The sequence below is a fragment of the Podarcis melisellensis genome (genome assembly GCF_964234715.1).
Source record: "Podarcis melisellensis genome assembly, chromosome: 4".
In the NCBI taxonomy this organism is placed as follows: Eukaryota; Metazoa; Chordata; class Lepidosauria; order Squamata; family Lacertidae; genus Podarcis; species Podarcis melisellensis.
In genome coordinates this window covers 47,090,496-47,361,051 of record NC_138531.1, presented here as the reverse complement: position 1 = coordinate 47,361,051, position 270,556 = coordinate 47,090,496, and the positions used below count along the sequence as shown (strand labels likewise).

The 270,556-nt window shown below is 46.8% G+C and overlaps 1 protein-coding gene and 3 long non-coding RNA genes across 12 annotated transcripts; 2 read left to right on the top strand and 2 right to left on the bottom strand.

Moving 5' to 3' along the window:
- Positions 1–50,508: 50,508 nt before the first annotated feature.
- On the bottom strand, positions 50,509–54,318 carry LOC309368727. Its single transcript, XR_014167911.1, has 3 exons — positions 54,158–54,318; positions 51,590–51,727; positions 50,509–51,243 (listed from the first exon to the last, which is right to left on the bottom strand). It is a non-coding gene; the product is annotated as an uncharacterized lncRNA (long non-coding RNA).
- A 32,309-nt stretch (positions 54,319–86,627) lies between these two features.
- On the bottom strand, positions 86,628–140,586 carry LOC309368716. 2 transcript variants are annotated; one of them, XR_014167896.1, is made up of 4 exons: positions 140,410–140,586; positions 112,073–112,382; positions 92,960–93,030; positions 86,628–87,034 (listed from the first exon to the last, which is right to left on the bottom strand). It is a non-coding gene; the product is annotated as an uncharacterized lncRNA (long non-coding RNA). The 2 variants fall into 2 exon arrangements; XR_014167897.1 differs by lacking the exon at positions 86,628–87,034 and having other exon boundaries at positions 89,632–93,030.
- A 10,045-nt stretch (positions 140,587–150,631) lies between these two features.
- Positions 150,632–153,481, top strand: LOC309368710. The gene is made up of 2 exons (XR_014167881.1): positions 150,632–150,881; positions 153,267–153,481. It is a non-coding gene; the product is annotated as an uncharacterized lncRNA (long non-coding RNA).
- A 499-nt stretch (positions 153,482–153,980) lies between these two features.
- BCOR (BCL6 corepressor) lies at positions 153,981–239,539 on the top strand. Of its 8 annotated transcripts, none has more exons than XM_081908936.1 (15): positions 153,981–154,055; positions 193,591–193,721; positions 195,416–195,494; positions 197,107–199,911; positions 200,549–200,602; positions 201,033–201,216; positions 213,560–213,838; positions 214,171–214,524; positions 217,279–217,607; positions 218,091–218,228; positions 227,265–227,431; positions 235,488–235,633; positions 237,521–237,598; positions 237,751–237,901; positions 238,417–239,539. In XM_081908936.1, exons 2-15 carry the CDS (start codon positions 193,636–193,638, stop codon positions 238,700–238,702), a joined length of 5,136 nt encoding a protein of 1,711 aa, XP_081765062.1. In that variant the 5' UTR covers positions 153,981–154,055; positions 193,591–193,635; the 3' UTR covers positions 238,703–239,539. The 8 variants fall into 8 exon arrangements, with proteins under 8 accessions (XP_081765062.1, XP_081765065.1, XP_081765059.1 ...); XM_081908939.1 differs by lacking the exon at positions 153,981–154,055 and adding an exon at positions 155,795–156,336 and having other exon boundaries at positions 214,273–214,524; XM_081908933.1 differs by lacking the exon at positions 153,981–154,055 and adding an exon at positions 155,795–156,336.
- Positions 239,540–270,556: the final 31,017 nt, after the last annotated feature.

Sequence of the window (270,556 nt, the reverse complement as noted above, 5' to 3'; positions counted from 1 at the left end):
AGCCACTTTGGGCGGCTTCCCAAAAATATATTAAAATCCTCTAATTCATCAAACATTAAAAGCTTCCCTAAACAGGGCTGCCTTCAGATGTCTTCTAAAAGTCTGGTAGTTGTTGTTCTCTTTGACATCTGGTGGGAGGGTGTTCCACAGGGAGGGCGCCACTACCTGGTTCCCTGTAGCTTTGCTTCTCGCAGTGAGGGAACCGCCAGAAGGCCCTCGGCGCTGGATCTCAGTGTCCGGGCAGAATGATGGGAGTGGAGACGCTCCTTCAGGTATACTGGACCGAGGCCGTTTAGGGCTTTAAAGGTCAGCACCAATACTTTGAATTGTGCTCGGAAACGTACTGGGAGCGAATGTAGGTCTTTTAAGACCGGTGTTACGTGGTCTCGGCAGCCGCTCCCAGTCACCAGTCTAGCTGCCGCGTTCTGGATTAGTTGTAGTTTCTGGGTCACCTTCAAAGGTAGCCCCACGTAGAGCGCATTGCAGTAGTCCAAGCGGGAGATAACCAGAGCATGCACCACTCTGGCAAGACAGTCCGCAGGCAGATAGGGTCTCAGCCTGCGTACCAGATGGAGCTGGTAAACAGCTGCCCTGAACACAGATTTAACCTGTGCCTCCATGGACAGCTGCGAGTCCAAAATGACTCCCAGGCTGCGCACCTGGTCCTTCAGGGGCACAGTTACCCCATTCAGGACCAGGGAGTCCTCCACACCTGCCCGCCTCCTGTCCCCCAAGAACAGTACTTCTGTCTTGTCAGGATTCAACCTCAATCTGGTTCCTTCATTCTTTGGAAACTTTAGCAGCAATTTCTTTGTTTTCTGCTTGTATATTATTATTTCAACATGACAACAAATATATCTGTGTCTGGTCTTTATTATTATTATTGTTGCATGTGCCTTTACTTTACTTTCTAAGGAATTGGTCACGTTGCCTGATCAACATAGCCCCGTTTAGGCATTTAAAGACACAAAATAGAGATAATCAATGTTCTCAATTGTGCAGGGAGCCTACCCAGGTGTAAAGAAGCACACCCTTTAAAATTACAGAGGGCTACATAGCTAGATATTGTGATACGGCAGAGCAATGGTTCATCCTTGTCCTCTTATATGCATATCTCCGTCACATGTCCACTTCCCTGCTGTGACTCTCCTTTGCTAACAGCCAACATGGCTTGCCGTGTGGATGCTTCTGATCTCATGGAACCTTTCCATTTCCTCACCACCTTTGTGGTCCTTGAGGTGGCTGTTGCTAGCATAGAAACAGTGCACACCATGAGGAGACTATCACCAGATGGTGCTCTGGAGGCAATGTGATATGGGGATGAAGCAATATGTAGTCTTTATCCTTGACTAAGAGTTGCTTCTTCCCTGAACCACCCTAACTTCATCTTGCTTCCACTTTTTACCTTTCTTCTATCATGCCACTGCTACTCGTTTGCTAATTCTGGCCTCTTTCTCCTCAACCATCTCTTATATACCTAATGTAGACTGACACAAGCCTTGCCAAGAGGCCTTATTTTGACTTATATGCTGCTGCTGCTGCTGCTGCTGCTGTTTTAAAAAAAGTAATAGGGGTGGCTCCCTTGGTGGATGAAGCCAGAGTTTAGAGAAGGGAGCTGGAAGCAATGAGAGCCAGAAGCTTAATTTAGAGTTAGAGTTGCTGTGAGGTGAACCAGAAGGAAAGAGGCAGAGCATGATGCTCAATGTCTGTTTGGAGCCAAGGCTGCACGATGAGAGAAACAGAACCCTCTTGGGGTGATTATGCTGTGAACCCCTCCATCATAGGCTCAGGTTGTATATATCTATAAATAAGCCATATATCATAAAGACACCACAGTCTCCATTGTGGCTCATTTTCAAAAGGAAACATGAACCCTGGGTAAGTGCCTGGAACCCCTGCAAATGCGCACCGCTCAGAGATTGGGGTGGCATGTAGCAGTATAATGGCAAACATAGGTAGCACATTTCCTGCAAAAGAATAGCCGCCTGGAGCAAGTGCTGACATGTCAGTCTGCCAGCCATGAGTCCAATTAAATATGTGCCTTTGACAAGCTCCTTGTTTTCTGTGCCCCAGAGATGGTGCAATCGGCCATTTTGCAGCTCTAGTTTAAGTTCCGTTGCTGAGCTACTCCTGAACAAAATAATGGACTGGCAGAAATTACCCTGAACAATTATCTTCCTTATCATCACACTTGCTAAATAAAGACTAAGGTGATATATATATCTATATATATCTATATCTATATATATCACTCATGCCACTGATAACCAGGAGTTTACATTTAGCATTTGGAACTTTGCACTGTATCATTTTGGATGGAAATATTGTGCCTGGTATCTGTCTCCAGAGCATCTGGCCATGTAAAATGGGAGCATCTGCGTCCTGCTTAGAAGGATCCTCTGCTGGGACAGCAGCTGGCTCTATCAAAAGCGGCGCTGTAGGGAAGCCTGCAGCATGGCTTCAGCCTTGCTCTTCCTAATGAGGATTCCTTTTCCCAGTTACATGGGCAAGTTCTGGTGACTGCAGAATCAACAATGTCCCCCAATAGTTAAAATATAAATATAAATGGAATGCACTCCAGCTCATATTGCAGTTAATGGGAAACATCAATAGGCTTAAACAAGAATTGTATTAAATCCACAATGCGCATAGAATCCTGGGTTTTAAATCATAGTACTTGGAATAGGGACTCAGAGAGTATGAGCTCTCTTTTAGTTGCTGCTTAAATAAAAATGTTTTTTTTAAAAAAGGGAGAGAGTGTGTGTGAGAGATAGGAGGACAAGAAAGGGCATTTCATCGGCAAAGATTGCATCACTCTCCCTCTGAAATTATATTACTGCCCAACACATACAGCAATAATTAAAAACCTGCCAGCATTTCCATTATGTATTCTGTTTTGGTGCATTTAATATCTCAGCTGCTTGAAATTTCACTGGGCTGATTCTGGGCAAACAAATTTTCATTCTGGATGCAAATCAAACTCTTGAGTCACCTTTTATTCTGAAGCACAGGTCCTGCTTTAAATGTATGGATTAACAAAAAATGAAAACAAAAAGAACGTCCCTGTGAGGTAGGCAGATGACCGGCAACCAGCCAAGACTGAAAGAGACATCCAAAGCCACTGAGAATTAGAGGGTGTCAATTTTGGTTTTTTCTCAGTTTCCCACTTTCCCACTCTGGTTTATTACATGATTTCCAGTTCTACCCTGATTAGAGATGTGAACCTTAGAATATCTGGTCTAAACATACAGCTCACAGGATCACATTTCCTTGCAATTAATGGTGTTTTGTATTTTGTTCTTAGAAGAAGGATGGAAACAATCTTTCTCCTTCTCCTTCTCCTTCTCCTTCTCCTTCTCCTTCTCCTTCTCCTTCTCCTTCTCCTTCTCCTCCTTCTCCTTCTCCTCCTTCTCCTTCTCCTTCTCCTTCTTCACCTTTTGTTTCCTACAGTTTCTGCCTCCTTTTCCCTTTCTCTCCCGTGTTCGCTTCTCACATTTTTTTCTTTCACAACAGGCCATCTAGACACAAAGCCCTGAAAAACAAATAGGGAAGGTGCTGCACTTACATAACACAAAAGATACAGTAAGATGCTAAGGCCACATCCATATCATATATAAAGCACATTTAAAGTATCTGGCTTCGCCCAAAGAATTCTAGTGGAAACTGTCATTGAACTGCCATTACCAACTCCCTCAACAAACTACAGCTCCTAGGTTTCATTGGAGGAAAGCCATGTGCTCTAAATGTACGGCAAACGTGTTTGCCACGTAAAAAGACCAGCATGCACTTGGTTTCCTTTCCTCCCGCTTCAACGTCTAGTTAGGGAAGCATCACAAGAGGGGAGTTCTCACAGCCCCACACACCTGTTGAAAGGATGTGTGAGGGGTGAGGGGCCACATAGGCCAGCCCCACCACTGACCCAGGTAGCAGCAGAAACACTCCCCATCACCTGCATGTTTGGTTGGCATGTGGAAAGCCACTGCAGTCTGCACATCAAGATACTCCTTGCTTAGGGGAGCAATATGTGCATACGTCAGTACACATGTAGAGCTCCTTCATATGACAGCCACATGCAGAGATCGCAAGTGTGGCTTTGTGAGCATGGCTGTGGTGCAGATGGTGGAAGGGCTGGTTTCTGAGGCCCTGCAAACTGCCTCATGTTGGGGTGTTTTTTTTGGGGGGGGGTCCAAAGCAACGCTTCTGTCACGCATTTCCCTGCTCTGGCTACCACTGGAGCAGAGGGGAGAGAGGAAATGCAGAATGTAGTGACCTCACATCATGCTTTCCTAATGAAGTGTTAAGGGGAAACCAGATGGGCAACTGCCATTTTCCACAGCAAATGTGTGTTCACTAACTGTTTGAGCCTGAAAATATAGATTTTTTTGGCTAGAAACCTTCACTTCCAAAACACAAAGCAAGTAGATTCATTTAAAAATCAGACGTACATGCTAGGCAGGTTTTGCATTTGAGTTACAGACAGAAAGCCCATCCAGATCACCTGTTTATTGAGCATTCATTCGGATTTGTTTGTGGGGAAAGTATACGGCAAGGAGCTTTCATGCTGCATTCTTTCCTGATTTGCTTGTGGGGTGTTTACATACCTTGCCATTAGTCATTCAATCGTCCCACACATTGCAATGCATTCCTCCATTGCTTTCCAAACACCAGAAAGTCTGATTCTTGAATTACTGTATTTTTCCATGTATAGGACTATACTTTTCCCCAAATTTTTAAAGTTTAAAATTGGGGGTCATCTTATACACGGAATGTTGCAATTATTTATTTCTTAATTTGGGGCTCAAAAAATAGAGGCCGTCTTATACATAGGGGCGTCTTATACACAGAAAAATATGGTCCTTAATTATAAAAATACTTATATACTGAAATGTATATAAATGTGTGTGTGTGTGTGTGTGTGTCTATATATATATATATATATATATATATATATATATATATATATATATATATATAATGAAATGTTGGGAAGGTGTGCAACAGTATGTATACAATAAAACACCATTTAAAAAAGCAGTACAAAACAGTTATAAAAGTGGATTTATTGGCTAGGCTTATAGAGCCCTTTAATCCACTTTAAATGTGCAAACCCAAAGTTCTGGTGTGTGCTTGAATCCCTCCTGCAAATCAATGACTGGGAAGGCACCCATAGGCTCCAAAAGTTGGGATGCAACGAGGTAGCACTGCCCTAGTTGTGACCTCACCCCACAGCTGATCTGTAAAAAAGGAAGAAAAGAGCATTGTTGAAGTCAAAGCCAAGTGATGCTCTCTAAATGTTCTACAATTATCATCATGAAGAATTACTAGTTATTTCAGTGTACATAAGATTATGCTAAACTCATGTTGACAATATTGAAAGCAATAGAACTAGCCAGTATGACAAATAGATTAAGAGATAAAGATGATAAGAGACTGAAAGAGGACTGGATATTATATGGAAAAATATTATAAAAAGGAAATTATCATAACGGGATGATCAAACACTCAGCAGTATATGTTACAACATGAGACTATGTAAGGTAATGAGAATAATGTAGAAGAATAAGAAAACACAGTTTAAAAGGATAGGAGATAGGAAATCATGGAAAGAGTAGAAGGGAAGTAAAAGTAAAGACATATAGGAATTAATCAACTTGGAGGAATGTAGATATGTTACCATTATTATTACAGTGGTACCTCGGCTTACAGACACTTCAGGTTACAGACACTTCGGGTTACAGACTCCTCTAACCCAGAAATAGTACCTCGGGTTAAGAACTTTGCTTCAGGATGAGAACAGAAATCACGCAGCGGCAGCACAGTGGCAGCAGGAGGCCCCATTAGCTAAAGTGGTACCTCAGGTTAAGAACAGTTTCAGGTTAAGAACGGACCTCCAGAACAAATTAAGTTCTTAATCCAAGGTACCACTGTATATGCTCATGTTTTATATTTAGGTTATCACCTTTATTTTTGTTTTAAGCACAAATGCAACGGAGTACATATTGATGGCAAGATATAACAGAAAAGCAAATAAAAATATTATTAAAAATATTGAATGCAATGGCTTATAGTTTTGTTAGTCGCTTATTAAATAAAGATGTAATAATGCACGTGATATGTAGGCAACAGTCATTATGTTCCCCTTCAACTTTAAAAACATTTCCAGGGCTCTGGATTATAGATATGAAATGTAAAAACAATGTAATCAAAGCCTCTGCATATTACAGCATGGATGCTCATATCCTAAGCATTTTTTGCGCTGGAACAGCACATCTTAGGGCTAGAGCAGAGACTGACTTGAAGCCAAGTCCTTCTGTTAAACTGGCTTCCTCTGGTGCTCCCAGCTTGTCCTGCCAACTACACTGTACTTGACAAGATTTATTTCCAGGTTCTATCTATGAATAATGGCTGGCAGCAAATAGTGGGGCATATGGCAAAACACAGCCATTAATAGCAGAAAACAACATTTTCAAGTAATAATTACAAAGCTCTGCCTGAAACAAACTATCACTTGAGTTAGAAACTGCATCTGAACTGCTGCAGTTTAGGTCAGCCACTAGCTAACACTTTATGCTGGCCAAAAGTTCCTCACAAGAACAGTTTTAGAAAAATTAAGAAATTTCACAAGTTTGTAAACTGTTTTCAGTTAGCAACATGAGCCAGCGCAATTGAGTGCGATCTCAAGATGATCCCACAATTTTCCTTTTTAAGTCGTTCACAGCTCATGAGGTTCAGGACAGAGCAGATTAGCAATATATCGCCAGAAGGACTGCTGCCACATCCAAAGTGCAAGAAGCTCACATGAAATCAGCTGCAAAATTGGGATAAAGCAAAATTTACTGTCCTACTGTCGGCATCATTCTGTATAATGGGAGTGGCTCAGGGCCCAACTACTGTGGGGTACTGGATTTTTAGAAGTATATTACACCAGCATTGGGTGGCTGATAATTCATGGGATCAGAGCAGGTGTGGAGGGGGGATTCAACCTGCTGCCGTCCTGAGGGAAATTAGACTTCTAAATCTGGTATTTGCTTTGGGGAAAATTCCCCACTGGCACCTGTGTATATTTGGATATGCAAGAGTTGGGTAAATCTGAGCACCTGTAATAGCTTACAAAAAAAGTCAAAACACACAGGCCACACAAATCCAGCACGGAGTTACTCATATTTACAGTTTTTCACGGTGCCTCCGAAGTAAGTCCTACTGTGTTCAGTGAATTTTTCTTTCCAGGAAGGGTCCTTAGGGCTGCAACTTTAACTCCACTAATTTCAGTGAGTATTCTTAACCAAAGAATGGACTGTGGCCACAGTGTATAAACAACTGTATCAGTGGCTTCTCTGAGTAGTTTTTCTTACCTTATTGTTTAGACTAACATTGAAAATATTGCAGCAAAGATGCTCAACAAAATATTTGTTAGGACTTCCATTCCACTGTTCTCAGTTATTTTAGGAATATTAATGACATGTGGTTTGGACCTAAGTTCCTAAGACCTGCATCTAATAATGCAATTAAAATGTCATTTGTGAAGGGGAATTTTACAAATGAAGTTAAAAGCACCTTGAAGATATATTATTATTTGACCTGTTACATAAGAGGATTATATCTCTGGCTGTTGCAGATAGGGACTCTTTGCCAATACAAAAATGATTGTTTTCCAATTAGCTTGTCTTGACAGAAGGGAAAAAGGCACATATTGCAGTCCCCCTGTTACCACTGAGACTCCCTGCTTCCTGAGTTAAGCTGAAGGCCCCGTTTTTACACTCCAAGTTCATTATCTTTTTCAATAGCTAAGAAATTGCTAAGTGTTGTTAGCCCACAGTCAATATGTGTGACTAAAAAGCAGAGGAGGCAACAATTATAGGGATATCTTCTGAAGGTCATTTTACAAAACGCCTCTTATTTGTGGCTAAGAGATGCAAAACTATGGGAGATAAAAAACAATTTATTTGAAGGCTAGGGCCTAGTCTTGAAACATGTGAATCAAGGCTGGCCCTATCATGAGACAAAGTGAGGCAGCAGCCTCAGGCAACAAATGTTGAGGTTCAGGGAGGGGACAAATCTGTGAATGCCATATGGCTTGCCCTGACACCCCTAAGTCTGCCTGCTCCCCTCAAGTGCAGTGTATATATTGTTCTTCCACCAGCATTATTACTATTACTATTATTTATTCTGAAACAATATACAAACCAAAACATAACATCTTTTGAAATTTGCACTTATCCACATTTTGCAATGCAGTTCGCCAGTGAAGTAATATGTACCAAAAAAAATACACTATGGTAAAGTGTGCAGATATTAGTGAAGATAATATCAAAATGTAGAAAATATAGAAATAGAGATACTATAAAAAATGAATTATAATAGGGAAATGTGCAAAAATGTGTATACAGTACTAGGCAAAATTGCACATAAACATGTGTACCATAGAAGAAATCCATACAAAAATGCTGATGAATTTCCATGAGCACTTTAAAAATAAATAAATATATATAGCAATGCTGAGAACTGATTTTATCATTGGAAAAATGAGAAACGGATGCATTCGCCCATTCTCCCTCCTCATCAGTCAGTGTTGCATACTCACTAAGCGTGCTCAGGCCTCATTGGCCTGCGTGGGGTGGTTTTCCTCTTCATTTCAATTAGTTTGATGAAGTGTAAAGAAAACTCTCACAGAGAACACTCACATCAGCAACTTTTCCAAACAAGAATTCTTAGGGTTCTTTAGGGGAACAGTGACAAAGCAAGCTGATCTAAAATCAGTATACAAGTTTGTAAATATAGATTTTCTGTGTCACTCACACTAAGTCTGCATGGAGTGGTTGTGCTGCATGGTGGATGTTGGGGGTTGTTTTCTGTGTGTGTGTGTGTGTGTGTGTGTGTGTGTGTGTGCGTACATGTGCAGGACTTTTCTATTTTTTAAGGAATGGGATAGGCATCTGGATTGATTTGGACATCATGCAGGTTTAGTGTAAAGAAGCACTGGAGGGGGACAGTGTTCTCCAGCAACCAGATATCACACTGTCAGCATATTCCAATGGGCTTATTAGCAATTTTATTGTATTTAATTTGCAGCAAGGTAATTTAGTGTCAGGCAAAAGAGCCATCAGGATGAAAAACTGCATCAGAATTAAAAACCAATAATCAAACTTCCCATCTCAGTGAGCTCTCGCAGTGTAATGATGACGCGCAATTAAGCAGGAGCCAGTCCTCCTGGCCATGCTACAAGAAAGAGCGCTTTATGGGATTGCATGTGTGTGGGAGCCAGTTGGTAGGCTTCTCCTCTGCTTCGAAGCCTAGGGAAATATGTAATGCTTGCCTTGTTTGTTTTCATTGTCAATCTCTCCCCCTTCCTCCCCCATACACTTTGGTTGGAATAACACTGAAATAGTCCCTGCTCAGGGCTTTTCCGTGCTATAAAACTCTCTTCTTGCTTTCTAGCCACTGCTTTAATTTTCTTCAGCAGTTTGAGAAAGTAATTGGGGTCTAAAAAAGAGGGGGAGGGAGTTTCTTCTACTTTTGTTTTTGTTCCAAGCCCAGGAAAAGCATCAGAAGGCCAGTGAGCCTGACATGATTGGGAGGGTCTGTGCTGGAACAGGACAGCCAGGCTGCCACAATGGGACTCTGAGGGGCTAGCAGGAGCCTTTTAAATCCGAAGAATACCTTGTCCTACCTGCAGCCTGTGCTGTGGCTTAAATTTGCACCCTGGCATATTTTCAAGATATGAAAGTCAAGTTGTTTGTAACTTTGCATAGCACAGAGTCGGGATGGGAAGAAACTCGGTTCAGTTCTCATTTAAAGGCAGATGTATCAAATTTTCACTTTCCCAAACAAGATGAGAACGGAAACACAACCATCATTTGAAATTCACAACTATCTGAATGTTGGGATGCGCTTGGGATGCCAACCAAACAAGGCTTGCAAAAATGCATATATTAGGTAAACGTGTGCATCAGAATGAATGTATTCATGAAAATATACAAAAAGCACTATATTAGGATAAATTGCTTGCAAAAAGGTGTACATCGGTCAAAATAGCATACAAAAATGTGTTTATTATTCACACTAAAACGTTAAAAGAATTTTCATGCATTTTCATGAGGGTTTAATCTCCCCCCAAAAAGGAATTGCTGCAGAAGTGTGGAGAGCTGAATTTAATATTAGAAAAATGAGAAACTCAGAGAGCAAAAATTGGCAGCTGTATCCGTTCCTAAAATGGAATGGAAAATAAGAAAGATGCTGGAACTCAGGTCAGATCTAGGGAGTTTTCTTTCTGACCAAGACTTGTTGCTAATCCCAGAAATCTGGGGATGGGCTGCAGTTTTGTAGGGATGAGGGAAGTGCACCCTGAACAGTCACAAAGCCAGTCTTTTTATAATAACTTAATATCTTCAATAATAATAATAATTTAATATTTCTACCCACCCATCTGGCTGGGTTTCCCTTCTTCTAGAGGGTGAACCCTCTCAAATCAAGCTTGGATGTGGCTTTCTACAATAAAAGCAAAAGGCTTTGAGCAGTCACAAATGCCTCTCTATAGGGGCGGAGGAAGGGGGGTGGGCCACCTCGGGTGTCACCACTGAGGGGGTGACAAAATGCCAGGTGGCACTCACTGTGGGGCCAGCAGTGCGCCTGAGCCACGTATCTCTCCTGGGAGAGACGCGGTGGCTCAAATGTGCGCTGGCTCCCCACTGCCCAAATGGTCAGCCTGCTGCCTCCCCCTCAGCTGTAGGCTGGTTGAGTGGGAGGAGGCAGGCAGACTCCTCAGAAGCCCCGCAGAGCATCCTGTCCTGGCTTGCCCCGCCCCCGCAGGGCACACGCGCCGCCCCAGGCCCCCAATCGGCTTGCTCTGCCGCTGCCTCTCTATGCCCCATTCTGGTATCCAAAAAGCATTATCAGAGTTCATGGACACATTTAGGTCAGACAAAAACACCCCAAGGAGGACGCAGAGCAAGCCTGAGGTGTGTGTGCATAGTTGGGGAGTCCTGAGGACCTAACAGAAAGGCATAAAGGGCCACAATGGGTCCCCAGCCCTGAAGTTTGCCATTCCTGACCAATATGGTTGCCATTCCTTCCTTGAAGTCTGTAGTTGCTTAGTCTCTGTCTTGTACTTAAAATGCACAGGAGCTGTTCATATGGTTCATTTTACCATTGAGATCCTTTGCTGCCTTTTCACTCTTGTGAGTTTATGACCAGGGAGTGGATCCTACAGCCCTTCAGATGTTGTTGGCCTGCAACTCCCCATCATGCCTGACTGCTGGTTGGAAGTTGGAGTCCCCATCCTTGCTCTCTGACAAGCCAATGTGCCTCTTCATGTACCTATTCTAAACAGGCTATATAAAGGGCGATTCAGGACATCTTTGCTCAGCCAGGACAAATTCCAACTGCTGTTGTTGTTGGGGATTTAGTGATAGCTTCATTGATGCACATTCCCAACTTGTGTCACTACTTCCTTGTTGCTGCAGATTTCTCAATTTTCTGCAAATTGAGAAATAATTTGGTGGTGGAAAGGGGAACAATAAAAAGGACACAAACAATATGATTAGTTGGGGGGAAAGAAGAAATCACACTTCTCAAGTGTTTTTAGTTTTCTCTCCGGGTACTTTGCATAAATTCTGTCAGTGGTGAACCAAGTGCTTTCTTTTTAAAAAAAATGTTTAAGGGTACTCTCATTTTCCTACTCATATTGAAATACTGCCCCTCAATGAGGTCAAACTTAGATTCACAAAATGTTTAGGGGTATGTGTACCCCTGTGTCCCTCCAGGAAAAAAACACTGGGTGAACCTATAAGATTTGCCGCTAACTTTTTTGCTTAGCCACGGAGTCCATTAGCTGTCCTCAGTCAAGTCTTTAACCTAAGCTTCCTCATGGTGGCATGGTAAGAAGAAAAGAGCTAAGAATGTTGAAGCCCTTTCAACAGTCTAAAGTGGTATAAACGCTTGATGGAAATATTTAATTCAGTGGCTTAGCCCAGAATGTGAATATATATACTTTCCAAGTTTTCTAATTTGCAAGGGAACTTTGGCTTGTAAAATTTCATATATGATATATGACTGAAATTCTAAATATGATTGAATTAATTGCAACAATATTATTTTTTATTATTAATTTCATTTGCTTACCACCACTTTATTCCAACTTACAACTGAAAAACAACAGTGCATTGCAATATAAAAATTATATAAAATATTAAAACAGAAGAAAACACTAAAAGTGATCATGCACTAATTCCTAAACAATTATTAAAAAAAAACTCCTTCCCCACAACATTCGGATGATGACCATTAAAATTAGCCAACTATAAAACAACCATCAAGCAGACACAGGAAAAATACAAAGTTAATAGAAACTATAAAACCGAAAGTTAATAAAAGCAATTTTCTTTGAACAATCATATTGTAAATCAATATGTATTGTACTCACTCACTGATAACATCATTCCTTTTATAAAAAAATCCCACTCTGAAATATTTCATGCATGGCTATTGCCATGGAATAATTTTCCTTGAAAAATGAAAATAAAAGTCCCTTCTATTTTTGCATTGCATTAACGAAATTACAGTGGAAAGCTACGTTACTCTGAAAAGCGCAAGTTAACAGACCAAGAAACAGCTTTTTAAAACTAAAAATGATCAGTGTGCACTGAAATAATGTTACCTTGTTATGGCGCAACTACATAGAAATGTCTGGATGTAATTGGCTCCTTCAGACCTGGTGTATTATACATTCATGTCATCGAGGCATGTCTTTAGGTAGTATGTTATGACTTTAAAGACTTAATCCATTTGTCAAATGCTTGTACAAACTGTGGTGGTTAAAAGCACTTGCGTTCATTGGAACCTTCCTGTTTTTCTCCATTCTTAAGGCAATAATCCCTGTGTGTTCCAAGGCATGGTCTGAGGGCAGATGATGCAGCCACCTCTCCAAATTTAAAGTTCAAAGCCAGCACTCTGAATTGGAATGGACCTCGAGAAAAATAGGCAGCCCATGTAACTATCACAGAACAGGCGCAATATGACCTGAATGCCTATCTTCCACTGGTATTCTGACTACTAAATCCTGTACCAATGGCCAAATGAGCACATGGCAAAGAATGAATATTGGGGTTGCTTTGCTATCCGACAAGCCCTACACAGATCCACCTGACCCACATTGTCCAGCATGCCAAATTTGATCACATGACTGGATCGTTGGTAGGCAGAATTTCAAAACACCAGCAGGGCATGGTCTCCAACAGAAAAACTGTACAGTGGTACCTTGGTTTACGAACTTAATCCGTTCCGGAAGCCTGTTCTTAAACCAAAGCGTTCTTAAACCGAGGCGTGCTTTCCCATAGCAGCGGGGGACTCAATTTACACTCAACAGGAAGCGGAACATGTTCTGCTTCCAAGGCAAAGTTCACAAACCAAAACACCTACTTCCGGGTTTGCAGCATTCTTAATCCAAGTTGTTCATAAACTAAGCTGTTCTTAAACCAAGGTACCACTGTAATGCCTCAGAGGGCAACACTTTCTCTTTCTGGTGCCTGTGGCAGCTGCTTCCTGGTGAAATACATACTATGAGCAGCACCTGCTACTTTGCACCCCTCTGTTCAGAGCTCTTTGAGAGGGTTGCCATATAGAACGAGCCATTCTTCACCCCAGTGCTGTGGGAACCAAAGAACAGGCCAACAGGCAGCTTCCTGCACCACCCTTTAGCCTCTAAGGTGCCCTAAGTACAAGCCTACAGACTAAACCCACAGCAACTATCTTGAAATGTTCACTCTCTTCTCAGAAACTCTTGTAAACAAACACGCTTGTCCAACATTCCAGGCGCTCCTCCTCCTCTGATCCTTAGGAAGACAGATTCATACAAGGAGCTGTCGTCGCAAGTTAACGAAACGCTGATCTAGTTTAGAGTCCACAGCAGGCTGCTAAACCCAATTACAATCCGCTTTTTGTTGGGCCAAAGTGAATCAGGGCTCTGGGGAGCATTATGGGGGAGAAACATTTCCTTTGTTAATGAATCTAGCCCTTTGTTCCACTGGAATCTAGACGCTGACAACTCGGCTGCTTCCTGAGATACATCTTTGTTCCAAGCCCAGGTGCAGAAGATAAACAGTGACAGCCAGCTCTTCAAAAGATAACCCTCCACAAGAAGAGATGCTTTATTTCTTACTTGACCAGTTGTTTCTGACTGACCAGAATTGGATTGGATATTTTGCTGATATCAAGCATGCTCCTTTGGTGCATGTATATGAAAATATTATGGCAATTATATTTACCTTGCATGGCTTAATGAGTTGCAAACAAACCAGATTGGTGTTGGGATTAAACATAAATCTGTTACAGATTATGAAGGTGAAAATAAATAAATAAATAGCAACAGACTTCATGTTAAAATGATGGTTGATATCACCCCCCCGCTGCATCAGACCCCTGTTACATAAATTTTGAGATTAGAGATCTGACTGTCCCTTGTACACAGGCTCCTGTGTGGGCCTCAGGAGTTTAGTACATGTGACTTCCAGGATGGCTGAGCCTCGACCAACCTGAGCTGCCTTTCACATTTAATTCTCATGTCTTGTTCTTTCTGTAATTTGCAGCAGGAACAATAAATTTGGACGTGGATTTTTTTCACCCAGCAGCCTGTCCTGAATAATTTGGGTTATTCTTTTGTTTTCTGTTTTTATTTTTGCAGAGAAGAAATGTAGGTATAGTCAGTGTCACACATACAGGTGCGTATTGTAGAGTTGGAGAAGGTGCAGAAAAAGGCCAACCAAAATGTTTGGGGAGCTGAAGAAAATCCCCTTTAGGGAAAGATTACAATATTTTGGGAGCATTTTAGTGTTTAAAAATATTCAAGTAAGGGGTGGACAGGGTAGCATTTAAAATTATCTACAGTGTGGCTAGAGAGTGGCATTTCTCCCACCGCATTACAAAGGCACCTGCAAAGGTGATGTGAAGGCTGGCAATATTAACCCTGCTGTGTGGAGTCAATCAGTCAGGTCACGTATCCACAGCAGGGACCAGAGGAGGATTGACCACTGGGAGGAGCACAGAGACAAGGAACACCATGGTGCACCTGTAGCAGCAAAATCAGATACCTTCCTCTTCCTCAGCTGCAATAAAAAATGTCTCTCCCCAGTCAGTCTCTGCAGCCACAGCAGTCACTGTAACTCTCCAATGGTTTAACTTCATCCACAAAGGCACACTTTTCCATTGCCTCCCCCGACAGACAGATGCCAACCAAGTATAATAACAAGAACCCAATGAACAGTGGGAGATTCAGGACAGACGGAAGGAAGTACTTCACATAGCACATAGTTTAAGTATGGATTTGGCTTCCACAAGATGTGCTGACAGTCTGTAACATACAGGGGTGCTGACTTGGGCCCCAGGTTATGGGTGCCCAGTAGCAGGTGTGATGCAATGTGATGTCATGATGTCATGTTGCAGCAGAGGCACTTCTGAGGCCTCATGGGGTCTCAGAAATTATGTCCAAGGCCTCATGAAACCTCCGATGCAACTTCCAGTTTCTACCAGAAGTTGTGTTCTGAGACCTAGCAGGGCCTCGGACGTCGCTTCTGAGACCACACATGGTCTTGGAGGTCACATCTAAGGCCTTGCGAGACCTCTGACGTGACTTCTGGTTTCTACTGGAAGTTGCGTTTGGAGGCCTGGGAGGGCCTCCGATGTTGTCTGGGAGGTTGTGTCAAGGCTCCAAAGCGACTTCCGGTAAAAACCGGAAGTCGCGTCAGAACCCCGCATTGTAGGTGCCCTGGCACCCAGGGCCCCGTAGACATGGCACCTATAGTAACATAGGTAAAGGTACCCCTGACCGTTAGGTCCAGTTTCGGATGACTCTGGGGTTGCACGCTCATCTCGCTCTATAGCTCTAAACCACAGAGCCTAGGGCTTGCTGATCAGAAGGTCAGCGGTTCGAATCCCCGCAATGAGGTGAGCTCCTGTTGCTTGGTCCCTGCTCCTGCCCACCTAGCTGTTCGAGAGCACATCAAAGTGCAAGTAGATAAGTAGGTACCGCTCCGGCGGGAAGGTAAACAGTGTTTCCGTGCGCTGCTCTGGCTTCGCCAGAAGAAGTTTAGTCACGCTGGCCACATGACCCGGAAGATGTTTGCGGACAAATGCTGGCTCCATAGATGACTTTAAAAGGGAATTAGACAAACATTGACTATTCCAAGTCATGACAGATGACTTCAGGATCAGAGACAGCATGCCTCTGAATACCAATTGCTGAGGAAAGGGCTATTGTATTGAAATCCTGTTTGGTGTACTGGTTAGAATGTTGGACTAGAACCTAGGAGAGCAGAGTTCAAATCCCCCCTCAGCCAGAAACCTCACTAGGTGACCTTGGGCTTGTTGTCTCTCAAATTAACCTACTTCACAGGGTTCTTGTGATGATAAATCAGAGCGGGGGAGAATAATAGAATTCTAGCTTTTTCAAGATGCACATTGGTGGGTTATGAAAACCAGCCAAACTGTTTTGACTCGTGACCATCGTAGGATGCAAACTATAAATATGAGCACCTTTGGCGATGCCCACCTTACTGTACAACTGCCAAGACTCTGAAAAGCTGTCATCTACACACAGCCCAAGGCAACCTCCTAGGGAAGAATCCTTCACTGGAATCTCTTTGACTCATAAGTACCAGAGTCCGAGGAGCGTTGGAAGGTGGCAAACTTCGCAAAACTTCCGTGCAGCTCTAGTCCTTGGTGCTCTGCTTAGTGGTGAGGGGTTTTCCCCCACCATTCGTGTGTTTAAGAGCTTATTACTCATATGGTGTATTCTGCTCTGACTGATGCATTTCTGTCTGGCTGCAAATTGATTCATTTCCCCCTGAGCCAACTAGGCCTATGTGGTGGCTGTCTCTGGCCTCTCTAATTAAATTACCTATTAACATGGCAGGCCCAAGACATTTCTATGCTTAAGGTGAAGGACAAGATGGCACAAAAGCCTGCTAAACTGCCCATTTTACTTGGATGCTATCAAGAGGATAGTGGCCTCCACTGCACCTGAGGGGAGCAGTCTGACTTAGGGGGTGCAAGCCAGGGTACATGGCACACACAGGTCTCTGTCTACTCCCTGTCCATCAGCATCTGCTGCCAGAGGCAGCTGCCTCACTCTGCTTCATGGTAGGGTCAAGAGGAAACCAATTCCTTTCTTTGCTGATACAGAAGTGGGACACAACCAATGCTTGTGTGTAAGGAGAGAGCATCTGGATTATTTCAAAATTTCCAGAATTCGTCAATAGAGAGCAAGAGGTTGCATGGGTGTTATCAGCCCATTAATGCCATTTTTTGTGGTTTTAAAAATTATTTCTATCCCACCATCTCACAACCTATGGCAATATATATCGGCTACCACTCCATGTATGTTTACGTGGGAATAACCCATAACAACTGATCTTGCTCCTAAGTATACATAGATAGAATTGGGCAGATGCATTTAAATTTTGGGGTTTCACTCTAAAATGGACCAAACTGGACCAAACTGTACTTCTATTAATGATCAGCATATGATTCTTCCCTGTTTGAAGTTCATTACCAGCCTTCCTTCTCATATGGTTTTTGGCACATACAGTATATTATAAAGGGTCTTCAATTCCCTGTTTCCATGTGCTTTGGCACTGCTTCTGACAGGGATTTGGCAGAGGAGGAATGGTGGAGACCACCTCCCCAGCCTGACCCCTCCAGGGAGGAGGAAGAGGAAGACAATATAGATTTAAAATAGGGGTTTGAGGGAGGTAGCAGTTCAGAGGCAGATGAGGCAGAAAGCTGGGAAATAACGGGAGAGCCAGAACAACACCCAGCTGACGTGTTGTTATTCCAGACCCTTCATCTCCCAGAACCCGGCAAGCCTTAAAAGTAGAAGAGCAAAGAGCTCAAAGACAAAGGGCACCTAGCAGCACCCGTAGAGGAGACGATGAGAATGACAAATGAGGAAGTTGGAAAGATAGGAGGTGGACAATGCCATTATACAAGAGGCTGGGTTCTACAGCCTCTCTCTGTAATGACTGAAATAAAAAAGCATGGTAAGAAACTTTTCCTTTTCTTTATACTTTCCTGGGCAACCAGCCGGCAGCTGCTGACAGCAACCTGACAGCTTCTTATGTTGTGTGCACACTGGTCCCTGCTGCCTTGATGAGGGAAAGGAGATAGTAGTAAAAGTGAGAAGGAAAGCACAGTCTGCAGTTTCCTTCTCTTGGCCCCCACCCTTATCCTCAGCCCTGGGGATTGAACCTCTCTGAACCTCTCTATTTATCCTAAAACGTCTCCACAATACTTGCCTCCTTCTCCTACTTGGGTCACACGCTATGTCCCAGGCCAAAACCCTCCCAGGCCCTGGTCAGCACCCTCCTCAAGTGCTTTTGCAACTGTGACAATGCCTCTTGCTTGCCTTGTTGAAGGCTGGAGAGGTGTTTCTATGGGGGTTCTGGAATAGAATCAATTGACTTCTGCATGACTGAAATTTGTTTGTTTATTGATTTATTACTGCATTTCTATCCCATATAATCCAACTTTTTCCAACCCAAAACCGTGACATGTGCCTTCTGGGATGCTCTCTGGGTTGAGTCACGTGATCCATGTCTTGCTCTCACCCCCAAAAGCACTTTTCTCAGGCGAGAGTGCAGCCCAAGAGCGCGAGATCGTGGCACCAAAATGGCCAGCAAGATCCCCCATTTTTCAAGGGCACTTGGAAGGTATGCTATCCTGCCTTTTTCTCCAAGGAGTTCAAGGTGACATACATAGTTCTACCGCTCCTCATTTAGTTAAGCTGAGAGGCAGCGACAGGCCCAAGGTCACCCAGTGAGCTTCATGGCCAAGAAGGGATTTGAATCCTGGTCTGCAAGGTCTTAGTGCAGCACTGCAGCCACTACACCACACTGGCTCTTCTACTATGCAAAGGTAAGATCCTCATCCTTTGTTCTACCTACTCTTTTGTCTCTGGCCTCCACTTATGGGGCCTCTGGGAGGCTGCCCATGTACTGGAAAAGGCTCCCTGTGCCTGGTTTAGGGGGATGGGCCCACCTAGAGGCAGGGCGCTTGACATGGCAGTGACACAGAGAGCACTGAAATGTCCTGATGGGAGAAGAAGCAACGCTTGCTTCTTATGTGAGGCTGCTCTGCACTCTGTTCTGCTCACATAGGGAGCAGGGCTGCAGCCGCATTTCCCTGGTTTTCCTGAACAGAGATCCTATAAAGGCTTCAGTCAGTCCTCAGAATGTGTCACCCATGCTCAGTCTCTTCATATTGTGCGGCTTGAGGAGGGACTAGAATTTTGAGAACCAGCTTGAAAACTGCTATTATCCTCGGCTCATTGGGTGAGCAAATCCTCAGGGGCTCTGGCAGGACAGTAAACACAGCGGTAGCACCGGTATTTGTAGCAAGTTTGATCCAGCTTGCTCAATATGGCCTGTGGAGACGAAACCTCTCTCTCGCTGCATGCCACAGGCTTCAGTAGCATCATCCATTGTCTATGAGTAGAGTGGGTTGTCTTCAACTAAGTCATTGTCCATTAGCCTCAATGGGCCTACTCTGAGCCTGATTTAGTTGGCTACAGCCCAGTCTGTGAAGCTGTGTTCCTTACTTGACTTCGGTAATGAAGTTTACAGAACTGTGAAAACAGAAAATGAGACATTTGTGTTTGTATATGACTATGGGTTGTATCCAGGAAGCGGGTGGCGCTGTGGGTTAAACCACAGAGCCTAGGACTTGCCGATCAGAAGGCTAGCAGTTCGAATCCCCGTGACAGGGTGAACTCCCGTTGCTCGGTCCCTGCTCCTGCCAACCTAGCAGTTCGAAAGCACATCAAAGTGCAAGTAGATAAATAGGTACCACTCCAGTGGGAAGGTAAATGGCGTTTCCATGCGCTGCTCTGGTTCACCAGAAGCAGCTTAGTCATGCTGGCCACATGACTCGGAAGCTGTACGCCGGCTCCCTTGGCCAATAAAGCGAGGTGAGCGCCGCAACCCCAGAGTCAGTCACGACTGGACCTAATGGTCAGGGATCCCTTAAAAAAAATAATGGGTTGTATCCAACTAAGTTAGACTAAATTAGCCATGTCCATTTCAAGAGGAATATCTGAATAGGACCAGCATTGGATTCAACCCATAATTTTTCTTTGATATCCTCATCCCCCGCCCCCTGTTCTCAGGTAGCAGGCATGGTTTTATTTCTATGTTAACATTTATACAGCTTGAGAGCAACTCTAATTGCTGCTTGTCAACTGTCAAGAATGCAGCTTTGACACCAATGTAACCCTTAGACTTAAAATGAGAGTACTCTGATGGAGGTTGTATGAGAACAGGAATCTACTGCTGGCTCTCACTCTCCTCCTGAATTTCTTATATCTGCATGTATAGGGGCAAAAGAGTGAAATGTGGGGTGTGTGCCCTGAATTAGCTAATTAATATGTGGTCTGTAGCACAGTTTACAAAACAGGTTGCTTTCAATGGAAAACAATGGTTGCAGATGCAGCCACAGACGTAGATGATTCGTGACTCACATGCTGGGGGGCTGGAGGTCCTGGGGGGGCGCTTTTCATAAGTGACACTAAAAACACTTCTGAACCTGGAATACATTGTTTGCAAATATTGCTACTACTAAATAGTAATAGTAATAATAAATATACATTTTATAGCACTTTTAGAGTGTCCGGGGAGCTACTTCACATATATTATCTTACTGTGATCTTTATAGCAACCCTATAAAAAGAAGCCAGTGCTTTTATTCCCATATTACTGGGGGAAGGGTAAGATGCAGAGAATCGTGGCTTCCCTAAGGCCACCTAGTTTGCTCATGGCAAAGGCAAGATCTTAACTGGGGGTTCCTCATTTGTAGTTCAGTCTCTTAGCAACCAAGCTATGCCACTGCACAATATTGTTAGCGAATAATAGAAAGCAGATGAATGCCATATTTAAATGCAGTGTACATTGCAGTCAACATAGGTTTGCTTTCACTTTAGAGATGCAGGAAACGCAAACTCTGCTTTTAGTGTCTTTTGCAACAACAAAAAAAGCTCTAAAAGGCGCAACATTGGAACCAATGTTTCATACAGAACACTGGTGCTTCATTGGAAACGTGCAGCTTGCAATGCCCAACTTTTCCATTAGATGTCTCTAGTCTCCTGGAGTTGGAGAAGGAAGGCAGCAACCACGACAGCTGATGGATAAGTGAATAAAAGTGAATAAAAGTGGAATTGGAAAGTGTTCATTCAGCCTTCTCTCAGGACGAAGTTCCAAAACAATTGGGGTTTTTTTCTGAATGGGACAAACTGTTCAGAAGCAAACAGTTTTAACATTAGAATGTGTTGTTTTCCAAAAAAGAAACACATCTTTTCTACATTACATTCATAATCCATTTCTCGTTTAGGACTTGGAATTTCCATGATTTGAAATGGCATGAAATCAATGGGACTTGCTAGATCATTGCCCTATATATTGATACACGCCATCCCAATCTCTATGCTAGGGTTGCCATATTTCAAAAAGTAAAAACCAGGACACCCTGAAAGTTGTTGAGCTTTACTTTTAAGGAAATGACTGAAATTGTTGTTTTTACAAAAACACCAAAAACATGTGATTTTTCAATTGACTTGCCAGGATTCAGGACAAGGTACCACCTTTTGGAAATTCCCTGGGAAAATCCAGACGTATGGCAATCCTTTCTAAGCAGTGCAAGATTCCAGGGGTTCCAGACATTTATCCCAGGACTCTGTCTCTTTTTGGACAATGAGGCACAGCAGAGACTGTGGTATCTTTATAATCTATGGTTTCTTTACACACATATGCAACCTGAGCCTACAATGCAGGGGCTTACAGCATTACACTCCAAGAGATTCTTGCTTCTTCCATGGCCACAGTCTTGGATGCCAGCAAAAATCAGTCACAGCCCTCTGACAGCAGCTATTTTTCATCCAGCCCACATAATCCCCAAATTGCAATACTAAAAACAACTGTTCTTCTTCCAGCTCTAAAACTCCACTTCAAGGGCTTTTGTCTTTCTAAAAAAATTCTAAATTGACTAAATTAATGAAATTATAAATTTCCAACCAATTCTAAATTGAGGGAAGGGCCCCTCTCATTTGCCCTCTGGCAAAACACTCTTTGTCACGTAATGATTCATCTTTAAGTGGGCCATCACCAGGCTAGCTCCTGGCTTGTATTTTAACATGCTAAATCCAGTGTGTGGAACCCATAAATTAGAAAAGGGGAGCACAGGAATTTCGAAGGGGAGTCTAGGCACCCCACAAACTCATTACAGTATTTTGTTTTGTTTGCAGCTTGCCAAAATATTCTTTTTTTAAAAAAAAAGATGGCTTACGTTGTTGAAGAAACTAGTTACCTACTTTTCTTTGAAGTGCTGAGGCACAAGAGATTCAATCACAGCCTTCTAAGTCACAATGGTGCTTACACTACTGAAGGACTTTTCAGATGTTAAGAACAGGTGGAAACAGCGTGGATATTCTGAGAAAGAACCTCCTTAGAAAACTGTCATTCTCCTAGTCCCTCAAAAGATAATCAAGGGCATCTTGTGCCCAAAGTCACATGATGAATAAGCTGCAATACTGGGATGAGACAAAAATAATAATAATCCTGCAATCATTATACAACTTCATGTCCTTATGGCCAGCTATTGGTATTGGTATTCTATGACTCTATTTTCCTGCAGAGCAGGGATAGGGAACCACCAGCCCTGGACCAGGAAAGTGTGAAGAGTAGCAAAGAGTAGCATCTACTATTTGCAGCTGGCTTACTAAAAGTAATTAAGAATGCACGTAAATGTTTCAGTGAATGAAGGTCTCTAAGGCAAAAAGACAAGGCTAGGAAAAACTGTAAAGCACTAATTGCATTAATTGCAATCAATTTGGGAGAGTTTTCTTCCTCCTCCTCTTATGTCAATAAGCATCTGAAAGCCATGTGCCAAGAAACATGCCAGCTTTCAGGGCCAATGCTGTGGCTTTTACTGATTTTGTTTCATTGAAGTGAATGGACCAAGAGCAGCAGAAATATGCCACTGTTGATCTTTCTTCCCCCATCCTTTAGTAATGCTGTCGGGCTAGATTAACTATAACTGAAGGACAGGGAAGCTGAGGCCCTCCAGATGTTGTTGGGCGACAACTCCCATCTTCCTAACCCTATTGCCATGTTGGTTGATGGGAACTGAAGTCTAACACGCAGGTCAACTCAAAAGGTAGGGGTGTGGAACTGGATCCAGCTGTAGGCCAGACCCTTATCTCTACTATCTCTGTGAGCCAAATTTGAGAGCCTTCTGGGGCTACCCACATGCCAATCACCTGCCATCACAATGATGTCAGGTGGCGTGGTCTTTTGAAGTCTTGACAATCAGCTGGTTGTCTCTGAGGGTCCCTGCAAAAAACCCTTTGAAGCGCTGGCAATCAGCTAATTCTGCGCTGATCAGTTTCAGAAGCCTGCACATAATACGTATATATGGCACCTGGTGATAGACAGGTGACTGTGGCTTGGCCAAAATGACCTGGTGGACCAAATGGGGAGACCTGGTGGACCTAATTAGGCCCATGGGTTGGCATTTCCTCTCCCCTGCTGTATAGGATTTCAGCTGCATGTACCTCCATGGCCTCTTATATCATATATTTGTAAAATGCCCAGCATCATGAGGGATAGTGTGTGTGGAAGGAGGGTTTCTATATTACACTGGTGCTGCTGGGTGTGCAGCTGTACACACACCCACACACCCCATGCTGTGGAATCACTGTCAATGAGGGTCTGGCCCCTTGCTGCCAGCGTCAGAGAGTAGGTTTGGCTGCAGCTGCAACAATGTGCTCAAAGTTGATTGCTTGACTTTCCCCCACATTGGGCTGAATGACAATCATTGCTTTATACTGAAGGAAATAAAAGGCTTTACTGAGGGACACAACTGACAAAGAAGTGAAATCTGCTTCCTGCCCTCGGTGACTTCAGCAGTGAAGAAGAAAGGCAGCTGCTCTCTGCACTGTTATATTCTGAGTTCTGTTTCTTGGTCATACTTGCTGGGAGAGTGGAATAACGTGTTTTGAACTAGCTTATAGATAGATGTGATCTTAGGGGTGCCGTGTGATCATTCATTGTTAGGCTGATTGCTCGCTAATAATCGGAGACAAACTGATTATTAAAAATAATAATAATAATCAAAGACAATCAGTTGATGGTCTCTGAAGGCAAGTTAATGAGTAGAAATCACTTTCCCTAACCCTTTGGAAAATAACATCCCTCAGCTAGTGGGAGGAGCAGAGAAATAATTGTGGTTTTGCAGATTGAATTGGAAGGCAAGAGAGAGAACTGTGAGGTTAGCTGGCCTGGGAGCAGCAGAGGGTCCTCACTACTGCCCTCTGGGAGTGTGAAGCTAGGTCAGCAGTTTTGGACACTCCTGTAAAAATCTATCTTCGCTCTGCTCTGCTTGTATGTGTGTGTGCATGAGGGGGCGGGGAGAGAGAACATTTATTAGCAGTATTTCATTCACAGATGGATCTCTGAGCCATTTATATAATATGCAGGTCTTACCCTAAGTCTGCCTAACTCTCCCACCTTAAGAATCTAAGTTCTTTGGGTAGGATTGGTAGGTTGTTGTGGGAGATTTTCAGTCAAACCAAACAATGTCTGCCATCAAGGTTGTGTCATCTGCATATCTGAGCTAGTTAGTAAATGAAGGAGTTAAGCTGTTAGGGACTACAGAGCTGAAAATGGTTAGAGAAGGCAAGGCTAGGTCACACCCCCTCACCTTCAGGGAGGGAGGGAGGGGTGGGCGTCCATGTCCATATCTCCTCTTCGAACCATGTAACTGAGCAGATGTCTGAAGCTGGGGCTGCAGACTCAGACTGCGGGTTTGAAACTGCATTTTGTAATCAAGAATACCTTGCCTGTGTTGTGTCTGCTGTAGCATTGAACAATGCATGAGTGAAACCTCTGTAAGTAAAGCATTTAAGCTTACTTAAGGTTGTACTCTATTCATTCCAAGAGAAGTAGAGGCAGAGGAGCACATTGTAAGCGCTTAAGACCTATCTTTCCCATGCTTTGCAAACACTGCATGCATATCTGTTCGAAACTGCTGGGGCTCTTTTGACTAGAGAGTGAATCAAGACCCACGCTTTTTTGAAATCAGGCAGTCAGCCATTTTCTTTCTTTCTTCGTTTCCTGCACAAGTGGGCCTTCAGGATTAATTGGTATTCAGCAGTTATTTCCCAACAGTAACAACCTGGAGGTTCATGCTGTAGTTTTAAGGTGGAAGACAAGGCAGCTATAGCTTCTGCTCCTGTCCATTTCCCCCTCTCAGTCCATTCCTCTGTCTGATTCCTCCCTTGCCTGCTGTAACAAGCAGGAATCCAGGTGTGCTGCACAGCTGACAAAGAAGGGAGGCAACAGGACTAAATGAGAAAAGAATAGGGGAAGACACAGCTCTCACTGCATGGGGAGATTTAAAGGAACATCATGGATCTTCAGGTTGCAACCTGCCAGCCCTACCAATGAAATATTCGCTAACACTGATAAGCAATTCAGGCCAAATGCTTTTTCACACACAACCAAAAGCATTTCCCCCTCCTCCTAAGTGGTTGTGCAAAGAGGCTCCGGGTCCCATTTTAAAACAATGCTGTTTACTTCCTATCAGTATATACACCAGTTTAAAGGCCTCTGCTGTAAATGCCCTGTGAACTGAGCTGAGCAATCTGGTCACTAAGAATTCCACCTTTCAGGCAGGCAGGACTTGTGTGCCTTCAACAGCTGTGTGGCAAGCAGAAAACCAATCTATGGTGCTTTCCTCAATAGGTATACTCTCATGCCTGGAAAAGCCGCTTTGGGTGAACTTCTGTCTGCCCCAGCAGCCCCAGAGCCCTGCCAAGAAAGAGGTGGTGACCTTGTTCATTTGTTCTGTCCTAAACTGATCTCCCACTCTGGGTCACACTGTAGGAAGGCCTGGTCAGCTGGCTAAAACCTTTCTAAAATAGATGTGTACTTGGATTAACACATGAACTATGCACAATGGAAGGGCTATGCAGAGAAAGATTCATTAATGTTTATCTGACTGCTGCCAAACCTCCCATTTAAAAAAAGTTAACTGAAGGGCATGAAGGAAACCCTAAGTGTGGGAAATTTATGGCATGCACTGTGACCTTGCTCTGAACTGAAGTCACTGCCACTTCCCTCCTGGGCTGAAAAAACACTGCTGTAGCTCTCCCCAGACTATTTACTTACTATCTGGTTTGTAAGATGTGTCTTATCTAAGTTGCTCAGTGTGTATGTAGATTTCCAGTAAAATACAGTACTGCCCCTTTCACAGAGGGGCAAAAGGAATTCTCCCTAAAACAAACAACCCCAAACAGCCACCCTAAAGCAGGCTTTGCATTGTGACCTGAAAGATAGCACTGTAACATCCACTAAATTTAGTATAATTATAAATAAGTTAACTGATTAAATTCACCTGACACATATTTTCGTTTTGCCAACTTTGTTCTGGGAAATAAATATTTCTTATATGTTCAGCTTCTGCCTGAGTCTCCAAGTATCAAGGTTTTACCTCACATACCCACACACCCCAAAAAGTTTTAGCTCACACAAAAACCCTAAGATAACCCATGGTGGTTATACAGTATACAGAAGTGGGATCCACTTGAATTGATGGCAGTGGTGAGTTCCAGTTCAATTGGTGGGAGAGGTGGGAATCTGCTTCAGACCCCCAAAGATGGAAAACTAACAAATATGTATTCATGCCTAGTAAAACCTTATGCAGAAGTAAAACTATGTCTGTTAGTGTCTGAGAGAAGGGAACTCTGTCGCTGAATCAAATGTTCAATGTTCACCTCAAAATATTGGTTCCCTCCCTCCTTCTTATTTTCCTGCAGAGGTGAGAAACCTATTTTGGAGCTGAAAATCACATTATTTGGGTGGAAAGCTGTTGAGAGCTGCAATCCAATAGTGAGCAAGGACCCAAAGTGGGTGAGAATGGCAAGGGCATACCTGGGGGTTAGCTAGGTCAGACCCTCCCAAAGGGCACAGGCCCAGAGTGTGTGGGAGCAAAAATATAACCTCTCTGTTCTTGCTCAACATGGCTAGGAGCCCACCCACCCACCTGGCCCCTCTCCACTGCTCTGGGCAACTAGGCAAGATGGGGAGGTACCAGTGTAGCTCTTTGCCAAGGGTGCAAGGGAGCCCAGATACACTACTAGAGACTGGGCAAGACACAATCATGTACACTTAGCAAACACACACACTTGTCACACAGTGAAGACAGACAGGCTTCTCTCTCACACACACATAATCTCTCTCCACTCCCTCCCTCTTTTTCTCCTCCTCACTGCCTTCTCTTTGTGTGTTGTTGTGGCATGAGCGAGGCGACCTAGCAGACCAAGTGGGGTGTTTGAGCCCCTAATCCTCCCCACCGCCCCCGCCCCCTGCTCTTTAGCATTATAAAGTATCTGAGTGTAGTCTGAGTCATTCTTAAAAGTATCTCTCCCTCCATTGTTCTCTGTTAAGTGCTGGAAAGGCCAAGAACTAATTATCAAGATCATGCTCTTGAAAAAGTGTGTTGCAGACAGCGTTTAATAAATTGAGGGACCTGATGAAGTGGGCCCAGGTCCATGAAAGCTTCTGATGGTCATAATAAAACTTCTTCATCTTTTAAAGATGCACATGATTCTTTGTTATGATACCATCATAAACTTTTGAAAAGCTTAAGAGGAGCATTTTAGCTCTGTCCCCTGACCTAATATCCCCCATCCCCTGGGCCAATAAAACTAGGTCAGCCACTCTTAAATTTGGATTCATTCAAATCACATTCCTCAAGGTATGTTAAAAGCAAAAAATGCTTGTCAAAAACACCTACAAAAGCGAGACACTTCATGTTATCATGCTTAAGGCAAGAGAGACTGGATTAAAGCCTGTTTTCCGTCTATTCTGTATGTTACTTTTGATAGGATCGCAAAGATCTGCTACTTTTGTCACTCAGGCTAATGCTAATTGCGTGGCGAGTTCCCGCCCCCACCAGGATAAATAAAGACACCAGACACTGTATGTAAGGTTAATTGGGCGAATTAGGCCACAACTTTATTGAATTCAGGAGTGAGAGGCATTGGCATAGGCATTGGTCCTAACGGCTATCCGGCTCCAGCCCATTTGCTGGAGACACGGGGAAGGGTTAACCTTATATCGGGGGAGACTCCCGCGAGGCACGTCGACTAGGAGCTCCCCCGGGTCACCGCTCTGGGGCGTGCCTTTGGCCCACACCTCCATAGGCTTCGGACAGGGCCACGCCCCCCGGGGTCCTTTAACGGACCACCCTTCGCTCGCTGGGGGGAGGTGATGGCGTTCCTCCCCCCCCACACATCGTCTTAACCCCTTCTTACCAATGCCTACCGCCAATGCCGAGAAGTTGTGACGAGTTGCTACGAGGTAGGCGAAAAACCAAAAGGCCCGAAATTGCCAATTGGGGAAAAATTCCTACCATGCCCCATGCGGCGACAGACCGAAGTCCATAGCAATGTCAGATGAGTGCCTAAGCCTAAACCTACTTAAAGGGAGGGAGGGTGGGCAAAAACGTGGGGGCGAGCCGGCGAAAGAGGGCGAGCCCCCTCCGCGCCGGCTATACATAGAGCAAGCCACGCCCCCCGCCAGCCAGCTGATTGGCCGGCTGGGGGGGGCGGGCCAGGCGGGGATTCCCCTGCTCTCGCGGGGGCTGGGGCCAGCCCCCGCTCACGTGGGTGGGCGTGAAGCCCGCAACCCCACCTCCTGGGCAGGCCCGGAAGTGGCTTTGCGTGGCGAGTTCCCGCCCCCACCAGGATAAATAAAGACACCAGACACTGTATGTAAGGTTAATTGGGCGAATTAGGCCACAACTTTATTGAATTCAGGAGTGAGAGGCATTGGCATAGGCATTGGTCCTAACGGCTATCCGGCTCCAGCCCATTTGCTGGAGACACGGGGAAGGGTTAACCTTATATCGGGGGAGACTCCCGCGAGGCACGTCGACTAGGAGCTCCCCCGGGTCACCGCTCTGGGGCGTGCCTTTGGCCCACACCTCCATAGGCTTCGGACAGGGCCACGCCCCCCGGGGTCCTTTAACGGACCACCCTTCGCTCGCTGGGGGGAGGTGATGGCGTTCCTCCCCCCCCACACATCGTCTTAACCCCTTCTTACCAATGCCTACCGCCACACGAGCAAACGCTCGCCGCCAATCCTCTCACGCCTGAAACCAATCCCTCAACCCCGTAGCTATATCCTCCAGCCATATATCATTTCCTGCATCAGACAGATGCACGCCATCCAACCGGTAGAGGGCCTCACAATTGAAACGGATGCCCGGGTGTCGTATGACCTTTCCCCCCAGGGCTGCCACTCTACGCACCACCGCCCGATCCACGGCTTTCCTCGCCCTATTTATGGCCATCGGGCATCTGCCATCTCTCCAAACCCGCCTTTCCATCAAGGAGGCCCAAATGATTGTGAGGTTTGGGTAAGTGACCTTAAGCTCCTCCAAGTCATTGAAGATGCTCCACTGCAAATCGACCGCCTTTCTATAGGCTAGGTCGTTTTCACCCAATTGTATAAGTAACGCATCCGGGGGGCCCTCTCTCGCGACTCTGGTCTTGAATGCGGGCAACATCTCAGCCCAACGCATTCCCCTCCGTGAAACCCAGGATAATGTGATGCCATCCGGCAAGCCCAGTCGCGGCCCAAGGCCGGAATTGATGGCGTGGACCCTGGCCCAGTGCACGATGCTGTGGCCGATTATCCAGACTCGCACCCCCATATTTCCTGCAAGAAATCGAGAGAGAAAAACAGGCCGTGGTCAGTGACCCCTGGCTGGGAAATCATAAATTATTTCTTAGGTATCGTTTGTATGCGTCTGATTTCCAGCGGCCTAGATCCTTAATCCTCTCGGCTGTAAGGCCCAGGTGCATTGCCGTGGTGGCTGCTCCAATCCTAAAGGAGTGCGCCGCGAAATCTGCCGGTGGGAGGCCACATGCTTTAAGTGTTAAGCGCATGACCCTGGTGAACTGGTGCCGCGTCAGAGGTACGCCGTCCGCATGGATCAAAAGAGGCCCCGCCATATTAGGTCTCATAGACAAGAAGCGCCTGGTGTCCTTTACCGGACACGGGCCTGGTTCTCCTGTTGCCGGTAGCCGGACCAGGGCCCCCCTCCCACACTGGTCAGTCTTGGCACTGCGAATCCGTACAACCAAATCTTCACGTGAAAGTGTGATGTCGCTCAACAGTAAGCCCCGGGAGGAGCCAAGCTGACCATCCTCAAAAACCACCTCACCCACACGCATCGCCCCGAAAAAGGCGATGGAGTATGCCGCTGAAAACAAGCGTGCCTCATACTTTGACCAACAGACCTTTCTCAAACTTTTATGGATTTGGGAGAGTATGTCAAAAGAAATAGGCCTCCTCGAGTCCCGGGCTGGGGGCTGCAGTCTACGCCAACCTTCTAGGGACTTTCGTATGACAAATTCAGCGCATGGATCTGACGAAAATAACACTTTGCAAAAGAAAGAAATTGCTGAGGCCTGTAGATTGAGGGTTTTTGGGGCACGTCCCAGGCGTGGCCGTGGCAATTTGCTACGCCTGTGCATCCATGATGCCCTTGATAACCCCAGGGTAAATTTGGTAGAGAAATAAATGTTTAATTCTAAGCACAAAAGGACAAAGGTCTGGGACAGATTTGCCACCCTAGGAGAGTGCGAAAATTGTTTAGACAGGACACTGCCAACCGTTTGATTGTCGGCCCAGAAGCATACCTGGTGATTCCTGACAGGCTAATGCTAACTATGGAGCAAACAAGGTAAGTGTGGATTTCAGAGGCCAAAAGGGCAACTATGGGACTGAAAATCCAAAGTGCTCTGGGACGATTTAGCAGCTCAGCTCTTGCTGGCTTACTGTAACTGCCTGTCACATTATTTGGAAACTCCCTGGATGGATGGATAAATAAATAAACGAATGCTCTGCTAACACTTTCGAGCAGGGGCAAGTGAACGTTTTTTCCAGCCTGAGAGCTGAATTCCCTCAGGAACAGCCTTCTGAGGGTCTGCATGCCAGAGGTGGGTGGGGTCCAGCGGTGGCCCATCCCATTTCATCACCTGAGGCGAAATAAGAAAGTGTTGACCTGTGCTTCCATGAAACATCCACCCCTCTTTTCTCATCAGGATTACTAGATACAAAAGGAAACAGGGCTCCTGCACGTTTAGTAAATCTATACACAAAGAAACGTTAGCAGACACATAGCTTTCTTCCTCTGCCAAAACGCCCACTTCTGCAAAGCGTTTGAAGATACCAAAGCCCTTTCTTCCTTTGCACCTTGCCATCCTACCTCTCAAGCAAGTGAAGCTGACAGAAACCAAAGATTTGTGCTGGAGCCAGGAACTTATAGTCTTCTAAACATTTTTGTTGCTGCTGTTAAAGGAGAAGGTCCCTGTAATATCAGAGGTACGTGGGGGAAAGTGACAGAGATTTGCTAGTGCTTGAAATTTTTTCCTTTAAAACTTTGCTGCGAGTAAGCGCTATGAACACAGTGAGACTTGCTTCTGAGTAAGCAGGCAAAGAGTCAGGCAGCCCTGCAAGTGGGGTGAAGAGGAGCACACCCCCCCCCCCGCTTGGCTGGTCTGGCAGGGAAGGTTGCCATCTTTTTAATGACCTTGCTCCCCTGCCTTTAGCAGCAGCCTGACACATTTACATTTGGGAGCCAAAGCTTCTCCTGGCAAGGAGATAAGCAACAGAAAAACTTCAGCTGCTAAAATATCTGTGTTGCCAGCTATGGTTAAGGGCACAGAAGTGGGACTGTTAACAAATACAAAAAGGTGGCTAGTCTAACGAAGTTTGGCTTTTATCTCTTGGGCCTTATCCAGGATCCATTGCTATACTAAATGACAAAGAAGCTGGGATGTAATGGTTGCAGGAGTTACCCACTGGTTTGGTAGTTCAGTCCCATAGTTGCCCTTTTGGCCTCTGAAATCCCCACTTACTTTGTTTGCCTCCTACTGTTTGCATTGGCAAGAATCAGCATGGGGATGTGCTGGGGGGCAGAGTGCTGAATCAGTGCACCCAGCACCCCAGAAAATCTCTGTTTGGCACTGGAAGAAGTCATGGTGTGTGTGTTCCTTGCTCAACAGTCTCTGCACTCTTTTATGTTTTCTTTTTAAAGGTAACATTTGCATCCAGCATTATTGTTGGGCTAAAGATAAATCACTTTTATGTCGGTGCTAAAACACTCTTTGAAACATCATCCTTAAACAGGTTTCGTTCTCCTTCATTTGTAATTTTTCTTTTTTGCTGTTTGTCCCCTTTGTCCCACCAGAGATGTAACAGCTTAGCCCAGGCTTAAAATAGCTTTCAAGGACACGAGCTCTGTGCTGTCCTCTTCTGAGCAGCAATACCTTTTGCTCCACGGAATGCCTTTTATATTTCCCACCCCTGCTTCTATACATCATAAATACCATCTTCTAAAGGCAATGAGTATTGCCGTCTATTGCCAAGGTAATTCAGACCTTAAGTGGGGCTCAAGGGGGCTTGGTTTTAAAACTTGTTTCAACATGACTATGTTGTTTAGTCGTTTAGTCGTGTCTGACTCTTCGTGACTCCATGGACCAGAGCACGCCAGGCACTCCGGTCTTCCACTGCCTCCCGCAGTTTGGTCAAACTCATGCTGGTAGCTTCGAGAACACTGTCCAACCATCTCGTCCTCTGCTATCCCCTTCTCCTTGTGCCCTCAATCTTTTCCAGCATCAGGGTCTTTTCCAGGGAGTCTTCTCTTCTCATGAGGTGGCCAAAGTATTGGAGCCTCAGCTTCAAGATCTGTCCTTCCAGTGAGCACTCAGGGCTGATTTCCTTAAGAATGGATAGGTTTAATCTTCTTGCAGTCCATGGGACTCTCAACATGATACCTAAATGCTGTCAGGAGTGGGGAACTTCAGCCCAGGAGCTGAATGCAACCCTCCAACCCTCTCCATTGGCCCACTGGGACTCTCTCTGCAGGCCACACCTCCTCCCTATCCACACCCCTCACTCAGCCTCACCCTTCACTGGTCCTGCTTCACTCTCTCCTTGAGTGTTTATGCCAGGCTTGAATCCGTCCTTGAACTCTGCTGGGGTGGAGGATAAAAGAGGGATATGCGAGCATGTGAGGGAATGAGCCCACTGTGCAAAAGTAAATGTTACTGTCAGGGCCACCCAAGGCCCCAGCTCACAAGAGACCAAAGTCCAGTCCAGCTTATATACAGAAGCTTTTATTGAAGAACATTGTTAGCTTCACATCCGAGGCGCGTGGCCCTACGTCTGTTAGGCTTAGACCGCTGAAGTCCCCTCTGAATCAGTCCCGCCTCTACACCAGTTTAAGAGGCTTGTGCTGGACCACCTCTTCCTCTCCTTCCTTTTCCGCAGGGTCTTTCTGCCCCCCTGGGTTCCCTCCCTCCGGGATTCCCCAGAGGCTGAATCCTCTGACGCCTGTTCCCCCCTCCTTCGTGCTTTGGGACCAGGCTCCTCCCCCGGGCTCTCCTCACTTCCGCGCGCCTCCACATTTGAACTTGGCGCGCGTACGCTGCTTCTGACCTTCCTTTCGACAGTTACACTGCTCCCGGTACTACTCTCCGCCCCTTCCGGCAGGACGTCTTGCCCCGATCTCCTTCCCCTCTCTACTTCCTGCTCTGCTCCATCTGACACACTGGTAGCTCCACCCCCTTCACTCCATTCCGGCGGAGAAGCCGGTCCCGATCTCCAACTCCCACTGGGGGTTCCCCCGCCGCTGCCCTGCTCCTGACTACTTCCCCCTTTGGCTCCCCTTGGCCTGACCAGGGGGGCTCCCTTTTGGGAATCCTCCGATTCACTGGAGGGACTCATGGACAACCTCGGGTCATTGTCATCCTCTTCCTCGTCGCCCTGGGATCCTTCCCCCTCGCTCTCAGTCTCCTCCCTCATCTGCGCCTCTCTCCCTGAACCCCTGACAGTTACGTTTGTTGTTCTGCCCACTTTTGACTCTTTCCCAGGTGGCTTCCCAGAAGGGAATGCAGCTTTTCTCTACATCGTGTAAAGAACAGAGTTCCTGTGAGCATCTGTAGAGTGCCTGAAATGCTCCCCTGAGTAGCGTCCAGAGTATCCTCGTAGAGGACTTCCATATATCAGAGGGTATAAGATTCAGGCTGCCTTGAGGTGCGGCAGCTCTCCTTTCAGAAACGAAACACTATATTTTTTGTTAGAACATGGGAAATCTTTGATGTTTCCCACTGTGAAGATTAAAAGGAATATTACAGACTGTTTAAACATTAAATCAAAGATTGTCAAACATTGTCACCATGACCCTTCAAGATTTAAGGCTGAAATCTTATGCACACACTTACTCTGGCTGGAGTAAGTGCCACAGAAATCGGCAGACTTACTTCTGCTGTTTTCGCTTTGTCACCCCTTCAACACAATGGCCTGGATCCTAGATGTGTTAAGGAGGTTTACCATGCTGGGATGTTGTTAGATGCCTAGGTCCATAGATACGCATTTGTATAAAATTGGGGTGGGTGTGTGGGTGTGTAAATCATTACTAGAATTTAAATTTCACACAAGGTAAGCTGACTGATTTTCCATCTAAATTACTCAAGTAGCATTTTCAGTTTGTTTGCTATCCTCCTACCCCACATGACCCAAGTTGGTTCAGTTAATTTACCCTCACAGAAGCAAAATTTCTTGTCCTTCCTCTTGACTGCAGTCAACTGGAACCACAGAAAAGCCTCTTTCTTCAGGGCCAGAGAACCTCATGAACAATCAGAGATTAGTGTTGGATCTAGACACATCAAAGAAGTGATAAAAGCATTGTAAACTTCATACAGGGAAGTTCAGTTGTAGGAAAATGGGACTCCACAGTGCCATCTGGTGTCATAGTAAATATAAAGCATATAAAGTGTATAAATGTAGGTGTGGAGAGGGTTGTGGGAGGGGAGAATTGCACAAAACTGGGAACTTTTCTCCCTTCCCTAACAGCACCTTTTGCCCCAACCCACATTGTTCTGGAGGACAGCTACCCAGAGAGGGAGTTGCATTTGGGGAAGGAGACTAGAAGCTTCCTTCCTGTAAACCTTAATTTAAACCTATTATAGGATCTAAGCAAATTTCTTATGTGGAAACCCAGCAACTAGGATAGAAAGCTGCCTACCAAGTCCTTGCTCGATATTCTGGCAGTGGCTCTTTATCAGTTCTACTTAGAGATGCCGAGGACTGAACCTAGGAACTTATGCATGCAGAACATCATTTCTACCCCTGATCTACAGCCCTTTAAGCCAAATTTAAAAAAATAATAATCTAATTCGGAAGACTGGATTGGTTTTTGGACACTTCCTTGTCATAGGGTGTGATGCTTTGTTTCTCCCAGAGAAAAACAACAGCAGGATGTCTCCTCAGAGAGACAGAACACAGCTTTGATTCCTTGTTTCTGTGAGGAAAACAAAATGGCACTGGCCTTTGTGCTCAGTAATCACGGCCTTGGAGTGAAAATGAAGTGCATTCAGCCTTGGAGTGAAAATGAAGAATGCTATAGCTGCCGGGGAAGAGGGCTGGCTCTCATCTACTGGTCAATCTTACCCAAAGGCTGGATTGCTGGGTACGGCAGATCAAATCCAAAGCTCATTGTAGCCTCAGATTTACAGGATGCTGCTATTTAATATCTGACTTTGTTCTCTCTTTTATGTGTTACCTAAAATGCAATTTTGCACCAATATGAAATTTGGTGATACTCCAGAATTTGAAGCTTTTCATTTTGAACATTCACTACATTCTCAGTTCTTTTCTATCTTTCCCACAACTCAAATCCTAGGCCATCAAATTCGAATAATATCCTTAGCTGGGAATGTTGATAAGAGGGGTTTTACAAAAATATAAAATCTAAGGTAGAATGTAAGCAAACTCAATAATTTGCTTGAAGATCGTTTTCCCCAAAACCTTTTAATTCCAAGCAGATGCCTTCTTGCCACAGAATAAGCAGAATGTGAGTAAAGATTAGGTGAACATTCCTCAGCTAATGTATCGCTCCTAAGTTTTCTTCAGCCAGGAGGGAGCAATTCAAAGTCCATCCTAGTGCAGCCTTAGCTTCACGCACTGCTCAGGGAAGCGTGGGCTCCACATGCACAGGACCGAAGGATTGTTATACATTCATAGAGAACCTCTGAATGGGCCTTTCATCTGATGAACAACATAAGCAACATAATAATAATAATAATAATAATAATAATAATAATAATGCACAGATATTTATGTCAAAGACAGCAATGGTTTCAGTTATGGACACATAGGAGCGAACTCCTAGGGGTCAAGGTCACTTCGCCCCTGCCCAATAAATTATTTGAGGCGGCCAGCCCCCCCAAAGTTGTTGGGCATTGCCATTCAAATGGGGGGGTGCCATGTCATGTGATCAATTATGTGGGGTAGGGCTAAACTGCCCCCCCTGGTATTTTATTCAAGTTGGCACCCCTGTATGAACATCACGAAACTGCACAGAAAAATTCACATTCCGATTCCTATGCGGTGCATGAGCACACATTCTAAGTTTCTTAACAAAGTTTCTCCTGATCACTGCAAATGCAGGGCAAGACACAGAGTTACCAGGAAGTTACTGAGCTGCTATCCTGTTTCATATACAACTAGATAAAGTGGCTGTATCTTGCAGATCGCAGAGGGCTGGAACTGCAGGATTTCTTCCTTGATACTTGAATGAATTTCCTACTTCCTTCTCCTTCCTTCTCACCTTGGGAAAGGAGACGTCTATTTTGGATCTCTCTCCATCCAAGATGCAAGAGCAAGGTTGTTGCATCTCCTCCTTAGTTATTTAGAAATAGGACCTTTCTTATCAAGCATGCGTTCCCTGCAATAAAAGAAGCTTTCTTGTTTTCCTAAATTTAGAGTTTCATTGTAATCCAGGGTAAAGTGTGCTCCTTCCACAGTGATTCAGTGTTAGATTCATCTTTTGCTGATGCATGTAAACTACAAATGTCATCAGCCTGGGGGAAAGGCATGTGCTGGGAAGAGTCCAGAAGACCGGAGAGAGAGGAATGGAAGGCTGCAGTTGACCCCCAAATCCCCATCCCTACCATAAAGGATAACAATTGAGGTTATCTGTAAGCACACTTAGGCTTAGACGCTCATAAATTATAATGTCAATAAATCCAAAGACTAAACATGACTATCTGATACAGAAGCATAGATTAACCACAGCCTTGGATTCCAGAAGAAATCAAACATTGCTGTCAAACAATGTTCTGACTCTCCAGCTAGCGGCTTTGTTTCTAGGTCACATCACTGCTGCTCTGCTCCAAACTCTGCCTTCATCCTTTGAACTAAATGTGAGCTGGGGAGAGTCCCCACCCATTTGCCATCTCACACAGAGCCCCTTTCCTTTGTTTCCCTTAGTGGCCCATCACCCAGGCGATCACCTCAACACAGGAAGCAAACCTGGCTTATATTTTAACACTTGCTGAATGCAGGGGTTAGAAGGGTGTTGCATGCAGCCTAATTCCTCCCCCCTCAAAACTCATAACAGTATTATTTTGGAAGGAGTAGCTGTATGCAGACAAAGGTGGTTTGTTTATGTTAACCCTTCCGGCCACTGGGTGCCACTATTAGTTTACTAGCTTTCTTGAAGTCTTGGAACTTGACCATCACAGAATATGCAAAGAAGTGATTTGTATGAGCAGACCAACACACGTTCACTCAAGTGTAAGTCTCTCTGCTTTCAGTGGGACTCCAAAATCAGAGTGTTCATAGAAATGCAGGTTTATTTATCTGACAATAATTCCCATAGGGGTATAGCCCTGTTAATCTGTATTGCAGCAAAAAATAATGACCAAGACTCTTGTGGCCCCTTAAAAACTGAGGCATTTGTTATTCTGTAAGCTTTTGTGGACTGAAGATTGGAGATTGGGCAGTGAGGTGGGAGGAAGGAGCACTTAGATCAGGTGGTGAAATGTGGGAGGTGGCCCTGCTTTGCCTTCCTAAAATGTTGGTGAAGAAGATGTGGCAGAAATATAAGATGCTGTTCACAGAGAGGCCCATTGGGTGTCACTGTTATCAGCGATATGATAGCTTGGCCAACATCCTTGGTTTCTCCAGTTTGGGCTGCAAACCCAAAATCACTCAATTAGACACAGGAACAAGCCCATGCAGAGGTGAGGACAGCTTAGCCTTGTCCCCGACCTCAGAGGGCTAAGCTGGCCAGGGGGTCCTGCCAGAGAGCAGCTGCTTTTTTGTTTGTGTTTATAACTTTATTCTATCAAGACTCCCATCCCGGGCCTCAGACAAGCTCTGCATGGGCCTGCACTGCAGCATTCCCTGAACTGCAGGTCCTCTGCTATCATCATCCCTAACCATTGGTCATGCTGTCTGGGACTGATGGGAATTACAGTACACAACATGTGGAGGACACCACATTGGCTGCCCCTTGTTCATACGAACTGGCAGTAATTCTCCATGGGTTGTAGCCCATGCTGCTCCTACTCAGAGCAGACCCACTGAAGCCAATTAATATGACTGACTTGAGTTCATTAATTTCATTGGTTCTACGCTGATTTCAAGCAGGGATCCTTCCCAGTCCTACCTGCAGACACCAGCAACTGAACCTGGGACATTTTGCATGCAAAGCTCTAACTTCTATGGCCCTTCCCCAAGGGTTTTTAAGGATTCCTTATACATGTATCATCTTTGAATTCAAAGATGTTGGCATTGTTCTGCTGGAATATGATAATTTGGACAGTGAAATGAAAACACAGGAAAAGACACAGAGATAGCATTTAAAAATGACCCCTGGATGTTCATTTGGAAGCACAAATCATACCATGAAAAACGGGAAAACCATGTATACAGAATTACACTGGAAATGGTCTCCATGTGCCAGAACTTGGTCATTGTGCAGAAATATATAACTCTTGAGCCTTGGAATGCATTTCTAGGGATAAGGTTCTGCCTGCTTCCTGCTTTTTATATAATATGCCAGAAAGAGAACCTAAGAAACATTTGTTTCTTTGACAGTATGGAGTGGACCACATTTGTAGGGATGGAATCCTGATGGAACTATGCATAAGTCTGACACTGTCTGCTATCATCCAGAACTGCAAATGGCGCTGTTGCTCTCTGCATGTATGCTGGTGAACACAGTATGACTTTGGCTCGCTACTATATGCCCCTTGTAGAATTCTGAAGCAAAGTGTCTGTCTCTGTTTACTATCAGAAGAGCCATCAGCACTCTCAGCTTCCCTTCATCTTTTCCATCTGGTTTTTAATGGGACTAAATGCTGTACGTTGTCATGAATCTGGAGATGAACACAGACCCTCCAAGTGTCCCCATTTTTCAGGGATGTCCCTGGTTTAGATAAGCCAAACCAGTTTCTGATTTGATCCCAGAAGGTCCCACTTTTCCTTAGGCTGTCCCTGTTTTCATTGGAGAAATGTTGGAGGGTATCCAATGTTGGAAGCAGTCTGAAGGCAATCCTGTGTAGGGAAGGTTTTTTTTTAATGTTTAATGTTTATTATGTTTTTATATATGTTGAGAGCTGCCCAGAGTGGCTTGGGCAACCCAGTAAGATGTGTGAGGTATAAGTAGTAAAATTATCATTATGGAATAAAAGGTAAAGGTAAAGGGACCCCTGACCAGTCGTGGCCAACTCTGGGGTTGCGTCACTCATCTCGCTTTATTGGCCAAGGGAGCCGGCGTACAGCTTCCAGGTCATGTGGCCAGCATGACTAAGTCGCTTCTGGCGAACCAGAGCAGTGCACGGAAACGCCGTTTACCTTCCCACCAGAGCAGTAACTATTTATCTACTTGCACTTTGACGTGCTTTCGAACTGCTAGGTTGGCAGGAGCTGGGACGGAGCAACGGGAGCTCACCCTGTCACGGGAATTCGAACCGCCGACCTTCTGATCGGCAAGTCCTAGGCTCTGTGGTTTAACCCACAGTGCCACCCATGTCCCTTCATTATGGAGTGGGACGTCCCTATTTTCATTGGAGAAATGTTTGAGGGTATGTGAACAGTGACCCAGACCCAGACCTGGAGACTGAGGTGCTGCTTAGTCCTGCTGTGCCCAGAGGGCTCATCATCAGAACCAGACCAGGGCATGTGTGGACGGATGAGGACAATTGTTCATTTTAAAAGCATGCTAACAGGATGCTGCATAATTACTGTGGAGATGCAACACACTGTTTATTGATATAAGTGTTATGATAGATGGTATCTACCAGCAAGGTCTAAGAAATACCTGACAGGTACCAACCCTCATCTAAGGCGCTAGACAGGTAAGGATAATAAAGAGCTCGCACGATGGGGTTGTTGGTAGCGCATCTTCTGCTAAATTTGTACAACGGCACTGAAATGCACTTGGGCAAATGTAATAAAGAAATAAGGGCAGTTTTCAATATGTGAGACTTAAAATTGGTTTGCTTAAATCAGTCTCAGATGCAAATATAAAAGCTACCAAGGGTGGAATGTACCTTTTGGTTCCTCTTCTACGTTAACAACATTTAAAGACATTTGCACAAATAGTGTCGGGGACCAGGACCAGCCTTATCATTAGGTGGAATGATATGACTGCCTCCTGTGGCAGATTTTGAGCATCATTCCAGAGCATGCAATTGTCACTTATTATATCCCATTAAATTGTTACATTTTTACTTGAAGGGGAGGGGAGTCATTCGTAGTGTCTGCCTTAAATCTCAAAACTTATTGGGTCAGCACTGAGAGAGGCTATTATATACTGTTACTAATTGTATTTTTTATTGTAATTTGTCTTTTTTTAAACCATTTGTTATTTGTCTTCATTTATTTCAACATCCATTCCCCACCTTTCAACAATAAGGCTCCCCAATGAGTGGCTGACACCTTGGGAGACCTTGTGGTTGAGAGAGGGGGGGAAACCAACATAGAAATAAACGTACCTTACAGTGAAAATGAGACTTAGCACCCTGTGTGTGTGTGTGTGTTTTGCCAACATTGTCTAAGCTTCATGCTCCTAACTGCTTTGCTGGGCTTTTCATATTAAAGAGAGGGATCGCTTTGCAAGAAATCACCATTTCATTAAGAAAACATACCTTGGGCTGATAATCCATTCTCAGAAGCTGGACAATCGTTTGGTCTCATTAGACCTCTTATAAGCTGAAGCCGTTAGCAATGTATTTCCAGATTACAGCGTTGTAGGCAAGAAAAATTGTACTAGATATCATTTAATACCCCTGGGGAGATGACAGGAAGGAATTAATCTTCCAGTGCTAATTCACCCAGTGCTGCTGGATCAAAAATGACCATCCACGGGGGGTCTTTTATGGTGGAGCTTGCCATACTCTTCCTAATGTGCACAGCCCTTTCTTCCCATTTGGGAAATGGAGGTTTAGGATAAAATCCTAAAGCAGGCAGGGAGGAACCAAAGGCAATTCATCCACTTTATCCAACACACTGCCAGGCTCTTCAGTAGGGCAGAAGTGAGAGTGGAGCTCTTGCATTCCTCCATCCTTTTCTGGTTGGTTGGTTTGTAATGTATTTTGTTTTCCTCCCGTTGGGTATAATAACAGTAAGAAATGTGAGAGGATGGCTCCCTGTCTGATCTTATCTTATCTTATCTATTCATTTATACTCCACCTTTCTTCTAAGGAGCACAAGGTGGCATGCACAGTTTCCCTCCTCCTCATTATATCCTCACAATAATAACCCTATGACATAGGTTAGGCTGAGAGTGAGAGACTGGCCCAAGGATACTCAACTGAGCTCTGGGGTTGAGCCGTGACTGGAATCCTGGTCTCCCAGATCCTAGTACACACCACTGACTCCCCATCTCCTGAAAACTTTGCACAGCATGCACAGTGAGATTCCCCTAGAACACAAAGCACTCTAAGGCAATAACAGACAACAGGCGTGGGGGTGGGATGTGATACATAAGTAGCAGTCAAGTACAACATTCCTTGTTTTCCTAGAGTGGACATGCGGGGGAATGTTTGGTCCAGCCAGTCGAAAACTTTCTGTTTCCTCCTGGCTGGTGCATACTTCCTTTTGTATGTGACTAGAGGCGGGCATGACCTTACCTGTCCAGGTAACAAAAAGGACAAGGCACGCAGCACACACTCTCTCTTTGACTTCCTTGTCGCTGGAGCAGCAGCTCTTAGCTAGAATTGCTCTGTTGGCTTTCAGCCAACTGAAGACACTGGGATTATCTCCATATGGGATAGTTCCACATGTATATACTTTGTAACTAAGTCTGCCTTCAGGGATCCAACTGTGAACTGATGATGTGAGTAAACTTATTTTATATACTTTACACAAGATTGTGACATGGTTATTCTTTTAAGAGGGATATAAGGGAACTTACCAGGAGTCTAATACAGTGGTACCTCGGGTTACAGACACTTCAGGTTACAGACTCCGCCAACCCAGAAATAGTACCTCGGGTTAAGAACTTTGCTTCAGCACCAACAGCATACAAATCAATATGGCTAACGTGATCCAAAACACCCACCCACCCCACTCACACACAAAAGCAAAGATCACCACAGCCAATCACAAACAAACAATCACACCCTAGGCCAACCCCAACCTCTCTCACCACCAAAGGAACACAAGTGAACAACACAAGCAACGCTGACACCAAACTCTACATACATTAAGCATAATAGAAACATCGCCACCCGACCCCACCCCCATCCATCTTCCCTCCCTCCACACCTCTTCCCCCCCCTTTTTCTTCTTCTCCCCCTAATGTCTTAACAAATGAAACGGATTTATGAAAATGTTACATGGCAAAAAAATACGAGGCATTACACTTACTTCTGTAAAACAAGAAAATCCTTAATAGAATATATTTTTTAAAAAGAACTTTGCTTCGGGATGAGAACAAAAATTGCACAGCAGTGGCGCAGCGGCAGCAGGAGGCCCCATTAGCTAAAGTGGTCTTCAGGTTAAGAACGGACCTCCAGAACAAATTAAGTTCTTAACCTGAGGTAGCACTGTATTGAGAGGCTTAAACAAGCCTGCAACCAGCTATCTGCTGTGCATTTAAAAGGGGAATGTGAACTCTGCTAAGTTATAGGACTTGCTAATGCAAGTTAGGAAGGATATTAATAAACAATATATCCTCTCCTGCCTCCCTGAACATTCCCTGAGTGGGGATTTTCCTACCTCCGATAGATTTCTCCTCCTCTGAATTCTGCCAAAAATCCCTAATGGGGACAGATATTCTCCCTGGCTTAAAAAAGGCACACACTTTGGCTTTGCAATGCGCTCCATTGCACCAAAAGGTGACGCTGCCTCTCCCTGCCCCGACCCCCTTAACATGTGTGAATAATCCCAGATCTACAGTCTTCACACTTCCTGCTCTCTCCCTCCTTTCAAATTATTCTGCTTTAGCGCCTACTGAAGAATAGCATGTAGTTGCCAATGAAACCTTGGGAACTATACATAAGTGAATGTTTTGTCTTTAAAGGGGAGAAGGAAAGGCTGCGAAGGGACCCAAGGTTAAACCACAGAAACAAGTGTGGCATTTTATCTTCTATAGTCATTGGTTGACGACTAATGGAAAGGAAAAATAAAGCCAGGTATTATTGGCCTGGGACAATATGGAAATACATTGCAACATTATCTCTCCTCATTACTAAACTAAGCTAAATATCTAAGGAAATCCATTAGTTTTTGAAATGTTAACAGTACAGTTATTCTGGCCTGTTGCCATCAAATTCTCAAAAAACAAAAGCCAGCACTCTGGCCAAGATCTATGGTTCTGGCAATCCCTGAATCCTACTCCCAAAATTATGCTGGTACTGAAAAATGGCAGCACTTTTCATGAATCTATCACATGTGTACTGTGGACCAGTTTTTATTATCTCCCCCATTGGTACTTTCCTCAAGAAGCATGCTGCTCTCTCATAGTATCTACATTCTCGCTTTCAGTTCCTCTCAATTTCTCATTTCCCTGATCTTCAGATCTCCACATTTCCACACCAGTGTGCAATTTTAAATATAAAAGTCATCATGAAAATACATTGGCTTTTATTGCAAATTTATCCTACTATGTACATTTCTGATGCAACTTTCCCTAATATAATGAATTTTTGTATGTTATTTTTACTAAGATGTGCATTTTAATGCATGCTATACCCTAGTATATGTTCTCCTTTTTTACATATTACTTGGCTTGAGATATGCATTCAAAATTCAGAAAAGTGTAATTTTTGAAGGATGGCTTTGTTTCAGTTCATATATTGTTAGCAATGTTCAGCTTTAATTGCAAACTGAATCAAATTTCTCCATCAGCTCTAGTCTTAATTAAGACTACAAGCTTTAGGCTGCAAATCTATTTGATCTGAACAGGACTTATTTCTGAGTAGGACTACAATGTTTAGGACTGCATTGTAGCTGTCAGTTTATTTCATTTTATCTGGTGGTGCAAATTTTAATAAGAAGGTTAAGGGCACACTTCTTTATTTTTTGAGGCTGCATTGAAGTGCTTTGTAATAGGGATTGGGAAAGAAAATATTAACTTTCTAACAATTAGTGTTAGCTTTTGTTTATGAGGCTGTTCATTATCTACGGTACCGTCAATAATTCAAAATAGGTACTTATAATGAGGATTTAATAATATGCAAATATATTACAATTTAATTGATTGATCAGTTGCTTAAAAGGCAGATAGATGATTAATCAACTGAAATTATTGAGCCAGTTGACAGCCCTAATTTTAACCCATATGCACCGCACAACCTGACTTCTCTTTCTCATGAAATCACCTTTCTTTCTCCTCTGGCTTTCAATATAAAATCTGAAGGCAGCTTATAGCAGAAGATTGCAGATGGTCAGAGCCACGCGGACAGAATGCAGGGGCAAATCAAAGCATGAGCAAAACACCACTTTCTTCAGAGAACAGCTACACCAAAATAAACATATATAAACTTTCTCATGAGCAGCTGAACATGTGTAAGAAACTTGTACACAGGTATGAACACCCCCAATGTCACCTAAAACAACTAGCACTGTTTGGAATCATGAGGACTAGAGTCTTACTTCCTCTTTAGGGGAAAGGCCGTGGCCTGCTTTGCACACCGAATCTCCTAGGTTCCATCTATGGTGGCCTCCCCAGGTGGGATTGGGAGTTACTGCTTGACTGAAACCCTGGAGAGCACTGTTCCTGGTCCCCTCTTTTTTGCATGTATTTAGGTTCTGATCTAGCTGTTGATTTTTGCAGTGAAAAACAACAACACAGCAATCTCTCTGTGGAAGCAGTGGCGGAGCTTCATGCTCCGGCACTGGGGGGTTCAGAGCAGGTGGGGGTGGGGCTGGCGCACATCCTGGGGGTGGCAGCCATGATGGCACCCCACTGGGATCATGCTGCCAGGGACGGTGCGCTCCCCCCACACTTTTCCTCCGCCACTGTGTGGAAGATGGTTTTGGAGGGAAAGGTTTCAGTTTCTCCAAGGTGGGAATACAGACTGTCCCTCTTACATACATTGTAATACTGGAATATTTATAGTCATTTGTTTATATGCCACATGCCCCCTTCGTGAAATCCTGGAGAGCTGCTGAAAGCCAGTGTAGACACTACTGAGCTGGATGGAGCCAATGGCCTGACTTTGTAGAAGGCAGCTTCCAGTGCTGCCCCTGTGCACTTTCACTCCACAGACACACAGGACACACACTCTCTGCTCACAGCAAACGCCCTGTACTTGGTGCCACCAACTTGATTCTAAAGATCTGTCACATGGAAGATGGAGCAGGCTTGGTTTGAGTCCTACTTGGGCAGGTAGGACTCAAACCAATGGATTCAAGTTACAAAAGAAGAGATTTCGACAAAACATCAGGAAGAACTTTCTTTGACAATGGAACAGACTCCCTCGGAAAGTGGTGGACTATTCTTCATTTGAGTTATTAAAGCAAAGGTTGAATGGCCATCTGTCATGGTTGCTTAGTTGAGATTCCTGCATTGCAGGGGCATGGACTAGATGGCCCTTGGTGTCCCTTCAAATTCTGCAATTCTATGATTCTGTGAACTAAAATACAGCCACAGTAAAATGACAGTACACAGCCACAACTAAAAGCAGGAGCAAAACCAAAGGAATTATTATTTTCACCATTAAAAGCTGGGGGAAATAAAAACACATTCACCTACCATCTGAAAGCCATTCAAATTCAACACAAGGCAAGCAAGATACAAGGGAGGGAATTCCACAACTGAGGTCTCACTGCTGAAAAAGCCCAGTCCCTCAAGGTGGTTATGCTGGTGTGACCCAAAAGCCAAATAACATGACAAAGTGGCCTTAAATTGTTTAGGGCTTTAAAAAACAGTCTGGTAGGCTGTAAGGTTCTTTAAGAACATGATTAATGGTCTCCCTTTGGACACATGCTATGTGGGGCCAAGAAAACTGAATGTGGATTTTGCCCATGATGCATACATAATTAAAAATAAATTAATGGAGATTGACTCTATTGAAATCTCTTGAGCATCTTGGGTGTCCTTAACCACACAAAATTACTGCCACTGTTTCCCCGGGACATTTGAAAGCTTTTGTAGGCTCTTAGTTCATCCTCAGCTTTCTAAAGCTGGTCTCCTCCTGTCTCTCTGAAGAGGCCACTGACGGTCTCATTGAAGCTGGTTCTGAGGATTCTAGTTTTTTTCTCTGAACATTCTAGACTTTGATGTTGGATGAAACCATGAATAAACTCTTTTGTCTTCTGTGTTCCAACCACAGGAAGTTACAGTTAAAAGTCATTATATCAAGAAATGCTCTTTTATATCGATACTTCAGGCTTTGATACACTTTATTTTGGGGTTGCAGTCAGGGGTATTGAATTATTAAATCAAAGATTGATTATGCTACTGTGGAGTATGTCAGTATAATCCACTCTTAATCTGACCAGTATGTTTTCTTCAGTATTTCAGCTTCCTGCAACCTCTCTGATCCTTTTCCCCCAGCATCTTGCCAGAGTTCTTGGTCTTTTCAGTGATGGTCTAAACATCCCCTTTGTTTCATTTCCTGCCATTCCTTGAGTAACGGGAAAATCAGGGTTACTTTTGCAAGATCAATATTTTGGAAGGAGAACACTGGGCGTTTATGGTGTCTTTGTTTTTGAAAACATGTTTCTTTATACATTTATAGGGAGTAGGAAGGGTGTAGTTGGGAACCAAAGCAAAACCAGGAACCTAAAATTCCCTTGCCAGCTGACTGTGTGTACACAAAGGCCAAACTGGTCCTCAATCTCCTTTCTAGCAGAGAAATAATATCTGCTAGGTTAAGAGTTGAGATGAGAGTCTGGACCTTGGGCTTTCCCACCTGAGCCAGGACCTCCCTGGTATAAGTCCAGAACTGGGTTGAGCCACCTGCTGGTATAAGTTCCTCACTATAGCTCAGACAGCAGAATTAAAGCCAGCGGAATTTATACTGGCAGAACTCCTGCAAAAGGGGTGTTCCAGGGGCGTGGCTGGGGCAGGGCAAGGAGAGGTATATATCTCAACCTAGTCAAACGTAGCTGGCAAAAAAGGGTGGTGTAAGCCAAATTACTCCTGACTGGGATTTGGAGTAGGGTTAATTTGAAATGGCATAAATTACACTGGCTTTCTATAGTTTAGATTGCTAGGACTGCTGATGTTACCCACAATCCACAGGTAGCCTGTCATTTTTTTTCTGATGCAGTTTTCCCCAAGCCAGCTGCACTCTGACTTGAGAACCATAGGCTTACTCAATGCATCATGGATCCCTGTTGGGCATATCTGAAGCATCTACCTATCTTGCTGGGGGTGGTCCTACATGTCAGCAGGGAGGGATCACAGAGGGACATCCCACTTCCCACCTGCTGCCTTGTCCTAATCCTGTTCTCAGAACTAAGGCTGCAATCCTAACTGTGTTTAATCAGAAGTAAGTCCCATTGATTTTGATGGGACTTATTTCCTGGTAAATGGGTTAGGAATGTAATCTTTACTCCCAAATAAATTTGCCTTAAAGCAAGAAGGGGGAGATCTCTGCCCACCCAGAGCATATGTAAACAGGAAGGGGAAGATCTGTCTCCTCTCACTCACTTTGATTTTCAAAAGTGCCAATACTGGGAGAACCCTCTATAGTCAGGAGCCACGGAGGGTAAAGGGAGCGGAGAGTGCTGCAAAAAGGCAGAGAATCAAGCAGCACAAAGACAGTCTGAACAATTCAAGCCTAGAATGCACAAGCAGCCCCTTCCCTCCCCCTTGCCAACAACACCCCGTCCATCTCTGCCCAAGAGAGCATCAATTGTGCCACTCGCTATAATAAATGATTGCTGGCTTTTTAAAAAAAGGTAACATGAGGGGAAGCTCTGTGTGAGAGAGAGGGAAGGAGGGGGGAGGGGCTATAAATGCTAGGGAGTTTAAACATTGAATCTGTGATGTGTCATCCATTTAGATGTTTCCTCTCTTACTTAAGAGTAAATCCCCTTGTATCTGGCAATGTATAGGACCATGGCTGCAGATGATTTCCAGGGGGGTGAAAGCTTCACCAATAGGAATTGGGAGTGGAAGGAGGGGTAGCGAAATCAACCAAGCAATGTGCATCTGGTGAAGACATGATGCCCCCCTCATTTGGAGGGACAGCAGGGCCTGGTGTAGAAACACATCAAAGCATAGTGGTGTGTACAACACTGCACAATTATAATTTAAATGCAGCGGGGGGGGGGGGGACGGGACACCTCACTGTGTTTTAAGCCAGTAGTGTGTACCCAGCCTAAGACTAGTTGATTCTGTGCAATATGCCTTCCAGGTTAGGCAACTCACAAATGTCATTCTTTCCTCAGCCACTTCAATTTCTACATGATAATAGAAGAATTCCATCCCATTCTCTTCTCCTTTCCCCAGCATAAAACCCAAATGGACAGGATCCTTCAGTTTGCAGGTTCAACTTCCATGATGACTACCAGACAAGACTGCTGCTTTTGTACTGGCAAATGTTGTCCATCCCCTTCCTTACAATGAAAAACAATTATCCTGAAATACAGTGAGGGAAACAGTGGGTTTCTGGGGGTTTTCCTGTTGCTATTCTGTCTCTCACAGCTACAATAAACCTACCATTAAAATTATGGACTGGTCATTTCTTCGTCAGAGGGCAAATGGGCAAATTTAGCAGGGGATCAAATGCTCTCCCCCCCCCCACTGTACATATATTTAAACAAAAAATACTATCAGGAATTGTGACTCTCCCAAATCTCAATTTGAAGAAAGCACTTTCTGCTCTTGCGGGTCCCCCCCACCCCGCCAATTCTTTGTGGTTTCTCATTGCCAGCACAAAATAGAAGGGGCTGCTTACATTTCTTTTTGCTCTCAATATAGACTTACATTGGCTGAAGTCTATAACAGATACCCAACACACTTCCTCTATGCTACCCCTGTTCTTTATGCTACCCCATTAACTGATCCCACAATTTCCAAGCCAAAAGGCCAGTTTTTCATAACTGTACTTTTGTCCAGAAATAAAAAAATATAACCCGGGAGTGATGATAAGCATGGGTAGAATAAAGTGTATACACACCAGAGCAGAAAACTTTTTCCTTACGCTATTCTGCATTGTGCCAGGTGCACTGACAATACTATATATAAAGTAAAATACATCATTATGTAGGAAGGAAGTTTAGCAATGTTGGTATATTAGAAGAGGGCTGGATAACCATTTCCATTTCCATTTTAGTAGTCGTAATGGTGTTATATAACCTCTGGGGGAAAATACAGTGGTACCTCAGGTTTCATATGCTTCAAGTTACAGACTCCGCTAACCCAGAAATAGTACCTCAGGTTAAGAACTTTGCTTCAGGATGAGAACAGAAATCATGCTCCGGCGGCGTGGCAGCAGCAGAAGGCCCCATTGGCTAAAGTGGTGCTTCAGGTTAGGAACAGTTTCAGGTTAAGAACAGACTTCCAGAATGAATTAAGTTCTTAACCTGAAGTACCACTGTACTGAATTTTAGGCTACAATCTCCAGTGTGCTTTCTTAGAAACATCATGTATTTATTACATTTTCATCCTACCCTTCCTCCAAGGGACACAGAGCAATGTATATGGGATTTCCTTCCACTGCATCCTTATGATTATCCTCTGAGGTAGACAGGATGCTGAAGGATCCTCATACAAGGCAACTGCAGGGATTTCGTGACCAAGCAAGGGCATGACCTGAGGTCTCTGGTCCAAATCCAGCACTCCGTTCAGTACATCACACTGACTCTTAATCAAGTAGGAAGTGAAGAGTCATGAAGCAAACATAGAGCTGAATCCACAGCCCTGCATATGCTTAACTCTTGAAGTGAAACAACTTAACTTTGCCTGGATCATGTTCATAGTTAGGATGGGATACTAATAATATATACACAGAGACACCTTTTTTATATATGTAAGTATGCATACTGAGAGGAATTCACCCTTTAAAGTGAATCTTGGATAAATGTGAAGGGAAAATAATGGGGAGAAACCCATTTGAAAGCCATTGATTGAGTATAAAGGTAAAGGTAAAGGGACCCCTGACCATTAGGTCCAGTCGTGACCGACTCTGGGTTTGCGGTGCTCATCTCGCTTTACTGGCCGAGGGAGCCGGCATACAGCTTCCGGGTCATGTGGCCAGCATGACCAAGCCGCTTCTGGTGAACCAGAGCAGCGCACGAAAACGCCATTTACCTTCCCGCTGGAGCAGTACCTATTTATCTACTTGCACTTTGATGTGCTTTCGAACTGCTAGGTTGGCAGGAGCAGGGACCGAGCAATGGGAGCTCACCCCGTCGCGGGGATTCGAACCGCCGACCTTCTGATCTGCAAGTCCTAGGCTCTGTGGTTTAACCCACAGAGTTGTTCCAAATGTTTGCTTCCGTGAAAGGTTTTCCCTCTTCCTAACTCAGCTGCATGAAATCATCATACGGTATTTATGCCATCACACTGTTGCCTTGGAAATGTATGTGATATAATATGCAACGTTTTGCCATTGAAGGATTGAATGGGAACAGCAGATGGCTGAGTAGATGGAGGGAAAACATTGTTTAAACAACAGAGATATTTTATACATAGCAAAAGTAGCAAAGGAAATTGCTACAACTCATCAGTGCAAGTCTTCGCTTGCAAAACTTTCCTTAGGCTCATAGGGCAGGGGTGAGCTGCGGAGTAATACTTCCAAGGTAAGACCTTAGAATTAAATATTAGATTTTGCCTGCAAACAACAGAAGTGTGAATTTCCCAGAGGAGAGCCTACTGTTTCTTCTCAGTATTAGTTAGACAGTCACAACTTGTCCATCTTAGCTGACTCAGCAGACACCTCTGCAAAACAAACAAGCAGAAAGGCTTGTTGTGTAAAATAACATAAATGCAATCCACCTGAAATCTTTCAGATACAAAAAGCATTTTGATACTAGACCACTACCAAATGAAGATAAATTATGAATGTCTGGAGCATCAGACAAAACTTTGGCTTCTGTTATCATTATCTTCTGAACTCCACATTCAACATCAGAAAGTTTCCATATCTTCTTGAACTAGACTGCACATGTACCCACACATCTCTTTAATATTTAACACAAAACATTAAAAATAGTGAAGGCCTTAAAGTCAGTGAGAAAGGGATCCAGCAGCAGCGATAAAGGAAATGAAATATCCCTCCTATTACCTGGTGATGAGTCTTCCATTCAGCGTTGAGTGAGCATGTAGTAGGTGTTTGGCTGAGCCCAGGACATACAATAACAGAGATTATTCTTGCACCTTGCCTGGGCAGATCTCTCTTTGTGGGATCAGGACTATAGAAAAACTGGTGGAGACAATCTTAATTATACTGGTTTTTAATAGAAACAATGCTGATGGTTTGTTAATCTTGGAGCTCTTCAGTGGCATTGCCAGTTTCCCCCTAATCTTTCAGCCAGAGATCTAGTCAAGCAATCTTATTATAAAGCATATTTTAAGTCCTGTCTATCAAATACAGGAGCAGCTGGCCCAGGAACAACCAATATCTACATTTTTTTTTAAAGGGAGCTTAGACAACAAAGGCAGAAAGGGTTCTAAAGCAGTGATTCCCAAACGTTTTCCCAATGGGCCAGTGAAAAATTGCTGACCACTTTTGCTGCAATTGTAGTTCCATACAATTCAAATTGTAATACAATAAAATACAATGTAAGAAATAGAAGAAGCAATAAAATTACAATTAAAGCGCAATGCAAATATTCAATGCCATGGATGTGCTGAATCTCATCTTCAATCACAAATCCACAGATATGCTGGGGATCATGCTTAACTTTGGCAGAATCATGACCAGTGTTCTTGAGGATTGGCATTAAAGATACACTAACTGGCAGGCGGTGGCAGAGAGTAGTGCATGGTGAGGTGTGGCCGTGTGCAGTGGCAGCAGTGGGTCGCGGTGGCAGGGATGGAGGCCAGGCGCCTATAGGGAAAAAAAGTGTGTGCCTGGGCCCCTAGGACCCCCTGGAGTTAGTGCCAGTGGCAATGCTCATCAACTTTGGGGGAGCCCAATCCCCTCACATATTTTATTGGGGGGGGCTGAAGAGACCTCACCTCCTAGGTGTTGGCTCCTATGCTCCAAGGATACATGGCCTGCTGCTGCCTAAGTGGGGTCCTTGGAGGTCAGACTGATCTCTCAGCAAATATGAAGCACGGGTTATCTCCCCCCCACCCCAATGGTGGGTGCTGCCCTTTGGGGGGTCTCCTGAGCTCTGCTTCCATCTGGAGTGATTTAGAGCAGGGGTCGTTCTCTCCACTGTGGACCTTTGGTTCCCACTTCAACCATCTGGTAATGTTGATTTGATTCCTCCCCTTGTTCCCGATGTAGGTCTCCACTGTCCACTCTATTTTTTTTCATTTTTTTTCTATTGATTTTCACAAAATTATAAACACACTAACAAATAAACCAACAAACAGAAATCAAACCTTGTTAAAACTAATCTTATTAACATTGTCAAGTGACTTCCTCGTATCCCCCTGGTTGAATTTCAATGCACATCATTTTAACGGTTTTCCAAATCAAAATTCTTATGAACTTAACTTAATCACTTAACATCATTCTTTCTTCCCCATTCAGCATTAAACATGTTAATTCATCACATTACTTATTTAAATCCTAAGCCTAACTGGTAATTGCAAGCTTTCCCCGATTCCACTGTCCACTCTAGGGGAGGGGGGGCTCCCTTTTGTGGTTCGAGGGGTTTCAAATAAAATATTTGAAGCAGCCGGCCCCCTAAAGTGGATGGGCATTGCCGTTCAAAAGATGTGCGTGCACCGCGTCTTGTGATTACCTGCCCTCCCCCAATATTTTACTTAAGTTGGCACCCCTGGCAGCTGTATACTAATAGTACGATGGCCTTGAGAGACGGATGAGAAGCCTCCCGGAGACATTTAACTCCCGCTTTCATTATCGACCCTATGCTCTGGTGGTGGTCTCTATTATTTTCTGCTGCAATTACCCACCGCCTATTTAGAGAAGAACAGAGTGGCCCGACGGACGTTCCGCCCTCCCCCATCTCATCCCATTATAAACCAGTATGGCTGTGTGGTAGATCTCTGCATGCTTCAGCCGAATGTCGGTTGGGAGAAGCGAGCAAGGGAGGGAGAGAATACACGGAGAAGGAGAAGCGCGCTTCTCCTCCTATTCGAGGTTCTCGGGAAGCAAGGAAGGCGCGGAGCCAAAGCCTTCCTCTCCGAAGGACGAGCTTTCACTCTGCCTTCCAGTCCTCTGCCTTCCCCAGTAATAAACAGACTCTGATCTGCAGGGCTGAGCCTGAGTTTGGCGGCGGCAGCAGCAGCAGCAGCAGAAGCAGGCAAGGCAGGCCGGGGCCGCCCTCGGGATGGCTTGTTTGCGCTCAGAACCCTGCAGCTGCTTTTGCTGGAGATCCGGGGGCGGGGGGGGGGGACACACGTGCTCAGCAGCCCCTGAGAAAGAGGTTTCAGCGCTCGGTAGCGGAGGCAACTGAGAACGGAGCCGCTGAAGCCCCAGAAAAGAGGCTACGAGGGCGTCGCTCCCCCCAAGTTACGTAGAGGCTGGTGGGCAACTAGACCGGTTTAGCAGGATGCAGAGCCTGGGCTGGGTCATCCGCAGTAAGCCTAGGGCTACAGCAGGAAGGGGCAGCTGCCACCCCTAAATCAATAAAAAATACATAGCTAACTGAGGTTCTGCCCCCCCCCAAAAAAAACCCCTGGCTACGCCCATGGCTGCAGCTGCATGCACACTTACCTGGAAGTAAATGGCAAGGCACGTATAGGCTTGCGCTGGAACTGGAAGGCATTCCTTCCGACTGCACCGTTGGGTGCATCTATCAGGTCAAACCTGCTTGCTTCAAGCAACAGCAAACCGCACTCATTCTGTGATCAGCTGCACCATATTCCCCTTACAGCCACCCCGAGAAACTGGAAAGAGAGGGGGACAGCTTATCCATTTTTACTACAGCTCTATGTACTTCAAGTTCATTAATTCAGAATAGCCACCACGCTCTAGCTCCGTGTTCACAATTTCAGGCTTCAGGCTTGCAAGAATGTGCCCTTCGGAAGTCACGATTGGCAATACCAGTACAGTGGTCAGTAAAGGAGGACTTATTTATTCAGTAAGGCTCTTGCATCCCAAGCTTGAATGTGCCACAGAGTTTTCTCAGCTGCCACTCGGAAATATGCAAAAAGAGGGATTCTGCTGAGCTTTGTTAGTCTGCAGCACCAGAAACCCAAAGGCTGGTGGGTTTTAAGATGCCCCTCGTAAATCCAAAGCGGCTTCTCTAATTCTCGCTAGTCTGTAAATCCGGAATCCTAAAAATTGTTTCCCAAGAGCATTTGCTGGTACTAGGGTAATCCCCTCTAAAACGCTCTAGTCCGCCAGGAAAGCGATTCAGGGCCTGTACGTCAACCACATTCTGTTCCTCCATATTGCTCGGGAGCAAACTGTAACTGAAATAAGAGAAACTTTTTAGGTTCTACTCTTGGAACTGCGCTATTTCTTATTCAACGGAACATGCTTTTAACGATGTTGCTTAAGTACCGAGAGTTAAAGGTTATCTTCATTTTTCAGTCCCCAACTTCCGCCAGCTGTAGGGCAACTTCAAACCCCGGACGGATTTGTTCTTCCAACAGAGGTATCACTGAGGTGCAGTCCTACCCTAGGGCTGCGATTCCATGCACATTTACTTGAAATAAAGTCGCAAGTAAAGATGCATAAAATCGCACCATTCCCTGGCTTTAATCTACAAGCGATTAATTTAGCATCCGGATTCTTAAATATAATAGGCAGAAGTTATAATAAACTTGCTCCTCTGCTGCACCCAGGAATCTGTTTTTAGGATTTTCTGGAATTTATGAACCGACAGGGAATGGAGTGTGTTTGAGCAGGTGCAGAGTGCTTTTTTTTCTTCGCCACTGAACAATAATTACAGTGATGCGCCTGACATTCTGGCTAAGAGAGCTTTGTGGAAGCAAGTCCCCGTCAGCCCGGAAAATCTGTTTTCAATGAACGTCTGAAGAAACAATATAACCATGCAGAAATGCTTTTTTCCCCGGTAGTAACCGCAACCTGCCAAACATCTGCGATTAGAAACCAGGATAAACACAAACTTGAGCTCCAGCATCTCTATTTACATAAGAGGATGCCAGGAAATTAATGTGTTTACCACTGGAGCGTAAGGTTGCGAACCTAAGCACATTGGAAAAGAGGCTCCACTGAAACTAGCCGAGGTTTTCCTTTCAAGGCGAAGCTGTGCAAGAGGAAGTGCCAGAGTTTTTTGACCCAGTTCGCAGCTGAGAGACTCGGTTACGGTCTGAGGACGAAGCAGCGAGCCGAACCTGCACAGCAGGAGAAGAATTTACAGCTGGAGGCGGGGGGGGGGGGAGAAGCAACGTGAGTGGCAGGAGGAGGAGGGGGGGTCACACCGCAGCCTCCCTTCCCTTCCACCTCCATGGAAACCCGCCGCGCGATTTGCTTGCTAAAGGGACAGCTCCGTGGAGACGAGCGGGCTGCGCTTGCAAAGCGAGCGCGTAAGCGGGGCTGTCCTCCCTTGACAAGGACAGTTGGCATGTGTGACAGCTGCACAGTGGCGGGGGATTATCTCTCTGGCGCACACACCCGCCTCGGCGTGGCAGGCAGCGGGCGAGCCAAGCGGCGCAGTTCCGGGCGCGGCCGGCAGAGGCCGCCAGAGGGAGCTCGAGCGCCACCTCGCACAAAGGTTCCTTTCCTCAGCTCCTCACCCGGCGGCCCCGCCCACAGTCTCGCAGCCAGGCTCCTCGGAACCACCCCGCTCTCGGGCGGCCTCCGCGAAGGCCTCAGGAGGTGAGCGCGGCGCGCTGCGGCCTCCCCTTCAACTAGCTCCAGGGCTGGCCCTTCCGGGGCCTCCGCCGGCAGCAGGCTCGGCCTAGGCAGCGCGGCGGGCGAGCTGGGGGGGCCCGCGAGGCTTTCCCGACCGGCGCTCTCCCTTTTTAAGCGAGCGAGCGCCTGGGCCCTCTGGGCTTCCGAGCGAGGCCGCCATTTGCATCCCTGGCGGGTGAAGCCGTAGGGAGCCGCCTCCAGGGGGCAGCGGCGGCCTCTGCCAGGCAAGCGAAGGGGCGGGGCTTGGCTGCCGGCGGGGCTCTCTAGGCGCCCTCGGTTGCCTGCTCCAGGGAGCCGCTGGTAGTTCTCGTCTGGCCCCTTAAGAAGAAGCAGCCTCGTGGCGGGAAGCCGCCTTCCTCCCCCCCCCCCCAGCTGGAAAGGGCTCTCTCTCGCGCTCCCTGCGACCCAGGTCCGCTTAAAGCTGAGAAGGGGGGGGGGTTGCGGCCCCCTCCCGAAAAAGCGTGGCTTTGGCGGGAGCATAGGAGCCAACTCCATGGGGCCGAGGTCTCTTCTCCGCCCCCAATAAAATATTTGAGGGGCCCTCCCCGAAGGTGATGAACATTGCCATTCAAACGGTGCACATGCGAGCGTCTTGTGATTGATTATGCCGTACGGGGCTTACCTGTCCCCGTCCCCCCCCCCCAGTATTTTATTCAAGTTGGCACCCCTGGGTGAGAGGGAGGGACGTCCCTGTTGCTCGCGGGACTCGGTTTGCGCCGATGTAACAAGGCACCCGGCCGTGTCCCTGCCACAACCTCCCGCAGCCGTTTAAGCAAAACGCAGAAATGGATCCGATCTTTCCCGGCAGCCTGTGAGGCCTTAGTGCAAACTCCCAAGTGGCTCGGTCCTCCCTTGGCGATTTCTCCATGCGTGGCTTTTCCTCTCCAGTGAGATGGTCTGATCTCTGTCCTGCGCGTTAAACAAGAGATCCGCTCAGTTGGTATGAATTCTCTTGATCTGGTGGAATGGGCACTTGGTGAGTCTCCTGTACGTTCATTGATCTTATGAATGAATGACTCCATTCTCGCCATTAATGCGCTTAGGCATATTTCTGGGAGGGGAACTGCCAGCACGCAAGGTGCGTTATGCAAGGAGGCTTTTCTGAAGAGGCAGCTGAGGCAGGAAAACCCTGGGAGGTGTGTGTGGCCTACGAGGCGTCCTGGCTGGATAAATGGGGAAGGCGGTTCGCTGCTTGAGGCTCTCCCCTTCCCGTGGATTGTTCTGAAGCATCTTGTCTTTCAGTCGGTGCAGATCAGGATACAAGATTGCTTTGTCAAGGAATGCCCTTCACTCGACATATCAGCGGTGAACTGGCAAAAGTTGAGAGTCTTCCCTCTGCAAACCTGATTAGGAATGCCATGTTATTTCGCAATGCTGTTTTAGAAAGAGCAAAAAAGTAGTTAAAAGCTGGAACTGTCAATCCAGCATTTTGGGGCCTTTTTACAAAACAGTTAGGCTGAATTTTTCTCACACTGGTGGTTTCCATTAAAAAGAAAAAAGAAAACTACCATCCGTGGGCCATTCTTTCCTTTGACAAGAATACATAGGTGTGCAGGCATTGTATACCATTTGCAGACAGACACCCGAGGTGATAGCCTCCGACTAGACGGTATTTAAGTGACAGGCGAGAGTGCCTTGGGCATTCTTAAACACAGCCGCGCATTAACATGCAAGAGCGCCAGGCGAGGTGTTTGCTCGCTCTCCAGTGCAGAAATGAATTCAGTCTGCGGATTCCACGGTAGGGCTCTTACTGGTTGTACTCGTGCACGGAATAGCATCTCCGCCGTTGTTTCGACATGCTGGCCTTTTTGGCAGTTCAGAAGATTTAGTTGATTTATTCCTGTTGGGCTTTCCAGTAGTTCTCATGGAGCTCAGTGACCCGGAAGGAGGATTGTGGAGCTTATAGTTTGCTTTCCAGGAGCTCATCGATTTGATTAAAATTCTGGTAAGGAAACTGGAAATGCCACTGACTGTGGCCTCCATGGAAGTAGGATTGCTTCTAAACAAAATTTTAAAGGATTACTGTTAGGAATTGGAGAAAAACATCAGGAACATTTGTTTAGAAGAAAGTCGGTACCACCATTGTTTACCTCCTTCCAGAAAGGCATTGCGGTAGGCTTGGGGGGGGGATGGTATGAATTCAAAGGATAGGAATGACTTGATCCTACGTTCAAATGCCTTTCCCTTTCAATCACTGTCTCTCACTTTCCCCACCAGTGAAGTACAGTGGTACCTCAGTTTACGAACGTAATCTGTTCTGGAAGTCTGTTCTTAAACCGAAACCATTCTTAAACTGAGGCACACTTTCCCTTATGAGGGCTCCTGCCATCGGTGCCCTTCCACCGTTCAGATTCCATTCTTAGACCAAGGTACAGTTTGCAAACCAGGACACTATCTCTGGTTTTGCGGAGTTCGTAAACTGAATCATTTGTAAACAGGACTGTTCTTAAACCAAGGTACCACTGTATCTTAAAGAGTAGATTTAGGGGCAGCAAACCTTATGTGCTCTTTACTTGCTCTAGGCTTAGTGGTGAAGCAGAACATTAAAAATACCTAAAATACAGTAACTATGACTCATTCAGGATTAACTAGCAGGTGTCTGCAAGAAGTAAACAACAAATACCGGTACTTGTTTTTGTGTTTGAGTAATTGTTACTTTTGGCGGAATCATAATTATAAGGAATTCTGGGTTATCCCACTTCACCATGTACTATTTATTTTTTAACCCTTTCAAATCACATTTTGAGTGCTTTTGTTTTTGTTAAAGAAGAACCCTATAAGGCTATTCTCTCACACAAACTCATTTGGGTAAAAGATATTCATAATTAAGGATTAATGTAATCATTTCCCCTTTTTTAAAATTTAAAGATATAAGACTATGTAGTATTCACTTTTCTGCTGCCAGACACTAAGTGAATGGGGAGTCCATATAAACTAGTAATCCAGAATTTCAAACTAGACTTTAGGGAACTTTAGATTTGGCCCGTAACAAAACTTGCTCTTCTTAGCCCTTACCTGCTTGGTATATCTGAACTACGGTGACATTAGAGCAAGCATCTGTTCAGCCAATGGAGTTGGTTGCAGAGATGTTTCAGGGCTTACGTAAAAATCTGGCCGAGGGCCCATGGTGCTTTTCAAAAGCCTTATTCGGTGGGATCCTATCAAAGATAAGGGAACTAGGCAGCTTGCATGCGGGATCTTCATGTAAACAGATATTTGCTAGCTACTATAGGAGTATGGCAAACTCCAGTTAAGGGCAAAAGGAAAGGCAGCCCTGATTTTAACCACATTAGGCAAATCTAAAACCTACTGAATTAGTTTTAGGAACTGAGCAAACACACACTGATTATAAAGAGAATACAGTGGTACCTCTGGTTAAGAACTTAATTCGTTCTGGAGGTCCGTTCTTAACCTGAAGCACCACTTTAGCTAATTGGGCTTCCTGCTGCCATTGTGCCACTGTCGTGCAATTTTTGTTCTCATCTTGAAGCAAAGTTCTTAATCCGGGGTACTATTTCTGGGTTAGCAGAGTCTGTAACCTGAAGTGTCTGTAACCTGAAGCGTTTGTAGCCCGAGGTACCACTGTAGAGATGTAAACTGAATAGCTCAGACTTTCAGCCTGCTTTTTCTAAGTAGTAGAAGTACTTTTTTCTAAGTACTGGACTAAGGCTGCAAAGCCTAACCTTGCTTACATGGGTGTAAGCCCTGCTGAATTCCATAACTTACTTCTGAGTAGGCATGTTTAAAATTGCACTGCTACAGAGGTTTACTTACTAAGCCTTACTTGCAAACTGAGCCATTTTTTTCTGATAAAGAACTCTGTGCAACTGGAAAGCTTGCACACTCCTTTACCAACTGTAGTCTAATTAAATATTTCCGTCAGCCTGTTTTATACATTTATTGATTCATTAGTTACATTTGTATACCACCTTTTCTTCCACTGAGCTTAAGGTTCTCTGCATTTTGTCCTCACAACAACCCTGTGAGGTAGGTTAGGCTAAGAAATGGTGACTGGCCCAAGGTCACCCAGTGAGCTTCGTGGCTGAGTGGGGATGCAAACCCTGCCCTCCCAGGTCCTAGTTTGACACCGTTAGGCACAAGAAGTCTAAGGGCTGTCTGTGCTGAACGGTCGGGGTGCTGGACCTAGATTTTCCCATCTGTAAAATGAGGCTAAAAGAAAGAGCGCTGGCGTGGAGACAGAGTTGCTCTCGCATGGGATAGCAAACACAGTCGCGGAACATTAATAACGGCGGCCTGGGCTCTCTTTTAACAGCTGCTAACGTCAACGCTGAGCGCGAATCAAGGTGTTGAAAAGAGGCGAAGCGTTTGCCAACAACCCCCTCCCCCCCAAAAAAAAGAAAGGGAAAAGGAGGGGATGGTTTCTCTTTTTCACGTAGGTTTCTCCCCCCCCCCCCGCCTTCCACCAGGCAAGGCGGAAAGTAACATCTGCTGTTCATTGCATAACGATCTCTCGGCTTGTCGTTTCAATGCAACCTTATTTGCATGGAGGAAGAAAGGAGGATGTTTTTCGGCTCTCCTGCGAGCCCTCCCCCACCCTGCCTCCGGGCCCCGACATGCAGCCTCCTCCGGCGGGAGAGCTCTCCCTAATTACAAGATCTTTTCCAACAGGGGGCGTGTAAACCCAGCAGCAGTTTGACTTCAATTCTGCCTTGGCGACATTTAATAGATTCTGGCAGCGTTTTCACTTACAGCCCTTCGTTAGGAGGGGGAATCGGGAATAATTACCCGGCAATAAAATATCTCTCCAGCACAAAACCTCGCCGCGCGAGGTCTTCGCCAGGAGGCTATTACTCTTGTCAATATTTTTTAGAGAAATACATTCGTATGTGATTTCCACCCCCACCCCCTCCTCCAACTCCGGCACAAACCCAACAATTATAAGATTGGCACCCTCCTCCCCGTTTTCTAAACTCCCGTTGGTTTCTGCGGGATGTGCTTCCTTCCCTACGCTTGACAGCGGACGGCAAACTCGACGTCGCCTCGAAAACGGATTTTAAGTGGGGTGAGGGGGAAGCGGGGAGGTGGTCCTGAATGTTTTGATGCCTAGAAATCAAATCGCAACGCTCGAACAGTGCGATTCTGACGAGCGAGAGGTCGGCTTCCGTGTGGCCTGCGGGCTGGCGTGCAAACAATGGTGTGTACAGTATGTTCGTTTGGAACAGGCCTATAAAGCGGAGGTTTTCTCAAAGCGTGGATCCAGGTCCCGACAGAATCAAGGAACGCGAGGGTTGAATTACATTAGGAAGTGTTGCATACCCGGTGTTCAGGTTGGAGAGAAGCTGCGACCGGGTGGTGTTGGTACAGAAGGAGTTGGTCAAGCTGGCCAGGTGGAAATATATTTGTAGGACTGCAGCCAAAGTAGCTACACCCAGCGCAATTTCTAGCAGGTTAAATAAAAACTGAAGTGGTAGAGGGGCCACTTTCCCGCTGCCATTGGAGCCTGAGAGTTACTGTGTGCCACCTGATCTTTTACGTGTTTACTCGGAAGTAAGAAAATGTGCCCATGATTTCAGGACATAAGAATTCGAGGAATTGGTCTGTCTAGTTCCACATCCTGTTCCCAGATTTCTGTGGGAATCTTGGAACAAGTAGGACTTTAGCGGGTAGCGTTGTGAACTATTTGAACTGTTGTTTTAGAAGTTCACACCTTAATCCTAAATATACCTAATGGAAAAGGAGATTAACTGAAGTCAACAACCCTTACTTTCAAATAAAGCTCTATACAATAAGAAGGGGGTATTAGTTGACATCAGTCGTACCCTTCGCTGTGCTAGATCTCGACGGCATTTGCTTCCCAGGAAGGTCTGTGTTTAGGAAAGCAGAAATGCTAAGGACCTGGTATTAACATTGAAGTGGGATAGAAGTGTCCGTAAAGCGGCCTTCAGGAAAGGAAACTTCAGCCGCTGGCTCCACTGAAGCCTGAGTCTACCCACCGGCAGATCTCTTGTGTTTCACATTCCACACAAGACCCCAACACACACACCCTCTTGTTTCCAGTCAAGCGGGTAGACTGAACATCACCCTCCTCTGAACTATGAATTTCAGTCAAACGCGGGTGCTGTTGTTGTTGTTTAGTCGTTTAGTCGTGTCCGACTCTTCCTGACCCCATGGACCAGAACAGGCCAGGCACTCCTGTCTTCCACTGCCTCTCGCAGTTTGGTCAAACTCATGCTGGTAGCTTCGAGAACACTATCCAACCATCTCGTCCTCTGTCGTCCCCTTCTCCTTGTGCCCTCCATCTTTCTCAACATCAGGGTCTTTTCCAGGGAGTCTTCTCATGAAATGGCCAAAGTATTGGAGCCTCAGCTTCACGATCTGTCCTTCCAGTGAGCACCCAGGGCTGATTTCCTTAAGAATGGATAGGTTTGATCTTGCAGTCCATGGGACTCTCAAGAGTCTCCTCCAGCACCATAATTCCAAAGCATCAATTCTTCGGCGATCAGCCTTCTTTATGGTCCAGCTCTCACTTCCATACATCACTACTGGGAAAACCATAGCTTTTACTATACGGACCTTTGTTGGCAAGGTGATGTCTCTACTTTTTAAGATGCTGTCTAGGTTTGTCATTGCGGGTAGGACAGGACTAAATGTGAGGCTGGGGTCGACAGGGAGCATCTTTTCAGTGTCACAAGCCTGTGGAATGTGGGGAGCCATAAGAGCAGGTTCTTGCTTTCGGGCATGTGCAATGCGCTCGCGGCCGACGCCACCACGGCACTACATGAAGAGCCTCCCTATCCCCGCTCCTAAGGTGCCTTCAGTCAGAAAGTGTAACTTGTAGGTCTGCTGGAGGCCTGGCACTCCTTAAGCTCCGTGGGTGGGAAATGGCTTGCATGCTTCTGGGAGGAGAGATCGTTTTCCCGATCCTCGTGGGCGACGAGAAGCGCTTTCGGCTCGGTTCCCGGGACCAAGAGGTCCCGTCGCCTGCTTCCTCCTCCGCCTCTCCTCCTCCTCCCTCGCCCGGGGCGACGTCGCTGGCCTTTCGGTTGCGGAATGCAAAGCCGAGCCCAGCCAGCCTTTCCCGGCGGCGAGCACGCCCGAGTCCGCAGCTGGAGAGGCAAAACTCCGTGCGCGGCTCTGCAGGCGGCGAGCTGCCTGCGTTGGGCGCGTGTGAATCGGTCAAGCTTCCCAAAGAGGGGAACCCAGACTCCTTGGTCCGCTGGCCAGTTTGGGGACCATCTAACTTCGTTAGCCGGTCGTCTCCTCCTCCTCTTCCCCGGACTGGCAATCTGATTACCTCACCGCCGCCCCATTGACATGCTGGTAGCGGCTCCACGCCACTGGCAGACCTTGTTCTGTCAGCAGCGGGATCTCGAAGGGCGATATGCAGATTTTGAAGCCTGACACTCTCCCGCTCCCGCTCCCCTCCCCTCTCCTCCCCACCCGCCCGCAAGTCGATCGATCAAACAAATTATATTCAATAAGAGCTGGCAGGAGGCGAAGAGCTGGAGCTGGCAGAGCAGCAGCAGAGGCAGACTGAACGTTTCGGAGGGAGCCTGCCAGACTCGTAAATAAGGGAGGGAGGGAGGGAGGGGCGCGGGAGAGAAGGGCTTCCCACAGAGGAACGGATTTGATCCGACGTGGTTTGGACTCCGAAACCTGGCGGAGGGAATGGCGGGGCATCTCTGGAGTCACAACAAGGAGAGTTGCTGTACTCGCTCCTCGACCGTGCAGAGGTTCCTTCCGCCCCTCGGCTACTGCCCCCCACGTTTCTGGGGTTAGGGGGTCGAGGCTTCCAGCTCGGAGCGTGCGATCTCTATGCAGGGCAAGCTTGAAAGCTCTTCTGGCACGTCTCCTTGTGTGTGTGTGTGTGTGGGGATTGTACTTATGCTTAATAGGCTGTGCGCCCCCCCCCCCGGACCATTTCTCTGCAAAAGTCGACTGAGCAGTCCTGTTGGAGCGAAGAGGCGGCTCGCTCGTCTTCTTGAGGGCAGTTTGCAGACACGCCTGTTTGCCGCTTGCTTCCTCAGCGCCGGATGTCTGGCAGCTTAACGTATGAACTGACTGCATTGGGAAGCATTGCGTTTGGGGTGGTGTACAAGTGGCTTCTGCGGCGGCTGATGTATCAGAAGCTCCCACGAGACGCTGCCGTCGTCCAGTGAGGGGCATAACTGTGCGAAGCAGCGCAAAAATATCAGGGTTTCCCTTAAGACATCGGCTCTTAACACACGTTTTTGGGAACAAGTAACATTGCGGGGTGGAAATGACCATCCACGTGTTTGGAAGTGGGGCAATTTCCCCAAGATCATAATGCTCCCACTTGAATTAATTGCGGGTTGGGCAGATACCCAAAGATAGCAATCTCTCGAAAGTGGGGTGTGTAAGAGAGAGAGACCCTTTGATGTGCTGCTGTATCACTTAGATGCACGCACTACAGTGTATACTGTGCACGCTCCGTACGATGAGAGTGACTTGTCTTCACTGTAGGTTCTTCTGAGACTGGAAGAATGTGAGTCAGGATTGGAAGTTTTAATAGATAACGTAAGGCAGACAGATCTGCTCCTTGAGCTGGAATGTGTCCGGTCCCAGGGAGCGGCGTTCCTTCACGATCCTTTTCCCGAAAGACGATGGCAAAGGCAGACCCTTCTTTGGATCCCTAACTGCTTTGCATTTGCTGTCCGCTGCAGAGGCAGGCTGTAGCCTTAGCCCCTCCTCCTCCTCGTCGTCTTTCCTCCTTGGGAACGCCCTAGATTGGCCCCCAAGGGGAGAAGGTAAGAGGCAGACAGCTGCAGTTCTAGACGACCTGTAAGGGATTTAAGCGGGCTTTTGCCGTGCCCTGGGCCCCAGTGCGCAGCTGCAAAGAGGCGAGGAGGGCAAGGTCACAGTGCTTTTCTGCGCGTGACTGTGTAAGGGAGGGTTGAGTTTGGCCTCTGATTTCCCGTCAATCTCTGCCCAGCTCGCCTGGTACTCTACAGCTGACCAGTCATGTGCCTGCTCAATTTCTGTCCTACATAATGTAAAATCGAAGTGGTCTCACACCACAAGGATTGTTTCAAATGAATTAAATGATGAAAAGTTAAAGGATCACCGGGCTGGGAAGAGGTTGAGTGTTTTTCCCTCTGTAAAAGTATTGCTGTTGTCCTCTGCTGTAGGGTAACACTATTTTCCAAATATTTAAGAGTAAATATAATATTGTAGCCCTATGCATGCCTAACTACACTCATACAGTACTGCACTGCAGATCGCTTAGACAGCAGTCCTATACCAACTTACCTGGGACTATGCCCCACTGAACTCAAAGAGACTTGAGTCATCGTGGAGGAAGCCTACTTCAGTAAGCAACCATTGTCAAAGCAGTGGTGTGAAGAAATGCCTTTCTGAGTTCACAGTGGGTTTATGTTCTTCCAATCTAGATCCTATGGATTTTATTTAGTATATCCTTTTTATATACCATTTTTCAGACATTATGTTTAAGTCAGCGTATAAAATATTTCAGAACAAATTTAAGTGACACAATTAAAACAACCTCACACAATCAATAACATAGCATACAAATTTCAAACAAGAACATTCAGTCAAAGGCCAGATCTTTAATTGGGGAGTTTTTAATTGGGGTCAAACACTCATGCTACATATATTATGGTGTGGAGGGAAGTTCCATAATGGGAGTGGAGGGGCAGGAACCAAAAATGCCTTGTCTTGAGTCATTGCAGCACCAGCAAGTGTCTGTCCCCACCAGATTTGCAGTGCCTGATTTTCCGGGGGGATATTTTGGGTGGGATAGAATTCCCAGAAGAAAGGATTCTCTAGTGTAAACTATCCAAACTATTTACCTTTTCTGCAGTAACCTGTCTCCATTCATTAACAATCATGATGTAATTCTGAGTCCACTAAAATTAACAATGAACAATGGTATCTGAAGGGTGCATGCACACGAAAGATTATACCAATAACAAACTTAGTTGGTCTCTAAGGTGCTACTGGACAATTTTTTAATAGACGGCTACCTACCTGAATCTATTAACAATGAAGATTCTGTTGAATGTTTCTATTCTAAGGCTGCAAACCTATGCAGTTTCCTAGGAGTAAGGCCCCCTGAACTCTGTGAGACTTATCACTTAGTAGGCTTGGATATTATTGCACCATGTAGGGTTTTCTCTCCCTACGGAGAGAAAAGGAAAACCATCATCTTGTAAGCTAAGCGTTAATGAACAACTGTCCATGAAATGGTTAAATATTAACCTTGTTTTATCGAGCAGAGCTTTGCTTAACATCTTACTTGCAGATTAAGCCCAACTCCTCACGGCAGTTCTATAAAATTCATGTGCATATGCATATCTCACTCACATTAATGTGACTTAAGATGGAGGTGTACAGAGTTGGGGCCATAATCTATACACTTGCATAACAAAGTCCTCTTATTTCTGCTTCTTCCTTCTGCCGAGATTTTCACAGGCAAGAAACAAAAGACAGAACTTCCAAAACAGACCTGAATGCCAAATGGGCCCATATGTTAAGATCGCTTAATTCATGATTCTTTCCCTTTTAACACACAAAGGGAGGTGTTAAATACAACCCTCTTGCTTAAGGAGTTGTTAAATGGGTGGTTCCCCCCACTCTTTCAAAACATGCTTACTGGTGATTTAGGGAGTCTTGATATCCCTTTGTGATGCTGTGTGGTGTGATCTTGGTGTGGTGCCAGAAATGTCCTTACACCAGGAAATCTTTCTGCCAGGGGTGGGGAGCCTGTGGTCCTCCAGATGTTGTAGCACTACAACTAACCATTGGCCATACTGGTTGGGACCGGATGGGAGACAGAGGCCAACAACCTCTAGAGGTCCACAGGTTTCCCACCTTGCTTTCCTGTTTCTCAGGCTGAGACCTCCATATGGCATGCCCCCATGTGTATTAAGGATGCATTGGAAATCAACATGCAAAGCATAGGAGTATGTATAGAAAGATCCATACGTGCCGACAGGCTGTATTTAAAGCATCTCTGCTTGCCTGGTGAGAAGGGATATGGAATGTGATCAATATGCTGCGGTCGAGTGTTTAGCATCGATGCCAAGCGCTGAAAGTCTAATTAATAGGAGGGTCCAGAGCATCATATGTTTTGCCTTGGGGACACAGCAGAATGCAGACAGGACGCAGGGTGGTGATGGAATTGGCCTATTCTTAAATAAAGAATTCCTCCTCCCTTCTCGGATTAATCACCGAGCAGCAAGAGCGCTGATTTGCAGGTAGAGGCGAAACGTGCTTGGGGGAAACCTCGTGACATCTTCCTCCGAAGGATTTCAGATAATGCACCAGGACCCCGCGAGGAGACGATCTCCCGGGCAGCTCCTAGGATGCGTGGCGTTGTTGTTAACACATGTTTCAATTTGGGCTGGAGACTTGTCAATTACCCGCTGAGCTGCGAGTCAGCCCTCGGACGGACGTGAAAGAGAACGGTGTGCTTATTAACCTCCCAGGCCTGGCAAAGGCTCTTTCGCTCTCTTTTCCTCATCTTCCCAACTACTACCCATCCCCTCCGCCTCTTTCCTCGCATACACCTTCCCCCACCCCCCACATCGCAGCTTCCTGCAAACCGCGCCGGCCTCGCCTCTCGCCGACCCAGATGGCTGTCCTTTGCCTCCTCCAGCCACACGTTGCCGCAAGGCTGTCCATGGTCGACCACAGCGGAGGAGCCTTCATCCGTCATGTCACAGGACCTTGATTCATTTAACAGCTGGAAGGCCATTTACCCTTAAGTAGCCACGCTGGAGTGTGTTGGCAGAGCTGGCTGCTTTTTGGTGCCAACCAGTCCCGAAAAGCAGAACAAGCGCACGCGTGCAACGCCACGCTGTGTTTTATTTCATTCAGTAAAAACAAAAGCCACGCGCCCCCCTCCAGGAAGAGAACACCTTTCGCAGGAGCAGTGGCGTAGCGTGGGTTGTCAGCACCCGGGGCAAGGCAAGTAATTTGCACCCCCCAACCCGTGGATTTGCGCCCCCTAACCCCCAGATGTTGCGCCCGGTGTGGCCGGCCCCCCCTGCACCCCCTACGCTACGCCACTGCGCAGGAGTAAGATATGTGGGGCTAGCCTTCCAAGTGTGTCTAGAATCGGGGACAGGGAGCAGGGCTACTTTGAGAGTGCATTGTATGCACGATACGTTTATCAATTGATGTTACTATTCTTATCGCTGCTACATTTTTAAAACGGTGAAAAATCACTCGGCCCTGCCTAGTAGCGTCACTTTCTTCACCTTCGCTTGAGGGAAGTGCAGATATGTCATTTTCAAGGATTTGCAGGACTTAAAAGGTCTTCTAGTCCCTCTATGTCTCTCCTACCCCCTCCATCCCACGGGAGTATACATTACTTCGAAATGTGGTAGTGAGCTGAGAGCCCCTCTGCCCTTGGCTGGGTGGGTGGACTGGATCTTGTACCCCGCAAAGCCATAGCAAGAGATTATTCTCCACAAGGACGTGAAACCACACGGGCCTCCATCTCTAGCCGTCAGGGCGAATAATCTGCTGATCTGCAAACATTCAGGGCCACAACGCAGAAAAGCGAATCTCCTGGCCAGTGTCTGGATCGCTACAAAACAACGTAGCACCATTTTAACGTCTCACTCATTTTTTACACAAGGTCCCAGTCTCACAATGAACTGCAGAAACGCCTTGATACCAGCTGAATCCACTTCCTCGGAAATAAAAGTGTGAAAAGAATATAGATATATAAAGCCTGAGATCCTGGAAGCAAATTCCACTGACTTCAGTGGGACCCCTAACATCCCGATTCAAGTATGTTTTGCATTTGTCAGTAAGCGGGCTTTAAATCAGGAACACTGTCTCGGAAGTGTCACTGTGGATCGGAGTCACAGCCACCTACAACCCGGATCCTAACCGTCTTCCTTGTTTCCCCTTTTTATATTTTCAATTGCACTGTGACGGGGTTTTAAGAGCGGCCTTGGGACGGACTGGATTCTGGCTGGCAAAAGCTGGTGCTTTCTCCGACGTTTCCTTGTCCCTGTTTGCATTCCGAGGAAAACATTTGCTTTTCGGCTCGTAGCCGAAGATCGCGATCCCTCGACCTTTATGGCAGGCCCGCGGCATTTAGGCGCTGAACTGCGAGCCGCCCGCTCCGCAACTCGACCGAAGCTTCTGCCTCTTCCTCGCGAAGAAGGACGCCGCCGCCGCCGCCGCCGCCTCTTTGCCCCCCGGGCTCTTTTAGACTTGGCGCGGATCCCCTGGGCGGCTCCATCCCTTCTTCGCGCGGCCCTCTCCCTCTAGCTCCTCCTCGGCCGACCACCCCGAGCCTCTCTGACGAGAAACGCGACGTAGGCGGCGGCCTATAAATAATTTCCATTATGTTCAGCTGACAGCGTGAGGCGATTAATTTTAATAGCTGTATATTTGCCTGGCTCTCCTAATGCCCTGTAATGAGATGAGAAGCCACCCAACCCCAGATGGCTCCCTCTCTCTCCACCCAGCCCTTGCGAAGGAAGGAAAGGGAGAGAGAGAGAGAAAGGAGTGTGCGCGGGAGGGGGGCGGCCTGTTCCGGCTCCCCTCCTGCTTCTGCCTTCTTGCCAGGCTCTCCTGTTGAATGATCTTCTCCGACGCCGGCCCCGAGTAGCTGACCCCCTGGCCGCCCCTCCACGGCCACCCGCCCCCTTCGCCCCCTCGGGTCGTTCGGCGCGTCCCTCCCGCCCTGCGAAGAGGGGCAGGCAGGCAGGCCGCGCTTCCTTTCCCCTCCCCTCCTCCTCTCGGCTCCGCAGTGAATGGGAGAGAGGGAGAGAGAGCCGAGGGAGCCATTATTATGACAGGGCACATTTTCTCTCTCGCGGTCTGTAGGCCTGAACGGAGCCTGGGCTCTTTCTCCTGTTCCAACAGAAGAAGGCGGCGGCTTCCTCGCGGCTTATGTGAGGCGGGAGCGTGGCCTGCCGCGTTTCTTCTCTGAGGCGACCCGGGCGCGCCGGTGGCTGTCGCTAGGGGCGAGAGGGGACCGCGGATCGAAGGCCGTCCTATTAACCTAAATCTCCCGAGCTCCGGGTCGAGCGATGAGCCTTCGCCTCCCGCCCTCCGCTCCCCCCGCGCTTCTCCTCAGGAGAGTGAGAGAGAGATGTGGTAGGGGAGGGAGCCGTGGGGGAAGAAGGCGAGGGGCCTCCGGAGGAGCCGAGTGTGTGTGTTTTTGGTGAGGGAGTCGGGAGTAAACACGCTGCTGCGGCGGCGCCTGCTCCTCGGCAGCAGCCAGAGCTAGCGAGTTCCGCCGCGCGCTCTCGCTCTTTCTCTCGCTCCATGGACAAAAGCCGAGCGGGACTCTGCTCGCTTTCCTTCTCAGGCCCGGCGGGCGGGCGGGCGGGGGAGGGGAGGCAAGCACGCGGGAACGAGCAGGGCCCCCCCACCCAGAGCTAGGTAGTAGGTCCCGGCGATGGCTGTGGTAGGTAAGAAAGAGAGCGAAGGGCGCGCGGGGGCAGAATATATCTCCCTCCTTGGCCTTGAGTCCCAGGCAGCCTGCGTCTGCCATTTGCCTCTCTCTGCCAGGTGGGACTGCGCGGAGGAGCAGGCACCTGTCTTTCCCCTCCTCATCCCCCCACCCTCCTTTGGGGGGGTTTGCTTTTTTTTTTTAATGAAAGAACTGCACACTGCTAATTACCACAGGTAATTGCGTTTCTTTTTGAAGGTCATTTGAAGTCACAGGCTCTGTGTGCGCCAGCGTTTTTTGTTTTGTTTTGTTTTTAATTCCCTTTTATCCTCGCAGAGGACGTGTGCTGGCGCTTTCTCCCATCCACACCCCCCCCTCTCTCTCTGCGCGTTTTAAATGTAAATAGGCGGGGGTGGGGGGTGATTTCCGTATAAGCCTATTATCGGCGCAGAAGGGCTACAGTCAGTCAGTCAGTCTCCTCTCTCTCTCTCTCCCTCCTTCCCCCTCTCTCTCCCTCTCACCCTCCTCCCCTCCCCTGGGTTCACAACAAGCTGTAGGGTCGGTGGGGGGGGGGGACAAAAATAAGCAGTCTTCATTCTCGGAAGCTGAAGCTGCTTTTACAGAAGGCGAGGAGGAGATCGGAATCGTGAAGTGGGAGGCGGAACGGGCAGCTAGAGAGAAGAGGGAGTGCTATTTATCAGGGGGGGGGCGGACAGTTTTTTCTTTTTTAAAAAAAAGCCCACCCTGGAGGTTGGCTCCTCTCAGGCCAATCTCTCCGACTCCTCCCGAAGCATTCATAAAGGAGAACGGAACGCCGGGGAGGAGAAGGAAAAGGAAAAGGAAGGCGGCTGCATCAGACAGCGATTGAACACACGCGCACGCAGACACGCCAAGGTTAAAACCGAGAAGCGCCGTGCTTGTACCCAGCCAACGTACTGGAAGCAGCTAAGCATTTTTCAACAAAGGGGGTGCGGGTGGGAGCAACGGAGGAAACGGGAGAGAATGGTGCTTCCTTCTCAGCTGTCAGGGTGAATGGGGTCGAGGACATTGCAGGTTCGCCCTCAGCACCCCCCTTGTGTGATCCCCATCGAAACGCTGCATCTTTCTGGGTGCCTCGGTGGTGGTGGTACAACTGAGAAACCAGATAGATGAGTCTACATCTCACCAGGAAAGATTTGCAACTTCCTTCTTTGAAAATTAACAAGTGTGACACAAGAAGAAATCTCACTTGAGAAGAAGCTCATCCTCTTGACTTTTTTGCACTATTGGCAACATCACCCGACATCCAGTCTTGTGGGTCCAGTACAGTACATGTAAAATGGCAAAATACCCACGTGTGATTTACACACTCCACATGCACATGCCATGCTTGCTTTCATCTGCACACACACGAAAACAAGAATGATTTCCATTTAGTGGGAGTACAATGTGCTTCGTGGCGCATAAAGGGGGAGGGGGACACCCTCTTGAAGAAGAGTTTGGCTCCAACTATATTTAGCTTTTTTGGTGGGTGTTTTTATGATAGTGGCATGTACAATAGTGGGGGGAAATGGACAGTTGCAGGGTGCTGACATCCATATGTCCCACCCCCACTTACCAGGCCTCTTACCAGATCATCAGAGTGGTGACAGGAGGGCAAGGAGACACTGAACCAGACTACGCATGAGATTCCAGTGAGGTTTTGCCAGCCAAGCAAAAGAATCGGCCAAACTTCCCTTTGCGAGGCAGGACCTCTTCAGTCACAGAAGACTTTATGAGCTAGCCTGCTCCGGTGCCTTTGAAACATAGCACCCTATTAAAGAGGAACTGGAAACTAGGCCACAGGCTTTTGAAGCCTCCACATGTAATAACATTTGAAACATCACTCTTTTTCTCTCTGGGCAAGTGTGGACAAGACTGATCTAGCCACCTGCCCACAGCTGGTTAGAAAAAGAAGGAGGGGGATGGTATTTAGTCATCTGATGCTATCATCCAAAATACCCTTATGCTTGCAGATCTCCCTCCAAGTCAAAAGACTTCTACTGTACAACATATAATCAATAGCTCCAAGTGTTCAGAAGTCTCTCTCTGTTTCTCGAAACACCATCAAGCCCTTAAAGATGGCTAAAATATCAGTACCATAGGATGACATAGCCTTTCAATTTTATTGGTTGGATCTTCTAGATATTTACTCCATTGAGAGATAGGCAGTCACTTTTCTCACAAAGTCACATCACGTATATGGAAAAGTAGCAACACAGACTATAGCCAGTGCTAGCTCCACTCTTCCTAATAATCCCTCTGCAACAAAGCGGACTTTTATTTAATTGTTTGTTTAAAGCTCTTTTTACCCAAAAAACCTCCCAGAATAGTTTACCCAAAGCAGACGTAAGACGGTCCCTGCACAATCTAAAATATACTAACACGCTAGGGGAGGAAAGCATGAAGTGTGTGCAGGGGAGCAAGCTTAGTTCTTAAAGTCAAAATTCTTATAATGACCAGCTCAAATAGAAACTGTTGCAAAACCACCTTGGAAATGTGCTAAAAAGGTCCATCCAGTACCATAAATTAGAGAAATTGCAGTATTCCTTAGCTTTCCCCAAGAATATTCTGATTAGGGGTGGGGGGAAGTCTATTTATTTTAGCATAAATGACTGTTTCCTGTCTGAGTTGTTTATGTTGTATTTTGCTTGCAGCAACCTCCCTCCTCCCCTTCAAACAGGCTCCTCTAACTTGTTCAAGGTTTGAAGCCAAAAAAAGGTTTCCTTCCTCTAACTGGAAATTAGAACTAGATCTTAAGAGGAGTGGAATAAATTTTTACATTCTAGCATTTCAAAAAAGATTGATAGCATGTGTGCAATAAACTCCAAATGTTGTATTTCAACAGGAGAGCAAAGCACATGCTTAACTTCCACTGAAATCCAAGTAATTTTATAAATTCTTCATTTTGCATGCTTTGCACCTCATTTTTGTACAGTTAGCAGTAACTAAAAATGCATATCTAGCTCAATCTGACAGTGCTTGATGCAAAAATGACATAATATGTGCCTAACTACTTATGTGGTTATTATGCAACCTTATGACACCTCAATTGCCAGTGCACTGGTTAACATGTCAGACTAGGACCTGAGAGAACTGAGTTCAGATCCCCACTTCACCATGAAGCTCACTGGGTGATATAGGACTGGTCACTGCCTCTCAGCCTAACCTACCATATGGGGCAGCTGCATATTCTGGCATTGCAGGGGGTTGGACTAGATGACTCACGGGTTCCCTTTCAATTCTAAAATCATATGAATATTTGATGAGTCTAGAGTTCACACGGGGATTAAAAGAGTGAGGTGGGGAAGAGTCACGTAAGCTACCAGGAGCTTCTTGGAGGAAAAGGTGGAATATAAATGCAATAACTAAATAATCCAGGGTGGGGAGCCTCAGGCCCAGGAGCCAAATGCAGCCCCCAAGGCCTCTCTGTTCACTATAGGAGCCAACTCCTAGGGGGTGAGGTCTTTTCAGCCCTCAATAAAATACTTGAGGGGGCTGCCTCCCTCCCCAGTTAATTGGCATTGCCATTAAAATGGTGCGGGTGCACTACACCTTGTGATTGATTATGTGGGGCAGGGCTTACCTGGGCCCCCAATATTTTATTCAAGTTGGCACCCCTGCTCATAATTCTCCTTAGGCCACATCCCTCACTTTGCACCCTGCCTTTTGGCATAGCTAGAATGTGGCCTTGAACTGTAATGCCTTTTGCTTGTCTGGATGGAGGTTAGAAAGGACTGGGTGGGTGTAGAAATTAGCCTACAGTACAGTTGGGTGACGCTGTGGGTTAAACCACAGAGCCTAGGACTTGCCAATCAGAAGGTCGGCAGTTTGAATCCCCGTGATGGAGTGAGCTCCCATTGCTTGGTCCCTGCTCCTGACAACCCAGTTTGAAAGCACGTCAAAGTGCAAGTAGATAAATAGGTACCGCTCCGGCGGGAAGGTAAACGGTTTCTGTGCGCTGCTCTGGTTCGCCAGAAGCGGCTTAGTCATGCTGGCCACATGACCTGGAAGCTGTACAGAGGCTCCCTCAGCCAATAAAGCGAGATGAGCGCCACAACCCCAGAGTTGGTCACGACTGGACCTAATGGTCAGGGGTCCCTTTACCTTTACCTTACAGTTGCTTCCAAGTAAGAACTTTAAAGGGTTTCTATCACACTCCTCTGTTCTCTGGGATGCAGGAGAGTGTTTGCCTCTCTTAAAGGTGCATTTAAACACAATTTGAAAAAAGACCATCGACTCTATAGTGTCACAAGTCTCCAAAGTCAACTGCTTCACAAGTCCCGGCTAATGGCTTCAGAAGTGTTTTGTTTAGCTAGAAAGAGTAAATTGCATAAATTGAGGGCAGCACTAATAAGAACTGGATAAGAAAAGGTGGTGGTGAGGAGCTGGAGCAGCAGTTCTAAGCTGTGGTCTGAAGGCCCTTAAGGTCACCACCATGCTGAAGCTAAGCAGATCTGGGTCTGGTTGTCCGCTGGATTGGAAAGGGTTGGGGAGCTCCTTGAAACCACCTGTATCAAACCTGCGTGCCATTAAATTAAGAAGATTCATAAATGCAGTTCTAGACCGTTCTTGATAGACTAAAAATATAGTAGTTACTTTTGAGCATCTGGCAAATATGGGGGCTGAATGTGCGAGCTAGAGTGCTGTTTTCATGAAACAATGCCTGTTACAGGAAAAACAAAATAAAGGAGGTTTCTGCAGAACTTCCGCATTTCTCTTTCTCTCTCCTTCACAAGCCCTCTGCTCTGGAGTTCTCAAAGTGAGTATTTCCTTTTTCTCTTGCAAATTCCTCCTGAGAAATCCCCTTGTTGGACCCCCTCCTAAGCTAGTTCATTCCAGCTCCTTTTCTGCCAAGGCCAACTAGCCATCTGGGCCCATTCAGGGTGTGGGTTTAAACAATGGCTTTTCATATGCAGGCTATCTTGCTTAACTGGACAATCAGGAGAGTTTATCAGATAAGAAAGACTTTATTATTCAAGCTGCTATAGAGCTCAGGACAATACAGCCCCAGCCAATGTTAAGCGCATTTAAGTCTCATTGATTTCAATGGGAGAGAGCTGTGCACACTTTTCCACTGAAATAATTTGAACTTTAAATGCCTAACTTTGTCTGGACTCTGCCCAGTATGTTTTGTAAGTATGTGGGGATGAATGGGAACCCCAGGGGACATCAATGGCTGTTACAGTTATGTCATTTGTAATGTTCCCTGGTCACTTATAGCCAGGGGTGCAGAGGTAAAATTTGAAGTGTGGGTACTTTCCATTACAACCCTCATAACCTTGCTCTGCAGCCACCATGTTCCATGCAACAAATATTAAGTTTTGACCAATACAGACATTACTAGTTCGACACCAAACCAGTTTTTTTTTCTTACTCTGCCTCCTGCATTGCTTGATATCCAGTCTGAAGAAGCTTTATTGATAGCAAAATAGTGAAACATTTTGGTTGGTCACAATAGTAACACACACACACACACACACACACATTTCCCCAGCCACTCTATAAAGGGACTCTAGTCCCCCCCCAACATAAAAGTGGCAGTCAACCCTTAGCAATGCATGTTAATATAACATTTCTTCTGATGGGTTACTTTCTGAAATAAAGCTTATTCATTTGGCAAGCAGAAGATTTGGCAAATAGTGCTTGGGAGATGATAGCATTGTCCTTGCTGTGAAATAAGTGGTTCCATTTCCTTCCTGCCCATACCTGCTCCACTATGTTGTTGTTGTTGTTTAGTCCTTTAGTCGTGTCCGACTCTTCGTGACCCCATGGACCAGAGCATGCCAGGCGCTCCTGTCTTCCACTGCCTCCCGCAGTTTGGTCAGGCTCATGTTTGTAGCTTCGCAAACACTATCCAGCCATCTCGTCCGCTGTCGTCCCCTTCTCCTATATATACCACCGCTTATTGTCCTAGTTGTTTTGTGCTGCAATTATATCTTAAGGGCCAACATTACAAATAAATGCACATCAATATGTGGGTGAGGGTCTTGCTTTTCTATACATTGCTAATCTGCCCAAGATTCCACTTGACATTCAGGGCTTATTTTTCACCCTAGTAATAGCTGATAGTTCAAAGCATATCTAAGATAGCCTAGTACAGTGCTGAATCATTTCAGACCCTCCAATTGTCTTATAACTATGGAACCTTTTTGAGCCATAGCCAAAACTATTAGAAGCTCAAGGATGTCACTAGCTGAAAATGGAAGACAAATTTTGAAAATAGTGGACTCAGAAATCAATATCTTATCAAGAGCTTCACTGTGTCTTGCAAAGTGTATGAGAACTGCATCTCGAGTTTTTGTGGATGCTAATTATTTTCTGCATAAATTGACATGGATAGAAATTTGCCTTTCTGGAAATATCTAAAGATGAAATAAGTACTTCCCAATAAAATCATTCCCACATGGAACCATCTCAATTTACTCTCTGCCAGATGACAACTATTAAAAAAAAACTTGGACATGACATGAAACAGCTAAGTGGGAAAGAAATGACACGGAGAGCACAATAGCAAACTATACTGGGGAGGGGAGGGATTTGAAGAATCACAGAAAATTGATGTGCCCAGAAACTTCAAATGATCCAAAGTAAACTGCACAGTGAATGAAAGGAAAGACAGGTAGGTTCTAAAAGAGGAATAGATGGGTTCAGGCAGCAATGGATGTCAAAGCAGCAGCAGCAGAGCATGTCTTCATGGTGCCTGAGGCAGGCATGCAAGTGCACATCAGTCCAGCCCCTGCTGCTGACGTGACGTCAGCCCCGATCCGCTTTGCGAGGGTGGGATCAAAGGGCACATGGCTGTTGCATCCTCCTCATACCACTCTGCCAATGCCCCCTAGAAAAATGTGTCTGCCCCAACAGCACCCCACATGCCATGCCCCTGTATTCAAGTAAAATCAGAAAAGCAAAGGCACAAAGTCAGTTGCAACACGAAACATGGGGTAGTTTAATAAGCATGTTATGAGTTAGGGGTAAAAAGGACATGAAATTATAATCTAGGGCAGGGTGGTCAATGGCTTTTTCGGTGGCCCTTGGTAACATTTGATGCCCCCCCCAGCCCTTTTGCTGCCTTCCCAAAGCCAGGTAAGTGAAGTGCTGGGCTTTGAGAAGGACGTATGAGAGCCCTGACAGTGTCCTATACTCAGAGTCCTCCTGCCTCCTTCACAAAGCCTAGTTCCCAGCTTTGGGAAGAAGGTGTGAGGGCTCTAGGACCCTGTCAGAGCTTCACATGCCTTCCTAAAGCCTGGTGCCTCACTCATCTGGCTTTGGGCAGGCAGCATGAGGGCTGAGGGGGCATCCAATTTTAGCCTGGCTTCCCACGCCCTGAACAACATGGCAGGTTGCAGCCTGCAGGTTCTGTGTTGAAGTACTCTTCCAGCCTATTTGGTCTGAGAGGTTGCCCTGGTCTAAGGGCAATGCAGGATGTTGTAGACTGATGTTTTAAAATGTGATAACAAATGAAATGAAGCGTAACTATCTAAAGGCCACAATTTTGGGCATGCCTACTCTGTGGTACATGTATTGCCATTAGCAGGAACACAGAGTTTACGGTTTGCTGGGAAGGTTTTTTCTTGACCAAGACACTGTAGTAGCAGAGATCCAAAGATAAGAAGTGATTCAGTTCTGTGTTGGCTCCAAACACTAGGCCACTTCCTTGCTCATGTGATCCCGTTTCAGCAGTATCTTTTGTACGGTTGTATTGTGTGTTGTTGATGGGAAGCATACTGTATGTGAGCCCTCATGCTGCCTTAGAGACGTGGTCCATGGAGGGAAAAAAGCAAAATTGGTCAGCATCACAAAGCAAACAGAGGGGAACCAAGCCCAGTGCATGAGACAAAACAGATAAGGGGAGAGAGAGTGGTAGAGACAGGCCAGACATTGTGCCTTTGGTCATTTCTAAACAGGAAGTGCAGCTTCCTAACCAGTTTAGGCATCTGGAAATAGTAGGTGCAATAGAAAGATCCATCTGGTTTTGACTATATTTATTTCTGCCAACTGTTACTTTTATTTCTAATTTATAGTTTGCTTGTGGATATACTGTAGGGACAAAATACATGGTAGTCATTGCCAACATGTCTGAGTCCCAGCCACAGCTAAGTTAAAGCAAAGTTGTAGGAACCATGGAACACATTGCTTGCGAGCAGGACTGCAGCTGTCAGAACGATGCCAGGTTAAACTCAGTACTTTTGTTCTCAGCCCAATGGAAGGATGTCACTGTCTGTTACACTCCAGAATTTGATCATTAATCATGCAAATTCCCTGATCTCTGTGTGTGCCAAGGGCAGAGCCAATACTTGCACTAATGCCTGAGTGATTTCTTGAAGAAGCTTGTGAGCACCTTGTGAACTCCCATCTTCAGCATGTTTTCTAATATAACTTTGGTCCTCCTTAAGCCAGGAACATCATCAACCATGCTAAGATGCTGATGTGTGCACTTTCTCTCAAATCTCTGTCATAAAATGAAGAATGCCAAGGATACACACACACATGACCTTTGATCCTGAAGTGGTTTTGGTTAAATGCATTCTGCACAAGCTTAGAGGTGAAGTCTGCAGAGGCTGGCTGGTGGGAGCTTGTGTGAATGTGCGTTACTGTGAACCTTGGTGCTGAAAGCATTCCCAGGTTGAGCCCTGATTCAAAATTAAGTCTAATTTTCACTTAAATTATACAACAGCCATTATCCAAATAGGTTTGGGGGAAGAAATTGTGCTGTTAATTAGGAATATTGGCTCTCTGATTCTAATCATGTTACATGAAAGTAAGGATAAGTTCACACAAGCATGTTCATTGCTTGATGACAGTAAGGCAAAATGAGGATGTGCCTCTGTGGAATGAACCATCACCATTCAAATACTAGAGACCACTTTCGTATCATGTGAGCCACTCAGAGGATAAAGCTACAGGGTGGCTTATATAAATATGGTAAGCTGAACAAAAAACCAAATCGCAATACCTTTCGGCATGTAGGCTAGATTAACCATGGAGTGATGTACAAGTTGGTTTATTTGAACCAGACCCTAGTCTCTTAAAAATGAATACAATTTTTGTTTCCCAGGTGTGCCCCAATCCATAGAGGACTTAAACGTTCTTAGTTTTTGCCCCCCACCCAGTGGACATTCCATAGTCATCACTGGGGAGATGATCCTGGCTCTGAACGCGATGCACGTGGGATTAGCAGCCTGCCGGATCCACAGCCCAATTACTCGGACGAGCTGGGATTTAAGACTTTCAGTTAGCTAGGTTACGTGACGCATCGCGTGAAGAGCAGTGCGAAGAGCGCGCTTCCGGGGAGAGGGACAGCGTGAGTTATGCTGCGATTTTATACATTTAGTTCCTTCCACCTCTCTCTCTCTCTCTCTCTCTCTCTCTCTCCACCCACCCCAGCCCCAGTCAGATTGAAATATGCGAGGGGCTACCCACCACACTAATCTGCTCTTTAGCAAGAGGCAAAGTGGGCGTCGCCTCCTTTGCTTCGTCGCCACCTTTCCCTGAGCTCACTAGTAAGAAGTATTATCCCTGTCGAGGTCCCTTTTATCTCGCATCATAAAATATGTACAGCGATTACCCTAGACATCCTCTGCAAACGGTCCTGGAGTGGGGTTATCTTGGGTCGTGCGGTTTTGCAGGCAACAACAGGATCCGAAGGTAACTTAGGACTCCCTGGGAAACGGAAGAATGAGTGGGGGACGGGGACCAATTGTTAGTCTGCAGTTGACTCCCCCCTCCCTTATCAAAAGTAAATAAAATGGGGAGGGAAGGAGTCGCAGGAGCGGGGAGAGAAACGACAGGCTGTTTCTTAAGTACGGGAGGCATTAACTGGATTGAGAATAAAATAGAAGGATCTGTTTTCAATGTCCCGGACTGGAACAGTCTCTAAATCAAGAATATTGAATCGGAAAACGTGCAAGATAAGGAGCAAATGAGAAAGGGCACTGAGACAAAGCCTGAGCGCATTTTCGCAGACAGTTCTGTCGGAAGGGCAAGATAGGGCAGTGGCTGTGTGGGTGCGGGGTGGGAGTGGAGATTTAATGCAGCCAAAATCTCACCATCCTGCCTTCCTTTCTTCTTCACCCTCTTTTTCCCCACCTCAAGAGGGGAATGGGAGACGTGGCTGCGTGAAACAAGACTCGTAATAGGTCAAATAAAAAAACAAAACAACAGATGATAAAGAGTGCCTCTGAGGGTGTGTAGAGTTGTCACCCTCTAAATCTCTTGTCGCGGATTCCAGGAAGGGGCCAAACTCAGATGCGTGCACCCGAGGATCCTTCACCTCTCCGGCCCTAATCCCGCTGCCTTGCCTGCTCAGGGAGCCCCCCGCCCGGGGGGAGTCGGAAGAGCCAGCCCGCGGTCCCCAGCGCAGGGAGGGAAGGGAACAGGCCGAGCTTTTGCAGAGGTAGGAAGCCGGAGAAGCTCGCCCTAGAGGCGGGCTGGCGGCTGAGACGGGTGGAAGGGAAAGAAGGAAGGAAGGAAGGGGTGTGAGGAGGTGTAACAGCAGGGGAGCCGAAGCGAGAGAGCCGTGTGGCCTTGCCTCGCTCTTATCTGGGTCAAGAGGGTGACAGCGCCAAGGAGCGCCCGATCGGCAGCGAGACAAGGCGAGCGAGCTCTGCGCTCCTCCTGCCACCGCAGCCAGAGGTACTACGGCGCCCCCGAGGAGGAGGAGGAGGAGCCGGCAGTGGTGGAGGCGGTGGCGGCGGCGACGGCTTTGCGATGTGCCTCCTCCTCCTCCTCCACAGCCGAGCCAAGTCCAGGTGCGCTGTGGTTTCGCTCCCGCTCCGGCAGCCCGCCTCCTCCCACCCCCGAGGCACACAAGCGCCAAGGTGGAGCAGCCGAGCCTGCCCTCGCCTCTCCTAAGCGGACCCCGATCTCCGCGGAGAAGGAAACGCCGGCTGCGGAGAGCAGCCCGGGCGAAGCCGGGCCCGGAGACGCGCAGCGGGTGGCGCTTGGCCGGCTTCCCAGCCGCTTCCTTACTTCCCCACCCCCACCTCCTCCTCCTCCTCCTTTTTTCCGCACCCCCCACCTCCTCCAGCCTCGCGGCGCTGCTCTAGCAGACAACAGCCGCGACACTCCCGAGGTTTCAGAGCGCGCCGAAGGTGGCAGCCTCGATCCATCCGGCCTAGCTTCGCAGGAGGATTAGCCGGCGTTTGTAGAGCGCGTCGCGCAAAAGCACTTGAGGCGCTTGTTAGCGGGTGGAGGGAGCAGTCACCTCGGAGCAGGGAGCTCGAGGAGGCTTTTAGGGCTTGTGGATTTCACAAGTAGCGGCGGGGAAGCTGTGGAGGAGCCGCTTCGCCCCTTTAGTGCAGCGCCAGCCTCGCCACCTTTTTATTTTTTAACCAGAAAGTGCCGTCGTGTCACTCCGGGCTTTAGCACCGGGGCAGCCCCAATCCTTGCAGGGATAAAGATGCTGCCGCCGTGTGCGCGCTTACCTGGGAGCAATCCCCTTTCTACACAGCGGGACTGACTTCCGAATAAACCTATCTGGCAGCTGGGGGAGGGTGTCTTTCTGGAGCCAGCGCGAGCGCATCCTGGCTTCTTAGTCAATGTCCTCTTTATTCCTAACGAGGCGGGGCGGGGGGGGGGGGGAGGTTGGGGACTCTCCCTGGGGAGACCGCAGCAGAAGGCGGGACGGCCGGAGCGTTGGCTGCGGCCCCAGGAGCACATCGCAGCTCGGTATCTCAGCCAAGGCAGGCAGCCGATGAGCCCGGCTGCAACCACCCTGCCGGTGCTCGTCGTTGCTGCTGCAGCCTTCCGCTCCTCCTTCCTTCCTTACCTCCCCCCCCCCCGCGCCACCCCTCCCCCCAATCTGTGCAGACGCCTCCGCTTCGAGCCCCCCTCGCATTGCAGGGGATGATGGATCGTGCCTGGCGGGGGTGATTTGGTGTTGATCGCACATTATCACTGGCAGGTTGGACTGGTTGCTGATGGACGGCTTCTACCAGCGGCGCCTGCCCGTGCACACCCAAGGAGGGAGGGAGGGAGGGAGGGAGGGAGGGAAGGAGCGGCTCTCTCGCTAATCTGCCCTTAGCTTTCTCCTTCCTGCCTGCCTGCCTTCCTTCCCTCTCCAGCCAGCCAGCCAGCGCGCGGAGGGCATAGCACGGAGCATCTGTCAGAACATCTCGACGGGTGACACTTGCCTTCCGCCCACCAGCAGCCCCCCACGTTTTCGCCCCTGGCAGCTCCCGCGAAGGCGCCGCCGGAGGCTCGCGTCGCGATGCGCCCCACAAGGGGGAAGAAGGCTTTAAAAGCGCCGTGGGGCGAAGAGAGAGGCTTTCATCGCGCTTAATCCGTCCGCTGCCCGCCGCGTGCTCCGCAGCTCCGAAAGGGAACACGCGGAATGTTGACTCAGCTCAAATCGGGGAGCGGGGAGGAGAAAGGGCTTCACACGTACATCACACGATCTTGGCCCCGGCCTGAAGCCCGCACGCTGCCGGGCTGTCTGACTCGCCCCCTGCAGCGCTGGGTTTCGTAATGCCGAAGCACGAACGCCTTGGCTAACCTTGGCTTCCCCCAGCCGCGGCCCGGGAACAGGCGCAGTTGAGTGCCTCACCCACGGAACAGGGCCCTAGCCACTGGAAAGGGAAGCCCGTGCCGCTTTCCCAAGGCCGCCCTTCCCCAAACCGGTTCGTCCGGGTCCCGTGTCTGGAAGGAAGCCTGTCTGTCAGGCCTGCTGGCATCGCTGGAATGGGGCAACGTGCTCGTCGAGCGTCAGCCCACAAACCGCAACCACCTCACGGGCAGCCCCACTGAACAATGGGACCGGCTTGGAAATAGAATACTCCCCCCTGCACGAAAAAGGTTGTGGATGATTGAAGCTTGGCGCTCAAGGGCTTAGCGCGTTTAAATGACACATTTCTAATTACAAGGGCGTAGCAAAAGAGCAAAAAATAGAAATCCTCTGGCACATAAGCAAACAAACAAAGGGAGGGAATGTTTACTGCGACCTGAGCTTTTACGGGCAAGGTCCCCCCCCCAGTGCCTTCTCCATGCCCCCCACGAGGACGCCCAGTTTCCTAGCAGGCGGCAGCGCCTTGTGCTTCCGGCGGACCTCAAACACCCCGCTCAGGCAGCCTACGAAAGTCGCTTAGTTAAGTGGAGGCAGAGAAAGAGGGGTTCTTGTGCCAGTGGCCGGTGACCTTAGGCAACCCCCTCCCCATCGTCCCCAGTACTTTCTGTGCAGTTTGGGGGTGATCACAACAGTGACCCGTCATGCAGGGTTGTTGTAAGGTCATGTGAATGGTGGAGGACCTGCGGCCCTCCAGACCTTGATGGGACTCCGGCTCACATCAGTCCCAAACAATGGTCAGGAGTCCTGGGAGTTGTAGCTCAGCAGCACCCGAAGGGTGGCGGGTTCCTTGTCCCTGAGGCATGAGAATCGCTCTGAACCCTCTAAGGCGCATGGTATGCGCTAAGTGTGAGCATTTCGGCCACCAGCAGGACTCGCTTCTCCAACTTCGCGCGGGACTCAGAAAGGCGCAATCGGGGGCACCTTAAGTCTGTTTCTGGTCCCGACCTGGTGCTATCAGAACACAGTCCTAACAAAACTTGCGGCGCTGAACTTGCAAGTACACGTTCCCTGGACTTCGACTGTGTGTGTGTGACAGAGAGTGTGTGTGAGAGAGATCGACCCTACTGCGCAAGCGCCATTCATTTCCATGGGAGTTCGCCCTGCACAGCCCCCTGAAATGAATGGCGGTGGCAAGAGTCGTGCCTGGTGGATCGTTCCCTAAGCCATTGAGTAAGGTTAGTGGCCGCTGGAGACGCAGGGAGGGAGGGAGGCTGTCAGAAGCAGCGGGAGCCCACCCGGGCAGATTAACCCTTGGGCTGCTGAGTACCACCAGCCCATTCACCCGCTGCCTTTCTTCGGCTGCTTTCGAGAGAAGTCAGACTAGGCGGCGAGGCTGGTGTTGCGGGCTGATGCAAAGGAAGGGGCTTGAGGAGCTGGGGAGGGGAAAAGAGATCTCTTAGAGATCTCTGCTGGCTCCAGAGAGGGATGGCTGGTCGGGCAGGCGGCCTCCCCAGCTTTCTGGGGTTAACTCCTCCCCGCAGGTTCAGCTCGCCGAGGATTGTTTTCTGTTTGGAAATCGGAGAAGCGGGGAGGCTATTGACAGGGAAGCGAGCGCTCGCTTTCCCTCTGGAGAGCTCAACAGCTGCTCTCGGGCGGGCAGCGCCTTGAAATCTATTTAAAGAGAGGGAAAGGGGAGGAGAACAAAGCGGGGATGGATGGAGGGAAGGCGGGAGGGAGGGAGGGCGAGGAGGGAAGGAAGGAGGGAGGGAGGGAGGGGAGGAGGACAAGCCGAAGCCTCTGAGGGGGAGAGCGAGAGAGCGAGGAGACAACGGCGGAGCAGCCGCTTTGCAGCCGGCCTCAAGATCTCACATCTGTACACTCTCCGATCGATGGCAAGGAGGGATAATATTTGTCAGCTGCAGACCTCCCCCACCTTTTCCATCTAACCCAAGAAGGAAGGGAGCCGGAGGAGGCCGTCTGTCTAAGAGGCATTTCCTCTCGGTTCCAAAAACAAAACAAGAATTAGCCCGTGATAAAAGAGGAGAAAGGAACCCCGCAAGCGAGTAAAATCCGAGCACTGGGATGTAAAATAGTCACCTCCTGCCTGGTCCATGGTGTAGCTAAATGCAAAACCTTGGATTTAATCAGTATTGTCTGCCTTTTTTTAGAGTGCTCCGATCGTCAACACTTGTAAATCCTATTGAGTTCAATGGAGAAGAACGTCCAAGCAAGGGGGCCTAAAGATCGTAGTAAGAATTGGGCTTTTACACAGCATATCCTTGACTTGGATCTCTTTCTGTGGGACTTGCTCCCAAGTAAGAGTGCTCAGGATAGAGTCTGAACATATCCCAATCCTAAACACAGTATTTGGGAGTTAGTTTTGTGAGAAACAGGGAGCTTCCCCAAATATACGTTTAAGTGTGAAAGGCAAATCAGAACATGTCTGTTATTTCGACCAAAGTGATTTGTGGATCGCAAATCATAGTATGCACAATACTATATAAATTGATTAACGGTCTAATAGACCCCCTGCAAAAAAAAACAAAACAACGAAAACCCTTCAAACCCGTTTGGAGAGGAGCCTTAATCTGGGGCTGTCAAATGAGACGTGTAGTCTGATCTTGACTAGGACTGCAACCTTACCCTGGAGGCCCAGGGCTTTCCCATTTATTCATTTTTTCCAAGAGGGCACTAAATGCCGATTTAATGTTCTTACGGAGGAAATCTTTGCCAATGTGGGCTCTTTTGCAGAGGGTTTCTAACTGTGGGTTTGTCCTGAGTGTGGAGGCTTCACGGTGGTTTCAATAGGGCAAAGAAAAGCAGTGCCCTCCTAATTTGGGGGACACACACACACACACTGCCCTACCCCCCTCGCTTGATGTCCTTGGATCGAAGCCGAACCGGCTGGATGCTGCGCCCAGAGACACAAACGAGGCGAGGAAATGCGTCTGATTCCAACGGGAATCTAAGTGTGATTCCCTACTCTACATACGACGGGGCACCAGTAAAAGTCGCTCCAGTTACCCAGGGACCTCGGCTTCACTGGGCTGTGTGGGTCGGAGCTGTCTTCCTCCCCACCCCCACCTCACCCTTGGCCTCCCTGCGAACGGTTCGCGCACACATGGTCCGCATTTTGCACAGAGGGAGCAGCGTGTTTCCTTTCGCTGCGCCACGATCTGCCGGAGGAAGGGAAGGAAGGAGGCTGCAGATCAGAAGAGGCCGAGGCCGAACTGCAGCCTCGGGGGCGTCGCGCACATGCAGAGCACCTCGACCGCGAGCAGAGGCCGGGGTCTCCCCTCCTCGAGCGCGGCCTTCCCCGGAGGCGCGGCGCGCCAATGGGCCTTGACGTGGCTGCCCCCAGAGCTAATCGGCGCTGGATCCTGCCTTCAAGCGGCCCTTTGTGCGTCGGCCCCTCCGAGGGAGAGGGTGGGAGGAGGCCGGAGGCTCTTAGTGCTTCCCCGCCGCCTGCGCTGGGGGAGGGGAAAGCTCGCCCCGGGTCTTGTTTGCCAAAGAGAAATTTCCTGGCGGGATGGAGGGGGGCGGCGGCGGAGATCTCCAGGGGCTATGAATGCCTCCCCCAAATCCCGCAGGACCCGGACCCGGAGCAAAGGCTGACATGCCGTCTCCCACAACCTCCAAATAAAAGTCTAACTTATTTGGAATTTACTTTGACATAAAAGAGCCCATACCTGAAGCACCACGATTTGGAAGTCAGCCCTACTGAAATGACCCCGACTCTTATTTTCAAGTCATCGCGCCGAGAAACTCAGTTTCAGGACAGAATATGGATTTAAGGTGCTGCCGTACACACAGGTTTCATGACAGTGTCGATATATGGTCGTTGGTCCCGCCTGTATCTTTCCCCATTTAATCCGGATTTACCCTGTCCAAGAAAAACACCTAGTGAGGTCACATCCAGCACATGGCTTTCCCCAAAGAGCCCTGGAAACTGTGATTTATCTCTCACACCATTATACTTCCCAGCACCCTTAAACTACAATTCCCAGGAGTCTTTGTGGGAAAACCAGGGTGCTTTAAATAGCCTTTGAATGTATGAGGTGGATGAGACTGGAGTTAAAATAGCAGAAGTGGCTGGTGTGGGTGGCGGCAGCGCCATGCTTATATACCAAGAGGGTGTAGGGCAAGGCAGAAGCAAGGCTGTGGCTGCACAAGAGAAACTGGCAGGGCCAACCTGGTGCGCTCACCTAACCACGGCCTCACTATTGCTCAGCTCTGCTCCATCCCTGTAGACAGCAGCAACACCCATTGAGGAGGATGGCAGGGCATTGCCACACCACACTGACCATTCCTGTGGGAATATAGGAAGCTACCAGACCATTGTTCCATATACTGTCTACACTGGCTGGCAGTGGCTCTCTAGGGCTTCAGTCAGGAGACATTCCTAGCCCTACCTGGAAATGCCAAGGATTGAACCTAGGACCTTCGATTTGCAAAGCAGATGTTCCACCACTCTGCTGCCCCCCCTTCCCCTCTTATTAAGGACCTATTTGCTACATCTGAATGGCCTGTTCACAACATGAAGCCCTCATCTGAAATCACCTTTCCCTCCACAGGGCCCCTGGAGCAAGATGACATTGCTTCACATCAGAAACACTTTTTAAAAAAATCAATTTCTGAGGAAATGAGTGTAGGGATCTAAGCCCACAACAGAGAGTATAAAAGAGAAAAAACTTTGATGCAGATCCACCAACAAATTGCATAGAACACTTAGTCTGAAAACTAATGAAGGTAGCAAATCTAAGGCCTATGGAAGTTAAGGAGACTGGAGGTCTAGTAGTTCACAAAGTAGCAGGTGAGGTTAGGTGATTACACTCTTCCTACAGTCTGTATTAATGCAGCGAGGGAATCCCCTCACTAAATGGTCATCAGTATCAAAAACTCCTGGACACAGAAAAGTAGACATTAGAGAAATGAGTTGTAGCCTAACTTCCATCATAAACTAGTTTCATTTCTACAGATTTGGGGTGGGGGAGAGTCATTCAGCCATGAGATCTTTCAAATGCAGGCTGAAGTGCTACAGACCAGGAACCTCATATGCTCTTTGTAGGAATTCTTCCTTACAACAGCAATGCTGTTGCCATACTTTGAAGAGCAAAAAAGAGGGCACATTTGCCAACTTCTACCATTAATTATAGATCGGTATGATGGCTCTCATTCTGCATACCCATGAAAAAGAGGATGTGTCCTGGAAAAAGAGGACATATGACAACCCTGTAAGGTTCAGGAGGTAAGACTGTGACTGGAAGCATGTGTGCTGCTCCATCCCCAAACTGCTAATTCAGTCTCCACTCAGAACCTAGTCACAGCTCCTTTAGAGAAGGGGTCAGCAAACTTTTTCAGCAGGGGGCCAGTCCACTGTCCCTCAGACCTTGGGGGGGGGCTATATTTTTGGGGGGGAAATGAATGAATTCCAAATGCCCCTCAAATAACCCAGAGATGCATTTTAAATAAAAGCACACATTCTACTCATGTAAAAACACCAGGCAGGCCCCACAAATAACCCAGAGATAAAAGGACACATTCTACTCATGTAAAACACGCTGATTCCCGGGCTGTCCGCGGGCCGGATTGAGAAGGTGATTGGGCCTGATCTGGCACACAGGCCTTAGTTTGCATACCAATGCTTTAGAGTAGTGGTTTTCAACCAGTGTGCTATGGCAATCTGGGGTGCCTTGAATGATGGCCAGGCATGATGTGGGCAACACGGGCCTCTGTTTTTTTCCCCTCCCTCCCTCCTCTGATGCTCTCTTGCATCTCTTGCATAGCTGTTTGTTGCAGCAGCCCTGGCTGCAAATTCTGCAGGCCAGTTGTGCCTCTGGGGCTGGCCAGGGGGTGCTGGTTGCCAGGAGTTGATGCAGCCTCAGAGTAAGCAAGCAAGTGGGTGAGGGAGCCCAGCCAGCCAGTCCACCAGCCCTTGTTGTTGAGAATGGACTGACAAGTCCCAGGCCCCTTTGGGGCAGTGTGAGGCACCTCTCTTTGGGGAGGGGCAGGTCAGAGACCAGAAGACTCCCAAGGAGAGGGGAGAGGAGGCTGAGGGAACGAACACTGCACAAGAGAGGGTGTTTGAAAAAGGGTGAGAGGCTGCCAGCTCTGCAGGCAAGGGGTGACATAACTGGGCTCCACAGGGGTGCCACAGAAAGAGCATATGGTAGTTGGTTAAGGGAGCCATGGACTCAAAAAGGTTGAAAACCTCTACTTTAGAGGATCTCTTAAGTGATGTCCATGAAAATAGCAGCATTTGCTTGAAACCACAGCTGGGTTGAAACACTCCAGGCAGGCTTAACTGGATAGGGCTTAAAACCAGGCATGGCCAAACTTGGCCCTCCAGCTGTTTTGGGACTACAATTCCCACCATCCCTGACTACTGGTCCTGTTAGTTAAGAATGATGGGAGGTGTAGTCCCAAAACAGCTGGAGGGCCAAGCTTGGCTTAAAACAAAAGCAAAACTCAGAAGGAAATTCCAAATAAACACAGTCAGTGTTGCAACCTGAGCAAGAGAGGAAGAGGAAGAAATCAAGTGATTTGGTGAGAAAAGGTTAAATACTGCAAGCAAGTAGAGAGTTAAAGTTTGGAATGTCAGTTGGCTCAATAATTTTATATGCCTTTTCATCAAGTAATTAATTAAAAGGTAATATATTTTCATAATATGAAAATCTCAGGATAAGTACCTCTTTTGAGATACTGAAATAGATACATAAATAAGTTATGGTGATGAAGAGGATAATAATAAAAAGCATTCAGATACTACAAGTGCAAGTGCTTGACGTGTTTGACTTCATACGACGTTAGAAAGTCCCTGATACAGAGCTGGAAGGGCAGGAAGACGGTACACAAGTGGTCTTCCTCCTTCTTTCCCCGCTGTGTGTAGAAGATCATATATTCTGAGCACAGGATATCCTGGGTCCACAGCCTCCTGTGTGTCTTTATTTGTTCTGGGAGCCGGTGCTGCTAGATGACAGTCCCAGCTTCATTTATGCTGCGTCTCCTTAACTAAAGCTTTCAGGGTCTCTTTGCCTGCATTCTCTCAACCCCTCCTCGCATTCCCGACTGGCCTTTTGCTGCGGGCAGGAAGCCTGTTATTTTGTGACCGCTGATTAGGCGGAGAGCAGCCCCGCCCCCACGCCATCCCTGTCCCCCTCTCTGCTCCTAGAGCTACGCTTCGAAGAAGAAGCCCCCTTGCACCAGCCGTTTCTCCCCTCTTGGCTCTTTAAAATAGAGAGGTTGTTGTATTCTCCCACACAGAAGCGTCACGAACAATGCTTACATTCAGCCCATACAGCTCCCTTCTGTGGGACCCTGGCAAGAGAAGAGCCATTCTTTAGAGTGCGCGACAAAGAAACTGCAGCCCAACGGGGCTAAGGGAAGGCTTTGCAGAATCAGAGGCCGAGTTCTTCAAGCCACTGTCTCGGAAATAGGCCTCGCTGTGCAGACAATGGGCTCTGCCGGGGGAAAGAGGGCTCTTGAAATCACTTAAACCGGCCTGTCTGATGGGAATGTGTCTAACAGAGAGAGCGACGCTGACGACCACCGTTACAGCCCTATATGAAGCACATCCCTTTGGAGTGGCTGCGGTGATTGAGCCCTTGAAGCTCCGTGGGCCTTATTCCCAAGGAAGGTCTGGAGTGGCCAGACCTTCAAAATCTGCTTGTCGCCCATGTCATTGTGCAGTTAGTAAATAAGACTGGGGAGAAGTGGCCCCAAGTCACTTGTAGATCGTTAACATCACTTGGTTTAGTGGTTTGTTGATGGCAACGTCAGCCACTTGGGGCTTACCACGGATCACTCAGGCAGGGAGAAAGGAAGAGCAGAAGCGGGTTGAGATGGAGGGATTTTTCACAGCTGTTAAAGGCACATACACAGCCCACTTACTTCGGACTAGTTGAATCTGTTGCTAGAACACCATTCAGGTTAACAGAACTACGAATTTGGACAGATTCATTGGAGGAGAAGGCTATCCATAGCTACTAGCTAACATGGCTGTGCTCCAGCCTCCCTGTCAGGCAGTAATGCTTCTGAGTACCAGTTGCTGGAAACCACAGGAAGAGAGAGTGCTTTTGTGTTCCTGTCCTGTTCCCACAGGCACTAGGAGAACAGGATGCTGAGCTAGATGGGCCATTGGCCTGATCCTGCAGGCTCTCATTATGTTCTTAAATACTGAACACACTCGGTATATGACTGGGTCCTCAACAAATAGCCACCTTCTTTCAGCAGACTTTATTAACTTTTTACTGAATGCTAACTCGCCATTTAAAACTCAAACGGATATAAATGCGAAAAGAAACAGTTGCGCATCAGTCACATGAGGCGGAGGGTGTGCCTGACTGTACGTTCCAAAATCATCAGGAAATTTCTATTTGGGCCAATCTTTTCTAGGTATTTCAGGAAACTTTCCACTGAGCTTTAGGTCTCCTGCACCAAATCAGTTTGCAACCAGCTTTTTTCATTTGGCTAGCTGGTCTGCTGTCCAGTATGGGATGGGTGGGAGAAGAGAGTCTTGCATTTCCTAAGCAGCTGGTTTAGTAAGTAGTTTAAGTATCTTCATCTCAAAATCAAGGAGCCCATCCATGGTCTCAAGTTGGGGAGGTCACTTGGGCCATCTCACTGCTGCATGTTCTTCGACCAAGGGCTCAGGGCCAAGGAACTGAGGGTCCCAGGGCAGGTCAAAGGTCTGGGCCTTTGGCTCTCTCCATTGAGGCAAAGGTCTGAAGACTTAACTCTTGTGCCACTGAATTGCAGCAGCAGTGCATTCCCGGGGGATAGCTTAAGAAATAAATAAATGGAAATGTTCTGCAGGCTAGCAATGAAGCCAAGTTGTCTTTCCTCCACTCCTTGCGGGTATACTTTCTTTTTTAAGGCTCTTCACTGGCTTGTGGACTTCTGGCCAAATTTACAAGCCAACTGACTCTTTCAGCACTGCCTGGCCCCTCCAACAAATGTACTTCAGATGTCACTATAAGGGTGTTGTGTTTATAGTTCCAGCTAAACAGCCTGGGACTACCAACCTTGGTTTCCTGCTCCCCGTCATGAATGATGTATATAGGCAAACCACTGGAGGTGGATTACTTAGTCCTTATCTCCTTTTAACAACCAGAGGGGTTAAAACAGTCATCTCCTTCCCCCACCCTCCGCCCCGCGGAAAGCCTACGAATAAAGTGGAGATTCTCATCTGGGTTTACTGACTATGATTGAGCAACGGCGGGGGGAGGTTGAACGGGAGGGAGGAAGCGCTGCTGTAGGTTAGCGCGAAGCATGTAGCTTAATTGGGTTTAAAACATCTTTTCAATACTAAGTATTCACCTAAGGGTGGGTGTGCATGCGTGTGTGTGCGTGCAGGGCAGTGCAGGATCCACTTTCTGGCCGTCCTGTTTCAGCAAAACAGGGTGTTTAAAAGGTAGCTAATCCGCATGAAGTGGCCTTGAGCATGCGCCCCAAATTGCACGGGCGGGCAGAGCGCACGAAAGATTTCCAGCCAAAGAGGCAGCAGCTGTTAAATTTGTTGGGAGAAAAAGCCTTTCGCCGGGCAGAGGTTGTTCTGTTTTGCTCTCCGCCTAAACAGAACCATGCACCGTTGAAGAAGCAATGCCTTCCTCCCCAGCGAGCGAGCGAGCCAGCTTTGCATCCCTCCCGCCCCTCCCCCCTTCTTAACCGGCTGGATTTGACCTTGGCGGCCTTGGTTGAGGCTGTTGTTTAGCTGAGGCTGCCGCTCAGGGAATATTTCACAGGGTGAGTCTCTCTCCTCCGCCGCCGCTCCTTTCAGCAACTGGTTTGCTCTTTGTATTGCTTTTACCTTTCGCAAGGAAGAACACCTCGCAGGATCTCCTTTCATCCTTGTTGCTGACATACGCTTCCTCTTCTTAGCTGAAAGACCACCAAACCGAATCAACCCTATTTTAGGGATTGATTTAAGAGGAAATTTTGTTTGTTTGTGGACTTGGCTCCGTTTATTTCCCTCCTCCTCCTCCTCCTGATCCCAGGGCCACCTTTTCTGGCAAGGGAACCCCACCGGCCATACGGAAATCGTGGTTTGCATTGGCTTAGACATGCAAGCGTGCTCCACCGAGCCGGGTCGTCGATCGGGCTGCAAGACGGAAGGCGACAGCGCTGTGTGGCAGGAAATCATTTGATAGGCCAGGGCAGGGGAAACAGCAACAGCTACGAGCCAGTTAAAAAACACAACCACGGGAAAAGCCCCGAACAAAACACAGCCTCGCGTTCTAAATCCAAGAGGCACCAGAAAGAGACCTTTATGAAACAATAGATGGGGGGGGGGGGAGGTGTGGTGTGTGTGTGTGCCCATGACGTGAGCCCTCCCTGCAATAACAGCAGATCGATCCCTGCTTTTTCACAAATGCACCCACGGACAGCATGTTCGATGGTTTTTATATACACAGGCGTCCGTAAAGCCGAGAATGTAAATAGTTGCCTACACGCTGAAATTTTAATGTAAAAGCAGAGCGCCGTATGTTTGGCAGCCTTTGGCTGCCGAGCCAAGAAAACAGACCGGGAGCGCGAGCGGATTTGCAGCAAAAGTTGACTCGCTACCAATCGCGATGCAAATCGGGGCTTTCGAGCAAGCAGAGGGGAGGATTTATTTATTTACATGTCCATACAGGCGCATACATCCGTGCGCGCTGGGGCGCCCGACTGCACCGGGAAGACCACGGGGAATGGGTGGATTTACTGCAGCCCAGTGATCTAAGGTGAATGGCTGCGCGCGGAAAGGGGAAAGAGGCTCCGGGGGCTGCGGCCCAGCCTCGCGGGTGGCAGCTGCCGAGCTGCTGCAGAATTCCCCTCTTGCTCGCCTTGCCTGCTTCCTCCGCGTCGCGCCTGCGCGATGGGCTCCCGAGGAACGCCTGCTCAGGAAGCGTGCCCGGAGCCTTACCCGCCGCTGGAGCGGCCTCTCCGGCCTCTTGCTCCAGCAAGGCATAATGCCACATTAATATGAAACGGCTTGCTACACAGAAAGGCGTCGCTAATTAGGAAATTGATGGGAAGGGGGGCAGGGCGACAGGCTTTGTGAGCTGCCTGTCGGAAAAGCAGAACAGACCGGTCCCTTGTCCCGACGCTTCCCCAGCCCTGGAAACTTCTCCAGGCATCTTGGAGTAGCGGCTATCCGGACGTGCGGGAGAGAGACCAGTGGGCCAATGTGGGTAGCCGCGCTCTGCAGTTTGCCAGCCACACCCTCGATGAGTGGAAGGATTTGAAGCTCTGCAGGGAATGTTTTGCTTAGGTGAAATCCAAGGCCTACTTCTTTCTCTCTAGTGGTAAACCAGGAGTGGGAAACCTGTGGTCTTCTTAGAAGTTGCTGGACTACAACTCCTATTGACTACTGACCATGCTGGCTGGGGTGGATGGGCGTTGGAGTCCTTTCCATTAACATCTGGAGGGCCACAGGCCTGGGCCCTGCAGAATCCTGGTAGGGCTTAAGAGATTGAATGCTCCCGGCATTTTAGGGTGAGTGGAGAGTTCCCAGCTCCTGCATGTAAAGGAAAATGGCTAGGTGAGAACCCTGATCTCTGACTCCATTTTTCTATGTGGAGTGGACTCTGCAAGGAAGTATCAATGGTGGCCTGGTGCCCATCGGTAGGGTGGAAGGCAAGGAGGCCATCAGTAGGTGGAGCCAGAGCCAATAACTCCCAAATGCAAAGATGGATGCATGGATGAGGCTGACTATTTCTTGGCTTGCCCCCATCCTCTTTCTGAGATCTACAAGGGTAAAACTGAGACTAAGGAGGAGGAAGCTGACAGCCAGAGTTATCCCCTGGGCTATTTATACACCAGAAGGCTGGCAGGTAGGAACTGGCTGAGAGTAGACTGAGGTTGGTGGGCACTGCCCTCTTCATAACTGGCCAAGTCAGCCTCCACTTAGTAATCTTGTTGCATGATATCTGCTTTGAGCAGGGGTTGGGTCAGATGACCTCCTGTTATTTAATGTGAGGCCCCACCAGACCTCAAGAGATGCAGCTCCGACACAGGTTCAGCACCTCAATGAGAACTGGGCCTAAGCCATTCCTCTTTAATAGGGTTCTGAGACCCTCTGCTCACTTTGATGGAATGTAGACACCTCCTTTGCTGAGTTTGCATGTCATTTCCTAGACCTCTTCAGATTCTTTGAAGCCCTCATTTTCTTGCCTACAATTGACTCCTCCGTACAACCTCTACTTGAAAAACAAATATAGAAAAAGCACTGGCATTTGAGAGATGAATTACTATGCATTCCTCAAACTGTTGGACCAACTGTGCTCACACTTTTGCTGACTTAATTGCACTGATTTCTGCAACTGTGGACTGGCCTAAGCAAAAATATATCACATTTATATGTTTGTAGATCTGTCTAAAATAATGTCTACATTATGAATACATTTTGTTTTAATTATCAAAAGCTCCAGAATGCATTTAGACAGGCAGTTCACTAACTACTTAGGATGCTTGTGGGTTAGAAGGAAACTTTGAAACACTTCAGAACTAAACAAGGCAGCAATATGACCTTTCATAGATCCTTTACTCTGTCTTCATCATTATGGAACAATGGTGCTACCAGTGAGCATCTAAGAACTCCAGTTATGTATACTGGCAGCTGCCAGAATGCCTTTGGCTAAACTCTTGAGAAGGAAAGAACAAGAACAACAAAAGCAACTGGCTTAAAAATGTTTAGAAAATGATGACCTATCAAAAAATCTTCAATGCAATATCCATCTGTATTAAATGTCCAGTTGTCAGTGGTTCACAGTGTGTCTAGTAAGATCACATTTCCACATAGTATATTTAAATTTCTTTTCTGTAAAAGTTACATTTTTATTGATGTATGCAGAAAATCAATAAATGTTATTTTAAAAAATATATATGATCCTGCATCTGTTATAACCTGAAAAAGGTACTCTGCAGCTTTCTGCTTTATTGGCATTAGTGTTTTCCGTTTGCCAAGTTGTTGTTTTATTCTTGCTGAACGTTTGTTTGTGAAACTCAATAGATTCCTACCACATACAAGCCAAGTCCCTAAATGAGTACCAATGAACTTTTGTGGCTGGGCAGACATTTCCATAACTGTAGCAACCATAAGGGGAAATTGTAATCTAATTTGAAACTAATTTGTACTAAATCTAGCATGGGATATGGGCCTCTACTAATGCTGATCTGGTGCCACTGAACTTCAGGGATGCTGGTCTGCTGATGTGTAAATAAGGGCTTGCATCCCATACATCAGGGGTGGAAAGCCCTTTTCTGTTGAAGACCACATTGGCTTGGGGCAAACTGTTGAAGGCCACTTGCTTGAGGTGGGTGAGGCTGCAGCCAGTGATGGGCAGGGCCAAAGTCAGAACCAAAGTGGAAGAGGCACCCCCTTCTCACCTTTTCTACCACCCACCTCTCTCTGTGCTGCCCTCTCTCTTCCTTCCCTTTCCCCTTCCTTGGCACCCTCATGAAATTAGTTGGCACTTGGGCTGCAGGATGTCCTCTTCTGCCGTGGGTGAAAGTGCTACATGTAGGGGGTCCAACTGAAATGGGTAAAATCCATAAACCAGTGTTGTTGAAATTATCAGAGCACAAGGGTTTAACAATGCACTTAATTTGCATTATTTCAAAGGTCTTAAAAACAAGCTGAACTTTCTCTGAACTGTGGCTCTTTCAGTGGAAGTAAGTTCCATTCATCTATTTCTAAATGAATGTGTTTATGATGGGACACCAGATTGTAAAGGAACTACTTACTTCAAAGCAGTTCTGTAGGTTTAAAAATTTAAGAGTAGTCTTGATTATGGATTGCAGACACAGCTCTGCTTCCCCTGCTGCATATAGTGTTCTATTGCAGATGTCCAGAGAGGAGACAGATGCCCAGAAGGATATACATGGACACGACAAAGATGGGAGAGAAGACAGGTTTTGAATACATGAGTAGTAGAATATTGTCATTTGAATGACAAAAGGAAGTACAGGAAATATGAGACTCTGGTAGCTCAAGAAGGCCTTGTGCAATTGAGTACCAAAGGGGGATGTGGCTTCAAATAGTCATGCAGGGTATCAAATGAGATGAAGAGCCAAATTCTTTACCCATAGTATTGTACAAAAATGACAAGGTTACCTGAATTTTAAGCCATACCAGCCAGCCAGCCAACCATAATTACTGCTAGATGTTCCTGTTAGCATCACTGAGAAAAAACAGTAGGCATTATATAGTGCCTCCCCCCCCTAGTGGTATTAATAGTACTTGGTGAGGATGCAGTTTAGATCAGGAAAACAGTGTAGGGGGGGCAAAGAACCTTCATGCAGTGCTGCTCCTCTGGTCAAAACAGAAGCCCCTGTCAGTTAGGTTGTGATTCACTATCAGTTGAAATCTAAGGCCCAAAACTGAAGGGATCTAAAACATCCAATAATCAAGCCAGATTAAGATTGGTTGGCGCCAATTTTTTTTGGGGGGGGGTGCACAAGAAAACATGACTGTTTATAGACTAGAGATACATAAGTCTGGTTAAAGAAACCAACATCTGGTGTCTATGATGCCAGCACTAACGTCCATTTTTCAGCCATTTTATTCATCCTTCTATATCACAGCAATGGCCATGTGAGGTAGGTTAGGCTACCCAAGGCAGGAAGTGTGCAAAAACAGTGATACTGTGTTAAGTGAACATGGTTAGAGTACTTTCTTTTTGTATTTTCTCCTAGTGGTGGTGGCAGCTTGGGAAAGGGCATTCTCTGTGGCAGCCCCTAAATTGTGGAACTCTCTTTCCAGCTTCATCATGCAGCTTTCAGCAAATGCTGAAGATGCAGGTTTGTTTTTTTACCATGGCTTCTGACATTTCATATGTATGTTTTCCAGACCCACCTTCTTTTTGTAAGTTGCTTTAAAAAACCATAAGTTGTTTAAGTTGTTGTAACCTGTCCTGAGAGCTTTGGGTAAAAGACAGGTAATACATTGTAATGATATCTAATTTTTATTGTCATCAAGGTTGGCAAAAAAACCTGTTTTCAGCTGGCTGCATTGTTAAATGGCATGTGCTGAGGTGTTGTAATTTTGTTGTTGTTGTAAAACTTACAACATTATAAGCATGTTAGTGTTTAGGATACCACAATACTTTTTTTGCAGTACCTTATTTCACACATTCAGTTTGGGGGAAGGGGTCCCTATTTTTGGGACTGTACCACCTTAATCCAGCCATGCCTACAAAGGTCAGGGAATGAAACCCTGGAACGCTGTTGCCAGTGAGTGTAGAACAATTCATTATAAGGAAGTTTCCTACAAATACCATTTTATTTATTTATACAGTCAAGTCAGTCAGTCTGCTGTCCTTCATCTGAAGATCTCAGGGTGGTTCACAGCATAAAGATACAAGATAAAAACACAAAATACATAACAAAAACAAGAACAAAGCAAACCAGTAACTCCCCCATCCCACAAACACATTAAAAAAATATAGGATCTTAATCAGCAAAAGGCCTGGTTGAAGAAGGATGTTTATGCCTGGTGCCTAAAGGTGTACAGTGGTACCTCGGGTTAAGAACTTAATTCCTTCTGGAGGTCCGTTCTTAATTTGAAACTGTTCTTAACCTGATCTGTTCTTAACCTGTTCTTAACACTTTAGCTAATGGGGCCTCCCGCTGCCACGGCACCGCTGCCGCATGATTTCTGTTCTCATCCTGAAGCAAAGTTCTTAACCCGAAGTACTATTTCTGGGTTAGATGAGTCTGTAACCTGAAGCGTCTGTAACCTGAAGCGTCTGTAACCTGAGGTACCACTGTATAATGAAGGAAGAAAAAGGCCCATTCCAGTGCTGCCACTCTCCGAACCTCTCATGGAGGAGACACACAAAGAAGGGCCTCAGATGATCATTGCAGGCCGGGTCTGGGTTGGTTCATATGGGGAGACTGTGGTCCTTGAGGTTTTGTGATCCTGAACTATTGTAAGGTTTTATGGGTCAGAACCAGCACTTTTAATTGGGCCCAGAAGCAAATTGGCAGCCAGTGCAGTCAGGTTAGAATTGGTGTAATATGTTTAAACTGTCTTGCCCTTGTGAGCAATTTGGTTAGCTGGCAAATTCTGCACCAGCTGAAGTTTCTGAACCATATAACACATTGAAGTAATCTAATCTAGAGGTTACCAGAGCATAGACAATAGTAGCTGGGCTGTCACTGGCCAGATAGGGGCATAGGTGGGCCACCAGCCTAAGCTGATAGAAGGCACAGTCAGAATAATTATACTACACAGCTTTTGTAGATTGTATCTTTCAGACTATAGGAGAGAGATACAGGTTTGTGGTAGGGGTTGATCCTTTACACCTGGGTCAAAACATTCTACCTACACCCATCAAAGCTCTCCAGCCAGCTGAAACACCTCACCATCCAGCACCTCTTTCAGCGCTCTTTTTCTATCTCACATGCCCTTTCTCAGTTTTCTCTCCCTGGTCTCTTCACCATCTATTCCTGCAGCTCCCTATCACTAAATCCCTTCCCACGTGCCTTTTCATGCTCTGCAACATCCTCCCACCTAATCATCCCAGACAATTAGCCCTGCCATCTTTCCTTTCTGATTCCAGGCCACAACCATGTCATATCCCGGCAGTAAATGCTGGCAATTTGCAAGCTCCGCGAGGCCACTCTGCTCTTCTTCACTTGACACAGTCCTTGACACTTGGGATGCATAGAGGGAAATGAGAGAGGATGATGGAAGAAGCATTTGCCCAGGCCATGCAGAAGCAGCCTTGGTGAATCAGCTCAGTCTTTTTTATTGACTCGTATCAGTTTTGAACAAATTATGTTTTGAGGGAATTTCACAGGATACTATAAAATTGGGTGCAGCAATCTCCCACCAAATCTACTTATTTAATAAAGCATATTTATTTTCTGTCTCTCACTGAAGTCCTGACGCGTATTTTCCCCACTGATGACAATGCAGCCTCACCAGGAAGAAATAGCAAGAATTAAAACTGACCCATAGGCAGCTAATTTCACAGTCGTGGGTTCAAGTCTCACATTGGGCAAAAGATTCCTGATTGCAGGGGGTTAGACTTGATGATCCCCGTGGTCCCTTCCTACTCCACAATGCTATGATCTCATGTGTCAAATGCGATCCAATATGATCCAATAAATGTGCTTAGGATAAGGAAGCAGTCCAACAGATGGTACATTCCAGTGCAGGCAAGTTGCTTGACAATCAAGGCTTCTAAAACCAGTGGACTCCAGTGGTCTCTCAGAGAAGCTAACAATCTCACCCACAACTAAGAAAGAACTCCAACAGCCACAATTCTAAACATATGGAAGGCAACAAGATTCACAAGAACAAGAGGTTCAAGCCCTATCTGTGTGATTTACTTTGCAGGTACAACATATGCTAGGATTTGTTTCCTTGTTTATTTGAGCAAGTATTTTTACAATGCCCTTCATTAAAAAATCCGAGGGAGGTTTGCAGTACATAATAATAAAATGGCACATTAAAAGCCAACACCTATAGTAAAAGCAGTAACAACTACAGAAGACGGACAAATCTCAATAGTACTGGAATCAATGACCAGCAAAGGTCTGAGTGAACAAGTAGGTTTTCAGAAGCAGGACTGGGACTGGCCCTGTCATAAATAGCAGCCTGGGTGTGGAGTGCCTTCAATGTCCAACCCCCCCCCCCGCAGCCATGGTCAGCTTTACAAGGCCACCCAGAGGGTTTATGGGGCCCGGTACTGGTGTGATGTTGGGATCCCTGCTGATGCCCCCTGCAAGGACCCATGCATGTGTGCACAAATGTGGGAGTCTACATACAAGAATTACTGCATGCACAAGCTGCAAATTCTCACCTGCAGATCTTCCTTGCCCTGGGATCAAGCAGAATGACAGATGTGCTTCATTATTTTTTTATTACATGGGATTAAGGGAATAGGGATTAGGTTATACTTCTCCTGCCTGAGTACCTCCTCCAAATTCCAACCTCCTTGTGGCAGATATTTTTTCTGGGGCTCAGTCTCACATGTCTTCTGGTTCTGGGCTGCTGTTTGCCTTCTCCACTACTCAGGAAGGATTATTCCCTTAAGGCCTGGCCTCACAACACTCCTACAGCTTTCCTGTGGCAACTGCCGCAGAAAATTACTTTCTGGTAGCACCTTGCCTTGAAATATTAGGTGCATTGACTTACCATTGATGGCCAATGTTATGCACAGGACCCGAAGCAGGGGGCCCCTAGCTTTCTGCATGCATGGGGCAATTGCCCCATCCTCTGAGCAGTCCTGTGGCTTTGTAGTGCTACCAAGTTGTATGGCTTGTGCAGAATTGCAAAACATATCAGTGTAGCAGGTCTACTTCCAGACTTTTCCTCAACAATGTTTGTGAGAGGGCCCAGACTCAACTTCCTATTTGCTGTTCTGCTTTCAATGCACTCTTGCACCAGTTCTAGAAGCCAGGGCTGACCCAAGGCATTTTGCCCATGCCCTGATGTCAATGTCACCCACCCCACAGATCTAGGTTCTCACCCAGTCCCCTCCCTGCCCCCACACTGCTGCCACCCTGTCAACACAACTGTATCTTCACCTGTGACTGCCCCATGACACAGCGGCAGTGGTGATGATGCAGTGGATGTCGGGTCAAGGGCAATGATGCCTTGTCAGTGCAGGAAGCAGGGCTGGCAGCGATGCAGCAGCAGGGGTTGGATCCCCTGCCTGAAATGGCTTCACCTGACCTCATGCATGAGCTGCCCCTGCTAGGATCCCAATGAAGTCTCTGCCATGTGGTAGGGTGGCTCTCAGATATTGAATCTCATGGTTTTTTAGGGCAACATTCTTCATTTTCTTCAGCAAACACACAAAGTATGGGCTGCTATAAGTTCCCTGCCAGCTCTAAACATTCCCTCCTCAGCTACAAGAAGCAGGCCCTCTTTGGGAGTAGTATAACAAGCCTTAAAGCAACAATAGATCATATACTACAGCCTCCAATGCTGTACTTTCTTCTTCAGTCTTCTTCCTTTTTGTTTTTCAACTTTGAACATTACCATTGCCCCAAAATAAAGAACTGTAGCAACCATGTGGCCAAGCCAGCCTTGTTTTACTGTTAATTTTGTTTGTATTGTAGCCATTCCCATCTTTTGGTAAGCTTTATTTGTTTTAGAGTATCTGTTTTGATATCTGTAAAAATAATGAAGAAAAGCTATAAACAAAAAAGGTATCCAGCTGACCTCTTACAGCTTACGTCTTGATTTTATTGTCACTTATATAGTGCTTATAGCATTTATAGTATTTGAAGTGCTAAGTGCTTGGTAACCTTGCCTCAAAGTAAAGTTGTGTTCCACGTCTTTTTGCCTAGCACAAATAACATCAAAGTGGAAATTGAAAAAGAAAAACACATTAAAGCTAACTGAAGGAAGATCATTTTTGTAGTCGGCAGCCAAACAACTTTGAGAAAAAGGCCACTTGCATTTTGCCACCCTGGCTCCAAAAGCTCAAAGGAGTTGGCCCCTGCTTTATTTCAGGGGAGAGAAGGTTCCACAAGCTAGTTGCCCTAATAGAAAGGGTGTTTTGGGGAGCCATTGCTCCTCTCAGGAAACACCCACTTAACATGAGGCCCATTAAAAGCCTTGAGCAGCACTGAGCTGAACTGAAGCACTTAGCATGAGAGTATAAACATTTTGTTTGTTTGAAAATGCTACAGTCCTCTTGCAGAACTGCCTGTGTAGGATCAGGAGATTTCCTTTGATTTCAGTGGAACTTCATTCTGGATTAGCAGTCTCTGCTGGATTTGCCTTCGCTGGAGCAACATGCAGGGATTGGGGCCTAATTGATTCTCTCTTCGTTCAAACATGGAACATAACTTAACCAAAAGGAAACACGGGCCAATTGTTTCCCGGCTCAGGCCAAGAGCCCTTTCGACAAAAATCAAAAGCTCTAACGAGGAAACACGCAGGTAGTTCTATGCTTTATTCCGAAGAGGACCATCTCTTGGTTCCCCCGCCTTCCATATTGGCCGCCCCTGTCTCCCCCTGCAGTTCCTGCGCCCTTTCTGGTTGCCTGCCTCTCTCTCTGTCTCGTGAAACTGACTAAGCTTGGCGCTGCCAGGCTTTGCATGTTCGTCAGTTTCACTTGGTGGCCACCAGCACAGGCGGTGCGGCAGGGAAACACAAAGCGGGGAAGGGAGGAGGGAGAGAGAGAGATAGAAAGAGAGAGAGAGAGGCAGGGAGCGAGCGAGCGAGAGGAAACAACAGCGGGGGGGGGGAGGAGGAGGAGGAGGAAGAAGAAGAAGGGGAGGAGGGAGGAAGTAGGAAGGAAGGAAAGGGGGGGTCATCTGGCATCGCTGAGCAAAGGGGAAGGGCTGGCTGCGAGCCGGGAGGTTTATCACCTCGCCCTTGATTGCGCTGGAGAGGAGGCTGAGAAAAGTTGAGCCTTCCTGCCCGCCCTTCTCCTTCCCCCTAAGCCTCGAGACGCGAGCGAAGGCAGCCTCCTCCAGCTAGCCGCATGTCGGCGGCAACTCTCCGCCACGAAACGACTGGCTGATCCCCCCTCTGCTGAGAATAGCGTTTAACCGTTCATGCATCATGTGTGTCAAATAAATGCCTGATTGAGGCCCTCAGCGGAGGAATTAGCCTGCCTTGCGCTGCAAATGCACAAGAGGAAGGAAAGTGCTGAGGCATCCTTGCCTCGCCGTTTAGCCACGTTCGCGCCAGGCTTTCTGATTGCTCCGGTGCTGTCGCGGATTTTCTTTTTCTCACTCCCGCAGACGCATTTTTTCTCTCCCTCCACCTCTCCCGCAGAGGAGGGTGGGGGAGGAGAGAGAGAGAGAAAGGGAGGGAGGGAGGCAGCTGGGTCACAGGAGCGCCAAACGAGGCTGAGAGACAAGCTCCGACGGAGCGCTCAGTTTAATTAAACCAAACAGCATTCCCGAACACTGCTCTCGGAGTCGGAACATTCAGCGCTCAACCAGCCCCCGGGTTTTTGTTTGTTTGTTTTACCTCCTCATCCTAACCGTTTGGATGAAAGGTCCCGTTGATCTGGATGAGAGCGGTTTCCGACTGCATCTGTTTCGGGTTTGGATGCAATCCTTGGCCAAATGCCCCTGGCTGGACCCTATAGGTTTCAGACTCATGACGCAGGCAATCCCTCGCGTTTTAGGTTACGTCTGGTTCAGGTCACGGAGAAGTCGCCGCGACGCAAAGCAGCTTTAATTCTGGACAGGGTTGTGGGTCTCTAGCCGATGGGCAGACACCAAGAAAAAGGAAGAAAGAGGTGGGCGTGGACACTTCCTTCCCCTACCTCGATCTGAGCTGTTCCCGAGGGGAACCCGAGGACCAGGACTCGCTGGGGCTCCTCCTTGGCTTTCTAGGGCTAGGCCACCGCTATCTAATGCAACAGACTTCAGGCCTCCATCTCTGATGCCCCAATAAAGGTCAATGAGGGTGGAGCCACTGAGTTGAAAGAGGCGTTTGTGTAGCCCCCAGCCCCAACAACAGGGACACAGGAAACGGCCTTATACCGAGTGAGACCATTGGCCCGCCTAGATTGTGTACAGTGTACACACCGTGTACCTTTACAGTCGAAGCATATCCTTTCCCTCAAATGATACGGGGCACTGAAGTGTTTTAAAGGTTGCTGGGAATCGTAAAGGGGTACATGGCAGTGCCCAGAATTCATTGAGGGAAAGGATGTATTTGGGGTGTGCTGCAAAGGAACAGAGTTTACGCATCCTCAGGATTGTCATCCACCCTCATTGACAGAGCCGCCGCGCCACCCACCCACCCGGATTTCAGGCAGGTGATTGAACCTGAAACCTCCTGCATGCACACGAGATGCTCCACCATTGAATTAGGGGCGGCGCTTCTCCTAACATAATAACAATAGCAGTGATTATGATGATACCGGTTCACAGACCTTTGAGATGCCGAACACTGAAATTAATGCAAGCGGATGGCGCCCAAAGCCAGAGCTCCTCACCTAGCGAGGTAATTAAGCAAAAAACCTTCCGGCAATGACTGCGCTGTTATCCTCTTTCATCTCTTACGCGAACCTACACATTTTGAGTGGGAGTAATTTATGTCAGCGGGGCATATTTCCAAGCAATGTGCTTAGAATTGGGGTTTGGGGTCTTTATACAGATTGATTCCCCCTACACACACACGCTTAGCATCCTTTCCATGTCCCTGTCCTCTGTGGTAAAGGGATGGATTTTCATTTTGCTTCCCTTCCTATAGTGTTTAGTAGGAGTTGGCACTTGGCTCGTCTCTGAATGGATTAACAGGAGACACAAGGAAGCTCAGTCTGGTGTAGACCTCCTTCAATCACACGTCTTTGAGATTTGATGGACAAGTGAAAGGCTCAGGAGTAGAAGGAAGCGGTGGAAATTGGAAGGAAGCAGAGTTTGGCCAAGCATTAGGAGAACCTATCAACCAATGCTGTCTGCCTGCCTGCCCCAGGAGATGGTGGTTTCTTTCCTTTGCTGAAGAGGCTGGAAAGGACAATGCAATCGCAAGATTTCTGTATTGAGCAGTGTGTGTGGAAATGGCTGATCTCCAAGGTCCCTTAGGGAAGGGCTGCAGCTTAGTGGCTGAGCTTCTGCTTTGCATGCAGAAGGTCTCAGGTCCAGTCCCTGGCATCTCCAAGCAGAGCAAGAAAAGACTCCTTGCCTGAAACCCTGGAGACCCACTACAGTCACGAAGTTGACAATACTAAGCTAGATGGACCAATGGTCAGAGCAGGGCAGATGCCTATGAAAGGGCCCTTTCAGAATCTCTCCTCCTGTGCTGCCTTTGGCACCCAGGGTTTACCTGGCGCTCGGGTTCCTGAGCTTCCTTCCCCATCTTTTCTTTCTTTCAGTGCCAGAGTACAGTCAGGGAATTTGAGACGAATGAGACGGTGCTCCCAGGTCAGAGCGGTGGCGGTGGTAGGCTCCCACTTCTCTGCTTCAGAGACTTAAGTGCCTTCATGGGCCGAGGCCCTCTCCTCTGTTTTGGTTCGTTACCTGTAAGCAGCAGGTGAGCCCCCTCCCTTACGGCTACTCCGGCTTCGAGGAGCAGCTCATGGCCAGAGCACCGAAGGCCTTTCCTTCCCTGGGAGAATTTCCAGTGACAAAATTCACCCGGCTGCAAAATACATCTATTTGATTGTACAAGCATTTTAAGAGGAGAGAGGAGAAAATAAGATAGCGCCAAACTATTTCAAAGTGAACTTAGAAGACAAGATGGAGACGTTTGGGGTGCGTGTGCTGGACCAGAAAGAGAGAGCCAGGGGAGGAGAGGAGGAGGCAGGAAATTGCTTCGGGCTCCTATTTGTGTGTCAAGTTTCAGTCCTCGCTGACATTTCTGGCTGAACGCCACAGTCCTGCAAATGGAAAATCAGGTGGTGCTGAGGGAGGCAAGGAAGGCGAAGTGGAGCGGGGGGGGTGCGTCTGTGTGTGTGTGGGGGGGTGCGCGCGTTCCGCTGGCAAATGGGGCAGACCACCGCCTCTCCCCTCCCCTCCCGCGCGCGTCCCTCGGGCAGAGCGGCCGTGGCGATCGTCACTGTGCAGTGGAGGGGATGAATCAAGCAGGCATCTGAGCGGAGCGCGGGCACCTTCCGCAATCCATTCAGGCACTGAAGCGCGTGAAAGGCTGCTGATCGCTGCCATTGTTACACGCGGCCGATGTGGGAACCGGAGCCTCAGCTCTGGCAAGAGATAAATAGCCTCTGACAGCGCCTCCTCGCCAGGGGATCGCCTCCAATTGCACGCGGCGGATGCTCCCAGGTCGGTGTTGCTCTCTTTAATGCACTCAGCAGTCGCTCGTTCCCTTGGCCCCGTCCCTGCCCGCTTACATTTCCCTCCCCCCCTCCCCTCCCCTCCCTCCCTCCCTTTCTCCTCCTCCTCCCGCACCTCCCCCCGCCCTTCAGTGTTTGGAGTCCGGGATCGCCCTGCTGCTGCATTCGCTTCACCACAGCGAGGTTTTCGGAGCCGCCGCGATTGATGTTGGCCACCTCCGCGTTCAAAGCCTTACTAGTCATGGAGCCCCCGAAAACCCCAAACAGCTCCAATCCACAAACCCCAGTAAGCCGAAAGCCTACTTATTCACAGGAAGGCCCCGTCCGCAAATCCGTTCAGCTAATCCATCAGGTTTGGTGTATATATCAAACACAAGTCCCTTATAAGTCGACGTCTTTCCTAACAATCCTGAACTACGACCCCTGAAGCCAGTCACTTCACACACCTCACTTCGTCTTAATGGTGCTGTGGATCGGAGCTGTTCATTTCCTCTCTCGGAATCCTTTTCCTGGATAGCGTAGCCTCGGGGAGCGGGGTAAGGAAAGACCCGAACAGCGCAACCCATTGTTTACATGGAAGTAACTCCCATAGAGTTGAATGGGTCTCACTCGCTGGGCAGTGTGCATAGAGCTGAAGGCTCCTGGTGCCCTTTAAAAATGACCCTGGCAGGCGAGGGTTATAACGATTAGGAGTGACCGCAGCCCTCGGTTGGCTCCCTGCTGGAATTAGTGCTGTCCGAGATCGCAGATCCCTATGGATTGGCAACGGAAATCGATCGTCTTCCTGACGGTGCGAGGGGAGGGTGAGCAGGGCTTGTAGAAAGTATAAGAGGTTTCCCAGAGGCATCCTGGACACACAAACTTCTTCTTTTTTGCCTGAGCGGACATCTCGATCCGCCTCCCAGTTGAGCTGGAGCCCAACAAGTCCGCCCACCTTTACAATGAATGGAAGGGGCCCCCGCGATTTTAGACTAAGTAGAGTCCTTTGGAAGGCAGGAGGCGAGCAGAAATCCAGCCGACCTCTAGGCTGAAATAGGTGGGGCTTCCTCCTTCCAAGCAAGCGCGTTCGGGCTGACGAACGCCTTAAACCGGCTCGGTTATGGAAAGAGACGGGCCTTCCCATCAGCGTCCTGTCCAGCCATCTTGGCTATATATAGCAGCTTCCTTCCAAAGCTAGGAGACTGAATGCAACTTTATCGGAGTATCGTGCCGGCCTCATGTGGAGTGCGCTTTGGGAGTGCGCGCAGAATGCACACACCCGCTCCATATTTTGCCTTCCCATGGGTGCAGCCTTGCAGCCTTTCCTGAGACTTGGGCATTGGCTCACACTGATATTTCTCTAGGTAGTTTGGCCCACAGGAAGCTCCCTCTGCATGCAGCAGCCCTTGGACCTTAAAGTGGCAAAAGACCCGCAGTCTTACTTGCGAGGTAAGCCTCTTTGAACTCTGTAAGGCTTACTCTCGAGTACTGGAATTGCAGTGCGCAATGAAACCGACTTCCCAGGGTGTTTAGTGATCGAACAGGCAGCCCCCTTGAGCCGGAAGTGAAATGTCCCATTTAAACTGGAGCAAAAGCCACTAAATAGGCTCGAACTGGGAGTAAGGCACAGTAGAAGCTCTTCTCTCTCTCTCTCTCTCTCTCTCTCTCTCTCTCTCTCTCTCTCTCTCTCGGTGTGGGTGTGCTCATCCATACTGTCTTTTAGTGTAGATAGCAAGCTTCCTGTACCTCCATTAATTCTCCGTTGTCCATATCATGCTCCCCTCCAGACCACTGCCTCCCCACACTTTCCCCTCCCTCAATCCGGATTTTCTCGTACCAAGAATGCTTCGAAAAGAAGGCTATGAGAAAATCCGGACTGAGGGACGGGAAAGTGTGGGAAGGCAGTCTGCTGGAGGGGAACATGATACGGACTACGGGAAATTAATGGAGATACGTTAAAGGGCATTGTGGATGAGCCCTAGGCTTGCATCTGAGTAAACGTCCATAGGGTTAAGGCGGTTGATTGGTAAGAGTTCCAAGTACTGTAACTCATTACGTGTCAGCGGCTCTGTAAGCCCAGGAGAAGGACTCGCCTTTAGGGCAAGAACTCCGGCTGAACTCGTTTGCGGATGGCACTCCGGCGCCGTCCTGGTCTCGCTTTCTTCCTGGCTGCAGTGCGCTCGCAGGCAGCCGTTTCATGTCTGGCCACAGACGAGTCAAGCGGGAGGCTCCCGGAGAAAATCCTATCCTCAGGCTTTTCCTGTTGAGGAAACTTGGAGGGGCGCAAGAGAGGCGAGTCTTGCAGCGGACCTGAAGCAGAGCGGTGGGAAGAAGGCTCGGAAGAAAACCGGTTCCCCTTCCCAGCCTGTAGTCCCCGGACTCCTCGGCAGGGGAAGAGGAGGGAGGAGGGATGTAATGACAGGCAGGCCGCCAGCCTCTCCTCCCCCTCCTGCGCATAATCAGGCTGCTAAATGTCACCGTCAGGACTGGCGGTGGGTGCTGGGGCTCGTGCTCGAGGGACCGCCGTCTCTGACCTGGAATGAGTTCCTTTTTATTATCGCCACCCTTTCCAAATAATAATAATAATCCTCACAAGACACGCTAGTTTCAGAAGAAATTTATTTCAAGAGAACGAAGCCATATCTTAATACAGGGTTACTTCGAAGTACATACAATACGTGAAGCTCCTTGTCCAGAGCATTTGTTAGTTTAGACTTAACCTTGCCTACTCCCCGGTGACCCCCCAGACGCTGCTACAGCTCCCATCATCTCTGACCATTGGTTATGCTGGCTACGGCTGAAGCCCAAAAGCAACTGGAGGGTCAACGGTCCACCATCCTTCCTCTCCTTCGGGAGTTAAAGGCTCTGGAGGACCTCAAGCAGAGAGGGATCTTTCCACGGCCCGGAACCAGAATTCCAGTTAAATGGCAATGTCAGGGATCCAACACGCAAAGAATCTGTAAGACGCCTTGAGTCCCATCCAGGAAAGAAGAGGGGTATCAGCAAGTGTTTTACCGCTTATTATGCCGTTTCCCTTTAGGAAGTCTCCCTGGGTGCAATGGGACTTGGTATTCCTGCTAACTAAGCTTGGGAGATCCTAATACAGTATTCAGAAATGAGGGGTCTGGCTGCTCTGCGCTAAGACAAAAACACTCTGCGCTTGCTCAGAAGCATGGTTTCAAATACAGTATCCTAGGGTTGAGTCCTGGCACCGGAAGCACGTTGTGGGACTTTGACGTTGCCAGACCAGGCTCCCTGTGTGGCCCCTGTGCAAGCCCCACCCCCACCCCCACCCCACCCCTCCTTTCCTCAATATGCTTTGGTGTGTGGCGTCAGTGAGCAGGCTGAGCTACCGGTCTTTATTTTTTAAGCAGGCTAGTAAAAATGTTTCTCTTGTTTCAATGTGATCTAATGCTGTCTGGTGGTCTCTTCCACGATTGTTTCCCGTGCAGTCCCGGGAAGAGCACAGCCTTCTCGCTCTTGACTGCAACCCAGTCCTACCGATGTCTTCTGTCTCCCGGTGTTGGGGGGGGGGGTTGGCTGTGGGGAGAGCTTGGCCCGGGAATGGGCGAGCTGCCCTTGGAAAGGAGACGGAGACTCGCAGCCAGAAATAAAAAGGGAAGGGAGGAAGGGAGAGCGCCCGCGCCTTGCTTGTTCCCAGTGAGTCATCCTTTGCAGCGGAGCCGCGTTTGCAGGTGCAGCCAAGCTGGGCGCTACCTGCTCAGAGGAGGCAGGAGGCTTTGGCGGGGTGCGGGGAAGCTGTCTCCAGCCAGACCTCCAGCTTCTTCCGCTTGCCGCGGAGGAGTTTTTTTAGGCCAGGCCCCCACCTTCCACCCCTGAACTCGAGAAAGCGTTTTTTGGCAAGGCGTCAACCTCGACACTACGTGCTTCGGGCGCTCTGCGCCCCAGAGAATCCAGGCAGCGTTTTGCCAAGCGCTGCTTTCCAGGCGCGGCTGCTGCGCCTTTAGGGGGATCGGTTCCCCACCCCCACCTTCCCTTCACTGGTGTGTCTCAGCCTCGTCTCGTAAACTGCTAATGATTTATTACCTAGGCTAAGTGCTTAATTTGTGAATATGAAACAGATTAAAAGGAGATCGGCATATTTTAGCAGGCAGACCACGGCTAGGCCAGCAGCTGTTTCGAATTTGGAGGTATTTCCAGCCTCCTGGAGAACGCAAGCCAACCCCCAGCAGGAAGGGGGGCGGCGGCTGTCGCTCCTTCCTGGGATAGGAAAGGCCACCTTCGCCTTCCCCCGCTTGGCTGGCTCCATCAGGACATCCCTAAGTTCCCTAAGCACACACCGAGTTCCTTCCGTTGTAGGGCTGACGACCCCATCTCATCATGTGTGCTTACTTGGAAATAAGTCTACTGGAATTCATTGGATATAGTCTACCAAAGGATAGCTGCTTACCCCTTCAGTTGATGCTCTGTCTCGGGCTCCCCGCCGCCCACAAGAGGCCTATTTTAAGCAGGTTTGTTCCTGCTTCCGTTTTATAGGTTTAACTGAGAGCTACTTTCAGGTAAGCGTATACTTAGAACTGCAGCGTAACGGAGTTTTTTAGGTCCAATGTCAAGATCACGGCAAATTCTGAATAGGAGTCACCTACAGCCCACTGATCCTACTAGCCGTCGAATGATTCAAGATTGGTTAGGGTGTTTTCTGTCCATTCATGCTTCTACGCGAGGAATTATAACCCCAGATTAGAATCGTGAGCAGAAATGTGGTTAACTCGGATTAGACAACAACCAGTACAAGGTGGTTCCATCTTTGGGGTTTGGCTCCAGGTTTTGATAACAAGAATCAGGCGTAGCAGAGCTGGAAGTCAATGAATGAGATTTCCGTGACACTTGATGATCCGGGGTTTGTTCCAGGGAAGTACAGTAGAGAGAACCATTTAAAATGCAAAGTCAAGCCCACCATTAGAGAAGTTTCAACAAGCTGTTAGAAGAAGCTGGCGGCGCAAAAGAACTAGCTGACACCTAAACAGTTAATAAAAGCAGGGTTACCCGCCGCCGCCGCCACCGCCCCCACCTTCCCCTTCCAGGATTAACTCCAAATCAAGCCAGTGCAACCGCGGGCTGGTGGTCCCAGCAAAAGGCACGTGATGCTAAGAGCAACGTAAACATCCAGTGGAGAACAAAGACGAATCATTACAGTCACTTCTGCCGGCAAAACTTAAGCAGCGAGAGAGGAGGAAAGTTCTTGCCAAAAATAGCCAGGAGATAATCAAAATAAATACCTTTGATGTAGCCGTGCTCCGGCTGGCCGCCACTTTGTGCGGAGTTCCCTGCCGCTCCCTCCCCAAACAAGGAGCCCGCACAATTAAGCGCCTTCCTTTGAAAGGAGGCCGGGCGGAGAGGAGAGCTCGGCTTTTGTCGCTTCCAGGCGGCGTCGCACATCAAAGGGGTGGCGGCTCGGTCCTTGAAGGTTCCTCCGGCTGCGCAGACTTAGTGGAGCAGAGCCAGCGTGCGAACTGCCTCTCCCGCCCCGCTTGGGTACTTTTGTTAAGGGGCAATCTCGACCACATGGAAGCCTCTGGGAATCGGGGGCTGGGAAAGGAGGGAGGGAGAGGCAGACAGAGAAAATTAAATGGTATAGGGCTAGGAAAGCATGTCGAGATAGGCCTCAGAGATGGAGTATGGGCTGTGGGGGAAAGGGCCGTCTCCAGCCCTCAGCGCTTTTGGTTGTCCTACGCTATGCAAGCTGATTTCGGAGGGGGCCACGGAACTCAGAGGCACTTCCGAGTCATCACGTTGTGACAAGGACCAGTAGCAGGGCTAGCAAAGACCTCTGGCTCAGGTGTCTGCCAACCTAGCAGCGAGTCCGGTTTCACTTGGCTTCAGGCATTGCCTTACAAGTTTTAAGGATTTCGCTGCAAGCCATGGCTTCAATCCACAAAGAGCGTGCTAAAACCTAAAGCCAGTCAATATGTTTAGGACTGCCGCCTTCTCTTATAGGAGAACGGAACTGAGGCAAGCAGGGTTTGCCAAACAGAATTCCAGGACTAGGACTCTTAAGACCACCGCTCTTCGTAAATACGACCTATTGAAACGAGTTAACTTCCCTGTAAGAATGGCTGGGATCCTGCTATCAGGACCCTTTGCGGCAGAGGCGGGGAACCTGTGGGTCTCCAGAGATGATGCTAAACTACAACTCCCATCAGCCCCAACAAGCATGTCCAGCGGCCAAAGAGGATGGGAGTTGTAGCCCAACAGCAGCTGGAGGACCAAAGGTTCCCCACCATTGCTCCACAGAAGCAGACGATGCAAAGGTGGCCCAACATCTCGTTGTTTAAAACGAGCCCTCGGGAGCTAGTTTGCGAGCAGAGCGCTCGGTTGATGGGCGCCTTGACGTCTTGTCCAAGGAAACTCAGAAACGCGGGGGTGGGGATTCTGCCTGCAGTCTGTAATCTGGGTTGTTGTTATCTGGGTGATGAAGATTTGTTTGCCTCCCTCCTTTTTGCGTTGGAGAACGAGAGCAGGATTCCGCCCGGAGCCTGAATAACCTTCAGGAATTCCTCTTGGCCCGCTTCCAAGCGACGCCTCGCACTCGCCTCCCTCCCTGAGCCCATCCCATCTTGATAAGGGCGTTCGTCGTCTCCCTCTCTTTTCCCTTCAGAATCTGAAGGTGAAAGCTCAGGGAAAGAGGAAGAGGAAGAAAGCGCAGCTCGGGCTAATTATATATCGCTTGCAAAAGTGGCTTCCCTTGGCTGCCTCGCGCGTTTGGCTGCCATAGCCAGCGAGCCCGGCCGCTCCTGCCCCTCCCGCCTTCGTCGCCACCGAAAGGCAGCTCGCTGTCCTGTATTTCAAATGACTAAGCTCAGGGGGGCGGGCGAATAAACGCGGAGAGGACAGAGACATAGCACCAGGCTTTCCTTTCGCTTATACAAGCATAGGATCGACCTACAACCTCTAAATGCCCTAGGACGTGCTTCTCTCGGTAAACGTGCTTAGGATCGGATCACACAAACCTGAACTTAAGCGTTTTGACTCGGAAGTAAGCGCACGACCCACTAATTTCTATCGCTTTTATAGTAACAGTGCTTGGCATTGACTTCTAGAGTGTTCAGACAGCTTCCTATGCAACCATAGAACCCAACTCTTAGGGACCGATGTAAAATATTTGAGCCCCATTCCCCAAGTTGATGGGCATTGCCATTCAAATGGTGTGCGTGCGCGGTGTCCTGCGATGTGGGGCGGGCATTACGTACCTTCTCCCCCTAATATTTTATTCAAGTTGACACCCCTGGATGCAGACATATGCGGTCGGACGGTATTCTGAACCGCCCGGCCACCGGCCTAGTAGACAGTGGGCTTGATGCTAAAAGACGGTGGGCTTAGTAGCCAAGGCGACACTTGAACCCGGGACTCCCCGGTCGGTGCGTTGCCCTCTCAGCCTCTCCATTGCACTAGCGCTTGTTTTCCTTGGCCGTAGGGGTCAAGCAGCTTTCCGGCCCGATCCCACGGTGCTCATTGTACTTCCTCCTAGGGAGGCTCAGGCCTCAGCAGCCTTGGCTGAAAATGGAAGCAGCGAGGGCTCCGGACTTGGATCGGATTTCACAGCGGGAGAAGGCGCCGGGCGGGGCGGGAGTGCAGCTTTCGCGCATTTTCCAGCCCAAGTGCCGGCGGGGATCATTAGCTGCGAATGGACAAGCGCTGCCTGCCTCCTGGCGCCCTATCAGTCAGCCCCGCGTGCTGCGCGAGAGAGAGCCGAGGGCTGTTGCCTGCCGGCGCGAGACCTTAGGGGGAAAGAGCAGAGACAGCTCGGCTCGCTGTGCACGAGGCGAGGGCGGCGGGTGGGAAGGGGCGAGATGGGTGGGGAGAACCCTTGCGTTGTATGGAGCAAGAGGGGATGTACGGAGGTGTACTGCGGAAGAGGCTGCTGCCGCCGCCGCCGCCTTTCCATACTCCTTTCTGCGCAAAGGGAGAGCGGGTCTCTTACAGCCGCCGCGTTTCTTTGGGCATTGCTTACGAGCGCCGAGAAAGAGCCCTGTGTCATCCTCAGCAGAGCAGAACAGACAGTGCTGGCTAAGAGAAAAATGACTCGCGGTGCCCTTGTTGCGCCCAAAGTTATTGCTCTTGTGAGCCACGGACGCGTCTGGTGCCGGAGCGGTATAAATAGCTGGAGTGGGAGAGGGAGAGGATGCGAAGACCAGGTGTGCAATGTCACTGAACAGATTGCAAGCAACGGTTGATCCCTTGTCAGATGTTGCTGCCAATTACCAGGAGAGAGATGACAGAGAGCCGAGCAGCCTTTGGATAAAGGAGCGAAAGGAAAGGAGGAGAAGGAGAAGGGCGGGAGGGGGACACCCACCAACTTTGGGGTGGGGAGGCTTAAGTCGAATACTAGATCATCACGGCTGACGATGCGTTTGTGAGCAAAGATATCGGAAAGCAAGGCTTGCGGGGACGGCTGGTGTTAACACCAAGTCCAAGCAGGCGCAGATGGAAATAAGATTTAATTTAAAATCAATGGGGCTTATTTCCATATATGCCCGTTTAGTGCCTGCCTCCTGCGAGATGGGGAAAAAGTGGCTTCTTGGCTTCAGTGGGGCTTCACTGTGGGATATTCTGGCCCCATCCAAGTTCAAACACTAAGCCCAGGTTTTCAGCTAGACTTTATCTTTTATCCCAACTTACTTCCCAAGGCTGTTATGAGGCTAAAGTGCTGCTCAGAATTTCCTGGAGGAAGAGCCAGAAGCCTGAGGATGCAGTTGCCAGGGTTTTTACGTCTGAGTAAGAATGCATGAGATAAGATGGGACCAGAATATCTTATTTAGAATTTTGGGGGAGTACGCGTTATTAAACTAGGTGGGATTTTCTTCTTAGTAAATATACATAGGACCTGGCTATAAATGGAAGTTTAGCTAGTTTAAATGCTGCACATTGCTGCAAAAAGCAGTGATTTTAAAGCACAGTGCAGGAATACTGTTCCAACATGGCAGTAACATTTTGGCAATACAGTACAAACCAGGTTGTTTAGGAAAGTGACTAGGGTCTCTTCCTTCGGAATTTTTCATGGCCTCCTAAAGAAGAGAAGGGGAGTCCTCTTAATCTTTCTGTTGGTAGTAGAAAGATAAATCATCCAGTAGCACCTTACAGATGAGCTGGTTTATCTGGAGGCCTGGTTTTGTTAGGCCCAATCCTATCTCCCCAGGCAGCTGGTGGCAAACTGAGAAAAGAGTGTGTTCCAGTTACATACATAGACTGAAAAATTAAGGTGTGCATGTGTGCTGCTGCTGCTGCTATAGCTATACCTTTACTTTGATTATTCTGGCAAGATGCTGAAACTTTCCACAATACTGAAAAGGAGTTACAGCTGCAGATTCTGATGTGATAAAATGCATACCCAGTAGCAGCCTGTCTCAAGGCTGAATTGCAGATGTATGAATGTAGGTCGTATCACACCATATTGTTCAATAGGAATGAACTGTCTCATTGCAATTATTTGGTTTTAAATTCTGTCACGAGTAATATGAAACCCCTTTCTTGTAGATGTTTGATAATTTGTGCCTATTTCAGATATACAAATTATCACCTGATGTTTTCAGCCATCAAAAGTGATGACCATGTGTCTGTGAATTTCCTTTTTCTTGAACCCCAAGACAACTCATTGATTAGACAATTGCCAAATCTCTCATGCACACAAGACAAGCTACTTTTTGAAGTGAGAGAACCACCTGTAATGTTTATTCAGTGCCTAAATAATTTAAGCAAAGTCATACAATTAACTCCAATCTTGAAGTTTCCCATTCACTTTGTCCTTCAGAATCCTTCGGTTTAATAGGAGAACTCAAAGATTTATTGACCATCCACAGCAGGCTCTGGTATTTTTAACTGAGAAGAGAGGGGCTGGGAAAGCCTTTGTTTGGTATTCAGCAAAAATACACTCCAAAAGGCCTAAGCACATTGTGCTTATCCTAAGCTCACAGGGATGGACCAGAAAGCCTTGATTGTTCAGGCTGAAGTGAAAGCATTCCTGCTTAGGACCCGTCTCCTTTCTCTAATATGGAATCAGAGTAAAACATATAGGAAAAGTAATATCATTCTCATGCCACGTAACGTTGTAGTATTGCATTGTAATAAGTAGTATGAAAGAGCATACAAAAGGACATATATTTTAACTACATCCATTTCTAGTGATGGCTTTTGAGTTCTTCGGAGCTCTTTGTCTGGTTTATTTGGGAATGAGAGGAGATTCTCAGTTGTATCCAGATTAAGGATGCTTACTAATAAAAATATTTAGTATACAATCCTAATTCATATGCCGATTTGGCAGAAAATGAGCCTTACTTTCAAGGACACTTGCTTTGCATTCACAAAACATTCTCCATATGAAATAAAATGTAATAGATTAGCAGAAGGTTAAAAACTATGGCAACAATTCGGGAAATCAAATTTTACTTGAGAGTACTTTTCTGCCAGTAGAAAGTAACCCACCTTGCATGATTCCCTGACCAGGGCAACTAGCTGTATTTACTAGCAATACAGCTACTAATAATATTTACATAAGAAAACGTGACATTTGTAACTATTGTTCTGCATTACTACACTGTTCACCATACAAAGAAAACTCCTTGGTTTCCTGAGCTGTACCACAGTTTGTGGCACACCCTCCATCGCAAAGTACTAGAAAACCAAAGTTTCAGTTCACACGCTCCCTAACCCATGCTTCTGTAGTATTGCTGACCATATTAAATCCTCAGCAACCAATGAAACAAATAAACCATACATAAGAGATGCACAAGTGGATCATTCACAACTGCAGGAGCTTTCTGCAGATAACTGGGAAATGAACCATGAAGTCATCATCAAACACCAGCCCCCACCCTGGCGTGTCTCTTTTGAAACTGACTGACTTTTCAAATGCAATCACTAACACAGAATGGGTGGGTCTAGCATTAGGAGGGGGGGGGAGTCTTAAATCCTATTGCATATGTACAAGCCCTTGGGCATACCTAAAGTAGCACTTTGGATCCCAGCCAGAGTGAAAGCATCAAACTCTCTCTAAATCCAAAGATGAATATTACATGGTTAGAATCAGAGGAAGAGTTTTCAGGTTTCAAGGGTACAAGGGCTACTTATTTTGGACCATGTTAGTGGGGAAATCGACAGGCATCTTGCGCAGTGCCAAGGCCCGTCCCTTCAACCATAGCTATATGATCAGTATAATGACATTTGAACTTGTATCCAGTATCCTGACATGTTTTGCTAGATATGGGAACATTTTTTATAGATGTGAAAAAGAATGAGGGGAGGCCTGATCCTCAGAGAGAGAAATAAATAGCAGATCTGGCATCATGTTAAAGTGTTCTTTATCTATGAAATATAAATGAGCCATATGTGAATTTGGGTGACCGTACACCAAATGCAAACATTCAAGAGGGTGGTGAGAATATCACCATTACTTTCTACTGGTAAAATGTAAGGCAGGGCAACAGGGATGTGGTCCTCACAGATGCTATAGCCTCTCAGATGCTACAGCCCAGCGGATTACCATAAATACAACTGCTGGAGCCTTCCCACCAACTCTACATTGTTCCTTCCTTGCCCCTCCCCTGCTGAATCAGAGTTGGGGGGGGAATGCTTTCTCTTGTAGCCAACCAGCCAGTTCTCCATATGGAAAACAGACTTGTCTGCAAACCGTGCTAAGTTCTCACCTATACAGTGGTACCTCAGGTTAAGAACTTAATTCATTCCGGGGGGTCCATTCTTAACCTGAAACTGTTCTTAACCTGAAGAACCACTTTAGCTAATGGGGCCTCCCGCTGCTGCTGCGCCACCAGAGCACAATTTCTGTTCTCATCCTGAAGCAAAGTTCTTAACCCAAGGTAATATTTCTGGGTTAGCGGAGTCTGTAACCTGAAGTGTCTGTAACCTGAAGCATATGTAACCTGAGGTACCACTGTACTCACTCAGTGGGTGTACAAATTTGCAATGCCATCATGAAGTCATGGCTTTTGAATATGATGAAAAGAGTGATACATAAACCCCATTCATGCATTACATGGATGTAGGGTTTGAATCTACTGGAGAAGCAGTAGGGCTCTGCTTCTGGCCCCGTCCATATGTCACATTCCTGGGCTAGCCCTGGCTTCAATGTCCACATACTGAGTGTGGAGATGCATGTTGAACACATGAGCATGGCTAGGTCAGGCACTCAACAGGTTTTGAATATGCACAAATAATAAGCAGGTAGCAACGATCAGAAAATGGCATTGGCCAAATTAAGTTATTTGAAATGAAAAAAACATATTAATGCTACAGTTGTGCAAGCTGCTGTCTCTGTACTGTTTGACAGACTTGCTTTCAGCTGTTATGGTCCCATGCATGGAAGACTAGCCCTTCATTTAATGTTTAAAGCAGGACTGCCATGTCCTGTATACTATTTGTACATGGTGTGAACCCAGTACTCAATTTACTGAGGGCAGGGATTATGCCCACCAGAGTTTTTGCCCCCTTTATCTTTTATGATGGCCACTTTAACTACTGTTTTTGGAAGGCCTCAGGGAAGGTTTTTTTTTTTTTGCTAAAATTCAGTGGAACCAGGAAGGGGACCTTATTTGTTTCATTAAGGTCTCCTATGTTTTCCCCTGTAATTCAAGTTCCAGGTCAGCCTGCTTATTAGACAGCACTGCACTGGCACTTCTGTTCCGGAGTAAATAATCACCATGAAAAAGGGTCAGAGGCTGATAAACAACACAGAGACATATAATCATTGGGGGCAGAAGTTAACCCTTATCTGTTTATGGGTCTGAGAATTATATCTGGGAAGTATATCAGTGGGAAGAGTGTTAGTTTTCAGAATACAATACAGTATTAAAATATTTTCTAGCCACCATGGGTGGTGGAAACACTTGCACTCTTTGGGCCACATTGCTCAGAATGCTTCACTTGGAGAAGGAACCCCTTTCTCCAGAGCAAGAATGGGGTTTGTGAGAACACACTGGCACTTCTTCTGCTAGGATGCAAAACAGTGTTAATTCTGGGAGGCCCAGTTCCTTCCTCTGTTCTCTTGAGATTAGTGTTCAGATTATTTAGTTTATCAGGTATATGTACAGCAGTTGCAGAATCCACAGCCCAGTTTCACTCCTTCTTCTGAGATGAAGGATAAAGATGGCACCCCTCCCCAATCCACATGCAGAAGTCAACTAGATTGGCTGTTGAATATTACTACAATGCTGGCAGTGTTGCACCTTAGGTAGCAGGCTAATTTAGGGTGGCCGGAACAGGCTATATAACATACACAGCTCTGTCCTCCAATAGACTGAACTGCCCAGAGGGCTCTTATGAACAGACAGGGGGCTGCCACTGCTGCCCCAACATCTGCCACCTAAAGCAGTTGCCTCATTTTGGCAGGGCTGCCCCTGCTTACACACACAATGTTGCCTAGCCTCCTGAAAATTACAGTGCACAACATAAAGTATTATCTCTTTTTTGTTTTCTAAAAATTGTTAAAGCGATAGCTCGGGAATAGTATAGTAGATGGTCACAACCCTGAGTGTTGTTCATGCATGCTGCTGGAACAGGAGTGAAATTTAAGTGAATTGTTGTTTTCTCTCAGCTGAAGAATTACCAGCGTGTCATGCTGCAGGATTTCACTGCTACTGGCACCAATCTCCTGCATTTAAATGTCATGGCTGCTGGATAAATGCTGTGTTTGCCTTTTGTGAACTGTGAATTTCTTTTTAAACATGCCTGAATTTATTTGGCACTTAGTCTGCATGCTAAAGAAGCAATTCGCTTGACTTCAGAAGTCATATATTGGCCCTGCATTGCTTATTTCAGGGGTAGGCAAACTAAGGCCCGGTGGCCAGATCCGGCCCAATCGCCTTCTAAATCTGGCCCGCAGATGGTCCATGAATCAGCGTATTTTTACATGAGTAAATGCATCTCTGGGTTATTTGTGGGGCATAGGAATTCATCCATTTCCCCCCCTCCCCAAAAAAATATAGTCCGGCCCACCACATGGTCTGAGGGACAGTGGACTGGCCCACGGCTGAAAAAGGTTGCTGGCCCTTGGCTTATTTCATTGGATGTTACAGAATTTATCATATCAATGTTCCTAAAGGAGGCTGCTTTTCAACTTTTAATTTTAAGGAACACAAGGACTGGTCCTTGCACCTTAAATTCCCTATGTCCCCCCACTCTGGCCTGAAGTGCAAAATGAATCTCTTTTTCTTCTATAGTGCACTGCAACAAGGAAAATGCCTTGTGCAAAATCCATTCTTCACAACAGCAGGGTCCACCACATGTCATGAGAAATCCTGCAGAGCTTGATAAACCAGCTTTGCAGCAACTAGCGATGAAGGTTTCAGCCCTACCAAACCACGTAACCCAGGCAGTGTCTTGTTTGTTCCATGATCTCATTATGCATACATTTATGATTCATCTAGTTTGAATGTGTACATTAGTGGCCTATAATAATAGATGAGCCATAAAAAAGCAGTATTGAATTGATAACACACCTGCATTTCTAGAATGAATATTTTTCTAAAGAAGTATCATAGTGATGAAAACTGTGAAGTCAAACTATTGATATGACAGAGTCTGGGAATTCTGACAATATAAATGTCAAAAATGTTGAGAAAATAGTTTTCTGTAGATTTAGAAAACCAACAGGGTGAAACTTTATTTTGCTGTTAATCCGCTACTGTTCCTGAGCATATGCATCAGATGTTGGCTAAAACCTACTATACTGCTAGAGAAGCTCTATGATCTTGATTACAGGATTTGACCAGGACTTGGGAGAGCCAAGCTCAAACCCTTGCTCAACCATGGATGACATTGGGAGCCAGCTACTATCTCTCTTCCTAACCTAATTTACAGGATAAAATGGGACTTGGAAGACTATGTACACAGATGAAAACATAATAATAAGTACATACATCTTTCATTTTGCATAACACAGCTCATTTCTGATACCCAATTAAATTACTGATAATGCCCTGTGATCCAGGAATGGAGATTTGCTTTCAGAACCAGGTTTCTGCATGCACAGCCAGTACAGATGGAGATGTGAATCTAGATGTGTATCTGCACATGCCATGGTAGAGACACATCTCTATGTGCTGAGGGACAAATGGGGTCAGAACAAACGGGCAGTTGGAGGTGATAAGATGTATCCACTGTTTATTGTTATTGCTGTTTCTTGTTAGTTGTTAGCTCTAAAAATAGAAAAGCCTGTTTGGTCTCTAGATAAACGACCAGGAGAGTTACACGCAATACATAGGGGCCTGTTAAAATGTCTGAAAATATCTTTTAATGCAGATGAGGATGCGCATCCCTATCCGGACCTATTAGTTGTTGCAAGTGACTGACTGTACATGACTAGAGCTGGATCTCGGTTATTCAAAGATGAGCAGGAAGGGAGCAGAAATACAAGGCTATGTTCAGGGCTGTTAATATTTTGAGGTAATAAATATATATCAAAAAAGAATTGAGCATGATTTTAGGGGGAAATATAAAGGTATTCAGTTTACATATTATGGTCTGAAATCCAAATCTGCAGACTTATGACAGGCGGAACTTTTGAGAAGGGGGAATAAACGAGGGAGCAGTTTGTGTTTACCAAATACCGTCATATAGAATTGCATGCCAATGGCGGGGAGATGGCGGAAATCTTCCTTCTTCCAGTTAGAGCTCAAAGCCAGAGGAAGTGCCTGCCTATTATAAGAACATGATGTCGCTAGATGACAGAACAGTGGATTATGACTTCCCAGAGACCCACATTTTTTCTTATATGAAGGGAGTGGGGCCTGGGAACAGATGGCCACACAGGCAGACAAGCACCACCCTCCAATACTAGACTGTGGCAATTTTCTGCACTGCACTTCTTCAAGCTATGGGAGTGGAGATTCTTATTTCTGATTTTGAAGCTATAAGCTTCAATAAGGAGTTCTAACTAATGGATGCCCAGACAATGAAAGTCCTGAATAAAGATGTCTAGAAAGTCTGACTGCATCATGAGGAACAAATAACACAAAAAATCAATTAGAAGTTGACCAATTTTATCCTCAAAATGTATAGCCAGTTGGGCAAAGAATGCCCTTGAACGTCCCAAAGATCTCACACCCATGGTGGGAGTCATCCAAAATAACTCCATGGATTGGCTGCTAGAGGATGCAATGGAAGCTACAAAATGAACTGCACAATGAGGCTTCTTGCATAGTCCACACTGTCATATGGTAGGCATGATTATACGCCCAAACCAGTGTTTGTTGGGTTTCAGAGTGAGACTTGTGCCAGTTGCACTCTAGCCTTTGTCCAACTTGCTTCATAGCCTGAAGCTCTCCAGAGTACCAAGGAGCCACTCTGGCTCTACAAGATGGGAGAGTGAGTGATTGCGTCAACCGCCCATTACATACTGCTATCCCATAGCAAAACCAGAGCTCTAACAGGATCATCAGCTTTATCCATCAAAGCATTTGGGAACCCCTCAGGTTCCATCAGCCTCTGAGAGTGGGCAATGTAAATGGGTCCACTACCCTTAGAGAGGGAGATTGCTGCTACTAGTTCAAACTTCATCAGGTAATGACCCCAACATGACAAGAGAGTGCAAGAGAGTCATGTGGAAAGAAAACCTAAACATGACCCCCCCCCTGTCAAAACAAGTAGCATGTACTGCTTTATATTTCTTTTTAATAGTACAACTCTCATAATTCTGGGCTTCGCTATCTTTGTCATAAGATGTGTACATTGTATAATTTCTTACATTAATGTTTTAACTCAGTAGATAACCTCCCAATGATCTCATTAGGCACTGGATCTTAATATCTTATAAGCATGCAAGACTATGGCCATCTCTCTTCCTTCCTTCCCTGGCATGGCACCTCTTTAAGCAAGAAAAAATGTGCTGTGCAATAAGCCAATCATAACACAGCTCTAAAGAAAGTTTAAGCTGTAGCCAATCAATGGTCTGCCCATTTAGATTCCGCACATTGATGTGCACCAGGAAGCAGCCAACACACAACATGGGGGATTTGTGCTGGTGCAAACATTTCTCCAAAAGTACTTTCCCTGTTTCAGGAAACTGGCAGAAGATCAACCCAGCACAGGGTATCCCCAAGGCCAATTTCAGATTGTGTAAATTTGGAGGACAAGGTGCCAGATGGCAATTGACTGGTGGCTAATAGTCTGAATCACAAAGGAATGAGTATTTGGATGCATGCCATTTTAATCTTCCACTGTAAGTGGATGGTGAATCATATCCCCAGCTCACCTCAGATTTTTAAGAGGCAATTTTGTTGCCCATCTACCACTTGATAGGTCACTGGATTCACAGATCATGCAATAGGTCCCCTGAATCACACTATTGGGACCATCTATTGTCAGTTGCAATAAACAGTTAACTTTTCTATCAGCTGCTCTGTGCTAAGTCTTGCAACATCATGAAAACATTAGTTCTCTAGACATACTGTAGTTTATCAGATCAGATGAGATTTGATCTTTGGAAGTGAAAGTAACCCCCCCCCCAATCTTCTTTTTTGCTTTCCACAATACTTTGTTCAAAAATGTATGTGGGGGAATTTAATATATGAATCTCTGTGGACCCACATGTGTAGGTGAACAACCAAAGAAAATAGCTGGGTTCCTGGATTCAAAACATGGGGCTTTGCACACTCTCCAGCGGGGAGAGAGCCCCAGTAGCAGAGTTTAACTCACAAAGTTTAATGCACAAAAGTTAAGTAGCAGTATAGCATCAGGAATACGGGTTGTTAAACCTTTTTATCCTACTCAGATGCACACAGCACCTGACCTCTTTCCACGTCTCTTGCAATGAGCAGACCACACATTGTTAAGTACGTTTAAAAAGCTTTACTTACAGATTCACAGTCTCAGTCTTGCATGATTCCATGCAGCAGCAAGGATAATACAGGCAAAATACGCTTGGGTAGAAAATAACAGAATATAGTTCCAAACATGTGCTGTAAGTTCAGGAGAAAGCTTACACATGTCCTCTTTCACTGGTTACATGATGGAGAGAGAGAGAGAGAGAGAGAGGAAGTAGAAATGCTTCACTTCCTTCCTTTCCAGAAGAAAGGCGGCATGACCTGAGTCTATCTAGCAATACAATTCTGTGGTCCCCTTCATGCACTATGCTTGCTAGCTGTATTTGACCACAGCCTTCCACAATGTATTCCCACATAGACACAAACAAGCAGTCACATGGTGTCAAGTGTAATCTTATAGGCAGGTCACTTTAACAATGAGAATCAATCCTACACAGAGTTTAAACAATCTGAAGCTTTTGGGGCAAATAAAGTTCAGGTATTTAAGCACAGGTACTCATTGCTAAAGCACACCACTTCTGTCATGACTGGGTAAAAGGGGAAAGTTTTCAATGCATTACAGATGTTTAAGGCAAATTAAATGGGTAAAAAACCCAGCTAGGTCTCAGAGCCTTGTAAATCATTCCTACTGCTTCTGATAAATACTCTTAAATGTTTCCAGTCATACCTCTCACTGTAGGAGATATGCAGCAGACAGTAAACTCATGCCAGAGGTGCTAGATTCCTTCTTGTACTACCTTCTTTGCAGCTACTGACCATGTATGTTGTATAAACCTAGAATATATATTTTCCAGGTTCACACAACATACATACACAACATACATGTGTGACATAGAAACCATTGATATCTATTTCTTAGTCACTCTGGGTAGGTTTTTTTTGGGGGGGGTTAAGTGTAAGGATAATATATACACCTCATACAGATCTATTCTATACCTAAATTATGCAGGACTGGGAAATATAACCACCCACATACAAAGACAACCAATGAACTCATGAAGATGGGAAACACCTGCAGTACACATACCACATGACAGTGGAACCTCGGGTTATGTACCGTCCTCCTTACGAACACTTTGGGTAACAAGCTCCGCTAACCTGGAAGTAGATGTTGTGAACTTTGCCCTGGGATGTGAGTGGAGGTCTTGTGCCGGTGGTGTAGTGGCAACGGGAAGCCCCATTAGCGAAAGCATGCCTCATGTTAAGAACAGTTTGGGGTTAAGAATGGACCTCTGGAATGAATTAAGTTCGTAACCGGAGGTACCACAGTATACGCAAGAGATGATGCCACAGCACCCCCACTTTATCAGCCCCCACGACACAGCTAGCAATGGGCTTTCTACTGCCAGTCCCCAGGCATTCCTCCAAGTCAGGGGCTTTAGAACCCCTTATGTTATTTGTTACTACAGTGGAGCACAGCATATCCTAAGAGAAGTCACAAAACACAGCACTCACACAGCTCCCTGGGCAAGGGGCTTGAATGGAACTCACACAGAGAAAAAAGACACATGCAACCCTTCTTGGCATAAGGGTTCAAGATCCACCTGGGAAGGGAAAGGTCTTTTTTAACAAACAGGTGAAAGCAGAGACCAGGACATGCAACAAGGGTAGATACACACTGACAGCAACAGCCTGCTGTGGTTCATGGTACACCAGTTGGGAAGCAGGAGATAGGAGTTCAATACTCCCAATCATATTTCCCATGCTGAGGAGGGGAGAATTATGTTATGGGCAAAAAAGAGGGAACACCTCAGACTCAAATTTATGCTGGAAATACCATAGAGCAGCTCCCCGCTTTTCTACTTAATGGGGTTTGTATACCAGTTAATCATCTAAGCCTGAAGTGGAAAGCTTTTGGCCCTCCAGATGTTACTGAACCACACCTTCCATCAGCCTCAGCAAGCATGGACAATGGTCAAGGTTTATGGGAGCTGTAGTTCAGCCACACCTGGATCCACTAAGATCCCCATACCTGCTCAAATTGGTTTATATAAAATATACATTAAATATACTGATAAAAACCAAACATTAAGAACAAGCTGACCATAAAAAATATATAATATAAGTAAGATCAGCAGTGTTAAAAATATCTGTGATAAAATACAATTACATATTAAAATGCTTGTCAAGTGTACATGTCTGGGTAGGCTCGCCTAAAAAAATTCTTTTTCTGCAGGTGCCAAAAATACACAGCAAAGACACTCACCTAATATCAAATGGTCCTTGAATTCCAGAGTCTAGGTCCTACCACACTGAAAGATTGGCTCCTTGCATGTGTAGAATAAAAATTATGAGGCATTTGTAAAAAGATCTGCACTTGTTCTGCAGATCAAGGAAATCAAATGCCCACATATGGAGTACGATAATCTTACCACTCAGTCACAGCAGCAGAAAGCAATCAGGTGCACCATGGGGTATAAGAAAATAAGAAGAGGCCTGCTGGATCAGACCAAAGGCCCATCTAGTCTAGCATCCTGTTCTCACAAGAATCTGGACAACCAGATTCTTTCCATTAGATCCCCCCATTCAGCATGTATGGCATAAGGCCAGAGAAGTATATTCCCATGTCACATGCCTAATAGTTGAGTTATGGTCTCACTGTGTGGGGCTTATATACCAATTGTGGTGTCCTGTGATGGGGTGTTGAGTTATACCATATCCTGTGTTCTGTCACTGAGGTGTGGGCAGTGTGGTCATCAGTGCAAGGGAAGCTATTTTTACATGCGCCGCTCCTACTGAGATCAATGGAAAAGTGAAGTTTTGTCACCAATGGGGGCATGGCCATGGATTGAGAGAATAGGATCTGGTGCAAGTGTGTTCCTTTCTTGTGCATTTCAGCCAAAGACTGCCCCCCGTTTCAGCTATTCTGCTGTTGTTTTTCTGAAGCTTCACAAATCTGAAAGCCTCTCAGCCAGTATAACACCAGTATAGTATTGCACCCCAAATGAATAAAAATAAATAATGAATGAATGTATGAAGATGTCTAGCAAGGTAGTTGTGTTTGTTGCGGCAAAAACATCAAGAGAGACTTGTGGCACCTTAAAGACAAATAGATCATGCCACAATAAGACTAACAATAATAAAACTAACAGCTTAAGCCACAATAAATCTGTTAATCTTTAACATGTCACAAGATTCTTTGTTGAATGAAAAGGGTCTCAGTATGGGTGCTTTCTCAATAATAGTGAGATACTACCATTCTTCATCAGCTTGGTTTTAATATTTCCTTTCCTTAGTTTTCCCCAGAAGTGGTGTCATCCCTGGGAGTGTTTCAGTTTTGTCTCCCACCAGTAAACACCAGATTGCTCTGCCTTCCTCTCCCTGGGAAGTAACAGAAACAGCAAGCATGCTCTCTATCTCCAATTCAATATTTATTTAAATTTGTATCTCACCTAGAAGGCTCAAGCAGAAAAAGATTTGTTTGAAAACAAATGAAATGTACAATTGCTGTTGGCATCCATAACTTCAATCAAACTTTGATTGAGCGTACACCTTTTGGAGACAAGATGATTGGACCGTAGTTAGTCAACTCTAGTAATATACAGGCTAGATTATTGTAATGCTGCCTCTGAAACACATCTAGAAAGTTCTACTGTCACAGCCAACTGCACAGTGCACATGGTATGTTAATATATATTCACTGTCTCCCAGTTAATTTCCAAGTTCAGTTCAAAGTTCTAGTTTTGGCCTTCAAAGTCGTCAATGGTGTGGCGATGGGGTATAACAATAGTTTTTCTTCTCGCATTTGAACCTGCCAGCCAGCAAAATAATGCGTAGAAATCATTTCCCCACCTTCTGAAGTTGAATGGGAGAATAACGGAGAAGATTTTTATCAGGTGACACTCAAGTTATGGAACCCACATTCAATGAGCATCAACTCTTACCTTTTAGGCACCAAGTAAAGTCCAGCCCGTTATCTGGGGTGTTTAGTGCTATATGTGATCGCTTAATGACCCTTTATCTACTGGATTTCTGTGTTTGGTTGGTGTAATTGCATTTATTATACTATATTAGCTTTATTGTACTTTGTTATTATAAGTCACCTTGAGGCCATTTTACACCAACAGGTAGGACGGAAATAATTTTAAATCCATGCATCTACCTATACAGTACAAACATACCCACGCCTAGTTAAAAGAAAACTTTAATGGCCAGCAATTGTCAGTTTAAAACAAAAAGTAACACAGTGCTAGCGAGAGGTGGCTTTAAAGCTTTCCAATTGTCATTTAGCCAAAAAGCAAGTCTATATAATGTGTTTTGTGGTTAAAGTATGACGCACATGTAGCATTGTTAGGCAGAACAGAAGATGTGTTAGTCCATTGTTACAAAAACAAAGAGCTCTGTGGCACCTTGAAGGCCTACATAGAATTCTGGCATGTTTTCATATTCATGAGCCTATATTTCATAAGATCCTTTCCCTGGTGCCTTCCTCCACCCCCATATTATCTTTACTTCTTTCCTTCCACCTTCCTTGATGCACACACTCCAATTCGGGCTGCTCTTTGAAACAGCCACATTTTCGCCCTAGCTATTTGCTGGATCCTAGAATAAATATGTGCACTGTGATTTCTAGACAACTTCTGGATAGGCTCCACAGGCATTTCCAAGTTGGCTTGTAGGGGCTTTTGGCACTGTGTCCTATCATCACCTGCTAAATGCAACACAGCAGCCTACTTTCCTGGATCTAGTAAAATCATCCCAGTAGGCTGAGGCTTGGTTGCAGCAAGCAGTACCACAACTGCAAATGGCACCTAGCAACTGCCTCAACACTCCTTGTAAGTCTAAAGACTAGATAAAGAGGCTGGCTGTATGCCTGAGAAGAAAGTTGGAAGTAAATTTTCTCTGACTGCTTCCTACCTTGTCAATCAGAAAAGGAATAAGAGAATATCAGCAAACCAGTTGAATCAGCATTCAATCCATTTTAAAGCTACTGCAGAAACTTGCTGGACTTAAGGTGGTCTGGTTCTGTCACATAACTCTTCAGCACATTTAGACAATAGCCCTGCTAAATTTAGTTAAATCATCAATAGCTTTATTGGATTGGATTACATCTATTAGTGATGCACTTGTTGTTGGCACCTGTCTGTCTCAAGAGGCAATGGACTGCACTTCCAAGGGGGAAGTCAAACTACTGCATTAGTAGCACCAAAGTAACCTCCCCAGAGTGCAAGTTTAGGCAGTGTGTATGAAGGTCCTGGGCTGCCCAGACAACAAGACCCCACTCTCGGTCTCCCTTATGTAGTCCAAAGGAAAGCAGAGAAATACATTTGACACCAGCTTGGCTACAGCAGTTACCAGAAGGAGGCATACAAGCTTGTGGTAGGCATGGCTGGATGCGTCATGAAAACATAGCTGACATTTCCTTCCGAGTTATCATGTTCAGGACCAGTACTACCATTAGGAAGAATGGGGCAGCGGCCTCAGGCAGCAGATACTAGAGGATGGGCAGGGAGTGGGTGGGAGGTGTTGGGGAATAGATGCAAGTATTGGTGTTGGGGACAGATGCGTGTGGTGGATGCTATCTGTTCCCAGTGTTGAAATAAGATCTGATTTCCAGCTTGGTTTTCTTCTTTCTATATGTGGAATGGGGAGGGGTGCCATCTTGGTCTTTCCCCAGGTACTGGTGGAGGAAGGCAGGTCTGCGTGGGGGGGTGTCAGCTGTGAGGGCGGGTTACATCCCCGTGCCATCCCAAAGCCCACCACACACTCACCACGCAGGCAGCTAGCAGCAACCCCCTACGCTCGCCGTGCGGGTGGCTAGCCCTGCCCCCACGCCACTCCAGGTGCCAGGGCAGGTAGCTCTGCCCCTGTCCTCAGGCAGCAGAATGCCCTTCTGAACATGTTTATGGACACATATTTATCTAGAACTATTTTGCCTCGTGTTTAGTCTCAGTGACATCAGTGGAAGGAGGCATACAAGGCACCATCCAACCGTTTTAGGGACTCCACTCTAGATTTGTGTAGGGTTTTCTCCTTAGCCTGTTCTTTGAGGATATCCCACAAGGCAGCAGCGGTTTAGGGGCAGAGTTTTCCTTCTCCTGGATGAGCTACTTTCCTAGGTCGATGAGCCCCATCTGCCCCTCACTTCCCTCTACAGCATGTGCAAAAACCACCTTCTTGACCTTTGGACCCACTATTGTTCTCCTCCTCTCAATCAGAGCCTGTCTTTCCATGCAGGGAAAGTCCCTAACTTGCCAAGGATTTAACACCCATTGGCTACCTTCACCTGGTTTAGCCAGTCAAAGCCATGTCCCTGGGTGTAGCTGCTGTCCCATGCTTACAGCTTCTAGGAGCCACAGGTGAAAGCTGAATGCTGGGTGGGGACCAAAGGTACTACCCCTCCCCTAACACCCAATACATCCCCTGGAGGGGTATATCAACTAGATAACCTCAGCTGAAAACAAAAGCAGACTGTAAACCTCCTGTACTTTTTGCGTATTAGTTGTGATAAAACCGAGGCCTGAAGAAGAGTGGGGAGAATGACACCTTTTGTAGAAATCCTTTTTATCATTCAACTATGGGGAACGTGGGAATGCATGGCATGAGAAACTAGTGTGATTCTGGGTTTTTTTTATTAAAAAAAAAGGATCAAGGGGCTCCTGTACCTCACTTTACATGGCCAAAATACATTTTCCTGCTCCATAATGGAAAGGGATCATTTTGAGAAAGTTTTGATCAAAGGGGACAGCATCACAAATATTTGCATAATTGCAGCATTTCAAAGCTTAAGAAGCCAAGGCTGCTTAAGAAGCTGGGCATAAATCTAGGACTTCTGCCCATCTTAATATCTAGGGTAAGGATGTATATTTACTGACATGCTCCAAGACCTTCTTGGAGGCCAGAGAGGGGGGATTTGGAGATGTGGTAGTTACAAAAATAACCCAGGCCTCCTGTGACAAAAAGAATTAAAAATAGACTCGCTTAGCTAGCGGTTTCCAACTCTGGAGCACACACAGCCTTATGGTAAAAACTCTGGTCATTAGGCAGTGAATGGCCTTGCCTGTAAGTAGAGAATTTTCAAGAAGGGAAAGGAAGGACTTTGCTGTCCTTAGGAACACTGCCTTTCCTGAAAAAGCAGCTCTTTTTCTTGTTAATGAACTGGATGGAAAGTTAAACTATAAACAGGGCTGCAGGAGAAGAAAAGCCTCTAGGTCAAATATACAAGCTTTCCTGATGTCAGAAGGTATGGGAGGGGGGGAACCTGCAAGTTGCTGACTCTGGGTCTTCTCATTTCAACAATACTATATTCCAAAGTAACTGATTTGAGGTGGTGATTTAGGGACAGCACAACTGGTTATCCTCCAGTAGCTGTCTCATACCACACTCACATTACACTGAATGATTAAATTCTTGCAAGTTCAGCTGATAGTTTTATGTTCTAGTTCACCTGGTTTGCAACAGTAATGCTATTTTTTGTAGTTCAAATGGTTTGAGATAAAAGGCCATACTGCATGGTTCTTTTGTTTCCTTTGTTTATAAGCCCCACTATGGTTAAATTCAGTGGCAATTCCTTCGGTTTGGTCAAAGTCTTTCCCTATGGAGTAAAGGACATGATGGGACCACTAATGTTTATTTTATTTAAGGATGCAATCCTAAACACACATATTAGGGGTTTCCCTTGGGGCTTACTCCTTCCTAGTAAGTGTGCTTCAGATCAAATAAGACAAAAAGCAGAATTCCAGAATGTCCTCTACTCTATGGGTAAAATTGTGGTGAAACTGGTGTCGTTAACTGACAATGAACTGAACACAGGCAAGTTTTAATCCATGATATTTTAGCATGCATGCACACTGTATTTCCCATCAGCCCCTCGACCCAATTATGTAGGAGAATTGTCACAAAACCAGCATGCTTAAGTCTAATTAATGCATGAAAGGGTTAAAAGCATAGAGCAAACTGTCCTGCCAGGCTCAGCTCACCTTTGGAGGGAGTAGGTATTCAAGCATTTGTTCCCCTCAGTCTACCTAACAAGCTCAATGTGTGAGGAAGCCTGAGCTAGTTGTCCAAGCTCATATTGGATGGCTTTCACAAGCCACTCTTGAGTTTGTATATAAATCATTTCACCACTTGGGAACTAAACTAAGTTTTACTGTCTGTGAAACTGTGCATACTGATGTATGGAAAAGCACATGAACCTGACCTTTAGAGAGTTTGTAAGGAAACCATTTTTAACTTACTAAACATATGGTATTTTCCTATTTTGGCAGAAGAGGAGACTATTTCGGAACTCACTTGGAAAGGCATTTTTAAAAGGTCTAACTGCCTAAATTTCCATGCTTTGCTTTGCTACATATTTTGTGATTTTAAATATCTGCTGGGGTTCTCTCACGAAAGAGTGCATTCTCCAAACTTGGATCTTGGCATCCAATGAATGCTTTTATATACACACACACATTCTTCTGAATCAAAAGGTTGCATATGGAAAGGTGCCATGCAGGATTTAGCCAAAACGGAAACGGCGTTTCCGTGTGCTGCGCTGGTGCAGGCTCGCCAGAGCAGCTTCGTCACACTGGCCACGTGACCCGGAAGTGTCTCCGGACAGCGCTGGCCCCCGGCCTCTTAAGTGAGATGGGCGCACAACCCTAGAGTCGGACACGACTGGCCCGTATGGGCAGGGGTGGGTACCTTTACCTTTACCTTTAAGTCAAGACCATTTTGGTAAGTCATATGGCTAGCCTAGACAGAGAACAGGCCAGAGGTGCTAGTGGACAGGCAAAATTGGTTCCTTTTCTCCCTCTGTATAGTCCATTAGGTACTATTGTAGATTGCACAGTGCTCTAATTATGTGACATGTGCATACACCATGTTTGGCACACCTATGACTTGTACAGCTTCCTCCCAAGATATTGCAAATAATTTAAAACTTCCTATAACTGGGTTATGTGGTATATTCACATATTTGTATGAATCTGTATTGTAGATCTTCACTAGGCAGTGTGTGTCTCTAAACACAGCATCATTTTAAAAAGAAAAGGGGGAAATAATGCCCTGTCTAGGCACATTATTTTAATGATGGCAGAATAAACTTTTCAAGACTTGAGGATAAACTGTTAGCTTATTGAGTGTTATGTAGAGTTTAAAACTCTCTCTTGTTTAGAAGACCCCATTGCTTTAGCACTTGTTTGTAGAAGGAAAATTAGGAGGTGATTTCACACAGCCTGCTTTTCCTCTATGGTACAAAGTATTCATAACTATGTGGCAGGATTCCCAATGGAAATGGGTTTTTTGAGCAAGACCCAAAATTACTAACATGGCCCTGAGCACAATTGTAGGCTAAAAATAAAAAAAAATGCAAAGAAATTAATATGCACTGAGTTTGTGTTTTATTCTCAACTTGCTCTTTGAAATGATAGGTCTCCTCACCCAAAGCATGTGACAGAGAAAAAGACAATGGGAGCCTATGAATGAAAATGAATTACTGGGGGCCATTCAAAAGGGGCAAGCAATCAGTCAGGGTTTCGAAACTCAACCCACTCTCTTTTTAAAGGAAAAGCCATAGCCATTACAGTGGTACCTCGGGTTAAGTACTTAATTCCTTCCGGAGGTCCGTTCTTAACCTGAAACTGTTCTTAACCTGAAGCACCACTTTAGCTAATGGGGCCTCCTGCTGCTGCCACACCACTGGAGCACGATTTCTGTTCTCATCCTGAAGCAAAGTTCTTAACCAGAGGTACTGTTTCTGGGTTAGCGGAGTCTGTAACCTGAAGCGTATGTAACCTGAAGCATATGTAACCCGAGGTACTACTGTATTGAGTAACTACCACTACCTAGCAGTTTCATACTCCAGGAACACTAAAAAAAAACAACCTGCAGTCACCACCTAATAAGCACCAGGTACAACCCTGCTCTCCTGCCAACCTAGCAGCTCGAAAGCACCTCAGAGTGCAAGTAGATAAATAGGTACTGCTCCGGCGGGAAGGTAAACGGCGTTTCCGTGCGCTGCTCTGCTTCGCCAGAAGCGGCTTAGTCATGCTGGCCACATGACCCGGAACCTGTACTCCCTCGGCCAGTAAAGCGAGATGAGTGCTGCAACCCCAGAGTCGGTCACGACTGGACCTAATGGTCAGGGTTCCCTTTACCTTTACCTTACAACCCTGCTAGAGGGCTTTTTGAAACTTCCTTTTGGAGGGGGGCAGGATTGGAGGATCTCAGAACTCCAAATATGGAAGCCAAGGCAAAACATACCCTCATATCCTAATCTCTGATAGAGAGTTCATTCTACAGTTTTCTTTTTCACTGGCAGTGAAGGCCCACTGGCTTTCCACGGGGCATGACATCCAAGGCTTCTCGCCTAAGGAGAGGACTAAAAACATGTTTCATTTATCTCAGCCTTCCTGCTCCTGTTTTTAAGATCAATACCTTATCCTTCTGTTTGAGCGCAGGGCCTAATTACAAGTTTTTGACACGACGCTGCAGTCCTCTGAGTGAAAACCACAATAATGCCAAGCCTCCATTTTCTATTCCCATCAACCCAACAGCCAGACTGGGGGGCTCGAAAAGTGTTCATTTAGCGCGCCAAGTTCTCGGGTCTGCACAAGGCCAGCCAGGCTCTCTTGATCAGACGCATGTCCTCCTGCTCATCCCTCACCTTCCTCTAAGCCCACCAAGTGGCGGGGAGATCCTTGGCTCTCATCTTCTGCTGCCTTTACAGGCTCGTAGGGCAGCCTGATCACGTGCCCCTGCTGTGTTTGTCTGGCCTTGGAGAACCTAGTCTACGCGTGGAGCCGGAGCTCGCTTTCCTATTTACATTCCGCCTGCCCTGGGCCTAAACGAGAGGCCAAGCAGAGCTCTCTCGCTCGCTCCTGTAGCATTTGCGCTGCGGTTCCCCACCGGCTCCCTCCCTCCCCCCTCCGTGCGAGACGTGGGAAGAAGGAGCGAGTGGAGAAGATAAAAGGGAGCTGCGTGCGGAACAAATGTGCTCGAGGGTGGCTTTCGGTGGCGGAGCAGAACCTTGTAAATGAGAGATTTCCGTTCACAAGACTCCGCTTCCACGATTCCTGTCCTGCCCTTGAACTGCCAGGCGAAATCTCTGCGTCGTAACCAGAAAGTAAATCAAATCGAGCCTGCCTGCCTGCCTGGCTCCGGGAAAGAGCGGGCGAGCAACGCTTGGCTCGGTTGCTAAGTGCTGAGAAGTGGAAGGTTTCTGCTTCAGCCCCAGCCAAGCCGGTGGTCTGTTTGCCAGGCACTGTTTACTCGGCGCGCCTGCACAAACGCGCTCGCTGTTTACTAGGCAGAGCTGGCCCGGGGGCTCTTATTTTCACCAGCCTGCCCAGAAGCTTGGGAGCTGGGGGCTCCTCTGCACTTGGCAACCATGCCGACTCGGCGAGGGTGCAGAGGGGATCGCGCCCTTTCCGCCCCGGATTAATTAATTCAGAATACTTGCTTCTCCCACCACCCCTCGCGTCCCTTCCTCAAATCGCACAGGCCGTTGGGAGTCACACACCGCTGCTAAACATATGTTGAAGGGAAAAAATGAGCAGGGAAGCCTCCGTTTGACGTCCTAATCGTGGGGATAACTAGTCCATTAGAACGGCCCTTCTTGTTTACCACGAAGTAAGGTGTTGGGGTTCCGTCCTTCTTGAGAGCCGCAGCCTCTGATCTAGAAGCCTTCGTGCCCAGTCCCGGGTGTGCTTTGCATAGGGAGTAGGGAGAGGATTTGTGGTTAAAGCAGGACGGAATAAAAGCAGCTTTCTCCATTAGCCTGGAGCGAGGCTATGGTTTCATTTAAAAGAGCCCAAGGGAGCACCAAAGAGCCCACCCCCACCCTTCCGTGGCGAACGCACCATCGTCACCGGTCAAACAGGCTTTGCAGGTTTTTTGACAAAGCACAGCTAAAACCTGAAAAACCTGTCTGCACTGGCACAACGCTCAGACGGGGTGGGAGAGAAACGAGTGCGCACCGGCGAAGAAAGAAGATTCTATCGCCCTGCTTCCAGACCTCAGAAGACTAAAAGGAAGAAAACATCTGTCTCCAGCTCATACGCACCAGATCTGAGCCCAAATATTGAAAACACGTGCTGGCGTTTTTAAGCACTGCTTCAAATTCAGTCCTGAAGGGATCTCGGGTACGTGCTCTCTACCCCCCCCCCCCCGCCGCCCCCATCAGTAAGATTAATTGGCCCTGGGAAGGAGCTTCCAAACTTCTACTTTACAGCTCCACTTGGTATTTATTTGACATTGCTCATCTGTTACTGCCTCCCAACGATCCACAAGCCATTTAAGTCCGAGAACTTCGACAGATCGCTGCTGGAGTGCAGAAAGAGCCTACGCCGCATTTATTTGGAAGTGTCATTCATTTCAATTAAAAAAAAGTATTTCCCCCTAATCCTTACATTCCACTGAAATGAATAAGAGTTACTTCCACACAAAAGGGTTTGCCACCCGATGCTTCTGGCGTCTTAGGTTTCAGGACTTTCATCTAGCAGAGTGGTGGATCGGGCTTCCCAGTGAATGCGTTTCGGCTGCAAGGGTGCCAGCAAGAACTTGCGATTTAATTAGCACGTGGTGGAAGTCCTTTAACCCTCCTGGGTTAGGAAGTCAAACCAAACGCCGCTGGAGAAAGAAGTCAACACCTTCGGCCAAACCACGGGCCAGCGTAGGTAGGTGCTGCGGCCTTGGGGACCCCTGCACCCGCTTTCTAAATAGTCAGAATTGGCTCTCCCGCTCCTCCTCCTCCCCGTCGGCCCCACTGTAATCCGATTAGCCCCAGTGCATTTAAAGAGGAAAGTGCCTGGTGCCTGCTTGCCTTTAGAAAAGCAGACAAAGGTCTAGAAGGCAAGGCCTCGGGACCGACCGCAGGAGGCTGATGTCTGTTAATATTCAATCCGGAGCGAGATAACAGGTACAAGAAAGATGCTTCTCCGCATTCCCACTATCAAATCACCATGCAAAGCTGAATTCGCTCCTCAAATTTGACCACGATCAAGCAAACATAAAGAGAAAAGAAAAAACAAATGAGAATATGAAGGACAAACGTTATTTCTCTCGAGACAAGACGGAATTCCCGCGTCATCCCAAGAGTTTAATGCACAGAACCCCCTTTGCAAACTGCTAGGAATCAGATAACTACTTCAAAATAACAATAGGAAATACGATATTTCCTGGTCCGCCTTTCTTCTTGCCAAACAACGTACTTGAGGACCGCAGCCCCTGAGGCTTCTCGAGATAATTTCTGTTTGGAAATCAGGCTAAAATTACATTTGCATTCTGAGCGGGTGGCGGGATTCGACTAACACGGTTCTCATTACGTGTGTCTGGAGGTGAAAGAGCAACCGCGTTTGCGACCCGGGTGCCTTGGCAGCAAAAATCAATCGTCTCGAAATGAAGAAGCATAGAGCTCCTGAAAGCCCCCTGCCCCATTTCTTCAGCACAAATGGAAGACTTGCTCCACTCACTGCTAAATGTTAACATGCTGGCGGACGTCACTCATGCGCCTCTCGAGCGCATCTGATCAGAGGTCAGAATTTTCCTGACCTTGTCAGTCGCAAACAACCAAATCTGGCCCCTTCCACTTTTGTACGCACAATCACAACGATGGATACTCCATTTAACTGGCAATCAGACCAAGCAGCAAAAACAATTAAGAAATCAGTTTGCCTTTAGAGACGATGGGCACTTGCCTGGAACAAAACTGCACCACCGGCTTGGATCCAAAACACACTACCTAGAAGTACGTAAATCTCACTGAAAACAGTGTATGCAAACCGCGCGCCCCACCCCCGTTACTATAGACATTCTTGCTACGATTTATCGATTTCTAATTAACTGGGATGTGGTTCTGGGTGGCAGTCTTTTCCTAATTTTGCATTTTCTATTCCAAAAGGAAAATATTTGCTCTTCTTTAAAACAAGACTGCTACGAAGCGCTGGCAGACAAGGCAAAGCTCTGGCAACGTTTAATTTACACACACACACACACCCTCTGTAAACCAGTAGATTTACAATCTCATGTATTATGTTTATGCGACAATTTGGAGGGGGTGGGGTGGGGATCTCACCGCTGACTTGTCCGCATATTTGGGGCTGGTAAAGAGAGAGCACGCGAGGCCTTTTCGCCTCTCTAAGCAGCATCCCAGTACCACGACGTGCAATTATCAGCCCCTTAAAATAGGCGACCGCCACGCTGAATTTCATTTTCAGTCTTCACAAAAACAAAACAAAAAATTTTCTTAGCACTTTAGGGCAAATCTGACTGCGTTGCGTGTACACGGGGGCGGGGGATTTCTGGGGTTTGAGCAGCAGGGCGAGGGGGGAAGGTAGTCTGGAACCGATTCAAAGGGCTGCTGGTTCGTTCTCCCTTTTGTGACCAAATTTCCAGGCAGTTAAACTTCTCCGACGGCTGTGACATCTGTAGTGCGCCGTTGGCGCATCAACTCTTTTCTTTTCCCTTCCAGCAGCCCAACCCCCTTCCATCCATCAGCAGAGGTGATGGGTGGGGAGGAAGTGAACAACAACATCAAACAACCGAAAGGGGGAAGAGGGGGAGAAAGGAGCACGATGGAGAGAGGGGTGGGGGGTGGGAGGCACAGACGCATAAAAGCTGGCAGGCAGGGAGAACCAGAGCCATTTAGGCTCACGGCAGCCTCTAGTCCGCAACTCCGCTAAGCAGGGAAGAACCCCTGGATTGAAGCCCACACCAAGATCCGGGGGGGGGGGGGGAGGCTTCGATGCGAAGCTAAAATGCTGCCATGACCGGAAGAGTGTGTGGTGGCTTTTGCCTCCCCCGTCCCCAGTTATAATGGGAAACGGTAGGGGTGGACCTGATGGAGAGGGCACTTTATCGACGGCCTGTTCCCAGATCCAATGTGACGCATTATTCCATGCGCTCGCAGCAGCTTGAAGCCCAAATCCGCAAGGCTTTGATTCCTGCTCGGGTCTCTCTCTCTCTGTTTGTGTGTGTCTCTGAAACTCAGCCAAAACTCTCTGGCGAGGTTTCCTTCCTGCTCCCGGGGAGTCTCGAGCAGCCCCCACCCCCCCGCTCCGAGCTCTTTGGCCTCCCCGCCCTGGTGGCTGGGGGGGGGGGCAGAGGAGGAGAGGAGGAAACGGAGGAGGGGGGTGGGAGGGAGGCCGCGGCGGAACTTTTCCTTTCTCGCTTCTCGGGCTTTGTCCACCGGCTCCCCCTGCTCCCCTCCCCCACGCGGCAAGCTGCTTGACATTAAAAGCGGGCTGGGGGAGGGGGAAGAGAAGGAAAGTTAACAAGCCAAATGGAGCGGGGAACAAGGACACTGAGCCAGGGAGGAAAGGCAGAAGAGAGACCCACTAGTGTCCGGCTGCAAAAATAAAAAAATGAGGGAAAGCCTTTTAAAACGGCCCGGCGAGGCGGCTGGGAAGGAAGTGGCAGCCGAGAGGGAAGGAGGCTGCTGGAGGGGGAGGGAAGACGAGGCAGCGCCATCTTTTCGTGTCACGCAGCAGGACCAAAGACTGACTGCCTCACTCGGCGGCGGCGGCGGCGGCTGTGTCTGCCTCGCTCGCTCTGCAAAGCGCGCCCTTAGGCAGGCCGAGAGGTGGAAGCTCAGGGCCGCGCAAGGCACAGAGCAGGCGGCAGCCGCCACCGCCGCTCCGCCAGCCTCCCGCGCCGGCCTCCCGCTCCCAGCCGTGGCTGGTGCGGAGCTGCGCAGCGAGCCCGCTTCTTCAGAGCAGCTCTCTTCGCCCTCGTCGGCTGGGCGAGAAGAGCGGGAGGCCCGCGCCGGGCCTAGAGGCAGCGCCGTCTCCAGACGCCGCGGCTGGGTTTCCCCTCTCCCACCCCCGCGCTGCCGAGACTGCCGGCTGGCCCCTTTCGGTTCTCACCGTGGGCGGCGGAGGCCCCTGGCCTCAGGAGAGGAGCGAGGCGACGCGCCAGGGAGGGCAGCCAAGCGGCAACTTCCCGCTTTGGAGAGGCCTGTCTTCGCGCCCTCCCCCCCCCCCCGGCTTAGCCTGGCCGTCAGCAAGGGGTCTCCTCGCTCCCCGCGGCGAAGGCCTCGGAAGCCCTGCCAGGCCCGCGCCCGCCCGGGTGGCGTTTCCCAAGCGCTCCTCCCTAGCCCTCCCCCGCCAGCCAGCCAGCCCTGGGGCGGCTGAGGTGGCTGCCGCCGGGCTTTGTTCCTCGCGCCTCTTCCCGCCCTCGGGGCAGGCTTCGCTGTACCGCGAGCTCTGGGGCCTGCGCCAAGGAGGACTCGGCGAGAGCCGCCGCGTTCCCCGCAGGAAAACACCAGGGCGGGACGTGGCCAAACCGCTTCGCGGAGGGTATCGCCACCGCAGCTGGCCTCCCAGCGCTTTCGCTTCGCTCTCTTCCCCGCCCCCAGCCAGCCAGCCGCTTCAGCTCAGCGCCGTTTAAACCGGGGAAAGGGTCTCTTTCATTGTGCTCGGCAGAATCACCTGCCTGCTTGGCGAGCAGAGCTCGCCGAATGGCGTTTCGCACAACAGCGGCCGTGTAGCCGCGGCTCGGGCTCTGCCCTCGCTTTGGCACCGACAAGCTCCCCAGGGCCTCCAGCGCGCTGCAGAGCGCGAGGGATAGGCAGGGAGCCCGTTGGCATCCAGAGCAAGCGTAGCTCTCCCGGCGGCGCCCGGGAAAACCTCGCAGCCTCGCTCGCTCAATCTGGCCGCGCTGGCGAACGAGCACAAGCAACTACGTCGCTGCTGCCTCTCAGACCTGCTGATGCGGGGGGAGGGGAGGGAGGGAGGGAGGGAGCGGGAGCAGCGCCTGGCGAAGGGGGATTTGATGGGTGGTTGGCTGCGCTTCGGGAGGGGAGGGAGGTTGGCTGCGCCTGGTAATGAGGGATTTGAGGGAGAGGGAAGGGCGTGTTAGCTTCGCCTGAGAAGGGGAGGGCCCCCTGCTATTAGGGGTGGGAAAGCGGGGGCGGTTGCGCCCGAGGTTTGGTGTTTTTTGTGTTTTTTTTAATTGGAGGGGGTTGTGGAGGGGGTAAGGCGTGCCTTCTGTTTCTAATAAAGGAAGCGACTTTTCTCGAAGGAAGAACGAAGGTGCTCCGGAGGGGGGGGGGCTGGTTAGGATGATGGAGGTGTTGGATGGGAGCGGTGTGTGTTTGTATGGTCTTAGAAATGAATAGATTGGTTATACCTATGGGGAGAGAATGGGGGAAGGGAAGAGGATTTGAGTGTGGGGGTTTTTTGTTTTGGTTTTTTGCGGGGGGGGGAAGCCACGGATTTCAAACCTTTGCCCCAGGGACGCGGGGGATTTGCTACTAGTAGTTTGGCTGCCCCTGGTGAGAAAGGGATTAATAGTTTGCAGATTCGGGCTGGCTGCCTCCCCCGAGGGGAGATTTCAAGGGAGACGTTGGCTGCCCCCCCCCGCGATCGAGGGTGTGCTGTGGGTTACGAACTCCCTGCACCAGGGAGGAGAGGCTGGCAGGGGCTCCGTGTGCCTTGCTGGCCGGCCCCGGTGTGCAAGCAGGGGCAGCCACCGGCGTCGGGAGGGCTTGGCGGTGGCTTTGCCAGAGGGGAATCGATGGGGCGAGGAGGGCGGGTAGAGAGGTGTCGGGCTGCGCCTCGCCAGTTGGGATTTGAGAGGGGCGGTAGGAGACGCGCCTCCTGTTTCTAATAAAGGAATCGGCTTTTATTGAAGGATAAACGCAGGCAACTAAAGTCGTGTGGGCTGCAGCCGCCGAACTTCGTTAGTTGCTAATCTGGCTGCCAAGATGAAAACCTTTCGCGAACGTTTGAAAGACGGCAGGAGCTTTGACACACGCGGCGGCGGCGGCGGCAGAAACGCACACTGCCCCCCCAGCTCCCCAGCCCCTACCGTGCCCTTCCTAGGAGGGGGTGTGCTGGTGGTGATGATGGGGAAACAGGAGGCGTAGCCCCTCCTAACGGTTCCGGCTTTGGGGGATTGCCAAGTTTTCTTTGACTTAGGGGAACTCTGGGGATGACTAATCGCACGCCAAGCTGGGGTTTACAAGGGTTTTCTTTTCTCGTCACCCGCAGTTGCTGACCCCGCTCGCTCCAAGAAAGGAGCTGCGACAGGCGGCTTCTGAGAAGGCCGAACAGCCAGGAGCCCGAGTCTGGGCCGCGGGGAAATTCCCTCCCCAACCCCGGAGAGAAAGGTGCAGCTCAAGGCCAGAGCCTGGAGATCGGGGGAGGGGGGTGAGCGGCTCTCTTCCGGCGCGGAGCGAAAGCTGCCAGCCTGTTCGGGCGCCCTTTACCCGGGCGCAAAGTCTTGCTCGTTGCTCTGCAGTACCCTCTCTCCTGCACACTTTCACTTCGGAAGTTTTTAAGGGCTGCAGCCTAGAGAGGGAGGCTCTGGAATTGCTGCCTCCTCGCAAACTCCTGCTCATTTTAATAGGGTTTACTTTCACCGCCTGCCAGCGGCTTGGCTGTGCCGCAGCAAAAGCCCTCAGGCAGCAGGGCTAACACATGCGGTGCCATCCTACGCCTGTTTACAGGGAAGTCGATTCCCGCTGTACTCCGGGGGGCGGGGGAGGGCTTATTCAGCAGCGTGCTTAGGGTTGCAGTCCTCGATGCGGGAACACGGTCAAAGAAGATGATAGCTGAATCGATGTGCGTCCGTACTACGTTGCAATCCCTAATCACACTTACTTGGAAGGAAGCCTCGCTGATCTACCTACCGATCAGAGGTGTTTGAAACACCAGTGTTATACACTAAGGCTTAGAGCTCATGTACACTGATGCGGACTTCATCCTCATTTAGTTTCTCAACACAGAGTAGGCATGGCTGGATGTCTCATGAAAACGTAATTGACATTTCCTTCCGAGTTATCACGTTCAGGGCCAGCACTACCATTAGGAAGAATGGGGCAGCGGCCTCAGGCAGCAGATGCTAGAGGGTGGGTGGGTGGTGTTGGGGAATAGATGCAAGTATTGGTGTTGGGGACAGATGTGTGTGTGTCATGGAAGGTTTTCCTTCAGGTGTGGTGGTTGCTATCTGTTCCCAGTGTTGAAGCAAGATCTGATTTCCAGTTTGGCTTTCTTCTTTCTACATGTGGAATGGGGAAGGTCGCCATCTTGACCTTTCCTCGGGCAGCAGAATGCCTTTCTGAGCATGTTTATGAACACATATTTATCTAGAATTATTTTGCCTCCTGTTTAGTCTCATTGACATCAGTGGAACCTCTTTTGAATTACAGTTATAACTTTAGGTTCTGAATCTCAGAGTTTGACACTTCAGGGCCCCTTCACTCCACATTGGAGCTAAGGACAAATATTCAATTGACTTTAATGTCTTCAGAGACTACCTGGCCTGCTTTATTAATTGTTATAACTGTAATCCTCCAGATTCTGATCTGGAGTAAGCACTTTGCACCTGATTCCTGCTACCTCAACATTAAGGAATACTGTGGAAATCAGCTGAATTATATGGAATTTATAAAATCTGCTATTATTCTTGCACATGGGGCAGTGCTTTCAAAATAATATTTTTTATCACAGCCCTGTCCTTGAGAGGAAGCTTAGCTGCAGTAAAAATGAGTTGCTAAAAACAACTGGAGTGGTGGTTGTGTGAGGTCTGAAGGCTCGTTCCATTCACTTAAGGTGGACCTCACTTCCTCCCTTGAAAAGCATTGTCTTTGAGGGGGTGTCAGGAAACCATTTGGAACATTTTGGAGGTTGCCTTATGCTGAGTCAGACCATTGGTCCATCAAGCTCAGTACTGCCTACACTGACTGGCAATTTCATAGCAGGGTCTCCTCCAGCCTTACCTGGAGATGAAGTGATGGATGGAACCAGGGATCTTCTGCATGCAAAACAGATGCTCTACAACTAAGCTATGGCTCTTCCTGTATGCTTGATCTATGTTGTTGGTTTCACGTTGGAAAGTATTGGAATTATGACTTCACAGTCAACAGTGATTCCCTCACGTGTGACAGTGAGATCAATGTGAATATTGGCTTCCATCCACCTCATTTCACTAGCAGGTTTGCTTGGGCTACATTTTTTTAATGTGTGGAGCACTGTGGCCTTTACACCCACTTTTTAAAGCAAGTGATACATACCTGTGCTTTTATCCTGGTTGCCCATTTGAGTACAATCACTGGAGTCTGAAACAAATGGGCTTTACTTCAAAGTATTGCATCTAGGTTCAGCTTGGTAAGAGGTCTGCGGACAACCTCCAAGCTTGGCTTTTCATGGTCCTGCTTCCTTAGTCCTTTATCCTTCTGAGGAGGGTTTTAGGTAACCACAATTACAGAGGAATTCTGTTTTGCGCTCTGGTTCTTTGTTGGTACTGGGAAGCAGCCTTTGCCTTACCTCACAACTCTAGTTCAGATGAAGAGAGCAGAGGGAAAGCTGGACCAGCCAGCTCAATATGTTTTGCTACAGAAAATGTGTCCCCAACCTCCTCCTCTGCCACCCTTCTGCCTCTACCTGAGGTGACTGGAGGCAGCCTGGAGAAGCCCAGTGTGCTGAAGAAGGTGGGGGAGAAGGGAAAAAAAGAGGCCAGAGAAGGGGTGGGGAGAAGGTAGGTGAGAATGCACAGCAAGCAGGAAGCAGTACGTTCCTTGGGGGGCCTGAATCTGCCACCCCCTCCCAGCTGTTCCCATCCTGCTGTCTGCAGTGACTGCCTTGCCAAGAGTTGGGCTGGCCCTGAGGGAAGAAGCTACTGGGCCTCAGCATACCTAAGGTCCCAGGTGCCTGAAGAAAGGTGTTTCCTTTATAATGGCTTCTGAGACCTCAGTTCTACTGTAAGCAGTCCCCACATGGTGACACTCCCACAGGACCCTTGCGGACAAAGAATTACCTACACAGTTTCTACAAAGTGATCAAGCCACCAGCCCCTTCCCCTACTTTCTGCACAGCTGTTCTGGAAATTGGCTATTGTGTCTCTGTGTTTCAGAGATCCAGAGGCTAGATTAACAAATCCTTGTAATTTCATTACTCCCTAATGTGGCCAGTTATGGCCTGGAATAGAGGAAATGGGTACGTTTTGGCTTGGCCAGGATTAATCAGGCAGAAGGAGTTTGAAATTTTATATCGTGTTTCTTGTGGTTTTAAGGAGTGTGCTTGTAAGCGGATGTTTTTCCATGGCTAGCCAGTGTGCTTGATTCATAGCCAAACTCACAACCTAGTTAAGAAGGGTGCAGCTGAGGTTGTGTCCATGTGGCTCTGTTGAATTTCCATGGGATTCTTTGTTAACCTGTCTGTGTATTGGGCTGTTTTTAGACTGGGGAAGGAAGCAAAAAAATTTCTCCCCTTAACAAAATATATTTTCTTTTAGTTCCATGTTGATTTTTCTTTAAGTCCTTCCCTTTGCAGGGAGTTGGACTAGATGACTCTCAGGGTCGCTTCTATCATTGTAGGCCAGATTGTAGCCACTGACTATCTAAACCGTTTTATCTGCATCCCTAGACCTGTAAGGTTCTGAAAAGAATGTCCATGTTTTGAATCTAGAAATAATGGCATTCACACATGACACATTCCTTACTTTAGAAAGTTCCCAAGGACATTTTGCTAATAGGCTATTACACTGGTGTTGCCTCTCTAACTTAAAAACACACACAAAGAAGCCAGGAAGTGTCTTTGTTAGAAGCCTTCAAAATAATCAGTGGTTTTATTTTAACTAGCACACTATTTAAAACACTTTTAAAAAAGAAAGAAAGAAAGAAATGAAGGCTTCATCCACTTCACACAATTTCTCCGGCCCAGCTCTAACAATCCGCATTGTCATTTCCTTCGTGCTCAGGCAGGCCAGAAAATTTGCTGTTGCTGCGTGAGCTCCTCAGCATGAACGGAAAATCCAGCTTGGCCACAAGGACTGTTCGGCGTTACGCTCTCTCTCTCTCTTTTTCTCTGGTGTTCCGGCCTGCTTGCTGCTGCGGCTGCCGCCGCCTTTAGTTCTCAAGAAAAAGGAGCCCAGATACAACCACCATGGTGGCTCCAGAGAACCAGCTGCACACAAGGGCAGCCCAGGAAAAGAAATGGCTTCCTCCTCCCCTCCTTTTCAAGCAGAAGGTGGCAGAGAATGATTCATCGCCTGCATCCAATAATTAAAACAAAAGCCAGTGTCGGCGGAAAGAAACCCTCTCTGGAAACTAACAGCATTTCCCATTCCCGGGAGTTGAGAATGCAGTTTGGTAGAGGGATCACGGTGGCTGGTTTCCGGGCCTAATTTTCACAGTGAGGTGATAAACCTGTGCCTGGCTGTGTCACCTCAAAAAGCAGATAGCGGTCGAATGCTCCTTCACAGAACACACACGCATGCACACAAATCCTGCACCCAGAAGACTAGCATGCCATAGAGAAGGATTCTAGCCTATGTTTCTACCTAGCGTGCTAGTTTTCTAGGTGCACAGAATATGCTTCCATGGCGGAGCATTTTGTATTTTCCAGAGTGAAGTGGCACAGCCCAGAAAGACATTTTACCATCACAGTGAGAACTAGGCTCTGGTCCTGAGGGGGCGAGGGCTGTCTCTCTCTCCACCCCCCCTCCCAGCCGACTGCACATTTATGAGTTTGGCTGTAGCCTCTTCCTAATTTCTAAGGGTATTTATGATTGAAGGTTTTTGTACTCCAGCCTGTGCTTAAAGTAGTGCTAACTTCGGTCACTCTTGGATAAAGCCAAAAATACACTTGGCACAAGTTCAGGGTCACCCCATATGTTATTGTGGTGAAGGGCTGCAGCAGACATTGAGAGCAGGGCAAAAGTGACCACTGGTTCAAAATGAGTCCCGTCCATTGTGCTAGCAATGCTCCTACCTTCCTTGAGATCCCTCGCATGTCAGTGAAGGTTCAGATACTAAATAGGTGCTGCCCTGTGATTCAAATAAATTTCCTATACTTTCCATAGCCCTGCTTCATAAAGTTCACACAATAAGGCATTTAGAAAGTAATCACTTTGAAATTGGAAGCATTGTGAAAACCAACCAACCAACCAACCAACCAACCAACCAACCAGATAGATAGATAGATAGATAGATAGATAGATAGATAAATAATAAATAAAGCAAGCTAATGGATCATGGGCTGCCTTGCACATCTGGAAATATATTTCTCGAAGGAGCCTTGTCTGTGCACAAATTGAGGGATATATATAGAATTGTAGAGTTGGAAGGGACCACATACTCATCTGGTCCAGCCCCCTGCAATGCAGGAATCTTTTGCCCAACATGGAGCTTAACCCATGACCCTGAGATTAAGAGTCTTCTGCTCTACAGACTGAGATATAAATCTCATGGAACTCCCCAGGACTTATTTTCCAACTCAACATGCACAGAATTGATTGGGCTGGTCTGAGTAGGAGTTGCTTCCATGTAATGACTGTTAGGATGGTTCTGCAGTCTAACACTGGAGGGGAAGCCGAAAGTGATTTCAGCTAGATGTTGTGAGTCAGAGGTTACTTGATGTGGAGATAAAGGCTGCAGTCCTACTCATTAGGGCTGAAGAACTTCCCACCCTCCAGATCTAGTGACACTCCCAGCTCCCATCAAACCTAGCCAGCATGGCCAGCGGTCAGGGAGGATCGAAGCTGTAGTCCAACAACAAGTGGAAGAGGAGGTTCCTCAGCCCTGCGATACACACTTCCCTGAGAGCAAGACCCATCCATCTTAACAGGACTTCCACTTAATACTTATGAACCCAAGGAAAGCTAATCTAGTCAACTATCCTGTTCTCACAGTGACAGTGGTGGTTGTGGGACCCGTGGCATTCCAAGTGTTTTGCACTACAGCTCCCATCATCCCTGACCCTCGGCTGTGCTGGTTGGAACTGGTGAAGTCCAGTAGTAATAGCTGGGGGGCACACATCAGCCATCCTTGCTGTTCGGCATATTGGCCTCTTGCTTTTGTTTTAAGGGGGGGTGGGGAGATGTTTTTGTGGTTTGTTTCTGCAGGAACTGAGCCTTTTGCTGAGAGGCAAAGGTCGAGACGTGTGAGGAGGTGATCCTTTTGCGCTCTCCTTGTTTATCTTCTCCGCCTCCTCCACCCCACCCCACGGCACAGCAGGGCCCTGCGTCGCAGCTGCATCTGACTGCGAGGAGAACTGGACAGGGTTGAAGACAGTAGCCCTTTCACAGACTGTCACCAGCGCTCCGTGATTGGCTGTCAGAGCAGCGCGAGGCTTGTCCTACACTCGCCCCCCTTCCGAGCCGCCCTGCAAGTCATGTCACTGCCTTCCCTTTCCCGGCTGCACCCCAGAAGTGACAGACAGGCGGAGGCCGAGGTGTGCGCTCTGCTGGGAAGAGCTGCTCTTGGCGAGTCCCTTTGGAAACACTCCCAGGATTTCCAGCCCCAGCATGCAAGACAATCAAAATGGCCGAGGTAGTAAACAGCCACAAGTGGCTGCCGTTCAGCCCTCGATCAACGGTGTGTTGTTGTTGTTGCTATGATGGTGGTGGTGGTGCTGTTGGTGTTTCAAAAGCGGGCTTAAACCGAGCCTCCTTCCTACAGGAAGGCCATCTAAAGCCTTCCCAGTTAACAAAAGTGTTTCCTGTGTCGCTACCTCAAGAGTAGGAAACCTAAGATCCCCGATAGTTCTTCTGGCACACCAGGCAGGTTGGGCAGCATTGCCTGAGGCGGAGAACCAGTTTCTGCAATGCAAGGAAATCTTCCTCAGGTAGATCTGCCTGAAGAAAAATCCCGTGTAGTTGAAAGGCTCTGCTCTTTCAATAAAATATATGCCTCGAAGCCTGCGATACTGCATCTTTGTGGGAGAGCCACCTTATCGGAGGGAAGGATGAGGATGAGCTGTTTGGAAATGGCTCTCTCCTTTGCTTTGGCCTCCTGGCACGACCAATTTCTGTCTCCAATAGGGCTAAAGGGGCAGTTGCACTCCACTGTTTCCAATGCATGTTTATGGCCATGTCCACAGAAACCCCTATATTCCGATTTCAACAACAAACATACCCAATTGTTAATATGCTTTAAGTCATTTTCTTACAAATGGCAGATGAGGTGCTAAACCGACACCTGACTTACCCTACTAAGCACTGCAGGTCTGGTATCCAGCTTGACTGAATGCCCTCTCCTTGAAAATAAAAACAATCCGATACAGCGCAACCAGATGTCAAGGAGAGCGGTTCTGTGTAGCCTTCTCCTTAACGTGCTACCCTGCATACACAATACATTTAAAGCACATTTAAAGTGCATGGTTCTCCACAGAGATTCCTGTGGAGTCTGTCGGGGTAAACTACAGTTCCCAAGACTATGTGGGGGAAGCTATGTACGTTAAATACATGGTATAGAAATAGGTGGGTTTTTAAAAAATTATTATTAGCAGGGTGATGGTGTCTCGAAGCATTCCATCAAGCGAGCCCTCAGGTACTGTCTGAAATCAAGACAAATGATTGCCAGCGACACAATCTGCTGTTTGTGAGAAGTAGGCCTGGGGGAGACTGGAAAATGTAGGTGAAACAGGAATACTCCCCTCCCACACACTCCGGAACCCTTTGTTCATTGACACTTTCACCCATTGTGAGGTTGCTTCTGTCTCCTGCAGACAGAATGGCTGCTTTCTCCCTAGGAAGCTAGAGTGGATTGTGGGACAGCCTCACAACAACCTGCGGACCGTCCACCACAGGCGCAAAAAGCAAGCAACAGACCCATAGATCTGTGACGCGCTGGCTTAGGTGGAACAGTTGTTCCTCAGCTATCCAAGGCTGGAGCCTCGGTTCGCTCCAGTCTATCTGAATGTGGTGCTGAACCAGAGAGAATACGTTAGCTTGAATGAATGAATTTGGCTCTTGTTTAGGCCTCATAAAAGAAGAAGAATAAAAAGAATACTGGCAATTGTATACGTATACTTGTAGGGTTGAGAGTGTTTTAAATGCATACTAAGCTAGAGGAGGCAGAACTTTATCTGTGACTCGTCTGCCTTTCATAGCTGCTTCTTTTTTTAACGTTTCAGGGTTAGAAGTCGAGGCCTTGTGGCTTCTCTCTCAGTTGCCGGTGCGCTGCATCTGTGTCACATGCCTCACAAAATCTGAAACATGTTCTTTCCTGTCTGCCGAGCGCGCACCGGCGCTCTGTGTGCGCCAGGGCCAACGCCAGCCGACGTTTCCACTCCAACTGCAACCGCTGAGAGTTGAAAACATGGTCGTCCCTCCACGCCTACTTATGTTTACGCAGAAGTAAGCCCCATTGATTTCAGTGGAACTTGCTCCCCAGTCCGTTTGTTTAGGATTGCAGCCCAAGTGTGTGACTTTCCAGGACGTAACACAATCCCTGTTAGAAACTTGGCAGCGGCAGCCTGAGAGGTTTTTCGCCTGCGAGCACACATTTCGATCACTTTGGGGCCAGCAGAAAGCCACGCATTGCTCCGCCACCCATTGGCCCAGAAAAACAGCACGGACTTCCAGCCCCGGCCCCCCTCTGCTGCCGCGCCAGGTGTGTGTGTGTGTGTGTTTTAAGTAGGGGGAGGGAAAAAAATCTTAATTTCAATGTCTTTTGTTTTCCTGATGGTGAAATCAGGCGTGCAAGAGTGGTCAGAGCCTCTGTCTAAGGCCAAGCCAAGGTGGCCTTGTTTTGTTATTCAGATTTCTACACTCCCATTAAAGCAGGCTCCCAGGAAGCGGCGGCCACGGCTTGATTTAACGCACACTCAAGCAGGGCCATTCAGAGCTCGGGAGAGCGCCGGGTTATTTATAGGTTTTTTCCTCGGCGCTGTGCGCCGCCGTAGCCAAGCAGACCGCTAATGAATTTAATCCTGGCGACACCCCTAGGAAGGAGAAAAGGACTGAGTCACGGGCCGAGGTTGATCAGGCCCGGGGCCTCCAGCGCGGCGCGGCTCCGGTGATTGATTACGTGCCTTGCCAAGAGACCGGCCTGCTGCTTCGGGATGCAGCGCTGCCTGGAAAAGGGGCCAGCGGGGAGCCACGTGGAGTTCAGAAAAGAAGGGCCGGTGCCATGTGAATCCATTGTCGCGCCAAACAGCCAGAGCGAGGCGAAAGGCTGCAGCTACGCGGTTCCCCTCGCCTCCCAGCTCCGCAGAGAGGCGCTTCTGGCCCGTCCTCCACAGCAGCGCTGCCTTCAGGAGGTCTTTAAACGCTCGGCGTGCCCGCAGCGGCTGTTTTTTTGGCGTGGATTTCCCTCTCCGACGCTTTCGGTCCCGAGGAGCGCCAGCGTCTACGGCTCGCTGGCTCCGCTCGCTCTCCAATGCTCCTCTTCTCTCCCCCCACCCCAGCGCAACGCACAACGGCCTGACCCGAGGGTCAGCTCTCCGAGGAGGCGAGGGAGGAAGGGAGGGAAAGAGGCCTGGCGATTTGCGGCCTCAGTTCCTTCGGCGAAGGCTCCCTCGGCGATTCTGCTTAGCAAAACACAGGCGGGGTGAACGCGGGGCAGGGGGTAGACTTAGCGACCGAGACGGACCCCCCCACACACACACAATGCCTGGGGAGCTCGGGAGGCGTTGCGTTTGCAACCTCTGGGAATCCTCACCGGGTGGGGGTGGGGAAGACAGGCACTCAAGGAGCGTAAAATAAAATCTGAAAACAAAAACAACCCGCGTGATCGCTAAGAACTTACTTGCTTAGAAAGACCCTGCGCGAGCAAATGTTCCGGGTCCTTGAGACGCGGAACGTCTAGGCAGCTCAGTCCATCATAAACTGGTTAAACAATGGCGTTAATGAAACCAGTCTTACAATCCAAGGACTTCGACTCAGTTGTGTTGCTCGGCAGGCAGGTTCAGTATTTCCACTGTATTTTTTATTTTATTTTTAAGGAATTTGTCCTTTCCTTTTCTGAAGGCTCGACCATACACACTCAGAGACTCAGAATGTTTTTTTTTGGGCTAGAGCCGCCTCACATACTGTCGTAACCATATTCAAAGGTTCCTCAGAAAATTAAACGGATATGATTTTAAAACCGTTTTAAATACAGAATCAACCCACTTTGCGAGCATACATCTACACTTGCTTGTCCAGAAAAAGAAGTGAAAGTAAAAGCAGGGCATTTCGACAAGGACTCCCTTTTTTATCTCTGGATACGGGGGAAATGCACATGTATCTAACAGAGGCCTTCCACCCCCTTCGCCATCCAGCTGCATGTCTGTACCTCACGTGTGCTCCGTCTAATAACTTTTAATGTCTAGCCCTAAAACGTCTTTATAAAAAATAGCTTTACAATGTAATGGGCCAGGTGTCCTTGCACTCGTTGCCGGAGATTGAAAAAACGTGCAGGATGGTTTTCAGATGCAAAGCTCATAAACTGGGAATATGCAACCCACCCCCTCCATATCGGATTTTAAACTCCACTTCCAGGCACCTCTGGAGGAAAACCTTCCCGACGCATTTGCAATGCACACACTTCATTGGCAACTTGTTTCTTTACTCTCCCCTCCCCCTTAAGAAAGCGATGCCTTTTTGCCATTTCTATCAGCTGGTTTTAAGAAGCTGAAAAGCTTGTGTGCCCAGCGTTTCGGGTTACAAACGGTAGATATCTTTCACTTCTGCTTTGAAAGCGAAGAGGAGGCTTTCCACCCCTCCCTCTCTCTTGTATAGATGCAAGCTAAAAATAAAATCCAACAGAATATTAGCTTTCTGGCTAGAAATAGGTATCAAAACAATCAAGCGATTATTCATGAGATAAGAACTTGGGGTTTAGGTTTCCAAATCCTTCTAGCAGACTCTACTTTTAAGAATCTCCTGCTTTCCATTAAAACGTAAGAGATTCGCATAATTAAAGAAGGAAACTGCATACTGAGTAAGCAACTTTTTTAATCAAGGCAAATGTTGCTAGGGACCGGGTTTAAACATTTCCCCTTCTTTCCCACAGATTCCTGGACTTCGCGAGGAACAGGCTGGCGCGCTCGTCGGCGTTGAAATAGCTAATCTCTCGGGATGCCGCAGCTCCTAGCATACTTACCCAGGTATAAACAGCTTACGCAGGCAACATAAGAGTGTTTTAAGGACGCTGGAGCGAAAATTAAGAGCGAGGGCTTGGTATAATCACCTCTGTAGTCAGTGACAATAAAATTCCATTCAATTCCACCCGGCTGGTTTGTGCTCCCCTCCCCCCACGCCCTCCTCTTATAGCTAAAAACCGAGACACGTCTAATCCGAATCAGACAAATCCCGGACCCCAAACTTTCCTGACAAGCATGTTTAGGGTTGCAGCCCTGTCGGATTACCAATGGAAGATGCACTCTCGCGAGTAGGGACCCGATACCTCTACAGCGCAATCCTGTGGCACGTTTCCTCAGAAGCAAGTTCCACTGTGTTCAGTGAGGCTTACTACGAAGTAAACGTGCAGAGAGGAGGACTGCAGTGGGAGCCAGTGATTCCCCCCCCCCATGCTGCACACACCATCCTGGTTAAAGAAGTGTCCCTGGATGAGTGAGGGGGCGCGCGCGCGCGCACGCACCCCCAACACACACCACCACTTCCCGAAGTCTATAGGGTTAAATCTTGTAGCCGGCGCCTTGCTGTTAATTCCAGCAATCGCTAGGAAAGCCATAAAGAATCACGCGCTGGGCGAGGGAGAACCGAACAAGCGAGGATCAGTCAAGATGGGCGTCCTGAACCCGACATTTACTAGCTGACCTGCCGAGTCAGCGCTACCAAAGTAAGTAGATACGCAAGATAACGACCATCCCGGCGAGCGAGAGATCAAAAGGCCGGCAGAGAAATCTCCAGCCGGTACTAGAATTACAGCGAAGGAGGGGAGGGGAACCCCTCTCGCCCCACCTTCCCAAGCGATTCACACGCCGTGACAAAAAAAAACGTGTTTGGGAGTTTCAGAGGTGGGAACCACGCGGTACCTTGTTTAGACCCTAAGGGGGAGGGAATCGGTTTTGGGGGCACTCCGAAAAGTAGCTTCTTGAGAACCGAATGGTTCTCCTCACCCAGAAAGGCTCGAGGGCAAAGGGGCGAGAAAGAAAGCCCCAGGTCGGAGTATGAAAACAGCGACTGGTGGTAAAATGAAGGATGTTGAAGAGTCGTGGGTGCAGGGGGTACATTGGAGGGGAACGGTGGCTTGCGTGCTTCTGGAAAGGAGAGATAAAGGGAAATTGCTCGTTTGGAGGGAGTCTTTAAATACAGGTTGGGATGAAAGCGGGACACCACACAGTTATCTTAAAAAAGGAAAGAAAAGAGAGGGCTGGAGAGGCATTTTCCCCCCAGGGGAAGAGTGGTGGCCAGATAAGACTGGGGGAGAGAGAGAGAGAGAGAGAAACACACGAAGAAGACGTTCCACTTTGGGCAGGCTGTGCGCGACAATGGAACGCGCGCGGGTGGGGGGAAAGGGAGGGAGGGGGAGGGGAACAAAGAAACAGCCCATTTGGGGTTCTCAGGGAAACGCAGAGAGAGGCAGATGAACGTGGGGGGAAGGAGGAAGAGCGCGGTTTTCCACACCTGAGGAAATATATATATATATATTAGGCGCGTGAGGGGAGGAGGAATGAACAGGCAGCGCCGTCCTCCTTCCGCCTCATACAAGGTTATGAGGATGCCGTTTACGAGGTGGAGGGCTTCTCCTTCTCCCTCACCCCCCTGTTTGAAAAGACTCTTAATGAAGGGCTGAGGAAAAGGGAGAAAAGGGGTCGCGAACAACACACACGCGACGCGCGGGAAGGTGCTCTTGCCAGAAGCCGACGTTGAGGCGGAGAAGAGCCCGCGCTCGCTCGCCTTGGCGAGGAGGTCGCGGAAGGGGGAGAGCGAAGCCTTCTGCCGCGGGCGAAAAAAGGAGAGGCGGGCGGGCGGGCTGGCTGGCGGGGGTCTGGCTGCGCCTGCTGCTGCCGGTGCCGCTGCTGCCGGGGCTTTGACAGCTTGGCGAAGCGGAGGGAGAGGAGCTTTATGGTAATTGCGGCTCTCTCTCCACTGGCCTTCTGGGTAGCGAGCCGAGCCGAGCAGGGAGTCTGGCGAGGGGGCGGGAAGAGACTTTCCCCCTTTTTTCCACCTCGCCTGGTCAAAAAGGAGAGCGGAGTCTCCTCAGGGCGCCCTCAGGCAGGGCAGGGCAAGGCAAGCAGAGCAGGAGGAGAGAGAGGGGAACGGGGGGGGGGAGCAGCCAGGAAACGCCGCGGTGTGGAGGGGGAATCAATTAAGGAGAGAAAGCGAAAAGCCTTGGAGAAAGGGAAAAAAAAGGAAAGAAAAGAGGCAGCTCCGGGAGAGCGCGGGGGGAAGAGAAGCCTCGCTGCTGCTGCTGCTGCTTGGGAGAGTGGAGTGGAGGTGGCTGTGCTGCCGCTGCCGCTGCCTCTACTGGCGGCGGCTCCCTGAGTGCTGAGCCCGCCGGGGGGAGGGGAGGGGAAAGAGGAGAGGGCGGGGAAGGGAAGGAGGAGGCGGTGGAGGAGGAGGAGGAGGCGAAGGGGGGCAGCGTGCAGCAGACGGAGCCTGCTCTCCCAGCGGCAAGGTGAGGAAGAGCGGCTTTCCCGGTGGATTAAATCCCCAGAGCCAGCCCAGCCACACACACGCACACGCCGCCGCCGCCGCCAGGACGCGGGGCTCTCGCCAGGGAAGAAAGAGCATGTAGGCGCCGTCGCCAGGAGCCGTCGAGCCCAGCCCGGAGCAGCCACACCAGCAACATGGCGCTGCCAGAGCCGAGCCGTCGGGCAGCCGGAGGGAGCCTGCTGCTGGCGGGGCGCTGAGCCCAAGCGATAGTCAAGCGGAGTGACCGTAGGTCTCGCTCCCCCCCCCTTCCAACCCGCGCAGCCCCAGCTGCCCTGCCGAGGTCCGCCGGTGGCCGGATTGTCCGACGTGGGGGCAGCCCGGGTCTCTCCCCCCCCCCTTGGGCTCGGAGGTTGGCAAACTTTTCTCGCCCACCCAGACTGAGAGTGGCTCGCTTTGGAGAGGACACGCTACAAGCTACGCCGGAGCGACTCCGCAGCGGCATCTCCGGAGCCGAGGCTAAGGTCAGCGCTCTCCCCTTTGAACTCTCCTCTCTCTCTCGCGTCTCTCTTTCTCTCTCTCTGCGGAAACGCCGCGACGGCCAAGTACCAAAAAGGGCGACGATCGCATGCGGTACGCTTGAGTCTTGGTACGCTTCTCCCGTGTGTGGGGAGGGGGGACCTCGACGAGGAGACCTTTTCCCTCAACACCCCCCGCCCCCAGACCTGGCTGGGGTGCGCCTCTGTGTGTGTGTGCGTATGTGTGTGTGTACGCGTAGGAGAGAGAGCGCGCGCGTTGGTCCCAGCCTGCCTCTCCTCGGTTGGGATCGTTGCCAGAATGTCTCTCAACCTGAAACGATCCGGGCTCCGAGGAGGAGGGCGGCGTGGAGGCGAGGGAGATGTTCGCGAGCACAGCGGTCACCGCCTGAATGCGCCTTGGCCGGGTAGAGGCGGGACGCGGAGGCGTCGGGTGGGGGGGGGAGTGCTCCGAGGGGCGGGTGTGTTGCGCGGGTTTGTTGAAGTTTGCAGGGTTGTGAAGAGAGGCGCGAGGTGGGGGGGGGCGAGCGAGCGGCGAGGAAAGGGGAAGCTGCCGGTCGCGCTCTGTCTGCTCCTCCAGCAGGAAGGAGGTGGCGGGCGGCGGGGGATCGAGAGAAGAGGCTTCCCGGCGTCTCGCTCCTCTTTTATCTTTCGGATTTGGAAAGGGCTATAAAAGCCCCACCTCTGGCAGCCGCCACTTCTGGGCTCCCAGGGGGAAAGGGGAGAGTGGGTGGAGGGGAAAGGAGCGTTTTTGGAGAGCTGCTTGGCTCTCCTTTTGGCCCACCGGCAGCGAAGTTCAAAGATGAGTACCGGGAAGAGACAGCCAACGTGATTGAGGTAAAAAGAGGCTCTCGCTTTCGGTGCGTGTGCGGGGCGTATTTGTTGCTTTTCTAAACGCTCTTGGAAAGAGACTGCGGAGGCTGTGGGAGCTTTTCTTCCCGGTTGTTTTCGAGGCCACTTTTTTGAGGGGGGTGTCGGAGTCGACTGGGCGGGTTGTGGGGGGGGGGAGGGAGAATAAACGAGAAGGATCGGGGGCGGCGGAGAGGCGATGTTCTAGAGCTGGTGGTTCCAGTTCAAAGACTTTGTGTTGCTAGTCTGGGGTGGGGGTGGGAAGAGGTCCAGCGCCGCCGTTAGGAATTTCGGGCGTCCTTTGCACCTTTCATTTCTGGCTCCGGGGAGGTTGAGAACTTGCCTCCCAGGAGCGGATGGCGGAGGCTGTTGGCTGGAAAACCCTGGCCAACTCCGGGGTTGCTTGCGCTCGGCATCTGAGGCACGTAGCTTGTTTGTTGCCAAGCCAGTCCGGGGGCGATCTCTAGCTTTGCGAAGCCTTCGCCTTTCGTTTCTGCCTCGCCGGCTGCGTCTCAGATTCAGAAAAGCGAGGTATGTGGGTGGAAGGAAGCGGGGGGGGGGGAGGGCGGAGAGAGAGTGGAGGGAAGCGTAGATCGGAAAACCCCAAAACCCCTTGAATCAGAAGCTGCGAGGGAAATACGTGCTGGTGTTTTAATGGCAATCGCCTCGGAGCTTGTTTCCGTATTTAATTCTCCCGAGCAATTCCCGCCTCGGCTCTCCATCTGCTCGGTGGAAGCCCCGCAGCTTCGCGTTCGCCTCCCTTGGCAAAAGGGCGGTCTGCGCTCGGTCTGGTCGCGCGGGCTGGATCTGTCAAGCTTTTGTAAACTTTTCCATGAGGCCTAGGCCAAAGGGCTCCTTAGACGGGCCCCACGAAGACTATCTGCCAGCAGAGATAAGGAGAGCGAGACTTCTCCCCTCCCGCATTGTAAGGGGAGTAAGGCGAAGCGCCCTTGCAAGATCGCCCTGGGACCTTGGAGACAGAACCCCGAGGCCAAACTAAGTTGTCCCCGGGGAGTGGGGGTGGTGTCTACATTCAGCATTGCCGAAGTGGATCGGCTCCCGCTCCCCCCCCCCGCCATGCATGCTGTTAATCTTGGGAGTCCCGCTCCTGGAGGCGGCTGCTTCCAGCTTTGCGCTCTTGTTCTCTCTTATGCACAAACACACACACAGTTCCGTCTAGGCAATGTTGGTGCTGGCAGACATGCCTGCGGGATGCGGTGCCCTCGCGATAGGGCCTGGTGGTTATAAGAGCTTCCGTCCCTTGCCTTGTGCTCCCTTAATTGAGGCCAGTGGGACTGCTCTGGAGTAAAGCAGGCCAGGAGGACTGGGCTCAATTAAGGTTTTGTCTTTTGTTTGTTTCCTCTTTATCAGCCTTGTGGGGGTGTTATGTAGGTGTTTTAAGTGGCAGCTGGTGGGTTTTGTCTTTTTGCGAACAAGACAACCTTAATGGCTTTTCGGCGGACCGTAAAAAGCAGGACTTGGAATTTCCTCCCCGTCCTCCATCCCGCAAGGTTTGCCACAGTAGACGAGATCTTTGAATTGGTGACTGGGAGTTAATTAGGAAGTATCCTCTGGATCAATGAGTCGCACATCCCATTAGCTATTTCCCAGCTCTTTGCAGAATCGGCCTTTCCATCTACTAAGCCGGAAACTGCCTAGTTTTCGAGCTGGGGTCAGATAGAGTCAAGGAGTTTTTGGACAAGCAAAGAAGAGTGGAATCTGGGAACCACCCCTTCCGACGCAGTGATTAAGTTCTCCCCTCTCTGGAAGGCCTGGAATCTCGCCTCTCCCCCTCTTTCCCCACACTTTCTCCGAGGGGAGCCTAGGCCCTTCGCCCAGGGCAACTGCGGGACACGAAACGCGCCGCGCGCATTTAGCGTGCGCTAAACAGGGACAGACAAAACCCCGTTTGTCAGCCATGAGGGTGGGCTGTTTCAGGGGTCTCGGTATACCCACCAGCTGTTGGTACTGCGGATGATGGTTCTTTATTACCCCATTTCATCTCGAAGGTGAGGTGCGGTGCTGCTGGAGGAGGAGAGAAAAGGGAAGGCGGCTTTTCTCCCCCCCCCCCACACCGGTATTGTTTCGCTCGCCTGTGATAGATCGGTCTAGACAGCCGTCCAAGCTCCCTGCGAGCGGAAGAACCGGAGCCTGAAAGGGAGAGTGGGGGAGTCGCAAAGGAAAAGGTCACCGCGAGATTCGGTGCGTGTGGATGTGTGTGTTAACCCTTCAGGAGTCAGAAACCGAGGTAGATTTTTCCGCGTGAAGGGTTGAGGCTGGCAGTTGCAGAAATCTTCTGTCTCCAGGGGGAGGGGAAGTTGGGAGAGACCGAGGCGCGATCCCTCAGGCTGCTCTCGATGCTCCGTGAAGATCACTTTCCCACCATCAGGAACCTCCTTTTCTAGCCGAGTGCCAGATTCTTCCGTTCCCAGAAGTTTCGTCGTTTGGGAACTCCGCTGAGCGCGCTTAACCCCGTGTCCTGTTGGGGCAGAGCCAGGGAAGCACAGAGAAGCACAAGGCGAGCCAGGCGTGGTGGTGGAGGAGGAGGAAGAAGGGGTGGGGGTCGAGCTGGAGCAGGAGATCCACTCAGCGCTCTCTTCTCCATTCTGGGGAGGGGAGGAGGAGGGAGGGATAGCTCACAAGGACAAAGCCAGAGCGGAGAATTCGGAGCCACTCCGGCCAAAGACCTCCAGGCGAACAACCTCAGGAGCAGAACCCAGCTCTCCCTTGCTTAGAAATGGGGAGTGGGTGGTGTGGGTGCTTTGTTTTTTGAGTGCCCAGTAGGGACTGACTTTGTTCCATACGACGGGGCTGGGCGAGCCTCACCTGTGTTTGGTCAATATATAAGCGGAGAGAGCCGGGGCAAAACTTACCTGCGGCTGCCTTGAGACACATTAGACTTGACAGAAGCAAACGGGGGCTCTGGCTCTCTGTGCGCGCTTCTGTTTGGGGTCTCCTTTCTGTGAGAAGGGCTGGTGGGTGGGAGGGGAAGAGCAAAGCCCTTCTCTGCGGAATATAAGCGCGCCTGCCTTCGGAGCTCCCCTCCCCCCCCCTTCCCACAGACATCGGCTGCCCCCGAATGAGGTTCTCTGGCCCTTTATCACCCCTGGAGGAAAGCTGCTTTGCGTTGGATTTGCCCGCGACGCGGCTCAGTTCTTTCCCTCTTTGTCTGGAGCCCTGGCTCGCAGCGCTCCAGCCCTCGCTGGAAAGCTTCCCGACGAGGAGCCCGCGCAGAGCCAAGCAGGCAGCTCGACAGTTCTTTGCACGTCACATCTAAATACATCGGTAATTAGATGGAAGCACCGCCGGAAATGATAGATTGGCTGCATAGCTAATAGGGACGAGGACAAATAAAGCCTACAGCGTCTCTTCCCCCCCTCCTCCCCTCTCCCCTCTTCTCGCTTGCTCCCTCCCTCCCTCGGATAAGTGGGCCCCTGGAAATCAAGCCCACGATCTGGAGCGAGAACTGAAATTACACGTCGTCCGTTTTAGGGCTGTAATCAACCACGCAGATGAGAGTCTCGGTTGCTCCCCTGCTGCCTGCAAGCAGTTCTTCTTGAACGTGTTTGCTGCATGATTGTGGGAGGAGGGAACTCGGAGTCTTTTTAAACCCCTCTGGGTGTCTGCTAGCTAAATATATACACCTAGGAGAGCGAGCGAGAGAGGGATGGGAAGGAGCGGGTGTGTGTGTGGGGGGGGGGTGAGAATCCGATCATCTAATCAAGCCTCAGTCAGTCCCTGCGGCTGCATTTCCCACACCCTTGCGCTTAAGCCGGTTAAGCTCCCTTTGCGACGTTAATGGGCCTCGCTGCACAGACGTAATTTAAGCGCCTCCTGGATCGCAGGCACAGGAAGCCTTTCCAGGGAGTCGTAAACGGCGGAGCAGCTAGCGCCTGGATTCTAAAGATAGTAGATGGAAGCAAACCCCGTCCATTTCAGGGCCTCGGGTTGTGCCTGTGGAAGTTTTCTCTCCTGGAAATCTGATGGCTTCCTCACTTCTCTTTCTGTTTAGGATCTAAGGGCTAACCTGCTGTGGGCAGTCCAACGTGGCGCTGCTTCGAAGTACTTGCTTTGGGAGCATCTCGCTCCCCCTTTCCCAGCCTAGCCTTTCCCCTCTAATGGGATTTCCCGCCCCCCCTTTATTTCAGTGTTTTCCACAGCGCTTCGCATGCCCTTGGCTCTAAATAACTGTAGCAGCTGCAGAAATACTGAAGGAGCAGCAAGCAATCTCTGGCTTTACTGTAGGTGTTTAGGGACTCAGGGCATGGGGCTTAGAGCCCCGCTACAGCTCTCACCTCCCCCCCACCTTCATCCGGCCAGTTTGCACTTCTAATTTAAAAGACCCTGTTGCAATCGTCACAGGCTTCCTACAGCGTTCTGTAAACAGGAGGGTTGAAATGGGAGCTCCCCACAGACACTATGATGCAGGGCGTATTTTTTTTTACGGTGTGCCTAACTTCAGGAAGAAGAGAGCAAGGCCCATTTTCAAGGCCAGCCAACGCCTGTTTTCTGTTGTGGCCAGTCAAAAGACCCCCGGCTTCAAAACACATTTGGTTTAGCGGCTGGAGTGTCCCGTGTAAATTTGGAAAATTCATTTCTCCAGTTTAGTCTTGACGGGGCACCCTCCGCCTCTGTATACGGTTATCTGCGTGATGAGGAGAAGGTGATATCAGCATACAGTAGTACCTCGGGTTACATACGCTCAGGTTACAGACTCCGCTAACCCAGAAATATTACCTCGGGTTAAGAACTTTGCTTCAGGATGAGAACAGAAATCGGGCTCCGGCAGCAACAGGAGGCCCCATTAGCTAAAGTGGTGCTTCAGGTTAAGAACAGTTTCAGATTAAGAACAGACCTCCAGAACGAATTAAGTTCTTAACCTGAGGTACGACTGTAGTAGTTTAGCTATTCGCTCCTTGGAGGGAGGGTGAGAAACCCAAAAGACCTTATATCGCAAGACCTCATTCCTAAAGTGTCCTGTGCATTTTATCACAGGCAACTTGCGCAGCCATTTTGAACCCTCAAGAGTGCTTTAAGCACATCTTCAGTATTCCTTAATAACACCTCTGTAATGTAGGCTAGTGTTGTGTTTGGCTTGCCCAAGGTCACCTAGGCTGCCTACACAACATACCTTTAAGGCACGCACCTCCAAGAACCCTGGGAACTGTGGTTTGTTAAAACTACTGAGAATTGTAGCTCTGAGAGGGTAAACTACAGTTCCCAGGATACTTGGGAGTGGGTGCTTCATATGTGCTTTTAAGGCATGATATGCGTAGTAGTGACTTCCTACTAGGTGAGCTGAGATTTGAGCAGGAGATTTCCAACCTGTCACTCCTTTCTACACAACACCACCTCTCCACCGGAAGATACCTCTCTGATAAAGGCTTTAATGGTCAGCTGGGGCAAAGGTATTTAGTTATAACTGAGTTGGGGACTAGGCTGGAGACAACCCTCCTTCTTAAAATAAGGCCTCTGGGTTTTTTTTTATGGTCTGGCTTTTGCTGTGGGTTGGAAGGTGTTAACCGAATGTAGAAATGAACTGAAGCATTTTAGAAGCCCCCTTGGAATCAGGCCCCTATCTCTATCTATCTATCTATCTATCTATCTATCTATCTATATCTATATCTATATCTATATCTATATCTATATCTATATCTATATCTATCTATCTATCTATCTATCTATCTATCTATCTATCTATCTATCTATCTATCATCTATCTATCATCTATCCATCCATCCTGTAGAGCAGGCTTGCTTGTCCCGGCTTCTGTTCAGCGGCTGCTTGCTTGGTTTACATACCAGGCGTCGCGGCGCAACGCACCATCTCGCGTTTAGCCCTCCATTTCCAGGGAGGCCTCACAAACAGCCATGCAACACGATCGGCACCGCAGCCTCCGGTGCTTTCGCCTGCTGGGCTTGCTTGTTAAAAATAAATGCTAGTGGTAGCGAGGGTGGGAGAGAGAAGGTGGGGAGGAGGGGAGGCGGTGGGTGGGTGCGTATGTTCCTCCTCTTCCTTCCTCTCCGCGCAATGTTGCACTAGCCAGTTAAATAGATCAAGCAGATTCTTTCCAGAGAGCCAGACTAACGTCGTTCTCGTTCTCTCTCTCTCTCTCTCTCTCTCTCTCTCTCTCTCTCTCTCTCTCTCTCTCTCTCTCTCTCTCTCTCTCTCTCTCTCTCTCTCTCTCTCTCGTGTGTGTGTGTACTACATCCGAAGGAGGTGGGGTGGGAGGGAGGAAGAACGCTAGAGCCCTCCCTGACTCGAGTGTGGAGCGGAGGCCTCGTTTGCAGACAGGGGGAGTTCCCATTTCCGCGAGCAGCGCTGGCTGCGTTTAATCCTTGTGTGTCCTTTCCCCCAAGCCGGGCTGATAAACGAGAATTACGCTGAAGCGACCTCCCTTTTCCTCGGCCCTGTTCAACTGTCGGGCCCTGAATCGCGAGCAAGCGAGCGAGCAAGCAGCCGGGGCGTGCTTTCCTGGCAAAAGTTAACGAATGTTTCACAAGGGCTCCTCTGGCGTGCGCGGTGACTCTTCCTTAATGGATGAGCTGACTTTCGGGCAGAAAGCAAGGAGGCCACCAAGTCGAAAGGAACGAGCAGCAGCACCGCCCCCATCCACACCGCGTAGAAAATCATCTTGTCCTCTTGAAGCGTCTTCGTTTTCCTTATTTGCTAGGGAACCAAAGTACTTTGCAGCTTAGGCAACACACACGGCTAAACTAAAATTCCTGATCACTTGAGAAACCTATGCACGCGGTTCTTGCCTCGTGGTTACCTGTCAAAGATTAGAAAGCCAGGGCAGAAAAGCGGTGATAGCTGCGGCAGCAGCTCATTTCCTGGCCCTTCCGCTTGCATTTAAATTATGCACACACACCTGGCCCATTTCATCCGCTGCGGTGCTGTGAGGAGGGCAGGTAGGAGGAAGCCCGCGTGGAAGACGATCCTTTGGCTGCATGAAATATAATTTCGTGATCTGCAAGACACTTTCCAGTATAATCTCATTATGCACCACAGGCTCCCGGTGTTATTTTGTAGGAGGCGGACAATGATCAATTTACATTGACCTGGGGCTGGGCAAGCTTTTAGATGGTAATTGCCATATTGATTTGCATGAGAGGGAGAGAAGGGGGTGGGGAAGGGGAAGACTGGCTAAAATTAAACACCGGAAGCTAAATTAAACTAAATTTAATGTCTAGGCACAAACGTAAAAGACCTGCTAAACTCCTGGGTTCTTAGCTAGGCGTCTATTTTTAGAACTGTGGAACTTGGAGGTGGCTTGGGTCGCTTTGAACGTTATCCGGCTCTGCTCCAGAGAGCGAGAGTGGGAATCCTGAGCGATCCCACCGTGGAAACCCGCGCGAGCCCCTTGGAAGAGTTCCGACCCTTGATGGAATTTCGGCCGTGTCCTCTCATACGTTATTAAGTAAAAAAGAATATATTGGATCGCGAGTGAGCCTTGTCTTCCAGAAGGCAAGGACAAGGTTTTAATTTGATCATAAGGCAATTAGAGGAGAAAAATACAGAATCCGGCAGCAGTCGCTTCCCTGGAAACTGGCTGTGCGGAGAGTTGAGTGTAGTCAGCGAACCGTTAGGAAAGGGGGTGGGTGACTGTTCCGCTCTGCGGCACATCTCCTTAGAGGAAAGCATTCCGTGCACTTTGTATCGCCTTAATTTAGTAGCAGCAGGAGAGCTGGGCGGGGGAGGGGAGGCACCCCACTTCCTCCCAAAGCGCGCTGCAGCCGCTCTCTGGAACACGCGTGCAAAAGAAGCCACGAAACAGCCTTGGCCATTTATATTGGGGACACCTCTCTTCGCAAATGTTCTCTGTGCAGTTGGATCCTATGCAAGCTTGTCCATTGGGGTGTGTGTGGGTTCATTCAAATAAGTATGGATAGGATTGCAGCTTTAACCTGCTTTACTTAGTGTCTAAAGCTACAGTCCCGTGCACGTTTTTCTGGGAGTAAGCTTTCATTAAGGCGTTGAGACTAGCTTCTCAGTTACCTTGCAATTTATGCACATTTAACTTGTGGGCATTAAGATTAGCCAAAAATTTGAGGTGGGTGTGTGGGAATTAAAAGGGGGTCGAAAGAGTGCCTGTGTCTGGACAGAAAGACTTTGGCGATCCCATCCACCATTGCACCCCTATATGTTTTGACTATATGCGATTTTAGCTTTAGGCGGGATCCTTGAGCTTAATGCCTGACTACCGTAAACTGAGACAAACAAAAACAGAAGAAAAAACCTGGCCACTCCTCTAACACCTAAATCCGAAACAAATTAGTTGGAAGGAAGGTCTGCTAAAATAACTGGGGCTTCCACCCAAGTCTTTAGGGCTGATGTCTTAAACCTCAGTGCTTTCATTTGTGTGCTGCTGTTGTTTAACTTGAAAGCATTCTGCTATTAGTCAGTCCGGGGGGCTACCGCAGCACGGAAAGATCCTGTTTTACTCAGAAGCTAGGCCCACTTTGCTCAGTTAAGCCTTCTCCTTAGAGAAGTGCGCAAAGGACTGCAACTTCAGAGTCCTAAAAATGCACAAACTGGGATACTTGTCAGACTTCAGGAACAGAATACTCTGCTGCTATTTCTTTTGTTCAAGAAGGGAGAGCATGCCGACTTAATGTTTCTATTGAAGGGTACAGCTCTAGCGATTAGGAATAAAATCAGTTTCCCACATCTGAACAAAATTGCAGTTGTGGCTGCCCTTAGGATGGGAGGCACTTGAAAAGTGAAGGAAAGTGAATTGGTAGAGTTCAGGCTATATTTACTTTGTGCTTGTTTTGGTGGTGGGGGGGGGGGAGAGAAGTAAGCGGATGTTGTCTATTTTTGCACTGCAAGGTTGTGCTTTCCATCAAGGAAGTGAATTGTAGGCTTAGATGAAGACAATCTTGCTTAGGCTTTTCAGAAGACTTCAGTGGTGTTATTAAATGCAGGAGGGGGTGTAGGCTTAGAGAAGCAAACTTGCTTGCTTGGAAGTAGGTCATATCCGCCATCCTATGCACACTTCCTTGGAAGTAGTTTCCATTAAAATCCTTGGGGCTTTCTTCAGAGTAAATATTTAGGATGGATTGAAACTACCCAAGCATTAAACAAACAAACAAACAAACAAAAACAGGGTAGCTTATAATAATTCCCTGCATAAATTCAACCAGGGATATCTAAGCCACATTAAACCCACATTCATAGAAAGTGAGATTTGGAGCCCAGATTATTGACAGGGATTGACAGATTCCTGGGGGCTTGTAATGGCCCTATTTGATGGGGCACTATATTTGGGGCTGTGCTGGTTTCAATTCTGATGTCTGTATATATAGATCTGAGCATGCACAGCCTATAATAAGACCTTAAGAAGTGCAGTGCTGGACCAGACGGCGGGTGGGGGGAGATGCGTTTAGTCCGGCATTCTCTTTCAACAGTAGCCAGACTGATGCCTCTGGGAAATCTACAAGCAGGGCGGGAAGGCAACACAGCTGTCCCCAGACTCTGGTATTTATGTAATAATAATATTTTTTAAATATATGTGGCCTGCTCGTCATTGACAAACAAACCCAGTGTGAGATACAATTAATAACATATAAAAATTGCAGTATTCCATAAGACAAAAAGGGGAGCAGATAATAAATCAACACAACCAGCAGCTCTGCACAAATGATAGCATAGAAGGAGTCTTACTGGCCCTAATACCCACAAATGCCTGGGTGAAAAAGTAGGTCTCCAGCTGGCAGCAGAAAATATTCTGGTACATTGGCCTCTGAAAATGGGGGTTCCATTTAGCTATCATGTGATGTAGCTGTAATATCATCTTTATGCATTTATTTAACACATTAAAAGCCATCCTATTTAGTGGCATTACCACATCCTGTGACAGTGAGTTCCATAAATTTACTTTTGTACAGTATTTACTTTTGTCAGGTCTGAATTGACTTCTGATTCATTTCATTGGGCAATCTTAAATTCTAGTATTTTGAGAGTGGAGAAACTTTTTTTAAAAAAAACATACACCCTCTTCAAACTATTCACAACTTTAAAAGTCTTTATCCTAGTAAGGAATTTGTCCCTCTTCTGTGTACCTTTTCCAATTCTATAGTTTCCTTATTTAGAGGGGGCAATAGAATTGCATGCAGTGCTCCAAAGGTGGCCACACCACAAATATCCATAAAGGCTGAAAGGCTTATACTTCTAGCCCTGTTTGTTCAGCACGCTTGCATGTAAACAGTGATGTAGAGGCTGGTGTGTCACCTCAGCCTATTCACAGCCCTCAACAAACTTGAAGGCAAAAGTCTGAAGCAGGGAGCCTCACCTATCTACTCATGGAGGCTTTATGTACAGCTCAGAACCCTGCCGTTTCTATGTCATGTTGGGAGCCTTCTTGCATGGAGGAGGGTTCTCTGCTTTAGACTTTTCCCCTCAAGTCCATGAAGGGCTGCAAAAAGGATAAAGGTGATGTACTGGAGAGGGCGGTTTACAACATATCTAAAAACATAATAAAAACATCCTTTAAAACTTCCCTAAACAGGGCTGCCTTCAGATGTATTCTAAAAGTCAGATAGTTGTTTGTTTCACTGACATCTGAAGGGAAGGTGTTCCATAGGGAGGGAACCACTACTGAGGGCCCCATTACTGAGAAAGCCCTCTGCCTGGTTCCCTGTAATTTCGCTACTTGCAGTGAGGGAATCAGCAGAAGACCCTCAGAGGAGGACTTCAGTGTCTGGGCTGAGCGATGGGGGCAGAGATGCTCCTTCAGGTATACCGGGCCAAGGCCGTTTAGGGCTTTAAAGGTCTGCACCAACACTTTGAATTGTGCTCAGAAACGTACTGGGAGCCAGTTAAGATCCTTTAGGACCGGTGTTATATGGTCCCGGTGTCCACTCCCAGTCACCAGTCTAGCTGCCACATTCTGGATTAGTTGTAGTTTCTGGGTGACCACATAGAGTGCATTGCAATAGTCCAAGCAGGAGATAACTAGAGCATGCACCACTCTAGTGAGACAGTCTGCAGGCAGGTAGGGTCTCAGCCTGCGTACCAGATGGAGCTGATAAACAGCTGCCCTGGACACAGAATTGACCTGTGCCTCCATGGACAGCTGTGAGTCCAAAATGACTCCCAGGCTGCACACCTGTTCTTTCAGAGGCACAGTTACCCTGTTCAGGACCAGGGAGTCCCCCACACCCACCTGCCCCCTGTGCCCCAATAACTTCTGTCTTGTCAGGATTCAGCCTCAATCTGTTAGCCGCCATCCACCCGCCAACCGCCTCCAGACACTCACACAAGACCTTCACTGCCCTCACTGGTTCTGATTTGAAGGAGAGATAGAGCTGGGTATCATCTGCATACTGGTGGACACCTAGCCCAAAGCCTTATAAAGCCGTATATTATTTTAATAAATGTTAGTTGTTATATGCACTTAGAATTTTGCTTCTCAATTGCTGTGCTGGCTTCTTTTACCCAGCACATTTGTTTTGCCATAACTTGTGTGTTTTTAATTCCCACCACCTAATTAGGACAAGACTTTCATTTTGGAATAGGGGAACCTTCTTACCTTTTTATACCTTTGTTTACACTGCTCTTTAACCATGCTGGCATCTTCCATAACGTGAACTTTAACCTGTAGATCAGGATTCAGTTATCAGGGTGTGCACTGTGGCAACAGAGCTTAATGCATGTACTTCTAGGTACACTGAGTTCAAAGCAATCAATCAATGAATCAAGTGATTCTGGATTTACTGTGGCTTGGGCAACATAGTAATGGCTGCAATACGATGAATACTATACTTACTATGGAGTAAGTGCCAGTGAACTCATTGAGGCTCACTTATGAATACACATGCAGTTTCAGGTTACCCATTTGCACATTATAATTGGCATAGGCAAATTCTTATCAGGAGGATGACTGGCTTCCTTGAAGGAAACCCCAAACCCAAAATAAGATGTGTGGTTGCAATCCATGAGCTATGTTTGCTCAGTAGTTCTATGCCACCTCTGCAAGGCCTTTCCTGACATAGTGATAGATTGGAGAGTGTGCATAATTTTGAGTGCCTTCAAAAGGAGCAAGTTGCTGGGGGAGGCCAAAAGAAAGCAATTAAGCGAATTCCGGGTTTGCTAAATAAGTGCAACATTAAAGAGAAGGGGAGCACTTGGGAATATATATATATATATGGGAGTGGTGAAAAAGGCATATTTGGCAATAATCCTATTCACTTTCTGAAGAGTAAGTATTTTGCTTACTTTCTAGTAGACATGCATAAGGACTCTACTCTGGTTTAACAAAAAAATAAGCAAAGGGTTTGGTGGTGCTTTCAGGCTGATATGTTTGTTGTGGTATCCACTATCTCGGGTAGGCCAGGGGAGAGTTCTTTTGTTCCCTGTGCTCTGAACAAGCTGAGATGTTACTTGAACCATGGGTTGTTAGTTTCAGGAACCCTTTACAAGCAGAAGCCAAGCAGAGTTGTAAAAAAGAGAGAGAGGAGTGCTGAAACGCCCCCTCCCCCCAGTTAAGGAACCTCAGAGCAGGAAGTGACTGGTGCGCCTTCCTCCCCACTGAGTCTCGGTTCCTGTCATCTCCCTTTCCTCCTGGCTGCTTCTTGGCCGGGCGGGTTGTGTAAACCACACTCGCAGTTGGTCTTGCACAAGAAGCTGCAGTTCCCCATCAAGAATCCTTCCTGATCATTGATTGGAGAGGAGGAGGAGATGGGGTGGCCCAGTGGACAGTGGCCTTCCTGAGAGCATTGTTTCTCGCCACGAGGTTGCTGTTTGGGCGCGTTCCACCTGACCCATGCCTGGGCTCCCATTCTAGACAGAGCTTAAACTATTACGCCGATCAGGTTGCATTGTTTTAGTGGAACTAACCGGATCCGTGAAACCAAGTGGTTCGGCTAATCTGGTCTCGGGTCGAAACGAAGCGAACCGTAAATATGTTTCCAGTGGCTTCGTATACCTGACCAAAGAGCCCGATCCTATAAACAGTTGAGCGCGCCTAAATCCTGCAGGGGGTCCTCGGGCTGTGATGCAGCCCTCCTAATAATGGCCAGGAAGCCGGTACCATCGGCTGAGCTTCCTTGCTTACTGCTGAGTAACGATGATCTGGGTGTGGAAGCAAACATCCAAAGGTCCGCTCTCAGGCACATTTCCTTGGAGGTAAGCCCCACTAAGTTCAGTGGGACTTCTTCCCAAGGAAGTCTACCCAAGAGGGCTGCAGCCTTGCGCGCCGGAGATTCCTTGTACGTGTAATCAAGAGCATAAAGAATACGGGTGGGAGGAGGAGACGGCTTGCGAGCTTGGAACAACGGCTTCGCCCCGGTGGATGCGACGCGAGGCTGCCCTGCGTGGATGTTTCGAGGCTGTTTTGCTTTTGGCAAGAACGGAGAGTCCCCGACCTGATTTCCCCGCCCTCCCGCCTCATCTCCTTTTCAATCAGGAATATTGGATCTCGTCTCTATATACAAATTGCTGGTATGAAAGGGAAGGCGGATGGGGGCGTGGGGGGAGCCCAGCCCGCGTAGATGGAGGCAGGCATAAACTTGTGAGATCAGGTTTCCTGCTGAGTTCCCGAAGGAGAAGTCAGCATTTGATTGAAGCTACACTTGGTTCTTGGTTCCCAGGGGGACAACAGCCCTGAAATACGAGAGCGCTCTCGCTCCCTCCTCTCCCTCCCCCGCCCCCTCCCGTCTTCCTCTCTAAAAGCCTTTGTGCTGAAAGAGCCTCGGTAGGCACGAAGCGCTGCTCTCTCGCAAGAATGTGTTGCAGCCTTTGCTGACATTATTTTGTTAGCAATGGTTTTCTCTTTCTCCCTCCTCTCTCCACCCGCCCCCCCCCCACTTTGTACAGCGGCAAGCAAATAAATTGCCAGCTCGGCTGAGGCACCGGTTGTAACTGACCACAGCAGGGCTACAAAGACGCGGATGCTTGGAATCGCTCGCCCGGGAGAATTTGGCTCGGAAGTTGGGTGCTGCGGAGGCAGCGGCTCGTCTGTCGGAGACAAGGAGCTGCGCTAGCGAAACCTTTTAACCTTTAGTAGCTAGAGCTGGAGTCTGCGCCTCCCGCTGTCTCGAGCACAGGCAGAGCCCCAGATCCAAAGACCCGCGCAGGCCGATCCTATGCCTTCTCCCTCGGAAGTAAGTTCCCTCGAGCTTACTGGTTTGCCTTGGTTGGGGTGAGATGTCGCCTGGGGTTTCGGCTTGCAGTGGAGCAAGTTCCCTGCTTTTCTGTGGCGGCACAAACAATCCTTTGCCGCGGCGGCAGCTCAATCCAATACGTGGTTACTCGGAAGTAAGTTAAATGGGACTTATTTCTAGAGAAGTCTTGCGGTCTACGTTTGCGACCCCACGCGCAGTTAACGTGGGGGGAAGGCCCATTTAAGGACTCTTGTGCGTTTTGCTTCCGGCGGCTAATCTTGCATCGGGTTAGGCTGTTACAGTTTCTAAGGTGAAGCAAGACGCTTAGGCTGCCATCTCCGACACACTTTAGGAGTAAGCCCCAATGGTTTAATAAAATTTAGGAGTTGGCAAGTAAGGAAATGCACCGCCAATTTCCTTCCTTCCCAACCGCTTTAGTTTCCCTGCGCCTCTTTCGTATCCTAGTTTTTCAACTGTATTTTCGAGAGATTTTTTTAAAATTATTTTTATAAAAACAGTAGTAATAAAAAAGGGGAAAATGGAAAACAAAAAGAAACGGTCTTCAGAGGTTGCTTATGACACAGGCCTGCTTGTCAGTTGCCAGGGGTCTACGGAGGTACAACCACGAGATTTACTCCCTTTGCAGAGTTAACTGCTTTTGCACACTGGAGCCAGCCAGCCTTCTTGACTTGAGCAGGGCCGGCTGCCATGTAAATGTGTTTAGGGTCAAGAGTTAATTTTCGCGGCTGTTGGTGCCTCCCAAAGCTGCACTCTTGGAGACCGCAGCTGAGACTCGGCCTGCACAGCTCCAGCCACCTGGTCTCCCCGTCATAATCGAGATGAATTGCGCTGAACCTAAAGGCCAGCTACTCGAGAGGAGGAAAGCCGCAGGCTGGACCGGGGTCTCTTTCCCAAGGAAAATGCTGTGTGTTTGTTCCGCGGTGAGGATCGCCTGGGCTTTGAACAAGTAGTTGGTGGCAAATTGCCCGCTGGCCCAGAGAGACCAAAGCAGCTTCCTTCTCAGCTATTTGCCCAAAAGATCAGGACACCTAAGCAGCTGTTCCTCCGGCTCCTGAGGACTTTGGCATACAAGAGCTGTATTTTACGCAGCAGGGTTTTTTTATTTTTAAGGATAGGCAAATAGTTCAATTGCTCAATGAGTACATATAGGGTGCCTAGGAGGACACGTGTGTATGAGAGAGAGGGGGGGGCACTCGCCGGCATCACCGTCGGGCAGGGACTACAGCTCCCATAATCCCTAGCCGCTGGATGCAATGACTAGGGGTTGATGGGAATTGTAGTCCAAGAAAATATGGCAGGCCTCACTGGGGCTGCTCCTGTCATGCGGCATAAGACCTTCCATTTCCGTTATTTTGCTCGGGGCTTGGCCAAAACCATAACAGAGTATCAGCAGCAACAGAAGCAGCAAGGCTGTCCGGGAGCAATATCCAGTGGGTCTGGGTCGCTCTGGCAGGGGGAATATTATATGCACTTGCCTTGAGAGTAAACCTTAACTGAACACAGGGATTTAGGACCAAGTTAACATGGCTATTGTCCAGCGGTTAGTGGGTGTGGGACGTGGGAATAAGAGCTGAGCGAGCCCCCCTTTCATTTGAAGTGGGACAAGCCAGAAGGTGGTACCTAGGCAAGGTCATGGGTAGCCATGAGCTGCTCCTACACTAATGTGGATGCCCTACTTCCTACCTTCATATGGGAGAGCTACATATTCCTTCCTTGGGGGGGTTGGACTAGATGACCCTCAGGGTCCCTTCCAACTCTACACTTCTATGGTTCTACCCCTTGCTTCGCCCCCACAATCACCGACCCAGTAACCCCTATCTCTTTTACTGGGTGGAAGTTTCCCAGCATCAGAATAACCCCCGGGCGCCCTTTCTGGCAGCTCGTTCTTTCTCCAGACAGCCACGACTCGAGTATTTGGGCCTCAGCTGGTGCGGGGAACAGAAATCCGGCCTGCAAGTGCTCGCTTCAGGTAGCGGGCGCCGGGTGCGGCAGGCGCTGGAAAAAAAGAGGATTTCAAAGCACCCCCCTCCCTCCGCGTCCCTCTCGCTTGAGTGACACGGCGTCTCTTCGTGTCACTCAATGCAAATAATGGGGTCCACGTCACTGTCCGGGGCCTGTAGCGTCTGGGGAGCTGACGAGAAGCGCTGGGGGCGGGGGGGGGGCGGTGGCGACGGGGGGCGTCTCTTAAGGACCACGAGGGAAAGAAACTGTTAAAAGCAGCACGGCAAGAAAGCAGCAGTCTCTGCTCTCTGCTCGGCGCCCCCCCCCCCGACGCCCGCGCTTGCAAATGCAGCCAGCTGAGGAATTTCTCCTGCGGAACGAGAGGCATTAAAGCTTCTAAGAGCCACAATGAGCGAGACCCGGGCAAAGGCACGGGCGGGCGGGGGGCGCGCTAAGCTACTGCAGCTGGACTGGAGGCGAGCAGAAGAGGACTCCAGCTCTGACCTGGCCCTTCGGGGAGAGGGCGACTTGGGGAGGAAATGAGAGAGAGAGGGGGAGAGAGAGAGAGAGAGAGAGAGAGACGCCTCAAAAAAGAGCAAAAAGAGGACGGGGGTGGCGCGCGGGGAGGCGGAGGAAAGCTTACTTTTTAAAAGACCCCTTTTATTGCCCAAGGAGAGTTCGCGAGAGTGAGGGACCGGCTGATACAAATAGTTCCCTGGCCTGGGGGGAGGCGGGGGGTAGGGAGGGGAGAGGGGGGCTCCTTGTTTCGAGTAAACCAGCTGCAGGAGTGATGCTAGAGCAAGGAAGGGCAGACACAATGCTGCTGTTGTTGGTTTGATCTCTAACTGAGGATTGTTAGTCTGGATTTAACTATGTGGTGTGGGGAGGGAGGGAGAAAGGCGGAGGGGGGGGGCGAAGGCTGTTTACAGCTAGTGCAAATAATGTGACAGCTGTTGGAGCGCGAGCAGCCAGCGCCTCTTCGGCTTTTACACAAAGCTCTCTCTATGGCGAGGGAGAGACAACGAAAGGGGGCGGTGCGGCGACAGGGGACAACGGTTTCGCCCCGGGCCCTAGTAAAGAAAGTAGCGAGCATGCCCGAGGGAAAAACAAAACAAATATTAAACACAAGAAATCCACCCCAGCATCATCTTCCTCATCGATTTCCTGGGATGGGGTTTTGAGGCCCGCCCTCCCCCTTTCTCCCCTCCCCCTTTGAATAGCTTGTGGCGCAGTCCCCAACCAAGCCTGTTTGGAAATTCAAGTCTTGCGGGGTGCAATGGCCCTTACTCCTTTGTAAGTGTGTCTGGTGGTTTTGCAGGAACCACAAAGCTGAGCTGAAAGAACAACACCTCCCAGTGCTACTGGGAGGAATGAGCTTTTTTGGGCCATTTAGAGGAGGGGGACGACGACACTCAGTTGTAACATTTATTTAGCACGCGTGTCCCCAACTGCATACTATTCCTCTGAAAGTAGGGAAAGGATGTATGCACCCGGCGAGGATGTTAGAGTTCCTTGTAAGCAGCTTAGCTGAGGGTTGATTCACACATGCACACACATCTGCCTATCTCATTCCTCAGCTGAGATGTGTGAACCCGCGCCTTTGAAAAGCATCCATCGTGGAGCCCCAAGGAAGTGCTGTGTGTCCTCTTCCTACATTGCAGGGGTTGGACTACACGACGCTTGGGGTACCTTCCAATTCTAAAATTCTATGATTCTAATTGTGATGTCTGTCAACACTTGATACTGAGGTCATGTACTGGAGTTGAGAACATGCACCTGTGAATTCACTCTTTTGAATGGTTTATTCACCTAAAAACAAACAACTGGCCTGCTCTTAGGCCAGACTAGATATTTGGTTCCCAAATCCCACCTGGACCATGGACCTCTTGTTGATGGTCTTTACAGACCATTTAATGATATTCTACCTTTTGTAGGCGTTGTATTGTGCCGTGCTAGAAGCTGTATGATGTTTAATTGCCTTTTAATTGCTTCTTTTATTTCTTATACTGTATTTTATTATATTACAACTCACATTCCATAGAACTCAGATTGTAATACAATAAATTACAACATAAGAAATAAAAGAAGCAATAAAAAAATCAGTAAAAATCATTATGAATATTTAATGTGGGCATGCTGCAGCTCACCTGAATGAAACCTGCAGACCACACTCTGGGAACCCCTGGGCTAGATAATCCTGCATGGAGTACACAGTGTCCTGGAACACCAACCAGAAGCCAGGGAGGAACACTGTTCTTTAGGAAGTAAGGATTGCAGTCTCTTCCTGGTGTGGATGGCAGAAGCACATAGGAAGCTACCTTATGCTGCATATGGCTATTGGGGAAATCTAGGTCTGCACTGGCTACAGAGATTTGCAGCTGCTCTCTTTCAGTCAGGGATCTCCCAGTCCTACCTGGACATACCTGGGTATGCAAAGCATACATCTCATCACTAAACTATGGCCCTTCCCCAACCACATCCTTGGGAGTTGCTAGGATCCAAGTACCTGGCAGGGACCGCTGCTGATGCCTGCCCCTTGCCCCCCCCCCCCCGGCCTTGCATTCAAAGCAGTGCCAGGGAGCATTATTATTATTATTATTATTATTATTATTATTATTATTATTATAATATAATAATTCCTACCTAGCATTGTTACAGGCAGTTGTGGAAAATTAAGACAGAGGCTAGACACAGAGCTTCTCCTTGGTGCCTTGCCCACCACAGCCAGATAAATCCACATGGGCCCACTGACAGAAGAGGGGGCTACCAAAGGACACATTCCACTTGCATCTAAGAAAAAATCTGAAGATGTACAATCTTGCAGGTGTTTTCAGGACCACAGTTTCAGTTACTTTTGTACACACAATTTCCAGTCTACAAATGGCTTAGTTCAGGATTCTCTCCTTGAAGCCCATTGGGCTATTCTCCAGGATAATTGTCCTGAGGATACAGTTGATCCCTGTTTGTTTCACTATGTTTAAAAATGGCACATAATCTTTCATATTTGTGGGAATGTTAAGGAAGGCAGGAGAGGATATATTGTTTGAATATTATCCCTCCTCACTCACGCTAGCGAGTAAACAGCAGAGCACATTCCCTTTCCAACTTATTGGAAGCAGGTTGATGATTCGTTATAATCCTTTAATTAAGCAATCCAGCCTGGCTTGTCCAGTTTGGATTGTTCCTGGTAAGTTTCCCCTTTATTTCCCTCTTAAAATAAGAATAACACAACACAGTCTTCTTTAAAAGTAAGAATAAAGTTTTACTCACATTCAGTTCACAGCAGTAATCTGAAGGCAGGTTTTATCTTGTGGCTACAGTGAAAAGAGGTCTGAGCTACATTTCAGACTTTCTGCTTTTGGGCTCCATCCTATGTGAAGGTTGAGCTGTGTGCTGGATAAGAGCCAGGACAGCGAGGGTCTAAGAGAGCAAGAGAGAGATGGTTGCGTGGCTTGTCCTTTTATGTGTGTGATCCTTTAGGGTCACACAGAGGGGGAAGAAGCTCCAGAGAAGGTATGACAGGAAGTCCTCCCTGTCTGGAGTCACATTCCGCTGTGTGTCCATTCTAGGCAACAAGAAAATGTTGTACTTGACTGCTCTAGTAATAATGCATCCCACAATATTTTCTCTCTCTCCCCCCGCCCATCTGTTAAATTTTTTAACCTTCCAATAGGAGCCCATGGTGGCACACACATAGTAAAGGAAGTGTCTGCTTTTTGCTTGGCGCGCCCTCCATATAGTTTCTATATAAAAATACTCAAAACAGTTTAGGTTCACAACACAGCAGGCAAGGAATAACAGACTGCCAACCCTTGTCACCCAGTATATTTTTAACTGTCAGCAAAATGATGCCAACATGGGAGACATATGCAACTTTACAGGGAGGGAGTGTTCCATAATCTGGGAGCCACCACAGAGAAGGCCCCTGTCCTTCAAGGATACTGGAAAGTTGTTCGAGACAGTCTAAATAGTTCAGTCATAAGAAACTGCTTTTGTTAAACTTGTATGATTTATTACAAGTACTTGCCAAAGCACCTTCACTAACACCTGCCAACTTGTGCCTTAAGATCTCTGGGGGAGGCTCTGCTTGTCCTCCTGCCAGTGAGCATGGCATGTCTGGCACTTAGGCAGGATTCATTCTGTTGTGGAAATAGTTGTGCTCCACCTTCTAACGCACAAATTGTGACTATTGCAGTCTAGGTGTCTCAAACTGAATTCAGAGGGGGACATACTAGCAGGACTGGATGATCACTGATTTCTTGATATTTTTGCTGCAATACTCAAGCCATAGATTTTAGAGTAAGTTCATTTATACGTGCATGATAGATGATATTGGTTCATTAGGAAGAAGTCCAGGTGTTAACATTCTGTGGATCTTAAGTTATATAGTGACTACCTTGGACACTCTATAATGGAAAGGCAGGATAGAAATGTTCTTACAAATTCTAGAGGAAATAGTTTGAAGGCAGAACTGTAGGTAGTGACTTGTGTACTAATACCCCAATGCTTTCACATGTCTCCAGAGCATAGTCTGAGGACTGCCAATGCTCAGGAATTGTAGTAGCCAAACTCTCTGATCCAAAAGCCTCACTTTTCATTCCAGGTGCACTCTATATATGCTAACTGTAGTCCCTAGCCAGCTTGCAGGTGCAAAGAAAAATGACTCTCACCAGATTCTGGCTCCAGATGTCAATGCAACTAGGTTTCTGCCCTGGAGAGTCCTATCTGAATTTAAGCACTGAAGCTGTTTTTGTCCCACCCTGGGTAGGAACCAACCTATTCCAGTATCTCCTTCTGGAATAAGAGTTGGCATGCCTGGGACCTTCTCCTTTAGCAGCAGATACCAAGGCACAATTAGCAATGTCAGGCACAATTAGCAATGTCAATGCAATTTATATATGCAGGCACTGAAAGGGAAATTCCTGGTTCAAATTAAACCCTTTTCATAATTTGGGACTAAAACCAAGTATAAACTGCACAATTTTAGGCAGATCTCACATTTGATCTTTCCAAATGGGTTTATTAAGGGGAGAATTAAATTGTGGGAGGCAAGTGGGAAGTAAAATTTCACATTCTTTCAGGATTAAATAGTATTTCACCTCGCACAAGACCAGCTCCAGTATGCAGTCACACCCCTTGCTAAATGAGTATGGCTTTGTTTGAAACCAGAACATAAAAAATACCAAGGAAAGCTCATCCAAGATGGGTGAGGTCTAGGGCTGTGATCCTAAGCTTACAAGTGAAATCCATGAATTTACTGCGTTCTAATCACTCTGAATCAAACTGGTATTTAAAAAGTGATAGAGGAGTTAAAGATAGGCATACCTTTTGCAAATAGTGGGAGAAAACTGCTTTTTACTGAAGACTGAGTCAAAACTGCCCTGCTTTCCTAGGAGAAGTAAGATAAGGTTTGGCGTGCATGTATGTGTGAGTGAGAGAAATAGAAGATCAGTGCTACACACAGTCTGTTTTGTGTGTTCTGATTTGCATGGTAATTCAAAACAGAGTTAGATTAGTTTGTAATGTGAGGAAATTTCCATTGTATTTATTGAACAAATCTGTTAACTTTCCATTGTTTTTAAATATTGTACGATCAAGTTCCGAAATAAACTGAATCTATTCTGAGAAAACTAGGCTGCTATTCTCACAATGTCTAAGTGTTAAAACGTGGAGCAAAACTACTTTTGCAGCAAAAGGAATCTATCTCATGATGCTTTGTCTGCAGGTTTTCTCCCTGCTTTTACATAAACAGTAATGTCAATGACTGAGATACACCGATTTTGTTAGGGGCAAACGACATCCTGTTTGTGTGATCCTGCTCCTGATTCTCTTGATTGAGAGTCAGGTTTAATAAGAAAATGAGTGCTGAATCAGGCCCATGTCCCAGGTGGTGCAGCATCCTTTTCTCAGACTGGTCCACCAGATATCTATGGGAAGCAGGCCATACGTTTAATAGCAGAAACTGATATACTGAGGCATACTGACTTCAAAAATGGTGGTTACACAATGCTTATTTCAATGTGGCCAACATTTGCATAACAGTAAACAGAACAAAACCCTGAGGGATAGCTCAGTCATATAGCATGAGAATCTTAATCTCAGGGTTGTGGGTTCAAGTCCCAGGTTGGGCAAAAGATTCCTGTCTTGCAAGGGGTTGGAGTAGATGATCCCTGTGGTCCCTTCCAACTCTACAGTTCTATGAAATCTAGCAATGTGCAATTCTAACCTTGTCTACTCTGCAGTAAATCCTATTGAATTTAATGGGGCTTACTTACAGGTAAATGTAGTTAGGGACTGTAACCTGGACTATTGCTTTACTTGCATCACATTGACATGGTTCCTAGACTTTGCTTTGGCTCAGTGGGAGTGAAACCTGTTATCCAGAGTGGCTCTTTGATCACACATGTGCAAGAAATACTCTGCTTTGCCACAGCCTTCCTGTCCCCCTAGCAGAGTGAGGTAGCTTCACTCCTCTTCATAAACTTTTCAGATTAGGTGGGAATCATTCTGCTACAGAAATTTGATGCTTCCTTGCCAACCTATCAGTTTGAAAGCAAGTCAAAGTGCAAGTAGATAAATAGGTACCACTCTGGCGGGAAGGTAAACAGCATTTCCATGGGCTGCTCTGGTTCGCCAGAAGCGGTTGAGTCATGCTGGCCACATGACCCGGAAGCTGTATGCCGGCTCCCTCAGCCAATAAAGCGAGATGACTGCCGCAACCCCAGAGTTGTCCGTGATTGGACCTAGCGGTCAAGGGTCCCTTTACCTTTACCATTGTAGGTAATGGAGCGAGCACTTCTTTGTGTATCAACTATATCAATATAGCCAATTAGTAGCTTATGCAGCTTTCCCACCTTGGAAAGTGCATCAGGGCCTTATTGCTAATGACCCAGAATGGCTAGAGACATGATGGCAAAGTGGGCTTTTAATGCTTTGGTGTAATATGTGAAGAATACACCCAATTTCTCCTTGCATGGAATGCATGAACTGCCCCCCATATGTTTCCTGTGCATCTCACCCGTGCAATTTCCTGTTTCACACATTAATCTGGAAGTACAAAAGTGTGTCTGAATTCCCACACATCATAAAGTGAAGCTGAAGCAGTTTTCAATATGTTTTTTCCATCTCACTTGTGCCATTTGAGTGCATCTGGGAAAGACCTATAAGGGCACATGCACACAACATGAAATATACTTCTGAGTATTCTCTTGCACTACTGATACACTATGGCTGCAAAAACACTTAAAGTGTGACAAAGAGAGAAAAAGAGCCATGTTTAAAATGAACAGGCATTTTAGCTTGTTTAGGTCTTATATTTGAATTAAAGATGTGGGGAAAAGAAAAGAAAACCTTTAACATATTGTGTGAAAATGTCCTATTGTTTTCAAATTGATTGCGAGTATACAGGAAAGTAGATTTACACTTGGCAGTTAAATCTTTCGGTGCTTTTTGAGGAACCTGTGATCCCAGTACGAATCACGTTAAGGGAAGTTCAATTGATTTAAATGGGATCTGTTTAATAAACAGGTTTAGTACCGAGATGATTAGTCTCGCTAAAGTGAGGGGTCAGCCTGTCTGAAATGGGTCTCCCCCCGCCCGTCCTTAACAGCTTGGAAATCTGTCTTTTTTATTTCAACGGGAAGCCATTAGCGATACAGCTCTAACCCTGCTTGGAAGCGGATGAGCTCCATTCAGCACTGTGGGACTTGCTTCGGAATTAACATGCATGCAGCGGGGAGGCAAGTCATATCAAACCTGGGAATAAGGATTATTCTATTTTGTTTTGGATTGTGGCGCCGATCGTCTTCAATCCGAGCACTTCTGGTTTGTGAATAGAATTTCTGTTTTGGGCAATGCCGGCTTGTTTCAGGGCAACTGGCAACTGTACATCGAATTTCATTCCTCGTCACTCTCATGCGGCATATCTGTCACTCTCCAGTTTCTGTGCACGAGGCACTCTGGGTGGAAGATACCCCCAGCAGTCATTCATTAAGCGCCAGAGCAATAAATCGAGCTCTAACGTGACGTCTGCCATTTTCTGCAGGAATGTTGCTTGCGAAACTACTTTTGCCTTGGAGCAAAGGCGGAAAGATAAACACGGCTGCCTTGCCAAAACACTGGCAAATCTTTTCCTGCTTCCACAAATTTCTAAAAGTCACCCAGCATCTTTCTCTCCCCCCACTCACCCCAGGATTAGACTGCTGCCTCTGAGCGGGGCGCGCGAGTGGTGGTGCTGTCGTTGGCTTTTTATTTTGGTCTTAAGGGGGGGGGGGAGAGAGCTAATGCAAATGAGAGGAAAATAATTTTCTTTCAGCGATATGCAATGTATTAGTCACTTGTTATCGTGCTTGGAGGCAGACCTCATTTGCGCGTCTGCCAACTCGCTCACATCTGCTCAGAGCTGTTCCGGGCATTTTAACCTTGGCGGTGTCGTGTCGTAGTCCCACGGATCAAGAGCCAGTAATTAAGGCTCGAAGCAGCAGCAAAAATTCATAGCCGCCCATCTGCAGCGCAGTTGCTTCCGCGCTCAGCCCCCCTCGTCTCCCTCCCGTTTCGGAGCCGACGACTTCAAGATGGCAAGGCAGGCTGCGCCGGGCTCCTTAAGTCTTCCGAGGAAGGCCGAGGGGGCGCGCAGCTTCGCAGCCCGAGGAGGAATCCCAGCTGCGCCGTGAAACTTTGTCCGCGAGGCCCTGCTCTGTGCTCCCTCGGCCGGTTATTGCCCTGCGCATTGCTGGGATATTAAAACCGGAGAATTCGTCTAGATCGCTGCTTGCTGCTTGAGGACACGTACCATGCTTTTAGTAAAGGCGGAATAGATTCTGCTGAAGATGCCTCTGGGAGACTGGAGGGTTTGTCCTCAGGATGCTAGGCGATGTACAGTTAGAATTGAGGAACGCTTCCTATCCCCACCAGCGGCCCTGTTTGGACTTGGGGAGTCCCTGGTTGAGTGGTAGAGCATCTGCCTTGCACGCAGAAAATCCCTGCTTCAATTCCTGGCGTCCCCAGGTAGGCCTTCCTGAAACCCTGGAGAGCTGCTGCCGATCAGTGTAGACAATATGAGCAAGATAGGCCCATGTTCTGGTTCATGATAAACCTTTGTTCCTATGAATGATGCCCAAGCCCTAGTCGTCTTCGCAAAAATTGTCTTTCGGCTCCATCCTATGTATGTTTACCTGGAAGCAGGTGTCGCTGTGTATTCTGTGTCTTCCTCTCGGTGACCCTTGGGCCGCCTGCAATCCTGTGCTCATTTACTTTACGATGGAACCCACCCCGGGGTGCAGGAATGCACTTTAGGGGGGCTAAAAAAAGTTAAAGGAGCGGAAAGCACTTGGGATGGGACAGTTAGCTAGAAATGCTAATGTAGGGAAATCTGGACAGGAGAACATGATTCGTGGAAGAAACCCTCCTGCAACTGATAGGCAGGTTTAGGGACTGGGCCCAGATTTCACATTTAAGGCGGCAATCCTATGCCCGCTCACCTGTGAGTAAGCCCATTCAGCTCAACGAGGTTTACTTCTGAGTAGATACAAAAAGGGTCGCAGGGTAATTGTGAAGTCACCCTGGATCAAGCGGCTTGCAGATGGTTGCCACACAGCTCCTTTTCTGACATTTAAGTCTGCTGCGCTCATCTCTATTTTAAAAGGCACGTTTAATGTACATTTTCCAGAAAGCGCTGGCACCAAAACTCCTTACTGGTAGGATTTGTACAGACGAAGTGTGATGGTGCTGGTGGTTTGGATTTTCGCTTCTTCTTCGCAGGAAGAGATGGCTAAGGGCGCAAGCCAACGGGAAGGTCTCCTGCGCAAGCCCGGCTGACAGAGCTGCGCAGGGAGCGGCGGCTGTCCTTTAGCAATTAATTTCAACCGGGGCTTGTGAGCGCTGGATTGCGCCTTAAGCTGCTTTGCTATGGCGTCATTTCATTGACAGGAGAGCGAGGTTGCTCCTGAGTTAAGTTTGCGGGGGACGAGCTCGCCACCTCGGCGTGGGGACTTCGGCTGAGCGAGCGCTTAGGCGACGAGGACTGCAACCCCCCGCCCGGTTAAAAGCTCTCCATTCGCGAGCGCTTAACTCGCGGACCAATCTGCTGGCGGGCGAAGAGGGGGAGGAGGAGGCGGCGGTGGAGGCGAAGGGGCCGACGACGCAGGCAAAAGCAGGCAGACGGTCCTGCGGGGGGAGCGGGAGGATTTAAGGCTACTTAAGCTCGCCCGAGCGCTCGACAGCGAAGCAACCAAGCTGCATCTCTAGCTGCCGGCGCGCCGGCCATTTGCTGAATAATGAGAAGCTGCTCCTTCCCCTCCCGAGGGACTCGCCTTCACACAGGCTCCTCTCGGAGGTGGCTGCTCGCTCCCCCCCCCGTGTGTGTGTGTCTGCCGGGAGGGAGAGCGGGGAGTGGGAGGCGCTGCGCTCCCAATCAATCAGACCCTCGATGCTGTTGCTCCGTAAATGAGGAAACCACAGGCACTGTCAGCCACAATTAAGCAAAATCAACTCGCCCGTGATCAATATCTGCTCGTTTCCCCGGTGAATACGGGGGCCGACGCCGACCTCCTTTGGGCTCTCGCAGCCCGGCCGCCGGGCCGAAAAGCCACAAAGGGCAGCGCCGACCCGAGCGGCGGGGCAGGCAATGGGAGAGAGAAAGGGCGGGGAGCGCATTAATCACGAAGGGGGTGGGGAGAAACTCGGCTGTGGGTGTGCGCCTCCCTCGTGCACGCGCGCTGCTGTAGACCGTGGGGCTTCAAAAGCAAGAGGGTGTGGACCAAGCGGGTTTACCATTTCATCCTGGTCTTCTCAGCAGCCAACCCTGGGTCTGGGCTGGTTTGTTTATGTGTACTAGTCACGCACATAGCTCGATACTTGGGCTGGTTTTCTTTCTTAAACTTTCCTATTAACAAACACGTTTTTTTTTTTTAAAAAAAATTTCTTTCAGCCTACTCCCTCCCTAACCTGGATTCTTTGCATAACCTTGTGAGACCAACACTGGGCTGGGAGGAACCTCTTCCTTCCGTCTTTGCAAGCCAGCCAGCTTGCCTGCTGTCCGGGCTGGGTGGCGTGCGAGGGGTTAATGGGCCGCAGGCGCCGACGGGGCCTTGCCTGCGTTTTCCCCCGCTCTCGCTTGGCTGACACCCAGGGAGGCGGCGTCCGCTTAGGTACCTGAAAGACCCACTGAGTGCCAAGCGGGTAGGCTGCACGGAGGCCCTTCTCCTTTCCTCTGGCCCGTTGCTGCCGCCGCCCCTCCTCCGCCTCTGTCACCGCCTGCTTGTTGTCTCTCCAAGCAGCAGCAGCGGAAACCGAGCCCGTGTCTGAGCGCGCGCCTAAAATGGCGCGGCCGGTCGGGGATCTCAGAGACGAAACGGGCTGGGATGACTCATTCGGTCTGGCTGAAAGAGCGAAGGAGAGTTGCAGGAGGCGGCAGCGCGAGGAGGTGCCTGCGCTCCGTACAGGCCAGGCGAGCGCCCTTGGCCACGGGGCTGCCGAGCCTAGAATCCTCTCGGAAGGGTGGAGGAGGGGACCCCGCGGGACGGGGTGAGACCCCCACATCGGCGCCCGAGGCGAAGGTGCTTTTCGCGGTGCACGTAGTGCGGGAACTGGGCCTTAATGGCACAAGTCAATTCGGGGACTTTCTCGGATCAAACTCGCGAGGAGAGACGCGAGGTCGCGAGAGAAAGACTTCTCTCGCCTTCATTCTGTTTCGTTTCTGCTTCCTGCAACGCCCCGTGTGCCTGGGCTATTTCACGAGGGACCAGATTATTAAGGCGCACGACGACCCCCCAATATCCCCCCCCCGCGTGGCCGCTCCACCTCCCCCACCTCCGAGTTCATTTGGGTGGAACAAACGGGCCCCACAGCTTCCCCCGGGTCTCGTACTAGGAGAAGCGGGGGCGCTATTTCTCCACCGCGCAGAAAACGTTGGCAGAAGACGAGGTGTGTGTGTGTGAGTGAGAGAGAGAGACAGAGACGGCGGGCAGGGTTATTTGAAGGCTCGCCAGCCATTTTACCTTTCCCTTATTGACGGCCTTGCGTCCTCCTCCTCTCCCCGCCCCTCCCCGTCCCCGAACATCACTTATTCACAAGTTTTCCTGGCAAATGGCGGTAAAGGGTCGAAGTCACTGCGCTTTGCTTCGCGGTTGATGTGCAAAGGAGGCTGCTGCGGTCCGAAGCCTTGCGCACGGCGGTGGAGGAAATGACGGGCTGCTGCCAGAGGTTTTTGGATGCGCTGCCGGTCTGTGCACGGCCCCTTTGAACCCCGATCTTTCAGGGAAACGAAGGCAAAGGCTGTCTGAAGCCACTCTCTCCCTTCGAAGCAGGGTCTGCCTGGCAAAAGGCAGGGAAGTCCTTTCCTTTCCTGCGGCTACACAGCAGTTGGCTGGGGTTGTGGAGTCCTCGCTTCCCCTCGTCCTCCTGCTCTCGACATCTCACCCCTCACTTTTGCAATGCACACGGCTCCTTTCCCCAAGGCTTGCAGCTCCTGTTCCTTACAAATGCCAAGGGAAAACAGGAGAGTCTCGAAGCCGGAATCCCCATTCCGGATGCCGTTGCCTGTGCCCAATCGATCGCGGCCGCCCCGTAATGCCTACACAGCGCTTTGTTTACATGACATGAGAAGAAAGTCCGGATCGCGAAGGCGCACGTGACGGCGCAGGAAGCCTCCCGAGGAACGTGCGCAGACAGAAGAAAGGGGAAGTTTAAAAGCCCCTGAAATAGCCACCCAACCGGTTCTTCTCTTTTTCCGCGCGCTGCTTGGGCAAACTTGGGCATCGTTCTGCGCGCCTCCGATACGCACATGAGGAAATCGGGTTGGAGACGTCGCAGGCGCATTGTGCTTAGCTTTGTGGCCAGACAAAATGCCACACGTCCCGGCTAAAGGTCAGCCGCCTCCTTCCCCGCCGTGGATACTTAGTTTGCTGTTTCCTACTTCGCTTAACAAACATGCTTCAAGCTCTCTCGTACAACGTAGCTCCCCGCCACCTCCGCGCAACGGCGTGTTCAAATGTATGCCACCGTATTTTGCACGACCCAGTGCATGTTTCTTCATAAATTCTTCTGTGTTCAAGGGGGCTTACTCCGAGGCAAGTGTGCACAAGACTGCAGCTTTGTTTATAATAGCAAACTGCACTAATATCTTAAGGTTACAGTTGTAATACCGTGGGGCGAGGCCCGTTTAACACAGCGGGGCTTGGTTCAGACAGAAGATAGGAAGGGCTGGGCCAATTCGAAATTGTAAATGGAAGAAAAGGTGGTTTGACTTAAAGGGAAGCCGGGACAGTGTAGTGCTTAGTGTAGACCAAGATGCTCCGAGTGACCTTGACTCGCTCTGCCCTTTCCTTTGATCTTACCTCGCGCGATTGATGTGCGGCTAAAATTGGGGAACGTTTGCCACCTTGACCTCCTTGGAAGAGATATATAAATGCAATAAATACATTTCCAGTAATGTAGAGCCAGAAAGCGTGTAGTTGCCCCCGAGTTCAGGCTTGAGTACATGGGCAGGCTCATGAATAGGCTAAGTGTACGTCGCGTCATTATTGAAATATAGGAGAAAAGGCTGCCTCCCCATCAGATGCTCTGCAGCTTGTTTAGGGGAGACCTGAAACGGGCAGGGAGCTAGAGATGGGCAAACTATGTATGGTCTTGTTTTGATTACAGAGGAGGGCCTTCTCTGATTAACGCGAAAGCCCCGCTGGGTTAGCGCCATTCCCCCCTGACATTCGCTATCCACGTCCGCTTGCTCTACGGCTCCGACCCGCCTGCCGTGCAGCTGACGGCGGGCCTGTGGTTTATGCAGTGGAAAGTGGCCGGCTGCCAAAAGGAGCAAGAGGTGGAAAGAGGAAAGGCGCCAACAGGGAACTCGTGTGCTCGCGGCTTTCGCTCTCCTTCCTGGCTCGCTGAAGCCCGGCTGGGGCTTACTCTCTTGGTTATTTTTCCTCCTTGCACCCTTTTTCGTGCCCTGATTGGCAAGAAAGGCGCCTTCGCCACCTTGAATGGCGGGAAAGAGAGGCCGCCAACGCGCTCGGCATGGTTTCTCCGGACCCTCCTTCCCGGGGAGGCGAAGCGCAAAGCGCTGCGGCTGCTTCCCCTGGCCGCGGGCACCAGGTTTGTTGAGTTTGCGAAGGCAGGAGCGTGCGAGCAAAAGTTTGCTCCTGCGCCCGCCTCCAGTGGCTGCCAAGAGTCTGTTGCCGTTGCGAGGGCGATGCAAGCGGTTCCCTTTTTGAAAAGAGAGAGGACGAGAACGGGGAGGGCAGAGGAGGATCCAACAGCCAAGCAGGGCGCTGCGTGAATGCATTTGCCTCCCACCCAATGATGTGGAGTTGCGGTGGCTGCCAGTGGTGCCCGGAGAACTGGGTGTTCAGCCAGACACGCCGAGCGCCGGGGCCGCTTTTTTCTTTTCCTTTCGAGTCTGCTCTGTAACATGAGCGCAGCAGCTTGATGGGGGGGGGGGGGGAGAGGAGGCTCCTCTCGGCAGCGGACACCGAGCAGGTTTTGCAGCGAAACCCCGCCGTGCAGCTCCCCCCCTTTTCCTCCCAGGCGAGCTTGACGGATTTGTCAGCCGGACACCTCCGGGGAGGAAATTCCGCGTGGCCTCTTTGGCGCTCGGAGCCTGCCTGCCTGCCTGCCTGCTGCTGCTGCTGCTGCTGCCGCCGCCGCCGCCGCCTTAGGTCACATTCTCGCGCAGCCAGCGAGCTCGCCTTGCTCGGCAGGAGGCGCGGCGCGATCCGCACCCCGGGGAGGAGGTTTTGCTTTCCGTCGCGGGCTGGTACGGTCGGAAGCTGCTGCAGCTATGGCAGCTTCTAGCAACTCTGGCCGAGGTGCTGGGCATGTGCTAGCAGCATATAAACGAGGTGGAGGGGGTGTGCTCTCCAAAGTAGCATGCGGGAGGGGGAGGCACCGAGGAGAGCTTTTAAATCTAGTTTTTTTTTTGGGGGGGGGGGAATCGTGACGTATGTTCGGTTCTGTTATTTCCTGTTGTCTCCTAACTTATGTCCCCTCCGCCCCCCTTCTATGTATAAAGCAAAAGAGTGTTACATAACGGGGAGATTCCCGAAGGTAGAAGGAGACTTGCGGGGACTCGGAAAAGCAAAGTGCCAAGCCCTGAATCGCTCCACGGAGGCGGAGAAACAGCCAGGGAGGTGGTTTATTTAATTTTCAGGACGAATTAGATAAAACTGCGGTCTTTAGTCCAACTCTCTAGTGTAGCCGGAATCTCAGCTAAAGCATACACACCAATTCAAAGTACTGATTTTTGGGGGGATGGGGTGGGAAATAATCACAATAAACACTAACAAACTTTAGCAGCCACGGCCTACCCGCCCTCCTTATGCCCAAACCCCACGTCTTTTTGACAGTGTCTCTAAGCGTGACTTTCTCAGACGCTTGTGCATTTTAATTTACACTATGCATTATATATGTCGCCTTTTATTAGCATGTCTAGGCAGGCGATTAATACCTAGAGCTAACAAGTAGTCCTGAACAGCCCCGATTCTGCGTGCACTTTCTGGGGACTAGGCCTCGCAAAATACAAGCGGGACTTGGGTCTGTCTTTATTTCGGTGCGGGGGGGGCACTCCTTTTCAGCCTGAGGGTCCCACCTGAAGGAGCCTTCCGGGGCCGGCGGTGGGCGAGGCCAGAGGCGGCGGTGGCTCCATTGGATGTTACGGCAGCCTACATTCTAACCGCGCAAGAGTCAAAAGGTTTCTGTGTTCTATTTCTCTATAAAGTGCGTCAAGGCAAGCGAAGAGGCATTATCTTCGGCCAAGGACACATTCAAACCAGACAAAAGGGCTCCGAAGGGTTTGTGGGGGCAGGGCCAGTGGGGTGCGGCCTAAGGAGAGTGGGATTCCGGTCCCCCATTCTTGTTTTAGTGGACCTCTTGGGATTTATCTTCAGGTAAGAGGAAGGTTTGGGTAGTTACAGGGTAAACCAGTGCATGTCTACTCTAGTCCCAATGCATTAACTGGGGATTACTCCCGGGTAAACGAGTAGCGGGTAGGATTGCAGCCTTGAGCGCATTTCTTTGATTTCACAGGGACTTGCGGGTAAAGCCTGCTCTGGACCGTAGATCCAAATGCTCGGACTTAACTGAGCTGTGGATCCATTGCTCCGTAAGCGGAGTGGTTGCTTATATGTAACCTTCCATGCTCACAGCCACAAAGCAGAAAGAGCTGCTGCTTTGCCAGCAACGTCTCCTCCTGGAGCCGAAGGGTTAAAAGTCTGTTGCTTGTTGCAATGAAATTATGGCTGGCAGTGGCGCCGCTGTTTGTTCAACAGACCTCCACTTTTAAACAGTTCACAAAAAGTTCATCAGGGCGGCGGTGATTATAAACAACGTATGTATGCGCTGGGAAGCGCGACCCTGAAAACGAGCAGAAACGAGCAAACATCTCGCCTCGCCCACCTCCCCGGGAAGGGATCGCGCGCGCTCGGTTGTACTTTTTGCACAGAACCGGCTCAGGCGCTGCGCGCTCCCGGCTGCTGCAACTCCTCTCCCGGCCTCCGAAAAGGCCTTTCTCTCCCAGCCCGCTGATCCCGCCTCCCTTTCGCCTCGTGTCGCTGGGATGCAGCGGCGACGCTCCAAAGGGGAATTTGGCAACTTCTTCTGTTGCAAAAGCTCCGCGGCAGACTTTAAGCAATCCCCTTCTGTGCAAACACCTTTGCCCGGGGCGAGTTTCGCGGCGTGGACTAGCAAAGAGAGATGGTTGTCTTGCAGCAGAAGGCAACATAGTTTTCTTTTTCTCCTTGTTTTGTTGTTTTATTTTTAAATACGCACTGTAGCGCTTTGGGAGCTATCATAATCTGGGCCGATTATTTGGCAATTTGCCTTTGACCTTCCTCTCTTCCCTGTTTAGGAAACCTTTGCATTCAGGGCGTAGCTTCGCTTGCATATCTGCCTTTGGAAGCCAATGGCTCCCCCTCCCCACACACCGCCCCAAGTATCTGGGGTTGACTCAGATCGCGCTCCTGGGGTCGACTTTTGCAGATCTCAGGAGCACCAGCCGATGGCAACCAACGATACATTTCCCCGCGAGGAAACCCAGAGCCTTAGCTCAGTTCCAGCCTATAAAAAGTAAGATTAGGCTCCCGGGCATGTCTCCTGCTTTTCAGAAAAGGGGTGGGGGAAAGGGCAGAGGGAGCGGCGTCCCCTCCCTCCGTGCAGACAGCCCTATCTCTTTGGACTTTGTGTCCCCTCCATTCCTTACAGATGAGGCAGCGCTCTGGGCGGCTACTAACCGTATGTAAAACTCTCAATCACTCTCCAGGCTGCGGCTGCTCCATTTGAAAACATTACGAGCCGTGCATCTGGAAAACACTAAATCTGGTCAGCAAAACCCGTCTTTCCCCTGGAACAACAACTTTTGAATGATAGGGCGATATTTCGTCCTAGCTTTTACTGGGGCGGTGGGGTGGGGGGTGCGAGAAGGAAGGAGAGGAGAAGAGAAGGGGCCAGCTCCTCTTCCTTGACAGCAATTGGGGTCAGCTCTTGCAAGCTAGCTGCTGCGGAGGGAGGGAGGGGACGGTGCCATTTCAGTAAAATATGTTCCGTGCGTGGGGATCTGCACAAAAGGCTTCTTCAAGGAGCTGGGAGGGGGAACAAGAAGGGCTCATGAAATGCTTGAGAGAACACAGGGCTTTCCTTGGCGCTTATACGGAGGTCCTCCTCTGATCGTGGTTGGAGCATTTGTGCGCAAACGCAACCTAGGTTTTGCCTCCGCTCTGGTTTTAAGGGTTAATTCGTCTGTTTTGGAGCACGGGGGCTTTTAAACTGCGGTGCGTGCGTGCGTGGCGCTCTCCACTGGCCGCTGCGTGGATAGGTCCGACCAGACCCCTGGGCTCCTCCACCGTTTACTCTCGGGTAATCCCACTGGGCTTGGTTGAGCCACAGGGGTTGAAGGGCTGCAGCAGCAGAGCCCGATCCTAATCGCTTACTTATATTGGATAGTGAGTTAGTTTCAGTGGTGCTGTATCCCCAAGTTATTAACCGTGTGTAGGATGGCCCCTTATTAGGAATACAAAGGTTAAGGGCTCCATCCGTTCCGCGCGATCCTAAACGCGTTTAGCTTAGAAATGGGTCCCGATTTGTGCAGAGCGACTTCCTCGGTGGTAGCTACGTTAAGGATTGCGCCCTAGTACGTCTCCGTTTAAAAAACCGAAAAAGCTCGGGAAGCCTCCCTTCTCTGCAGAAAAGCAATTTAGCGCAGCGCGTCCCGCGTTCGCCGTTCCTCCCCTTGGCGAGGCATTTTGTGCCTGCGCGCACTTTCCCCTCCCCTCCCTCCTTTTTGGTGAGAGGAAGAGCTGAAGGGGTATCCTGTGCATTAAAGGCTCCCCCTACTTATTAACCCAGCATTTAACAGCGGGATGCAGGCTGAAGCTCAGTCAAAAGAAACGACTGAACCTCCAAAGAGCAATTAAAATCCGGCACTGGAATAAATCACGCGCCGCGATAATCGTGTTAATAAAACGCAGCTTGTCCTGACACTTCACTCATGCAGCAAACTAGAATTTAATGCGGGCGGAGATGGCGCGTTCGGGAGGGAAGAAAGGCAGGCGAGGCCCTTCTGTTGCTGGACGCGAAAATCCGGTTGCCTTTCACCTGCCTTCCCTGCTGCACGCAGCGCCGATCCTTTCGGACTGCTAATGCTTCTCCAGTGAGCCCGCTAATGATTTCTTTCCCTGGAGTGAGCAGGCGTCATTGAATTACTGAAAGCACTCAAAGCAGCAGCGGCGGCGGCGGCGCAACAACAGCAGCTCCAATGGTGGAAGCCACCAGGGTTGGGTTACTTAATCAAATCAAGGGCTGGGGATCTCACCAACCTACTTAATGTTTTTTTCCTCTCCCCTTAACCCTTTTCTGGGCTGGGAGACGAACTTCTAGGAAAATGGTTGCCCTATTAAAAATAGGAGCTCTTGTTTGTCTCTGGCCTTCTGCGCCAGCTTGTTTTCACAGATAGAAACGCTAGAAACTTAATTTGAAGTGGAAACTGACATTTGACACCTTGCTTTTTTGCTTTTTTAAAAAAGTGAATGTTAGGATATCACTCTGTGCCTTCAGTCTGGCCCCGTTCCCACTCCCAGGCAGTGTTTTCATATTTGGATTTCCTCCTTGCTAAAGTTATCTCTTCAAACACAACCCAGTTCTTTTGTGCACTGGGTAAGATCCCGCCGATGTTGAGCTCTGCTTTGTGAATAAATGAAAACCTGCGGGAATTTGTCCTGCTTACGGTAATTTTGGTTGGATTGTCCCTATTATTTGGATTTAAAGTTTCACTGAAAGTTATTTCAACATAATGGGGACAATCAGGCTAAAAAGTACATTTAGTGACACTCGGTACCATTGATTTCAGAGGGAGGGGGTGTCACAATTGCCGCTGGATCACACACACTGGTTGTGCTACATGTGGAAAAGAAAATCCACTGGTGTCTGTATCAATGCAAAAGATATATTGCTGTTTACGAAGGGTTAAACACACAGACAGAATTATGCCGCCAAAGTCGAGTACTCTTACATCCTGTAGAAGTTATGCAGATGCCCAACACTCCCAGTGAATTTATTTATTTCCTACCTTTTCCCCCAAGGAAAAGGAGCTCAAGGTGGTATATACATGGTTCTCTCTCTCCTCATTTAATCTGCACAACAACCCTGTGAGATAGGTTAGGGTGAGATAAGAAAGTGAGTGCCCAAGGTTACTCAGTGAGCTTCATGGCCAAGTGGGGATTGGAACCTAGGTTTTGCCACGCAGACAATCTCACCACCACAATGCACCAGACTGAAATCAATAGGATCCAAAAGCATTTACTTTTGGGTGGGTTTTTGCTGGTCCTGTTTACTAAGTTTTATGGATATATTGTTGTGTGTGTGTGTTTTTGTTTTTGCAAAAGTCCCCACTTTTTTTGTATGCCACCTTAAGCAATTTTAATCCGTAGTGTGGTAACTAAACGCTATAATGTCCCAGTTGGTTTTCATTTGCTTGTCTGTGTGCACCATGAATTCTTGAGATGTAATTTGCTTGAGTATCAAGCAAATATCTCTGGCTTCATTACAAGTAAGGTGTGCTTTGCTGATGGGTGTGTAATAGTTTTTATTTCAAATTAAACTCGATGGGAGTAACATTCTTCTCCTGTCCTGCACAATGTTAGATTTATAGCGTATCTGACCAGTGCATTCCCTCAACTTCCTACTTTTTGTTACATGTGTTTTAACTCTGGCTGCTCACGACCTTGTACCAAGCCTATATTCCTTGTTAATTATCTCGAGGGAGACCGGTGATTCCACTATGATGTCTGCCCTTCCTCCCCGGTCAATCTTCTCAACTTCTTTTTTTTTCTTTCTCACCAATTAGATTATACACACGTGTGAAGAAAAGCCTCTGTTTTAAGGAGAAGTCATGCTTTCTGCAACTCCCCTGTATGGCAACGTTCATAGCTGGATGAGCAATGAGAGAGTCCGCATGTGTGGGATTAACGAAGAGAGGTAAATATTTTAAGTTTCAGGAAAGTTAAATCACGCGGTGTTTCTGGAGAAGGGGGTTTCAGCGTTAATTTGTCTTAGCGTATAGCTCTTTTTTTAATAGCTTGCATGGAGATAACTCATGGAGAGCGCTTTTATGAGACAAGAGTTGGAGAAGAGAGATGTTATGGGCACAGACTCTCCCTTCGTGTACTGTTTTAACAATCAGTGTTGCTCAGGAAACCAGAAGGGGGCTTATAAAAGATTAGCTCCCAAAGTCACCTCTTCCTCACATATATTACATACATTCTCTCCCAATCTTCAGTGTATTTACTGGAAAGCAAACGTCTGTGATTTTTAATGAAACTTATTTCATGGCATGCGTGCTTAAGGTTGTCCCTGTAAGTTTATTATTTTATTATTTTTAGTTTATTATTTTTATTTGTGAAAAAGACAAGAACAACATGGATTCAGGTTTTTAATTTCAATTGGTCCACATTATGTGGCCTGCAACTTAAGATAATTTGCCCAGCAATTAGATATTTCTATAACTTTCCGTAAACTAGCACAAAGGTCAGAGTTTGGCCCCAGTTCAGAAACCATTCGTCATTCTTCATTGAAATGAATGGGGCAAGTTAGTCATGATTAATCTAAGCCACATTCGCTGCAACGAGACTGAAGCAGGGCTAACTTTCTCTGGATTGGGGCCTTGTAAAAGCATACCAAACACAGTTTTTTAAAGAGACTTTACAAAATAGTGGACAATACTATAATTCTTTACTTCTAATTATTAAAACGAAGCAAGCACACTGTGTTTGCAAGTACTTTTGGTCAGACTTGCACCCTACAGAAAATAAAATCAGGACAGCATTGGGTCATTTAATAACTTTCTCTGATTGTTTGAAAACAGCACGCGAAAATTATGAGTTCTGAGACACTGAGGGGGAATGCCATGGCTGTGTATATTGTTATCAAATGTCAAAGGAAGGAGGTGCACATGAGCAAAATGCTATTGTTCTGTTTCTATCCAATTGCATCCTGTGGCTTTTCCAGTAGGTGTGGGTTGTAACAATAATAGCTGGAAACAGGGCAAAAATGTGGGTGTTGCTTTTACTTTAAAAATTGATAGTGCCACCACTTTAAATATCCTTCTGGGTAATGATGAAACTTCCCTTCTGCTGTATGTCAGCAATTGTGTCCCTGGGATTTGAAAGTTGGCACTGAGGTGCATTCTTTTATCTGTGTTTTCTGTGATAACAAGTCCCTGAGCTGCTACGCTGCTAACACACAGATGTATGGTTCCTTCTTCAGCACTGAACAGCTGACATTTGTATGATATTAGAAGTGTGTGGGTTTTTCCTGTCTTTGTATATATGTGTGTGTGTATGTGTGTGTGTATATATATATATATATATATATATATCTGTATATAAACGATACTATACAGGGTTGTTTGTTTCTAAATAAAGAAAGAAAATTTACTATCATGTATTGCTTTAGCAAAACTCCTTAACTGGAAATAAAGTCCAAAAACATTTTTTCATCCCTGAACTCTATAGAGAGAGAAAAAGCCCAATTAGAGGGCAAATCTGTTAATTTTCTTCTGCACTGATGTATTGATAAAGGTAATTTAATAGAAACACTGCAGTCAGATCAAAATGTCAAACCATTAACGTTGTGTCTGTAAGTCACTTTTTAAAAATATCTCTTGAAAATAGGAAAATCCCAGTTAATGATGGAGATGCTTCGAAAAGCAGGTTGGAATTAAGGGAAGAAAATCACCTGAACCACAGTGTGGTAAGAAACTGATAGTTCCCTTTGATGACAAAAGGGTTTTCACTGGATTTTTGTGCTATGGCTTCCGTTTCAAATAACTATTTGGGACTAATGAAAGTTGCTGATAACCAGAGGTGGCATTCAAATATCGGGTTACGGTTGCATCCTTTTGTATATATTTCTAGTATCTGAGTCTTAAGCATTTTTTTACTTCGTCATATGCTTAATAGCACATCATGAACACTCTAAGTCATGATTGCTCTAAATAACTTTGCTTGGCATATTTCAGTTAGCCTTTTGAGAATTTCAGTGACTGACAGCTGGTAGCCATGGGTGGACAGAATGGGGTGTGTGAGCCTTTGCTATAGTTTCAGTGTCTAGAGAGGAACCACCTAAAGATGATCCTAAAGATGTCACAGGCTTCTTGAAAGAATGGTGGGATATAAATATAAGAAAATTGGAAGAACTAGAACTAGTACAATCTGCAGTTTAGGGCTGGCTGGGTGTTTAGGAATGGGATTGGAGAGAAAGTGCCCCAGGGCCAATGCTTTTATTCTAGAAAAAAAGGTGTTGGGGCTGCGTACCCCTGAGTACCCCCGGGGAAAAGCACTGCCCAGGGCTGCTGTTTTTTCTTGGGGCGTAGAAGGACTGTGGAGGCAAGGCCTTTGCCTGGTTTCACTGTAGTGTGTTTTGCTTCTTAGAATTGGGTAGCCTACTTTCTCTCATCTTGTGTAGGAGCAAACATTTGGAACAGAGGAGAGACCTTCTTCTTTTTCTTCTTCTTCTTCCTCCTCCTCCTCCTCCTCCTCCTTCCTCCTCCTCCAACTTATACACCACCCTATACCCAGAGGTCTCCTGTAATACAACTACATGACGCGATCTTGCTTTCTCCTTTCCCGCAAGCTCCTCTTTGTTCATATGAGGATGCTGGGAAAGGCAGTAGTTTAGCTCCTCTGCTGGCCTGTGAAAGTTATTAACGCACAATGCTATATGTGTCTACTTGGAAGTCAGCCCCATTGAGTTCAGTGGGACTTTCTCCCAGGTAAGTATATATAGGATTGCAGCCTAAATATCACTTATTTTGGCTATCAATAAGCAGAGGAACAGAAGTAAAAAAAAAAAAAAAGACTCAGTGTCATTATTTGATTTAAATGATTTTTGGAATATAAATAACTTTGCATCTGAGGGTGTCCCCCCCCCCCCCGGAAGCATACCTTATGAAATGTCCCTTGTTGGAAGCGAGTACACACATGGTTCTGGAAATCAATTTTTTTAAATGGGACAGTTGGTTGAGTAGCAAAGATTTAAGGATATTATCCTAAAATCCATGTAGATGTTTTGCTAAGTATGAAAGGATCTAGAGACCTATTAAACTAATCTTACTTAAAAAATAATAATCAAACTTGGCAGGACTCAGACTCCACAGACAGAAGAATGAAGCAGGCTAAAATTTTAAAATTTGATTTACTTTATTCCTCTGCATTTATCAGTTTAATCAGCCCACATTAGTTTTTCACAATGAAAACAATGTATTTGCTTCCTTTTGTTTCCCGCCATGTTTTTTTTTAAGTACCTGTAGCCTTGAATAGTACTTGATTAAATGCCAAAGTCACCTCTCTCTTATTTCACAAAGGTGGATGCCACGGCAGTGCATCGCATTGACAGCCTTGCAGCTCTGAGCATGGACCGGTCTGGACTTATGCGGGAAGGGCTTAGAGTCCCCAGCAGTATTGTCTATTCCAGTTTATGTGGACTTGGCTCAGACAAGCCCCGGGACGCTACAAGTGCTATTGCTGGCCTTGGATTTGCTCCTGAAAGAAATCCAGAGATGCAGTTCAAGTCTAATCCCACTGAAGCAATTGAAAATGCAGCTGGAAAACCCCCAAATGGCTTCAGTGCTATGTACAAAACGCCACCTGGAATACAAAAAAGTTCGCTTCCGACTGGGGAGACCTTAGGCTTGGACAGAAGCTCAAGTGACAAACCGAGTCCTCTCAATGTCAATGGTGCTAGTTACCTAAGGCTACCCTGGGTAAATCCTTACATGGAGGGTGCTATTTATCCTTTTCTCGAATCACCAAATAAGTATTCGTTGAACATGTATAAGGCCTTGCTACCTCAGCAGTCCAATTACAGCTTGCCACAGCATCTGACCTACTCGCCCGTATGTACAAATGGTGAACGTTTTTTATACTTGCCACCTTCTCATTATGTTGCTCCCCACATTCCGTCATCGTTAGCTTCACCAATGAGGATCTCTGCTGCAACTGCAGCTCCAGCTATTCCCCCTCTAGGACACTGTCCAGAAAAGAGTTTGTCTTGGAAGATGGGAGTCGGTCCCGGAACTCCTGTGGACTCTCATGCCTATCCACATATCCAGAACAGCAAGCCTCCCAGAGTCCCATCTGCAAAGCCAGCGGCTAGTAATATGCCAACAGACCCCACTGTTCTCTTGTCTCATTCGCCGAGACCATCACCTAGAGTTCACCTCCCAACGCAGGTTGGGGACGCTTACTCGGAGTTTCAGAAACACTTTTCCAGGATTTCAACGTCTCCTTCTTCAGTTACACTCCCAAAGCCATACGTGAATGTAAGCAATGAGTTTCCTCCAAGAGTCTCCGGGGGGAAAGCTCCTAAAACACACGACACAGGCGAAATCTCTCAGCAGCCTACAGTGCATGCAAGGAAAACAGGTCACGACAGGAAGGACAGCAGATCCCCTCCACTGTTAGAAAAACAACAAACTGTTACCAAAGAGATTATAGACAAACCATTGGATTTGTCATCAAAAGTTGTTGACATGGAGACAACCAAATCTGATCATGTTAAGAAAATGGCGCCAACTGTGCTGGTTCATAGCAGGGCCGGAAGTGGCTTGGTTTTACCTGGAGGTGATCTTCCAAAAGAAACCATTTCTCCTGGAAGTGGTTGCCCTGTCTATAGACCTGAAATAATCAGCACGGCGCCTTCCTCCTGGGTTGTTCCTGGTCCAGGTCCCAATGAAGATAACGGTGGTAAAAACATGCAGTTGAAAAACAAAGCATTGGACTGGGTGACGCCACAACAGCGGAGTTCTTCTTGCCCTAGGATGGGGGGTACAGAAGCAGTTGTCAGTAATATTTCAGGGTCTGTATCAAGCGGAGGTCGCCCAGCATCTGCTTCTCCTGCTCCAAATGCCAATGTCGATTGCCCTAAGACGACTAGCTCAGTAGAGACCACTGCATCTGTCATACAGCACATAGGACAACCTTTAGCAGCAGCGTCTTCAAAGCATAGTAATAAGGCAGCTAAATGCAATAATCCAGAACCTATCTTCAAAGCAAATGAGAACACCCTTGCACCAACTTCCATATTTTTCCCTCCCAATGATGCATTCCGATCTCCACCATTGCCCTATCCGAGAAGCTATCTCCCATATCCAGTTCCAGAAGGCTTAGCTATAGGCCCTTTGTCTCTACATGGGAAAGGACCTGTATATCCTCACCCTGTTCTGTTACCCAATGGGAGTCTTTTCCCTGGACATCTAGCTCCCAAACCTACCATTCCATACAGCCTGCCAGCCAGCAGAGGTGAGTTCATGACCTACCAGGATGCTTTGGGTATGGGTATGGTACACCCAATGCTGTTACCCCATACAGCTTTGGAGCTGAAAGATGAGAAATCGGAAAGGAGGTCTAGATCGCATGAACGGCTCCGTTATGAAGACCCAGCCTTGAGAAACCGATTGCCCGAGATGCTGGAAACCAGCACAAAACTACATTTTGAAGTACCTGCAGACAGAAACGCGAAATTGCACCAAAGTTCAAGTCATGGTAAAAATACTACCAAAAGTGACAAGCACCTGTTTGCAGAACCAAGAGAGGAGCAAGATGTGAAAGGTGAAACGAACCTGACGAAACCTAGCTTTCCTGTTGAAAGCAGTAATCAAGCAAGCGACCCCACAAAGCACAAGGTAGAACAAGGCTTCCCCCACAGAGATTTCATTGTGATGAGGGAAGACTGTGGGAGAAGCAATTTCCATGAAGTTTATAACTTCAAGCAAGCCCAGAGCCCACACCCATCAATGTTCAACTTAAGGAAAGAGGACCTTTCCTTGAGCCAGAATAGGGAGAGGTTAACGGTTCCCACTTCCTCTGGGTTCTTGGAGGCTGCTCCCGGAAACGATGGCCTAGCTATGTCCTTTTGCAAAATGCCAGATGATGCTAAACAGCTTTGTATGGGAAACACGCAGTCAAGTATGGAAGTCAGTCAGGCATACGCCAAAGAGGGAACTGAGGGCGCGGAACCTAATGACGGCAAATTCCTGAAACCTAAGCCATCTAACCTGGCAAAGAGAATCGCAAACTCTGCTGGTTACGTAGGTGATCGATTCAAGTGTGTTACGACAGAACTGTATGCAGATTCTAGCCAACTTAGTCGAGAACAGCGGGCTCTGCAGGTGAGTTCTGAGGCTTAACTACCAAAGCAGTTTTTAAAGAAAACACAGTTCACAGTTGAGAATGAAATATGTACAACTCTATAAGTCTATCTTGAACTTAACTAGCAGTGGTAATCTTGTGTATATTTGGGTTCTGCTATGAAGCCAGGGGTATTGGAGCATTAATAGATAAGAATTATATGCAGTTAATTGGTGTAACAAATAATTTAATCTCATAAGCATAACATGTAGTAGTGAAAGGAAGCTGAAGAATGCATGACATGTTTGTTTTTAAAGGTAGTTTGCTATAGCTTGCCTGTGTTTGGCTAGCACTATTAAATACCAAAGGAAAGGCAGAAGTTCTGATGATTATTTCATACAGGACATTTGATTAAAAAGGAGTAGCAGCCATATGTTAGCGGGTTTAATGCAACTTCTTTACCAAGCAGAAATGTAGCTTAAAGGAATAGAAGCTGTAGTGAATTTGACGTTGAATGATGGCAAGTATTGTAGGTTATTTTTTAGATTTGTGAAAGAATGAGTTAAGCCAAATTGTTTTGCGTTGTTAAAAAAAGAAAGAATTAGTTGATGCTTATAAAAATGGATGAAATTATCTAAAATTTAAATGATCCATTGAGTGCCCATTTTAATTACATAGATGGAAGGATTACAAGAGGACAGTATTTTATGTCTACCTGCTGCTTACTGTGAGGTCAGTTCTTCAAATTTTTATTACTAGAATCTTGCATAAACCTTTGAGTTAAAATTTCATTTCCAAGTACACAAAGGGAAGTTGTGGGCCATGGTCGTCTTTATTCATTGTACAGTTTATGTTTTGTTTCTTTGTTATACCTCTCAAAAGACAATGCTTTTTAATACACATATATAAATAAATATATATATATAGATAATGTTATTTACTTTTATATATGGAAGAACTGTATATTATTTGTGTATAGATACTACATGCCTTGCATATTGAACATATGGCATTTTAAAACTTTATATAGAATTGTGTGTATCTCAAAACTTTGGGTTTGAGCAGATATTTTCTTTTGGAAATACTTTTCATAGAAGGTAAGGTAAATGAAGTAGTTCTTATTGTGAGGTGTCTTTTTCCCCCATATCAATTCTCTTTCTAGCGTGCAATGATGCGCTTCTCAGAGTTGGAGATGAAAGAGAGAGAAGGCCACGTAGCAACCAAAGAGCCGGAGGTCTGCCGATTCAACCAGGCAGACTGGGAAAACTTGAAAGGAAATAATGAAAAGAAACCTAAGTCTGTCACTTTGGAAGATGCCATTGCCGGGCAAAATGACAATGACAGATGTAAGCAAAGTTTTATATGCCTTTTTGAAATTTCTGTGTGCCTCCTGTAGTCATTTAGAGCAAAACATGGCGATGCCATTACAGTGGTACCTCGGGTTACATACGCTTCAGGTTACAGGCTCCGCTAACCCAGAAATATTACCTTGGGTTAAGAACTTTGCTTCAGGATGAGAACAGAACACTTTGGCGGTGGTGCGGCAGCAGCAGGAGGCTCCATCAGCTAACGTGGTGCTTCAGGTTAAGGACAGTTTCAGGTTAAGAACAGACCTCCGGAACGAATTAAGTACTTAATCCGAGGTACTACTGTACGTAGAAAGCATTCAGCTCCAAAAAGCTGCTGCACAGTCATAGCAATACCTACTGGGTGATATACAACATTAGTCATAGAGTAGACCATTTGATAACAGTAGATGTCAGTGGGTCTTTTCTGAACATGACTAATGTTGCATATCGCCTACTAAGTTTCCCTTGACAAGAAGTGAAAACAAGTTTCTTTCATGTAAACATTTATCAACTGCAGCTCGTCGTTTGTGTAGCTTAAAAGTTGCGTCGGTCTTAGTGTGGGTTCTCTGTTGTCTTAAGCAGGGAGAAAGGAAGACAGGTAATGGGAGGGTTGAGTTAAGTCATATAATCAGAAAACCTTCCATTTAGTTATTTGAAGAGTGTGAACATTAACATTGTGTGTGTGTGTTGTTGCTTTTTTTGCAGAAAGCCACTGCAATGTGGTGATCTGTATTGTGTAGTAGAAGCCTGCCCTCTCCCTCCATATCAGCAAACTGTTCTGTGCACAAATTTTCCATTCATAGGCTTGTCAACTTCCATCAGACCAGTAAAGAATAAAACTATGCCATGAATCAACAGGGCCAGATGGTGTGGCAGCACCGAGGTTCTGAACTCCTGCCAGCACTGCTGCTTGTTGCTTACCAGGGTGATGTGGGAGCTGGGCAGTGGTGATGCCAACGCAGCCTGGCCATACTGGTGGAGCCAATCTAGTGCCCCAACAGCTGCCCATTATCTTTTAAAATTGGGGGTTGTTTGTTCTTGATTTGGGCTGTATTCTTCCCACCATTAGAATGGAAGAAGTGCCTGCTAATTTCTAGTGATTTCAGCAGCAGTAAGTGTGCAATGAACAAAAAGATTGGAGGGTTTGTCGCCTCAGTGTATCCAAACCTCTTCAGATGTGATAACCTATTACTTCTCCCTTCCCACAAACTTGCTAATAGAAAAATGGGTGTTCTTTAGAGTGTGTGTAACTTTGTGGGGGCTGGTCTGCCATGGCTGGTAAACTGAGTCAATAAGAGATGTTAATTACAAGTTGCTATCTCATAATGGGTTGGCCACAAATTCATATATTCATCTATAAAATCCAGATCTACAGGCAATGATTTGCGTGCTTCCAACTGACGTGCAACCTCGCATTGCGGTGACCTGAAAGTGCCTGGGGAAAGGAACGTAACCCCTGTGTAAACCAGTTGTTGGCTGTATTTGATAAACACTGTTAATCCAGCACAGAACAGGGTTGGGGTTGGGGAGCACTTGACTAGGCTAAGACTCTTGAAGAGAGTCTTCTCTTCTCAGCTATGCTCAGCTGAGTTCAGGTAGTTGAAGAAGGCATCCTAGGCTTCCTTCTGAACCTGGAGACCTGATGCCCCATTCTGCCTGCTCCTCCTCCTCCTTTTTGTGGCTTCCTTCAGTTTCAGTAAATGCTTGTGCTTCAGTGCATTCCCCATGAGCCCTGAAAACTCAAAAGTGCTGTTCAGTTAAAAGGAAAGCAGTTGCAGTCTGTCTATTCCCCCAGCTGATACAGTGGGTGGAGGGGCAATTCATACACATCCTCATCAAGCAGTAGGGTGAAGGGAAGAGCTGTCTTTTTGAAAGGCAGCTGGAGCCCAAGAAACTAATGGTGTGAAGAAGGAAGGGAAGGACAAACCAGGGTTTGAATGAAAGAAGGAAGGAGACAAAAAGGTCTCTGAACATGGAGGTTGATTGCGGGGGAGGCAAACATCTGTTTTGTGAAGGGAGCACCATGTTGCTGTGATCCTGCGGGTGCAGATGTGAGGACGAAGTCTGTTGGAATGGGTTATCTAGGAACACAATTCAGGTTATTTACTCCACTGCAACTGTTCTTGTATGCATGCAAGTGTCAAGCTTTATGTAAGATTGAGCGTAACTTGACACTTTACGTTATCCAGCAGTGGCATTTTTTTCTTCCAAGTTGACATTTACTCCCTGCTATGATGCCTCATTCTTCATGGCTTCATTGTTTCAAAGGCACTGAAATCTTTGGGATGTTGTTGTTACTAAAATTATTTATTATTATTGACAACACCAACAACATTTCAAAGATTTCAGTTGTTGCTATTATTATTATTATTATTTATTATTGGGTGGTTTTTTGTTTTTTGTTTAAAAAGGAGCGGCCAGAACAAAATCAGAGTGGAATTCAAACCCAATGAACACCAGGCAGTATAAACAGTTTTTACAGCCTGCCTAAAACTAGGGAGCGAGTGCCACACATAGGACGCCCCAATCTAGCCTCTCTTGAGGATGGAACGTACAACAGGGTCCCTGAAAATGAAAATGGGCATTGTATGTTTTCTGCTATTTTCATTTGCTTTTGCAAAAGGTGAGAGGGGTGGAGTAGCTGCACTTTTAGGTTTGCTGTGAACTAACAGGATTTTATCAGTTCTTTAAAATTTGCTGTATTTAGAACACCTGTGTGCAAGAAGCAAATAGTTGATACAATGGATTACACTATGTCTTGGAGCCAGATTACATATTGCTGTTGCCAGGGGATTGGCATCCTGTGGCAAGGTTTTCATTTCCTGCGGCTATTAGATTCAGCTGTACTCGCTGCATCAATCAGGGCCATCAGGAGAATCTTCCTGCTTCTGCTCCACGCAATTGGTGGCCATTGAAGGGGGAGGGGCAGGACAACTCACTACCTGATTATCTTGATGCACATAGTAAATACTATCAAATGTTATCTCTGCAGGGAGGCAAAGGTGCCATAGGGTTGTTGATCCCCACAGTGACTGCCCTATATAGCTCTGTTGTTAAGTTCCATGTAATGTGATTAACTTCAAGTTACTTTGACGTGGCAGTTTGTGATTTTTGTTTATGTGTGGACTGATAAGGTGTTTACAAAATAGGTTTTGTGCACATCACAGGGCTTAGCTTTGCAAAAAAGTTTCAACACACAAAGCCTGGAATCTTGTCAATTCTGTTCTGCTTAGGCGTTAGGGAATAGACATACGGTGGTACCTCAGAAGTTGAACAGAATCTGTTCCGGAAGTCCGTTCGACTTCCAATACGTTCAAAAAGCACGGCTTCCGATTGGCTGCAGGAAGCTCCTGCAGCCAACCGGAAGCCGCAGAAGCCACATTGGACATTCGGGTTCCAAAGAACATTTGCAAACCAGAACACTTACTTCTGGGTTTGTGGCGTTCGGGAGCCAAAACGTTTGACTCGCAAGGCGTTCGCGAACCAAGGTACGGCTGTATTGATTTCAGCAAAATGAAAAAATGAGACTACTGTAGACTAAGCTGTCTGAAGGTGGTAAAGGAAGGCTGATTGCATAAAGTATTTAAAAATTAATAAACATATTAAAACCAATGTGGTAGACGAGATGTTTAAAAGTGCATTTTTCTTTGATGTGGTGATGTCTATGGTTACTATGCCTGCAAAGCACGGAAAGTTTTCACAGCATTACTACAAAAGTTTGCCACGTCTATTCACTTTTTGCTCCTTGCAACAGCAGCTAGTAAAGACAGCTAAACAGAAAGCCTTTAGCGCTAGGTTTTTGGTACTTCAGGGCATTTTGAACCTAAGCACCTGACATTCATCATGCCAATTGGCATAAGTACCTGATGTGGTCAGAAAGTTTTCAGGTTCAGCTTTTCCCATGGAGAGTTGCTGTTATTCAGTTGATCAGTGTCTTACATCTAATGTTACCACGTTTATAGTCAGACTTGAGAGCCTTAAATCTGGATAACATTTTGATCTTTAGTAGCATAGCTGGGAGCTTAACAAAACACTGCAGTGTGAAGTATTCCTATTCAGGATTCCAGCCAGCCATGTCTCTCCCAAAGGTCTCCATTCTGCCTGTTCCCCAATTTTCTGCCCCTCGCCAGACTTTCATTGTTTTGTGGCCATTGAGCAAGCTCTGTCCTTGTTGGGCTGTTTTGGGTGGTTTTTCATTCCCTTCCTCCCCTGCCCCCTAAGCATTTTTGTTGTATGTCCACACACCTTGGGGCTTCCACAATCCTTTTGATACCTCCCTCTTGTGTGTGGATGGTGGTTCTTTTGGCTACATAAAGATGGGTCCTGAGAGTTCACTTTTCTTATGTACAATGTGACTTGGAAAAGGGGTTTACACATTCAACAGAATGGATTGTACACAGACTATAGTGAGGTGAGGTTTCCTTTTTGAAGGTTTTTCTATGTGTAAAAAGACCCTCAAATACAATGGTCTACAATTGGAAAACTATAGAGGCCAGTGAGATCCTTTCTCTCTACTAAGTTAGGGTTTTTCCCCCTGTGAGGTGCGGGCATTTACAAATGGTAACCTCACTTGCCATCTGAAGTGCTATATTATAGTCCACTTTACCACTTAATTCTGCTGCCTGTTACCTTCTGGACTGGTAGATTTCTTTGCTTTGCTTTTTTCGTTTATAGATCTGAGATTGGACAGAACGTTCTCAGGCCCTTATGGGAACTGTTAGCTGCCTCCTTTGGGACTCTTACATACCTATGGCAAACTTTTATTATTATTTAAAAAAAAAACAAGTTAAAAATAAAAAATCCTGGTAAAAAGCATCCTTTTCTCCACCTTTCCCCCCCAAATACCAGCAAAACAAAGTTAGATGTGATAGTAAAAGACTGAGTACTGGAGATTTTCCTTATCTCTGACCGAAGTGGAATTAGCTGAAGCCATGAAAGGCTTTGGCTTGTCTTAAGTTCTCCAAGGGAAGGTTCTTGCCAAAGCAGGAAGTCTGTGGAGAAGTAAGATGCCCCATTGGTTCTCAGTGCTGCTAATTACCTGAACACAGGTGGTCCTCCCCCCCCATTTGTGGGCCCACTCCATACATGCAGCCACATGAGTGATTAGTGAGCGGGGCGGGGAACCTATAAGGTCCAGGTGGTTTTTTAAAAACTCCATAGGAACCCTTTTTCAGTGCAGAGTTGTGCTGGCCGAGTAAACCCTTTGGGGAGCCACTTGCTCCAGCATCTTCCAACTAGGATTAGGTGATGCTAGAGGCCGGCCACTTGGCTCACTGCAGCGGACCTGAAATGGTGAGAGGGAAAGTCTAGGCTAGGAAGAGATTGCATGTTTGCAGGTAACTGTCTATACTTCCCTTCCTTACAGCAAGAGTAGTTGGGCTACTGTGAATTTATATGAGTGGAGTCTTTTGTGGTGTGCATATGGAACTGCCACACTCAGGCAGAGTCTCATTCAAGCAAGCAAAATGCTGGGGAGGTCGAAGCATCTGCCTGCTCAAGTGCAGCCTAGAACATTCCTAATATAGAGGAAGAAAGGCTGTAACACCTGCCGGCAGTCTGAGTCAAGTTTCTGCAATGCCCAACTCCTAGGTCTGGTTGCTAAATTTAAATGGTCTGAATAAAAGCAGTGGCTCTCATAGGATTGGTCAAAGTATTAATTTCTGTTTTCTAGATTCATCCTTAATAATCAGCTAATTATTTTCATTCTCATAAGTGCGCTCTGAATGTTTTTTTCTGGTGCAGTGGTGCAAAACAAATTACATTGTGCTGCCTGCAGACAGATTGGTGCAAATTTATTTCATTTTAAATAATTTTTATCCATGCATCCACATGTACTGAAGCAGACTTAGAACTGAGGCACAGAGAGAAAGTTCCCTAAAACCAATGATTCATCTGACCTCCAGGCTATTTCCACTGCATTTGAAAATGCGTCGCAATTCTCTATCAGTGAATTGCATAATTTTTTGGGGGGCGGTGGTAGAGGGCCAAACGGTGCCAGGTACATGCAACCTGAAAATGCGAAAACCGAAATGAGAGGCAAGCGAAAACCGAAATGAGAGGTATTCTTTTTTCCAGGGAGTTTAAAAATCAGGAGGAACGGGAAGAGCCATAGCAAAAACTGCTTTGTTGCCAAGGAGACTTATAAACGTTGCTATGGAGAGCTTCTTTGCCACAAATGTGATAAATTATGGGATGTGTTCAGCAGAGGAATGATTTAAGCAGCCTGGTATATGGATCCATTTGAAATGGGCATGGTGGCTTAATAGTGCTAAAAGGAAGTGTCATTCGTTCTTTGTGAAATACTATAATTTTTAGGCATTCTGACCCTTTTTAAGGCTTTAGCTGCTGCAGCATGACCACTGTTCTGCACCAAAGAAACCTAAAGTGGGACAACTAGTGGAACAATGAATCTTCCCCGCAGGCCATGTAGCAAAAGCAGTGAGATCCATAACCCTTTTCCTATTTGTTTTAGAAAGTAGAGGGCTGAAGTTTAGGATGATTCCTAAACTACCTGTCTGCTGCAAGAAATAAATTAACCAATTAAAAAGCTCTTGCAAGCACCAAGTACTCATTTGCAGAGGAAGCTCTGGCTGGGTCTCTGCATGATTCACTGCTGTGGACTTGCCTCCTTCCAATCAGCCTCTGCTGATTGGCAAGTGATCCTCTTGCATCTCTGCTTCAGATGTCATTGGATCTTTCAATCATTCCTCATGCAGAAATTCAGCAGCATTACTCAAGCTCAAGAGGAGGCTACCAACTGCATCTTTGCAAGAGTTGCTGCTCTAAGCTGGCCCTTCTGGTCAAGAAGCACCCCTGGATTCATGACCCTGTTGAGACAAAGGCATAGTTTCCAGTGAGGGGGATAATTGTTACTCCTGCCTTCAACCTCTAAAGAAGTAAACATTTTTCAGGTGTAAGGGTGATGTATATCAACCTTAATTCAGGAGATAAGTGTCGTTTAACTACCAGAATGTAAGAAAACATTGGAGTAGATGATTTTAAAATGCACTTGTTGTTTAAAATGAATTTATGAACAGTGGGTATAATGTACGACAAGCAGAAGAGAAATGCTTATATCTGTCAGGCTGTTAGGAATTATATTGAGAATGAATCCGTAGCATGTTGGAGATATCTGGGTTCCTCAAACCAAACTTCTTTATTTTTAAGCCAAGAATTTAGGAGATTTGGGTAAGTGGGTGGGGACTAAATTATGATCTCTACATTTGACATTGTGCTTCTGATATTTTCCATTTATTCTACAATAAGTTCAACCTGTCTAGGAATATTTTTCCAGGGCTGTCCTTCTCTTTCTGCTGCTTTATAAGGTTCATTTCTGCTGCTTTATAAGGTTCACAACAGAAGTTGTTCATTCTTTTGGGAGGAACAGACTAATTCAGTGCTTCTCCATTGCTCTGACAGATACTTTTCATTTGTCTCATTTTGGGAAGATCAAGGCCATTTTGGGGAGATTGCTCAGAATGAACAAGACTGTTAAGCACAATGAAAATGCAAAGTGACAAACATTTATTTGTCTTGCATGTTTGCCAGTGATAAAAAAGCCAAATCCATGATTTGTTGTGGAGGGAGAAATAAACAAAGGTGGAAACATCATGCATGTGGCAGAAGTATAGGATAGCTGATAGTTTGTATTCTTTCATGTAGGGCTCGGAATAGGGATGTATTACTCTGTCAATTTCGACTTCTTGTTTTTCCAATCTTAAATTCTGTTTGGCCAATTTCTGTTGTCATTCATGTGTGGTTTTTTTAATTTGCAAGAAATAAGTTATCTTAGTATACATATTTTTTGCAAGCACTTTCCCCATAGGTAATACATTTTTAATGTTATCTTCACTAACGTAAGCATTTTTGTTTGTGCTTTCTCAATACACATTTTTGTATGCATATTTTGGTTGGAGAGCTGCACTGTAAAATTCAGAAAAGCATGAAATTTGATGAGTAGTTGTGCTTTGGTTTTCATATGGATTCAGGAAGTGAAAATTAGTTTCAAACCAAACAAATTTCTCCCCTATCCCTAGACCTGGGTAATATATTTATTATACCCATTTGATAGATAAGACGTGAGTTTCAGTGCATACTCTGAAGTAAACCCAATTGAGTTCAATGGGGCTTACTTCTAGGTAAGTGTCATAGGATTGCAGTTGGGGTCCTGTTTCTTTCCAGTGTAGGCAAGAGTGCATGTGAATGGTGTATAGTCCTAGGGTATTTACTCTGGTGTAAGTTTCCCTGAGAAGTAACTTCCATTAAATTCAGACCCATAGGAATGTAGTCTAAGTTGGGCTTAGCTGTGACTAACATAGGCTGGCTTTTGCCAATTGTGATATACTTTTGGATGAGGACACTGGATAATTTTAGAGTCTGGGTGGTCTAATAACATTAGAAGAACTAAAGAAGTTCCCTGGATCAGAACTAAACTGAAGAAAGGAAACGTGTCTGCTACCATGTTTGAAGAAGATAAACGACTTCATTTTTATAATGAAGTGAACTTGCTTGTTTCCTGTTCACATATACTTTAAAGGTAAAGGTAAAGGTACCCATGGCCATTAGGTCCAGTCGTGAACGACTCTGGGGTTGCGGCGCTTATCTCGCTCTATAAGCCAAGGGAACTGGTGTTTGTCCGCAGACAGCTTCCGGGTCATGTGGCCAGCATGACTAAGCTGCTTCTGGCGAAACTAGAGCAGCACATGGAAACACTGTTTATCTTCCTGCCGGAGTGGTACCTATTTATCTACTTGCACTTTGACGTGCTTTTGACGTGCTAGGTTGGCAGGAGCAGGGAGTGAACAACGGGAGCTCACCCTGTCGTGGGGATTCAAACCACTGACCTTCTGATTGGCTAGCTCTAGGCTCTGTGGTTTAGACCACAGCGCCACCCGCGTCCCCTTCACGTATACTTAGGCAAAGTTAAAAATTATTTGCTGCTCCAAGTATGATAAGTGTACTCTGGGCAACAAACAGTCCTTGAAGTAGACTATTTTCATTCTTGCTGTGGAATGCAAGGTCGTATTTTAGTTTCTGTGTTATCATGGTTGGACTGAAGCTGGAAAATGCATGCAATTTGTGGTGGTAGATTTGGAATGCAAGAAAGACCTGAAATGGCCTTATCCTGAGGAGTTGTAAGGAAAGTTACATAAAACACACACATGCAGCAGATGGTTACTTGACTTCACCATCTCTGTAAATTCAGGGTCTCCTTTTTGCCTGATTTTTAGATGTAGGGAATTCCCAGATTGTTAAAGGAGGGAAATGACCTTGTTTTATGCTGATATTCCTGTGTGCTTTCTTATCTGTAAGAAGAACTGTTTTTGATTTAAAGCTCCCTCCCTCCCCAAACAGATTCTCAGTAGGTAGCAAACTGGTACGGAATGCTAATAAAAAAGTTTAGTGAAGTCATCTTCTATCAGGCTCTTGTGGTAGAACAGAAACTTCCCCCCTATATTTGGCTTCTTAGCTGTTGGACTTATCAGTCAGTTGGGTTTTGTTTTGTTTTTAGCCCTGTTTCAATTTCATATAGAGATTGGTTTGTTGACCAAATCCCTGTGTGTATCCCTCCCCCCTCCCTCTGGGCCCTTCTGTTACTGCTGATTCTGAACTGCAAGTGTAGCACACATGTGGGCATAATGTGTTTTTAAAAAATCCACTGTTGATAGAATGAGGGTTAGGGGTTGGTCCAAACACCTGGACTTGTTTTAGAAACTGGACTTAGGATTTGGGTTAGAGATGTGAATCAGCCTAAATGAGAAGGTGGTTGCATGTTATGGTAGAGAACCTATTCAGCAGATTTTTGTTACGGTTCAGGTCAAAAACAGGTTAACAGCCTGGAGTGGAATCCATCTGAGGTCCACTGGAGCTCTTGTTATTCAAGGCCCATTGGAACTAATGATGGTTATATGGGAGCTGTGCTTGATGGTTGTATGCCTTTGTGTTTCGTTTAAATGCTTTGTTTAAATGGTTGGTGCATTGGTTTAAGCCCGGTTTGCAAAATTCTTATGTAACTATGAATTAATACTCCAGAGCATGGGCAGGTAAACTAAGGCCCGGGGGCCGGATCCGGCCCAATCGCCTTCTAAATCCAGCCCACGGACAGTCCAGGAATCAGTGTGTTTTTACCTGAGTAGAATGTGTCCTTTTATTTAAAATGCATCTCTGGGTTATTTGTGGGGTATAGGAATTCGTTCATCCTGCCCCCAAATATAGCCCACCCTCCCACAAGGTCTGAGGGACAGTGGACCCTGCTTCCTGCTGAAAAAGTTTGCTGACCCCTGCTCTAGTCATATTCCAGGTTTACTTATAATCTTCAAAACATGGACTTTTCTCTGGGCTAGCAACATCCCAATCCTCTAAATATTTGCAAGAAGCTTGCTAGTATTCACTAATGAAGCTTTGTACAAAATTAGAGCAAATGCTTTCTTCCAGCATCCAGTCAATAGAACATCGAATAATAAAGACTATGAAATGCCACCAGTCAAGTCTTTATACCAGAGGAAAAATAAGTTGTAGTATTTTCCTTCTTTCCAAGTTTGCAAATCCAAACGTTTTGTAGATTTGATCCAGTGTTGTGTGCTGTGCCCTGCTCATCATTTTTTAATGCAAACAAATTTTTATACCTCATTTTCTTCATTATCTGTAAGAGATCATATATTTCAGCAAAATCACACATGCTAAAAAAAAAGAAGTTTCATTTTGTGTGTCTTCTTGAGATATACACCCCCTTAAAAAAAAAAAGATCTCACACTAAGAACCGCCTAGAACTGTGTTAAGGGAAACACCTGTTTAGATTGCTGGTCATCATGAGTTCATCAAAGCTAATGTTTGGAGCATGATGTTGTTCTCTTCACCCTATAATCTCAATACATGTTGAACCTTTCCTATAAACCAGTCCCAGGCAAAACTTGTTTCAATGTAACTAAAAATATTATGATAGGAGGGTAACCTAGTCCTATTAATCTGCTGTCAGTTTTATCTGCATGTAAATCTAACTCATAATAATAGCAACAACACTAAATATTGTGTAGATTCTTGTGCTTTGACATCATCAAGTTTCAATGTAAACGAGCTGCTCCTGCAAATTGGCTCAGTTTAACCCTCACTGTTTTATAATCTTCCTTTGCTGGGTTTCAAAACTCATTTCAGTCTGCTTTTTGAAGTAGCAGGTGTCAGGCAAACTTTTAAGATGGGGCTGATGGAAGGAGAAGATAAGGCAGGCAGCAAAATGGAAGAGGAGGAAGTTAAGCGGGTGATAAGATTGATGGGATAAATTAGAGGAGGAATGTGCGGGAGGGTGGGAACAAAGGAGACCAGAGGCAGATACATGGAAGAGGGCTCCGGCTGCATCCTTTAAAAAAGCCCTTATCTACAGAGAAAGATAATGTGGGAAGGGCAAAGAAGCTTTAACAGGATTGCACAGGGGGGAAAAAGTTTTTAAATTTTAAAAATTTCAGGTTCAAGGCGTGGGATCCTTCTTATGCATTGCTGATATACAACTTTGATTTATTTAGGTCTAGTTCAGAAATGTTTGTCTGTTGGTTGAAGACTGTGGTTTTTGTTATATTGTATATATCCTTGACTAAGGTTAAGCATAACCTTGAGGATACAAAATGTCAGCCAGGTTTTCAAGGCCTGCTGCAAAAAAGGAAGAAAGTTGTAGATTTTTTGAAGACGAGTGGCATTGCAATATGTTAACTGCACTACTAAATCCCCGAATACGTGGATACTGGTGGTGTCATAGGTCAGAGAGGGCCACCTTCAGCGTCAGTCTAATTTCATGCAGGTTGCAGGGGCGGGAAGCAGAGAGAGTGAGCAAATCGGATTGGCCCTTCTCACTTTTCACTCTGGCCCTCAGTATGTTGCCCCTGATTAATTACTCTCTAGGGAACGTGACTCTCAACAGAAAAGGGTTTCCCATCCCTGCAATAAGTGTTTCCAGCAGTTCAGGTTATGGTGTATCGTCACACTCTGTAGTCTTTCATTCCCTGGGTTTGCAAATTTGACTTGGAGCCGCTAGAATTAATTCATGACAACTGGTTATTTTGCATCATGAGAAAAATCAATATTTTGCACCATACCTTCTTTTCCTAGTGAAATACCAGCAATATTAGTGTACTGTATGTCTAGTTTTCCTATTGGTCCTTGATGTAATAATATTCATTTTTACCAAAATCCATAGTTGTGTCTAAACTTTTTCATCTACTTTGTAAATTCTCTTTACAAGCACGCACTTGGTGCTACAATTGCTCTGAAGAGATGGAAGCAATTGCGCGAGATGCTCGTTGAGTTAGTGATGTGGTAACCCTTTTTGTTTTTTGTTTTGTTTTAAATGAAGGTGATTTTCACAATACAGAGAGCACCCAGGACCACGGTTTTGAAGTTCCTGAGGAGAAAGTTCCTCCAGCAGACAGTTGTGTGGAGAGACTTACTGTATATGAAAAGGCCAGCGACCAGTCCGCAGAAGATGTCAACCAGGCCCTGTGCCCCCACCAGGACAGGAAGCGTAAACATTCTGGTGAGAAAATGCAGAACGATGGAAGCCTTAAAGAAAACTTTGTAGAGGAACAGGAAGATGAATTTGCATCAAAAGCAAAAAAGAGGAAGAACTCCAAAGGTAACCCGGCCAAGTTGGTCACTCTTTAAGGCATGGCTTGTGAAGTGAACACTCTTTGGATTAACCTATGTCCATTTATGACCTGTGTTGTGCCAATCCCAAATCCTCGCCTGAATTATGTTTGGGTACCTACAAGGTACAAGAATAGTCATTGGACAACGTAATCTTTGGCCAATGCAAATTGCTGTAGTGCATGCAAACCCCTCCTGAGCTAATCTTTTAAAAATGCATAGTGTGGTGGTGAAGCTGAAACAATCTGCCCCACAAGTGAACTATAGCTTTTGTTTCAAGTTGAGGGCCTTTTGATTAATTTTTAGTTATTTTTCCATTAGATGACTGGCCTGAGAGGGAAATGACAAACAATTCCTCTAACCACTTAGAAGAGCCCAATTGTAATGAGGTGACCAACCTGAAGGTGTGCATTGAATTAACAGGGCTCCATCCCAAAAAGCAGCGTCACCTGCAGCATCTTAGGGAACTGTGGGAGCAGCAGGTGTCACCAGAGAGATCCCCACCCGGCAAGTTGGGCCGGCAAAGCAGGAAAGATTTAGCTGAGGCTGTTCAGCCAGAGGCCACTGCAAAGGTCAAAGACTGCACAGAAGAAAGGCACACCAAGAAAAGGTCAGAGGTCAAAAGCAATAGAAGTTGGTCTGAAGAGTCCCTCAAAACAAGTGACAATGAACAAGGTATGCAGAGATTACTAGGGACATCTAGCATTACTTAGTGACGCATGCTGCCACCAGTGCTAAGAAGCTGTCGGTAGTTTTTTGGGTAGAAGTTTTATATTATATTATATATATAATATAAAATTTTACTATGATCATATAAAGGACTTAAAGTGCCACTATTAAACCACTTATGCTTGTTTTGCCAAATCTGTAGTGTGTGGTGCTAATTGTGTTTTAATGCCACATCCTAGATGTGTGTGCTGTCTGTGTCGTGTGATTCCCTCCCCGCTTCAAATTGGGGGTGTGGGGGGGGAGAGAATACCAAAAACCTAAAATATTTTTGTCTGTAGGTTCTTTTTGGTCATTTTTGCTTTTTGATATTCTTAACAGTTTTTGACTTCATAACAGTCCCCCCTTCATCTTTACCAGTCAGGAATGATTTTGATTTCATAACAATTTTTGACACGTATGAATGAGTGTAGATTAAGGAAGACAGTATGAAGAGTACTGCGTCTTTTAACCACTTGTGGGAATTCACTGCTCCATTAGGTTTGAACTTCTGAGTTAATTTTTTCCTGCTCTGGAAAGCTGGAGGGAAGAAAGTGGTCTCCTTGTGTTCCATTCTTTTTATGCCAGGAAAGGTGCACAGGTGTCTTTTCCCAAATCTTTTCCACTTTGTGGTTAAATGCAGACTAGCTGAATTCTTCTACCTAGCCTGCTTTACCACTTCTTTCTTCTCTTTCCTAATTAGTCGTCGTCAGTTTTGTCCATACTGCATCTTCTACACATAGATTGTACTGAAAACCAGTTCACAGGAAATAAAATGACAATTTAAATATAATGACAAGCAATGTAGCTGTCATACACAATAAAAATCTATAGAAACCTACTATAACATTGGAATATAAGATTTCATCTCCAACTGGGAGCAGGTCTTTAGGAAAGAGCTTCGGAGGGTCAAATTATATGTTATGTTAAATTATTGTTTAACCCTTTCTCCTTGCACTGTTGTTCTGACTAATATCACTCCTCAGAGCTGCTATAGGTACCAACAGCAGGTTCCTTGTAAGAGCAAATAGCAGCTGGAGGAGGGAGGGATTTTAATCAGGACCGTGGTGCAGGGGGAAAGGGTCAATGCCCTTCCCATGTGCTGTGCTCCAGATTGCAGCTGCTGTGTGTTAAAATCAAAACAAAACCTGAAACATATCAAATCAAATCATGCATTTAATGTAACACATAGTTTGGCCTCTACCATTTCAGACCGTGATAGGCAGAGTTTTGGTTTTTTGTTTTTATATGGGAGAACATTCTGCTATTGAGAGCAGAGATCTGAATTGTTGAATGTTCTCCTATACAAAAAGATTCCCTGCGCCCGTAAAGCAATCATATGCAAAATGAGCCTTCTTTGCAACATGCTAGTTTTCCAGGTATGGGGATATTTATTTATTTTTGGAACAGAGGAACATTGAAGTGCAAGCCCCTATTTCCTGCCTGAAAAGTCCAGCCACAAGTTTCACCCTGGTGAAAACTAGGCCTAAGTCTACAACAGCTAGAGGATTCACCACTTTCTTACATGTTTTTTTAAAAGTTTTTTTAAGACGAGAGAGAATCCTTCATTAGATAGACAGATCAGACTCATGAGTCAAGCCCTTGGTTTCTATTCCATTCATACATTGCTTGATCTTACAGAAACAGAATTTAAGAAACCTTGATCTGATGCACTGTGAATTCAGATACTGCTCTTACTCTAAAACCACAGCTAGTCATTCATTTTTATTCATTCCAGTTGTTGGTCCTTTTTGGGTTCTGTAGAAGTTTAGTTCTGATTCCTCTTACCTGAAAATTGTCATGTAAACAAACTCATCATGAACCTCTTTGCTTTCTTTACATTTCCTTCATGTCTTAGGGAATCCTTTTCTCTCTTCAGGCATGGTCAGTAGAATGTTACAAAAGTGGAATGAACATTGAAGCTATGAGAAATGCATTGTTGGTATTTTAGAGAAGCTGAAAAGTTCACTTAGGGTCAATATATCCTGTTTCTGATTGGATTGTGTACATGACATCCTTGCAAAAGGCAACTCTTGAAAGTTAGGTCCTTGCAATGCAGCAGACAAGAGAGACAGCTGCTTAATGGTTAAGAGCCATATAACACTGAGAAATTGCTGTTTGGGTCCATGAATCCCTTTTCAGAATGCTGCAAGAAACAGACCCAATGCTTTCCTCATTTTTGGTGCACAAAGGGAGACTTTTTCAAAGGCAGAAATGGGAATTGGGCACTCAACCAGCGTTTCTGATTATGGAAACCGTTTCTGTGTCCATTGAATTTTACACTCCACTCTGCTCTACAAAAAGCAAAAATGGGTTTCCTGAGGTGGAAAGGTTTCAGCAGTTCTATACCTGAAAGAGCAGTATATTCCCACTTTGCTAGCATGTCATTACAGGTAAGGAAGCCTCTTCTCTCATCTGCATCCATATAAACAAGTACCCTGAGAAGGAGGCCTGATTCATATCTCCTTTGCCACGATGCTTAGATGGTGCAGTGCTAGACTGTGTGGTTGTTTACTGTGCTTAGATCTCAGAACATCAAACTTTGCTTAGCAGATGTACCCGCCCATTACAATTACTTTTTATTGCTTATAGTCCAAATGTGGAATTGCTTAATGCGAATGTAAAAGTTTTAAAATAATGTGTCATGTATTGGGGTGTGGGTGTGTGTATTCTCTTTCCTTTCAACACAGTATGCAATGTACAATGCCTTTCCTCCCCATTTAGGTATCCCTCCATTCCCAGCATCTCCGCATATGAAGACCCTTTCATCTACCAATATAAACAGCAAAAGGCAAGCCCAGCCAAGCTGTACTCCAGTTTCAAGGTTGGCTGCCAAGCAGCAGAAAATGAAAGAAAACTGGAAGACAGATGTGCTGTGCACAGACGAGGAAGAAGATTTCCAAGCTGCATCCCTGCTGCAGAAACATGGCGACTGTGAGAAGCCACCAGGGAAACGTCAGTGTAAAACAAAACATTTGGCACTGCAGGAGAGGAGAAGGAGGTCATCCCTGACAGGAGATGATGTCACTGATCTCGAAAGTGCTGAGGAGAAGGTATCTTTATTCCAACCCAGTTGTCCCGCTAATATTTCAGGTTTGGCTAATATCAGCCACTTTAAACGCTTAGCTTGTTGTCTTATGTAGTGGCCCTTCCAAGCCCTTTCTGTTTACTTTAAAACACATTGTATTGTTCTGCAGTGCTCAATCCACTTTACTCCAGGACAAATCTGTGAGGGTTCCTCAGATTCTTTCAGGATTTTGATCTTAAAACTTTTAGATGGTATAAATCTAGAAGCCAACACTACTACACTTTTAAAAAGAGAGAGAAAGGAAAATGGATTTTCAATGAATTATTAAGGATGGATGGGTGGGGTGTGGAATCCAGTAATGATTTTGACAGGTCATAGTTAATGAGGAGAATCTGGAAGCGACCAGAGGCTCCTTCAGACTGTGACTCTTCGCCAGTCACATCACATGAGCAGGCATTGTACAATCGCCTGCAGCAGCAGAGTCCCTCATTATTGCCTGTCTCTTCAGCCCTCACAGCTGCAGATTGCAAGTGCCCCTCAGGAGACTCCCCCAAGTCGTCCCATGCCGCCAGAAGCCCGAAGGCTTATTGTCAATAAGAACGCTGGAGAAACTCTTCTGCAAAGGGCAGCCCGACTGGGATACGAGGCAAGCATTGTTTCTGAAGTTCACTACTCTGAATTACAATGTGGAAGATGCTTGGTGTCACACATAATTCTAACTGTGCACGTGGTTGGAGTCTCTCTTTGTGTTCCTTCTCAACATGTCGAAATATCTCCAGGCTCTCTGTTCTGTTTCTTTATTCAAGCGTGCAATTAGTATATTTTGTGAGCAGGGCTAGGAAAGAAACAATATAAACCCCTGTAAGTTAATAACCCTGAGCCTGAATAGGCGCCAGTCATTTTCAATAAGAAGTCAGTTCTTGATGTGCTTTGCAGGATGGGGATCGTGAGTAAGTAGTGGGGGATGGGGATAGATACCCCGATACACAGCCAAAGTTAACATATATGCTACATTTCAGGAAGGTTAATTACCAGCACAGCTTTGGCAGCATGAGAGTGTGGACACGCTTCATTTCAGGGCTGCTTTTGAACTTCGCATTTTAATGTTATGAATATATATTTTGTGATGCATTCCCATATTTGAAAAACAAACTGGCATTTAGAGCTGGTAAATCACTGGGACTTACAGACTTCAGGTGAAAATAGTCATATGTACAAATAGTTTGGAGATCAGACTTATTAGCAAAGCAGCTCTATAGGTGCCTATGTCTTTGGGTTTATTTTCCTTTCTACATTTTTAGACATTGCTTGTAAGAGTGCTGCCATCCTTAAAATGCTATATATAGAGAGAGAGAGAGAAAGAGGGCGGGGGATGGGTCCTGATGAATCCTTCTGTTAATTTTGTTTTATGGAAAGGTTTTGTTTACTTCTACCTGTAGCAATAAAATGTGAGATCTTCAAAAGCAGGGGTGTGGACTGGGGAACCGGTGCCCTCCATATGTTCCTGGACTCCAGCTCCCATAAACCCCAGGGATGATGGGAATGACTTGCTTCCAGTGGTGGTTATAGAGCTTAGTCAAGCACAAGTCAATCAGAACTTTACCTGTTCTGATCCTTAATCAAGAAGCAGTCAATTTGCTGTACCCCTTTTCCTTGATGAAAAAGAGAAGAGAATCAGTTCAGTATGTTGAAGCCTGTGTTGAGGGGCTAGATAGCAATGTGGCAACTGAAATACAGGTAGTGGTGATATATTTAACTTCTTGTGTGGTAGGGCAATGTGGCATCTTGTATATGGGAAAAGTCCAGTGATTAAAGCCACAACAGACAATTTCATTCTCCACCGCATCATGGAGCACTTTCTAGTCTTGTTGTGTTGGGATGAGTTTCAGTTAGCAAGACTTATGGACATGGACAAGGTGCTTGACTTGGTTTGGGCAACTACTTCTGCTCTTCTCCCTTGATGCTCATGGTTTTTTAAAACAGCAGGGTTGACCACATCAGAGAGGTGATTAAAGCCTCCTTGCAAGAGGGGGTGGGCCCCCCCCACCTGTCAAAAGGCGATAGTGTTAAGACCACTCCTTAAGAAACACTCTGTGGATTCAGAAAATCTAAATAGAAATTGGTCAGTCACTAATGTTTCCTTCTTGGGCAAGGTTCTTGTGGGGTTGCAGGACAGATCTTGGGTATCCTGGGTGAAACCAATCTTTTAGTTCCATTTCAGTTGGGATGTAGGCTTGCTTTGGGTGACCCTGTTAGGAGAGAGTCAGAAGAGTATGTTCCTGTTGCCGCTAATTTATTTCTCAAGGGCTTTTGACACCATTGGTCATTCTATGCTTCTGGAATGACTGTCTGAGCTGGGGTTAGGTAGCACCACTACCAATCTGACTTGGATGGTTGTTTTCAGAGGGTGGTGTGTGCTGGTTTTGACCTATGTGGCTCAGCACCCCAGTTCCTCAAGGGCCTCTTCTCCCCGCATGAAGCAACCCAGACCCTACTCTGTGTGACCTCCTGTAGGAGGTGTGGAGGGTGGCAACAGGAGAAGGAGCCTTTTCAATGGTGGCCCCTCTCCCCTGTAAGTGGAGTGCTCTCTCCAGGGAGGCACACCAGTGCCTGTTTCTAGGTACCAGGCAGAGCCATTCTTATTCACCTAGGCCTTGGGATCTTAATTTTAGCAGGGTGTGATGGATCTGGAGCTGTTTTTATGTATGTTAGTTGTGTCTGCTGAGTGCCAATGGGGTGTGTAGGAACAGAATAGAAAAGGAATGGTTGGCTGACTAGGAGCACTCCCATGCTGCAGCATTTTGTTGCAGGACCCAATTGTCTCTGTAGGATCTATTGGTGTTAGTAGTGGAGACAGTTCTGAACCTCTGTTCTTCAGCCACATTGAGCACGAACAACAAGAGTTCAGCGCCACCTTATTTATATATGTAACAACATTTTACATGAGACGCCCTTGGAAACGTTCTGCTTTTATAGCTACCACATGCCACTGGGAATCTTGCCTCTGACTTTGACGAGGTGTCCCATAGCTTAATTAATTCAAACTGTATTCCACGAGGCTTCAAGGAAAACAAATAAGGACAGTGCTGAAGGCCCTTTCCAGAGTAAACAGCGGCAAATACCAGATTAAAACTCCTCCTGAAACAGCTGTACTGAATGCACAGTTTGACAGGGAAAGGGAGAGGCATTCCTAGGTGGTACTCTCTGTGTCTTGACTTGCAGATATCAGTTACATGTCTCCTTTTCCTTCATCATGTCTGCTCAGGGCCAAACGAGATGTGATTGTTTCAGCTCAGTTTTGTGTATTGAAACACTCTGTAGGAGGAAGATTTTAGTAGCAATGTGAGTGTAGTAGGTTGGGTGCCGACTCCACTATGTACCTATTGCTGGACCTTCTCTCCAGAAGCTTTTTGCTTGGTTGTGTTTCAGAGCTTGGCTGTGGGGCTGGGGCGGGCAAGAGATGCACCGTAATGCCCAGATCACCAACTTTCATTAAGGAAAAAAAGAAAAAGAAAGTTTATGGCACTTTTAGAACCCAAGCTGTGAAGCAAAATGTGCAGCCCGATTGTGGAAACTCTAGAGAAGAAACACCTTCGCTTGCTTTTCACTTTTCCACCTTTTATTCTGGTCTTCCCTGGTGGAGAAGGGGTTGCTGCCCTATAGAAAACAATGTGTTTATTCAGGATTCATGTGTAGCTGTGATTGGGGAATAAAGTGTTGTTGCACTTATTTTGTAGGGGTTTTGTGTAGTGCACGTCAACCCTCAAATGTTGTCCAGTGCTATCCTGGTGTGTGCGGTTTATTTTTTTAGAGAGAGATGCAGCTGGCAGGGAGGGTTGTGAAATTGATTATAGCAGCAGTGCCATTCATTAAGGGCTAGAGGTGTGTGAAAGGAGCAGGTAAAGAATTGCAGGTTTCAGCATTGAGTGGAAAGATGTTGCCTAGAAGAAAGTCAGATGTATAAATTGAAAAACAACAGAGAAATAGACCTGGCGCCCAATTTTCCCAGAGGCCATATCTACCCAGGGCTCATTGCCACTACTCAGTCAACAGATCTAGTTTGATGCTAGCTATGTTTTATTTATTTCTTTGGAGTAATAAATTAACACTCTCTCCCCCGCCTCCCGCCCATCACCTTGCAGATGTGTAGGCAGAGGTTAATGGCAGATAAGCCATAGGTGAGGGAAAGTCTGTACTCAACACCTGTACATTGCTTTAAAGTCAGGCATGCACACTCTTTTCTCTCTCTGTGATTTGGACAGTTTACGTGTTTACAACATGCACAACTGTTGTCAGGACTAGATTGGCCCTGCACTGGTGTGCAGCTGGCAACCTTTCAAATTACCTCTCTCATGTGATAGGCATAATCAGCTAAAATGCTGTAGTCCGTAAGACAGCCAGAAAAGTGTCTCAGACCCACAATACAACAAAGTTTTGAGATTTGTTTGTTGACAAACTTGTTTTCTTCATCTCTTAAATATAAATTGACAGGGAATATATTATCTTGAGGGATGTTAAAATAACTTGTTTTTTGTGGTGGTTTTTATATGACTTTTCTAGTTGTTTTTTTGTTTTTTAAAAAATAAAATTTCTCACCCAAGTGTGTGCTCTCAACATTTTCCCTCTGTTATTGTACAGGAACATGCTAGAAAAGTCAGTGAATTTGGGAGCAGTGGTGAGGGGTGTGTGTGCATTGTGGATAGGGTTGTAGACAGGAAATCCGAGGTTTTCTTCATGGTTTCCCCAGAGGAATGGGGTTTTGCTGGTAGAATGCATTGCAGGCCTCAGCCTAGGAAAGTCTGTTGGCTGCCATGATACTTTGGCTGTGAGGGATATTTGCTCATAGGCCTTGCGTTTCCAAATGCCCTTCTTATCTGACTGCTTTATAGAAGGACTCCCCCTGGAACATTCCTCTTCTCTTCCCCCTCCCCAATTGAAACATTTCCCAGATGAATTGTGCCCCTCCCTCCTGTTTTCTTTAAGTGATAACCTCTGGTGTTAAAGATATCTCCATAGCAACAAACAGTTTCTTTTCTCCACCCTTCCTGCCTTTCTCCAGGAAGTGGTTCTGCATTGTTTGGAAAACAAGGTCTGTGATGTAAATCACTATGACAGGGCTGGCTGTTGCGTTGTAAAGAGACTTTAGGCACATTATTCTTTCAGTGATTTCCTTTGCTGGCTTGGACGGAGGATGATGCACAGAATGCTCTGTGGATCCGTACTCATGGAACATGGATCTAGAGAGGCAGCCTGCCACACGTACTAAAGCAGCAAATGAGACGTGCACACACCCCTCTCACACGCAGACACACACATTAAATAGGATTCCCATTTCTACTAGGCTAGAATGCATCACTTTCTAGCTGTCATGGAAGCATTGAAAATAATTCTGTGCTTTGGTTGGTGGAAACTGAGATGACTTTATAAATAACTATGCATCTTATAAATAACAACACACGGTTGCATTAAAATGGCATATGGGCTAGAACTGGCCAGTAGGTGTCATGGTGAATGCAGTTTTAAATTCTCTATATTGGGGTTTCCAACCCTTTTGGGCTCAGGGGCACATTTGGAAAATGTTAGAAACTGCCACGTGATGACAAAATACACGTGTTGCAGAAGAAAAGCTGGTGATACACCAAAACCCGACAAATAACCCACATACTTCCTAAAACAAATAAAACACAAAAAGCTGAGCTCTCCCACTCCCAAGCAAAATGCTCACAATCCAACGGCAAAACCAGGCAAGGCAATCTGCATCCAAGCAAAAGAAAAATCAATTCTCTCTCTCTCTCTCTCTCTCTCTCTCTCTCTCTCTCTCTCTCTGGCGATCACTCATAGCTGAGTAATATTGTCTTCCATAAACACGGTTTTAACAATGAGTCCGTACCACAAACACACAGAGCCCCCTCCAAAAAGCAGATAACCCCAACATACAAACACAAAAATCAGGTGAAACACACACCAAGAAACAAAAAAAATTCTGGCAAAGTGCCACCATTTGGGACCCAGAGGCTTTCCTAGTGGAAAGGGAGGTAAAAGAGCCAGGGTAGGGTGGCTTTCCAGTCAGTTTAGCATCACCAATGGTAATGAAGAAGGCTGTTTTTTTTAATGGAAAAAATGAGGAGAGTCGGGTGCAATGGTGGTCACCAAGTGGGCATCATGGTGCCTGAGGGCATCACAATGGGGAATTAATGGGCATAGCCAAGGGAGTAAATAAACCAGGTAAATAAATAGAAATACTTAACTAGCCGGCCAATTGCATCACAGAAAATTCTGTTCTGCCCGCCCCCCCAAACATAAAGCCTGCCCCTCTAAAATAAATCCTGGCCACACCCATATTTATATTCATCAATCTTAATTGTTCTACACAAGCTTCTGCAATGTGTTTTTTCCAGGATTCCCAATTTCAGATCCAAACTAGTCATGTGCTATCAGCCACATGTTGTGGAATTCGACAGAGAAGGCTGAGATTTCTATGAATTGAATAAATCATGTTTAAAGAGTTAATGAGGCATTTAATTAATTAACCATAAAACTCTACATTGTTACATCTCATGGTTAATGACACTGGATGAAATCCACTGGGAACTTCTCTAGTTCTGTGGCAAGAGGCTGAGTGTATGCAGAATGGGTGCCCTCCTTCAGGGATCTTCGTGCAGATTGAATGAATGGGAGTTAAACAAAGGCATGTGCTGGGGGTTTATGGGGTGGGGTTGGGGGAATGACAACTAGCCCTGACAATTTCTGACGTACGTGTCACTTAAATATAGGCAAATGCTTATTGTCTGTAGATTTAAAACTCTGAATTAGTCCTGAGTTTTCTGTGCTAATGTTTTTTGTTTGAAAGCCAAAACTCTGGATGGTCCACAGCTCAGTGTGGCACAATGCATAGATTGGGCACAGGAAGAGGCCCAGGGAGCATCTAGATAAGGTCTTGCAATCTCAAATGGATCATTTGCAACCTTAATGAATTTTCTGCAGAAGGGATAAATCCAGCTTAAATGGAGAAAAATAAGGGCTGAGCAATTAGATGCCAGTGACATTGTGTGGCCGCTGTGAAATGCTTGCATGCATGAGCTCTCACAACTCTAGTCAGTCCCTGGGATTTCCAGGCAATGGATTTGGGGCTGCAAGGCTGAGAAAGAGCTAGTTGTCGAGCTTAGCTCTGTTGCAGAGTCTCTGCCAGCCAGAGTAGATGATGCAAGCTAGCTGGACCAATGGCCTGATTCATTACAAGGCAGTTTCATATGTTTAAAAGCACCCTTTTTTAGTTCAGTTTAAAATTAAACAAGTGGCAGTTGTTTGTACTAACAAACTGCCCACTCACAGATGATTTGGTACTGTTTCTGCAAGCCAGAAATGGAAGGAAATGTATGAAACAACTTTTCCCAGATTTTTATTTTTTAATTGAATTATATTGCTCATGTCGGTGCTGTTAGTCCCAGCCTGCTGTTTGGACCAGCAGAGAAAAGCCTGGGTACCAGACTGACAGATTCCATCATGGCTGGCGTTGGGGTGGGGTGGGGTGGGCAGGGAACACTATCTGGGAGAGCCTTTTAAGTCTTCCCCATTTTGACAAGACAGACCTTGTTCATAGTATGTGGCTGAAGCACTTAGTAATCCTAAAAGTCATATGACTGGACTTCTTTCTTTAGCTTGGACAGCCAGTTCATTAGATTCCTGCGATCCACTTTAACCTGGTTAGCAAAGGCCTGCTACACAAACAGCTTCATGCTGTATCCTAGCTACCAACTCCTCAGGTCAGGTATGTGAAGAGTGCAGATTACTGTGGGCTTTCCGGCAGATTTGGAACTGCAAGGATAAGTCTGTGGCGCTGGGGAAATGGGCTTCCTGCATTTCACAAAGTGGACTCTAGTCCGTGGAAGCTTATGCTGTAATAAAATAGGCATCACAATGCTCTTTATTCTCTTTTCTTCTCTCTGCCTTTACTTGAGAACAAAATGGTTAACTGAACTTGTGAAGGGTCCTGCTAAATTGACAGCATTTGTAGCACTTTGTCACCTACTGAGGGCCAATAGAACAGGATCTGCTACCCCAGGCCTTTGTTCCAGGTGACTGAAGGATCACAGTCTCATTTTTGCAAAACCGCTTTGGTTCCCCCCGCCCCTTACAGTCATTTTTTTCACACGTTTTATGAAATAAAAGAACTAATGAAATGTTTCCATGACTGTCAAGAGCTTGGGAAAATTCCTGTGAGCTTGATTGTGTTATCACTACTGCCAAAGCACTACCTTGGGTTCCATGGTGCAAGAAAGGAAAGATATAAATCCTGGGGTTGGGCTAGATGACCCTTGGGATCCCTCCCAACCCTACATTCCTATGAAAATGTAAGGAGTGTGTATGTGAGACACACGCACACACTCCCAATCAATTATCTTGGTTGTTCTTGTTTCCATAAAGGCATCTCAAATCAGTGATAAAAATGTAGACAAAGGCCACAGTATTTAGACTAGTCTACTCCTTACCTTACCTTGGTGGCGCTGTGGTCTAAACCACAGAGCCTAGGGCTTGCCAATCAGAAGGTAGACGCTTTGAATCCTCGCGACAGGGTGAACTCCCGTTGCTCGGTCCCTGCTCCTGCCCACCTAGCAGTTTGAAAGCTCATCAAAGTGCAAGTAGATAAATAGGTACCGCTCTGACGGGAAGGTAAACAGCGTTTCCGTACACTGCTCTGGTTCGCCAGAAGCAGCTTAGTCATGCTGGCCACATGACCCGGAAGCTGTATGCCGGCTCCCTCAGCCAATAAAGAGAGATGAGCGCCGCAACCCCAGAGTCATCCACGACTGGACCTAATGGTCAGGGGGCCCTTTACCTTTACTCCTTACCTTACCTCATGGCAAATTTCCATCTGGCACTGCAATGTGCACAGACCATACCCTGTGTAGTCCAGCATCATGATGTTGTGTTTCTTTGTTCATGCTAGTGGCTGCCATTGGCATGGAGCAGAGGCAGGGAAACTCACAACATGATGGCTGTGGCTGCTCCATGTCTTCATGGTGTTTGTACACATTGTGGCACTGGGGTGAAACCTGTGACCCCAGGGAGCAGTTGAGGCACAGATAAGTTAATGTATAGAACAGCTCTAACATTATTTGGAAGGAATTAAGATTTCAGTAGTTAATATACAGGATGCTGCAAAGAGGTTTAGTCGAACAAAAGCAGAAGCTGACCTGTTTTCTTCAGGATCTGAAAGAAGAGGAAGGCTTTTGATTATACTTTCAGCGGCTACCAACGTTCCATTCTGCCATAGAGGAAATATTCAGGGTTACAATAGCAGCTGTAAAATGTTGGCATCGCCAAGACACCCTTCTGTTAGTTTGGAAAGTTACTTGTTGTATGTGAACACCCTACATCACAGTCTTAAGTATGTTATTTGCATATTCATTCTGCTCCTGAGACTTGCTTATAAATAAATGGGTTGAGATGCGGAGCTGTTTGGGTTCTCCGAATCTGCCTTTGGGGGCTAGTGGCTTGTTTTGTTTTTCTAAGTTTTGACTTCTTCAACGGGGAGAAGAGCTGTGTAGTTTCTTCCCTTCTTGCTTTTGTTACTCCTTAATAGCCCAATGAGAAGGGTATTCCCAGCATGTTAAAGTAAAGGTATGCATGTCTCCACAGCAACAAACAACATGGTCTGTTTTCTCTTGCTTCTCTTTTCCAGGAAGTGGTTCTGTATTGTTTGGAAAACAAAGTCTGTGATGTAAATCATCGTGACAATGCTGGTTATTGTGCCCTGCATGAGGCCTGTGCCAGAGGCTGGCTGAGCATTGTGCGACATCTCCTAGAATATGGAGCCGATGTGAACTGCAGCGCTCAGGATGGAACTAGGTTAGCAACACTTCAGTTACTAAGAGTAAACGGCCACTGCTTTTGTCCCGCATTAATACACAGCTGGGTTGATGTCACCAATGGCTTTGAAATTATGTTTAAAAGAAACGTCGCTTTTCTCCAACAGTGGAGGCCTGGAGTCTTTCAAACTTCCGGAACTTGCTGATTGCATTCTACTGCATAAAATTTGGTTCCTCAAAAAATGCTGTGTCCTCCTTTTGCAAATTTAGGCTGCATATCTATCCACATTTTAATCCTACTGGAATCAATATAGCCTAGTTTTGTGGGAGGTCCAGGTGGCTAGCCACTCACAATTCATGTTCTGATATATGAGAAACTATACTGGACAATAACATTTTGCTAAGAATTTCTGATATATTCCTCCCCTCACCCTACCTTGTACACTTTAATTTTCTGTGTAAATTCTCTTTGTTATGTGCCTAACTCTTTTTCCATTAGGAAACTGTTTGTGGCTATAATTGTTATAGGAATAGGATCTCTTGCAGTTTTACTGAACAGTTGAAAGATCCTACTTTTTAGTTCTGTTTATATCTTACTTATACTTCTAAATATCTTTTTAAATATCAAACTGGTCAAAAGTGCAAGTAATTTGTACACACACTTTATAATTTAGTGTACAACATTGCTTAATTTTACTCATTCTTAGTGATACGCAGGCAAATCACCTTCTTCAACCTTTTATCCTTCTACCCATGTCCTCTAATGGCGACATCTTTTTCTAATTATTAAGTCCTTCCTCTTTTTCTTTTTGATTCACTAAACATTTCTGTGCATAATGTTGATAATTGTTGCTTTTAAATTACTGTACTAAGATACAAGATGGAGGTCGCCTTTTGGAGTTCTTCCATTTGAATGTTTTATCAATTACCACCAAACCTGACAGCCCAGAGGACATTACATTAGCATGTCTGTGAGCCAAGAGCTCTTAAGTTATTGGTCTTTGCCTATCAACTTGCAATAGTCAAAAGATTTCAAGAAAACACACACAAAAGATTTAATCTTGGTTAAGGCGGCCTATTACTCTTGAGCACTCTGTCATTATCACCTTATCAGGTCTATAGAAACATGCTTCCTGGAAGGAAGAACAGTGAAAGAGGCTTGGACAAGGGGGTCAGCCTCTTTTTTTTGGCCTTAGGCCCACCCCCTAGCTGGCCATCCATTGTCCTCCCTGGCCAAGCAGGTGGGTGGCACCCGCCCAGATGAGCCCCACTCAGTGCCGCAAACCCCGCCCACCTGTGGGGAAGGGAGGGCGGAAATTGTCCCTTCTCCCCATCTAACTAAATAAGAATCTCTGAGGCTGGGCAGCCCCCCCCCCCGTGTGGGGTTTTTTATTGAGCGGGTCAAGCCACTCAGACCTCCTTAGCACCATAAAAAGAAGGTATCTCCTTGAAAACTGGAGATTCGGCAGCCACTTCTTTTCTATAATGTTCCATAATTCAGCGGTAGACAGCACCTGTTTTGCATGCAGAAAGTCTCAGGTTCAACCCCCCCCCCCCCGGGTAGGACAGGGAATGTCCTCCTGTCTCAGACCCCAGAGAGCTTCTGCTGGTCATCACATAGACCATACAGAACTAGATAGGCCCAATGGCCTGACTCTGGGTAAGGCAGCGGGTTCTTATGCTTCTACATTAGCATTGTTTCTTAACACCAGCTTCCTGAGCATTTCTTACATGGCTAAAGGTTGACATACCCTTTCACCTACCAAGCACCAGAATCTCTCATTGCTTAGTGCTAGGGTGCCCTCTACCTGCCCTCCCACGATGTAGGAGCAGCAACCACTGGATTAAGTACACACCCACCAGCCTCCTTGCATGGGCCTTCCATTTCCATCCTTTGCTGCCGCATGATGTGCTGTGAAGTGGAGCTCAGCAGATGCATTTGTCTCCCTTTCCTGCTGGACCTGAGAGTCAACTCCGCAATGTTCTGCCTCTACATTTTCCTCTCCCATGTATTTGAATGTGACTTCCATGGCTCCCCATTCCATCATGAAAGTGACACAGGCGACAGCAGGAAGGAAGTGCACATGTATGTCTGGGTTTAATGGTGCTCTTATCAAGGTAGCAGGCGCAGATTCAGAGCCCCCAAGCAGCAATGCAATGGTATTCTGCATTACTGGGTTTTTTTTACCGTAAATCACTGCTTTGCTATGGAAAACCAATGTATGAACCATCCTATGGCAAAGTGAATATGGCATCAGTAGTGCTAGCATTGCAGAGAACGAGGTTGTGCAAACTCTGTAATTTGATGTTGACAAGGAAAGGAAATGCAAATTATCAGTGGGCATGTTTGGATTGGGGATCCCAGCAACCACAGAATTTAAAACGGGGGGAGAGGGTACTTTGGGATCTCAGCACAACTCTGTAGAACAGGCTTCATCAAACCCGGCCCTCCATATGTTTTTGGCCTACAACTCCCATGATCCCTAGCTAGCAGGACCAGTGGTCAGGGATGCTGGGAATTGTAGTGTCAAAACATCTGGAGGGCCGAGTTTGAGGAAGCCTGCTGTAGAATCCATGCAATGGGACCACTTGGTGCAAACCACATTGCAAGGTTTTGTACGTCCACCAGCTGTGGTATAGAAATCCTGTGTCCATGCGCTGTTTTCAGTGGTGAGAGTTTGTCTTCCATGATTCACATGCCATCCCCACAACAGCTACACTCCTAGAACTATAGTATTCTTGGAGCTGCCATCTCCTGAGAATGAACCTAGCAAGCATACTGTGCTCTCCAGGCTGGCACCTCTCCTCATATTTGTGACTTAAGTGTGTAGCAGTGATGTCTTGCATAGAAAGGCATCAGTATTAGCCTTCCAACAGCTGCTAGTAGTCAGTTTGCCTTGACCTATTAAGTCCTCTTTGTCTTGGGCCCAGCAGGCCGATCAAACACTTCTCTCTCTCTCAAAATTTGCCAAAGAGGTCCTACCCTACTAAAAAGCTAATATCATTTCAAGGGGGAATGTCTGTGAAGGAGCAGATCAAGGCTGTCTTCTTTCTTTAGAGACAGGTCTTCCAAGTATGGCTTTTGTTGCACTTCGATTGTTTTTAGATAGTACAAATTCACTCATTCAACAGAGATTATGTATATAAAATGCAATCAGATTCACTCGTTCAACAGAGATTATGTATATAAAATACAATCAGAATCTATCAGGTCCTTGACTGTTCTGAATTTTAAAGAAACAGGAAATAAATTCAGGCTCCTCACAACAATTTGTCACTGCCCCTAGGATATGCTGAAGCAGAAACACCCTCCCATGCTCCATGGTTGGTGTGTTGGACAGTGTGTGTAGGATTGCATCCCAAAATCATCCACATATAGGGTTGGGAGAAAATCCAGTAGGGTTTTCTGCCCTGTTCCATCTGACGTGCGACTTGATCTGTCCTCTGTAAGTGTCCTTGAGAGTTTTGAGAGTTCTCATCTGATGTCTTTCTATTTATCTGTAATCTTGAACCTTTCATGCACTTATCAGTCTGGGAAGTGGAAGGACCCCCAGCTTCTCGTTCCCTACTTTCACAATCCACTCCCCTTCCGTGCGGTTTTAAAATTTGCTGTCGAGATGCATTTGTTTTTATGAAATTCCTAATTCCCTTCACAGTAACAAATGCATGTGCTTGGAATGAGCTACCATCTCACTCAGATTCACATTGATGTGGCTACACATGCTGAAAAGCCACGACTCTTCACGCCAGACTACTTATGCCTTTCATTTCCCCCAACCTGGTGCCCTCCAGATGTTTTGAATTAAAACTCATTAGCCCCAGCCAGGAGTTGTAGACCAGAACACATTTGTGGCTGGCAGGACAGGGCTGTGTTGCTTCCAAACACTGCACTTCACTGCCAGTTACTGAGAAGAGGAGCGGCAAGGCGTGTGTGTGTGTGGTGTGGGTTGCAGCATCAGGAACATCTGTATCCACACTGAGCTCCCCTGCCGCCTTGTCCCTCCCTCTTGCAGCTGCAACTGCCAAACACATCTGGAGGGGAGCAGGTTTGGCTGCATTTGACCCACTGGCTTCTCCTCCTCCATTTTCCCATTTCCTCAGTGAAATAACCTATTGTTATCAATTCATATATTTGCATGCTGCTTAATAATAAATCAGTTTCTAAGCAGTTTACAAAATAACAAACGACAGCATGTATATATATATATATATATGCAGGTTTTGGTGTCCTCGGGTGTCTTCCCGTGTAAAAGTTGGGGTGTCTAGGCGACGTTTCGACGAGGTCTCACTCGTCATCTTCAGGCTGGTGCTTTCGGCTTCTTGTTACTGGAACAAGAAGCCGAAAGCACCAGCCTGAAGATGACGAGTGAGACCTCGTCGAAACGTCGCCTAGACACCCCAACTTTTACACGGGAAGACACCCGAGGACACCAAAACCTGCATTCCTGTACCCGTGAAAATCTACGAAAGCATATATATATATATATATATATATATATATATATATATATATATATGCAGGTTTTGGTGTCCTCGGGTGTCTTCCCGTGTAAAAGTTGGGGTGTCTAGGCGACGTTTCGACGAGGTCTCACTCGTCATCTTGAAGATGACGAGTGAGACCTCGTCGAAACGTCGCCTAGACACCCCAACTTTTACACGGGAAGACACCCGAGGACACCAAAACCTGCATTCCTGTACCCGTGAAAATCTACGAAAGCATATATATATATATATATATATATATAACAAACAAACAAAACGACAACACAGTGCCATATAAAACAAAATCTACCCAAAGCAAAAACCCTGCAGCACGTTTTGGAAAAAATCTTTAAGAGTCAGGGACTGCTTCCCTCTTCAGCCTCCCTCTTGCCATTTTCACTTTGTGATTGGCAGCTGTGTGTGTTAAGGATTAGGAAGATGAATGTGATTTTTTAAATGGGCAGTTTTCAAGCAGCTTGTGGGGGGCAGGTCTCACCTTAAAAGTTGGGCATCATAGAAGTGTCTTCAATTCACCCCACCCCAAGAAACTAGACTTATTCACAGGAAAGTATACATACTCTACTTACTTACAACCATGTATGACTCGTTTTATATATTGGTATATTTAATACAAATTTATTTTTCTAGGCAATACTCCTCCATTTACTATGCCTGTCATAATAATGATAATAATAATGATAATAATGATAATAATAATATATTATATGATCCTGTTGCATTAAGTGCCCTCACGTTCCATGTTAATATCTCTGCACAGCAATCATGATGGCAGATAGATTTAGCCCATTTTCCTTTAAGAGAGGAACATGGCAAAATGGCTTCGTTTTCTTTTCTTACTGTAGGTCTGCTGGCTCATGAGCCGACATACTGTAACAGCTAATTTTTAAGAGAGCAGTGGGGTGGGACACTGCCACTAGGTTACACCTAACCTAATGTTCTTCAGGGAAAACCTTGCACTGAGATATTAAAAACTGCCAACCGAATCAAGAGGTCACTTATGTCATGTGAAATATCTTGTCTGGTAAATGGACCAGGGCAATTCAACTAGTGGTGTGTGTAGAGCTTCATGGGAAAGGCTTAGCTTGAGAAACTTGTTTTGGATGCCAGGGGCATGGGAAGTTGTAATTAAAGGTATGGCATCTGAGCATATGCAGAGTGCCTTTCCCTTTGCACTCAGTGACTTCCCTCTCCCACTATATATATTTGGATTCTAGATCAAAAGGTTCAGCTTCCCCACAGCTTAAACTATGGTGAACTGCGTTCCACTCGCACAACCACTGCTCAATTTCTGTTTCTGTATGGATATTTAACTTCTCTGCAACCTGATATTGAAGTTGCCCTGTCCTGTTTGATGCCCCCAAAGACTACTGTGCTTCTTTGGTGCTTGGTAGCTGCTGTAGATAAAATGAACCAAAAGATGGTGTTGTGCATGTAATCTCAACCATTAAGAAACTTAAATTGAGTTTACCTAGCTATGTGGTCCAATATTAACTAGTCTTATATTTACTTTAAGGTGGCTTTATTATTACTTGCTGGATATATAAAATGTTTGCTAGTATAATCTCTCCCTTGCCCCCTTGCTCCTGTTGTCGCTTTCCATTACTTCTAAGTTTGCTCCTCATTCAGTTTTTCGTAGCCTCTTTCCTGTACTCTGGCTCTCATACACTAAGATGGAGCCTGTCAATGGGGTCAGGAAACCCAGACAACTTGGTTAGCCACTGGTTGGTGTGTGTGTGTTGAGAGAGATTGGGTTATGAAGCCTGAAGAGCAGCTGCTTCCTGTGCTGGCTGCCTGCAACAGCTGAGATAGGAAGCAGTTCTTGCAGGTCGTGAGGCTGGTGGGAGGATGAATGAAGCTACAGCCTAGGAAAGGCAGCTGCTGTTGAGAGTGATGTGATCTCTATAGGCAGGGAGCCGGGGAGTGACTGCAGTAGAACCGACTCTGTGTGCCGCAGCCGTAATGGGAACTCAGGCCAAGTCTTCCCCCAGAGGAATTGACATGAGCACAGCAGGGTCTTTCAGTATCTCCCCCTCTCTTAAGCCTGAGCAGGTGTGCATGCCTTGTGGTCTTGAGGTACTCCTGATTTCTGTACCAGAAAAAACCCTGCTCTCTCGTTTAAAACTGGGAGCAAGCACTCGCTAGATCAGAGTTGCACGGATTTGCTGGATAAATTTTGCCCTTTCTAGAAGTGGCAAGAACTGGGATTTCTAAAGCGTTCCCCCAGTTCATAGGGGCATCCAGTTTTTGCTATCCTCCGCCCTGTTTTGCTGGTCACCAATCTAAATGGTTGCAGGAATCTCTCTGTCTCTGAATGGCATGATGCCCATATGCACTTCTGGGGGGAATTTGTGCAAAATACGTGTGTTGCTGCTTCATTGCACTGGTGTAGATGCTTTGCCAGGCCATTAAGGTTGTCCCTGTGCTGCTGTGTTTGCCTCCTATACAGCAAATGTGTGGAAGACAGTTGTATATTCAGTGCACAGCAGCCCTGAACAATTTGCCATTCCCAAACAAATGCAGCCCCCCAGCTCTGCATGCTGCCTGCCAATTTCTTCACAACCCCGTTTTTACTATGCTAGGCAAACAGCGAGAGCAGGAATTTTATTGTCTCCCTCGTTGGTGGCTTTCAAAACCTGTGCTGCTCTGCTTATAGCAAATCTGTATATAGCTCATAACTTCCTACTTTCTGTGCATTTGATGCTTAAGACCTCAGCCCTAAATAAAAGTGTGTGTGTGTGAAAATCTTAGGAATTATTGTGCATTTAGAGTTGGCATGTTATGTTCTCAAATAGCTCAGCTGGTAGAGCACGAGGTAGTTTTAGGATCATGGGTTCGAGCTGCATGTTGGGCAAAAGATGTTGGCCATTGCAAGGGGTTTGACTAGATGACCCTTGTGGTCCCTTCCAACTCTTATGATTCTATGAATTCAGGAATGTTGCTCTCCTAAGCTAGCTGCAGATTTTTATGTGCAGGAAGGAGGCTGGCAGTAGAGTCTTCCAGTCCTATTTTGTTATCAGACATATGGGGAAAACTAAGAAAAATTTTTTTGAGTGTTGAAAGGGTTTCCCCTTGCAATTGTATCATCACAGCTAGCTTCATATCCAAGTCTAACACTGATGATTATGGCCATACACACACACATGCACGCACACACACACACACACACACACACACACACACACACCCAGACCACCATACATAGCCCTGTACAACAATTTTATTAAGTGACCTCAAGGTACCAAACATGGAAGCTGAATAGAATTCGGTGGTTGTTAAAAATGGGAATTTGTTTAAAAGATGAGATTGAAGTTACTTGGTCAAAGTCATCACAGTAGTGATTAATCGCTGTTGCCTATCTTTAAGGGAGCATGCCATTTAATATCGTATGTCTATTCATTTGCCATGTAAGCTTTGTTTAATTCCTGAAGTTAACATTTGATTTTAAAATGTTGAGAAAAGCAATTAGTAGATGGTCACCCGCCATACCTTATGATAAAGATAATGGTGTTTTTGCTTCAAATGGAAACAAAATGTGTCTCGGTACAGTATGTGAATTTGAAATGAAGGTGTCCTTTCCCCCTCTCTGCCCCCAGGCCTGTTCATGATGCTGTGGAAAACGATCACCTGGAAATTGTCCGATTACTACTTTCGTATGGTGCTGATCCAACGCTTGCAACGTACTCTGGTCGAACGATTGTGAAAATGACACACAGCGAACTAATGGAAACGTTTCTAACAGGTGTGCAACACTATTACTTTGTTTCTTTGTTTATGGAAGTCATCGGTCAGACTGCTGACCAGGGCAAGACAGTTGAAGCCTATAAAAGCAATTCTGGTATGACTGCAGTGACTACCAATTAGTTTCTGGGTTCAGTTCAAAGTACTTGTTTTTACTCAAGATCCCAGTACCCAAATTGCTGCTTCTCTGTGGAGGAACTTACCTGGGCCTGTGTTTGACATTTGAGGCAAACCTCTGAGGGAGGTGTGGAGGGAGGCAGCATGGGAACGGGCCCTTTCATTGGTGGCTCCCTGCTTGTGGAATGCTGTCATAAGGGAGGCCTGCCTGATGCTGTCAGTATCCATTTTGAGATGCTAGGCAAAAACATTTCTATCTGCTCAAGCTTTTGCCTCTTAATATGGAGGGTATTAGGTATATCTCTCTTTTTTGCTCATCTTAGTGGACTGAGTTCATCTGCCACATACATGGATCTTTAGGTTTTTATTTCTACTTTGTTTTAATGTTTGCTTTGCGATGTGAGTCTCTTTGGGTCATTTTTTGGTGAAAAACGCAACTAATAAATGCAACAGGTAAATAAATAATTTTCTACCAAAGTCGATGACTCATTTTAGGGAACAGCAATACAAACTCAGGCTGTAAAATTTAGTCCGTTAATTGGCTAGTTTAGAACAGAAATACAGGTCTTTTAGGACTTCAGAAGCACTGTTATGAAAACATAACCGCTATGTTATATAATAATATGCCATTGGATTTAGGCGGCAACCATCAATACATTTATGAGAGAGCAAGACCCAGGATTGTGCTGTTAGCTGCATTAAAAGATGCAATATCAACAGCTTGGTCTTGCTAGTAGGTCAAAGGGTCTTTCCCACCCATCTGGCAAAAGTGGTGAGGGTAAAATTACAATCCTTTGGGGCTCTGGTGGGATGAAATGCAAAATTCAGGGGAGTTTACAGCAAGAAGGCAGAGATTTACTATGGTCCATATGCTTCTTTCCCTTCCTGCCTATCAAAGCTTCATGCAGCTGGGAGTATTTGAACCATTTTCTACAGAGCAGCCCAGCTCACTGCAATAGGCTATGTTTCCTTTCCTTTAAAAATAAAATAAAATAAAATCCTGCCTATTTCAAAACGTTACTTCCAAGGGTTACTTTTGAGGCAGTTAAGAATTAAAACAAAACAAAATAATAAAACCTAATCAAAACCAGCAATAATAAATAAATAAATAGCAAGCAGTATAAAATCAAAGAAAAGCAGGCCTGGAGCAATAAAACAAGGTACAAGCAGAAGGAATTGATACTCTGAAAGGTCAAATCAGATGCTGTTCAAAAGCCTAAGGAGCATGACTTGATATTGCCTGGTACCTAAAAGATAATAAGGAAGATGTTAAGCACATGTGCTGGGGAGTGACTTGCAAAGTTTGGGCACAACCACTGAAAAGGTCCCCTCTCTGGTAGCTACTCCTCTAACCTCAGAATAATGTAGGGATGTCTGGAAAAGTGTCTCTGAGGCTGGGTGAGTTCATATAGAGCACATGTAATCTATAGCAAGATTAATCTAAGGTCATTGTAGCCTCTATGTTCAGAGTCTGTTTTAGGAGTGTGCCAAATGAGAATGCCGAGGACAGGAATGGAAAAGGACAGAAGAGATAAGTAGGTGGAAACAGGAGAAGGGTTTTAGAAAGGAAGTAAGATGAGAGATAGTGTCTCATTTGGGCATCTGCAGTGGCCTGATCAATAAAACAGATTACCGTACATTGTATTCAAGAGCTTTGCAAAAGCAAAACTTCTTGGAGTATGAATATTGTGATGCTTTATGACAAGATTGTCTTTAAAACTCGCCAACATTTTGTTTTGACTAAATTTGTTGTTATTGTTGCTGCCCCTAGAGTACTTAACTGACCTGCAAGGTCGAAGTGTCGATGACCCCGGCTTGTCCTGGGACTTCTATGGCAGCTCTGTGTGCGGTGAGCAAACATTCCTTTTTTGTATTATGCATGGGTTTTTTTTTGTGTGGGTGGGTGTATAGGAGGTGCAGGTGGAAAGCCACGCAAGATGCACATTTTGCTGTATGTTTCACACTGGTTCTCATTTCTTTTTTTCTTTTTCTTTTAAATAGAGCCAAAGGGGGAAACAGGTTTTGACATCCTATCTAATCCACCTGGCTCAAGTGATGAGGATGAAGATGGTCTTAGTGACATCTTTGAGTTTGAATTTTCAGATGTACCTCTGTTGCCATGCTATAACATCCAAGTGTCTCTTTCTCAAGGGTAAGGAAATGGAGATGGTATAAATATTTGAGGTAGTTGTGAAGTCTTGTGATTTTCATGTAGCCTCTCCAAATGGGTTTTGTGATTCTTTTGGCATTGGTTTTGGTGGAAATGGGCTTTGGCTTGCATTTTTTATTTATATTCAGCTTCTGGAAGGGTACAATCCACCCACATTGCATTGTGCATCTCTCTTGATGATTTTGTGTGTCTGTATCTGCATGGATTGTGTGCTGATTTAGAGCTACATGCAGAACAAAATCCACTCCTGTATTTCAAACTGTTATTAAAGGTCCCCATTCCTGTCAACTGGCTACTTAAGAGTTCTTTTCACGTTTTTGCAATGTCCAAGTAAAGTATATAGCATTGACTGCCTGATGTAGAGCTCTTTCTCATCAATATCACAAAAAAGGGAATGTGGCCAGTTACGCAAATAATTACTGACATAATTGAAATGACTGAAGCCTTTGTGCCATCTTACTGGTAATTTGAACTTCTTTCTTTACTTTGTTCTATAGACCACGGAATTGGTTGCTGCTTTCTGACGCAGCAAAGAGGCTGAAAATGTCGCCCCGGATATTTCGTAGCAGTTTCCCAAGCGTGGAAGTTGTCAGCATCATGGAGGCAGAATTTTTCAAACAGGTATCTTTGAGTCAGCTGTTCTCTTGCCAAAAGGATCTAGAAGCTTTCAACCCGGAAGGCAAGGAAATGCTGGACTTGGTGGAATATACAAGTGAGCTACAGACTTTGCTGGGAGCTTCACTCGAGTGGTTGCATCCAGATGAGGATATGGATCATTGGTGAACTTCCAGGCCGCTTTAATGTACAGTTCTCTGTAAAGTTATGTCTTTATGTATATGTGTTAATGCCACCATTTCTGTAAATAAAGGACACTGTTAAATAAGATACCTTTCCTTTATATACATATTATAAATATATAAATAAATTCCAGATGGGTGGACTTTTGGAAGATTTCTTTTTTTTTTTTTAGAGATGTCATTCAGTTTTTACAAATTGTTATATAATGTTCCTTTAAATGCACACAAACTTTGGTATAAATTTGTTTTTACTTGGGACTTTTTTTTAAATAAAGGAAGTGGTATTGCTTCACACAAAGCTTTGGTTTCACGGGAGATGCCTGTGACAGGCAGTGTGATCAAAGTCATATGGTTGTCTTGGGAGACTGTATTGGGTAAGGCACTTCATAAAATTTTCATTTTTGTTTACAGAGTTGCCTGCTTTGGCCAGGTAAACCCTATTGAATATAATTCAATGGACTGTAATATAAATTTAAAACATATCCATGCGCATCAGCTAGTTGTGTGAACTTTTATATCTTAATTTAAAAGATGTGAAATTTAGTTTTCACAAGGCAAACTGGATTGTTTATATATATATATGTATGTTTAAACATTTGATGCTCTTTATTTAAAAGAAGACTTTGAACTATTTTTTCTGTATCTTGTAAAATATTGAAAACTAACATATGTTGAGGTTAAAACTGTACAGAAGCTAAATCTTTTCTGAATTGTGTGTTTATGTTTGAGATCCGTGTTTTAACTTTGTAAGTAAATTCTTCTGCCTTTGTATTTATATTTTACAAAAAAAAACCCTTAAAGGCAATAAAACTGTTGAAAACTATATTGAGGTAACTTGGTTTTGTGCATGACCCTCAAGTGAACTAGGGCCCTATCCAACCCCAGCTGGCACCCATGCCTTCATAGGAGTAAAGCTGCACCAGAAATTTCCCATATCCCCCTAGCTGCTCCTTATGGTACAGGTTTGTCTTCTAAAAACACCTTGTCACCATTTTGAATAGAGCAGAACTGGGCAGTGTTGCAGTTTCAAAACTGCTGGTGGTCACAGTGCAGTGACAGAAGGAGAGGTACCTTTTAGCCTTTGTTGTCAGAAGGCAGCAGCGGAGACAGGAAGTGCTGCCCCCAGTGCCACGTTGCCAGGGCTGGAGTCAGATGCAGGTCAGCAATAAAAGAAGCAGATATCTGTTGTCAGTGAAGTTTTTTAACTATTCAAGGAAACGAACATGCACTAAGCCTAGTGGCCTCAGCAGCACTTCCCAACAGGCCTTGCCCCTACAGAGCAATTGCCAGGACTGAAGGTCCTCACCTTCCACACCTCTCTAATCCTCCTCTCCTGGATGTTTCCCAAGCAGCCTCAAAACTGTGTCTGTGCACCTCTGGCTTCCATTCAGCTCTTTGCATTGCTCTGGGAGTTCTTGGAGACCAAGGGGGAGGGGAGTTTTTGGCAGCAGGAGCCCCTGAGCGGCAGCCCTTCCCCAACTAGTTGCTTGCAGGGTTGCCTTCCTTAATGGTACAGGTTATCTAGGATGTAAACATGTGCTTCTCTGTTTTACAGTGTACTAATTCAGGCTAAACATAAGCTAACGGGAAACTTTACCTGGATTATTGGGTATTTCCATTGAAGCAGGGCTTAAGTTAAGAAAACCACGCAATTGGCTGTAGACTAGTCCCAGTGACTTCGCTGTATTTATTTCAGATTACTGTACGGCTTGGTTGCTGCAGTGTTAGAGCAGAGGTAGCCAATGTGTTGCTCTCCAGATCATAGAATTGTAGCATAGGAGCCAACTCCTAGGGGCTTTGGAGGGCTTTGCCCCCCACAAAATATTTGAGGGGGACAGCCCCCCAAACTTGATGGGCATTGTCATTCAAATGGTGAGCATGCACTGTGTCATGTGATTATGTGAGGTGGGGCTTACTTAGGCCTCCCCCAATATTTTATTCAAGTTGGCACCCCTGAGTTATAGAGCTGGAAGGACCCCAAGGGTCATTTAGTCCCAACACCCTGCGGCAGGGACGCGGACTTATAAAAAATATTGGGGGGGCCCGGGAAAGCTCATGAATAATAAATAAGCTCATGAATATGCAAATAAAGTGGCGCCGCCTCCTCGTGAGCGAATAGGGGAGAGCGTGCTGCGCCTATTAATCAGCTCCAAAGGAAATTGGGTGGAGCTTTTGCTCGGGAGGGAGGGCAGGAGGCATGCAGCCCGCCCCTCCCTGTGCATTTTGGGCTGGGGGAGGGGCGGCGATGGCGCTCTGCTGGAGGGGCGCCGGAGATTATTGGGGGGGCGGAGCCCCCCCAAACGAATTTTTGAGGGGGCTCGGGCCCCCTCAAGCCCCATGGAGTCGGCGCCTATGCCCTGCGGTGCAGGAATAAATGTTGTGAACTACAACCCCCATAACCCCCAGCCCGGCTGGTCAGTGGTAGGGGACTATGTGTGAGTTCACACCATTGGGAGGGCACCACATTGGCTATCTGACCTAGAGTATTATTTTTCTACAACTTAGTACGTAATTGCAGAAGCAGCGGTTTAAATCCGCTCTACAGGGTGAGCTCCCGTTGCTCTGTCCCAGCTCCTGCCAACCTAGGAATTTGAAAGCACACCAGTGCAAGTAGATAAATAGGTGGTTCTTTTTGGCAATCACTCGTAGCTGAGTAAGATTGTCTTCCATAAACACGGTCTTAATAATGAGTCCATAAGTGACTGTGGAGGCCAATTCTGGATCCACACGTCCTTCCACAGTGGGGACTTTGTTTTCTGAGCGGGAGTTGATTATGGTGTGGATTTGCCAAGCGTTCCTTCCTCTTAGCATGTTTCTCCCTTGCGTCCTGAGTTTGAGTGTCTTCAAAGCCCATGACACTTATGGTAAAAGCTGTTCTCCAATTGGAGCGCTCGCAAGCCAGTGTTTCCCAGTTGTCAGTGTTTATACTACATTTTTTTTAGCTTTACCACTGCAGCGGAAAGGTAAATGGCGTTTCTGTGTGCTCTGGCTTCCATCACGGTATCCCGTTATGCCAAAAGCGGTTTAGTCATGCTGGCCATATGATCTGGAAAGCTGTCTGTGGAGAAACACTGGCTCCCTTGGCCTAAAGCGAGATGAGCGCTGCACCCCATAGTCACCTTTGACTGGACTTAACCGTCCAGTCCTTTACCCTTTACCTTTTTTAACCTACGCAATTGTAGGAGCATTGTAGAAGATTAGCTACGCAGGTTGTCGAGCAGCAGTAATGAGAAAGGAAGAAATTGCAGAATACCCAGGTATTTCCTATGGCAAGAACCACCCACAATCACTGCATTAGGTATGAACCACAGTTCTGCCACTAAATAGATTTTCCTTTTGTTGTCACATTAATTTGCAACTCATTAATTGTGACAGAACTGAGGTGCTGTGCTGATGCAAATTTGCATATTCATGAGTAACTTATTAAACAAACAAGATCTCCCTGGCCTTAGGAAGTGCCCAAAGTAATGCTTCACAGTACATCACACAGCCTTGGATGGTTCATTCTCTCTTTATTATGTTAATAGATGCATCTGGTTTAAAGAAAAAAAGTAAACAACCTGTGATTTAAAAATTCAGAATCATTTAAACAATCCAGTTGACATGACTGACCATAGCTTCCCAAAATGTGTACACATTCCTAGTCATCCTCAGAATTAATTTGAAGGTGGGATATAAATGCCTACATTAAATAATTAAGTGAATGAATGAATAAATAATGCACATAGTAAAATAGTTGCGTGTGCGTTCTTCATGCATGGCATACATGCATTGCTCATCTTATTTCCTATACGCAACTGATCTCCATGTAGAAATACTATAGGATATCCATACAGAAGAAAGGATCATTATGTGAGGTGGCCCTTCAGGGAATAAGCATACCTGCTTCTCTTTTTCTTTGAAGGCACACAGAAAAATGGTCTTTCATTAAGGTTTGTACTGATCTTGTACAAATCAGGGAAACAAGGTAAAAAGAGAAAAAGGCAGAAGGGAAGTACAATAGCAGCACATGGAGAGAGAGAATATACATCTCTTGCCAAGTACACAGGAAGGTGCTGAGGTGTCCCTTGATTCTAGCCCAGGTTCAGCATTTTTTTCTGCTGTGGGCCAGTCCACCATCCCTCAGACCATGTGGTGGGCCAGACTATATTATTTTTTTTGGGGGGGATGAACGAATTCCTATGCCCCACAAATAACACAGAGATGCATTTTAAATAAAAGGACACATTCTACTCATGTAAAAACATGCTGATTCCTGAGAAGGCAATTAGGCCACATCCGTCCCTGGGCCTTAGGTTGGCTGTTCTAGCTGATGCTTTCCTTGGCAAAAGCATTGAGCATACCACTAACACAGAGTGGAAAAGGGGAAACATGGGACTTCCAGGACTGCAAAATGATCATTTTGGCCACCAAAACAGCTCTTTGAATCTGATGCTCTAAACAGAAAGATATCCCAGGTTTACAAAGAGAAGGCTCACCAAAGAACATAGTACTACTTTAGGACCAAAACTGTACTATTTTAGGATGCCCCCCCCCCAACAAATGAACCAAATGGCCATTATTAATCTTCACAGCAACTCTAATAATCTTTATTGCTCAGCTGGTTTAATTTAATAGGCCCCAATGTATCTGGAATGCCATTTTGGGGTGGATAAACTTTGAAATTCAAAACTAGGGTCGTTAATTTTATAGATTCAGTGGGAAAATGTTCTGCAGTCTTCTGAACTGGAGTAGTTAATTGCAAAGTCCAGTGGTTGTGTAGATAGTAAGTTGTACATACCAGTAGTTTGTTTTCTATTAAATTGTACATTAATACTGTAGGATCTGAAAGCATTTCAAGAGAGAAGCAGAGAGAAAAAGAGGGCAGTATTCTGAAGCCCCACAAATTTCAGGGGCATATTTATCAGCCCACCAGACCCTGACAGAAAATTGAATTCAGGTTGCAAGAGTTCAGATTTAAAATTGTCCCCATGTCTGATTAATTGAGATAAAGTTATATGGTCACAAAGACTTTCCAATAGTTTCATCTGCTGCTTTTTAAATTGTGGGTCTCGAGTGTCTAGTCCAGGCATGTCCAACAGGTAGATCGTGATCTACCAGTAGATCAATGGACGTCTACGGTAGATCACTGGTAGATCATTGGCTCCCCCGAAAGAAGCTGAACAACTGTGGCTCCACTTAAAAAAGCTCAACACCTCCTTCCTGGAAAAATTCAACAACTTTGACCTGAACCCCAAAAAAGGGGGTAGATCACTGCCAGTTTTTAACTCTTATGAGTAGATCGCAGTCTCTTGGGAGTTGGCCACCCCTGGTCTAGTCCATAAGTATATAAGGATTAAAACCCTAATGAACTACCCACTGCACATTCAGTCTTAGGACCTGGAGTTTGACACTAAGGCTCAGGCAAGATACAATGCAGGAGATCCAATATCATAAGTCCCGGGGCCCCGAAACTGGACCAAGTGCCCAGTGTTGAGCAGGGAGAGGGTTATCCCTTCCCCTGCACCAATTTGAAAAACTTAAAAGCTAATTATTAGCCACAGAGTGGAGAAAAGGATTCCCTCTTCTACGGCAAAGTTTCAAGGGAGCTTTATTTTATTTTAAAAGGTATACAGCACCCTTTGTCAGAACTGAGAAAATGCAGCAGCAGGGAAAGCACCACAGTCCTGGTTGAAATATCTCTGTTCCCCCCACCTCAATCTCTGGCTGGAGCTGTTTTTAAATGCTGGGAAACTAGGTTATCCAAGCATAGATCTCCCCCAACATGCCAGCTAAGGCCCACAGTCATTCAAGAGGGCCCAGTCCCAAGTCATAATCTGTTTGGCATCTCTTCAAATTATCTTGTAGCTATTTCTCTTTGAACCTGGACCCAAGCAGGAACAGGGCTGCTAAGCATTCTTTTCATCCTTGCCAGCCCACAGAAGGCACCTTGCAAAACTCCTCTCACTGATCCTTTCCTTTTTGGCCGGGCTGTCAAATGATACAGGATCACCTCTTCGAAGAGAGTTTCCAAACGACCTCACCTCATAAAGGCCTTTCGTTTTTATCAGCGCCTATTTTTAGACTCCCCCTGACAAACGTGCGTGCTCTTTTCTATTTTAGATTGCCGGAGCCTGCAGCCTTTGAAGTAGCCGTGTGTGGATCAGCACTCCTAGGCTGCTGACGGCAGCTGAACAAGCGCAGCCACCAAAACCGAGAGCGGAGGGCTCAGGGTGATAAAAGAGAGCTTCGGGATGGGCTCTGCAACATCTGGCCGTGAGGTGGCACGGCAAGAGCAAGAGCGGAGGAGAGAGTCAGAGCAAGGAGCTGAAACAAAGGCAGGAATAAAATGCTGCTCTTTCATAAGGAACTCTGTTGCAAGCTGCCGGAGCATACAATCAACAATACAGTGGTACCTCGGGTTACAGACGCTTCAGGTTACAGACTCCATTAACCCAGAAATAGTACCTCGGGTTAAGAACTTTGCTTCAGGATGAGAACAGAAATTGCACAGTGGCAGTGGGAGGCCCCATTAGCTAAAGTGGTACCTCAGGTTAAGAACAGTTTCAGGTTAAGAATGGACCTCCGGAACGAATTAAGTTCTTAACCTGAGGTACTACTGTACTGCTGTGTGCCTTTGTGGATAGCTCAGATGGATAGAGCGTGGTGCTGATAGTGCCAAGGTTGCAGGTCCAATCCCCATATGGAACAGCTGCATAGCCCTGCATTGCAGGGGGGTTGGACTAGTTGATCCTCAGGGTCCCTTCCAACTCTATAATTCTGTGATTCTATGTGGCTTTTGAACGTTCAAAATGATTCACTTATACACAAGAAATATGCAAAATAACTAAGTTTTAGAAGTCACGCCAGAACTGGCCCTGCTAAACATCTTCCAAGACGATAATGCCCACTCATATCACAAAGAGCTCATAGCCCACCTACTCTCAGCAGCCAGAAACATCTTAGCCAGACACTGGAGAGACCTGTCAGGAGTAAGTAAAGACCAATGGTATCAAATAGTATGGGAAAAAGCCTTATTAGAAAAACTAACCAATAAACTGAAACTGACACGGGGACAAATAGAAGAAGACGCCTTCACCCTGGTATGGTTACCCTTTATCACATACACAGCCCAACAAGACAACAACAAGAACCCGCCAACAGCATTCAAATCAATATGGCTAACCTCATCCAAACACACACACACACACACACACACACCACTTACACATGAAAACATATTTCACTACATATTTCAAAGACAACCAACCGCACCCTAGACCACCCCCAACCTCTCTCACCACCAAAGGAATACAAGTGAATAGTAAAGAGAACCCACACAAGTGACGCTGACACAAAACCCCACACATACACTAAGTAGAACAGAAGCATTGCCACCCCACCCTACCCCCACTCACCACCCACCTCCACCTCTTTCCCCCTTTTCTTCCTAATGTAACACTAATGTCTCACAACAAATGAAAGTGATCTGTAGAAAACGTAACTTGAGGAAAGAGACATTGCACATACTTTGTAAACCAAGGAATCTTTAATAAATATATATATATATATTTAAATGATTCACTTACATTATCTCAGTCTTACTTGCAACAGCCCAGTAAGGAGGCCAGCCCAGGATTACTGTCTCCATTAGCTGATAGGGGTGGGAGTGAAGAATAGGCACTTGGTGAAGGCTAGGCTGCTGAGGGAACAGCCCAGATGAGATTCAAACCAGCACTATGCCTTTGTTGTGCTTCATTCCCAAGATATTCTTGCCTGCTCCACATCCTTTCCACAGACCGTCCCAATGAAACCCATGGAACCCTAGCCAGTGACTCACCGACTACAGTTTGAAAACTTCTGGTGTATACAAGATGGAAATGGACTGTTTGGGCAGTATCCTATGAGATTTTTTTTAGAAGCCTGCTTTCCTTCCTTCCTCCCAAGAGACAAAAGAAAAGCGTATCATCATTGTTTTGAAAGAGAGAGTTAAATCACAGTTTCAGAAACAGCTGGACACCTCCCTCTCTTCATGTCCAATTACACATATACTGGGCTGAAAATGGGGAAAGAAATTTACCCAGCAGCTAATTTGTTTGCAGTTTGCAGCAATAAATTTTTATATATTTTTTTAAAAACCCCTCATTTACTCACTTTTATTCCTCGCTTCAAAATCCTATCTCTTCTCTGTATGGGAGATATTGAAAGGATATTGAAAGGAGACTGGACACCTACCAAAGGATTTGCATGGACAAATTCACAGCTGAAAAAACACAGTTTTGGAATTTATACCTGGAATATCACAACAGCCCTAGTTTTAATCTAGAAACAATCGTAACTCAGGCCAGCCACACAAAATTGTTTATCTGCCGCTATGGTTTGTCAAGAAAAATAAACAAATTACGCTGGAACGAAATAAAAATATATCCATCTGGGCCTTGGGCTGTTAAAATATTTGTGCTTCTGTGCTAATTTACAGCCTCTGTTGCAGTTGCAGCAGGGATTAAAAAACATTTGCAAGATTAGGAGGTGACTAGAAAACTTTATTACTAAGATAAAGGGTCCTGGAAGCTACCCTTTCTTAGAAAAGAGCTATAAGCCCAGCAGCATGGAGAACTTGGTTGGATTATAACACTGTAAAGCTGGTCTTACAGCAAAAATTAAAAAAATTAAAATTAAGTATAATATTGAAAATGTTAGTACAGAGAGTACAATTACCAGTTTCTCCTGCTAAATATTACTAAGCAGAGCAGTTGGATAAATCTTTGCTGAGCCCATTGTGATGCTGGGCCATGTTCCCCAGATCTGGACCCAACCAAATCCTGTAAAGTTTTCTAAATATGCATTTTGCCCCTCAGTCTGTGGTTTATTGAAAAAGCATCACTTCAAGCTATGTAAAAGAATCACTTCAAGACCAACTGATACAAGTGAAGGCAAAGGTGTTGTCTATCGCGTTACTTTATAGACCTAGGCCTCTCTGCACTAACCATTTAAAACAGCATAATACAATTTTAAGCAGTCATGGCTTCCTGCAAATAATCCTGGGTACTGTATTTTGTTAAAGGTGTTAAAGGGAGTTGTTAGGAAGCCCCCACAATTTTCAGGGTGGTTCAACAATCAATTCCGGTTGCTTGGGAATTGTAGCTGTCTGAGGTGAATAGAGGTCTCCAAACAACTCTCAGCATCCTTAACAAACTACAGTGCCCAGGCTTCCTGGGGGAAGCCGTGAAAAAAGAAGTGGTATGATACTGTTATAAATTTATAATACAGATGGGCATTAAAAAGAAAGAAAAAAAAACAAAACATGAGAGGGCACAAACTGTGTAGGGAACATGGGATTGAGTATGCCCACTCTATTTCTGATCTTTGCATGCTGAGTGCAAAGAGTTGTAGCAAGAGTCTACATCCTTTGCAATCCTGACCATGTGGTAGATTTTAAGTGAGTCAGCGGACAGTACTTAGAATACCCCTATAGACTCTCACACTCAATGCACAATGATTGGGAGCGTAGGCCACCCCTCCACACAACCCCACACACTGCACACAGTTTGTGCCTCACATGTTCTTTCATATTCCTGAATACAGGGATTTAGTCATGTGGAAATCATGTCAATAGCTCTCCTAATTAATATTGCTCCCCACCAGCTATTGAGTAGTTGAAACGAAGTCTCTCAAGCCATTTGGACGAAAGAAGTTTCACTGGCGATTTGTGGCCAGTTCTCATACTAAACTTCTTGTCACTGTCACAAGCATCCCAAAGTGATATAGAGTGTTTCATGTGAACAAACCTGTAAGAGATTCTTTTCAATGCACACCATAGACCTCTCCAATGCCCAGGGCTTCTGTAAAATAAAATTTATTTGACAGGTTTATTTCTTTATCAGGTATTTGTTTAACCCCACAATACCAGGAGGGCTAACTTCCAGGAACTGAGCTAGAAGCCTAGATTCCTCTACCTGCTAATACTACAGACCAGAAGTTGTCAACCTCAGGGTTTTAGGCTTATTTATGCCTTCCCGTTAGAAATACCTGCAGAGCTACAGCATCCTAAGCTACTTTTCATGTAGAGTTGGAGTAGGAAACCGTTTTTCCTCTCAAGGGCCACATGCCAGGGGTGGGCAGGGCCAGAGGCAAATGTGGGCAAAGGAAAGGATGGAGATTCTACTGTTGCACAGGAGACTAGTTTCTACACACACACACACCCTTCCTCTATCCAGCCATTTAAGAGGCATTGTCACAACTGAAGAACACACTCCTGCCAGCTAAAAACACTTGATGAGTCAGAAGTGGGGCCGCTGACTAGCCTGGGAAGAGTTCCAAGAGCCAGATAACAAGGCCTGGAGGGTCACCTTTCCCACCCGTGTCGTAGTGGACCTGGAAGTTGACTGGAGAGACTTGGTTCAAAATTTTCACTCGGTCATAAAGCTAGTGGCCTTGGGCATATATCTCTCAGCCTAACCTACCCCACAGGGTTGTGGGGAGAATTAAAAAGAAAAGACCCACATATGCAGGCAGCATGCCTAGATGATAATATCATTGGACAATAGTAAAGGTAAAGAGACCCCTGACCATTAGGTCCAGTCGTGACAGACTCTGGGGTTGCAGCGCACATCTTGCTTTATTGGCCGAGGGAGCCAGCGTACAGCTTCCGGGTCATGTGGCCAGCATGACTAAGCCGCTTCTGGTGAACCAGAGCAGCACACGGAAACGTCGTTTACCTTCCCACCGGAGTGGTACCTATTTATCTACTTGCACTTTGACGTGCTTTCAAACTGTTAGGTTGGCAGGAGCAGGGACCGAGTAACAGGAGCTCACCCCGTTGCAGGGATTCAAACTGCCGACCTTCTGATCGGCAAGTCCTAGCCTCTGTGGTTTAACCCACAGCGCCACCCGCGTCCCTTCATTGGACAATACATTTTATTACATGTTATCAATTAAATTGGGTGAAATCCAGAGCTTTCTTTTTCTTTTGCATGGAATGACTTATGGAGCTAAATAACTACTTTTTATTATTTATTTATCAAGGTTCCTTTTGAATTCATTTACCCATCTACTTTCCCCCTCATTCCAAGGGACTCTGAACAGCACAGGGATAAAGAAACTGCTTCCGATAGGATGCCCGGGTCCAGTGGGGACAGGGAACACAAACGCCTTAGTTAAACAGCATTTCTTATTCCACGTGCCTTGAGGTTTGCAGTGCTGCTGGCTCATCAAATGCAAATTAATATTTAAATCATAAATCACTGTAATTAAAATTAGATGTATTTACAAACTAGGGATGGGCACTTAATGATTTGGTGTATGATAATAGTAACAGCAGTGTGATAAAACTCAAGCATGGTAACCATATTCCACTGAAAGAGAGGTTGGCTCCTTTATTGTTATTAATCATTTCTGTGTCACTTTATCTCAGCCGGAGGTGCTTTATCATTCTAATCTCGTTTATCCCCTTAACAACCTGTGAGGAAGGTGTGGCTAAGGCAGCCTGGATAACCCAAGGTCAACCAGTTAGTACTGGGAGTGAGGAGGCACCTGAATTCCATTCCCCTTGGCCAAATGCAACACTCTTGTCCTCTTACCACTTGGGATAACTTGCTAGACTTGTTTTATTTCCCTATAAAAAATTAAGAGAAATGTATTTCACTTAAGTAGGTCAATAATATTTTTGCTATCATTGTCCATCCTAAAGTTGACTGCAGACTTATGAATCCCTATTATCTTAAGGAGGATAACTTGTGCAGAATTGGAAAGCCATTTAATCCATGGCCATTGCCACAACCCGAATCCTAGAAAAACCAATAACATTTCCATGCATGCTAAGAGAGTAAGTAAGACTGCAGTCCACAAAGCGGTGATGGGAAATCTGTGACCCTCTGGATGTTGTTGGACTACAACTCCCATCTTCCAGACTATTGGCCATAGTGGTTGTGGCAGATGGGAGTGGGAATCCAACAACTTCTGGAGAGCCAAAAGCCCCCCACCCCTGCCAGCTTAAAACTGTGAATGCTTAAAAATAATAATAATTAACTGCCATTCCTTCTTGATTTTCACAAAGGTATTGAGTACTGGCTCAATATGTTTCGCTGCTTAAATCAGAGCCCTGTATGCTATAGGCAACAACTTAAAGAGTCTCACTACACCAGTCAGACACTGGTTCCTGTCATTATCATCTCCTTCTAAACTTCCTGCTGCCAAAGCGACGTGCTTCACCTTGCTGCATGGTAGGGACTGACGAAGGCTGAAGAGATTCCCAGAGCCACTGATGAATGGATGGATACTGAGTGTGATTTTCAGGCTCTACAGTTTGAACAGGAGGCTGGCAGATGCATGCTATTTCTAGGAAATTCTTCTGGCACAGTGGCCCACTGCCAAGAACATGCTCTGGCATAATATCTGTCCCTATGTATTAACATACCCCTTTAAAAAGGCTGGTGCTTGGGGCAGTGCCACCACATTTCCTGCCCCAAAGAGGCCCCAAATGGCCCTGGGATGCATATATGAAATGCTGATGAATATCATCTCAATAAGCCTTCTGAATGATCATCTCATGGCACAGCCTTACCAGAGAGTAAACTGAAACACATTTTCCGGCCTAAGGGATCTCCATTAGAATAGTAGAGTTGGAAGGGACCACAAGGGTCCATCCTTCTGCAATGCAGGAATATTTTGCCCAACTTGGGACCCATGACCCTGAGATTAAGAGTCTCATGCTCTGCCAACTGAGCCATCCACAGGGCTTGTGAGCACCTCTGTAGGAGAGATCACTGGAGACTTGCAGGCCATAATTCTGTTAGTTGCATTTCTTAGTGCAGAAAGTATTGATCTGATGTGTAGAGCAGTGTTTCCCAACCTTTTTTGGGCAAAGGCACACTTGTTTCATGAAAAAAATCTCGAGGCACACCACCATTACAGCCCCGTGACGTCAGCGCGCAGCGTCGCGCCGGGAGGGACGCACGAAAGTGTAAGTTTCAATTTTTCCCCCTCCCCCTTGCCTTCCTTCTGTGCCAACCGCCAAAAAGCCAAGACTTTAGGGCAGCAGGTCGACACGGAAGAAGCTCCTACCTAAGGACAGGTGCGACGGCCGTGTCCTCTTCTGCCACACTTGGCAGCCCTGCCTCACGGTCGTGACTCCCACCCTGATTTCTCCCCGCAGGTCGAGCGGCACAGGCAGCCCAATGTGTCCAGCCCAGACACAAGCCCCGCTTCCCCACTCTAGATCCTGAATGCGACCAAGTGCTCTGGACTCCCGAGCAGGGTGGGAAAGAGGACTCGCATCTGGTAGCCTCCGGGCTCCTCGCCTGCTCGAGGGATGGCATTGCAGGCAAGCTGCCGGCCGTCGCCATCGCCACCCCCTCATGTGAGTGGACCTGCCCGGAGTGGTGGGCCGGGGGAGGCTCGCTCTCTGTGGGGATGTGGCCCGCACGCGCGGCCCCGCTTCCTCCTGCCCAGGGCTGAGCTCCTTACCTGCGATCTCGGTCTCGCGCACGCGGATCCCACTTATTCCGAAGCTCGCACCACTAGCCGGGGCTCTCACACCGTGCCAGGGCGAGGCGGCGCGGCCCACTGACGTCATCGCGGCTCGCCGCCGCCCTCGACTTCCCTGTTCCCTCCCCTCCCTCGGGTCGCCATGGTTACCGAGGACTGCAAGCTGCTCGGGCGAGCGTGGGGCATTAAGTGGGAGAAGGAAAATTAAAATTAAAACTCGCCTGAAGGCCGCCTCTCCGGATATCTTTCGAATTTTTTAATTTTTCCCGCGGCACACCAGGCAACGTCTCGCGGCACACTAGTGTGCCGCGGAACACCGGTTGGGAAACACTGGTGTAGAGAACTACTTAATTCAAGAGGGTTCTGGAAGCTTTTCTGTGTGAAACAAGCAGAAGGTTCATGATGTTTGGGTTATATACCTTCAGAGAAGCCGAGTACAGCTGGTTTAAACTGGTTCTGTTATCTCTTCTGTCAAGGTCATGTTGACTATAAAAGTAAGGTCAGAAGGAGCCTGGGTTTTACTTTCTCTATCTCTTTTCCTTCTGGTGTGGTGTTCTGTACATAGTATGCTTACTGTTAAGGTTTAGACTTATTATAAGTTATTGTAAGTTTAAGTTAAGTCTACTGCAACTGGATTTCTTATGGACAGTGCCAATCCTGAATGCATTGGATTTGTGACCATTATGCTCATTTGCCTTCAGTATCAGTAAAGCTCTGCTGGATGAAATACAATTATCTCTGATCTATTTTTTCCCCCGGGGTGGGGGGTGGGGTTAATCCTGCAATGTGTTTAAGTTTTTACTTTGCTAACTATACATTGGAATCTACTCTGGATCAATACTGGATCAATTCCACATAGAGCTAGACCCACTTAAACTTAGTGGCTTGGACCCAAAGGTTGCGTTCTACTCAAGTGGCTTCCAGTCATGGAAGGGACCCTTCTGCCCATTGAGGAACCCTTTCAGTTCACAGAAGTATTCTTCCATACAAGGAAGCTTCTTCTCTGAGAAGAATGGATCCAGCTCAATGAAATAAATGGGCTTCTGTGCATTTAATTCCATACTGGATTGTGGCCATGGTGTCCAGTCTTTGTATTCTTTTATTGAACGACTTTGGGCAGATCCACACCCTACAGTTAAAGTACATCCAATGTACATTTAAAGAATCCTGGGAACTGCAGTTTGTTAAGGGTGCTGGAAATTGACTCTATGAGGGTGAAACTGCAGTTCCTAAGATTCTTTATGGGGAAGTAATGTGCTGTAAATGTGCCTTGGAAGTACTTTAAATGTATGGTGTGGATTTGGCCCAAGTTAAACAGGCATTAGAAGGTGCAGAACCAGATTCATAACAACATCAAGCTATTCCCCCAAATGCTGAAACACAGCTGCAGACTCCTCAAGTGTACCAATTTAATTGGGATGTCCCAAATTTACAGAAGTTGCCCCCAGCTTCTGATCCCAATCTGGGATGCCCCGATTTTCGCAGAGGCCGCTGTAGGCATTGTGGTGTCTCCCGGCGCTGCAGGGCATAGGGCGACATTCCCAAGGCCACTCTAGGCTGCTGAGCAGGAGGCCAAAGAAAGCAAAGGGAAGAGAGGGGAGGGAAGAAGGGGGCGATCAGCTGGGATCAGTGGCAGGGAGGGGGCAAGCAACAGAGATGGGGCATGGGGGGTGTGGCTCGATTTTTCTTTACAAAATGTTGGAGGGTGTAATGGTTCTAGGGGTTGCTCGTGCGTAAGTTGCCGCCACTCCTGGCTAGGTTGCTGGTTGAACCCTTTCTGTCTGGACAGCCTCTCACCCGTGGCTGTCTCAGTCGCTGGCAGAATCCGTTAGTGGGCGTTTCTTGAACTTCTTCCAGCAAAGAAGTTCTTTGACGCCAAGTCTCCTCCTACTCTCCCTGCGCGGAAGTCTTCTGCGCAGGGAGGGTGTGGGCAGCGGAGTACCCGTGCTCTCCCTGCTGGTCTCCGGTGAAGAGTCCTGGAGCCTCCTCTTCGATTCCCCCATCTGCCCCCCTTCACCACTGGTGTTACGCTGATTTCCTTCCCCAGCAGATGGGCTGCCTCGCTCCCTACTGGGACCCTCTCCGGCATCCCTCTGGAGCCTTCCCTCTGCCTCTGGCTCCGATGGCAGTTCCCTGACAGAGGGTATGCAGCTTCCCAATCAAATTTGAAGTTGCTGCTATTCTACCCTTGATCTCCACTTTCAGTTTCTTCCCACCATGCAGACAAGTGAGACTCAAGGTATGTTCCTGATGGCTGGTACAGAAAAAAAGTTAACAAAGCTCAGTTAAGCTTAATATGATGATCAGTAGATCAGAATCAAAGCATTACAGATTCAGTTAAGGTTTCTACATAAGACAACAAAGTACAGGTAAGACAGAAAATAAACTGACATCAGCACCCCATAACAACCCCCACACGGGCAATTTCCAGGGTGATAAGATCAGTTGCATCCTTTGATCAGTTGCTTCATGCAATGCATGTGATTTGAACACTAAAGCTCTATATAAAGGCACAACAATATTACTAGTAATAGCAATAATGATGAAGCAACAGTTATCCTGCGCCAATCTGCAAATTAACACCAGAGGCACAGTTTTGTGACCTTTGCTGACCTCTTCTTCAAGCCTGCACAAAGATCTAAGGCGGTTCCTCTTGTGAGACTATTTTAGGGAACATACAACAGTTGAATGGGGGAAGTAAAGAGACTGTAAGCGTGGTTGTGCAACAGTAGCCAGAGAGACAGAGAGCTCCAGGAAACTCAAGAGCATTTGGCAGGAATTCAACCAAGATTAAAAACAAAACAAAAAACCGGAAGAAGAATAAGAGGGTGGTCCAGTGAGGGAGTACAGGTATTCCTCTGACTTTAGTTAAATGTTTGCTGAAAACTTCTGGGTGCTTGAGAAGTTGTGCTAGAAGCTGGCAGAGTTAAACAAGACAAAATTTTAACACAGAGCCCTTGGTTTATTTTGTTGTAGGACATTGTATAAATCTTTTTTAAAAATAAAATATTTGGGATACCTCCCTTAGTATAAAAATATGAATCTGTGTCAAGAGACATCCGCCGCTATTTTCTGCACCAGTTGCAGGCCACATGTCTGCTGAAATGACTTCTTTTTTGGTATGGGATTCAAAAGCCATAAAATGTTTGACTTTGGGGCATAAAAAATGTATTTGTTTCAGATGGTGTTTAGGTGTAGAAGAGGCTTAGCAGGTCTCTGGTTTAGTGCTGGGTAGCAGCTGCATAAAATCTGAAAAATGGTTAGAATGACAAGCATTTTGCCATCTGGACTGGGTTATTGTGGAGCAAAGTGTGTCGCTGCAATTGAGGAGGGGGCAAAGGGAGCTCAGATGAACAGTATTTAACCTTTCCCCCTTTCCGTCTTTGATCAGCATTAACCACAAAATGTCAAAACAGTGATATAGTGAGTCTGAAGGTGATTCAGCCCTACCATCTGAAAGGAGTATACATGACTGTAGTACCTTTCAGTTGTGGGCTCAACTAGCCTCACCTCCTTTTGTAAAAGCTGCCACCTGCCCTGTGCACCTGCCTGCCATGTTGGCTGCTACAAGCCCAGTCCCAGCCAGCATAGTCACTGGCGGAGGAAGAGGAGTGCGGGGGTGAGCGCACCACCCCTGGCAGCATGATCCCAGTGGGCTGCCATCGTGGCTGCCGCCCTGCCCGCCCTGGGCACCACGCCCCCAGGACGCGTGCCAGTCCTGCCTGCCTGATCTCTGCCCCCCAGTGCCGGAGCATGAAGCTCCGCCACAGGCTTTGATACCATACATAGAGAGACAGCGTGGTGTAGTGCAAGGACTGTCAGACTAGGACCTGGGAAATCAGGGTTCAAATCCCCACTCAGCCATGAAGCTCATTGGGTGACCTTGGGCCAGTCACTGCTTCTCAGCCTAACCCACCTCATAGGGTTGTTGTGGGGATTTAATGAGGAGGGGGAGAACCATGTACACCACCTTGAGCTCCTTGGAGAAACAGGTGAGGTATAAAGGCACTAAGTAAATAAATCAATTATTTGCATTAGTGAAATATGCGAGGGATATGGATTAGTGAAATATGCAAGGGATGTGAAAGTTGGTAGGACGGGGACCAGCTGTGGGGGCTATGGGAGCTGGGAGGGCAAGAGGTGTAAACTCAGGGGCTTAGTTGGAGAGGGATGGTGGCACTGATGTGGCTCACACAGCACCTATTGATAAAGGGTACACACCCGAGCACACAAACATACACACTCACTCCTAAGAGATTGAGCCCACCTAATAGAACACAGCCAAGTCTGGCTCATTCTGATCACAGTGTCCTGCAAAGAGAGCAAAGGGAAATGAAATACCTGTAAAACGAGATACAGTATAGGAATAGTAAAAGCAATCCAGATGGCTCAAGCAAATGTGTTATGCCACATGCTGAAGGAAGGAAGGAAGGAAGGAAGGAAGGAAGGAAGGAAGGAAGGAAGGAAGGAAGGTGAGAAACACACAGACTTGCAGGCCACAGCGGCCAATGTGATCCGCTGAAGAAACTTTCCTCTCCATTTCAGATAAGGAGTTCAGTGAGTGACAAGAACCTTGGCATGCAAGCCTGATCTCTCTAGCTGACAAGTCACTTTGTATCCGCTTCACCTCTAATACCTTCCCTGCAAATAGATATCACGTTAGTGTGGCATGATCTATTTTTATCATGCTGATTCTATGCTGCACCATTTTCCCTTTGTGGTCTATGCATTTTTAAAAGTTTAAAACATTAAATCATTAATCATACCTTGGTAATGATAGCACACGAAGACACCACTGTACATTTGTCTGTAGAATATCAACATTATAAAGTTAATAAAAAGTATCCAGATTTTGTTACCTTTTAAAGGGCTCCAACTTTCGCTTTTCAGGTAAAAGTTTGTCCAAGAGCCTGCCGTTTTCAAGTATATGTACCTGGCGCCATTGATGCAGGTAATCTCAACTGCAGTATTGGAACCCCAAGACTTATTGTCGCAGGAGGTGCCAGCATTCGTGGAAATGCCCCACTAGTCTGGTGTTATTCAGTATTTCAAGGCTCCCATGACAGCCATGACCCTTCGACAACAGATACCTAGTTCCACATATATGGCAGGTCATACTCTTGATTGATTTGTGTGTTTGTTTGTTTTTTTGCATGGGGCAGGAAGGATGAGAATTATCTGCTTGTCTGAACTGTTGGTTGATTCCCTTGGTGTGATCGCTGCAGCTTTCACTGATGAGCCACCTCTGCCAGTGGGGAGAAACCACTTAGAACTGTTGACTCCCAGAAACTGATAGAATCAAATAGGTTCTTAATGGTGCTAAGAGCAGAGGTAGGTTTAGGGTAGCACAACTGGTACAGAGCCTTGCTGCAGGGGGTGCCACAACAATGCCGTAGAATCGAACACGAGAGGCCGAGGAAGGTGGATCGAATTCTAGTCTTGCACAAGTTGCCACTGAAAGTCCGCCACTGCTAAGAGAATTTCCTACCACCATGATTGACCCTTCTGTCGATGATCTCATTAGTCTCTGGAAGGCACAGAGGACTTGGACAGCCAACATCATATCTCCTAAATATTTCTCATTTTTAGTAGAGTTCAAATGGCTCTCTGCTTTATTATGGAGCTAGAAGTGTTGTACAAGAGGGCCAAGGGTTAGAGTGGTATTGGACAAATAACAGTGGAGGACCAAGCATAGACTAGAAGAAGAAGAAAACTAAGAGTTTGGATTTTATATCCTGCCTTTCACTCCCTTTAAGGAGTCTCAAAGCGGCTAACATTCTCCTTTCCCTTCCTCCCCCACAACAAACACTCTGTGAGGTGAGTGGGGCTGAGAGACTTCAAAGAAGTGTGACTAGCCCAAGGTCACCCAGCAGCTGCATGTGGAGGAGCAGGGAAGCGAACCCGGTTCCCCAGATTACGAGACTACCACTCTTAACCACTACACCACACTGGCTCTCCAGGCTAGAATGTCTTTGCAATGAAATGGCAGCAAACACTTTCCTCCAACCATCGCATTTGCTCAGTGTCATCCAGCAGAGCTATTCTAAGCAGTGAGAAACCTATTTTAGAGCTCGGCCTCAACAGGAGATGATGGAATTCCCGGAAGCTAGCTTCAACCAATTTTCAAAACACTTTACAGATAAAATTGCTGACATGAACTTAAGTTGTCTACAACTTCCTTTTATCATGGCTCAGCTAGCATTTTTAAGCATTTTAATAATGCTTCGTTTGGGTACAGGAATGCTCTAGTAAGGTACTCAGAAAGCAACCAAGATAAGCTTATTTCTCAGAAGATAAACGTTGTATTGGAAGAGTATAACAAACAGAAGTTAAATGGTTAATTATGTAACTTCCCAGAAAAAGAGAAAGAGGCAGCTGCGCAGTGCTGCTTTTGAGTTCAGAGGTGATAGAGGGAGTTGGGGAGATTATAGCAGAATTTAAGAAAAGAGACTGGGGGGGACGACTCATTTTTGGACCCTTCTGAATTGGTGAATTACAGTACTACCAAATTGTTAATATTCAAGTCTTAGGCAATATGCTTAAGCATATAATGGTGGCACAGTTCCAGTCAGCTTTTAGGCCCAGTAACCGCCTTGGCTGCCCTAGACAATAACTCGTGCTATGAGATGAACAGGGAGTGTGTGACCATGTTGATTCTCCTAGATCTCTCAGTGGCATCAACCATGGTATCCTTTTGGACCATGTGACCAGGATGGGATTTAGGTCACTATGTTGACATGGCTCTAGTTCTTCTGTGACCAAAGGTCTCAGAAAGTGGTGTTGAAGGACTACAACTCTGCCTTTTGGCCAACGGGGTACCACAGATTTCTCTCCAGACAGCTTTTGATTGAAATAATCAGGCAGTTTGGTCTGAAGAGTCATTGGTAAGCAGATAACACCCAGCAATATCTCTCATTTTCAGCTGAATTTAGGGAGGTAGTGGAAGCCTGAATAGTTGTGAGATGGCGTTGAGGGACTAGATGGGGAGCAACAAACAGATAACATGGAAGTACTGATCTTTGTGGGAGTTTCTGATTCCAGAATGTGGCATCAAACTGAATGGGGCTGCATTCTTCCTGAATAACCAGTTTTATTGCTTGCGGGTTCTTCTTAATATGGCACTGCTTCTAGTATGGGGGTGGGGATGCTTAGGCCCTCCCGATGCTGTTGGACTACAACTCCCATCATCCCTGACTATTGGGCCACGCTAGCTGGGGCTGATGGGAGTTGGAGCCTAACAACTTATGGAAGTCTACAGATTCTCCACTCTTCCTCTAGAAACTCAGATGGCAGCAGTGACTAGGAATGTCTTTTACCAGCTTAAACTGGTGTAGAAAAACTGGTAGGTTCTGCGGGGTAGAATATCTCTTTAATATTCAATTGCTGCCACCACTTTGAGCTCTCCCTGGCTTTGAAGCCCAAAGCTATTCAGATCTATGGGGCTTTCTGAATATAGGGAAATAACACTTTTCAAGTCTGTTGGTGCTGTCAGCCATACTCAGCCTTGTTATTCTCATTTATTGCTTGTTACAAATCTATTGCACAAATACAAGCTGGTTAGCTGCATGGGTGAGACCAATCCCAAGCTAGCACCAAGCCAGTCAACTTTATTAAATGGTTCAACATAAAGCAAGCGAGAGAAATAAGCTTTTACAGCTACCAGTATATTCTAATTAGCTTTTACATTTGATGATATACATACTAAAACCCATTTCAGTAACTTACATATAAAGAGCATAGCATGATTCTACATGCCAATGGAGCAGGTTCCATTCTGGAAGGTAACAGGCAGAGTTTACCCAGGCAAAAGCATGTCCCAAACTGTCCATTTTTATGTTGCGTTCCAGGGTAAGGACAGGGTAGAAAGCATGTGAGCAACCATCTCTCTCTCTCTCTCTCTCTCTCTCTCTCTCTCTCTCTCTCTCTCTCTCTCTCTCTCTCTCTCTCTGTGTGTGTGTTCTAGCTTTCCTTGTGTTTCATACATACACAGCATAGTGGTACTTAACACATTGTTTCCCTTGTGGAAGTAACTTTCAAAGGTGTAAACTTCAGGAGATGTTTGTTATTCTGCCAGACAGGATCAGCCGAAGGAAAGCACTATCTAAAGGATTTATATAAAGCTCAGGCCACATGACTGGGACGCCTTGTTGTTATAGAAGGACAGATATAGTGAAAAGAGGGTTCAGGCTTTGGATTCCATTGCAGTTGGCATGCCAGCTGCATCCTTCTTGTAGAGGTCAGATCTGTTCGCACTTATCCATGTCTTAGTAGCTTCCTGGCTTGAGTATTGCAATGCACTCTTCGTGTGGCTACCCTAGAGACACACCCAGGAACCTCAGCTGTTCCAAAATACTTGTACCGGTTATCTATTAGTTTCCAGGCTCAGTTCAGGATGGTGGCTTTTACCTATAAAGTCCTGGTCAGCTTTGGGCCTAGGTACTTGGAAGAGCTGTCTCTCCTTGTCCGTATCCATCCCCTTGAGTGCCCAATTAACACCTGAAGTCCTCCTGTTCCCAGGAGAGATGTTTTCTCAATGGTGGCACTGCCTACTCTCAGCACTCCATGTCTTCCAGCACCAGGGGGAAACTTGTATTTTGTGGGTATGGCTATTTCCCCTGCTTCTTCCCACTGTTATTATATGTTTTGTTTCATTATTTGCTAATCTGTTTAACTTGTTGCATGTCTTATTAGTATTTTTATTTTATTTTTAAAATATTACCTGCCCTTCACCAGCAGGTCCCAGGGCAGGTTGCAACTTTTTAAAATTAAGAATCAAAAACAGTTAAAACACATTTATAAAGAAAGGTAGACTATATCGTCACCACACCATCTTTATCTCATTTCCTCAACACAACTTTGTTTTTTTTTACATTGCCACATGCTCTCACATTTTGTCTTAGAATCCCTTGGTTTGCATTTTTGTTTGCTTTTGGTATCTAGTGGTGGGCAGAACCAGAGACAAAAGGAGGTGGGGCAGCAAATGTAATATTTACATTTGTACAGTAGGCTAGCTTCAACACACATTTTCACCCCATATATTTAAAGCACCCTGACCATGAATCCTGGGAACTGTGATTTGTTAAGGGTGCTGGGGATTGTAGTTCTCTGAGGGACAAACTACAGTGCCAGAATTTTTTTCGGGTGTTTTTTTTTAAAAAAAGGTATGGTGTGTATGCAGCTTCTGTCATCCATCCTAGCCAACAAAGGCATTATCAGTGTTCAATGACACATTTTAGCCAGACAAAAACACTCAAGGTAGATGTGATGCATCACAAACTAGACATGTGGCTTAGGACGGTGTGTGGTCTGAGGAAAGATTTCAGAGCCAGATAGAGAAGCCTGGAAGGCCAAATTTTCCCCCTATTTCTGAGATTCCCTACCTCTGATCTAGTGCATTCAACTCTAGCCCCAGTAACCATGCATATATAGTTTTGCATGTTGCGTACGTACACTATCAGCAATATACTTCAAAGGAAAAAGTACGATTACACTTTGAAAACAGCTTTTAATCTCCTATTTGTGTGCCTGCCAGAGAGAGCAACTAGACTGGCAGACATGAGTGGCAGAGCCTTTTCAGGTGTAGCCCCACAACTGTGGAATGTACCCTGACTCCAATATGTATAATCACTTCAGGCCTTCAACACACTCTAAAGACCAATTCATTTCAAGCTGTTTCCTCTTAGAGAGATATTGGGAGCTGCTATTTTATTTTTATTATTTTTTTAGCTGAAAATTTTCCACTCTGTTGAATCCCACTTGAAAACAGTGACAGCCTGGAAGTGCCCTCAGACAGTGGACATAGTATTTGAAGCAAAAGCATATATGTGAAAACTATTTGCTAATAGAATCAGATGTGTCAGACAAACAGTTGACTTTCCCAGGTTACAGATTTTCTTGACATCTTAGTCGAGGAAGCCACTTATGCAAATATAGGCACTAGTAAATCTTAGATAGATATTTCTGCCAATGTTAACTTTTCAATGGCTTCCTACGAAAAGTAAATTGAGCCTGGGCTCCTTTTAAAATCTTAAGATTCTCCTCTCCCTCTCAAAATATTGAATCAGGCTTGAACTTTTCTGAGTCACTCCAGGTGAAAAATGAAGGACCGTAGGACTTTAGAAGAGAGGAATCTCAGAGAGTCCATGCGCATTATCAAAACTGGGAGTAGGGGTGGGGAAATCAGCAGTATAGTAGTTGCCCATGGAATGTTTGAGCAGAAAACAACCCTTATCACAGCAAAAGCAAAGCAGCCTCTTCCTTGGAAGGCAGGATCACGCTGAGCAAGATTCAAGGAGGGCAGAGAGGAGATTGGGGGAGGGAAAGGGAGAGGGGAGGCAGCTCCTCAAAAGAACTTATACTCACCAAATGAAGAAGCCTTAAATGATTAAAAGACTCCATTTGCACGGAGCAGCAGCGTAGATGCGGGAATTTCAGTAGGCACAGCTTTTCTGAGGCTTGTGTTTTAATTCGAAAATACTGGCCAGCTGAACATTCCTCTTGTTTCAAGCACGGGAGTCCTGTGCCCCCGCGAAGGGCAATATTTAAAATATTTATAGCTCAATCTTCATTGGGGCACAAGTGTTTGTGAGGAAGCACTGGCCTAACTGAGCTCATCTTGAACTAAGTTAGAACTGAAAAGGAAAGAAAATAAAGAAAAAAGAAAAGAAAAGCAGCTACAACTCAGCCTATTGCTGCCCTTAGTTCATTTTAATACAACTGAATGTGGAGTGTCAATAATTTTGGGGGGTGAAGAATGATGATGTTACTGTGAAAACTTCTAACTTCCATAAAGCAAAGATCCTCTAATTGTTTTTGCCTTCTTAATTATGAGTGTCTTCTTTATTACCATATTTAAAATTTTGATCAGGCGTTCGCTTTCAGAAATTCACAACTTGATCTCGGGAGACCTGCTGTGAATTCAAATGCTTTTGCTTGTTGTGTGCATAGTTTTTCATCTTGAAGATGTTCACAGTGACAAAATTTCTTCTCCAGATACTCTCTCTCTCTCTATTTCCTTGCATAGTTTTAGATTAGATTTTTTTGCTTTAGCTCTCACTCCATCCTCTGACATAACATTTTGCATACAACTTTGTATTATTCATGCCCAGTTAAGAAGATAACCACCACCACCACAACAACCCCCCTCAAGAAATCAGGCTGGAGGCAGACAACAGGGGTCTGGAAACAGGTATAAGAGAAGCAGTGCTGGCTAAGGCACACTTGGGGCCAAAGGAGAGAGGACAGGGGCCAGCAAGGCAGCCATCAACATTTCTGCCCTATCTGCATATAAAGCAGGGGTGGGTTTATTTGTTACAAACGAAGAAGTGCTCAGAGGAGTGTACAGCACCAGGTTCCCTTCCCTCAATTTAATTCATGCTGCTCCTTTGCTTTAACCATTTTTATCCTAGCCCAGCTGGAATAGCAGAAATTTCTGAAAGCTTCATAGGTGAATTCATGCGGCTGCCCTATCAAGCTCTACCGACTGAGCAATCTCAGCCTGGTTGCTCCCACCCCAGCCTGCAAAGATGCAGACCCAGGAGGCCAGGGGAGTGCATTTGGGCCCCAGGTTATGGGTGCCCAGTGCACATGACGTCATGTTGCGACGTGACATCATGACGTTACACGCATCCCCTGGCCTCGGAACTTGACTTCTGATGCCACCAGAAGTCAGGTTCCTGGACCTTGGAAAGCATCTCTGAGGTCTCTTGAGGCCCAAGAGATGCTGTCCAAGGCCTTGCGAGACCTTGGAATTTCTGTGGAGCCTTGCGATGTGGGTGGTGAGCACTCACAACAATTTTTTTGTGGGAGCTTGGGCACCCAGAGCCCACTATAGTTGGCGCCCCTGCAGGAGGCAGTGCCAGCTTTCTGCACAAGCTGAGTAAGCTACAATTCAGGGCCTCTGATTACGAAGGGCCTCAAAATACAAGAAAATAAATAAATAAATTTCGAGCTTTATATAATTGGTTAAAAAAATAAAGGGGAAACAGACTCTAAAACAGATGTTATCATTCTGATATGACAAAAATACACCCAATGGCTGCACAATTATCTGCCGTGTTGTTTATAAATCTGTGCAGAGATAACTATAATATAGTTTTCCTTTATGCTAAGTGAGAATTCATAGGGTATTTTCATTGGAAAAATATTTCATATGCAAATAGGTGTATTGCAAGTTGTATGTTAACTTGTTAGATTCTTAAGTTCTTAGTTGCGTCCTTGCCTATCTATCAGCATACATGCAAATATAAAAGTTCATTATTTCCATTTTTCTTTGTACTTTCCATTAAATCTGGCATAGTTCAGGGCCTTAACACATCTCACTCCAGTCCTGCTTGGAGGAAAGGGAGGAAGAAAGCATGGGGAGAAGCTACCTGGTTGGTCCCTGCTGCTTGTTAAGTTGTGGGTGAACATCTCAGATGACACAGCGATTCTTCAAACAGCTCTTGTTTATTCACAGGCCAGAACAGAACTGGGCTGAAGGGTTCAACCAACCTGCTTATATAGCGTTCAACTACAAAGCAACAGTAACATCTTTCTGTAACTATCCAATCACTGAATGTCACTTTAAATTCCTTATTTGCATATGCGGACCTGAGTGAAAACTATCTACAGAATCCCCCTGCTGGCCCAGGGTGAGAACTTCAGTACATAACACTACTCACTTGCTTTCTTCTTCCACTGACACCCCACTCCCTGCACACAGACAGCCCTTGCTGTGCCTTCCTCTGCAGGGCCCTTCCTTGTTGCCCTCCCACCCCCCTGCTAGCCAGCTCCACAAGTGCCAGAAAACCCAGCAGCAAAAAATATTGGCCCAGCAGCAATGCAGCCATTTTAAGTCTGCAAAACTGCCAGGGTGGTGAGAGCCAGTGTGGTGTAGTGGTTAAGAGCGGTAGTCTCGTAATCTGGGGACCCGGGTTCGCTTCCCCGCTCCTCCACATGCAGCTGCTGGGTGACCTTGGGCCAGTCACACTTCTTTGAAGTCTCTCAGCCCCACTCACCTCACAGAGTGTTTGTTGTGGGGGAGGAAGGGAAAGGAGAATGTTAGCCGCTTTGAGACTCCTGAAGGGGAGTGAAAGGTGGGATAATAAATCCAAACTCCTCTTCTTCTTCTTCTTCTTCTTCTTCTTCTTCTTCTGCTTCTGCTTCTGCTTCTGCTTCTGCTTCTGCTTCTGCTTCTTCTTCGAATTTAGCACAACCTTCTCCCTCTTTCTCCCCAAGCATAAGTTATTTGCACTATCCCACCATCACCCTGGTGGGCCACTGGTCCCATCACCTCCTGGCAAATAGAAGGGGAAGAAATGGAGGCAGTGAGAGATTTTACTTTCTTGGGCTCCATGATCACTGCAGATGGTGACAGCAGTCATGAAATTAAAAGACTCCTGCTCCTTGGGAGAAAGGTGATGGCAAACCTAGACAGCATCTTAAAAAGCAGAGACATCACCTTACCAACAAAGGTCAGTATAGTTTAAGCCATGGTTTTCCCAGTAGTGATGTATGGAAGTGAGAGCTGGACCATAAAGAAGGCTGATCGCCGAAGAATTGATGCTTTTGAATTATGGTGCTGGAGGAGACTCTTGAGAGTCCCATGGACTGCAAGAAGATCAAATGCATCCATTCTTAAGGAAATCAGCCCTGAGTGCTCACTGGAAGGAAAGATTGTGAAGCTGAGGCTCTAATACTTTGGCTACCTCATGAGAAGAGAAGACTCCCTGGAAAAGACCCTGATGCTGGGAAAGATGGAGGGCACAAGGAGAAGGGGATGACAGAGGATGAGATGGTTGAACAGTGTTCTCGAAGCTACAAACATGAGTCTGAGCAAACTGCGGGAGGCAGTGGAAGACAGGAGTGCCTGGCGTGCTCTGGTCCATGGGGTCACGAAGATTCGGACACGACTAAACGACTAAACAACAACCATCACCCTATTTCCACTTTTAACGTCCAGGCTGTGCTTGCTGCATGGCACTTTTGCTCATTTCTACAAAAAGATAAAGTATGTGTGAGTGACTACATCACAAAGAAGCCAAATTAATTTGCTGCAATGCCAGGGCACCCTAGCACTATATAGTATTTCAGGTATGAAAAGCTACAGGATTTCAGCAGGAAGCTATGCAGCGATTGCCAATGATGCCATGTGGCTGCCCTTAAAATTTTGAGTGCGCCAATTCTCTTGGATGAGGGAGCGTGTATGATTCTCCTGATTTTGTCAAGACCACAAATCATCCTGAATGAACATGAAAAGACCCGCCAGGAGGTGCCCTTCAGAGCAAGCAGGGATTTGAGCCTAGGTCTCCCTGGTCAAAGTCCTTTACAGTGGTACCTCGGGTTAAGAACTTAATTCTTTCTGGAGGTCCATTCTTAACCTGAAACTGTTCTTAACCTGAAGCACCACTTTAGCTAATGGGGCCTCCTGCTGCCGCCGCGCCGCCGTGCGATTTCTGTTCTTAACCCTGAAGCAAAGTTCTTAACCCGAGGTACTATTTCTGGGTTAGCGGAGTCTGTAACCTGAAGCGTCTGTAACCCGAAGTACCACTGTACACCAAATCATCTCTCAGGCTATAAGCCAAATATTATTTTGTTTTCTGTATGAGATACAAACTTACACAAATAGCTCATTGTTAGGTACACTCCACTTAATGTTTTCCTGTGTGAAATGTTGGTGGTAGAAGCACTATTTCTGGGTTAGCGGAGTCTGTAACCTGAAGCGTATGTAACGTGAAGCGTATGTAACCTGAGGTACCACTGTATATTTCAAATGTTCTTTCAAAACCCCTTTATTTTATTTTAAGAGGGAAACATTGAACAATACAATATTTTGTTTTCCTTCACTTGCTATAAATTAATGACACCGTCTAATTTTGAAGAAGACTCACCAGATGTTGTTTCTCGAGAGCGGACGTCCAGTGATGTTTAGCAATTCCCCCCCACTGTTCCATGCGCTGCAGTCCAGCCATTCTGCATGGCAGTAATCAAAACATGTTCCCTCTCAGCAAATCCAATTCATGTCTCCCCCTTCCCCTCCCCCCACCGGCAAGAGCAGGCTTTTGGGCCATCGATCTGTACAAGACAGAGTGGTCTTTGGGTACTGTTTATTTCCAAGGGGGCTATAAAAGGCAGATGGTCTCATTAGAAACAATTTATGCATATCTATTTCTAAGAGAAGAACGCTGCCAGAGTAGGCTGAGCTGTTTTCACTGTGCAGGAGGAAAATACCAGCGCTTGCAAATGTTTCCAGTTTGCAAAATAACAACCCACCTGAACCAGCTAAGCAACCAATTCCTCAAGTTGCTGAAGGCTAGATGCCACCGTTAACACGCTGCTGGTCTCTGGGGCAAACAGCAGCCACATTCCTCAAAGTGCCATTACCTTTTGCAGGGAAGCCCCCTACTCAGTGCCACAGTCACCCCTGTGCTAAGGCCATTGTTTCCACTATTATTTCCACTCTCCGGGTCAAATGGGCTCATTAATTAGAAAGATGAGCCTAGCAGGTCCAATTGCTCACCAGCAATTTCCCCCACTCTCAGGTGACATTTCCCACCTTCAGCTAAGCCTAAATATCCCCTGGTGCTGCGAAGAATTGGTGTTTCTCTTCCTCCTTAACTGGCTGCCAGGTATCTATGCTGTCACCGTGGGGAGGAGGGAGAAACATTTTTCACTTCCTGCCATTTGCTTCCCTCTCTTCTTGACATGGTCCTCTACCTTCAGAATTTCCTTCCCGCATTTGCCCTCTCCTACCCATCATGTCCTTCTGCTGACAGCTCCAAGCAGAGTTCTCTTCCCCTGTCACTGCATCACCATAAGTCCAGCGCATCATGCCTGTCTGGTTTCTGCTGCTGCTGCGGTTTGGGGTCAGAATAGCCCAGGGAGGTGGGTCTTCTATGAGTGACAACCACCAAGACACCTTTCTTGTTCTCCTGCATGGCTGTGCTTAAAGCAGAGCATGTTCTCCAAAGCTGATAGATGAGAAGTCTTTTTTGTTTGTTTTCAAGTGGCTGAAGGAGCCTTCACAGGTGACACAGAAGCTGCTTTTAAAATGTAAGGTGCCTCTTTGATGATGTAAAAAGGCTGGTGTTCACAATCAACTCCCTACTATTAATCCCCTCCTTCCTCCTTACCTGTGTGTTTCAGATTGGAAGACACCGCACCCTAAAGCATAGAGCCGGATGTTTCATTTTTAGCAGATGTGAGGAAATTTTGCCCCTCCAGATGTTGCTGAACTGCAACTCCCACCACCCCTGGTTATTGGCCATGCTTGCTGGGGCTGATGGGAGTTGTAGTTCAGCAACATCTGATATATAGAAAAAGGGTTTGTGTGCCAGCCTAAGACTGTGTGGGTTCACAGGTGGCAGAAACCGTTGTTGTTGTTGTTTAGTCGTGTCCGACTCTTCGTGACCCCATGGACCAGAGCACGCCAGGCACTTCTCTCTTCCACTGCCTCCCGCAGTTTGGTCAAACTCATGCTGGTAGCTTCGAGAACACTATTCAACCATCTCGTCCTCTGTCGTCACCTTTTCCTTGTGCCCTTCATCTTTCCCAACATTAGAAACAGTACATCACGATTATTGTTCATAGCCAAGTTATCAGGCCAGTTTATAACAGATTTAAAATAACATTGTGTTAAAATTATTTAAAATACGCTTTCCCCAACAACCATTAGCAGAAAAATTATACAACAGGAAAGACTGATCATCAGCTGAACTGAATGTTTGCTGGCAGATTAGTTCTTCAGAGTTTCCTCTCCCACATCACTGTCTCTGAACTCATTATTTGCTATTATCTGCAAGAATCCAAGGCTCCACCTGCACTATACATTGAAAACAGTGTCATACCACTTTAAAAAGTCACAGCTTCCTCCAAATAATCCTGGGAACTGTAATTTGTTCAGGATGCTGAGAGCTGTTAGGAGACCCCTGTCGCTTTCACAGAGCTATGATTCTCAGAACTATTTAAACAATAAACCCTTCTTCCCAGGGAACTCTGGGAATGGTAGTTCTGTGAGGGGAACAGGGCTTTCCTAACAATGCTCAGCACCCTTAACGGACTACAGTTCCCAGGATTCTTTGGAGGCAGTTGTGGCTACCCAAAGTGGCATGCTGCTGCTTTATATGTTTAGCGCAGGTGGGGCCTGTGTGTTGGAAGTTCTCCTCATTCTTGCCGCTCACGTTGCTAAGAGAAGTCTCACAAGCAGCACATCCTCTTCAGTTATATTTGTGTGGACCAAGAAGGGGCAAACTAGATTCTCAGGGGCCATGTGGAGAGGAAAGGTTGATAAACATGCATCTACCATATATGCAAGACTGTGTCCTTCACTAGTCTGTATTCAGCCTGGAACAACGTCAGCCTTTGGAGACTTTGGATGCTTCCAGGTGATCTGTTTAATGAACATTCATCCTGATTTGTTTTCAGGGAGATTAAACAATGTTGGGTATTGACTTCACATTCATTCTGATTTGTTTGTGGGCAGGTGAGGTCAAAGGCAGATCTAGGGGAGTGTGGCTGGTTCGGTTGCACCGAACGCAGAGCTTCTGGGGTGCTGGCATCAAACAGAAGGCGAGAGGTGTCACAAAAGGCACTGCTGAAATTTGAGATGCCAAGGTCCATCATTGGTTAGATGACTTTCCTTATGGTAAAAAGTCTGATATTTTGGGGAAGCAGCTTTGCTGTGCAGGACCTCCCCATCAACTATAATTGCGCAGGCTGAACTTGCCAGTACAGTATGTGATTAAATCCCACTTGAAAATAGTGACAGTCTGGAAGTGACCTCTGTGTTTTCTCCCAATAAACATCTGAGTCTAGAAGGGCTGTTCTGCAGCTCGGTAGCAGAGCATGACCCTATTCAATCCCTGGCTTCTTCAGATAGTGCTTGCGGGGGTGAGGACCCTCTCTGAAAAAATCTGCTTTTCAGTGGCCTGCCTCCAGTCAGTGTATTCAGAAGTTATATGAACCTTTGGTCTGTTTCAGGATAATTGGTAAGTCTTTACAGATTTGAGTCAGGAAACCATTCCAAAGTTGTGGGGCCGCAGCTGAAAAGGCTTTGCCCCACATGCCTTCTAATCTAATTGCTCTCGCTGGCACACAAGTAGAAGCTCTGAGGCTGGATTCAAAGAGTGGTCAGGTTTATACCTTTTATTCCCTTTAAAGTGTGCATATGTGTGTGTGTAATTTGTTTTATTGAAAGATTTTCATGGATAACAAAGGTACTTACATTCGATGTGAGACATTGCTTTTTTTTGGAAAGGCAAGGTTGTTGAGCTTTTTCCAGGGGGGGGGGAGGAGATCACTGAAGGGCCAGAGATCTACCAGTAGATCGCGGTCTACCTGTTGGATATGCCTGACATTGTGTATGTGTAAAGCTTTTGTGCCATCATTTGACTGTTTT

Bases quoted from the DNA above. Each gene is read 5' to 3' on its own strand.
- BCOR (XM_081908936.1), top strand. From the start codon at position 193,636: ATGCTTTCTGCAACTCCCCTGTATGGCAACGTTCATAGCTGGATGAGC. The intron at 200,603-201,032 runs GTCAGTTCTTCA...TTCTCTTTCTAG, and splicing joins TACCTGCTGCTTACTGTGAG to CGTGCAATGATGCGCTTCTC. The intron at 217,608-218,090 runs GTATCTTTATTC...CTGTCTCTTCAG, and splicing joins TCGAAAGTGCTGAGGAGAAG to CCCTCACAGCTGCAGATTGC.